The following is a 288,358-nucleotide window of genomic DNA, read 5'->3' as shown; positions in this document are numbered from 1 at the left end:
ATTGTGACCACCATAACCTCAATGCTAATGTTTAATACACACCCATGCCTAATTATTGTTACAATAACCATTTTCAGGGGATGTTTTAATAGCAAAATAGAACAGCTTCGATAGCATAGAGATTGTGCTGGGTTCACTGGGAGATGTTGAAAGGTGTGGAAGCCATTGCTACTGCCCAGTGTAGCAGTGTTAAGTTAAGGCTTCAGGCGAGCAAGGTGGGGGTGCTTAAAAGGCCAGGCCCAGTGAGTTAATCTAGAGGAAGAGGGTCTCTTATGAAAAGTTTTAGGTGAGGCACAGATAAAAGTCTAGTGCAAATTCCAGAAGTTGAAAATGCAGAAGGAGTATAGAAATGTAACTCGCGCTCAGAGCTTGGGTTAGACAAAGAAATTTTAGTCAGAGCCTGAGGTTCCTCTTGAAGTAGAAGGCAAACAGCATTTGATTGGTAAAATTTCATTCTGTCTCTTTGGAATGAGTTCTGCTAGTGTGGAACAGGGTAATCAGGATCAGTCTAGAAAGAGGTGTTTCAGGATTGGAACACATACACAGGGAATCTAATGTTGAAGTGATGTGAAAATTATGAGAGGTTATTCTTGTCTCTCTCGTCACTCACAGCATGAGCAGCAGATTGTGAACAGAAAGGGTGAAGTGGAGATTACCTGTCACTCACTCACACACACACACACACACACACACACACACACACACACACACACACACACACACACACACACACACAGGCAAGAGCAGTGGCAAAGAAGGTATGAGGGGAAATGGAGGTACAGAAAGTAGGCCTTTAACGCAGTTTAAGCCTGAGTTAGTTTGAAAGGCAGAAGTGTAGTAATGCTCTAACGCCCTTCTGTCCCCCGAAGGTGCAAGAACACAAGGCGCAGTTTAAAGCAGATAGCACATAACAAGGTGAAATTTTAAGCATTTGGATAACAACTTTAAATAGTAGGCTTGAGGAATGGTTAAATCAGCCTTAAAGCATAAGCATACAACAGCATTGGTGCAGAAATACAATGCTAGTTACAGAACAGCATCTTAGGGACTACTGCAAAGCTGATATCTCGCAGTTCTAAGAACCTAGTTCTTGTTTGCTATCGTGGAAAATATTTTAGATTTCTGTGATACTGACAGCAGTACGTTTTCTGGTTCCCTGGCCTTATTCACAGTTTGTCTCAGTTATTTGGAATAGCAGTTTGGCAATATTCCTATGGAAGTTAAGTTAGACTTCTGTTTGCCTCTAAAAGGGTTCCACCAGGACTAGAGCCTGGAATGACAGAACACAGGAATTTGGTCCAAGCGGTTAATTACATAGGAAATCATGATAGTTCTCTTCCCATGGAACTTCTGGTCTCCTTTCAGAGCCCAGAGCTTGCCTATGGGCTTGTGGAGGAGAAAAATATTGATTACCCCACTCTTTCTACTGAAGCAGGATAGTTCTCTCTCACCATTCAGTTTGGTGACAATGATAGTTTGAGAACAATGGATTTCTTGACATCTTTGTTTCTTCAGGAAAGTAACCTCCTTCTCAAGGCTGGTTTCTGGTAGGTACTTAGGACTGGGCTCAAGTTTCCCAAAGGATTGGCCCAAGAAGGACTTGTTTAAAGAGAGTTTCTAAGTGTTAGGCTAAGGTGATTGACTTCAGCTAGAAGTGAGCACATCTCATGTTATCAGAACTCAAGGCAGTTTCTTCATGGCAGGAGCATTGATCTTTGGTAGGCAGCTGGTACCTTGGCTGTTATGGATGGCATAGATCCAATTTTTTTTATGGCTATTGTTTCCAATTGAAATGTAGAGGTAGAGGTGGTTCCTACTCAAAAAAAGTCAGGTGTGAATGTTGTCACCTTTTCATTGGATAGTTTCATATTTCACGAGAGGGACCCTTTGATCCCGTGTTGATAATCCATTTTTCCAAAGACAGGTCAGGAGCAGCAGAACTGTTTGTATGTATCCAGGAGAGGGCGATGTAGACTCATGAAAGCTTTCAGAGTAGTAGCCGTGTTAGTCTGTATCCACAAAAAGAACAGGAGTACTTGTGGCACCTTAGAGACTAACAAATTTATTGTAGCATAAGCTTTCGTGGGCTACAGCTCACTTCATCGGATGCATCATGAAAGCCTGTCTTTCAGCCTTTTCTTAACGTTCTGACTTGTAAACAGAATCTATTGAAAGTCTTTTTAGTTTTGTTTTTCTGATAATTCTCACAAAGTTCTACATGGTTATAACTGTCTTTTCACATTCTGTGGTATGTTGGTTCAGCTCTCCCAAACTTTTCTTTAATTCTGAGTTTGACATTCATTCTTCATCATTTTAATCATTTTTCTTTCAAAGGGGAATTTATCTCTTCCAGCTTCATGTATAGGAATTTTATTCCCAAGTTTTTGTTTCTATACCTAGTGTGACAGACCCAGACCAGTGGGGTACAGGAGTCTGGTAGAGGGCAAATATACTGGTCACTGGATGAGTAGTTTTCTGTTCCCTGAGTGACCAGAGCAGGGGCTGCACTAGAGTAATCAGGAACCTGCTAGAACCAGTTAAGGCAGGCAGGCTAATTAGAACACCTGCAGCCAATCAAGAAGAAGCTGCTAGAATCAATTAAGGCAGGCTAATCAGGGCACCTGGGTTTTAAAAGGAGCTCACTTCAGTTTGTGGTGCGAGTGTGAGGAGCTGGGAGCAAGAGGCGCAAGGAGCTGAGAGGGTATGCTGCTGGAGGACTGAGGAGCACAAGCATTATCAGACACCAGGAGGAAGGTCCTGTAGTGAGAATAAGGAAGGTGTTTGGAGGAGGCCATGGGGAAGTAGCCCAGGGAGTTGTAGCTGTCATGCAGCTGTTACAGGAGGCACTATAGACAGCTGCAGTCCACAGGGCCCTGGGCTGGAACCTGGAGTAGAGGGTGGGCCTGGGTTCCCCCCAAACCTCCCAATTGACCTGGACTGTGGGTTCTTCCAGAGGGGAAGGTCTCTGGGCTGTTCCCCAACCCTCATGGTGAATCTCTGAGGCAAGAAAATCCGCCAATAAGCACAGGATCCACCAAGATAGAGGAGGAACTTTGTCACACTAGTCAACTTCCATAATTCATAATTAAGTTCAACATTCTATTCCAAATAATCTCAAATCTTCTTTGCCACTGTATATTTTGTTCTGGATCATTTTAAATTTCCCAGAAAAGTACAAGCAAGTCCAGATGTGTACAAGAATTGTAAGGTTGATAAACATCGGCTAAAGTGGAGACAACAACAGGTTGCGCTGAAAAGGGAACTGTTAGACTGGAGGCAGGTTACTAGTGGAGTTCCTCAAGGATCAGTACTGGGAAAATGTTTATTTAGAACAGTCATTAATGACCCTGGCACAAAAAGTAGGAGTTCGCTAATGCAATTTGCAGATGATACGAATTTGGAATGCCCCATTGATATAAACGAGGTTGGAAATATCATACAGGAAAAATCAGATAACCTTGAGGACTGGAGTAATAGAAATGGGATGAAATTCAATAGTACAAAATGCAACGCTGTACATTTAGAGGTTATTAACAAGAATTTCTGCTATAAGCAGCGGGCCCTCAGCTAGAAACGATGAAGGTAAAGACCTGTCTGTATTAGTAGATCCCAGGATGACCAGGAGTCACCAATGTGATGTGGCCGTGAAAGGGGCAAATGTGATCCTAGGATGTATCAGGCAAGGTATTTCCTGTAGAGAAAGAGAAGTATTAATGCCATTGTAGGCACAGGTGAGACCTCATCTGGAATCATGTCTGCAATTCTGGACATCCATGCTTAAGAAAGATGAATTCAAACTGGGACAGGTGCAGAGAAGGGCTGCTAGGATCATCACAGGAAAGGAGGGCCTATCTTACTAGAGAAGACTAAAAGCGCTTTGCTTGTTTCACCTCACATAACGAAGACTGAGTGGGGTTAGGATTGCTCTCTATAAATACATCAGCAGGGTGAGCCCCAGGGAGGGAGCAGAACTATTTAAACTAAATGATAATGTTGGCACAAGAACAAATGGCCATGAGTATATTCATGCTGGAAATTAGAAGGAGTCGCTAACCACCAGAGGAGTGAGGTTGTAGAACAGTCTCCTATTAGGAGTAGTGGGAGAAATGAGCTAGTTTTAAGAAGGCGCTTGGTAAGTTTATGAACGGGACGATATGACGGGGCTGCCTACGCTATCAGAGGACTGGACTCAACCCAGGAGGTCCCTTCCAGTCCTATGTTAGCTTATGACTTGAGATCGGACTCAGGATCCAGCCCCTGCTGGTCCAACATCTGCAGCAAAGGCGCTGGCAGCCCCCGCTGGGCACTGGCTGGGCTTTGTCTGGGATCAGGCAGGGGAGGGTGTTTCACTGACAGCGCTGGGGGGTGTGTGTGTGAGGCTATTTTGATTTGGGGCTGGTGGCTGTTCTTTGGGGTCATGTGGCTGATCTCATTAGGGGATTGTCGCTGGTATTGGGAGATGGGTTGGGGGTGATGGATGATTGGAGATGGGGCTGGTTGTTGGGGGTGGGGAGGTGTTGCTGTTGGGACCCTTGTAAAGGGAACAGTGTTGGAGTCTCAGCAGAGGATTTATTTATGTTCACTAACAATAATCCTGGTGGATGCTCCATCACTGACCATTTTAAAATCAAGATCTAAAAGCTCTGCTGTGGGAATTATTTGGGAAAGTTCCTGGCCTGGGTTATGCAGGAGGTCAGCCTCACTAGATGATCACAATGTTCCCTTCTGGCCTTGGAAACTATGAATATACGAGTATTAAGAAGTACAATTAGTTGATACTATTAAGCTATGGTTTGTTCTAGGAACAATAGGACAATTATATTTTCATCCTGCTAAATATAAATTAGTGACAATTCCTAATACTAGTCAAATAATTTCCTACATCATTAGAAATCTCTCAGCTACAGTTGTGGGGTACAGCATTTTGGAAAGAGGGCACAGCTGTCCCGTGCGCATGCTAGGAGTATGGCTTATGTAGTGCACAGCTACTGGTGTGCGTCAGCTCACTGCCACCGTACCCCCATGTGGACAAGGCCTGAGTTTCATACATTCACTGAGGTTAAACTTTGAAACAACCCTGTGTAGTGCACACATCAAGAGGAGGCTGGTGTGATGGATTCTGAGCAGCTTCATTTTTGGCCCCCCCCTTGGGACCCAGCCAAGAAAAAGAACATTCTCTCTTATCCTCCCCCATCCCTGCTTTTCTTCATCCTCCTCCTATAGTATAAGTAATAGGAAGTAAATGAAAATAAAATGAGGTACCTTGATGGTTCTTGAAGTCTAATTTTTTTTCCACATACCACTTAAAAATTGCTGAGGGTCTTGGCGAACCACTTAATGATGTTTCCAACTATTGTTTGTACTGTTAGCTAACTATTGTAAAGTGCTTTGAATAAGAGCACTTTATATTAAAAAAAACGTAAAAAAACATTAGGGTGCGGGGTCTGGCCAGGAGCTGGGGTTTGGGAGGGGGATCAGGGCTGGGGCAGAGGGTTGGGGTGAGAAGCGCGTACCTGGGGCAGCTTCTGTTTGGTGCTCAGGGTGGGGGTGGGGATGGGGGTGCAGGAGTCAGATTAGGGGGCTGGGGTGTGTGTGTGTGTGTGTAGGGGGAAGTGCGTGTGGGGGGCTGGGGCAGTCCCAGTTGTGGCTGCTGGGCTACCTTACCTGGCTGGCTGGTGGACGCATCCCTGCCCTGCCACTGCTCCTGTTCACTGCCAAAGGGAGCTGTGGCGGCAGCAGCATGTGAGAGCTGAGACCCCCTGGCCTGCAGCTCCCTTCCCCTGGCTTTTTTCCAGGGGCCGCCAGCACCAGCGCACACCAGGGACTGCACCTGCGCTGCCCGGCATCCAGAGGAGAGGGCAGCAGGACAGGCGTGATGGATGCCCCACCAGGGGAGAACACCCGCCTCCCCTAGAGCGTGCCCCCAGCCGTCCCGTCCCCTGCCTGCCTCACCTGACTGCCAGCACCAGCCTGCAGCAGGAGCCCGGCTCACCGGCTGGGAGAATGCACCACACGCTGCACCTTCAGCACGGGTCTTAAACGGCTCCCTCCCTGCTCTCCCCAACAGCTTCTGCCCCGCAGCAGTCCCCCGCACAGGGGGTGCTGGATGGTGCTGGGCTGCCCAGCCCTGGGGCCCCCTGTAGTTGGGGGGACCCAGTGCCAGGGCACTGTGTGTTTCATTGTAAATCCGCCTCTGATTCTAAGGTAAAAGTAAGACAGTTGGTGGGTGGCTTGTGGTTCTGTAAGTGTAGGTAAGAGACATAAATGGAGACATTCCCTTTAACTCTCTTCTGGGAATGGTCTCAGATAGGGAGATTTCCTTATGCTGTATCTATTGGCTGATGTTCTTGCTCTAGTCCAAGTTGCAAGGCCTGCAAGGTGTATGGTTTTATTTAGACTTTGGAGGCAAGTAGTATAACCTCGATAGCATTCATCACCATGCATTTTTGACAGGTTTCCACGCCCCATTGAGGACTTATGTCCCGCTTTCCCACTCTGTTTCCGTTGGCACCAAAGTTTGGCCCCGTTGGCCATTTTGAAAATGTGTGTGTGTGTGTGTTTGAATAGGGGAAGTGTTGTGTGTGTTTGTGCTTGGGTACATTTAGAGAAAAAGGTTGAAAGAATAGAGTAAGAGTTTAGAGATGAAAAAAGAAAGTTTGGGTAAGATTTAGAGAAAAAAAGGAAAGAAAGGTTATTTGGGGGAGGTTGAGTGAGGAGAGAGGATTGTAAAGGGCAGGTTATGAAAGAATAGAAAGAAATTTTTGTTTTTAAAGGGTTAGTTTGAAAGAAGAGAGTTAACTTATTAAAAAAAGAGAGATGATGGTAAAGGCCTAGTTTGGTAGGCTACTAAAGAATAAAAAATTTTGAGATAAATGTAAAAGGTGTATTAAATATCATGGTGGGTTAAGAGAAAAAAGTTAAATAATATTGAAAACTAGGGTTTAAAAAGGGAATTTACAAAGGCAGAGCCTGTTTAGTAAGCACATGGTAAAAAAATGAATAAAAAGGCATTTAAACTATTCAATACCAAAGTGGGTTAAGAAAAAAGCATTGAAAAACATTAAAAACTAGGTTGAAAAAGGCAATTTACTAAGGCAAAGCCTGTTTGGTAAGCAGATGGTAAAAAATTGAGTAGAAAAGCATTTAAACTATTCAATACCAGTATAGGTTAAGAAAAAAGAGAGGTTAAAAGAAAGAGCAGGGCAACAAAAGGGAAAAGAGAGCCCCCTTTGCAAAGGGCAAAGATAGACAGCACATGGTTGAATCAGAGAGCGAGAGAGAGAGAATACTTACCTTTCAAGTCTTTCTGTTGAACGAGGCAACTTCCCTGGTTTAGACCCTCTCAGACTTGTTATCATTGCCTTTGGATCGGACCAATCAGAGTTTGTTCTACGACAGCATCATAGAATTCATTTTTCTGAACCAATTCTAGAGTCCCAAGATTTTAAACAAGAGCCATCTCCCTCCTCTTTCCCCTCCCCTTCTCTCTCTCCCTCCCCCGCTTTTAACTGTCTTATTCTTAACTAAAGAAACAGACCCCCAGCATTTTCCCCACCATCTAACCCTTTTACATGTTTTTTTATAAAAGTTAAAACCATAAACTTTTAGTAACAAACAATTTTTTAAAGTTGTCCCCTAGGTTTTAAACGAATAGGGGTTGTTTTGTTTTTTTGTTTTGTTTTTGTAAAAACAATGTGAAGCTGCAGCAAAGTTTCTGTTAGCAAAGCAGCCTTTGTGAGTCAGTGGATCACAGAGAAGGAGTTTGCTTCTTTACCTGCTTTTTAACAAACACAAGTAAAAGTTACATTAAGTTTTGCAAAGGTATAATTACTTGAAAAGGCAAACCTAAGACACATCTCTTTTGTATGTGTTGTAACAAAAAAAGAACAGGCAGAAGCACCCTAGGTTTAAAACCCCAGGTTTATAGTAACAGACAGTTTATAAACCCCTTATTTTGTAAACCATTGCATTAGAGAGAAGAAGATTGCTTCTTCCCCCACTTTTTAACACATAGAGGTGAGAGTTATATTAAGGCTTTTAAGGGAATAAACACTTGAAAAGACATGCCTAAATGAAGAGACAGTCCTTTATTTACAGGAGTGTTTCAATAAAAAAGAACAGGCAGAAGCACCCTAGGTTTAAAACCCCAGGTTTATAGTAACAGACAGTTTATATACCCCTTATTTTGTAAACCAGTGCATCAGAGAAAAGAAGTTTGTTTCTTTCCCCACTTTTTAAAAATAGAGGTGAAAGGCTTGTAAAGAAATAAACACTTGAAAAGACAAGTCTATTTAGCCCCCTTGGCATAAGTGTTTTAATAAAAGAGCATGCAGAAAACAAACCCGGGTTATAAAAGTAATGTATAGTGACAAAAAAGTTTTAGACTAACGTGGGTTATTTTTTAGTAAGCACAATTTGAAACAACAGGCTTTCACAGCAAAGCCATTGTCAGCAAAAGCAGCCTCTGTGAGTTAGTGATCAGAGATAAGAAGGCTGCTTCTTCCCCAAACTTTTTAACAAATGCAAGTACAAATTATATTAAGTCTTGTAAAAGGATAAACACTTTAAAAGACAAACCTATATGAAGACACATCCCTTTATTTACAGGTATGTTTCAATAAAATAGAGCATGCAGAAGCACCCCAGGTTTAAAACCACAGTCCTTAGTAACAGCCAGTTTATATTTCCCTTATTCTGTAAACCAGTGAATTAGAGAGAAGTTTGTTTCTTCCCCCACTTTTTAACAAATAGAGGTGAAAGTTATATTAAGTCTTGTAAAGGAATAAACACTTGAAAAGACAAGCCTATATAAAGACACATCCCTCCATTTAGGAGTTTTGCATATGTTTCAATAAAGAGTGAGCATGCAGAAACATTCCAGGGTTAAAAACACAAAGAACCTGTTTATAAAAGTAAATTATAGTGATAAAAATGTTTTCCCTAGGTTTTAGACTAATGTGGGTTATTTTTTAGTAAGCACAATATGAAACAACAGGCTTTTGCAGCAAAGCCCTTGTTAGCAAAAACAGCCTCTGTGATTAGAGAGAAGAAGGCTGCTTCTTCGCCTGCTTTTTAACAAATACAAGTGAAAGTTATATTAAGTTTTGTAAAGGAATAAACACTTTAAAAGACAAGCCTATATGAAGACAGAGCCCTTTATTTAACATTTTTACATGCGTGTTTCAATAAACATGATTTTAAAACTTTTTAAAAAGTGGGGAGGAAAATAAACTTCTCTTTGATCCACTGAATTACAAAAATAAACTAGCTGTTACTAAGGTTCTGTGGTTTTCACTCTGGCGTGTTTCTGAATGGGGCATGGAAACCTGCCAAATAATGCATGGTGATGAATGCTATCGAGGTTATACTACTGAGGCATGCTCTGGCTTGTGTTAAGTAAGAGCTGCAGCAGGTATTTATGGCTTCCTGGACTGCAACTTAGCACCTATCAGGACATAAATTGTGTCAAATTATAACTATTTCCCATTCTTGCTAAAAGGAACAATTCCTTTAAAATGTAAAACTTAAAATTCATAATCTGAGAAAAGGGAGAGGTAAATCTGTGAGTGACTTTCTTCCTCTCCTGTCTCCTGTGGAGACTAGATGAGATCTTTCTTTTACAATGCTGTTATCTTTTCCAAAGGACCAGATAATAGACAGACACAAGACATGGTTTTGTAGGCACAGGAGTCAGTTTTCCTTGCTAGCAGAAAGTTCAGTTAGAGGTTAGTTTGGCCAGTATGAAAATTCGAGGCCTTTGGTTCAGTTTTATATTTGATTTATAGCCCAACATTTCGTGTTAATGTCTTAGTACAAATTGTATATTCATGAGTTGACCCCAACACCCAGAAGCAGGTGCTGAGCCCCAAACATGTTGCACCTCTGCATGTGTTGCTGAGATGATACAGGCTCATGCTCACAAATTTCTTTTCCAGGGCAATCTTCAGAAAAAACTTTGAAGACTGAAGCCAGTGACTCGATTCTAAATCTGCTCCCCAGAAACTTAAATGTAACCCCAGTTATTTCTTGCAGGTCAGACAGAGGAGAGAGCGTCTGGGTGTGGAATAATGGCCAAATCAGATGATACAATTGAGATGCCGGCTCTGGGCCGCCCGTTCCAGCTGGGGATGCTGTACGACTGCCGCAAAGACTCCCTCATCCCAGGTAACTGTCACCCCGGGAGGAGCCCGGGGCCCAACTTAGTGTTTCAGAAAAAAGAAGCATTTGGCACCTGTTTATTTGAGGAACATTTGGGTTTGGGATTTGAGTTGGGGGAAAAAATAAAGGGCATCCAAACCTTCCCGGGTACTGCCGACCCTCCTGACAGCCCTGGCTGCACTAGGAGAAACGAGAAACTTCCCATCCGCTCCCCGCCACTGAAGTATCTCTGCAGCCCCATCCACACCGCAGTCAGCCTAGGAAAGGGGGACAGTGCCCCCGAGCTGGCTCATCCCCCCCATTTCCACATGGGAGGGGTGAGGTCCCGGTGAGAAGGGACCTCTCTACACACAGATCTTCGGGGCATGATGGGACCCATTAGAAGGAAAAACTTCAGCTATTCACACCCATCACTGTGTCCTATATTAACTGTCCCCACCCCGGAAAAGGCCTGGGCATCGCTGTGGACAGCTCAGTGAAAACACCCGCTCTGTGTCTAGTCGCCGTCCAAACAGTAAACAGGGTGCCCGAGGAACGGGATGGAAAATGCCACCAGAGCTATTCCAATGGCATTATATAAATCAATGAACCACCCTCCCCTGGAATGCGTGTTCTGTGCTGGCCATCCCACCACAAAGAGGATATAATAGAAATCGAGGTGGTTCAGACAGTGATGATAAAAATGACTGGAAACCTTGGGAGAATTTCACAGGAAGAGACAAAACAAAATATTTTATATAGAGCCAAGAATAAGCGGGAGGTGAAACAGGGATACAGAAGAATGAATGGGCTAGAGAAGGTAAATAAGAAGGACCTATTTACTCTCTCATAGAAAAATAACAAGGGGACACTCAATAAAATTAAAATACAACTAGTTTAAACTCGATAAAGGACATACATTTTAAAGCAACATAATTAGCATGAGGAACTCGTGCCACTAGACATCACTGAATCATAGAACCATAGAAATTTAGGGCTGGAAGGGCCCTTGAGAGGACACCTAGTCCAGCTACCTGCATTGAGGCAGGAATAAGTGCACCAAGGCCATCTCTGAGAGGTATTTGTCTAACCTGTTCTTAAAAACCTACAAAAGAATGGCCAATACTGGGTCAGACCAAAGGTCCATCTAGCCCAGTATGCTGTCCTCTGACAGTGGCCAAATGGCAGGTCCCCCAAAGGGACTGAACAGAACAGGTAATCATCAAGTGATCTATGCCCTGTCACCCAATCCCAGCTTCTGGCAAACAAAAGCTAAGGACACCATTCCTGCCCATCCTGGCTAATAGTCATTGATGGACCTGTCTTCCAAGAATCTATCTAGCTCCCTTTTGAACCCCATCATAGAATTGGTCTTCACAACACCCTCTGGCAAGGAGTTCCAGAGGTTGACAGTGTGTTGCATGAAAAAATACTTTCTTGTGTTTTGTTTTAAACCTGCTACCTATTAATTTCATTTGGTGGCCCCTTGTTCTTGTATTATGAGGAGTAAATAACAGTTCCTTGTTTACTTTCTTTATACCACTCATGATTTTCATATCCCCCTTAGTTGCCTCTTTTCCAAGCTGAAAAGTCCCAGTCTTATTAATCTCTCCTCATACAGAAGACATTCTATATCCCTAATCGTTTTTGTTGCTCTTTTCTGAACTTTTTCCAATTCCAGTATATCTTTTTTGAGATGGGGTGACCACACCTGCACACGCTATTCAAGGTGTGGGCGTACCATGGATTTATATAGCGGCAATGTGATATTTTCTGTCTTATTATCTATCCCTTTCTTAATGATTCCCAAAATTCTGTTCGCTTTCTTGACTGCCGCTGCACAATGAGTGGATGTTTTCAGAGAACTATCCACAATGACTCCAATTTCTCTTTCTTGAGTCGTAACAGTTAATTTAGACCCCATCATTTTATATGTATAGTTGGGATTATGTTTTCCAATGTGCATTACTTTGCATTTATCAACATTGAATTTCATCTGCCATTTTGTTGCCCAGTCACCAGTTTTGAGAGATTCTTTGGTAGCTCTTCGCAGTCTGCCTGGGACTTAACTACCTTGAGTAGTTTTGTATCATCTGCACATTTTTCCATCTCACTGTTTACCCCTTTTTCCAGATCATTTATGAATCAGTTGAAGAGAACTGGGCCCAGTACAGACCCCTGGGGGACACCACTATTTACCTCTCTCCATTCTGAAAACTGACCATTTATTCCTACCCTTTGTTTCCTATCTTTTAACCAGTTAGCAATCCATGAGAGAACCTTCCCTCTTATCCCGTGGCAGCTTATCTTGCTTAAGAGCCTTTGGTGAGGGACCTTGTCAAAGGCTTTCTGAAAATCTAAATACATGAGATCCAGTGGATCTCCTTTGTCCACATGCTTGTTGACCCCCTCAAAGAATTCTGGTAGATTGGTGAGGCATGATTTCCCTTTACAAAAACCATGTTGACTATTTCCCAACAAGTTATGTTCATCTATGTGTTTGACAATTTTGATCTTTACGATAGTTTCAACCAATTTGCCCAGTACTGAAGTGAGGCTTTAAAAATTGGCATCACATTAGCTTTCCTCCAGTCATCTGGTACAGAATCTGATTTAAATGATAAGTTACAGATGACAGTTAGTAATCCTACAATTTCACATTTGAGTTCCTTCAGAACTCTTGGGTGAATACCATCTGGTCCTGGTGACTTATTGCTGTTTAATTTATCAATTTGTTCCAAAATCTCCTGTAATGACACCTCAATTTGGGACAGTTCCTCAAACCTATCACCCCAAAAGAATGGCTCAGGTTTGGGAATCTCCCTCACATCCTCAACAGTGAAGACTGATGCAAAAATTCATTTAGTTTCTCGAGGCTGAATCCCAACTCTGTCACTCTGAGTGCATAAGGTGGGGGGCCCGCAAGGATTAAAAAAATTAATACTAGCCACTCCAGACTTGTGTTAAACTCCCAAGGTTACAGCTTTTCTCTGACCTTGGCTTGGTAAAAGCTGCCACCACCCAAATGCAAAAAAACCCCAACCCCTTTGAACCCAGGAAGAAACACATGGGAATTCCCCCTGTGGAGTGTCCTCAAGCCCTTTCACCCCTCCCCCCCCCCCCCCCGGGGAAGAGCTGAGAAAGAAAACAAAGGAAATTAGCTGTGGTTACCAGCTAATCAAACAAACCTCTTAGGATACCAAAAATCCAATCCTGTTCTTAAAAAAGGTAAATTTTATTAAAAACAAAAAGAAAGAAAATTCATCTGGAACTTAGGCTTTTGCTAGATTTTAAAAGAGCAATTCCAAAAATCAAGCCCCCAAAATAGCTTTCCTGGGGGTTTAGCTTAAAGGTTACAAGCAAACAAAAGCACCTGGGGTTAGCACAGAGGAGTCCACAAGCCAATAAGAAATAAAAGAAATAACCCTGATCACGTCTAGCTAAACATTCTGATCTACGTACACATGTGGACTTCAGAGAAGTAGTTCTAGGCATGATCTGATGACTTATAAGGATACCTGGCTTAGCTACTGATAGCATGGCTGCTCTGTCCCTCCAGCCCAGAGAACAACCGACAAAGGGGAAGTTTCTTTCCCAATTTTAAAAAGTTCTACCTTCCCATTGGCTCTTTTGGTCAGGTGCCCACTGAGGAGATATAGGAAGAAGGGGACACACATCAGGGCCTAAATGGGGCTCTGGGTGATCGCTACTTCCCACCACCCCCAACACAGATGTAATGAGGTTAAGTGGTGTTCGCATAAAAAAATTAAAACCACTGATTATTTTTTAAGATAGGCTTTTAATGATTTACGGCTATAAATGCAATACAGACAGAATAGGAAAAGAAAAATTAAAGACCAGCATTGAATAAGGATTAATATAAATGACAAATTATATTGCAAAAAAGGACAAGTACAGGTAATGTTATGCACTAGCTACTGTCAAAGTTAGACTCAGGACTCATAGTTTGTCAGACCACTCTGTTTTATTAGCACAGCGCTCTGCTAATACATTCAGATAATGTGAGCCTCCATGCAAGATTCAAACAGTCTTATTTATACAGATAAAAGGGTGCGAACTAAACAAAGGGACAGAGAGAGCAAAATTGTAAAATATGCATGGAGCATAATATGCATATCCTGCTTCCTTGTTAACTCTTATCGATCTAAGACTAATGCTTCACCAATTGCCCTTAAGTGGCAAGTTAAGCAGTTAATGTCTGCTTTCCTGCCCCCCTGGCTTGCAGCTTTTCTCATTTCTACTTAAAGGTACATACAGCATTCTTTAATTCATTCTATTTCTTTAATATAATTCATTTCACTTTCACAATCCCTCCTTTTGGTCAAGCTTACGCAAAGACCAACAATTACTGGGTTCCACATATTAATAGTTCTTTATCTCTTCATTCATCAGTGATATTTAACATCATCATATTAGCACTCTGTTTTGGGGTAGTCACCTGGGTGGCATACCGTACACAATTCTGGATACAACAGGAGATTAACTGAAAACATACAAAAATCATTAGGATTCCAAACAGGATAGTCAGGGCTCCCTGAAACAACCAGTTTCCTGTGCCAGAGAAACTGAATAGGTTACTTAGCCACTTCCATAAAGAACTTGGCTCTTCATGGGGAAGATATGCAATTTGTTCTAAGTGACTAGCACGATCTATTACCTCATTGGTGTCGTCAGGTATGAACACACAACATTCTTTTCCAATGAGAGCACAGGTCCCTCCTTTGGCCGCCAGGACTATGTCCAATGCCTGACGGTTTTGGAGGGCCATCTGTCGGATCGCCCCTGTTTCTTTGGCCAGGGTCTTTAAACTTTCTCCGGTTTCATTTGCCATTATTTCAACTACTGCTTGTAACCTTAGGAGCCTTTTTGCATGGTGTATTACTCCCCCAAGTGGGATAAGGGAACCGCCAATGGCCTCTTCCCAGCTCAGTGGGCTTATGTTATTTACATACCATTGGGCATCTGATAAGTCCCTTCTTCTTCGCCTGAAATTATGAAGGCGTTCTCGTGGGAAAGACCCTAGCACTCGGAATTGTGGGAAGAGTCGGGCGGGATAACAGATACCTGACCAGTTAGCTGGTAACACAGTATAAGCTTTGGTCCCACAAACCCAATAATAGCCTATTAAGGCTGGGAAGGGTCGGTTGCACCCATTTGTCACATAGGTGCCTACAAAGGAGGAGTAATAGCCTCCAAAGGGCACAGGGTAATTCTCCTTACGAGGAGTGGTGTTATTTGCATGGCATTGAAAGATTGTACTGTTTTCACTAAGATTACTGTAGGGGGAACAGGAGATTGATTTTTCTGTTTGATCCCAGGTCGAGAAAAAATTCATATCCCCATACCCGGCCCGCCACTCTTTAGTTTTGTTCGAATAATCCCATACACCATTGGCCACAATATGCTGAAGGCAATGACTTTTTCCCAGATCCAGCCCTGTCCCATTACACACCCAACACCAATGACCTTTTCCCTCCACCACACTTATCCATTTAGATACATTTATTCCCACTGCTTCCCAAGTGTCGTTATTGTTCCATGTTTTGTTAAACGGATGAAGTCCTCCAGTGAGGTCTGGGGAATTGAGTGGGATTGCCAGGACAGGAACACCAGCTTGAGAGTGGGCTGGGATGTGGCTGCAGACCCAGCAATTAGAAATATTACGAGTCTGAGCTATCCACACTTGCTGCTGGATAAAAGAATTGTCATTGTGGACTCCCCAGACCTTAAGACACCAGCAGCCGAGGAACAGGCGCCACCAGAGGCTCATGTTGGAGGCAAGGCCCTTCCGGTTCTGACAACCTCAACGGAGGGAACCGCAGTCACGGTTTTACATCCACCAGGCAGCAGGCGCTAGGCTCACTACTGCTTCTTTTTGGGCCTTGCTTTAGGTCCTCGTCTGCTTCTGGCAACCCTTACGAGAGCGTAGATGGTAAGGTATTGCAGGCTGTTCCTCTACATCTTCTTCTGGAGTCAAAATTGACTCTGCGTGGTCCTGAGGTGATTGGTTTGCTGGGGGGTGCCTTCTTACACTGCGAAGCATGTATGCACGCTGTGATGCCAGACAGTTTAACAGCCATCGGGATAGTAAGCAGTACCTGATGATTCTTTGATGTCCTTTAAGTCTCTTTACTTCTTCTTCCTTGACTCTGGCTATAACAATGGCCTTCACACCTTATCTTTTCCTGATGCATACATTCCTTATTCACACAGATTGGGAATACAAACAGTAGTATTTTATATGGAGCAAAAAGGCATTGCAAATTAAACCTTGCTAAGTTTTACAATCAATAACCAAGACAATTTACATTGAGACCCAGGCCTTCAATGTTCCTCTAATCTACTTAACATAGACACAATAGAGAATCCTGTTTCTTACTTACTAAACCTTAAAACAAAGAAATGTATATTTAACTAGAGGCCTACTTTGTAATACATATAGGAAACCATAGTAGACATTATAACTTATTCTAAAACAAAAGGGTGACCATAATCAGTCATAAGGATTGTTCTGGTCAGTCATTCCTTTCTGCTATTCAAAAAGGATGGCTGACAGGGATGAAATCAAATCATACATTAATTCTTATGGGACATTATAAGATCCTGCTCCTACATATCCCCCTTTTGACACTAAGATTATTAATCGCCAGTGTCACTTCTTATTTAGTCCACGTAATAGAAAATACCGGGAGGTGATTTGGGCCTGTGGCTCTAACTTTGGATACATTTGTTTTATCCAACAGCACATTTCAAACGTTACAATTAAACACATACAATTTAAAATAAAAAACAATTAGGGTTAGTAACATTAGTACCCCAGTAGTTGTGGGAGACCATTCAGAAAATATATTATACCAATGGTAAGCTGTTATGTCTTTCTGCAGTGGCAATTCTTAACATGTTTCCATTTGCATGTATAATATGAATGGTTCGGTTTCCCATATTGCCCTTTTGTTTGTTTTAGGAACTATGTTACCTTTTTACCTTTTGTAAACACATTACTTACATTACATTTACATTTGTCTATTGGAAGGTTGCTAACACTTCCATTCTTTTAAAACACTTTCCCCCCCAAGAATTAACACATACACATAGTCCATTATACAGTACTTTGGTCTCATTATTCATTTTATCCCACATACAGGATCCTAGTGAGATGTCTTTACTACAGGGCTTTGGAGCAACAGGCATGGATAAGCATACCCACTTTTATTTGTTTCTTATTAGGTTGTCCTGTAGCTGATATTAGCTTTTTCTGAAAGACAAAAATAACATTTTTCTACCGCTTTTGGGGTGGCATTCATTATTGCTTAAAATATTCCTTTCTTTTACAAATACCCTTGCTGATTGCAGGCAAAACAAGAGGAATTACCTCCATATTTTCCTGTGTTTTTGTTCTATAGGCAGGCCAGGTTTTAATGGCTTCTATCTTTTAAGAGTTATGGGGAAATTATCCCACTGTTCAGTCATTAAATCCATGAGGTGGTGTACCTCAGTTTTCCCTTTACAGCAGACCAAGGTTACAATATCTTTCCTGCTGTATTAAGCTTTAAGTTTGTTCACAGGTAACAGCTGAAAAGCATCATTACCATAAAGGATTTATTTTTTCCCAAAAAAATCATACACACTATACATTGTTACAGGGGTACTTATTAACATTAAATTTATTTTAATTAAAGGTATCTTGTTATACCGTGCCTTTTATTTAGACAATTTGTTTGCTGACCAGGTATGTTCTTTATCTGCAACTTGTTTGTGCTGGCAGTTCTCTCACTTCCTTTATCAGTTAGATAATTTGCATCATCACAGGCTTGGCTTTTGGATTCAAAACCATTAGCAGAGCTCAGAGACTCTGTCTTAAAAGGAACACAATTAACTTTTACCAGAGTTTTGATTACTTTTAACTCTTGCTTCCAAAGCACACACAGATCTGAAAAAGAAAACAGTCTATTGTGGCTCCTTTAGAGCCCTAATAGGATTTTAATTAAGTAGCATGTTTCGTTTGCATTTCTTTTACCCCCTCTATAATATACACTGCACACGTCTGCACATTCCTTCTATACTTTAACTTTTAAAACATTAGCCATATTAGTTTTTACATAGGGTGTAACTGTTTCTTTTGTTCTTACAGAGTTTTATGTACCCTTATCAAAGTGACAGTCTGATTACACAGAGCCATTTTAAGGCTCAGTGTTTCTAACATTGCTTCTTTTTGTTTTGTGCACCTCACCCCTGCTGTTGCTTCAGAGGGCCACTGTCTTTATTCTTTTCCTACAGCTTTCATTTGCTATTTTGTTACAAAAACAAACAAACAGAATCCAGAATCTCTCCCTATTTTTCTGATTTTGACTGTCCTGCTGCAGTCATGACTTGGTCTTTATTTGAAAACATTTAAATTTTGTAAAGAATCAAGTTACCCCTTAAGGGTTAAATACCAAATCTCAAAGTCAACCAACTCTGATTACCTGTGTCTGGCAAAAAGGTCTGTCAGTTTTGCAACTTTGAATTAAAGAGTCAAATGGATTTTTAGTGGCATTATAAACAAAACAAAACCAATTTATCTTAAACTTACAAAACAGGAGTTTTACAAACCTCACATATTCCCACAGACAGACAGATACATACACATTTTCTCTCCCTTAACATCCCTCTTACACTGCTTTGTTTTTACATAGCTGTACATAGATTACATTACCTTTATACATTTGGGGCAGTTAAGTTCCAATAGAACCCCCCCCCCCCATGTTCTTTTAGCAAATTTGACTCAATTGTCCATAATCAAATTATTTTAATTAGATAGTCTCTTTACCTGGATTATTTACAGACATTCCTCTGGAAAAGGGCCCATTTTTCCTTTAGAATGGCTGCAAAGAAACCAAGAATTCTTTTAACAAGATCCTTTTTAACATTTTCACAAAGTTTAACTGTTTAATTCTCTCCAGCCTCTGTAGAGTTAACTTTTCACTCTTTCCTTAAATCACTTGTTTATTTCCCAAAATGACACCTTTATCAACTCAGATTTCACCCTTTTAAGTATTGTTCCAGGGGTTCATACTTGCACTTACTCCTGACACTATGCTCTTAGGGCTTCCAACCTGGTTTTTTTTTTTAGTTTCTTTATCTGTTGCTTGCCTGCTTGTCTGGGCCCAATCCCGCTTTTTCCAATGAACCATTTTTGTGAGTGATATTGTGGTCATTTCACAATTTTGAAAGAAATGCTTAAGGAAAGGGCCCAGGAAGGGTGGGGGCTAGTTGAGGAGCCCACCCTCCTTGCTGAATTGGTAATGGAACACTAAAGAATCAGTTTCTGAGGCAGACAACGAAGGGGAACAGAACAAGGGGCATTTTATCCTTTTTGCAATGAGAGGGGAGTATGAAGGGAGTTGGGATCGATCCGGGGTTGTTGTTTTTTTTTTTTGTCAGAGAACAGGGTGAAGGGGAGCGCTCAGACTGGTGGTGGGAGAGGAGTCTTTTAATAAAGCTTTTAATTTATTATTTGAATATTTGAGAGAGGCGAGTTTTGATTTTGTCCACCTACGATTTGCCTCTTCCCACCACTGCATGAAACAATTAACCTCTCCTTTAGCCAATTTAGTTTTAGGCTGGCCGAGTTTTTTTTTTTTTTTTTTTTTAAGATGTCCACTCGGTCCTTGTTCCAAGGTTTTAACAGTGGCCACTGAGTTTTGGGATCTCCCTGAGTTAGCCTAGACCATTTTTCCAGAAATTTACAGGAGTCCGGACCCTTCCTAAAACTGAGCTGGCATTCCTTTAGGGAACTGTCCCGACTTAGACGTCTGGTTACCAATACAGGAGGACTTTACACACACCAATCACACAAGAAGGAAATTCGGGTTCGTCAGAGCGATGCCCGGTGCAACACACAAAAGGAGCCCACAGGCTACTGCCTCAATCGCCCTTGCTTTCACACCAAGGGTTTTACCCAAGGTGCGGTGCGGCTGCGATTGTGCAGATTTCACTCACTCAGACCGCGGGGACAGGAACCCCTTGGTCGGCCGATCCCCGGATGGAGATGGCACCCAGACTCAAATACTCCACAGGAGGACAGATAGACACAGAGACAGGACAGTCCTCAGTCCGGACAAAACACAGAAATAATTACCTGACCAGATTCCTGATGTCAGATCCCGGGATCCCTACCAGAACAGAGTGGGAACCAACAGGTTCAATGGCGTAGACCTCACTGTGGTCGTGCACCCTTCCATTCAGGAGGAGGACCGCTTGGGCCAAATGCCCAGGTGCCGGCTACCACGGTCGTCCTACAAAAACGGTCAGGAATCACACAGCCCCAGTGAAGACGGTTGCCATCTCGGTGGAACCTCCAAATTGTCAAAGTTAGACTCAGGACTCATAGTTTGTCAGACCACTCTGTTTTATTAGCACAGCGCTCTGCTAATACATTCAGATAATGTGAGCCTCCATGCAAGATTCAAACAGTCTTATTTATACAGATAAAAGGGTGCGAACTAAACAAAGGGACAGAGAGAGCAAAATTGTAAAATATGCATGGAGCACAATATGCATATCCTGCTTCCTTGTTAACTCTTATCGATCTAAGACTAATGCTTCACCAATTGCCCTTAAGTGGCAAGTTAAGCAGTTAATGTCTGCTTTTCTGCCCCCCTGGCTTGCAGCATTTCTCATTTCTACTTAAAGGTACATACAGCATTCTTTAATTCATTCTATTTCTTTAATATAATTCATTTCACTTTCACACTACTTATTACTATAAAAGGATGCTCTTAACATTGGCAGTCTTTACTGATGACAGGCACAAGTACCTTCAAAGCTATTATTACTTATTAACTATTAATTTCACAAGTTTTATTTTTGCCCTTAATAATTATAAATACAAACAAAGAAACTATAAATTGATAAATTGATTAACAACTTTTTACTATTTCTAAACAACTTAACACTAGTTCTAAACTTTTCCTACTATTTTTAATACTGCAGCATTAATATAACCTGAAATTAAATTATTCCGACACTACCATTCTTAATACTATAGTGCCAGTACAATTTGAGATTAAAACAGCTTGAGCAACCCAGACTTTTTTACTCCGTTACCTTATTCTGAATGCAACCAGACCATTTTATCTTAAAACCTTACCCTACAGAGAATGTGTTACCTTCTAGTTGACCGCTCTTTGCATTGGCCAGGTGCAGATAGTTGGTGCAGTTTAGATTTTCTCAGTTTAGGGGTTGCAGGTCAGACCAATTAAAGAGAATAACTTCTTAGACCAACACACACACACCTGAGGTTCTACACATTTAATCTTATCGGCCCGCCGTGCTTTGAAGTAGGTCAACCAATTAGGTTAGGCCAAATTTAGTGTTGTCACTTTGGCTGTATAATTTATGTAGGGTTACCATACGTCCGGATTTTCCCGGACATGTCCGGCTTTTGGGGGCTCAAATCCCCGTCCGGGGGGAAATCCCCAAAAGCCGGGCATGTCCGGGAAAATCGGGAGGTCAGCCGGGCCCGCGGGGAGCCGGTCAGCCGGTCAGCCGGGCCGGCGGGGAGCCGGGCCGGCGGGGAGCCGGGCCGGCCGGGCCGGCGGGGAGCCGGGCCGGCGGGGCCCGCGGGGAGCCGGGCCCGCGGGGAGCCGGGCTGGCGGGGCCCGCGGGGAGCCGGGCCCGCGGGGAGCCGGGCCGGCGGGGAGGCCCGCGGGGAGCCGGGTCAGCCGGGCCCGCGGGGAGCCGGGTCAGCCGGGGCCCGTGGGGAGCCGGGGGGTGCGCCGGGCCGCCGGGGGCTGGCAGTGCTGGGCGGGCCGGGGGTGGTCGGCCAGGGCCGGCACCCCAGGGCCCGAGCCGACCCAGGCTGGAAATGCCGGGGGGGCCAGCCTGGGCCGCGCCTCCTCTCCCCATACCCCCCTTACCTGCTTCAGGCTTCCCGCGAATCAAATATTCGCGGGAAGCAGGGGAGGGGGCGGAGACTTTGGGGAGGGGGCGGGGGTGTGGGCGGGGCTGGGGGCGGGGCCGTGGGCTGTGGAGTGTCCCCCATGTGGAGGCACAAAATATGGTAACCCTAAATTTATGCTTACTTATTTTCTTGTAGCCAATTATTGTTTTAGTTTTATAAGTTATGTTTAAGGAGATAACTTATTTCTATATAGCCACTGTCTTGACTGTGGGTTTTCTTATTTTTTTAACCTCTAAGTGAGCTATTGGCTTGATTGTGGATAAGGTTATTTTGATGACCTAGGCCTAAAGGCCTAGCTCATCAAACCCACATAAGAATCAGTTTTTGGCTGCAGCATTTCTTAACCACAAGTATTAAAGGTGGTCTTAATAAGCCGTACCCGTGGGCATGACCTATTTTACCATAGAGGAGTCAGCGATTAAACATTGTCTGGTTGCAGGTGTCTTTTGACCACAAGTTGCAGCTTAATTTTGCAAAGCTTGCTCTTTAAAGATAATTTTGCAAAGCTCATTTTATAAAGCTTCGGGAAGTTTTAGGCCTAACACTGGCAATACTGTTGCTTGACAACACTCTTGCTCAAATTAATCACACCCACTTTTTTTTTCTTTACCTGGGGGACTTTTTAACCCTTTACAGGTAAAGCAAGTAAAGAACAGCTATCAAGAGGGATTTTACAGCTAACTGATTGGTTGGGTGTCCATCAAAGGGAGCTACCCCCCACTTTATTTATCACATATGGGGATTCCATAACCTCCCTTGGAAGCCTATTCCAGTGTTTAATTATCCTTACAATTAGAAAGTTTGCCTAATATCTAACTTAAACCTCTCTTGCTGCAGATAAAGCCAGTTACTTTTTGACCTCCCTTCAGTGGACATGGAGAACAATTGATCACCATCCTCTTTATAACAGCCCTTAACATATTTGAAAACTGTTATCAGCTCCACTCTCAGTCGTCTTCTTTTAAGATTAAACATAGGTTAGAAACAATGGGTATCTTCTATAGGGCAGGTTTTCTAAACCTTTTATCAGTTTTATTGCTCTCCCCTCACCCTTCTAGTTTGTTCAGATCTTTCTTGAAGTGTGGTGCCCCAAACTGGACACAATACTCCAGTTCAGGCCTTCCCAGTGCAGAGAAGAGCAGGACAACTGCCTCCCACCCCAGAATGATATTAGCCTTTTGCACAACTGCATCCCATTGTTGACTCATATTCAATTTGTGATCCACTATAATCCCCAGATCCTTTTCTGCAGTACTACTGCCTAGTCAGTTATTGCCCATTTTATAGCTCTGCATTTCATTTGTCCTTCCTAAGTGTAGTACTTTGCACTTGTCTTTATTGAATTTCATCTTGCTGATTTCAGACCAATTATCCAATTGATCAAAATCATTTTGGTTTTTAATCCTGTCCTCCAAAGTGCTTGCAACCCTTCCCAGCTTGATGTCATCTTCTAAATGTATAAGTATACTGTCCACCCATTATGCAAGTCATGGATGAATATATTGACTAGTACCAGATCCAGGACAGACCCCTGCAGGACCCCACTAGATACAGCCTCCCAGTTTTACAGCAAACCATAGATAACTATCTCTGAGTACAGCCTTTCATTGAGTTATATTTCATTTAGACCATATTTCCCTAGTTTGTTTATGAGAATTGGATGTGGCACTGTGTCAAAAGCCCTACTAAAATCAAGATCTATCATGTCTACTGCTTTCCCCCCCCCCATCCGCTAGGCCAGTGACTCTCTCAAGGAAGGAAATTAGGTTGATTTAGTTTGATTGGGTCTTGACAAATCCTTGCTGGCTATTATTTATTACCCTATTATCTTCTAGGTGCCTACAAATTGATTGTTTAATAATTATTTCCAGTATCATTCCAGGCATTGAAGTTAGGATGACTGATCTATAATTCCCCAGGTCCCCTTTGTTCCCCTTTTAAAAATAGGTGCTATGTTTTCCCTTCTCTAGTCCTCTAGCACCTCACGCGTCCTCCTTGAGTTCTCAAAGATAATTGCTAATGGTTCTGAGATTGCTTCAGCTAGTACCTTCTGTAGAACCCTAGGGTGAATTTAGTCAGGCCCTGCTGACTGGAATACATCTCATTATCAAAATATTCTTTAACTTGATTCATTTCTTGTTCTGGCCTGTGTTCTTTCCCACTTGTTAATATTAATTGTGATAAGCATCTGACTACAACTGACCTTTTTAGTGAAGACTGAAGCAAAATATGCTTAATACACCTACACCTTCTTGATGTCATCCATTCTTAGCTCTTCCATGCTAAATAGTGGACCTACACTTTCCTTTATCTTTTTCTTGCTCCTAATATATTTAGAGAACCTCTTTCTACTATCTTTTATGTCCCTTGCTAGGTGTAACTCATTTTGAGCCTTAGCCTTTCTGATTTTTGTCCCTATATGCTTGTACTATTCTGTTGTACTCCATAGCAATTGGTCCATGTTTCCACTTTTTGTAAGATTTTCTTTTTTATTTTTCAGGTCATTAAAGAACTCCTTATGGAGTCATATGGCCTTCTGCTATTTTCCATATCTTTTCTTCAAATCACGATAGTTGCAATTGTGCCTTTAATACTGTCTCTTTGAGAAACTGCCAGCTCTCCTGAACTCCTTTACCCCTCAGATCAGGGGTCGGCAACCTACAGCACGGGTGCCAAATACGGCACGCGAGCCAATTCTGAGTGGCACGCTGCCTGCCGGTGAGAGGAGGAGGAGGAGGAGGGGCCGGAAAGCGCCACGCTGGGGGAAGAAGGGGAAGGGGTGGAGCTTGGCTGACGCAGGATCAAGCTTCTGTCTCCTGTCCCCGCAGGGGAGAGCGGTGGGCGGGGGGGGGGGCTGAGTGCGGTGGGGGGCCGGGACCCCCCCCCACCGCTCTCCCCTGCCGGGGCAGGAGGCAGAAGCTTGGTCCTGCGGCAGCCAAGCTCCCCCCCTCCCCCGCTTCTTCCCACAACGTGGTGCATTCCGGCCCCTCCTCCTCCTCCTCCTCCTCCCCTCCCTGTCCACGATGGCCCTTGCGAGGGGGAGCGGAGCAGAGCCGAGCGCAGCGTGCTCCCTGCTCCCTAGAGGAGGCAGAGAGAGGGAGGGACAAGCCTGGGGGAAGAGGGTGGAACAGGGCATATCCCTTCCCAGTCCCCTGCCTTGGGCCGCTCAGGGCAGGGGGCTGGGAGCACCCCCACGAGCCGAGAACCCCAGCCTTCTGCCCTGCACCTCCCTGCACACCCAGCCCTCTGCCCTGCACCTCCCCACCCCAACACACACCCAGCCCCCTGCCCTGCACCCCTCCCAGCCCCATCCCTCTGCCCTGCACCCCCCACCCCAACACACACCCATCCCCCTGCCCTGCACCCCCACAGCCCCATCCCTCTGCCCTGACCTCCCCCCACATGCCCCAGCCCTCTGCCCTGCACCCCCACACCTCCCCCGCCCTCTGCCCTGAACCCCCCCCACACCCAGCCTTCTGCCCTGCACCTCCCCCCACCCCCAGCTCTCTGCCCTGACCTCCCCCCAACACCCAGCCTTCTGCCCTGCACCTCCACATCCCCCCAGCCCTCTGCCCTGACCTCCCCCCAACACCCCGGCCTTCTGCCCTGACCTCCCCCCAACACCCGGCCTTCTGCCCTGCACCTCCACACTCGCTGCAGCCCTCTGCCCTGACCTCCCCCCAACACCCAGCCTCTGCCCTGCACCCCCACACCTCCCCCGCCCTCTGCCCTGACCTCCCCCCCCACACCCAGCCTTCTGCCCTGCACTTCCACACACACACCCAGCCCTCTGCCCTGCACCCCCACACCTCCCCCGCCCTCTGCCCTGCACCCCCCCCCACACCCAGCCTTCTGCCCTGCACCTCCCCACACCCCCAGCTCTCTGCCCTGACCTCCCCCCAACACCCAGCCTTCTGCCCTGCACCTCCACATCCCCCCAGCCTTCTGCCCTGCACCCCCCCCCCACACCCAGCCTTCTGCCCTGCACCTCCCCACACCCCCAGCTCTCTGCCCTGAACCCCCCCCCCACACCCAGCCTTCTGCCCTGCACCTCCCCACACCCCCAGCTCTCTGCCCTGACCTCCCCCCAACACCCAGCCTTCTGCCCTGCACCTCCACATCCCCCCAGCCCTCTGCCCTGACCTCCCCCCAACACCCGGCCTTCTGCCCTGACCTCCCCCCAACCCTCTGCCCTGACCTCCCCCCAACACCCGGCCTTCTGCCCTGCACCTCCACACTCGCTGCAGCCCTCTGCCCTGACCTCCCCCCAACACCCAGCCCTCTGCCCTGCACCCCCACACCTCCCCCGCCCTCTGCCCTGACCTCCCCCCCACACCCAGCCTTCTGCCCTGCACTTCCACACACACACCCAGCCCTCTGCCCTGCACCCCCACACCTCCCCCGCCCTCTGCCCTGACCTCCCCCCCACACCCAGCCTTCTGCCCTGCACCTCCACACACACCCCCAGCCCTCTGCCCTGACCTCCCCCCAACACCCAGCCCTCTGCCCTGCACCCCCACACCTCCCCCGCCCTCTGTCCTGACCTCCCCCCCACACCCAGCCTTCTGCCCTGCACCTCCACACACACCCCCAGCCCTCTGCCCTGACCTCCCCCCAACACCCAGCCCTCTGCCCTGCACCCCCACACCTCCCCCGCCCTCTGTCCTGACCTTGAGTCGCCCCCAACACCCAGCCTTCTGCCCTGCACCCCCCAGACCTCTGCCCTGACCTCCCCCAACGCCCAGCCTTCTGCCCTGCGCCCCCATACACCCTCCAGTTCTCTGCCCTGACCTCGAGTCGCCTCCAGCACCCAGCCTTCGCCCTGTACTCCCACACCTCCCCCAGCTCTCTGCCCTGACCTCCCCCAACACCCAGCCTTCTGCCCTGCACCGCCACCCCACCCCCACCCCAGCCCTCTGCCCTGACCTCAAGTTGCCCTGCTCAGCCCGCTGCAGGCCTAGGTGAACAGAACCCCAGGCTGGAAGTGGGCTGAGCAGGCTGGCGGCGTAAGATCAGCATTTTAATTTAATTTTAAATGAAGCTTCTTAAACATTTTGAAAACCTTGTTTACTTTACATACAACAATAGTTTAGTTATATAATATAGACTTAGAGAGAGACACCTTCTAAAAAAACGTTAAAATGTATTACCGGCACGCAAAACCTTTAATTAAAGTGAATAAATGAAGACTCGGCACACCACTTCTGAAAGGTTGCCTACCCCTGCCTTAGATTTCCTTCCCATGGGACCTTATCTACCAGTTCTCTGAGTTTGTTAAAGTCTGTCCTTATTCTGCTGCTGTCACTCCTTCCTTTCCTAAGAATCATGAAACCTATCATTTCATGATCACTTTTACTCAAATTGCCTTCCACCTTCAGATTTGCGACCAATTTCTACTTGTTAGTCATAAAGTCTAAAATGGCTGCCCTGCTTCTTACTTCCTCCATCTTCTCAAAATGTTGTCCCTGAAACATTTCAAGAACTTATTGGATATTTTGTGTTTTACCATATAACTACCCAGACATCTACTGGAAAAGCAAAAGTGCCCCATTATTAAAGAGTCTTCTGTTTTGGATATTTCTGTTGTTTGCTCTAGAAATGCCTCATGCATCTCTTCCTCCTGATTTGGTGGTCTAGAGTAGACCTTTACCAAGATGTTGCTCCTGTCTCCCCTCTCCCCTTTTTATCTTTACCCATAACCTTTCAATTGCTCTGCCTCTCATTTCCTTCTGGACAGCAGAACAAGTGTATATACTCTTGATGTATCATGAAACAACCCCTCCTCCCTTTCTTCCTTGCCTGTCCCTCTTGAACAAGCTATACCCCTCTATACCAATATTTTAGTCATGAGATTTATCCCACCAAAGTTTGTACTAAGTCATCATTTAGCATATGTACTAAGTCTTCCAGTTCTTCCTGTTTATTCCCCAGACTCCTGGCATTTGTGTAATAGACATCTAAGATGTTGAGCAGATTTCCCCACTGTTAACCCTCTTGTTGCTCCTATGACCCGATTGTAATTTTCCATTCCACCTCCCTCATCTCGCAACATTTAGCCCTCTGTGAAGGTCACTTTTTTTATACTTACCTGTGGGCTTTTGTCCCCTGCCCCTTTGAACCTAGTTTAAAACCCTGCTCACTAGGTTGGCAAGTCAGCGCTCGAAGATGCTCTACCCCTTCTTAATCAGCTGTACCCCATCTCCTCCCAGCAGATTTCCTTCCTGAAACAGCCTCCCATGGCTCAGGAAGCCAAACTTACCCTTTTGACAACATCTGCACAGTTGTGCAGTCATTTGTCAGTATGTGTATGCCCCTGACTGGGCTCTTAGCCTTCACTGGGAAGATGGACAAGAACACAACCTGCTTCCCCAACCCTTTCACTCTCACTCCCAGAGCCCTGTACTCACTGCTGATCTGCTCAGGGTCAGACTGGCAGTATCATAGTACTCTTGTGGATGAGCAGTGTGGGGTAGTGGTGAGACAGCAACGTTTCCATAATGCCTCAGATGTTTCTAATGGAAATGACATTTCAATCCTAGCTAGAGCACTTGCTGCCTGGAGCAGTGTACTCCTGAAGGGGAGTGAACTCAGTCACTTTTTATTAAAAAAAAATCAGAGAAGATCACGCCTTCCAAAGTCCTGTAATAAGCCGGGGGCAAGGGAAGGTTGTTCGGGGTGTAGTTCAGCCTTGACTTGGCATGTTTGTACGTTACCAGGTTAGTTTACTTAGGGTTACCATCCGTCCGTATTTCCCCGGACACGTCCAGCTTTTGCGTCTCTAAATAGCCGTCCGGGAGGAATTGGTAACAAGGTTAAAATGTCCGGGGTTTTTTTCTCCCTCACCTCCCTCCCTCCCTTCCATGCAGAGTGTGGCTGCTGATTGGGCGGCTAGGCCGATTGACCCACTCCCATTGGCCTCCAGCAGCCAGAGCCCTCCCCTGCTTCCCCCTCCCTCTCTCTGTAGTCCTGTGTAACACACAAACCGACCCACGTGGAGCCAGAATGGTAAGAGGAGTCGGGGGGGGCAGTCAGGGAGCGGGGGAGTGTTGGATGGGTCCCCAGCCTCCACCTGCCACCCCCCCTCCGTGCATCCCCCCCTCGGTGGGTCCCCCATTCCTGTCTGCCTCTCCCTTGTCTGCGTGTGCTGGCTCTGGCAGTACACGCAGACAACTGCTGCCCCCGGGTCCTAGTGCCCCCATCCACTAATGGGAAGACAGGCTGCCCTTACCCTGCCCTTCCACCCTAGCCCTGAGCCTCTCCAACACCCCAAACCCCCCAGCCTTCATCCCCACACACCCTAATCCTCTGCTCCATCCCTGAGCCCCCTCCTGCATCATGAACCCCTCATCCCCAGACCCACAGCCCTCCCTCCCAATCCCCCTCCCTCTTCCCACACACCCCCTCCTGCCCTCAAACTTCCTCCCAAAGCCTGCACCCCCTCCCTTTGCACCGCCTCTCACCCCCAAACTCCATCCCAGAGCCTGCACCCCTCACCCCCTCCTGCACACCCACCCCCTGCCCCAGCCCGGAGCCTGCACCCAGCACCCAAACTCTATCCCAGAACTTGCACCCCTCCTGCACCCTAATCCCCAGCCCAGGACCTGCACCCCAGACCTCCTCCCCCCACCCAGCCCCCCTCCCAGAGCCTTAGGCAGGTGGGGTGGGGGGTTCTGGGCACCACCAAAATTTCTACAACCCTGCCACCCATGTGAGTGGATAAGGGTCAGGGCAGTCAGGGGACAGGTAGGGTCCTGGGGGGGGGGGCAGTTAGGGTAGGGGGTTCTCAGCAGGGGACAGTCAGGGGACAAGAAGCAGGGGGGGTTGGGGTTCTGAGGGGAGCAGTCAGGGGGTGGGAAGTGGGAGGGAGTGGATGGGGCGGGGCTAGGGCGGGGCTTCCCCCCCCCCCCCAGTGTCCTCTTTTTTGTTTGTGGAAATATGGTAACCCTAGTTTACTTGATGTCCTTCACTCGTTATTTTTCAATCTCAGAAATGAGACACAATTAAACCATGGATAGACTCTGTGTTCTGTGTATCTATCAGTTACGTTACCATGTGTTTGTCTCTACTATTCCAGGGATCACGCTGTGGCGCCTGGAACAGCTTCTCAAGGATGTAAATACAAAACCACAACCCAGGACTGAATATGAGATCATCGCATCCGACACCATTGAAGACAAGGCCAATGCCCTCAATGTCACAGCATCGCTGAAGGCCAGTTTCCTGGGGGGGTTGGTTGAAGTAAGTGGATCTGCCAAATACTTAAATGACACCAAAAAATCCAAACAACAGGCCCGAATTACTCTCAAGTACTCTGCCACAACAAAGTTTGAGCAACTAACTATGAACCATTTAGGACCAGAGAATGTCTCTTATGGTGCTGTATTTGACCAAGGCACGGCCACCCATGTGGTCACGGCTGTGCTGTACGGGGCTCAGGCTTTCTTCGTGTTTGATCGAGACATTTCTTCTTCTGAGAATGTACGTGAGATAGAGGGAAAGCTCCAGATTGCAATTAAAAAGATACCCGTGTTTTCCATAGAAGGGGAAGCAGCTGTCAAAATGGATGAAAGTGAAAAATTAAATGCTGAAAAATTTAACTGCAAGTTCCATGGTGATTTTGCTCTTGAGAACAATCCTACTAATTTCCAAGATGCCATGAAAATTTATTCCACCCTCCCCAAGCTGCTGGGTGCCAGCGGGGAGAAGGCCGTACCAGTGAGAGTCTGGCTGTACCCACTGACCAAGCTGGATTCCAGAGCTGCTCGGCTGGTGCGTGAGATCAGCTTAACACTGATTTCTGATGCTCAGACTGCTATGGAGGAACTGGCAGAACTAAACATGCGATGCAATGACATGGTGAAGAATCCGATCGCCACAAGCTTCCCCGAAATCAAGCTGAAAATCCAGCAATTCAAAAATCTGTGTAAGCAACACAGACAGACTTTCCAGAAACAGCTAGCAGGACTCTTGCCATCTATCCGTGGAGGTGGAAAAGAGGAAGGGGCCCTGGTAGATATTTTATCATGTAAAAACCAGTCACCATTCAATATCCAGAGCCTCAGTGAATTTCTGGCTACAAAGGAGAAAGAGATGAATTATGTGAATTCCTACCTTAGGATCCTAAGCAATGTAAAAGTGGTGTCCTCCCTGAGTGAACTAGATGAAATAGTACTCAACCCTGAGCTTGACTTCATCGTCTCCTTTACATTCACCTCACTGCATGAAAAGGAGCCGTATTTATCAGATTTAAAACAATGGCTTCAGAACCAGTATATAAAGGAAACGCATGATCCTGCATCAGCCAGTTCTGTCGCTGAGAAACCAAAATCCAAAGTGTGGTTTGAGGAAAAAGAAATGTATAAAAAAGCTCGAAAATCTGCAAGGTCCCTTTCACATTTTGTCAGTGTCAACAAATCTAACGGGAAGACTCGGTTCATTGTGGCGTCTGTTACAGACAAGGACAATCCCGGCACTGCCATTTACCTGTATGGAGATGGGGAGCTGATCAGCACCAACTTTGAGCCTCCATCAAAGCCTCTTCCTGCCCTGATTGGTGGAATCAAACATGACCGTGTGCAGCTCACGTTTAACCCAGCAGCCTATGGCAGGGCTGAGATATCTGGCTATCAGGCAGAGTACAGAATTGTAGGGCAGGAGAACTGGACGGCTGTGGATGTAAATAACACACAAGTGACATTCACAGTAACAGGGCTACGTGCAAACACCGAGTACCAGTTCCGATATGCTGCAGTGAGCAAACCAGGGCTCAGCGAGAGCAGCGACGTGAGTGATCCTGTGAAGACGCTCTCTCCAACCAGCCCTCCTGGGAAGCCCGTAACAGTTATTGTAGATTCATCTGCCATCGCCCTCACCTGGCAGAGTCCAAGTGTCATTGGAGATGGAGTCAGTATAAGGGAGTATAAGGTGGAATATAAAGAGGAGGCAGGAGATACGAGTCAGGAGGGGAAAGGCAAATGGCTGGAACGAAGGACTGGAAAGAGAACCGAGTTCTGTAGTGTTGATGGACTGAGGCCTGAGACATCCTACAGATTCCGGGTGTCAGCTGCATGTGCGGATGGGGCTGTGAGTGACCCAAGCGAGGAGACTCTGATTTCAACACTAAAGAAAGGTAACATATAAATATATTTGCACATTCCTCCCCCCCCGCCCCCAACACAGGATTCTGGAGTAGTTCATTCAAGTAAAACTATATTTATCTTTGGAAGAAAACTGAGATGTCCCAGGGGTATAATGTAGGAGTGACTTCAGAATCAAACTATTTATTGCAATTTAATATCTGAACTGTAGTAATGAATACAGGGCCCAACCCAACAACAGGGATCTGCTGGGTACTGTACAAATGATACTGGACTGCCAGGTCTGGTCAAGTTAAGGTTGCAACCACCTTCCTGTGAAAAGCTTCACTCTTCTAACTGCTCTAAAATCATTACAGTTAATTGGATTGCCTTGAAATTTGGTGTGCCTCAGGGGGCACTGGCTAGGGTTAGTGATCCAAATTTGGGCTCATTTGACCAAGGGGTTCCCGGATACAATCTCCTCTCCCCCCCAACTCCCTAAAAAACCCATATTTTCTAAAGCTTGACATATTCTACCACCGTGGTTTTGCCCAGACGTGGGGATCAAGCCCTGGCTCTGATCCAGGCACAAGGGTCTCACTGGAGGACAACCCCCAGAGAGTAAATGGCACCCACTAGGCCTCTGGGGGAGCAACATTCAGAACATTATTAGACAGATAGAACTGCTCCTGAACTAAGTGGATCGTACTGAGCATGTGTGGACAGCGGAGCCAAGAGGATCTGGAGGTGGAAAGCTTCCACTGTGGCTGGAAAGGTCTCTGCAGATACGGCAATTTCCTGCAATGACACTGAAGGACCCTATTGTATTAACTGTATGTATTGCTGTGGGCCAGGGTTGTATGTAACCTCTCTAGTAGGGAGATATGATGGATGTGAGAAGGCCCATACACAGGTGGACTGTGATTTAGATTCTTTGTTTTATACCCCTATAACTAGCTAAGTGATAAGAATACACCTAAGTTGTTAAAGTCTAGGCCTTTGCAGGCAGGCCTGAATATCTATATCCTAACACACCTGAACTCGCTATCTCCCGCCATTCACAAGATTCAGTTTTGCTGAACTGACTTTCTTGAAGGGCGCAAGGTACCACCAGGCATCTTAACACTGGGTTAGTGAATTATTTTCACCATGTAGTCTCGCTATCTATATAGTTAGCTATATAAAGAGCAGCACCGACTGGCACACGTATACGTTACACAGTATTGATCCTAAGTAGGTGAGTGCAGGGGGGAAGATTCTGAGTCTCAGGTCTGGCCCAGCCGATCCTTTCGCTCTGTCATTGACCCACGTCTGCCAATAACGCTCTGATTCTGTCTCTCCCCAGTGAATGTGACTCTGGATCCAGACACGGCACATCCTGAGCTCGTCCTGTCTGAAGATCGAAGAAGCGTGAGCCGGGGACATGAGAGCCAGATGTTGCCTTACAAACCGGAGAGATTTGATTATTTGCTCAGTGTGCTGGGCTCTGAGGGCTTCAACTCGGGGAAACGTTCCTGGCAGGTGAAGGTGGAGGGAGGAGCAGACGGAAACTGGGCTGTGGGGGTAGCTAGACAGTCTGTGCTGAGGAAGGAAGAGGTTGACTTTACCCCCGAGAAGGGGGTCTGGGTGGTGCAGAAATGGGGCAGTGCCAGAGACTATCGTGCTCAAACCTCCCCTGTCACCCGCCTGTCCTTGAGTAGAGAACCCAGCAGGATCCGGGTCTCTCTGGACTATGAAGGGGGGTTGGTGGCATTTAATTATGCTGATGATCTGGCCCCGATCTTCACTTTCCCACAGGCCTCTTTCAATGGGGAGAAAATCTTCCCTTTCTTCTGGGTCTGGGGTACAGGATTCCAGCTGAGCCTGCATCCTTGAGACTCAGGGTAGCCCGGGGCCCTGTCAGTACCATAGAGAGCAGGCTAGATAAACCCATCTCATGGTCCTGCAGTGACTGCCCAGTCTGCTTGTTCTCATGCTGTATGGTTCTGTAGGATTATATCAGTGAACAGGATCAGAGAAAGGGGGGGAAGGAAAGAAAAAGTACCTCCGGGGAGTGGGGAAGGAGGGGATGGGAGATGGGAACTGGGACTTGTGGGTGTGGGGAGGGATGGAGGATGGATAACAAAGTGAACAGCTAGAAGGGGGAGGGGCACAGACCTTGAGATGAGGGTTTAGTACTTCTCCTTGTGGAGTCAGTGGGGGCTTGTCTACACTTCAACAGCTGCGCCGGTGCAGCTGCACTGCTGTAGCGCTTTAGTGAAAACGTTACTATGGGAGAGCGTCTCCCGTCAGCGTGGTGACTCCACTCCCCGAGAGGCGGGAGCTACGTCGGCAGGAGACGCTCTCCTGTCTACACGGGGGTCAGGTCGGTGTAACTGTGTCGCACGGGGGAGAGGGGGGTTCGCACGTAGTTATACCGATGTGAGTTTGTCGTGTCCACCTGGCTTGAGATTCTCTGTCCCATGGCAGGATCCTTGTCTGGAGCCTGCTCAATGCACCAGTACATGTGACCCCTTAGAATGAGTCTGTGGGAGGGTCTGGCTGGACCCCGCACAGGCGCGGAGGGTTGAAAGGAAAGCTGAGGGGTCTGCAGGCAGGGCCAGAATGCCATTGGCAGTGCGATCCCTGCTCCAACCTAGAGCCAGCTGTAGAACGGGCACCAGGAGCTCCGCCCTTCGAGCCCTGTGCAGGTCTTGGCCAGAACCTCCGTGGTGCTCACTGCCTGAAAGAGGTGAAGTAAAACCAGGGCTCTCGCCCTGCATCTCCACCCCCTCTTCCTGGACAGGGCACAAGCCCTGACAGCTCACTGCACCGCCTCCATGTGCTCATCGGGGGCTTCTAGCTGATTCACGTACAATTGCTCCACGCGCAGCATGGGCCCTTTGCACAGCCTGAGGGGGCAAGGTGTAGCCAATTAGTTCATTTTATTATCCATGTATGGTTGGGCTGTGTGATGTAATGATTAACTCAGACGCTGAGGTACATATCATTAAGGTATGCTAACTAGATTTAAACTGTAGGATTATAGAAATATAAGAGTGATGAGTAGCATTAGGTAGATAAGTAAAGCACGGCTGAAACGCAAGGCCTGCAGGCCGAGGCCTGTCAGATTTCAGCTTAGCCATACTAGGCCATAGGTTTAAGAATGCCTGACATGAGTAGGTGACCAAAGATTGACCCTATGCCAGTCAGATCACAAGACTACTGGAAAGATGTGCCAACAGGTGATGTTGCGGAAAATCAACTGCAATATACTGTTCAAAATCATGAGATACCTTATTGTAACATCATTTACAACACGTGTCCTGGACGCAGGGCACATGTTGTGTATAGATGCTAATGAAAATAAGAGGAACTACAGACGACCTGTGAAAAACAGGGCACCCCAATATTCCTGGGGTGTGGAAATACAGATAAGGAAAAAAGAGGGTTGACTCCTTCGTGCACATGCATAGTGTGTTAGATGTAGGCAAAATTACAATATAAAAGAGGATTCTCAGACTGAGTGAAATTGGGAGTAGTCAAGAGAAAATTCCCAGCAGGAGCCATTTCTCTACTGATGTCCAGTTGGTGAGGAATTCATCAGACTCTCAGAATATCTTTAAGGATGTGAGTATGACTATATTTATAACGTGGGCCTGGGTATTCGTAGGATTTAGATATGTTTGGTGTGATGCATGGCTAGAAAGGGTTAAACATCCTGCAAAATAAATAACCCTCAAAAGACATGTGGGGAGATAATGTTGGTGTTTTGTGTATTTACATATGTATGAGTAGCGTGGACAATGTAATCAGCAGTCCCTGTCTAGGCTGTATTCTGATCATTCAGAGGTCAAAAGAAAATCTTGGCATTTAAATGAATTGTAAACACAGGATATCTCAGTATTTATCTCTCTTTGAAATGTACTGTGAATGGTGGAGGAACCAGCAAATGGCCTTATGTTAATTCGAAAAGCTAAGTACCGGCGATGGATCTCCTTCAAAGTCATCCTAATTACCTTTTGTTCCCCGAGGAAATCCCAACTTGTCAAAAGAGGACGTGAAATTATATTAAAGGTCCTTGGGTCCTGATTCTGTCATCTCAGATCTGTTTAGGCTTCATCAGGGGAAGTTTGAGTCACAAGACTGAGGTCCCAGTTATGCTGGTAGGCCCTGAATATGAGATTTGGACATTGGACTATGACCCATGACCTGAATTCTAAAGGAACTCTTTGCAACTACAAAGCTCCCCATCTCTGCTATGAATCTGTACCTCAATGGATTGAACTCATGTCTGTATGTATATTGATCTTTTAACCATACTCTCTCTCTTTTCTGTTTTAATAAATTTTAGTTTAGTTAATAAGAATTGGCTGTAGCGTGTATTTGGGTAAGATCTGAAACATTCATTAACCTGGGAGGTAATGTGTCCGATCCTTTGGGATTGGTCGAACCTTTTCTTTTATATGATGATATAAGATTTACAGAAATTTTCATCATATTTGACGTGGATACCTGGATGAAGGCCTGAGGCTGGATCACTCTAAGGGAACTGTGTTGTTTGGACTTCTGAATAACCAGTAAGGTAATAAAGAATCTGTTTTATGCTGGCTTGGTAAATCTAAGTACTGGTGTTATCCACCAGTTTTTTTGGGTTTGGCTGCCCCATTCTTTGAAGTTCACCCTAATTGAGTGACCATAGCGGGCTCCCCACTAGGACCCCGATCACATTTGGGTAAATATAACCTTGCTTGAGACTCTAAGAAAACTTGTAACACAGACTAGATGTGGTACTTGTGAATGTGCGTGTCACCATCCATGGTCTTCATGTGGTCCTAGAGGCTCTAAATCTGAAAAAAGTAGCAGAGGTGATTGTCACTCTGTTGATCTCGACACTGTGGCAACCAGAGCCAAACCCAGGGTGATGTAGGATCACATCACTACATTTATTTTAAATTAAATAAAAGGCTACAAAGGGCAGAACCCTGCCCCAGGATCAGCCCATACCATTGTGCTAAAATGATTACTCACATCTTCTCTCTGGGTTGCTCAGAGGTGTTTATATCCTACTGTAAACGTGTCATTCTCTTGCAGTAAGGAATGCAAAGTCTTTTAACAGCAGAAATGGCAGGGCTCCCGCTGTCAGCCCCATGCATGGCAGGGCTCCTGCTGTCAGCTCTGGGCAGCTGGCAGTTGAAGCAAAATGTCTGGTTATCAAAAAATGAGCAGGCATAACATAATACTTGAGTGCTTATATTGTTCCAGCACATTTTTCTTAAACAAATAGGTCTCCTCTGGCTTTTCCATCTTACTGCAATTAATAAAGGTCCAGTATTATTTTTCTGCAATTTTCCATGTCTTGTCAGCAAATCAGCTGCGATTATTTGACAATCATCCCGCGATTCAAGTAGGACCTTAACTATAAGTGTTATCTTTTTTCCTTCTGTGTTAGTGGCTTCTTGTTGTTGCCTTAGACATGTATTTTTGATTTTTTCTTTTACTCCATCACGATAGTTTTCAGGGTGCCCACCCAGTTAATTGATATAAGTTCTGATTATTGCAGATTCAATATGGATCTCATCGTTTTGGGGTTCAGAGTGCGAATCCTTGTGGGATTTATTGTAGTGCTGTTCAAACAGCAATGAAGTTACATCTCTCGCTCCTGCTGATCCCATGTCATTGTGGAGAATCTTCAGCAGCTAGCGTTAGAAGAGCAGTTGGAATAATCCACTCAGTCCATTATTCCTACAAATCAGACGTAGTTTATCACTTGATGCCAAGACGAGATTTGATTCCGTTGAATGCATTTATCTCTTTGATGCATTTTCAGTTATGTGTATCTCAGATGATTTTCAAAGTTTGATATTGTCCTTATATGCTTTTCCTTGTCCCTCTATTTTAATTAATGGCAGTATCTCCACTTATTTTAAATTACAAAGAAGAACACCCCCCCCCCCAGCTTTTTTCTTTCTCCACATTTAGTTAATTTAGTGTTGCCAAAACTATTTGCAAAAATGCCAGTTTCAAATGTATTCTGGTTGGCCGTCCTTCCCATCTTGTATCATGATATGAAAGTGACATACTATTTCCCTGATCTGATCCCATGAATACTGTGCCATAAATGAGTGCTAGGACTTAAGAAAAAGGTTTCAAATCAGGTTTCAAAATTAAAGCTAAGGGGTGAAATCCTGGCTCCATTGCAGTCAATGGCCAAACTCTCACTGACTTCAGCTGAGCCAGAATTTTACCCACTAAATCTATTTAAATCCATTTTGCAAAATGTACAGAGAACGGAATGCATCAAACAAAGATGCAGTGTTATTGTAGTTATGCTAATCCCAGGATATTAGAGATACAAGGTGGGTGAGGTAATACCTTGTATTGGACCAACTTCCATTGGTGATCAAGACAAGCTTTCGAGCTCTCAGATAACTATTCTTCAGTTTGAAGAGCTCTGTGTAAGCTCATAGGCTTGTCTCTTTCATCCACAGATGTTGGACCAATAAAAGATATTACCTCACCCAGCTTGTCTCTCTAAAACGAAGATGTCCCTTTCAAATTGAAGCCAAAGAGCTTAACGAGAGCTGACTAATTTTTACTCTGGACATGAAAGATTTACATAAAACCAACTGTATTCCTATTTTTTTTAATGAAATGACTACAAGGGTAACAAGTTGGGATCAACTTTCAATCAGTTGGATGAAAAGGCTAAATTCTAACCCGACACATTTCCAGGTATTTGTTGTTCACCTGAATTAAAAGTGTTGATCTCTACTTATGATGATCTACCTTGATTATAAGAGAGAATATTGTCATACAAAAATGTGGTGGCTACATAGTTAGTATTTTATACACCGGGGTATTTTGGACAACAAATTTGCTTTGGGGGAGAGCGGATGCAGGTTTTTTCTTTCTTGAAAAGTTTTCATCCGTACTGAAATGTGATATACGCAGAAAGGTGGGTGCCCTGTGCTAGTTCATGTTCTTTCTCTCGGTTGTTGAAATAGAACTTTTAAATCAGTTAATGTAACAAATGCAGTATGCATGGGCCTGAAGAACGAGTATTTGAGGAATGATACTTTAGCACAAACAGAGACTTCAAGGGGATATTTCCTTCATTATCATTTCCTCTGAGCATTCCCTGTCCCACCAGACAACCCTGTGTGAGCGATTCAGAAGATAGGGGAGAAGTTTTATTTTCTATGCTCTGAAGCGGGCATATTCTGCTGCTTAAAATAATCAATCCAGAGTCTTCAGTGTGAGAGAATTTTCCAAGGATGTGTGGTCTCCCTGTTGATTTCCTTCTCTCCACCTGTCTACTAAGTCCATACCACTGCCATCCCTTGGAAGGAAAATCAGAAGAGGAATTGTATGTTCATAAGAGAAGCTTATATTTAGTTATCCTGCCTATGACGGGGGCCCTGCCCGTCAAGCTGGGGCACCCCCATTGACCCAGTATGGGGTTGGTGCACCCAGTTGTCTGGATTCCCCGTTAAATGGGTGATTTCAGCCAAGTGGGTTCCAACCCCCTGATGGGGGTCACTGAAACGAATAGTCCATGGGCTCTGGGCGGCAAAACAGTCTGGGCAGAGGTGAAAGTAAGCCGGTACGATCCGGTACGGCATACAGGCAAGAGCCAGTATGTCGTGCCGGACTGCACCAGCTTCCAGGGCGGGGATTTAAAGGGCTTGGGGCTCCCCGCAGCAGTGGGAGCTCCCGGCCCTTTAAATCCCGGCCCCAACCCGGCTGCCAGAGCCGCGGCGGGGATTTAAAGGGCCAGGAGCTCTACGGCGGTCGGAGCCCCACGCCCTTTAATTCGCCCCTGAGCCCCAGGGGCTCCCAGCCACCTCTGCAGCTGGCAGCCCTGGGGTGATTTAAAGGCCCTGGGGCTCCCAGCCACAGCCGGCGACCCAGGGCCTTTAAATCTTGAGTGGCCCCGCCTCTTCCGGATGAGGCCACGCCCCCCAGGACTCCGGCCGTACTGGTAAGTCCTGTAAATTACTTTCACCCCTGAGTCTGGGGCCCTGGAGCCTCCTGGCTGGGGCAGGCAATAGTACTTAGCAGCAAGCAGGCTGCAGGCCCTGGGTGGCACAAGGTAAAAGAACAGTTCAGAGCCCTGCAGCCTCCTGGCTGGGGTGGCTGTGGCACTTGGGTAATTAGCCCCCCGGGCAGGACGAAGCAGCAAGCAGGCTGCAGCCCTTGGGTGGGGCAAGGTAAGCAAACAGTGCATAGGTCTTACTTCCCTCTGGGCAGGGCACAGAGCAGGCAGCAGCCTCCTCAGCGGGCGACAGCTTGGTTTCCCCGGCAGTCTCCGCAGTCAGCGAGTCGTCAGGCACATAGTCCGGGTTCGGGCTCTACCACCAAGAGCGTCGCAGGTACCTCTGCAGGAACCGGCAGTGTACGTCCTTCCTCCTCCATCGCCCGCCCCGACCGAGCTGGACTGCCTCCTTTACCTGGGTTCTCCACCTGGAGCATGCGCAGCAGGGGAAAGGGGACATGGCCTCCTGGGCCCACAGTGATTGGTCCGCTCCCAGTGGCCCAGTGCGCGGTTGGTACACCCCGTCACACTCCCAAACATCTCTACAGCAATCTTGATAAAGAAACAGGATTTCCTGAAGAAGCAGATATGGAAAGTGGCCCTTGTATTACCTTGTAGTATTGCTGCCAGTCCTTGTACAGGGCTCCCTTTCGCTTGTGAGGTACCGTCTTGCTGTCATCAATGCAGCATTACTGCACAGTCTTCGGCTTTCACGAGGATTCCCCCCTGCAACTAGCCAAGCAGGTGGATAAGCCTGTTGCTGAGCTGAAATCTGTTATCATTGGCCACTGGGGCCTTTTGAAATAGTGCCAAAGAGTTTGTACTGAATCTACTAACCAAGGCCCAGCTTCTTCCAAGAGATTTAGGTACCTAACTAATGCCCAGTGAAGACAATATAAGTTAGGCACTAAAATACTTTTCAGAATCTGGCCAAAGTCAGTGGGTGATGCAGGGATGACGGATGACTTTGAATTTTTTGCTTACCAGGAGTTATGTCCCTGCAAGTTCAAAGGCTATTGACCAGGTGTTACACGTTGAACAGATTTTTAAGTGATGTAGAAGTTGTCCAAAAAATCCTGATGAAGGCTCTTCTTGAACCGAAAACTGCAGAGTCCAAAGAACAGCACCCAAAGAATCAGCCTGCCACACAGAAAATGTCTCAACCTCAGCTCAGTGGCTTCAAAACCTTTTAACGTGGATGAAAACACAAATAACCCCCTACCCCCACCAGAGGTTGAAATATGATGTTTTTTCAAAATGTTGGCAAAGATGTATGAAGTCCCCAGATCCTATAATGCACGTTATGGGCTCTATAGGATTAGTTAAGGAAATGGTTTATCTTTAATGGTTCTCTCTCACTGCTGGAAAGTGTCTAGAACTGCTTACAGCATCGCTCTCTGCAAAAAAGAGCAAAGATTGTTTTCCCTGACCCCTGGCTCCAGCCCTGAGCCAGAAACCCACACCAAACAATGCACATGTTTTCTCAGCTCTTTCCACATCAGGGACATGCAAACAGCTGGCCTTCGGTGTGACCCAGGGTCCTGTGACTGAGGTCAGGAGCTTTCAAGCAAGTAAGATCGATAGATGAGATGAGGCCAGGCTGTTGTCCATAAGCAGCCCCCCATCTCCTCCTTTGCACGTACAATGCTCAGTGCAGAGACATGCCCCTGGGGTTTCAGGTTTGTGATGTATCCCACAGTACGGCAGCTAGTTTGTCTGACATCTCACAAAACTAGAGAGAGAAAAAGCAAAAGAGTGTCAACCAATCGTGCCGGAACCTGCAGGGCAGGGGCCATTCCCCCCTTTTTAATATGGGTGCAGTTTTGGGGGGTAACACTGCCTCCTGCCCCCCCCCCAACTGCAAGTCTTGGGCAAGCACCGCACCCTGCCCTCAAAATTATGCCCTTTTTAAAAAGTGGGGGGCATGATGTCCTGCCCCCCACAGTTGTCACCAGTGGGCCCCCCCCACTTCCACAAAGGTTCCAGTGTCCTTGGTCTCAACTCAAGGCTTTGCTTTGCGCAGGTTATTAGCGGCTGTCAAACATACTGTAGCTAATAGTGGGGGGTTGTGTTACTAGAGGTATGTTCAGATTTTGACAAACAGCCAATATCGATGATGCTGAAGCTAGAGAAGGGAATTTGCACTGACCATTGGATCAGCTTGTAGGGAGCACCCTTGGATGGCACTAGGGTGACCAGACAGCAAATGTGAACAATTGGGACGAAGGTGGGGGTAATAGGAGCCTATATAAGAAAAAGACTCAAAAATCGGGACTGTCCCTATAAAATCGGGACATCTGGTTGTCACGGAGTATTGGGGGACTCAGGGCCCTGCACCCCCGGCTTCCTGCGATCCACCATGACTCTCAGCCAGCCAGTAAAGCAGAAGGTTTATTTAGACGACAGGAATACAGTCCAAGACAGGTCTTGCAGGCACAGACAACAGGGCCCCCCTCAGTTAGGTCCATCTTGGGGTCCCCGGGCACCCCAGCCCCTTGGGAGGTCAGAGCCCCATCTGCCTCCCAGCTATGTCCCTAGCCAGCTCCCGAAACTCTGCCTTCAGTGACCCCTCCCACAGCCTTTGTTCAGTTTCCCGGGCCAAGGTGTCACCTGGCCTCTAACCCCTTCCTGGGTTCTCATGTTACATGCTCAGGTATTCTCCCTCGGTCAGTCTCCCACCCCCCAATGCAGACTATCCTAGCCACACTCCCCTGTCAGCATTCAAAGATCACAGTAAGAACAGTCCCAGTTCGTCACACTGGTCACCCTAGATGGCACCTGTGTATACACCCCTTAGTGGAGAAATACAAAGTCAGCAGCGTTCCACCCACAGGACAAAGAGTCGAGGATCATTGTACGCTGGGCTCTGCCACTGAGACGCTGGCCCACTGCAACAAGCATCCTGTCACTCTCCAGTTATTGTCCAAGAATCTCTTGTTCTCTTAGTGTTTCACACGTGGCTGTTGTACAGTCAGTCAGGTCCAGTGTTAGCAGTGTGCTCTGGCTGCTCGGCCCCCTTCTAGTGATGCCACAAACAGCCAAAACATGAGCTCAACCTGCCAGGTAACCTAGGTTCACAGCTGCTGGGCATTGGCAGAACCATGCAGAGCACCTGGAACACACTGGTGCATATGGCCGTAGATAGAGATCTATTTATTCCTGTGGGATGGCCGGGAGCAGGAGAAGAATGGTGGGGGGAGGTGGATGCAGGATATTTGGATAGCAGGTTATCATCAATATCTCAAAAAAGCCTTCTTTCCTCTCCTGCCCACTAGGAAACTTTGTCCCTCCCTTCCTCTCAGCTGTGGACCAGCCACAGTGACCCATGCCTCTGTCCCCTGCAGGCTGGATGCTGTGCACGTGCTCCCTCTGGTACTGAATGTGGCGCCCACCAGCTCTGCTCTAGGCCACCAGGAGCGTATAAGGCTCATGCTCCAGTCCCTCCACTGGCGCCCGGTCAGCTCCCAATGTCAGTTGAAGGTTTTGATTCTAATCAAGGCTCCCCCATGACAGCTGCGCGCCCCTGGGACAAGGCAGGTGGCAAGGCCTGTGAGTGTTGGGGATAAAGCGTCTCAGCGGCAGGGACGTGGCTATGGCACATCATTGGAGAGAAGCCCTGGAGAATCCAGACTCTCACCAGCTTTAGCCAACGCTGTAAAATCTTCTCCTTCAGAAAGCCCCTTGCACCGTAAGAACAGCACTCACAGCACTGACCTCCATCCTGCCCCCACACAGAAAAGGAAATTAATAGAATCTAAAACACCCTCCTCCCCCACCCCCGGCAGAGGTTTTACCCAAAAAGGGAGAAATGTCGGAGACTCCATGGAACCCAGCAGGGCCTTTGCTATTGATCGTGTGTGGAAGGTGCCCAGATACTGCGGTGATGGGCAGCAGCATAGAACCATAACATCAGTACACAGAGTAACGCTCGCAACCTCCGGCCCTTTTTTATGCTACCGTGGCTTTAAAAATTAAACATATTTTAAAAGGTGGCCTGTGAATGTTCCAATTTCAGCCACACGATGGTGCTGCCCCCTCCCAGCTGCCTTCTAGCAGCACCGCACTCATAAGGGAGGGGACTAAAGAGGTCCTGGTTTGGGCAGCGCTCAGACAGAAGGTCTGTGAACGTTAGTCCCTATAAATACAACATGTGACTGACCAGGAGACAGCATCAGCCCAGGAGTAAGGTGGGTGGAGGAAGAAGGAAAAGAAGGGAAGAGGGAGATCTTTCTCTAAGGGTATGTCTACACTACGAAATTAGTTCGAATTTATAGAAGCCGGTTTTATTGAAATCGGTTGTATACAGCCGATTGTGTGTGTCCACACAATAAAATGCTCTAGGTGGTCTAGTCGGCGGACCACGTCCACAGTACGAGGCTAGCGTCGACTTCCGGAGCATTGCACTATGGGTAGCTATCCCACAGCTATCCCACAGTTCCCGCAGTCTCCGCCGCCCCTTTGAATTCTGGGTTGAGATCCAAAGGCCCGGATGATGCAAAACAGTGTCGCGGGCGGTTCTGGGTACATGTCGTCAGGCCCCTCCCTCCCCTGTCACAGCAACGGCAGACAATAGATTCGCGCCTCTTTACCTGGGTTACCTGTGCAGACAACATGGAGCCCGCTCAGCTGAGCTCACCATCACCATATGTCCTCTGGGTGTCGGCAGACGTGGGACTGCATTGCTACACAGCAGCAGCTGCTAACTGCCTTTTGGCGGTAGACGGTGCAGTAGACTGGTAGCCTTCATCAGCGATCTGGGTGCTGGCAGCCGTGGGGCTTGCCTTTTGGCAGTAAATGGTGTATTACGACTATTAGCCGTCCTATTACAAGTCGGGTCATCGCACGTTAGCAGAGTCTTCCCCGAGCAGCCGATTGTGCAATAGGCCTGAAGACCATCGTCATACGCCGCCCCGTATTTGCTGCCAAGCACCCAGAAAGATGCCGAGGGCTATCAGTCACGCTGCACCGTCGTCTTAAGATGTAAAAAATAGATTTGCTCTGTATTCATTTGCTTCCCCCTCCCTCCGTCAAATCAACGGCCTGCTAAGCCCAGGGTTTTCAGTTTAATCTTTGGGGGGAACATTCTGTGTGACAGTTGTTTGTGTTTCTCCCTGATGTACAGCCACCGTTCTTGATTTTAATTCCCTGTGCCTGTACGCCATGTCGTCACTCAGCCCGCCCTCCCTCCTTCCCCTAGTCCGTCAGATACTACGTTTGCGCCACAGCTCAGAGAGCCGAGAAGCGGTTCGTGCCTTTTCTTTGAATTCTGGGTTGAGATCCCAATGCCCGGATGATGCAAAACAGTGTCGCGGGCGGTTCTGGGTACATGTCGTCAGGCCCCTCCCCCCTCGTCACAGCAACGCAGACAATAGATTCGCGCCTTTTTACCTGGGTTACCTGTGCAGACAACATACCACGGCAAGCATGGAGCCCGCTCAGCTCAGCTGAGCTCACCGTCACCATATGTCCTCTGGGTGCTGGCAGACGTGGGGCTGCATTGCTACACAGCAGCAGCTGCTAACTGCCTTTTGGCGGTAGACGGTGTAGCATGAGTGATAGCCATGGGGCTGGCAGCCGTAGGGCTGCATTGCACCAGCCCCTTCCAGGCGATGGTATATTATGACTGGTACCCATCGTCGTCATACTGGTATGGCTGTCAATCATGGCCACCTGGGCAGACATGCTACTGTTTTGATGATGATGGTTACCAGTCGTAATATACTATTTTCTGCCAATTGCCCAGTATTGTCTGCTAAGCACCCAGAAGAGGCCGAGGGCGATGCTGGGTGCTGGGGGACGTGGGGCTGGCAGACGTGGGGCTGCATTGCTACACAGCAGCAGCCCCTTGCCTTTTGGCAGACGATGGTATATTATGACTGGTAACCGTCATCATCGTACTGGAGAGGCTATCACTCATGCTGCACCGTCGGCTGCCACCTTAAGATGTAAAAAATAGATTTGTTCTGTATTCATTTGCTTCCCTTTCCTCCGTGAAATCAATGGCCTGCTAAGCCCAGGGTTTCCAGTTTAATCTTTGGGGGGACCATTCTGTGTGACAGTTGTTTGTGTTTCTCCCTGTTCCTGTACCTGTACGCCATGTCGTCACTCGGCCCTCCCTCCCTCCCGCCCTCCCTACTTCTCCTGGTCCATCAGATACTACTTTCGCGCCTTTTTTCTGACCAGGCGCCATAGCTAGCACTGGGATCATGGAGCCCGCTCAGATCACTGCGGCAATTATGAGCACTATGAACACCACGCGCATTGTCCTGGAGTATATGCAGAGCCAGGACATGCCAAGGTGAAACCCGGACCAGCCGAGGAGGCGATTGCAGCGCGGCGACGAGAGTGATGAGGAAATTGACATGGACATAGACCTCTCACAAGGCACAGGCCCCAGCAATGTGGAAATCATGGTGTCACTGGGGCAGGTTCATGCCATGGAACGCCGATTCTGGGCCCGGGAAACAAGCACAGACTGGTGGGACCGCATCGTGCTGCAGGTATGGGACGATTCCCAGTGGCTGCGAAACTTTCGCATGCGTAAGGGCACTTTCATGGAACTTTGTGACTTGCTTTCCCCTGCCCTGAAACGCCAGGATACCAAGATGAGAGCAGCCCTCACAGTTGAGAAGCGAGTGGCGATAGCCCTGTGGAAGCTTGCAACGCCAGACAGCTACCGGTCAGTCGGGAATCAATTTGGAGTGGGCAAATCTACGGTGGGGGCTGCTGTGATCCAATTTGCCAGGGCAATGAAAGACCTGGTGATAGCAAGGGTAGTGACTCTGGGCAACGTGCAGTCAATAGTGGATGGTTTTGCTGAAATGGGATTCCCAAACTGTGGCGGGGCCATAGACGGAACCCATATCCCTATCTTGTCACCGGAGCACCAAGCCACCGACTACGTAAACCACAAGGGGTACTTTTCAATGCTGCTGCAAGCCCTGGTGGATCACAAGGGACGTTTCACCAACATCAATGTGGGATGGCCGGGAAAGGTACATGATGCTCGTGTCTTCAGGAACTCTGGTCTGTTTCGAAAGCTGGAGGAAGGGACTTTCTTCCTGGACCAGAAAGTGACCATTGGTGATGTTGAAATGCCTATCGTGATCCTTGGGGACCCAGCCTACCCCTTAATGCCATGGCTCATGAAGCCGTACACAGGCAGCCTGGACAGGAGTCAGGACCTGTTCAACTACAGGCTGAGCAAGTGCCGAATGGTGGTGGAATGTGCATTTGGACGTTTAAAAGCGCGCTGGCGCAGCTTACTGACTTGCTCAGACCTCAGCGAAAAGAATATCCCCATTGTTATTGCTGCTTGCTGTGCGCTCCACAATATCTGTGAGAGTAAGGGGGAGACCTTTATGGTGGGGTGGGAGGTTGAGGCAACTCGCCTGGCCGCTGATTACGCGCAGCCAGACACCAGGGCGGTTAGAGGAGCACAGCAGGGCGCGGTGCGCATCAGAGAAGCTTTGAAAACGAGTTTTGTGACTGGCCAGGCTACTGTGTGAAACTTCTGTTTGTTTCTCCTTGATGAACCCTCCAACACCCCCCCCCGACCCGGTTCACTCTACTTCCCTGTAAACCAACCACCCCACCCCACCCTCCCCTCCCGCTTGCAGAGACATTAAAGTCATTGTTTTTTCACATTCATGCATTCTTTATTAGTTTCTTACAGAGGTAGGGGGATAATTGCCAAGGTAGCCTGGGATGGGTGGGGGAGGAGGGATGGAAAAGGACACACTGCATTTTAAAACTTTAACTCTTATTGAAAGCCAGCCTTCTGATGGTTGGGCGATCATCTGGGGTGGAATGACTGGGTGGACGGAGGCCCCCCCACCGTGTTCTTGGGCGTCTTGGTGAGGAGGCTATGGAACTTGGGGAGGAGGGCTGTTGGTTACACAGGGGCTGTAGCGGCGGTCTCTGCTCCTGCTGCCTTTCCTGCAACTCAACCATACGCTCGAGCATATCAGTTTGATGCTCCAGCAGACGGAGCATTGACTCTTGCCGTCTGTCTGCAAGCTGACGCCACCTATCGTCTTCAGCCCGCCACTTGCTCTGTTCATCCCGCGATTCAGCCCGCCACCTCTCCTCTCGTTCATATTGGGCTTTTCTCATCTCCGACATTGACTGCCTCCACGCATTCTGCTGTGCTCTATCAGCGTGGGCGGACATCTGCAGCTCCGTTAACATATCGTCCCTCGTCCTATGTTTTCTCTTTTAATGTTCATGAGCCTCTGCGAAGGAGAAACATTTGCAGCTGGTGGAGGAGAAGGGAGAGGTGGTTAAAAAAGACACATTTTAGAGAACAATGGGTACACTCTTTCATTACAAGGTCGCATATTTCGGCTTGCAGGCAGCCATCGTAGGCCACAGTGTTTTGGCTTTTTTAACCTTCTTAACATGCGGGAAAGGTTGCAAACAGCAGCGCATTTCCCATATCAAGGATGAATTGGGTTGTCCATTTAAAATGGGGTTTCAATGTAAAAGGAGGGGGCTGCGGTTTCCCGGTTAACATGCGGCACAAACACAAGTAAACCACCCCCCCCCCACACACACACACGATTCTCTGGGATGATCACTTCACCCCTCCCCCCACCGCGTGGTTAACAGCGGGGAACATTTCTGGTCAGAAGAGCAGGAACGGGCGCCTCTGAATGTCCCCTTAATAAAATCACCCCATTTCAACCAGGAGAGCTTTCTGGAGATGTCCCTGGAGGATTTCCGCTCCATCCCCATACACGTTAACAGACTTTTCCAGTAGATGTACTGGCCGCGATTGCCAGGGCAAAGTAATCATTAAACACGCTTGCTTTTTTTTTGTAATGTTTACAAATATTTACAAAGTTACACTCACCAGAGGTCTCCTGTGTGCCCTGAGGGTCTTGGGTGAGTTCGGGGGTTACTGGTTCCAGGTCCAGGGTCACAAACATATCCTGGCTGTTGGGGAAACCGGTTTCTCCGCTTCCTTGCTGCTGTGAGCTACCTACAGTACCTCCATCCTCATCTTCCTCGTTCCCCGAACCGTCTTCCCTGTGTGTTTCTCCAGTGAGAGAGTCATAGCACACGGTTGGGGTAGTGGTGGCTGCACCCCCTAGGATCGCATGCAGCTCCGCGTAGTAGCGGCAAGTTTGCGGCTCTGCCACGGACCTTCCGTTTGCTTCTCTGGCTTTGTGGTAAGCTTGCCGTAGCTCCTTAATTTTCACGCAGCACTGCTGTGTGTCCCTGTTATGGCCTCGGTCATTCATGGCCTTGGAGATCTTTTCTAATACTTTTCCATTTCTTTTACTGCTACGGAGTTCAGCTATCACTGCTTCATCTCCCCATATGGCGAGCAGATCTCGTACCTCCCGTTCGGTCCATGCTGGAGCTCTTTTGCGATCCTGGGAGGACTCCATCACGGTTACCTGTGCTGATGAGCTCTGCGTGGTCACCTGTGCTCTCCACGCTGGGCAAACAGGAAATGAAATTCAAACCTTCGCGGGTCTTTTCCTGTCTACCTGGTCAGTGCATCTGAGTTGAGAGTGCTGTCCAGAGCGGTCACAATGAAGCACTGTGGGATAGCTCCCGGAGGCCAATAACGTCGAATTCCGTCCACACTCCCCTAATTCCGACCCGCAAAGGCCGGTTTTATCGCTAATCCCCTTGTTGGAGGTGGTGTAAAGAAACCGGTTTAAAGGACCCTTTAAATCGAAAGAAAGGGCTTCGTTGTGTGGACGTGTCCAGGCTTAATTCGGTTTAACGCTGCTAAAGTCGACCTAAACCCGTAGTGTAGACCAGGCCTAAGGTGCCACAAGGACTCAATACATTTATTTGAGCATAAGCTTCCGTGGCTAAAGCCCACTTCATCAGATGCTTATGCGCAAATAAATGTGTTTGTCTCTAAGGTGCCACAAGGACTCCTCGTTCTTTTTGCTAAAATAAACAGGTGCCAAATGCTTCTTTTTCCTGAAACACTAAGTTGGGCCCCGGGCTCCCCCCCGGGTGACAGTTACCTGGGATGAGCGAGTCGCTGCGGCAGTCGTACAGCATCCCCAGCTGGAACGGGCAGCCCAGAGCTGGCATCTCAATGGTGTCAGCTGACCCGGCCATTGTTCCACACCCAGACGCTCTCCCCTCTGTCTGACCTGCAAGAAATAACTGGGTTACACTTACGTTTCTGGGGAGCAGATTTAGAATCGAGTCACTGGCTTCAGTCTTCAAAGTTTTTTCTGAACATTGCCCTGGCTGTAAAAGAAAGACGTATCTTCTAGTCTCCACAGGGGACAGGAGAGGAAGAAAGTCACTCACAGATTTACCTCTCCCTTTTCTCGCCTCAGATTATGAATTCTAAATGTTATGTTTTAAAGGAATTGTTCCTTTTAGCAAGAATGGGAAATAGTTATAATTTGACGCAATTTAGAGAGATGTGAGCCACAAAGCAAAACACCTGTTGCATTTTGCAGCTCTCATGTGCGATCCCAGAGGTGTTGAACGAATGCTGTGACATGCCAGCAAGCTGGATGTCCTGATAGGTGCTAAGCTGCAGCCCAGGAAGCCACAAATACCTGCTGCCCAATGGTTAAGAAGACACAGGCAACAGCTCTTACTTAACACAAGCCAGAGCATGCCTCTGAAGCAGGGGTGGGCAAACTACGGCCCGCTGGCTGAGCCGTTTTAAGCCAGCCCGCGAGCTCCCGCTGGGGAGCAGAGTCTGGGGCTTGCCCCGCTCTGGCGCTCCGGCTGGGGTGCCGGGTCGAGGGCCGCACCACGCGGCTCCCGGAAGCAGCTGCATGGCCCCGTTCTGAGGGTTGGGGGCCACTCCATGCATAGGAGCCAGAGAAGGGACACGCAACTGCTTCTGGGAGTTGCTGAGGTAAGCGCCACTTGGAGCCTGCACCCCTGAGCCTCTTCCCAAGCCCCAACCACCTGTCCCAGCCCTGATCCCCCTCCCATTCTCCAAACCCCTCGGTCCCAGCCCGGAGCCCCCTCCTGCACTCGAAACCTCTCATCCCCAGCCCCACCCTAGAGCCCTCACCCACCCCACACCCCAACCCCAATTTTGTGAGCATTCATGGCCCGCCATACAATTTCTATTCCCCGATGGCCCTCAGACCAAAAAGTTTGCCCACCCCTGCTCTAAAGTCTAAATAAAACCACACACCTTGCAGGCCTCGAACCTTAGAACAGAGCAGGAACATCTGCCACTAGATACAGCATACGGAAATCTCCCCATCCAAGACCATTTCCAGAAGAGAGCTAAAGGGGACGCCTCCATTTCATGTCTCTTACCTACACTTACAGAACCACAAGCCACCCACCAACTGTCTTCCTGTAACACGTTTACCTCAGGTTTCAGAGTGGCAGCCCTGTTAGTCTGTATCAGCAAAAAGAACAGGAGTACTTGTGGCACCTTAGAGACTACCACATTTATTTGGGCATAAGCTTTCGTGGGCTAAAACCCACTTCATCAGATGCATGCAGTGGAAAATACAGTAGGAAGATATATATATATATAATATACACACACACAAAGAACATGAAAAAATGGGGGTTGCCATATCAACTATAACGAGACAAATCAATTAAGGCGGGCTATTATCAGCGGGAGAAAAAAACTTTTGTAGTGATAATCAGGATGGCCCATTTCCAACAGTTGACAAGAAGGTGTGAGTAACAGTGTAGAACTGATGAATGAAATTGTTTTTAATTCTTCACTTTATTAATGTAACTTCATAAGTAAAGTTTTATGAATGAAACAACATTCATTCATAAAACTGGTTACCCCAATAACTGGCTAATTGACAATTAAGATGCTTGTTAAGAGCCATAGCTGTTCAGCCAGGTGCCCTTGTAAGTTTCACTGTCAATCCAATTCCTGCTTAAATCCCTGAGACTTGCACAGTTTCAGTATTGTAACTTCTGTTCACTGTTTGCCATATTGTAATTCAAACTCCATTTTACAACGTTCATTCCATTTTGTAAAAGCTTGCTGCAACCTTCATTGTGGCAAAAACCCTGCTGTAATGTTATGGACTGGTAACTATACAGCAGCTGCAGAACATCTGATGGATGTGTGTGTGTGTGTGGATGTGTGTATAGGTATTAGGTATTAGTTATTGGTCATAAATCAAATTATTATTTTAATAAAAGTGGCAACTTTGCCTTGTCCCCTAAAACGATCCTGTGTAGTTTTGTCTGCATAACAACGGTAGGGGGAAAATTAGCATGGGGAAATAGTTTTACTTTGTGTAATGACCCATCCACTCCCAGTCTTTATTCAAGCCTAATTTAATGGTGTCCAGTTTGCAAATTAATTTCAATTCTGCAGTTTCTCGTTGGAGTCTGTTTTTGAAGTTTTTTTGTTGGAGTATTGTGATTTTTAGGTCTGTAATTGAGTGACCAGGGAGGTTGAAGTGTTCTCCGACTGGTTTTTGAATGTTACAGTTCTTGACGTCTGATTTGTGTCCATTTATTCTTTTGCGTAGAGACTGTCCGGTTTGGCCAATGTACATGGCAGAGGGGCATTGCTGGCACATGATGGCATATATCACATTGGTAGATGTGCAGGTGAATGAGCCCCTGATGGTGTGGCTGATGTGATTAGGTCCTATGATAGTGTCCCTTGAATAGATATGTGGACAGAGCTGGCAATGGGCTTTGTTGCAAGGATAGGTTCCTGGGTTAGTGGTTTTGTTGTGGGGTTGCTGGTGAGTATTTGCTTTAGGTTGGGAGGCTGTCTGTAAGCGAGGACAGGCCTGCCTCCCAAGATCTGTGAGAGTGAGGGATCATCTTTCAGGATAGGTTGTAGATCTTTGATGATGCGCTGGAGAGGTATTAGTTTGGGGCTGAAGGTGATGGCTAGTGGCGTTCTATTATTTTCTTTGTTGGGCCTGTCTTGTAGGAGGTGACTTCTGGGTACTCGTCTGGCTCTGTCAATCTGCCTTCTCTGCCTCCACCCTGGCTGCCTCTGCCAGCCACAGCTCTCTTGTGGGCAGCCTCCTCGGCATTAATTTCTAATTGTCTTAATTCCGTCAGTCTCTTATGTTTGTTTTCTTTCTCTTCTGCTTCCAGTCTGGCCAGCTCTAGTTTAGTAGCTGCTTCACTGCTAGTCATTTTCCTGCTCTCTTGTGCTGGGCCACACCCCTCTGCAGTTCACTGAAACTGGGATGCACTCAGCTCAGGGGCTTCTTAGTTAACAGAGACTTTCCCAATGCCCAGTGTTCAGCCTTTCTGGGCAATTTGCACCCTGTGCAGTTCTAGCGTCTTCTGATCTTCCCTCTTACTTATTTTGCTTCCTATTCTGTCCCTACTTCGCTTACCCGAAATAAGCAAACAGAAAATAGCAATCCAGTAACGTAAGATTTAGTTAGGGGTATTTTTAGTAAAAGTCATGGACAGGTCACTGGCCTCCTGGCTCCTGATTGACTCCCTGCCCTATATAAACCCAAGAGGTGCTCCAGGAAGTGTCCAGGCAGCTGTGAGAATCTCCTGTAGCTGCCATGACCAGCTGCTCTTGAGCTCCTGGCTTTGAGCTTGGCTTGATACGGACGTCACCACCTAATCCGAACCCTCAAGCCTGACTTGGACTCTGACCCTCGGTATCAACCCTGTCCTGGACCCTGACTACGAACTCATAGACTCATAGACTTTAAGGTCAGAAGGGACCATTATGATCATCTGGTCTGACCCCCTGCATGCTGCAGGCCACAAAGCCGTCCCTACCCTTTCCCTTGACTCTGCTGTTGAAGTCCCCAAATCCTGTGCCTTAGTGACTTCAATTGGCAGAGAACCCTCCTGCTAGCGATCCCTGCCCCATGCTGCGGAGGAAGTCCTCCGCTCCTCTCTGCCTCAGGTTTGACCCTGATCTGACCCTTGCTCCTGACTGCCCTTGTCTGAATCCTGGCACTCTGGTGCTCACCCTGCTGGTGTTTTATAGAGACCAGTCCCAACCCCTCTCAGCCTTTGTTTTACTAGACTACACAAGCCAAGTGCTTCCAGTCTCCTTGTAAGAGAGGCCCTACGTTCCCCCCACGATCCAGCAGCCTTCTCTGCACCCGTCCCAGTGTGAGTTCACCTTCCTTGAACATCTCTGACGAGAATTGCACATAGTATTGTATAATAGATGAGGTCTTACCAGTACCTTGCATTAATACTCCCCTATCTCTACAGGAAATGCCTCACATCTACGGTCACATTTGCCTTTTTCATAGCGTCATCACATTGGTGGCACATAGTCCTGTTGTGATCAGCTAGTACAGCCAGGTCTTTCTCTTTCTTTGTCATTTCCAGCTGATGGACCCTCCGCTTATAGCAGAAATTCTTGGTAATAACCCTAAATGCATTGCCTTGCACTTTGTAAATATCATTCCATTTCTATCACTCCAGTCCTCCAGGTTATCTGATTCTTTCTGTGTGATATTCCTGTCCTCCTCTGAATCCACAATGCCTTCCAACTTTGTATGCAGTGTTCTTGTAGCCTTATTGGTCCCAGGATATAAATAAGAGATGAGGTGGATGAAGTAATATGTTTTATTGGACATCATAGAATCATAGAATATTAGGGTTGGAAGAGACCTCAGGAGGTCATCTAGTCCAAACCCCTGCTCAAAGCAGGACCAACACCAACTAAATCATCCCAGCCAGGGCTTTGTCAAGACAGGCCTTAAAAACCTCTAAGGATGAAGATTTCCACCACCTCCCTGGGACATCCACCTTGTCTTTCCAACTGTGTGTCATCTGGAAATTTCATTAGCAAACTCCTGCTTTTGGGGCCAAGGTCATTAATGAAAGTACTAAATAAAATCTTTCCCAGTACTGATCTTTGAGGAACTCCACTAGTAACCTGTTTCCAGCCAAAAAGTTCCCCTTTCAGCACAACCTGTTGTCTCCACTTTAGCCAGCTCCTTACCAACATTACAGTCCTTGTAGCAATCCCCACTTGCTTGTACTTCTCTAGTAAATGTAGAATTATCGAGAACAAAACATACAGTAGCTAAGAAGATGTAAGGTTATTTGGAGAAGAATGTTGAATTTAATTAAGAATTATGGAAATTGATAAAGTAGAGAATCAAAATGTTGGAAATAAAATTCCTGTATGTGAAGCTGCAATAGATAAATTTCCCTTTGAAAGAAAAATGATTAAAATGATGAAGAATAAATGTCAAACTCCAGAATTAAAGAAAAACTTTGAGAGAGCTGAACCGACATAACACATAATGTGAAAACACGGTTATAACCATGTCGAACGTTGTGAGAATTATCGGAACAGACCTACGAAGACTTTCAATAGATTCTGTTCAGGCTTAAAGACGGGCTTTCATGAGTCTACATCACCCTCTCCATTAAGTGGTCGGCCAAGACCCTCAGCAATTTTCAAGTGGTCTCCTGTAATCCGGGTTAATGGGCCTGAGGAACAAGGGAGCCAAACTTGTTGCCAGGCAGATGAGAGATGGGGAAGGCTGCAGGTGCTTGTAGAGGGGTATTTTAGCAAACAACCAGCTGCCTAAGCCACGGCCAACTATTGCGATGGACTATCAATGATTTTGCTTATTGCCAGGAATAGTTATTTAGTAGATCTTTGTAGTAATTTAGATTAGTGAAGGCAAAGCCAGAAAGGAGGAGGGATGAACCTGACTCTCTGTCAGTGGTTTCCCCAGGAATTGAAATTGGGGTGGGGGTTGAATTTACAGGGGAGGGTGTCAGGGCTGATGAGCTATATAAAAGAGATATGAATAAAGTAAATATTTTGTTAGTATAATGCAAATTTAACATAAGAATAATGCAAGTTATACCAAAACACATAAGAGGTCTAGATTTCTAAAAAAATATATATATTTTTTAAAAATGTATTTAATTTAAATTGACTTTTGAAAAGTAAGCCCTCATGGGAATAAGAGGGAAGGTGCTCTCATGGATCAGTAACTGGTTAAAAGATGGGAAACAAAGGGTAAGAATAAATGATCAGTTTTCAGAATGGAGAGAGATAAATAGTCGTATCCCTGAGGGGTCGGTACCAGGACCATTACTGTTCAACATACTCAAATGATCTGGAAAAATGGGTAGACAGTGAGGTGGCAAAATTTGCAGATGATACAAAACTATTCAAATAGTTAAGTCCCAGGCAGACTGTGAAGAGTTACAAAGGGATCTCACAAAACTGGGTGACTGGGCAACAAAATGGCAGATGAAATTCAATGTTGATAAATGCAAAGTAATGCACATTGGAAAACAATCTCAACTATACATATAAAATGAAGGACTCTGAATTAGCAGTTACCACTCCAGAAAGTGATCTTGGAGTGATTGTGGATAGTTCTCTGAAAACATCCACTCAATGTACAGCTGCAGTCAAAAAAGTGAACAGAATGTTGGGAATCATTAAGAAAGGGATTGATAATAAGACAGAAAATATCACATTGCTTCTATATAAATCCATGGTACATGCATACCTTGAATGGTGTGTGCAGATCTGGTCACCCCATCCCAAAAAAGTTATATTGGAATTGAAAAAGGTACAGAGATGGGCAACTAAAATGATTAGGGGTATGAAACAGGAGGAGAAATTAAAATGACTGGGAATTTTCAGCTTAGAAAAGAGACGACTAAGGGGGGGGGTCTATAAAATCTTGACTGGTGTGAAGAAAGTGAATAAGGAAATGTTATTTAATCCTTCACATAGCACAATAACTAGCTGTCACCCAATGAAATTAATAGGCAGCAAGTTTAAAAAAAAACAAAAGGAAGTACTTCTTCACACAACATAAAGTCAACCCGTGGAACTCTTTGCCAGGGGATGCTGTGAAGACCAAAATTGTAACAGGATTAAAAAACGAACTAGATAAATTCCTGGAGACTAGGTCCATCAATGGCTATTAGCCAGGATGGGGAGGGATGCAACACCATGCTCTGAGTGTACCTAGTCTGTTTGCCAGAAGCTGGGAATGGGCAACAGGGGATGGATCACTTGATGATTAATTGTTCTGCTCATTCCCTGTGAAGCACCTGGCCTTGACCACTGTCGGAAGACAGGTTACTGGGCTAGATGGACCTTTGGTCTGACCCAGTATGGCCATTCTTATGTAAAAATTAATTATAATAATAAAAATGTTTAGTACAGAAACTCCCCAACATAATGACCTCTCAAGAAGGCAACGATGTGAAATAACAACCTTGGCAAATAATGCATTTTAAAAATCTTGGCCTACTAGGAAACATAAGTTTCCATTCCCAGTCACAAATCTAGCATTCTGGAGCAAAGTCACTAAAATATAGTCCAACAAACAAATGTTTATTTAACATGCCCCTCACTTTTCCCTCCACCATACCCCGCTCACCAGTGTTCATAGAATCATAGAATATCAGGGTTGGAAGGGACCTCAGGAGGTCATCTAGTCCAACCCCCTGCTCAAAGCAGGACCAATTCCCAACTAAATCATCCCAGCCAGGGCTTTGTCAAGCTGGGCCTTAAAAACCTCCAAGGAAGGAGATTCCACCACCTCCGTAGGTAACGCATTCCAGTGCTTCACCACCCTCCTAGTGAAATAGTGTTTCCTAATATCCAACCTAGGCCTCCCCCACTGCAACTTGAGACCATTGCTCCTTGTTCTGTTATCTGCCACCACTGAGAACAGTCTAGATCCATCCTCTTTGGTACCCCCCTTCAGGTAGTTGAAAGCAGCTATCAAATCCCCCCTCATTCTTCTCTTCTGCAGACTAAACAATCCCAGTTCCCTCAGCCTCTCCTCATAAGTCATGTGCTCCAGCCCCCTAATCATTTTTGTTGCCATCCGCTGGACTCTTTCCAATTTTTCCACATCCTTCTTGTAGTGTGGGGCCCAAAACTGGACACAGTACTCCAGATGAGGCCTCACCAATGTCGAATAAAGGGGAACAATCATGTTCCTCGATCTGCTGGCAATGCTCCTACTTATACAGCCCAAAAGGCCATTAGCCTTCTTGGCAACAAGAGCACACTGTTGACTCATATCCAGCTTCTCGTCCACTGTGACTCCTAGGTCCTTTTCTGCAGAACTGCTACCTAGCCATTCGGTCTCTAGTCTGTAGCAGTGCATAGGATTCTTCCGTCCTAAGTGCAGGACTCTGCACTTGTCCTTGTTGAACCTCTTCTGGTTCTTTTTTGGCCCAATCCTCTAATTTGTCTAGGTCCCTCTGTATCCTATCCCTACCCTCTAGTGTATCTACCACTCCTCCCAGTTTAGTTTCATCTGCAAAGTGAGAGTGCAGTCCTCCAGATCATTAATAAAGTTATTAAACAAAACCAGCCCCAGGACCGACCCTTGGGGCACTCCGCTTGAAACCGGCTGCCAACTAGACATGGAGCCATTGATCACTACCCATTGAGCCCGACGATCTAGCCAGCTTTCTATCCACCTTACAGTCCATTCATCCAGCCCATACTTCTTTAACTTGGCGGCAAGAATACTGTGGGAGACTGTATCAAAAGCTTTGCTAAAGTCAAGGAATAACACATCCACTGCTCTCCCCTCATCCACAGACCCAGTTATCTCATCATAGAAGGCAATTAGGTTAGTCAGGCACGACGTCCCCTTGGTGAATCCATGCTGACTGTTCCTGATCACTTTCCTCTCCTCTAAGTGTTTCATAATTGATTCCTTGAGGACCTGCTCCATGATTTTTCCAGGGACTGAGGTGAGGCTGACTGGCCTGTAGTTCCCCGGATCCTCCTTCTTCCCTCTTTTAAAGATGGGCACTACATTAGCCTTTTTCCAGTCATCCGGGACCTCCTCCAATCGTGTTGTCCTTGGTCAGTGGAGACTCAGAGTTCAGAGGTGCTTTCTAATGAGTTCACCTCCCAGGTGGGGGGCAGGAAGGCACCTTGCTCGTTCCTCCAGCTGCTCACTGTTCGCTCTGGCCACTGCTGTTCGTTGTGCCACCGTTCACTCCACCACTCTGTTGCCAATGGCCCTGCGCTGTCACCTTCTGCTGCCACCTGCCACTGTGACCTCTGCGAGTTGGTCTCTTGAGGTTCCACCAGCTCTCAGTGATTTCAGCTGAGCTCTCAGTGTGGGAACCTCGCTGCTAGTGCAGTCTGGGCCGTCCCTTCCACAGAAACACTGTTCCACAGCAGGACTAAGCACTTCGACTTCATTATCAGTGATTTCAGCTGCAGTGGTCACTTAACAAAACAAAAAAGACGATCTATGGAGCCTAATCAGCTCTGTCTTTAACCAGTGGAGAGGGACAGGTCCCCACCCTCTCTCTTGATGCCCTCAATCAGCACAGGCTAAGTACAGTTCTACTGCCCTTTACTCATACACTAACAACATTTCTTCCTCCCCCCCGCATTTGTAACCCAACCCCAGCCAATATCTATCCCTTGGGCGACACAGCTCTGTTTGCTGGGTAGGTAGATTAGGTGTGAATGTAAATACAATCTGGTCCTGAAGCCTTTCCCCCCAGCCCCAGATCATCACTAGCGGTCAGGGAGAGTCATTTAGACTTTGCTTACAAATCATCATTCGAAATTATTAGGTTGGCCAACATCACCGGAATGAATGCACTGGCATTGTCATAAAAACAACAGCTGTAGAAGGAAGCTAGTCTATGCTCATACTTTTCAAATCTATGATACTTTTTCAGATACACGTATTTTATCATACACTGTATGTACTTTTAAAGTGTGTATTAATGTTTCAATTTCAATTCAAATTTCCAAACAGTCACTAAATTGGCATGTTTCAGAGTAGCAGCCGTGTTAGTCTGTATCTGCAAAAAGAACAGGAGTACTTGTGGCACCTTAGAGACTAACAAATTTATTTGAGCATAAGTTTTCGTGGGCTACAGCCCACTTCATTGGATGCATAGAATGGGACATATAGTGAGGATATATATATATACATACAGAGAACATGAAAAGGTGGGAGTTGCCCAACCAACTCTAAGAGGCTAATTAATTAAAATAAGCTATTGTCAGCAGGAGAAAAAAAACTTTTGTAGTGATAATCAAGATAGCCCATTTAAGACAGTTTGACAAGAAGGTGTGAGGATACTTAACATGGGGAAATAGATTCAATGTGTGTAATGGCTCAGCCATTCTCAGTCTCTATTTAAGCCTAAATTGATTGTATCTAGTTTGCATATTAATTCAAGTTCAGCAGTTTCTCATTGGAGTCTGTTTTTGAAGCTTTCCTGTTGCAAAATTGCCACCTTTAAATTTGTTACTGAATGGCCAGACAGGTTAAAGTGTTCTCCTACTGATTTTTGAATGTTATGATTCCTGATATCAGATTTGTGTCCATTTATTCTTTTGCGTAGAGACTGTCTGGTTTGGCCAATGTACATGGCAGAGGGGCATTGCTGGCACATGATAGCATATATCACATTGGTAGATGTGCAGGTGAACGAGCCCCTGAAGGTGTGGCTGATGTGATTAGGTCCTATGATGGTGTCCCTTGAATAGATACGTGGACAGAGTTGGCACCGGGGTTTGTAGCAGGGTTTAGTTCCTGGGTTGGTGTTTTTGATTGTGTGGTGTGTGGTTGCTGGTGAGTATTTGCTTCAGGTTGGGGGGCTGTCTGGAAGCGAGGACAGGTCTGTCTCCCAAGATCTGTGAGAGTGAGGGATCATCTTTCAGGATAAGTTGTAGTTCTTTGATGATGCGCTGGAGATGTTTTAGTTGGGGGCTGAAGGTAACGGCTAGTGACGTTCTGTTATTTTCTATGTTGGGCCTCTCTTGTAGTAGGTGACTTCTGGGTACTCTTCTGGCTCTGTCAATCTGTTTTTTCACTTCAGCAGGTGGGTATTGCAGTTTTAAAAATGCTGGATAGAGATCTTGTAGGTGTTTGTCTCTGTCTGAGGGGTTGGAGCAAATGCAGTCGCATCTTAGAGCTGGCTGTAGACAATGGATCATGTGGTGTGTCCTGGATGGAAGCTGGAGGCATGTAGGTAAGTATGGCCATCAGTAAGTTTCCGGTATAGGATGGTGTTTGTGTGACCATCGCTTATTAGCACTGTAGTGTCCAGGAAGTGGATCTCTTGTGTGGACTGGTCTAGGCTGAGGTTGATGGTGGGATGGAAATTGTTGAAATCATGGTGGAATTCCTCAAGGTCTTATTTCCCATGGGTCCAGATGATGAAGATGTCATCAATGTAGCACAAGTAGAGTAGGGGCATTAGGGGACGAGAGCTAAGGAAGCGTTGTTCTAAGTCGGCCATAAAATGTTGGCATAGTGTGGGGCCATAGCAGTGCCGCTGACTTAAAGGTATATATTGTCCCCAAATGTGAAATAGTTGTGGGTGAGGACAAAGTCACAAAGTTCAGCCACCAGGTTTGGCACATAACTAGTTCACAAAACTGGGGGGGGGGTGTTGGGGAAATTCGGGGTGTGTGTGTAGGGAAATCACTGCTCTCTGTGCTCTTTTCATGATGGGCGGGGTGAGCACCTGCCAGACTAATAGCTGGAAACCATAAAACCGCATCCAGTTTTGTAATCAGCAATTGATTTCATCTGACCAGCTATGTAACTTTGGGATATAAAAGGGGAATTGTGGGTCGCTATTCCCTGTATAACATCAGTACAAATTAACCTCTCTCTGCCACCCTGTCAGCTACAGCCCATGGCCAGATTCATCCCAGCGCTGGCACTGCGGCTGGTGCAGGGGGGTGGCTCGTACCCTCAGGGCTGCCATAACTTTTGCCCTGCTTCAGTGGTTCCTCTGGGCCATTGCAGAGATGTAAGAATGCCCCTGTCATGTCTCCTCCAAACCCTGGCGCACCCCAGAACACCCCGATACCCCTCCATGCTGGGTCTTGGAGAGGGGGCCTAGGGACTCTCTGGGGTGGAGGTTTTATCCGAGTGACTGTACATTATAGGGCACCTTTGAACCTGGTCCTTTGTCCATCTCCCAACTACTGTATCAAAATCTGCAGCTTCCCTGATTCACCTCCTTCCCCTCCAGTCTGTCACCAAGGGCTGGTCCACACTAACCCCCCATTTCAAACTAAGATACACAACTTCAGCTACGTTAATAACGTAGCTGAAGTCGAAGTATCTTAGTTCGAACTTACCGCGGGTCCAGACGCGGCAGGCAGGCTCCCCCGTCGACTCCGCGTACTCCTCTCGCAGAGCAGGACTACCGGCGTCGACAGAGAGCACTTCCGGGATCGATTTATCGCATCCAAGCAAGACGCAATAAATCGATCCCATAAGATCGATTGCTTACCGCCGAACCCGGAGGTAAGTATAGACGTACCCCAATGCTGCTGTTAAAGTCACCTCTGCTTCCTCTCCAGGCGCATTCTCTCCTCCTCAGTTCCCCTCACTGACTTCTGCTCTGTTACCACGTCCAATCCAAGCGCTGTGGGCTGAGCCCCATTGCCCTGCACCTTGTCACTCACCCCAACGCAAAGGGGATGTAAAGCACTGCCCAGTGGAATGAAAGTGCTTCATCCCCCAGTGTGCACTGGTGTAATTCACTTCACAAAGTGCCGGGCGACAGGAAATCAGAGCCAGTGAGTGAAACCCACGTGTTCTATGTATTGTCCCCCTGTAACCTGCTTCCTTGGGTTCATCTCTCGCTCTCGCTCTGTGGCTCTGGCTCGCTGCGTTCTCTCACTGCCCAGTCCTACGTTTCACCTCTCCTCAGACAGCTCCTCCGGATCTCACCCCCAGACCAGGTACGAATCCTGCTGCTCCTGCCTCCACAATGTCTGTAAGATCCAACCTTTCCTCTCCAGCTGGACAGCTAAACCTCGTCCTCCCCGATCATCTCTAACTGCAACCTCCTCCTCTCTGGCCGCTATGATACCCACATCACTGCTCCCGAAATACAAAATGCTGCTGCTAAAATAATCTTCCCAGCCTGTCATTCTGACCTTACAATTCCCTCTTTCGATCTCTCCACTGGCTCTTCCCAACTTCACTGCATGTGGTTCAAACGTCCTGTCCTCACCTTCACAGCCCTGCATAACGCCAGCCCTGTCATCTGCATCCCTGACTTAGGGCTTATCACGTCACTCCCCATCCCCTCTGCAGCACCAGGAATGCCAGTCTCAGTGCCCACTCATCTGCTTCTGCCAAACCAGCTCCGTGCCTGCTCCCATGATACCCTCCACTCTGGGAATGCCCTGTCCAGCCAGCTCACCGAGTCGTCACTCGCTCCTCACGTTTCCTTCCAGGAGTCCCACAAGGAGTCAGTGAACAACACTGATTAGTATTTAATTTCTTTAAAAAAATAAGAGCTGGGCCGGCCTTAGGGAAAATGGCAACCTGGGGGAACTTGCATTTTGCTGCCCCTGACCCCCATGGGCTCCCCAGGCTCCCCCCTCCCTTCACCCCTAACCCCTGCACTGTGCCCCCTTTGTCCCTAACGCCTGCCCCCTCCTGTGCCCCTAATCCCAGCACTCCCCTCCTGCACCCCGAATCCCTACACCCCCTTCACTCCTAACCCCTGCCCCCTCCTGCATCTCTAACCCCTGCCCCGCTCCTGCACCCCAATCCCTGCACTGTGCCCCTTTCACCCTAACCTCTGCATCCCCTCCTGTGCCCATGTGGGGGAACTGACCTGGATGCATGGAGCAGCCGGCATTGCTGCTCGCTCACTCCCTGCACTGCTGCTCCTCTGCCCTGTGCACCCCTAGAGGGCGGTGGGGGGGAGCCAGGAGCGATATCGGGGCTCCCTGCAGCCAGGTCACTTTCCCTGCCAGGGCTGCGTAAGGAGAGGGCAGGAGAGCAGCAGCTCCTGATGCCTCAGCACAGCCCAGGTTGGGAACGTGACCTGGATGCAGGCAGGGCCGGATTTCCACCTTACACGCCCCTACGCACAGCATCTTCAGCACCTCCCCCCACCCCCGTCTACACCCGACCTTCGTGTTTTCCTCAAAAAATAAAAATGTCAACGTGTAGGTGCCCCTAGAATGGATTTTTTAATCATACTGCTTGCCACAGAAATCCAGGCCCTTCCACACCCAGAAGCTTCCAGCCGTCTGACACTAAACACACACTCTCCGGCTCAGTGAAGTAATAGAATTTTGACAGTGGAGAGAAAAGGCAATTTAGCAGCACCCAGCACTTATCCCACAGATTTCTGTTGATAATTCACACCCCAGCAGCTGGCTCCCACCCCTGAGGCCCTAGAAAACAGGCCAGTCCCAGGGCTGACAGGCTCAGACACATTCCTGGAGACCAGAAAAGGACGAAACAAAGAATTCTGACGTTTGTACAAGCCAAGATAATTCAGTTCTGACAAGATATTTGCCTCGGTCCTTACCTGGTGGACAGATTCTCTGGCTCTAATAGGCAGGAGAGTTCAGAAAACTTCAGCGCTTTCTCCAACAGCTTCCCACAGAATCTCCTCAGAGAAGGAAATGAGCAAACCTGAAAGTGAAACCATCATCCCCAGTTGCTGAGTTTCTCAGAATACACTCAGCCATAGACACACCCATCCCACTGAGAGCAGGGATGTAGAAGCTACGGAGATAAAAATTCTGTTTGAAGAGGCCCAAATCACAAGATCACCAATAAGCTAGAAGGGTCACACTCCCAAGCCCCTGGTCAGGAAAAGGAGAGTCACTGCAGTGTTGGGGGACATCAAGAGATTACAAAGTCTGATAAAACGGTGATAATGGGAGACTTCAGTTGCCAGCACATTGAATCACAGAATATCAGGGTTGGAAGGGACCTCAGGAGGTCATCTAGTCCAACCCCCCTGCTCAAAGCAGGACCAATTCCCAACTAAATCATCCCAGCCAGGGCTTTGTCAAGCCGGGCCTTAAAAACCTCTAAAGAAGGAGATTCCACCACCTCCCTAGGTAACCCATTCCAGTGCTTCACCACCCTCCTAGTGAAATAGTGTTTCCTAATATCCAACCTAGACCTCCCCCACTGCAACTTGAGACCATTACTCCTTGTTCTGTCATCTGCCACCACTGAGAACAGTCTAGATCCATCCTTTTTGGAACCCCCCTTTTCAGGTAGTTGAAAGCAGCTATCAAATCCCCCCTCATTCTTCTCTTCTGCAGACTAAATAATCCCAGTTCCCTCAGCCTCTCCTCATAAATCATGTGCTCCACCCCCCTAATTATTTTTGTTTCCCTCCGTTGGACTCTTTCCAATTTTTCCACATCCTTCTTGTAGTGTGGGGCCCAAAACTGGACACAGTACTCCAGACGAAGCCTCAGCCTGATTACCACTACAGAAGTGATTTTTCCTCCTGCTGATAATAGCCCACTCTAATTGTATTGTCTTGGTAAGAATTGGTAAGGAAACCCCCATCTTTTCATGTCTCTGTATATATATATTATATATATCTTCCTACTGTATTTTTCACTCCCTGCATCTGATGAGGTGGGTTTTAGCCCACAAAAGCTTATGCACAAATAAATGTGTTAGTCTCTAAGGTGCCACAAGGACTCCTTGTTGTTTTTATTCTTATAAGACTAATAGTTTTGATCAAAATAGATAACATACAAGTGAATTGGCTTGGTCTCCAGCTATAAGTTTGTTAGTTTTTAGTGTAACCCTTCTGCCGGTTTGAGTTGGCAGCAACAAGGGCCGGGTTCTGTATCTAGGGGTTCCATTTTAATAACGCAATGCAAAACCGGCTCGAGCCCGCACCCAGTGACCTGGGACAATTACATACCACCCCCGGGCGCCTCTAGGAGGCAATATTTCCCCTTTCGCAAGCACGGAGTCTGAGTGTAGCAAAATCCTTTTAATAAAGGAGGGAAACTGTGGCATTCTGTTGGGAAAACACCACAAGCAGGATTCATAGCAGAAACCATAAGCAAAAGACCCACCCCCAAGTAAATTTGGCAGTATCCTTTTCCCCTCAGGGTCTTAAGTCCAGCAACCCAAGAAATCACCCCAAGTCCCAGAAGTCCAACACCCCCAAAGTCTCTTGGGTGCAGCAACCAAAAATCACCCAAGAGTCCAACAACCCAAAAAGTCTCTGTCCCTGGTCAGTGCAGCCCCAGAGTTCAAACGTTTATCTGCAGGGTTTTACCTCCCACCCGGGGGGTGGGGCGCAGCAGTGTTAAGGGGCACCTTACATGGTCCGAGGCAGATTGCCCCACCTCTCCATTGGGTTCTGCTGCAGCCTTCACCACCAGCCGCTCCACTCTGCTCCACCAGCCATCCTGTGAGCTGCTCCAGCTGTTCCACAAACTGCTCTGCTCCACCAACTGCTCCACTAGCTGTCCTGTGAGGCACTCCAGCCATCCCACAAACTGCTCCATTCCACCAGCTACTCAGCAACATATTTTCAGGCCCCCAGCAGCACTCAGTGATTTCAGCTATTAACAATTTTAGCTCTTTAGTGATTTCAACTTGCAATAGAGAAGCTTTAGTGCAGGTGCAGTATTAGTCCAAAGTGCATAAGTAAACTCCTAACAGAATTAAAATTAGCTCCAATATTCAACAGTAGAAAGAGAAGAAGATGGTTACAATTGGTATCTCAGACCCACAAAAGGGGGTCCATAGGTTCAGGTACAACTACCTGTCCCCAGTCTCTCTCCCTTCACTAGGCGTTGGAACCCATGACCCTTGTCTAGCAAGTGCTACTTAGGTGATGGTGAAACCCTCTGTCATAAAACAGTTTCATTGTCCTTGATTCACATAATCAGGGTAACAACACTTTATTCCTCCTGCCCCACTAACAGAGAAACTGGGGTTCCCACAGCAGCCAAAGTGACCATTTTGGGCTGCTGTGGGCTCATGCAAGGCAGGGTGGGTGTACCTATGCAAACAAGATCAGCCCCTGGAGTTCTTTTCCACACTCGCCATAATTCACCACCAGATGTCAGGGTAGAGCTCATCCTGACTCTGCTTACATCCTCCCCCCAGCCGAGAATTTGTCGTCCCGACAAATCACACTCCCTATTATACCAACTCACTGGTTCCCTCCAAAGGGCCTCAGATAGCCCACTTTAGCTTCCACAAGCCTGTGTGCTAAACATATTGGCTCCTCACTAATCACCCCAGGTGCATCATAAGTTAACCGTTTTACTGGTCTTATTACCCTGTCTCGTCTATTGAGACTCTCTGTTGCCGTGGTAGGGGGAACATCCTCTTGAGCGACGGATGGGGAGGTTTCCTTTGAGGGTCCCTCAGCTACTGGCACGGGCCCCTGCATTTCTAGTTCTAACAGTGGAGGGTCCAAGGTGCCCAGGACGTCCTCCACCTGTATGTCTCCACTGTCCGATAACCTGTGTGTGTCATCACATGGGTGTCAGGAATGGGCCTATATACTTCTGCCATGGGGTTTAGGGCAGAAGAGGAGGAGCTCTCTTTTGGTTCAGCTGATCGAGACTGAAATCTTGTCTCCATTCCAGGATACACCATGGTTGTGTCTTCCTCCTCAGACTCACTCTCGGATGTGCTGCATAGGGGTAGGTTAGCTGCAGGGGGCCGGCTGTCCATGTTGGATGGCGGCTTTGGTCCAGCACCTTCGTTCTGCCTGATTGCCCTGTTGTGGCCAATCTCATAAGGGGTGCCTACCAATTCCCCCACAGGGAGCAAAAGGTTTCTATGCACTGTCTTTGTCTGCCCTGGACCCTCTTCAGGTTTGATCTTGTAGACCGGCAGGTCTCCTAGCTTTTCCATCACCAAGTAAGGTATTGCCTTCCATCTGTCAGCTATCTTGTGTTTGCCAGCAATACCCAAATTTCGCAGCAGGACTCTGTCCCATGGCTAGAGTTCTTGCAGAGGTACCCTAGCATCATATCGATGTTTGTTGCGGTCTGCGTTCTTCCGAGCCGCAGATGTAGCTAAGTGATAAGCATCCCGCAGCTTTTCTCTTAGTCGGGATACATACTGCTGATGAGTTTCATAGCTATCTCCATCCTCTGATACACCAAAGCACAGGTCTATGGGTAATCTTGGTTCTCGCCCAAACATTAAGAGATATGGGGTGACTCCCATAGCATCGTTCTTTGTGGCGTTGTAGGCGTGCACCAGAAATGCGACATGTTGGCTCCAGGTTGCCTTATGCTCTGGTCGCAAAGTCACCAACATATCTAATAGGGTTCGGTTGAACCTCTCTGGCTGAGGATCACCTTGTGGGTGATAAGGCGTTGTCCTAGACTTTTTAATTCCCGCTATCCTCAGCACCTCCTTCAGAAGGTGACTCTCAAAGTCCCGCCCCTGATCCGAGTGTATCCGGGCTGGGAATCCATAAACTGAGAAATATTTTTCCCACCGTACTCGAGCTACAGTGGTGGCCCTCTGATCACATGTGGGATATGCCTGCGCATATCGCGTATAATGGTCAGTCACTACTAGAATGTTCCCAATATTCCTCTTGTCTACTTCTAAAGACAAGAAATCAATGCATACCAGCTCCAGAGGTTTTTGCTGGTGATGTTCTTCAGATATGCAGCCCTCGTGGGCAGAGTTTTCCTTTGAACACATCGAGCGCAGGTCTCACATTTCCTGCGAACATCTTCAGCCATCCAGGGCCAATAGAACCTACTACGAATAAGTTCCAGGGTCCTCTCCATCCCTAAATGTCCAAAGTCAACATGCAGGGCCCTCATGGCCAGGGCTCTGTACTCTTTTGGCAGCACTAGCTGTGCTCGTTGCTTTTGTAAAGGGTCTGTGGTCACTCGGTGTAGCACTCTCTGAATCAGTTTTAGTTTGGTCCATTCTCTCAATAGTAGTTTACCCTCCGGGTTAGGTGGGACAACCACAGCTGGGCTTCGCCCCTCCCTTTTGGCAAGTAGTGTATCACGAATGTCAATATCTTGCAGCTGGGCTTCCTGCCAGTCAGCCGCATTGAGCATGGGCAAGGGAGATTGGTCCAATGCAATATAGTTCACTGAAGCAGAAGGCACGCATTCAGGGGGCAGGCCCAAAGCTTCTGCAGCACATCCATGAAGGCTCTCATGGGCCTCTGGCTCTCGGCGACTCACACTGCAAATAGCCCTCACTCCATCTGTGGGTATCACAGCAACTCCTTGTGCGTGTGGACTCCTGGACAATGCATCTGCATCTACATTGCTTCTCCCTGATCGGTATTGAATGCTGAAGTCATAGCTAGCCAAAGCGGCACCCATCTTTGCCCTGTAGCATCCAGCTTAGCACTTGTTAACACATAGGTCAGTGGGTTGTTGTCCGTCCACACCTGGAACTGAGCACCATACAAGTAGTCTCGAAATTTCTCAGTGATGGCCCATTTCAAGGCCAAGAACTCCAGCTTCTGGGTGAGATAGCGAGTTTCACTATCAGACAGTCCTCGGCTGGCAAAGGCTACAGGTTTACGTTTTCCTTCCACTTCCTGGTACAGTACTGCTCCCAGACCCTCCAAACTGGCATCAGTATGCAGAATAAATGGCATGCTCGGGTCAGCAAAGACTAGGACCGGAGCGTGAGTTAGGCAAGTGATGATTTCTCGAAAAGCCCTTTCACATCTCTCATCCCATCTTGGCCCAAATGGTTCGAAGGGGCCATAGTGTCTCTGCACAGGAGGCTTTGGGGATCTCCCCTTTTTCTTGATCTTAGATTTGTTCTTGCTGGACTGGTATCCCCTGGTAAGATCATTCAGAGGTTTTACAACCATAGCATAGTTTTTCACATATCTGCGGTAGTAGCCACTAAACCCAAGAAAGGTCTTGAGTTCTCTGTAGTTACTTGGACATGGCCATGTAGTGAGTGCTTCTATTTTATCGGGATCAGTACTCACACCCTCTTGGGACACGATGTGACCCACATACTTCACTGAGGTCCTGCAGAACTGGCATTTGTCAATTGAAAGCTTCAAACCATAATCCTCCAACCTATCAAGCACTTTAAGAAGTCTTTCTTCATGCTCCTCCAAGGTTCTTCCAAACACAATCAGGTCATCCAAATAAACTAACACTTGCAGTAAATTCATGTCTCCCACAACTTTCTCCATAAGACGTTGAAATGTGGCAGGTGCTCCAGAAATCCCTTGGGGCATGCGTCCAAACTGATAAAACCCTAATGGGCAGATGAAGGCTGTCTTCTCCTTCCTTATCTTCTTCACCCAGAGGGATCTGGTAGTATCCACTCCAAAGATCCAACACAGAGAACCACTGGCTTCCCAGCAAACAGTCTAAGGCATCTTGGACTCGGGGCATTGTGTACTGGTCAACCACAGTACGGCGGTTTAGGGTGCGGTAGTCAATACACATCCAGATTTTCCCATTCTTTTTACGGACCACCACAATGGGTGAGGCGTATGGGCTGCGGGACTCTGTAATGATGCCATTCGCAGCCAGCTCCTGAAGATGTTGTCTCACATCTTCCATCTCAGAGAGGAAAATCCTCCTAGATCTCTCCCTGAAAGGTCGAGAGTGATGTAGTCTGATGTGCTCTACTCCTTTTGCACATCCCACATCCCACTCATGCAATGGGAACACCTTGGATCTTTCACAAAGTTTTCTCCTCAGGCGATCTTTCCATTCCTCGGACAACGGTGAATCTCCAAAGTCAAACTTTGCTGGGTCTATTGTCGGAACTTGAGTCTCACACTGGGGTTTTACAATTGATTCAGGCTCAAAGAGATCCGCTATCTTTTGTCCTTGCTTCACAACAACATCTCGACTTGTTTCATTAGCAATCAGTATAGTCACCTTTTCCTGGGCTTCAGCAGGTAGGGTTATGACTCCACTGGGGACCAGCACTCCTTCGGGGAGCTCTCCTTCAACCAGCTGCTCTACCATTGCTAATGCCCCTTTACTGCCTTTCAGCCTGGTACTCATGACAAGCACTTCTTGCTCCGTCCTTGCAGGCACCACTAAGGGGGTTGTGCCCATGTACTTCAGTGCCCCAATCGGTAGCTCAGATGTCTCCTTTTTAGCACTCTCAATCTTCCTATAGGCTTCAGCACAAAGCGTATGGATCATCAGGGTATTCAGGTACTGGTCCCCAGCCCGTCGTCTGCAGTAATCTGCAAGCACCTTGAAGAGACTGGAGTTGGTCCCTATCAGCACAGACACATCAGAGGTCCCTTTAGGGTCAGGGCATATTAATGCAGTTGTGTCCACCTCTTCTCTTACCCCAGCAACCTCCTCTGGGAATTCCAGGTGCACTATGACATACCCTTGGTAGGGGTATTCATCCATGCTGAGGCCACACAGACCAACGCCAGTCAGTGGCTGTATAGGCAGGTGCCTAAGCATCTGTTGGTAGAATGACTGAAATATAATAGTCATTTGAGATCCAGTGTCAAGCACGGCTTTACACTCCACCCCTTCAATCTTCACCATGACCTCTGCTCGAGGCCCTATCAGTCCTGCGGGGATCCCAGCTGGACGGTCTTTTCTGGGGGAATCTTCAAATCCTGCAGCCCTGGGTGGTCCCCGTCCCCGGACTCTCTGGCAGCTACCGGATCTCTCCGAACTGATCCTCAGCTTTCCGTACACTAAGGAGGGGTTTTCTTCATTATGGCACTTGGCAGCACTGTGTCCATCCTGACCACATCGGTAGCAGAAGAATTGTCCTTTCCCTCTTCGCCCAGATGGGATGGTGGCTCTAAATGCTGACTTCTCCATCGCCACGGTCAGAGGCTCCTTATTCCCGGAAGTCTTAGCTCGGTCAATGGTGCTTTGCAGTTCAGCTATCCGTTCTGTCAGGACATGCATTCGTTGGGCAAGTTCCTCTGTGGTGCTCACCATCAGTACACTGGCCATTTGCAGTGGTGGTGTGCCGGCTGGCTCCAATGTTTGGGCTTCCCAAAACTCGCTGGCAGCCTGCCTTTCTTCCTCTTCTCTGACCTCCTTTATCAGCTGGGAATAACTTGGGGGATGTTCCCGTCGTTCTCTTAGCCGGAGATGGAGTAGAATCGGGTTCTGATACTGAGCTCCTCTTACAATTTGAGCCAGTCTGGTCCGATCCATCTGTTCAGCAGTCACTGCTCCCCTCATGACAGCTCTCTGAAGCAGTCTCTCCAGCCTCTGTATATAGGCTGAAATCTTCTCGCCAATTTGCTGTCTGGAATTAAGGAACTTACAGTAACTGTCTTCAGGGCCCTCTACGCTCCCAAAGGTATGATCAAGGGCCTCCAGGCAGTCCTTCACACTGACCCCAGGGTCAATGAGCTTCAGGGTGCAAATCACATCTAATGCTGGGCCACTAAGGCTCTCTATTAGACATCTTCGCTTTTCTGCATCAGGTACGGCCCACTCCTGCAGCATTTCAGTGGTATGTTCCAACCAGGGTTCGAACTCCTCTGCCCCAGCAAATAACCTTAACTCACGACAAGAGTTTGACCTAGCATGGGAAAACACAACCTTTTCCAATATTTGCCCCAGTGCTTTTACCCAATCATTAGCTGAGGCTGCGGCCCCTGAGCTAGAGGCTGCAGGGCCGGGGCCCAACAAACCTGACATATTAGCCATTATACAAACAGTAATTTCCTCAAAATATAACCACAATTGTTTCCCAATGCAGGGGAACACTCAACAGGTGCTTGCGAGGGGTACTGACCCAGGGAATCCCAGACAAGCCCCCAAAAATGTAACCCTTCTGCCCATCTAAGTTGGCAGCAACAAGGGCCGGGTTCTGTATCTAGGGGTTCCGTTTCAATAACGCAATGCAAAACCGGCTCGAGCCCCCACCCAGTGACCTGGGACAATTACATACCACCCCCTGGGTGCCTCTAAGAGGCAATACTTCCCCTCTCGCAAGCACGGAGTCTGAGTGTAGCAGAAAATGTTTAATAACATGAGGTAAACGTCATCAGCATTAAATTGGAAAAACACCACAAACAGGATTCATAACACAAACCATGAGCAAAAGACCCACCCCAGCAAATTGGGCCATGTCCTTTCCCTTTGGTTCTTGAATCCAGCAACCCAAAAATCACCCAGAGTCCCCAAAGTCCAACACCCCCAAAGTCTCTTGGGTCCAGCAACCACCCAAAGTCCCAAAAGTCCAACAACCCTCAAAGTCTCTGTCCTTGGTCAGTGCTGCCCCAGAGTAAAAGGGGGGCATGCAGGATGTTAAGGGGCACCTTACGTGATCCGAGGCCTGCTATCTCTCCATGGGGTTCCGCCGCAGCCTTCACCACAAGCCAGTCCACTTCCTGCCATCGCACGAACTGCTCTGCTCTACTAGCTGCTCCAGCCATCCCCACAAATAGCTCCGCTCACCGACCTGTGAGCCACTCCAGCCATCCCCGCAAACTGCTCTGCTAGCCACTTAGCAACACAGCTTCAGGCTCCCCCACTAGTTAACAGCACTCAGTGATCTCAGCTTTTAATAACTTTAGCTCTTTTGTAATTTCAGCTCATAGTAGGGGAGCCCCAGTGCTAGTGCACCACTGGCCCAAAGTGAATCCAGCTCAGCAGCCTGTAGCTAGACTTCTAATAAAATCAAAGTTAACTCTGACATTCAACACTGGGGAGAGACAGTAGTGCAATTGGTGTTTCAAGCCCTCAAAGGGGACCCATACCCTCATACACAAATACCAACCCATCCAACCTCAAGTCATTTGATTGTGGAACCCATGTCCCTTTTCTAGCGAGTGCTACTTAGGTGATGGTGACACACTCTGTCATAAAACAGTTTAATTGTCCTTGATTCACATAATCAGGGTAACAACACTTTATTCCTCCTGCCCCACTAACAGAGAAACTGGGGTTCCCACAGCAGCCAAAGTAACCACTATCAGTTGCTGTTGTTTCATGCCTATGCAAACAAGATCAGCCCCTGGAGTTCTTGTCCACACTCACCATAATTCACCACCAGATGTCAGGGTAGAGCTCATTCTGACTCTGCTTACATATAACTAAACTAGTGTTGTATTGTAAAATAAACAAGGTTTTCAAAATGTTTAAGAAGCTTCATTTAAAATTAAATTAAAATGTTGATCTTACGCCGCCGGCCCACTCAGCCCACTGCTGGTCTGGGGTTCTGTTCACCTAGGCCGGCAGCGGGCTGAGTGGAGCCTGCGGCCAGGACCCCGGCTGGCAAGGGTCCAGCAGCCAGAACCCCAGACTGGGAGCAGGCTGTACGGGGCCAGCGGCCGGGACCCCAGACCAGCAGTGGGCTGAGCAGCTCAGCCCGCTGCCACTCAGGGGTTCCATCCGCCGGCTCCTGCCACCCGGGATCCTGGCTGCCGGATCCACTCAGCGCGCTGCCAGTCTGGGGTCCCGGCCCTGCCCACATATAGTGGGTACCTACTTTCTCCCTTGTTCTGGCCCATTCTCTTCCTCTCTCTGCACTGAGCTGAGGGTGGGAGTGCACTGAGCACAGGGCTGGGAGTAAAGGGTCTGGCCAGAAGCTAGAATGAGGGAGGGAGCTCAGGGTTGGGGCAGGAGGTTTGGGTGTGGGGCACTTACCTGGGCAGCTCCCACTTGATGTGAGGGGTGCAGGCGGGAATGTGTGGGGAGGGGCAAGAGCTCCAGTTTGGTGCTCAGGGTGGGGGTGGAGATGTGGGGGGTGCATGGGGTGTGGGGGGGGCTGGGGATGTGGGAGGTGCAAGAGTCAGGACAGAGGGCTGGGGGCATGTGAGGGGGTGCAGGTGTCAGGGCATGGGGGGGCTGGGTATGTGTGGGGTGCCAGAGTCAGGGCTGGGGTTATGGTGGGGGGTGAAGGAGTCAAGCAGAGGGCTGGGTGTGTATGAGGGAGGTACTGGGCTCAGGGCAGGGGCCTGGGGGTGGGGTGCGGGGGTGCAGGGCTCAGGGCAGAGGTCTGGGTGTGTGTGGGGGAGGTCAGGGCTCAGGGCAGAGGGATGGGTGACTGCCCCCCTCAGAACCTCCAACCCCCCCCCCTTGTCCCCTGACTACCCCCTCCTGGGACCCCTGCCCCTAACTGCCCCCCAGGATCCTCCTTGCTCCATGCCCTGACCCCTATCCGCCCCCTGACAGACCCCGGGATTCCCATGCCCCATCCAAACTCCCCTGCTCCCTGACTGCCCCCTACAGAGACCACCCCGCCCGGGATCCCACCCCCTATCCAACCCACCCTGCTCCCTGTCCCCTGACTGCCCCCACCCCTTATCGAACCCCCCCGGCCCCGGCCCCCTTACCATGAGACTCCAAGCAGAGCCAGATATGCAGCCCCGCGGGAGCGCGCAGCCCCGCCCTTCAGAGCGCGGCAAGGCTCCGGGTGAGTGGGGAGCATGTCTGCCTCCCCGCAGAGCCAAACACTGCCCCGTGGGAGTGCGCAGCTCCAACCCCCAGAGTGCTGCGCGCGGGGCGGCAGGGCTCCAGGGGAGGGGCCGGCAGCTTGCTGCACTTGGCTGGGCACTCCGGCCCGGAAGCACGAACCCCGCAGCTTGCCGTGCTGGGAGAGTGGGGCTATTTGCCCACCCTGTGCACACACCTATGCTTTGGCTCCCTGCCCCCGCGGGGGGAGCGGAGGGCAGAGGAAAGCGGCCGGCCCAGGCAGGATTTTTAATGGCACGCTGGAGTCCCGGTAGGCAGCAGCTCATTAAAAATCGGCTCGCGTGCCATCTTTGGCACGTGTGCCATAGGTTGCCGACCCCTGCTCTCGGTACTGAAATGATTAAGATGTCTTGTTGATGAGTAATATTTAAGGGGGAGATTATCCTATAGAATGCTACCAACGAGATAAATAGAAGTTGTGTGTGAGGGTCGTGTGCAGGTGGCAGACCCTATCAGGTGCAGCAGAGTGAGTCAGACAATCCACCGTCAGTCCACCATCACTTATAAGCGCCCCCAAACTCTTGGGGTCCTCTGGGTTGCACCACTGATGGAAGACGAAGGAAAAGTTTGTGGGGTTCCCTTGATCACTGTCCTTCTTCTCAGTCTATTCTGTAATCCGTCTGCGAACAGTGGAAGGAAATGCCACAAGCACTGTTACCAGATTTGCCCGTTACTTTCAGGAACACTCATTTATGAGGGTTACTCTTCTGGGGGGAGGTGGGGTTCCTGTACTTCTATCAACGTGCTCCTTGTGTCACTTGTGTTCTCATATGGAGCTCCGCTTCTCCCTTCTGCGCATCCCCTCCCAATGGAGCTATCCTGCAGGACCTAGGTTCCCCAGGGCTGGGCTCCTCCAGCCCCAGAACCAGACGAACACACACACATGTTAACAGAGTGTGTCTGAGAGGACCCGGGTCAATCAGCACTCCCAAGCTGACCCCTTATATGTCCCTGGACTCAGTAGGCTGGGTCGAGCAGCACTTTCAATCTGCTGCCCTCATATGTCCCAGGATCAGCATGTCCCTGTCCCCACTTTCACGTTACAATTGTTCTGGTCGCTCGTAACCCACTTGATGAGCAAACCTCACAGGATTTTTGGGCGCTGCAGGGATCTTTAGCTTAGGTACGAGGAGCGTTGCTGCAGAGTGAATGAGGGGAAAAAACACCCATGGCGGGAAGGGGAGAGAGAGAGAGAGAGAAGCAACCAGCTTAACCATGAAAGTTATTTATTGCCGGTAATAACCAGAGGGGAAACAAACAAACAAACCAGTGATAATATTAAATTTAACTTAAATTTGATTATAAAAGTCAGGTTAAAAAACTATAACTGATCCCAGAAGTCACGGTCAGAAGGCTATACCGAGAGAGAGAGAGCTGGGTTCTCACCACTCCCTGAAGCTTGAATCGATCGGGGTCCCAGGTGGTGGTGGTAGCTGAGGGTGCAGAGTGCTGGAGACAGGCAGAGCCCCCAGCACGATCAGTCAGGAGAAGATGACATCCTGAGGAAACTGATGCAGATTTTGAATCCAGGCACCAAAGCACTTACTTGGGCATGGGTAGGATTTTTTCTAGGGAAAGAACAATGGTTCAAGGGAGAACACTAGATTTGTTTGTGGGTAAACTGATGGCTCAAGAGAGAAACCAAAGTTATTTTTTTCAGGCTAGACATGGGAGCTGATCACTCCTGGCTATGGGCGGTGTTCCTTGGAGGGAGCTCACAATGCAGTTAGGGAGCTTCAGTATTTTGGATACCAATAAAGGATTTATTACTAGAACTGGTCTGATAACTGCTGAGCTGGGTGGGTGCAGGCGTAGGTTCATTAACATCTGGAGCAGAGATCCCCCATCATGCAGTGCTTCCCTGCTTTTCTGGTTCCAGAGTTCCATGCGGTTCTCTGTTCTCCATTCTGTATGTTAATGGAGATGCCTCCCTATCCCATCTTTGATGCAAATAAGGCTACTGGAGTTTCCTTAATCCTGTCACCCTTGTCAGGAGGGGTTTAGGTGTGTCTCCCACGGCCTTTTCATTGCTTTTTGTAAGTCTTTCTTCTGATTGGTTTTGGTTCAAGCAGAGGCTGGGGCGGGAAGGTCTTTCATAAGTCAAACAGGCTGGGTACTGCGCCCCGGTTCCCCAAGAACACAGAGCTGCTAGGTAACAGCACTTCTCAGCAGGAATAATACCTCAGTCAATATTGAGTGAAAATAGGGAGCAAGTGAGGGAGGAACACCTTCCTAATAGAGAACTCGGACAAGAGTCATTGAACAAGGTCAGGTGCCAATTCAGGCAATTGCTTCAATGGCCCTACAGACACACCCTGAGGCCTTTGTGAGGAACTATGTTGGAAACTACAGTGGGGTAATTAGCTGTGACACTGAGTACCTTTCCCAGACCCAAAGAAGATGTCTTTCTAGTTCAAAAGCTCATCTTTTTCACCAACAGAAGTTGATCCAGTAAAATACATCACCTCTCCCATCTTGTCTCTCTGCACTCTAGTGTCAGTCAATGTGCTGGCAACTGAAGTCTCCCATTATCACCGTTTGATCAGACTTTGTAATCTCTTGATATCCCCCAACACTGCAGTGACTCTCCTTTTCCTGACCAGGAGCTTGGGAGTGTGACCCTTCTAGCTTATTGGTGATCTTGTGATTTGGGCCTCTTCAAACAGAATTTTTATCTCAGTAGCTTCTACATCCCTGCTCTCAGTGGGATGGGTGTGTCTATGGCTGAGTGTATTCTGAGAAACTCAACAACTGGGGATGATGGTTTCACTTTCAGGTTTGCTCATTTCCTTCTCTGAGGAGATTCTGTGTGAAGGCGTTGGAGAAAGCACTGAAGTTTTCTGAACTCTCCTGCCTATTAGAGCCAGGGAATCTGTCCACCAGGTAAGAACCGAGGCAAATATCTTGTCAGAAATGAATTATCTTGGCTTGTACAAACTTCAGAATTCTTTGTTTCGTCCTTTTCTGGTCTCCAGGAGTGTGTCTGAGCCTGTCAGCCCTGGGACTGGCCTGTTTTCTAGGGCCTCAGGGGTGGGAGCCAGCTGCTGGGGTGTGAATTATCAACAGAAATCTGTGGGATAGGTGTTGAGTGCTGCTAAATTGCCTTTTCTCTCCACTGTCAAAATTCTATTATTTCACTGAGCCGGAGAGTGTGTGTTTAGTGTCAGATGGCTGGAAGCTTCTGGGTGTGGAAGGGCCTGGATTTTTGTGGTCAGCAGTATGATTCAAAAATCCATTTCATTTGCTGCTATTTCTGTGTCTGCTGATCATTCTCATGCCCTTGGGGGTTTGGACTGAGCCAGGTTCATTAGGACTTTGTGTCCTGATTAGAGAAATGAGTCGTGTGTCTGTGTCTCCTCCTCTGCATTAAGAATATCGTTTACTCCAGCCCATTGGCTTTGCTGTGTCTTCAATTAAATGTCTGTTTGGTTTTTCCCCTACCTGGTTTCTTTTCATGAATGAGAATTGCTCCATTTTTGCTGAGTTTTTAGCTCAGAGATTCTTTCTTTGTACACAGTTTTTCTTATTTATCCTGAATTTCATGTTCCAAAGCTATTAAAATATGCTGCCCTCTAGTTGCACCCAGAATCCTCTTCCACCTGACCAGGGCTCACTCCTCCCCTACTAGTCTGGAATCAACTTCTGTCTCCAGGCTGGAACCCCAGCCCCAGTCTCCATTAGATTGGAAATGCCCCATCTCCTGCTGGAAAGAATCCTCACAACCTGCACCCACTGGATTAACCCCAAACACCTTCCTGCTGGGCAAGAACTTGCCTCCCATTCCTAACAGACCAGAAACTCCTGATCCCCTGCAGGGCTAGAATCCCACAGTCCTCTCCTGCCAGACTGGAGCTTCTTCCCCGCTAAACAGGAAGCTCCGCTGCCCCACTGATACCTTTAGACTCTTGTAACTGTTAAGTCCATCGTCTGATTGGCTAAATACTATTTTAATTTCCCTCATATGACCCTCCCACATATAATTCATGGTCTGGAGGATCTCTTGCTCTTGTAACACATGTAAGTTATGCTCTTTTAGACTTTGTTCAGTACGTTTGTTCTGTGACATGTTACTAAGGTGTTTTTAAATACAAAAATAAATAAATAAATCACCTTCCCACGAGGGGGATATTGTGCAGCTGCCTCAGTAGAAGTACAATTATTTGCTGAATAGGGAATAAACCTTCTGTTCCCCAGCCAGGATGAACTTTTGATCCAAGTGGTTAGCCAGATTTGGGTTCTTGTGTGTTGTTCTAGCTAGGAAGAGAGATTGATGATAGAACCTGTGACACTCTGTACCCTATGTGACACCCTGTATCCCTCGTTCACCACTTTTATATGATATATTTTGTACAAAGTATGCCTTATGTGGTATCTTTTGAAAACTCATAATCTGCTGAACATCATTGTCCTGTTACGATGTGTGTAACAACACTGCACGTAAAACTATGAGATTTTACTGTATGGTTATTACTGAAATATGTTATATTTCTGGGTAATGCCAAAAAGCCAGTTTCTCGGAGACAAAAGCACACTTGCATGGCAGCAAGGTGTTAAAGAGCCATTACCTATATAATTGGACATTCACCAGCAGGGGGGAAGGTATTTGCAATTCAGCTGAAGGACAGCTTGCAGCTCGTGTATGCAATGGAACTGCCTGACCCCTTTACCCAGCAAGGATTTTTCCAGCACAAAGAGTTGGAGTATAGGAAGTGGGGAGGGATGTCCCTAGGCACTCCTCCTGCTCTCCTCTCCACCTCTCTTCTTTCTGCTCATGACAACAATGAATACCTAAGGAAACTGAACCAAGGGGAGTGGTCCCAGGCTGGAAGAAGACACAACCTGTGGAATGTATTACAGCTAATGGTGAGACAGCCTGTTTTGCTTTTAGAACTATTAGCCTTGGTAAGGTTTAGGAATTAGTTTGTGGGTTTAGCTTTTTATTTCTTTTGTAACCAATTCTGACCTTTATGCCTCATCACTTATAGTCACTTAAGATCTATCTTTTTCTAATGAATACATTTATTTTTTTGTTTTATCTAAACCAGTGGGTGTGTTTGAAGTGTTTGGGAAACTTTTACTTGAGTTAACAGAGGCTGGTGCACAAACGTTACCCATCATTGGAATGTCAGACTGTCTATGAGCTTATACTGCTCAGTAGAATTCTGAGGATACAGGACACACATTTCTGGGGGGCGAGGCTGGGGTTGGTGGTATGCAGGTGTTGCCCGGTATATAACTCATGAATGGCTGGGCATAGCATTCATGGAGTTGGCTGGGAGTGACTTTGCAGGCTAGTGGCTGTGAGTGAGCAGAGGCCTGGGGGGTTTGCTGTTCAAGCACCCCTGTTGTAGTGCTAAGGGGACACGGCAGCCCAGCAGTTCAGATTGCACCTAGGGAATGTCACAGAGCCAGGTATATTCTTTGATGCCGTCTTATTTATTTACAAAGAATGGGCGATGGGGATGGATCACTTGGTGATTCCCTGTTCTGTTCATTCCCTCTGGGCACCTGGCACTGGCCATTGTCGGAAGACAGGATACTGGGCTCGATGGACCTTTGGGCTGACCTAGTATGGCAGTTCTTATGTTCTGTTTCCCTGAACACAATAGGAATAAAACACCAGGAGACAGTTTCTTGCTGTTCCAATCCCCTTTCCAGCCAGCACTCTGTGCCCAAAGATCTCTCTCTCTTAGCTTTCTCTCAGGAGCACTGTGACCTCTGTTGGTTAGCCCATCAAGCCGCTAGGGGACGGTGGGGAGCAACTGGCCGGCCTGGGTCACGCCGGCAGTCGCTAGGGAATTAGCGGAAGGAGGGGCACTGGCAAGAGCCTCTAGTGCGCCTCTCAGGCAGGGGAGCGCTGGCAAGAGCCTCTAGCGCTGTAGGGGTTCTGCTCCCCGAGGCGGGTTGACCGGGGTAGGTGAACGCAGGCCCACCCAACTCCACTCCGTTCCAGCCCAGGGCCCTGACAGTGGCGGGGCGAGGATCCCAGCACTGTGTCAGTGGGGTCCTTCCGCAGCACACTGACTGAATAGACTCGCTGCACTGTGCAGTTCTGTCCCTGGGCTACTTCCTACTCGGTCGCTCGAGTGAGTCCCTCCAGTCCCTCCAGCTCCTCCGGGTACTCAGGTGCTGGCAGCTCCAGGTCCCCCTCCACCTCAGGCTCCTCCAGTTCCTCCAGGTACTCGGCAGCGGGCAGCCCTGGTAGCCCCAGTCCTTCCTCCAGATCAGGTTTCCCCTGGTCCAGAGCCTCTTCTGGTGCGGCAGCAGGGTCTGAAGGGAGCAGCCAGCAGCCAGCGTCTGCCTCCCTCCCTGGTGCTGCCTTGACTGGGCTAAGGGCCCCGCCCTTTGTACTTCCTGTTCCACCCCTCCCCTTCCTGGGGGTGGAGTAAGCTTGGCCTGGCTCCGCCCACTCAGACTGAGAGAGCGGCTCTTTACCCTCAGGTTCGGAGGGAAGCCACCCTGGCTCCCTACATACCCCACCCCTCAAATCCAGGTCCCTACCCTCCGATCTGGCATCCTCACCCTCCCCAAGGCGGGATAGAAAGTCCTCATTGGCATTGTCCCGTCCCGCCCGATGGCGAATCGTGAAGGCGTAGGGCTGTATAGCGAGATACCAACCCAGAAGCCGGGCATTGGTATCCTTCATCTTATTCAGCCACTTCAGGGATGCATGGTCCATAACTAGTATAAAGGGGACCCCAAGGAGGTAGTAGTGGAGGGTGTCAACAGCCCACTTAACAGCTAGGGCCTCTTTCTCAATGATGGAGTAGCTCCATTCCCTGGGGAACAGCTTCCGACAGTGGTAAACAATAGGGTGTTCCTCCCCGTCCACCTCCTGTGAGAGGACTGCCCCAAGCCCTACTCCAGAGGCATCGGTCTGAACGATGAAGTCACGATGAAAGTCCGGGCTGAAGAGTACTGGCTCACTACACAGTCACCCTTTGACAGTTTGAAAGGCCTTCTCACAGTCGTCAGACCAGCACACTCGGCGGGGCTATCTTTGGTCAGGAGCTCCGTCAGAGGGTCAGTAATGGTTGTGAAGTGGGGTACGAACTGCCAGTAATAACCAGCTAAGTCCAGGAATTGACGCACCTGCCTCTTTGTGGTCGGCACCTGACATTCCTGGAGTGCTTGGACCTTCCCGATGAGGGGGCATACCTGCCCCCGGCCCAAGGTGTACCCCAGGTAAGTGGTTTCCTCCTGGCTGATTCGGCATTTTTTTGGATTAGCCGTGAGCCCGGCGGTGCGGAGGTCCCGGAGGACGGACGCTACTTGATTGAGATGTTCCTCCCAGTTGCTGCCATTGATGACCACATCGTCCAGGTAGGCCGTGGCGTACTTGGTGTGTGGTTGCAAAATCCGATCCATCAAGTGCTGGAAGGTTGCTGGGGCCCCATGGAGGCCGAAAGGCATCTGGGTAAAATGGTGTAGCCCTGAAGGGGTGGCAAATGCTGTCTTCTCCTTGGATCAGGAGTCCAAGGGGATCTGCCAGTACCCCTTTGTGAGATCTAACATGGTGATATAACAGGCCTCCTCAAGCCGGTCAAAGGAGCTCGTCGACGCGGGGCATTGGATAGGCATTGAACTTCGAAATGGCATTGACTCTCTGGAAGTCAATGCAAAACCACTGGCTCCCATCTGGCTTTGGGATGAGGACGACAGGGCTCCGCCATTTGCTCTGGGAGCGCTTAATAACACCCAGCTCCAACATTGCCTGGACTTCCTCCTCTACGGCCTCCCGCAGTCACCTAGGAAATGGCCGGGTTGTCTCTCGGACCACCACCCTGGGGTTGGTCTGGATCGCATGGTAGGCAAGTGTAGTCCGCCTGGGTTTTGTGGTGAATGTCTTGGGGAATGCCCTCACTAAGCATAGGACCTGTTCTCAGTGCTTGGCAGTGAACGTCTCTGCTAGCTGGGGCTCACCATTATCTGACTCCTCGGGGGGTTGTGGCCCGATGTCTGGTTTAGGGGATATGGGGCAATTAGTAGCCCTTCCCGTTCCCTCCAGGGTTTTAAGAGATTTACATGATAAATCTGTTTTTCCTTACGGTTGCTGGATTTCATAGGCAACAGGTCCCATCTTGCGGAGGACCTCGTACAGGCCTTGCCAGCTGGCAAAAAGTTTTGTTTCCTCTGATGGGAGCAGGAGGAGAACTCAGTCCCCTGGCGCAAATGATCGGGCCTGGGCGCCCCGATTATAGTGCTGCTCCTGGGCTCTTTGGGCTGTGTTTAAGTTCTCCCTCACAAGCTCACCTGCCCGTGCCAGCCGCCCCTGCAGCTGTAAGACGTATTGTAAGAGACCCTGTGTTGTGGACAGGGTGCATTCCCAAGTTTCTCTCAGGAGCTCCAACACCCCACGGGGTCGTCGCCTGTAGAGGATCTCAAATGGGGAGAACTTCGTGGAGGCCTGTGGAACTTCTCAAATTGCCAGTAGTAAAGGGGGGAGCAGTTGATCCCACTGACGGAGGTCCTGGGTGGGGAAGCATCGCAACATTCCCTTCAAGATCCGGTTAAAACGTTTGACCAACCCATCAGTCTGGGGATGGTAGACTGAGGTCTGCAGTTTCTTAATCCCTAGCAGGGCATATACCTGACGGAACAGCTTAGAGGTGAAGTTGGTCCCTTGATCAGTGAGTATCTCCCGAGGGAGGCCTACCCTGGGGAAGATCTTCACGAGCTCCGCCACGATAGTGTGGGCAGTGATACTTCTTAAGGGGATGGCCTCGGGGAAGAGGGTGGCGTAGTCCATGAGGACAAGGATATATTGATAGGCCGCCTTACTTTTTGGAAAGGGCCCGACCAGGTCCATCACTACCCACTCAAATGGAATGCTCATGTTTGGTAATGGGACCAGGGGGGCCTTCCAGACCCCGGCCGGCGCAGTGTGTTGGCAGTCCAGGCACGACACACAGTAATCTTTCACCTCACGGAGGATGCCAGGCCAGAAGAACTTGGCCAGGACCCTAGCCGCAGTTTTCTCCGGTCCTAAATGGCCTGCAGCCGGGATATCATGGGCCAGCTTCAGGATAGCCTGCCGATGAATGCGGGGAACCACAAGTTGGGTCCAGACCTCTTGGGTTTGAGGGTCTCGATCAACGTGGTAGAGCCGATCGAGATTGAGTTCAAACCTAGGCCACTGGATAGCCCACTGGGCCTCCACGACCTCCCCATCCACCTGTGCCAGCTGTGTACACCAGGGAGCGCCGGGCCCATCCGCCCTCTGCGGCCAAATTGACGGCCCCATGGAAGTCGTTGGGACCCACGTTATTGGTCTAATTGATTCAGGCTGTGGGAAGACTCTTGTCCGCCAGGCGCTCCTCCTGGGGAGGTACGGATTCAGTGTATACATGGAGATGTGAAACCGTACCCCAAGGTTCAGGTCCCGATCATGGTGAATGGAGCAACTCAGTTAATGAACGTGGCAGTGGCCCCATCCCTTGCCTATCCGGTTATTCTGGGCCACGACTGGCCAGACTTCATGGAGGTGCTCCGATCCCTACTCCTGGAAGAGGCATTTGAGGGAGCTCCCGCTGAGACAGAAACAGACCCCAATGCGAGGGCCGACCCCAGCGTTGCCCCAGTTCTCAGATCCGGGCAGGACGGCCAGGAGATGGAGGGCCCCCCTTTGGACCTTGTGGACTTTAGCCGAGGTCGGTGCCGCAACACCCACGCCCTCCTCCTGAGTCGGGAGGATGTGCACAAATTGCTCAAGGATGACCTGTTCCGTCACCTCGGCTGCTGTTCGACACTCAGGTTGTAGCCACCGACAAGCTGCGTCCGGTGGATAAACCTTTCCCCGAAACCATCGCTGAAATGTCTTGGGGATGATGTTGAAGGCATCCAAGATAGCCGCTTTCACTCGAGCATAAATGCGGGCGTCATCATCTGGGATGCTTTTTAAGCGGCCCCCGTCACATAGGGGGCTAGGAGTGTCGCCCATTGGTCCAGTGCCCAACTGTCCACTGCAGCAACCTGCTCGAAGGTCACCAAATAGGCCTCCGGGTCATCCTCAGGCCCCATCTTGGCCAGACGGATTGGTGGAGAAGTGGGGGTTGGCATAGCCCTCCCCCGCCCCGGTTGAGCCCCCCAGGGCCCAGCCACAGGCTGGAAGCCTTGGTTTTGTTGTTCATGGTGCTGGGCCCCCAAGGTTTCAAGTAACTGCTGCTGGTGGGTGCCCAGCTGCTGTATGAGTTGTTGCTGCTGCTGACTCGGCCAGGAGCTTGATAAGCCTCTCCATCCTAGGGGGCTTCAGAGGCCTCCTCGCTCTAATCCCTTCCGGCAGGGATAGGGGTCGCTGCTCGCATACTCCACCACTTGTGACCTGTGTCGGTTGACCTGCCGAGCCGCTAGGGGTGGTAGGGAGCTACTACCTCACTGGCCGTCCTGGGTCACGCCTCTGCCACTGGGGAATTAGCAGCGGGAAGGGCACCGGCAAGAGTCTGTAGCTCCCCTCAGGCAGAGGAACGCCGGCAAGAGCCTCTAGCGCTGTCGGGGTTCTGCTCCCCTCCCTGGTGCTGCCTTGACTGAGCTAAGGGCCCCGCCCTTTGTACTTCCTGTTCCACCCCTCCCCTTCTGAGGGTGGAGTGAGCTTGGCCTGGCCCCGTCCACTCAGACTGAGAGAGCGGCCCTTTACCCTCAGGTTTGGAGGGCAACCACCCTATGTGACGTTATGAGTGTGATATAATATCTCATTGAAAGATGACAGTGCCAGAAAGAGTTAATTAACTCACCGAAGGTGTTCTGTGCTGGCTTGGTGAATCTAAGTATTGGAATATCCACCAGCTTTTGGGGATTTGTCTGCCCCGTTTTGTTTGCAGTTCACCCTAATTGAGTGACCTCAGCTGGCTCCCACGGGCAGCACCGTCACACCCTGGTTCCCTACAACCACATTACCAGCACTTCTGTTCCTGGCTGCTTGGCTTTGGGCTGCTTCTGTCTGTCTCTGTGTTTCAGCTTGGGCCACGAGGGTCAACTTCGGCTCAAGCTTTTCCACGTGCCTGTGTTTTGGGTGCTACTGCTGTCGTTTCAGCCACCGATTACGTGGCTTTTTTACATTTACCCCGAACACAAAGTGGTGGTTACACCTGACCCATAACAACAAGGTAGAACCCAACACGTAACAGTATGAAGCAGAAACTCATAGGGGACAAAAGCCAAATAGGGCGATCATGAATCAGAGATCACATTGTCTGTGTAACTGTGCTGCTGGTGTGTTTTAGGGCTGGATCAACCTCTTGGCTACCACCATGGCTTACTCTGGAGCTTCCACAATTGAGATGCCGGCCCTGGGCCGCCCTCTGCGGCTGGGGATGCTGTACGACTGCCGCAGCGACACGCTCATCCCAGGTACGGTTAGAGCTGCACCAAACACACTTGTATTTGTTTGTTGTAGTTTATGGACCTCTTGCCAACTTACCTACCCTGCGGGACCCTTTCAACATAACACCTGCTTCACTCTTTGCCTCTTTACGATGTCGTCAGTTGTGAGAGTGGGAAGTGACTGGTTAGCTCTAAAACCAAGACATTTAGTGATAAATGAATGAAATGTTTAAAGAGTCCTTAGAAAAAAGCATTTCCCAGAAACTTACTAGGCAATAAGTTCAACTGCTTAGATAAAACCTACATGTTCATTTGAGAGAAGCACTAAGAGCAGCTTGAGAAATTTTCAAACAAGCCGTTCATTTCGTCTTAGGTAACAGGAAACTTCCTTCAAGCAGCAAAGCAGGATGGTCAGTGGTCCCAGTTCTTGCTCACTGGTGTGGGGAAAAATAACATTTCCGTAACCCCTTCCCCAATCTTCCTGTGCTCTCTATTCTGGCTGTAATGGGTACTAAGTCTGAGGGGAAAGATTGTCCAGGAGGGAGCTGCTCAGGATCTCAGGAGACATGCGTGACCTTGGGCTAGTCACTTAATCTTTCTGGGCCTCGGGTCTCCATCTGTAAAAATAGAATAATGATACTTCTCCACCTTACAGGGGTGTTGTGAGAATAAATACATAGAAGTGCCTACGTCATCAACCCCTTCCCTGCCTAGTTTAGTTTGGATTTTATTATATTATAAAACTATTCTAATCTTATATTATCATAATATTATTATTCTCTATTTCTAATTCCCCAACCCCTCCAAACCAATAAGCAGTTCTCCTGAACAAGACCAACAAAACAAATTTGGAGTTTCTTATCCAAGCCAATTTAGGCCAAAGATGAACCAAAGAAGTTGGGGGGAAATTTTTATAAAAGAACTTCAGGTAAAATTTTCAGAAACTAATTCTGTTTGGTAACAAACTTCCAAGAAAAAAATTGCCCTGGGATGAGATGTTGCATGGGAAATGTATTTAATATCTGTAGTGCAGTAAGGCTTAGAGGATCCAGGGAAGGACCAGGACATATTTTATTATTAATGATTATTGTTCTGGTTGTAGTGGAGCCTGGAGGGCCCAGCCCCACTGCACTAGCACTGCACACACACAACAAAACATTCCGTGCTTCAGAACTCACAATCCAAGTATAAGACAGAAAACAGCAGGTGAATACAGGACATGAGGCGAACGAGATACCAATGAGATGGCTTGTCTCACTGTTGGCCTGGCTATTTCTGGGAAACTGGCTTGAAACTCAGATTTATGATGGGAAGCTAAATCGAGCCTCAACTACGGAGCAACTGAACTGCTGCTCCATTGACAGAATGGAAGCACAGCACAGCAGGAGCAGGATCGGGCCCATTACTCTAGTTCAGTGGCTCTCAAACTTATTTAATCAGCCCCCTCCCCTTCTTTGTGTCTGTGGTCATTTCCGCCTCCCCTGCCCACAAGTACACATACCGCTACCTACACTGAAGGCAGAGCGGAGAGCAATGGCTGCCCAGCTCTGAAGGCAGAGTGGAGGGCAGTGGCTGCTGGCCAGGTGCCCAGCTCTGAAGGCAGAGTGAAGAGTAGTAGCGGCTGCTGGCTGGGTACCGAGCTCTGAGTGATGGGGTGATGAAGGCTGACCTCATGAGTGATGAAGGCTGACCTTTCCTTGGCTGGGTCATCTAGCGGCACTTGCCAGTACCCCTTAGTTAAGTCTAAGGTGGAGGTGAACTGGGCCTGTCCCAGTTTCTCCAATAGCTCATCTCTGTATGGCATTGGATAGTTCTCTGGGCGAGTTACAGCATTTAGTTTACAGTAGTGTAACGATGCGGCCTCTGGCGGGACACTACTGAGAGTATCAATTCAGGACCAATTGCTTTGAGCAGGGCAGTCACAGCCCCAGGCGGGGGTTCTTTGCTATTAAGGCAAATCAAACCAGCCAGACAGAGAGGACTTCGGTTTTACCCCACTGGCTAACCACAAGTCACACAAGCAATTCCCTCAAATACTCCAGTTCCCTTGTATCACCACCAGCACCACTCATTATGGGGATGAATGCTTATGAAAATCAATACCCCAGTAAAAGAAAAAAGGTTCTCCCGATCCCAAAGGATCAAGCCCCAGACCCAGGTCAATATACAAATCAGATCTTACCCACAAATCACGCTGTTGCCAATCCTTTAGAATCTAAAATCTAAAGGTTTATTCATAAGAGGAAGAAGATAGAGATGAGAGCTAGAATTGGTTACATGGAATCAATTACATACAGTAATGGCAAAGTTCTTGGTTCAGGCTTGTAGCAATGATGGAATTAACTGCAGGTTCTCTGGAACATCCCCAGCTGGGATGGGTCATTCAGTCCTTTGTTCAGAGCTTCAGTTTGTAGCAAAGTCCCTCCAGAGGTCAGAAGCAGGATTGAAAACAAGATGGAGAAAATGCAGCTGCCTTTTATAGTCTCTTGCCATGTGGCCTGTGCTTCCTTTGTTCCAAACACAAGATGCCCAGCACGTGGCATGGAAAAACCTTAGGGTTCTGTCCATAGGCATGTCCCTGCATTCCTTGCTGAGTCACAAGGTGTATCTGCCTTCTCTCAATGGGTCAGTTGTGTAGCTGATGGTTCTTAATGGGCCATCAAGCAGGGTAGGCAGAGCTGATGCCAAAGTGGCTGGTGGTCACCCAGAAGCATTGCACAAGTTTGAAATACAGACAGTATAGAGCCAATACTTATAACTTTAAATAAAAAATGATACATGCATACAGATGGCATAATCATAACCAGCAAATCATAACCTTATTTGATCTCCTTTGTACAAGACTTGGTGCCACTATATGACCTTGGTTGCAACAATGATCTATACGGTCACAGCTTGTGTCAATAACATCACAGGTAGTCCACGCAAAATTGGATTTCCCCATCTGATTTGGGAACCAGAACCACTGGAGAGGCTCATGCACTCTCAGAGGGGCTGATTACACCCATCTGTAACATGTCCTTGATCTCCCTTACTATTGCGGTTTTGGCTTAAGGAGCCACCCGGTAAGGTTGGGCTCTAATTGGGCGAGCATCACCTGTGTCAATGGAGTGGTATGCCCGTTCGGTCCATCCTGGGGTGGCTGAAAACAGTGGCACGAAGCTGGTGCACAGCTCCTGGATTTGCTGTCGCTGCTTATGCCCAAGGATTATGGAAAGGCTCACCTCTTCTACGTCACCATTGCTTTTTCCTTCATAGTGGACTCCTTCAGGCCACTCAGCGTCGTCTCTCTCCTGGGCTGTAAACTGGAGAACCTTGATTTCTCGGAAATAAAAGGGCTTTAGAGAATTAACATGGTACACTTTAGGCTTTAGGTTTGAGGTGGAGGATGCTATGAGATAGTTAACAGCTCCCAGGCACTCTTGGACCATAAATGGCCCTTCCCACGATGCTTCCATCTTATTGGCCTGTAGAGCCTTCAGGACCATGACTTGGTCACCTACTCTGAAGGAACGCTCTGTGGCATGTTTATCATACCAGGCCTTTTGCTCTTGTTGAGCATCCTGTAGGTTTTCTTGACCAAGGACTATAGAGTCTTTGAGGGTGTTTTGCAGGTTGGTTACAAAATCCAAAATGTTAGTTCCTGGAGAAGATGTAACCCCCTCCCATTGCTGCTTCATCAACTGTAATGGCCCCTTATCTTCATGGCCATAAATGAGTTTAAAGGGTGAAAACCCCAACAAGAATGTGGTACAGCCCTGTAGGCAAAGAGCAACTGCTGCAACACTAGGTCCCGATCATTGGAGTGCTCATTCATGAATTTACGTATCATGGCCCCCAAAATCCCATTAAACTTCTCCACTAGGCCATTTGTTTGATGGTGGTCAAGGGTGGCAACCAAGTGGTTCACCCCATGAGCTTCCCAAAGATGTTTCATGGTCCTTGCCCGAAAATTAGTTCCCGAATCCATAAGGATGTCTGAGGGCCAACCTACCCTGGCAAAAATGTCTGCAAATGCCTGGCTCACGTTTTTAGCCCTGGTGTTGCTTACAGCTACTGCTTCTGACCATTGAGTGGCAAAATCCATGAAGGTTAGTATGTACTGCTTTCCTCTGGGTGTCTTCTTAGGGAAAGGACCCAGAATATCCATAGCTACAGGCTGAAATGGAACCGCAATTATGGGGAGTGGCTGGGAAGGAGACCAAAGCCCTGAGGTAAGTGGGGAAATGGGATCCTGGGAGGAAGCACAAGCAGGAGAGCGCAAGAGGGGAGGACTCCTGTCTCATGCTGAGAAAGAGGGACGATCGATGAGTTATCTTAAGTGCCTATACACAAATGCAAGAAGCCTGGGAAACAAGCAGGGAGAACTGGAAGTCCTGGCACAGTCAGGGAACTATGATGTGATTGGAATAACAGAGACTTGGTGGGATAACTCACATGACTGGAGTACTGTCATGGATGGATATAAACTGTTCAGGAAGGACAGGCAGGGCAGAAAAGGTGGGGGAGTTGCGTTGTATGTAAGAGAGGAGTATGACTGCTCAGAGCTCCGGTATGAAACTGCAGAAAAACCTGAGAGTCTCTGGATAAAGTTGAGAAGTGTGAGCAACAAGGGTGATGTCGTGGTTGGAGTTTGCTATAGACCACCAGACCAGGGGATGAGGTGGACGAGCCTTTCTTCTGGCAACTAGCAGAAGTTGCTAGATCGCAGGCCCTGGTTCTCATGGGAGACTTTAATCACCCTGATATCTGCTGGGAGAGCAATAGAGCGGTGCACAGGCAATCCAGGAAATTTTTGGAAAGTGTAGGGGACAATTTCCTAGTGCAAGTGCTGGAGGAACCAAATAGGGGCAGAGCTTTTCTTGACCTGCTACTCACAAACAGGGAAGAATTAGTAGGGGAAGCAAAAGTGGATGGGAACCTGGGAGGCAGTGACCATGAGATGGTCGAGTTCAGGATCCTGACACAAGGAAGAAAGGAGAGCAGCAGAATACGGACCCTGGACTTCAGAAAAGCAGACTTTGACTCCCTCAGGGAACATATGGGCAGGATCCCCTGGGAGAATAACATGAAGGGCAAAGGGGTCCAGGAGAGCTGGCTGTATTTTAAAGAATCCTTATTGAGGTTGCAGGAACAAACCATCCCGATGTGTAGAAAGAATAGTAAATATGGCAGGCGACCAGCTTGGCTAAACAGTGAAATCCTTGCTGATCTTAAACGCAAAAAAGAAGCTTACAAGAAGAGGAAGATTGGACAAATGACCAGGGAGGAGTATAAAAATATTGCTCAGGCGTGCTGGAGTGAAATCAGGAAGGCCAAATCACACTTGGAGTTGCAGCTAGCAAGAGATGTTAAGAGTAACAAGAAGGGTTTCTTCAGGTATGTTAGCAACAAGAAGAAAATCAAGGAAAGTGTGGGCCCCTTACTGAATGAGGGAGGCAACCTAGTGACCGAGGATGTGGAAAAAGCTAATGTACTCAATGATTTTTTTGCCTCTGTCTTCACGCACAAGGTCAGCTCCCAGATTGCTGCACTGGGCAGTACAGCATGGGGAGAAGGTGACCAGCCCTCTGTGGAGAAAGAAGTGGTTCGGGACTATTTAGAAAAACTGGACGTGCACAAGTCCATGGGGCCGGATGCGCTGCATCCGAGGGTGCTAAAGGAGTTGGCGGGTGAGATTGCAGAGCCATTAGCCATTATTTTTGAAAACTCATGGCGATCGGGGGAGGTGCCAGATGACTGGAAAAAGGCTAATGTAGTGCCCATCTTTAAAAAAGGGAAGAAGGAGGATCCGGGGAACTACAGGCCAGTCAGCCTCACCTCAGTCCCTGGAAAAATCATGGAGCAGGTCCTCAAGGAATCAATTATGAAACATTTAGAGGAGAGGAAAGTGATCAGGAACAGTCAGCATGGATTCACGAAGGGGACGTCGTGCCTGACTAACCTAATTGCCTTCTATGATGAGATAACTGGCTCTGTGGATAAGGGGAAAGCAGTGGATGTGTTATTCCTTGACTTTAGCAAAGCTTTTGATACGGTCTCCCACAGTATTCTTGCCGCCAAGTTAAAGAAGTATGGGCTGGATGAATGGACTGTAAGGTGGATGGAAAGCTGGCTAGATCGTTGGGCTCAATGGGTAGTGATCAACGGCTCCATGTCTAGTTGGCAGCCAGTTTCAAGCGGAGTGCCCCAAAGGTCGGTCCTGGGGCCGGTTTTGTTGAATATCTTTATTAATGATCTGGAGGATGGTGTGGACTGCACTCTCAGCAAGTTTGCAGATGTAACTAAACTAGGAGGCGTGGTAGACACTAAACTAGGAGGCGTGGTAGATACACTAGAGGGTAGGGATCGGATACAGAGGGACCTAGACAAATTAGAGGATTGGGCCGAAAAAAACCTGATGAGGTTCAACAAGGACAAGTGTAGAGTCCTGCACTTAGGACAGAAGAATCCCATGCACTGCTACAGACTAGGGACCGAATGGCTAGGTAGCAGTTCTTCAGAAAAGGACCTAGGGGTCACAGTGGACGAGAAGCTGGATATGAGTCAACATTGTGCTCTTTTTGCCAAGAAGGCTAACGGCATTTTGGGCTGTATAAGTAGGGGCACTGCCAGCAGATCGAGGAACGTGATTGTTCCCCTTTATTCGACATTGGTGAGGCCTCATCTGGAATACTGTGTCCAGTTTTGGGCCCCACACTACAAGAAGGATGTGGAAAAATTGGAAAGAGTCCAGTGGAGGGCAACAAAAATGATTAGGGGTCTGGAGCGCATGACTTATGAGGAGAGGCTGAGGGAACTGGGATTGTTTAGTGTCCAGAAGAGAAGAATGAGGGGGGATTTGATAGCAGCCTTCAACTACCTGAAGGGGGGTTCCAAAGAGGATGGAGTTCGGCTGTTCTCAGTGGTGGCAGCTGACAGAACAAGGAGCAATGGTCTCAAGTTGCAGTGGGGGAGGTCCAGGTTGGATATCAGGAAAAACTATTTCACTAGGAGGGTGGTGAAACACGGGAATGCGTTACCTAGGGAGGTGGTGGAGTCTCCTTCCTTGGAGGTTTTTAAGGCCCGGCTTGACAAAGCCCTGGCTGGGATGATTTAGCTGGGAATTGGTCCTGCTTTGAGCAGGGGGTTGGACTAGATGACCTCTTGAGGTCCCTTCCAACTCTGATATTCTATGATTCTATGATTCTATGAGAGTGGCCTTGACCTGGTCTTGGGGCTTTCCCACCCTCTGGCAAACCTCAAAAGACCGAACATAGGTAGAAATGTCCTTGCCCATTCCCTCCCAGTGGAATGACTTCCGCAAAGGGTCCTTTGTTCTGTTCACCCCAGCATGGCCACTAGGGTGATCGTGGGCTAAGCTCAAGAGCTTTACCTGGTACTTAGTTAGAACTACCAACTGTCTCTGAGGTACCTGGAGAAGGAGTGTTAGGGCTACCTGGTTGACCCAGCTTAGCCTTTTCCAGCTCTAAGCACTTTGCTTCCACCTCCAAGCATTTCTCCTCTGCTTCCAAGTGCTTCATCTCTAGGAAGAAATTCCTGTCTTCTGCAGGTAGAACTCGGACCGAGTTAAGGGCATCCCTCCATCCTGGCAACGGGATCTTGGGTTGGTGGAAGGGCTGACCTTTCACCACCTGGGAAGTCTTCGGTCCCCCATCCCCTCCCTGCATTTCTGTCATGGAGCAGGATTTCTGGGCTTGCTCTGGCTTTGTCTTCTCCCTGGTGTTTAGCTTCGGGAAGATTGGTTGCTTTAGGGTTTTGGAGCCCGATCGCAACCTCATGCACAGGCTGCCCTATTCTACCCTAGCTATTTCATTGCCACGAAGCTAGAAAAGAAAAAAAATAACTGCTTGTTGGACTCCCTGGCTTTGCAGGCTGATCCCTTTATGTGCCTGTTCCCCCTCAGGCAGCAAAGAAAAGAAAAGAGAGAAAAAAACCGTCCCTTGCTTTGCAGGCTGCCAAAAGGAAAAACGTGTCCTTTTAAAATCCTGAGGTCTGTGCTTCTGGTTCAAAATGATCCCACCTCTACCACCATGTCAAGGCTGATGCCCCACTCTGGCATGTCGAGTGCATAAGGTGGGTGCCCACAAGGACTCTAAAAATTAATACTGGCCACATAAGGCTTGTATTAAACTCCCAAGGTTACAGCTTTTCTCTGACCTTGGATGGGTAGATGCTGCCACCACCCAAGTGCAAAAACCCCTTTGAGAACCCAGAAAGACACACTTGGGAATTCCTTCCTGTGGGGTACGCTCAAGTCCTTTCACCGCCTCCATCCCCACCCCCACCCCGGGGAAGAGCTGAGAAAAAAACAAAGAAAATCAGCTGTTGCCACCAGCTAATTAAACAACATCTGCACAAGCGTCTTAGGACACACAAATCCAATCCTGTTCTAAAAAAAGTAAATTTTATTAAAAACAAAAGAAAGAAAAAAAATCTGGGAACTCAGGCTATTGCTAGGTTTTAAAAGAGCAAATGCAAGAATTAAGCACCAAAAATATCTTCCTTACGGTATGGTTACAAACAAAACAAAAGCACCAGGGGTTAGCACAGAGGAGTCCACAAGCCATAAAGAAAGAAAAGGGATAAACCTAATTGTATCTTCCTAGACATTTCCTGATCTACTTACATATCTGAGGGTTTCAAGTGAGTAGTTTCTAGATACGATTTGATGATTTTTTTCATACCCGGCCCCAAGCTTCTTACAGCATAGTTCTGCCCTTTCCCCTCGCTCCTGGAGAACAACCACAGACAGGCAAAAGGGGAGTCTTGTTCCAATTTTAAAAAGTTCTAGCCTTCCCATTGGCTCTCCTGGCCAGGTGCCCACTCACTTCTTTTAACCCTTTACAGTAAAGCAAGCAGAGAACAGCTACTAAGAGGGAATTTATAGCTAACTGGCTGGCTGGGTCCATAAAAAGGAGCTACCCCCACCCCTTTCATTTATCACAGGGGAATTACACAAAAATGAGGAGGTTAGTTAAACAGAAATTAAAAAATACAGCACCAAAAGTGAGCAAGCTATGTGGAAACTTTTTAAAGACACCATAATAGAGACAAATTAAATGTATACCCCAAATTAAAAAACATAGTAAGAGAACCAAAAAAGTGCCACTGTGGCTAAACAACAAAGAAAAGAAGCGATTAGAGGCAAAAAGGCATCCTTTAAAAAGGGGCAGGGCCGGTGAAACCACTAGGCAAACGAGGCGGCTGCCTTGGGCGCCAAGATTTGGGGGAGACAAAAAGCGGTGCCCCAAATTTTTTTTTTACACTCCCAGCACAGCGGCGGGCTGCAGCAGGGACAGGGCAGGGTTTGCCTTGCGGGGCTCGGAGGATACTGTGCAGGGAGCGGGTTCTGCTCACGGTTCCAGCGGGGCAGCCCGGGGCGCAGGGAGAACCCGGGGGTGAATCTGGGCGCTCCAACCAAATCGTTACATGCTTTCTGCTGTTTCCTGGGCTGCAGCTGGTAGGAGCCAGGCCCCATGTGCACCTCGGTGCCGCCCACGGGCCGAGTCAGCGCCCACGGAGCCCGGTCGTACATGCCGGCTGGCCCTGCAACTTGAGACCCAGGGCTGCAGTCACCATGGACACCGTGGGGCCCAACACGCCGGGCCGGCCCGAGGAACCGTCCAAACCCCCTCCACAGCCTGCCCGCACTTGGCCACCCGCCCCGCAGAGAGCGCTCCCTTCTCCCCCAGACCCTTCCCCCTGTAACCCGCCCCGCAGCGCTCCCTTCTCCCCCCAGACCCTTCCCCCTGCAACCCGACCCGCAGAGCTCCCTTCTCCCACCACACCCTTCCCCCTGTAACCCGCCCCACAGAGCTCCCTTCTCCCCCCAGACCCTTCCCCCTGTAACCCGCCCCACAGAGCTCCCTTCTCCCCCCAGACCCTTCCCCCTGTAACCCGCCCCGCAGAGCTCCCTTCTCCCACCACACCCTTCCCCCTGTAACCCGCCCCGCAGCGCTCCCCTCTCCCCCCAGACCCTTCCCCCTGCAACCCACCCGCAACGCTCCCTTCTCTCCCCAGACCCTTCCGCCTGCAACCCGCCCCGCAGCGCTCCCTTCTCCCTCCATACCCTTCCCCCTGCAACCCGCCCCGCAGCGCTCCCTTCTCCCCCAGACCCTTCCCCCTGTAACCTGCCCGCAACGCTCCCTTCTCCCCCCAGACCCTTCCCCCTGCAACCCGCCCCGCAGCGCTCCCCTCTCCCCCCATACCCTTTCCCCTGCAACCCGCCCCGCAGCGCTCCCTTCTCCCCCAGACCCTTCCCCCTGCAACCCGACCCGCAGAGCTCCCTTTTCCCCCCAAACCCTTCCCTCTGCAACCCGCCCCGCAGCGCTCCCTTCTCCCCCCAGACCCTTCCCCCTGTAACCCGCCCCGCAGCGCTCCCTTCTCCCACCACACCCTTCCCCCTGCAACCCGCCCCGCAGAACTCCCTTCTCCCCCAGACCCTTCCCCCTGCAACCCGCCCCGCAGCGCTCCCTTCTCCCCCCAGACCCTTCCCCCTGTAACCCGCCCCGCAGAGCTCCCTTCTCCCCCCAAATCCTTCCCCCTGCAACCCGCCTGCAACGCTCCCTTCTCCCCCCAGACCCTTCCCCCTGCAACCCGCCCCGCAGTGCTCCCTTCTCCCACCACACCCTTCCCCCTGCAACCCGCCCCGCAGTGCTCCCTTCTACCCCCAGACCCTTCCCGCTGCAACCCGCCCCGCAGCGCTCCCTTCTCCCCCCAGACCTTCCCCCTGTAACCCACCCCACAGCGCTCCCCTCTCCCCCCAAACTCTTCCCCCTGCAACCCGCCCTGCAGCGCTCCCTTCTCCCCCCAGACCCTTCCTCCTGCAACCCGCCCCGCAGCGCTCCCCTCTCCCCCCAGACCCTTCCCCCTGTAACCCACCCCGCAGCGCTCCCTTCTCCCCCCAGACCCTTCCCCCTGCAACCCGCCCCACAGCGCTCCCTTCTCCCCCCAGACCCTTCCCCCTGCAACCCGCCCCGCAGCGCTCCCCTCTCCCCCCAGACCCTTCCCCCTGCAACCCGCCCCGCAGCGCTCCCTTGTCTGCCCAGACCCTTCCCCCTGCAACCCGCCCCGCAGCGCTCCCCTCTCCCCCCAGACCCTTCCCCCTGCAACCTGCCCCGCAGCGTTCCCTTCTCCCCCCAGACCCTTCCCCCTGCAACCCGACCCGCAGCGCTCCCTTCTCCCCCCAGACCCTTCCCCCTGCAACCCGACCCGCAGCGCTCCCTTCTCCCCCCAGACCCTTCCCCCTGTAACCCGCCCCGCAGAGCTCCCTTCTCCCACCACACCCTTGCCCCTGCAACCCACCCGCAACGCTCCCTTCTCTCCCCAGACCCTTCCCCCTGCAACCCACCCCGCAGCGCTCCCTTCTCCCCCCAGACCCTTCCTCCTGTAACCCGCCCCGCAGCGCTCCCTTCTCCCCCCAGACCCTTCCCCTTGCAACCTGCTCCGCAGTGCTCCCCTCTCCCCCCAGACCCTTCCCCCTGCAACTTGCCCCGCAGCGCTCCCCTCTCCCCCCATACCCTTACCCCTGCAACCAGCCCCGCAACGCTCCCTTCTCCCCCCAGACCCTTCCCCCTGCAACCCGCCCCGCAGCGCTCCCCTCTCCCCCCATACCCTTCCCCCTGTAACCCACCCCGCAGCGCTCTCTTCTCCCCCCAGACTCTTCCTCCTGCAACCCGCCCCGCAGCGCTCCCCTCTCCCGCCTGACCCTTCCCCCTGCAACCCGCCCCGCAGTGCTCCCCTCTCCACCCACAGAACCTGCCCCTTAGAACGTACCTCTACAGGTGTCCTGTGGAACCGCGGGCCCTGCCGCCTCCCTCTACAGTGCCGCACATCACTGCTCGCCCGTGCCTGCCCCGCCAGCCCAGATCCGCCACCTCCCCGAGCCCCCAATATCTGTGCTCTGATCCCCAAAACCGTCCTTTCCAGATCCATGGGGGGGAAGGCAGGAGGGTCTTTAGCCACGTGGTGGTGACCCAAGGCCATTTATTTTCATTAAATATGTAGACTAAATAATGAAATTAATAAATTTTCAAGCCAAATATGTATTAATTCTAATGAACAATGCCACATTATGCAGTATTCATTTTTGAAAGTTTACAATAAGCGATGCTCCGGGGGGAGGGGAGGAGGAAGGGGAGGGAGGGCGCAAGGTGGAAGTTTCGCCTAGGGCATAAAATATCCTTGCACTGGCCCTGAAAAAGGGAAGTGAAATCCTAGTGAGGAAAATAGAAAGGAGCATAAACTCTGGCAAGTGAAGTGTAAAAATATAATTAGGAGGGCCAAAAAAGAATTTGAAGAACAGGTAGCCAAAGCCTCAAAAAGTAACAGCAACTTTTTTTCTTTATGTACATCAGAAGCAGGAAGCCTGCTAAACAACCAGTGGGGCCACTGGATGATCGAGATGCTAAAGGAACACTCAAGGACGATAAGGCCATTGCGGAGTAACTAAATGAATTCTTTGCATCGGTCTTCACAACTTAGGATGTGAGGGAGATTCCCAAACCTGAGCCATTCTTTTTAGGTGACAAATCTGAGGATCTGTTCCTGGTTGAGGTGACATTAGAGGAGGCTTTGGAACAAATTGATAAACTAAACAGTAATAAGTCACCAGGACCAGCTGGTATTCACCCAAGAGTTCTGAAGGAACTCAAATGTGAAATTGCAGACCTACTAGCGGTGGTATTGAATCTATCATTTAAATCAGCTTCTGTACCAGATGACTAGACAATAGCTAATGTGACACCAATTTTCTAAAAAGGGCTCCAGAGGTGACCCTGGCAATTACAGGCCTCTAAGCCTGACTTCAGTACCGGGCAAACTGGTCGAAACTATAGTAAAGAACAGAATTATGAGCCACATAGATGAACATGATTTGGTGGGGAGTCAACGTGGTTTTTATAAAGGGAAATCATGTCTCACCAATCTACTAGAATTCTTTGAGCGGGTCAACAAGCATGTGGACAAGGGGGATCCAGTGGATATAGTGTACTTAGATTTTCAAAAAGCCTTTGACAAGGTCCCTCACCAAAGGCTCTTAAGCAAGGTAAGCTGTCATGAGATAAGAGGGAAGGTCGTCTCGTGGATCAGTAACTTGTAAAAAGATAGGAAACAAAGGGTAGGAATAAATGGTCAGTTTTCAGAATGGAGAGAAGTAAATAGTGGTGGCAAAATTTGCAGTTGATACGAAACTACTCAAGATAGTTAAGTCCAAATCAGACTGTGAAGAGCTACAAAGGTATCTCACAAAACTAGGTGAGTGGGCAACAAAATGGCAGATGAAATTCAATATTGGTAAATGCAAAGTAATGCACATTGGAAAACAAAATCTCAACTATACATATAAAATGATGGGGTCTAAATTAGCTGTTAAAACTCAAGAAAGAGATCTTGGAGTCATTGTGGATATTTCTCTGAAAATATCCACTCAATGTGCAGCGGCAGTCAAAAACACGAACAGAACATTGGGAATCATTACGAAAGGGATAGATAATAAGAAAGAAAATATCATATTGCCTCTATATAAATCCATGGTATCCCCACATCTTGAATACTGCATGCAGATGTGGTCACCCCACCTCAAAAAAAGATATATTGGACTTGAAAAAGGTTCAGAAAAGTGCAACAAAAATGATTAGGGGTATGGAACGGCTTTCATATGACGAGAGATTAATAAGACTGGGACTTTTCAGCTTGGAAAAGAGACGACTAAGGGAGGGATGTGATTGATGTCTATAAAATCATTTACTGGTGTGGAGAAAGTAAATACGGAAGTATTATTTTCACCTTCTCATAACACAAGAACTAGGGTTCACCAAATTAAATGAATAGGCATCAGGCTTAAGACAAACAAAAGGAAGTATTTTTTTTCACACAACACACCGTCAACCAGTGGAACTCCTTGCCAGAGGATGTTGTGAAGGCCAAGACTATCACAGAGTTCAAAAAAGAACTAGATAAGTTCGTGGAGGACAGGTCCATCAATGGCTATTAGCCAGGGTAGGCAGGGATGGTGTCCCTAGCCTCTGTTTGCCAGAAGCTGGGAATGAGCGACAGGGGATGGATCACTTGGTGATTACCTGTTCTGTTCATTCCCTCTGGGGCACCTGGCTCTGGCCACTGTCGGTAGACAGGATACTGGGCTAGATGGACCTTTGGCCTGACCAATACGGCCGTTCTTATGTTCTTATTATTCTGTAAACTGGTGGGGCAGCGTACCTGGCATTGCAAATCTCTTGCTAATCCTGATTTGATATTATACTTGCACATGGAGACCATGGTGATCAGTGCCTTAGTTATTACTGTTTGTGTGGCAGTAGCCCCCCGGGCACCAATCCAGGATCATGGCCTCATTACTAGTCACTGTCTATATACACAGTATAAAATGGCAGCTCCTGCTCCAAAGAGCTTAAAATCTAGATTGTGACGAAGTGAGACAAATGGAGGAGGAGAGAATGAGGTAACAGGAACTCTAGCACATTACTAGACAGATAGCAAGATAGATAGATGGAGATTCAAGTGGAGGGTCAGATGACAGGGCACATTGATTGGAGCCCTCAGTGCTGTGTTCTTTTGCTCATGGTGTCTCTTTAATAGGAGGCAACTTTATTCAATGAAATTGCAACAATTTCTTATCCTCTCCCGTGATCACTGACTATGTGCTTGTGTGGAATTTTCCAGGTATCACTTTATGGGGCATTGAGACCCTTAAGAGAGATGTGGAGACAATGCCAAAGCACAAGACTGAATTCCAGATCATTGCGTCCGACACCATTGAAGATAAGGCCTCAGCCCTCAGGCTGTCTGCATCCCTGAAGGCCAGTCTCCTGGGGGGGCTGGTGGAAGTAGGTGGATCTGCAGCATTTTTAAATGATACAAAGAAATCAAAAAATCACGCTCGAGTTGCTCTCCACTACTCAGTGACAAACAGGTTTGAGCACCTGACCATGAGCCAGTTGGGGACTGAGAACATTTCTTATCCTGCTGTATTTGACCAAGGCACGGCCACCCATGTGGTCACGGCTGTGCTGTACGGGGCTCAGGCTTTCTTTGTGTTTGATCGGGAAGTTTCTTCGTCAGAGAGTATGCGAGAGATAGAGGGGGAAATGAAACTGATGGTGGAAAAGATCCCAAAGGTTTCTGGCGGAGCAGAGATGTCTGGGGAAAAGGGTAACAAAGAAGAAGGAAAAACTGAAAATTTCAGTTGCAAATTTTATGGCGATTTTGCCCTGGAGAACAATCCAGTTACTTACCAAGATGCCATGGGAGTTTACTCCACTCTCCCTAAGCGGCTTGGAGTCGCTGGTGAAAACGCTGTACCGGTGCGAGTCTGGCTGTACCCACTGAGCAAGCTGGACTCCAGAGCTGCCCAGCTAGTGCGTGAGATCAGCGCGGTGCTGGTTTATGATGCTCAAAGTGCCATGGAGCACCTGACTGAGTGCGACGTCCGGTGCAACGACATGGTGAAGGACAGAACGGCTACAACCTTCCCCGAGATCCAGAGGAAAATCCAGCAATTCAGAGATCTGTGTAAACAGCACAGACAGGCCTTCCAAAAAGAGCTAGCTAGAACCCTGCCCTCTATCCGTGGAGGCGGAGCAGAGGAGGGGGCCCTGGTGGAGATTTTAACCAACAAGGAGCAATCGCCATTTGGTACCCAGAGACTCAATGAATTTCTGGAGAAGAAACAGGAGGAAATGGATTTTGTCAATTCCTACCTGGCTGAGCTAGAGAATGTGGAAGTCGTATCCTCCAGGAGTGAGCGACAATGTATAGTTCTCAGCTCCAGGCATGAGTTTGTTGTCTCTCTTGCACTCACTTCATTGCATAATGAGGAATCCTATTTATCAGAATTAAACCTATCGTTGAGGAGACAATTTATGAAGAAAACTCATGATCCAGCATTAGCCAGTTCTGCCTGTGAGACACCAAAATCCAAACTGTGGTTTGAGGATGAAGAAGTAAGAAGAGAAGCACGACAAGCTGTAAAATCCTTCTCTGACTTTGCTCGTGTCAATAAATCTCATGGGACGACTCGGTTCATTGTGGCTTCTGTTCCAGACAAGGACAATCCAGGAGCTTCCATTTACCTCTATGAAAACAGAGAGCTGATCAGCACCAGCTTTGAGCCTCCATCAAAGCCTCTTCCTGCCCTGATGGATGGAATCAGACATGACCGTGTGCAGCTCACGTTTAACCCAGCAGCCTATGGCAGGGCTGCGATAGCCGGCTATCGGGCAGAGTACAGAATTGTAGGGCAGGAGAACTGGACGGCTGTGGATGTAAATAACACACAAGAGACATTCACAGTAACAGGGCTACGTGCAAACACCGAGTACCAGTTCCGATACGCTGCAGTGAGCAAATCAGGGCTCAGCGAGAGCAGCGACATGAGTGATCCTGTGAAGACTCTCCCTACCAGCCCCCCTGGGAAGCTGGAAAAAGGTACTGTAGAATCATCAGCCATTGAGCTCACCTGGGAGTGTCCAACTGTGGTTGGAGAAGGAGTCATTATAAGGGAGTATGAAGTGAAATATAAAGAGGAATCCAGGGATATGAGTCATGAAGTGAAAGACGAATGGATAGAACAAAGAACAGGAGAGAAAACAGAATTCTGTAATGTTTATGGACTAAGGCCTCAGACACCCTACAGATTCCGAGTGTCGGCTGTGTGTGAGGATGAGAATCTGAGTGCTCCAAGTGAGGAGATTTCCATTTCAACAATAAAGGTAAGAGAAAATGTAAATAAATCTAAATAGTCTCCCCCTAAACTTGCCTTCCCATTAGACAAATAAGCTTTAGCAAGCAGTCTCCATTGGGATCTATCTCAATGAATCTGATCCCCAGGGTACTTTGGGGGGACAGAGCCCACAGATAATCACTATTTAGTGCCTGGACCAGCTGGATCAGGTAACATTCATCTATAGGAATAGTCTGAAATATCGTGGGTGCATAATGTCGGTGTGACTTCATTCGAACTGGGTCTGGAGATAACAAATAAAACCAAGATAGAGTCGGGCACCTGCAGTGACTGGCTGACTCGGGGAACATGTAAGCGGCTATGGGTATTTCAGCACTGGGTCACCTATCCAGACCTGTCTCATTTTAGAACCTCATGGCTGTTTTAGGGGCAGACTGGCTTATCTGCCCCCCAAATGTCCTGCTTACCTTTATAGGTGCTTGTCCCCTCCACATGCAAATGGAAGCCTCCCCTTGAAGTGCTGCCATCTAGAATTCCCATATACACATGTCAGTGGGGTCAGAATGAGCTCCCCACTGACATCTAGCAGTAAGCTGTGGGAAAAGTCTCCAGGAACACACCATGTTTGCATAGACACGTCTGCTCTGCCTAGGAATTCAGCAGAGGGAACTGCTTTGCCACAGTGATCAATTTTGGCTGGTGTTGGGTTACAATTCACTTTAGTATTGAGTGCAGCGGTGATTAAATATTGTTATCCTGATTGTATGAGTAAAGGGCACAGAACTCTGCTTAGACTGCTCTGATTAAAGTGGCAGTAGAGAAAATGGTGGGGCAGCAGCCTACAGTGACGGAATGAATAACAGCGCAGTGCGGGAAGCGGTGCAGTGTGAATGGTGGGAACTGTGAGCCAGATGTGGTGGTGGCAGCAGCTGAGGTATTACTGACAACACCCGGGCAGGGGAGGGGTGAACTCAGATGAACACACCTCTGAACTCTGGGTCTTCGCTGACGAGGGACAGCAGTTGTGTGTGGGCGCTAAAGGAACATTTGTTTGTCAGACTTTCACACTGCAAGGTGAGAAATGGAGGCAAAGGACACTGCCCAACATATTCTGGGGTGGGTGTTTGCTCCTGGTCAAACACCACAGCCACTGGTTAATTACCCTCGCTGTTAAAAATGTACGCCTTCTTTCCAGTCTGAATTTGTCTAGCTTCAAGTTCCAGCTATTGGATGGTGTTCTACCTTTCTCTGCCAGACTGACGAGCCCATTATCCGATATTTGTTACCATGTAAGTACTTACAGACTGTGACCAAGTTACCCCTTAAGCTTCTCCTAGGTGACTAAATAGACTGAACCCCTTGAGTCGGTCACTCTAAGGCACATTTTCTAATCCTGTAATCACTCTCATGGCTCTTCTTTTGAACCCTCTCCAATTTATCAACATCCTTCTTGAATTGTGCGCACCAGACCTGGACACTGGCACAACTGCTGTTGGAATACAGTGCCACATATGGAGGTAAAATAACCACTCTCCTCCTACTTCAGATTCCCCTGTTTATGCATGCAACTGTGGTGTACTGAGGACTGTTGGAATTGCAAGCTGTCACTTTAAGAACGGGGAGGGGAAGGGGGAAGGGAGGGGGACAGGTTCCCTGGTTCTGCTTGCAGGCTAGGAGGGGGCTCCTTAGCAAAGCATGCAAGTTGCAACAGCTACTTTAAAGCAAGGTGAAGTGAATTGTGCCTCGCTGCCTATGGGAGCAGCCTGCTTTCTCTCTCTACTTTTGGCTTATCGTGTGCTTTGAATGCTAAGAAGTAGATAAAAACATAAGTTTAACATCTTTGTGTGTATGCTGTTAACACACCACTAACCACTACAGGCAGATGCAGTTTAAAGTTGAAAAGTCTTAAAACAAAATGTTTTGGTTCAGTTTTCCCAATGGGAAAAGAAAAAAATCTGCAAAATCAAAATTTTACACAGCAAATTTTGATTTTGCCAAAATGTTGTTTTCTGTTGAAAAGTCATTTTGACAGAAGATTCTCAGCCAGCTCTGTCTGCAACCATTAGGGTACAAACTTACATTTTTAAAAACATTAAAGCTGAGGTTCCCATGTAATTCCGTCAGTTCATGATCTGGAGATTTGTGATAAAATCTCCAGGGTAGGCAAGGCTCAATGTTCCTTGCATCTTTCAGTCATAGAATCATAGAATATCAGGGTTGGAAGGGACCTCAGGAGGTATCTAGTCCAACCCCCTGCTCAAAGCAGGACGTAATCACAACTAAATCATCCCAGCCAGGGCTTTGTCAAACCTGACCTTAAAAACCTCTAAGGAAGGAGATTCCACCACCTCCCTAGGTAACCCATTCCAGTCCTTCATCACCCTCCTAGTGAAAAAGTTTTTCCTAATATCCAATCTAAACCTCCCCCTCTGCAACTTGAGTCCATTACTCCTTTTTCTGTCATCCACTGAGAACAGTCTAGATCCATCCTCTTTGGAACCTCCTTTCAGGTAGTTGAAAGCAGCTATCAAATCCCCCCTCATTCTTCTCTTCTGCAGACTAAACAATCCCAGTTCCCTCAGCCTCTCCTCATAAGTCATGTGCTCCAGCCCCCTAATCATTTTTGTTGCCCTCCGCTGGACTCTTTACAATTTCTCCACATCCTTCTTGTAGTGTGGGGCCCAAAACTGGAAACAGTACTCCACATGAGGCCTCACCAATGTCGAATAGAGGGGAACGATCACGTCCCTCGATCTGCTGGCAATGCCCCTACTTATACAGCCCAAAATGCCATTAGCCTTCTTGGCAACAAGGGCATACTGTTGACTCATATCCAGCTTCTCGTCCATTGTAACCCCTAAGTCCTTTTGTGCAGAACTCCTGCCTTGCTATTCGGTCCCTAGTCTGTAGCAGTGCATGGGATTCTTCCGTCCTAAGTGCAGGACTCTGCACTTGTCCTTGTTGAACCTCATCAGGTTTCTTTTGGCCCAATCCTCTAATTTGTCTAGGTCCCTCTGTATTCTATCCCTACCCTCCAGCATATCTACCACTCCTCCCAGTTTAGTGTCATCTGCAAACTTGCTGAGAGTGCAGTCCACGCCATCATCCAGATCATTAATGAAGATATTGAACAACACCGGCTCCAGGATTGACCCCTGGGGCACTCCAGTTGAAACTGGCTGCCAACTAGACATGGAGCCGTTGATCACTACCCATTGAGCCCGACAATCTAGCCAGCTTTCTATCCACCTTATAGTCCATTCATCCAGCCCATACTTCTTTAACTTGCTGACAAGAATACTGTGGACTTTTGATCTGACCCACTATGGCTGTTCTTATGAAGTTCCATCACTTAATCCGGCTCTTGGTGATTTCATCTCTTGGTGATTTCAGTGGGGAACCTCACTGCTAGTGCAGGCTGGGCCAGTCTCTTTCACTGCCACACTGTCCTGCATCCATAGAATCATAGAATCATAGAATATCAGAGTTGGAAGGGACCTCAAGAGGTCATCTAGTCCAACCCCCTGCTCATAGCAGGACCAATTCCCAGCTAAATCATCCCAGCCAGGGCTTTGTCAAGCCGGGCCTTAAAAACCTCCAAGGAAGGAGACTCCACCACCTCCCTAGGTAACGCATTCCAGTGTTTCACCACCCTCCTAGTGAAATAGTTTTTCCTGATATCCAACCTGGACCTCCCCCACTGCAACTTGAGACCATTGCTCCTTGTTCTGTCGTCTGCCACCACTGAGAACAGCCAAGCTCCATCCTCTTTGGAACCCCCCTTCAGGTAGTTGAAGGCTGCTATCAAATCCCCCCTCATTCTTCTCTTCTGGAGACTAAACAATCCCAGTTCCCTCAGCCTCTCCTCATAAGTCATGTGCTCCAGACCCCTAATCAGTTTTGTTGCCCTCCGCTGGACTCTTTCCAATTTTTCCACATCCTTCTTGTAGTGTGGGGCCCAAAACTGGACACAGTATTCCAGATGAGGCCTCACCAATGTCGAATGAAGGGGAATGTTCCTCGATCTGCTGGCAATGCCCCTACTTATACAGCCCAAAATGCCGTTAGCCTTCTTGGCAACAAGAGCACACTGTCGACTCATATCCAGCTTCTCGTCCACTGTGACCCCTAGGTCCTTTTCTGCAGAACTGCTACCTAGCCATTCGGTCCCTAGTCTGTAGCAGTGCATGGGATTCTTCCATCCTAAGTGCAGGACTCTGCACTTGTCCTTGTTGAACCTCATCAGGTTTTTTTCGGCCCAATCCTCTAATTTGTCTAGGTCCCTCTGTATCCGATCCCTACCCTCTAGTGTATCTACCACGCCTCCTAGTTTAGTGTCATCTGCAAACTTGCTGAGAGTGCAGTCCACACCATCCTCCAGATCATTAATAAAGATATTAAACAAACCCAGGACCGACCCTTGGGGCACTCCGCTTGAAACCGGCTGCCAACCAGACATGGAGCCATTGATCACTACCCGTTGAGCCCGACAATCTAGCCAGCTTTCTATCCACCTTACAGTCCATTCATCCAGCCCATACTTCTTTAACTTGGCGGCAAGAATACTGTGGGAGACCGTATCAAAAGCTTTGCTAAAGTCAAGGAATAACACATCCACTGCTTTCCCCTCATCCACAGAGCCAGTTATCTCATCATAGAAGGCAATTAGGTTAGTCAGGCACGACTTCCCCTTCGTGAATCCATGCTGACTGTTCCTGATCACTTTCCTCTCCTCTAAATGTTTCATAATTGATTCCTTGAGGACCTGCTCCATGATTTTTCCAGGGACTGAGGTGAGGCTAACTGGCCTGTAGTTCCCCGGATCCTCCTTCTTCCCTTTTTTAAAGATGGGCACTACATTAGCCTTTTTCCAGTCATCTGGGACCTCCCCCGATCGCCATGAGTTTTCAAAAATAATGGCTAATGGCTCTGCAATCTCACCCGCCAACTCCTTTAGCACCCTCGGATGCAGCGCATCCGGCCCCATGGACTTGTGCACGTCCAGTTTTTCTAAATAGTCCCGAACCACTTCTTTCTCCACAAAGGGTTGGTCACCTTCTCCCCATGCTGTACTGCCCAGTGCAGCAATCTGGGAGCTGACCTTGTGCATGAAGACAGAAGCAAAAAAATCATTGAGTACATTAGCTTTTTCCACATCCTCGGTCACTAGGTTGCCTCCCTTATTCAGTAAGGGGCCTACACTTTCCTTGATTTTCTTCTTGTCGCCAACATACCTGAAGAAACCCTTCTTGTTACTCTTAACATCTCTTGCTAACTGCAACTCCAAGTGTGATTTGGCCTTCCTGATTTCCCCCCTGCAAGCCTGAGCAATATTTTTATACTTCTCCCTGGTCATTTGTCCAATCTTCCACTTCTTGTAAGCTTCTTTTTTGTGTTTAAGATCAGCAAGGATTTCACTGTTTAGCCAAGCTGGTCGCCTGCCATATTTACTATTCTTTCTACACATCGGGATGGTTTGTTCCTGCAACCTCAATAAGGATTCTTTAAAATACAGCCAGCTCTCCTGGACCCCTTTGCCCTTCATGTTATTCTCCCAGGGGATCCTGTCCATCTGTTCCCTGGAGGAGTCAAAGTCTGCTTTTCTGAAGTCCAGGGTCCGTATTCTGCTGCTCTCCTTTCTGCCTTGTGTCAGGATCCTGAACTCGACCATCTCATGGTCACTGCCTCCCAGGTTCCCATCCACTTTTGCTTCCCCTACTAGTTCTTCCCTGTTTGTGAGCAGCAGGTCAAGAAAAGCTTTGCCCCTAGTTGGTTCAGACTAAGGCTTATCACCTAGACCTGGTTGTGATGGGTTTGGTCACAGAGCCCCCTTTGAGACTGTCACCTGATGTGCTGAAATTATCTCTGAGCCCATTTTCCCTGCCAGCCTGGGCCTCCAGAACTCTGTCTTGTTGAGCCAGACACAGTAGCTTGCTGCAACACAAACCCAGGGTCTGAGCCACGCCCCCAAAGCTGCCGATCTAAACTGAAAACAGCTCTGCAGGATACCTGTTTCCAGCACTCAGACACCCAGCTCCCAATGGGATCCAAACCCCAAGTAAATCTGTTTTACTCTGTATAAAGCTGATTCAGGGTAAAATGATACTTGTTCACCCTCCATATCACTGAAAGAGAGATATGCACAACTCTTTGTCCCCACCGTCCCCAGGTAACAATTACTACACTATGTTCATTAATAAACAAAAGTGATTTTATTAAGTATAAAAAGTAGGATTTAAATGGTTTTAAGTAGTAACAGATAGAACAAAAACAACAAGGAGTACTTGTGGCACCTTAAAGACTAACAAATTTATTAGAGCATAAGCTTTCATGGGCTTCAGCCCACTTCTTCAGATGCAGAAGTGCAAGCTGGAGTTTGGCAGGTGAATAAATATATACTTACAGAGATGGGTGTGAAGAATTACTATGCAGAGGACCAGTGCTAAGGAGGTCAATACAATCAGGGGGGATGTGGCCCATTATTAACTGTTGATGAGAAGTTGTGAATACCAAAAGAGGGAGAAAATCTTTTGTAGTGAGCCAGCCATTCCCAGTCCTTATTCAGGCCAAGTGTGATACAATCAAACTTGCAAATGTATTCCAGCTCAGCAGTTTCACGGACAAGTCTGTTTTTGAAGTATTTTTTAAGTATGGCAACTTTCAAGTTTGTCACTGAGTGTCCAGGGAGATTAAAATGCTCTTCCACTGGTTTTTGAATGTTCCCTTCCATGATTTGTGTCCATTTATTCTTTTGTGTAGAGAAAATCCGGTTTGGCCAATGTGCATGGCAGAGGGGCATTGTTGGCACATGATGGTATATACCACATTAGTGGATGTGCAGGTGAATGAGCCCCTTATGGTGTAGCTGATGTGGTTAGGTCCTGTGATCGTGTCACTTGAGTAGATATGAGGACAGAGTTGGTAACAGGGTTTGTTGGAAGGGATGGTTCCTGGGTTGGTGTTTCTGTTGTGTGGTGTGTGGTTGCTGGTGAGTATTTGCCTCAGGTTGGGGGGCTGTCTGTAAGCGAGGATTAGTCTGTCTCCCAAGGTTTGTGGGAGTGAGGGATCATCATTCAGGATAGGTTATAGGTCCTTGATGATGTTCTGGAGAGGTTTTAGTTGGGGGCTGAAGGTGATAGCTAGTGGCATTCTGTTATTTTCTTTGTTGGACCTGTCCTGTAGTAGGTGACTTCTGGGTAGTCTTCTGGCTCTGTCAATCTGTTTCCTCACTTCAGCAGGTGGGTATTATAGTTTTAAGAGTGCTTGAAAGAGATCCTGAAGGTGTCTGTCCCTGTCTGAGGGATTGGAGCAAATTCGGTTGTATCTTAGGGCTTGGCTGTAGACGATGGATCGTGTGGTATGGTCTGGATGAAAGCTGGAGGCATGTAGGTAAGTATAGTGGTCGGTAGGTTTTCAGTATAGGATGGAGTTTGTGTTCATCATTTATTTCCAGTATAGGGTGGAGTTTGTGTCCATTATTTATTTATTTATTGTAGAGTCCAGGAAATGGATCTCTTGTGTGGACTGGTCAGGCTGAGGTTAATGGTGGGGTGGAAATTGTTGAAGTCCCGGTGGAATTCTTCAAGGGCCTCCTTCCCGTGGATTCAGATGATGAAGATGTCTTCAATGTAGTGCAAGTAGAGGAGAGGCACTTGAGTATGAGAGATGAGGAAAGGTTGTTCTAAGTCTGCCATAAAAATGTTGGCATACTGTGGGGCCATGCGGGTACCCATAGCAGTGCTGTGACTTGCAGGTATAAATCGTCCCCAAATCTGAAATGGTTGTGGCTGAGGACAAAGTCACAAAGCTCAGCCACCAGGTTAGCTGTGACATTATCAAGCATACTGTTCCTGACAGCTCGTAGTTCATCCTCGTGTGGAATGTTGGTGTAGAGAACTTCCACATCCATGGGGGCCAGGATGGTGTTGTCTGGAACAAAGTAAGTCACAAAGGAAAATAAAACAAAACATACAAGGCTAGGCTTAATACACTCAGAAATCAGTTACAAATGTTAACTTCTCACCCCAGTTGTTACTTCAGGTAAAATCCTTCTCAGGTCAGATGCCTTTTCTGACCTGGGTCCAGCCTGTTCTCTCCTACCCCTGTCATTACAGTTCTTTTGTTTTTCAGATGCTTTCAGGTATTTTTGTGGGGTGGGGAAGCCATCTCTTAAGCCACCTCAAGACTCTCATTGTTTGCTTCCCCCTCTTTATATAGAACTTCCCTAAGGCAGGAAACCTTTGTTTGGAATTCCACCCCCCTCTGGAAAAGTACCAGCTTCAAGATGGTTTTCAGTATCAGGTGACATGGTCACATGTCACTGTAAGACCCCACTCTCCATCCTTCCTGGGTTGGCCCACATGTACACAGGAAGGCTTGCAGGCAAACAGGATGTCATGAATACAGGGGAAAAGGTAGCAACCTTTATGTATGCCAGCCCATTCAGTTAGCTATAAAGACCTTCTTAGCTGTTGTTCTGAATTGCTTTACCTGTAAAGGGTTAACTGTTTCCCTGAAGATGCTTGGAAGAAAAAAAAAACAAGGTTGGAGTTGGCAGAGAGCCGAGACCCAATGAAAATCAAAGATACATTCAAATTGGGGGAAACAGTTTCCTTTTCTCAGCAGTCTTTGGTTTTGGTCTGTGTCTTCTCTCTTGGAACTGAAAGGAAGCCAGCAGGTGCAAGATCTCCTAAATCCATACCTGGAATAATCATCTGAAACCACAGAAATGTGAGTAGGGTAAAAAAGGTTTAGATACATGTGATTGGGTTATTTGTTCGTTGGGCTTGTGTATTCTCTGTGCTGGCATAGGATTTTTTTTTCACCCTTTTCCCCCCATATTTTTCTTTTGGTAACCAAAGCTGAGCCCAGAGAGGAATTCTCTGTGTGTGTTAAATTCTAGCACTCTGCAAAATCTACTACCATTGTGATTTTTTCAGATGTGGTTCTCTATTTTGTTCTTATAATCAAATTTACCTTTTTTAAAAGACTCCTTTGATTCCGAAGTCCTTAAAACAAAGGGTTTGTCTGTGCTCACTTTGCTAAGACAACTGCTTGGTTTTTTTAAATTCTCAAATCTCCCCAGGAAAGGGGGTGAAGGACTTGGGTGGATATTTTGGGGGATAGGGATTCCAAGTGACCCTTCCCTGAATATTTTGCATAAATCACTTGGTGGTGGCAGCGATACCTGTCCAAGGCAGAGGACTCTGTACCTTGGAGGAGTTTTAACCTAAGCTAGTAGAATATAAGCTTAGGGGGTCTTTCATGAGGGCTCCCACCTTCTGAACTTGAAGTGCCAGAGTGGGGAATTTTAGCCTGGGCATGGTGGCAGCGAGGTGGGATCATTTTTTAACCAAGAGCACAGTTTAAAAGGACATTTTTTTACTATGGCTGATTGCAGCTGGAGGTTTTGTTTACCAGAGAGGTAAACACAAACAGTTTTTTCTTTCTTTCTAGCTCTCGGGCTAGGCTATAGTAAGGGCAGGAAGGTTAGCAAAATGACTGAAAGTGACGTCCAAAAGAAATTGGAATTAGCCAGACTGGAGACTGAAGAGAAAAAGAAGGAACATGAAAGAGCCCTGGAATTAAAGGAGAAAGAATGGGAGGCTCAAAGAGTTGCTCACAAGAGAGCCCTGGAGCTGAAACGGCTGGAATAAGACAATGCACTGGCTATACTGCAATGGAAGAAACAGAATCATAGAATCATAGAATATCAGGGTTAGAAGGGACCTCAGGAGGTATCTAGTCCAACCCCCTGCTCAAAGCAGGACCAATCCCCAACTAAATCATCCCAGCCAAGGCTTTGTCAAGCCTGACCTTAAAAACCTCTAAGGAAGGAGATTCCACCACCTCCCTAGGTAACACATTCCAGTGTTTCACCACCCTCCTAGTGAAATAGTGTTTCCTAATAGCCAACCTAAACCTCCCCCACTGCAACTTGAGACCATTGCTCCTTGTTCTGTCATCTGCCACCACTGAGAACAGCCGAGCTCCATCCTCTTTGGAACGTCTTTGAAACCTCCCTTCAGGTAGTTGAAAGTAGCTATCAATCCTGATGTAGGAGGATCCAACTCTCCAAATAGCCACCAGTGGTAGTGGTTGTGTCCAGCATATGAGCAGTCTATTGAAATCGCCGAATATTTCATCACCTTTGAGAGACTGTGTACCATCCACTCTATTCCTGATAATCCCAGAAGATGACTACTTTGGTTGCAAAATTGACTGGAAGAGATCTGGACATATTCAATAAGATGCCTATCGGTGAATGTAGCGGGGTGGTCACCCTGCTCCTGCCCAGAGGGGTTAAAAACAGCCCAGGAGAGGGCTGTGGCTGGGAGCAAGCAGTTCCCAAGGTGATTGGGGAAGCAGGCTCAGTTGTGGCCATGCCCCAATCAGGGCTTAGCTGGCCCTTATAAGAGGGCAGTGGGCCAGGAGCAGAGAGTCTTCTCTAGCTGTGGAGGGACAAGGGCCTGGCTGCTGGGGAGCGTACCAGAGCACCTGAGGTGGAGCAGGGCTGGGGGAAGGCCAGAGGAGCTGGGGAGCTCTGGCCTGGAAACCCCCGAGGCTGCAGGCCTAGTGCAAGGCCAAATAGGTACTGGGGTAGCAGGGGGCAGCCCAAGGGTAGGCGAAGGCAGCAGGTCCAAACCCCCTTTGCCTGCGATGAGTGGTGTTTACACTGCAGTCTGCCCCAGGAAACGGGGGCTAGTTGATGACTGGCAGTGGCCATAGACTGAGGTGAGGTGGGGAAAGTGGGTGGGGGTTCCCCTGGTTGGGGGGAGACCCCGAGAGTGGGGATAATGCCAGGGGGCAGCACCCCAGCTTGAAAGGGACACCAGGGTCCAGGAGGGACTCGGGGCCCAGTGAGAAGTGGGACACAGGCCTGCAGAGGGTGCTCTGGAGCTGGAAACCGCTAATTCCCTGGGTAACCAGCAGGAGGCGCCGCAGCAGTGAGTCTCACACTGTCACAGTGAAGCTTCTGACTATGGTAAATTTAAGGATTTGGTTTTGAAACAATTTCAAATTACACCTGAAACTTACAGAGTAAGCTTTAGAACCCTTAAGAGAGGGTCTGGACTAATGTGACTTATGTAAACCAGATGAAGGATCTGTTAGATAAATGGGTCAAAGGAAGGGGTGTAACTAGCTTTGAAGGGATGTGTGAATTGGTTGTACAGGAGCGGTTCCTGACTATGTCCAATGATGATGTAAAACAGTGTTTATGGGATAAGAAGAGGGACTCAGCAGAAAGTCTTGCTTCTTATGCTGATCAATACGAGCAGTCCCAGACCGTCAGAGAAGCGGGGCAAATTGGAATGAGACGGGTGGAGGTAGCAGAGAGGAACAACCCTGCTCACAGTTTGGGCGGATACCAGAAGGGACGCCCCGAACCAATACCCTACCACCGGGGGCAGCCCAAGGCCCCCCTGCATCCCAAGGAAAACCCCAGACACCTTATCGTCCCACCACCCCATTTTCCAGCAACCCACCTCGCCTCAGTGACCAGTCAGCTGGGCGATGTTTTAATGTAATGAGCTGGGACATGTGAAGGCCAACTGATCCAATAACCCCAACAGATTGCAGTTCATTGCACGGGGGTCACACCAAAGGTCCTCAGGCCCAGATGCCTCCCAGGTACCCTCAGAGTGAAGGGAAACTGTGAGTGTGGGCGGGAAGAAGGTTATCGTATGGAGAGACACTGGAGCACAGGTGTCAGCTGTCCACCAATCCTTAGTGGACCCTAAATTCAACAACCCAGAGGCCCAAGTGACCATTCAACCCTTCAAGTCAGACTCTTTGAACCAGGTTGCCTGTCCAATGCAAGGGCTGGTCAGGGATGTGGACTTTTGCAGTGTATGATGATTATCCCATTCCCATGCTGTTGGGAGAGGACTTGGCCAACCATGTGAAGGTAGCCAAGAGGGTGGGAATGGTCACCCGCAGCCAGGCTAAGCAAACCTTCACACCTATCCCTGTTCCTGAGCCTTCCACAAGGACCCTGTTGTGTTACCAGAGACCCAGACTGAGGTGGTGGAACTGGACCCCACGCCAACATCTACGATAGCCGTAGTAGATCCAGTTCCAGAGACCCAACCAGAACCAGTCCAAGAACCAGAACTGGCGGAGCAGCCAGCACCAGAACTATTGCCAGCACTGAATCCAGCGCTTGCAACCCCATCTGCAAACCCAACACCAGAGGGCACCACCGAGCCTGCACTTGAAGCAGCAACTAAACCTGCGCAAGAGGCTCAGCCGGAGCCTGAAATACAACCTAGTGCACCAGCGGACAGCGGTTCTCAGTCGACGGAAACAGCCCCAGCACCTGCATCGCTTCCAGAGGGACCAAGCCCAAGTCCACAATCCAGTGAGGAACTGATGTCTCCAGCGTCAAGGGATCAGTTCCAGGCAGAGCAGGAAGTGGATAACAGCCTCAAGTGAGCTTGGACAGCGGCGCAGGGTGACCCACTGCCTCTCCGCTCTTTTAATAGGTCCAGGTTTGTCGTAGGAGAACTCTTATACAAGGACACCCTTTCTGGTGGGCACAAGGAAGTCTGGCATCCTCAAAGACAGTTAGTAATTCCAACTAAGTACCAGGTAAAGCTCTTGAGCTTAGCCCACGATCATCCTAGTGGCCGTGCTAGGGTGAACAGGACCAAAGACCATTTGGGGAAGTCCTTCCAATGGGAGGGAATGTGCAAGGATGTTTCTACCTATGTCTGGTCTTGTGAGGTGTGCCAAAGGGTGGGAAAACCCCAAGACCAGGTCAAAGCCCCTCTCCAGCCACTCCCCATAATTGAAGTTCCATTTCAGCGAGTAGCTGTGGATATTCTGGGTCCTTTCCCAAAGAAGACACCCAGAGGAAAGCAGTACATACTGACTTTCATGGATTTTGCCACCTGATGGCTGGAAGCAGTAGCTCTAAGCAACACCAGCGCTAAAAACGTGAGCCAGGCATTTGCATACATTTTTGCTAGGGTAGGTTGGCTCTCAGAGATCCTTACAGATTCGGGAACTAATTTCCTGGCAGGGACCATGAAAAGTCTTTGGGGAACTCATGGGGTGAACCACTTGGTTGCCACCCCTTAAACGAATGGCCTGGTTGAGAAGTTTAATGGAATTTTGGGGGCCGTGATATGTAAATGAACATTCCAATGATTGGGACCTAGTGTTGCAGCAGTTACTCTTCGCCTACAGAGCTGTGCCACATCCCAGTTTGGGCTTTTCACCATTTAAACTTGTGTATGGCTGCAAGGTTAAGGGGCCATTACAGTTGGTGAAGCAGCAATGGGAGGGGTTTACACCTTCTCCAGGAACTAACATTCAGGACTTTGTAAACAACCTACAAAATACCCTCCGAGACTCTTTAGCTTTTGCTAGAGAAAACCTGAAAGATGCTCAGCAAGAGGAAAAGGCCTGGTATAATAACCATGCTAGAGAGCATTCCGTCAAAGTAGGGGACGAGGTCATGGTCTTGAAGGTGCTCCAGGCCCATAAGATGGAAGTGTTGTGGGAAGGGCCGTTTACGGTTCAAGAGCGCTTGGGAGCTGTTAGCTATCTCATAGCGTCCCCATCATCAAACCTAAAGCCTAAAGTGTACCATGTTAATTCTCTAAAGCCCTTTTATTCCAGAGAATTAAAGGTTCTTCAGTTTACAGCCCAGGAAAGAGATGACACTGAGTGGCCTGAAGGAGTCTACTATGAAGGAAAAAATGATGGTGGCGTGGAAGAGGTGAACCTCTCCATGACTCTTGGACGTATGCAGCGACAGCAGATCAAGGAGCTGTGCACTAGCTTCGCACCGATGTTCTCAGCCACCCCAGGACAGACCGAACGGGCATACCACTCCATTGACACAGGCTATGCTTACCCAATTAGAGCCCAACCTTATTGAGTGGCTCCTCAAACCAAAACCGCTATAGAATGGGAGATCCAGGACATGTTACAGATGGGTTATTCCGCCCCTCTGAAAGTGCATTGGCATCTCCAGTGGTTCTAGTTCCCAAACCAGATGGGGAGATACGCTTTTGCATGGACTACTGTAAGCTAAACGCTGTAAATCGCTCAGATAACTATCCAATGCCACGCACAGATAAGCTATTGAAGAAACTGGGACGTGCCCAGTTCATCTCTACCTTAGACTTAATGAAGGGGTACTGGCAGGTACCCGCTAGATGAATCCTCTAAGGAAAGGTCAGCTTTCGTCACACATATGGGGCTGTATGAATTTAATGTGTTCCCTTTCGGGCTGCAAAATGCACCCGCCACCTTCCAGAAACTTCTAGATAGTCTCCTAGCGGGATTGGGAGAATCTGCAGTCGCCTACTGTGACAATGTGGCCATATTTTCTGATTCATGGGCAGAAGACCTGGAGCATCTACAAAAAGTCTTCGAGCGCATAAGGGAGGCAGGACTAACTATCAACCCCCTTACAGGCTAAAGTGACTGCTATCCAAAAGTGGCCTGTCCCAAAGTCAAACAAACAGGTCCAATCCTTCTTAAGCTTGGCTGGATATTACAGGCGATTTGTACCACACTACAACCAAATTGCTGCCCCACTGACAGACCTGACCAGGAGGAAACAGCCAAATGCAGTTCAGTGGACTGAAGAGTGTCAGAAGGCCTTTAACCAGCTTAAAGCGACACTCATGTCTGACCCTGTGCTGGGGGCCCAAGCATAAGGAGTGCAACGTCACACCGGTTATCAGTGATTTCAGCACTAATGACCACTGAACAAAACAAGGACTCTCAATTGAGTCTAATGAGCTCTGTCTTTGAACAGTGGAGAGAAGGGTCAAATGATGTCCAGGACTCCTTAGGGCACAGCCCACACCGCCAGGTAGGAACACCTGTCCCCACCCCCTCAATCAGGGCAGGCTACGTACATGTAAGCAGAGTCAGGATGAGCTCTACCCTGACATCTGGTGGTGAATTATGGCGAGTGTGGAAAAGAACTCCAGGGGCTGATCTTGTTTGCATAGGCACACCCACTCGCCTGGCATGAAACAACAGCAACTGAAAGTGATTACTTTGACTGGTGTGGGATCCCCAGTTTCTCTGTTATTGGGGCAGGAAGAATAAAGTTTTGTTATTCTGATTCTGTGAATCAAGGCCAGTGGAACTGTTGTATGACCGAAGGACTGAGTGAGTCCTTCACCATTACCTAAGTGGCACTTGCTTGACAAGGGGCATGGGTTACAATGCCCAGTGAATAGAGAGAGGGTGGGGATAGGTATTTATACCTGATGGTATGGCCCCTCCCCCTGAGGGTTTGAAACACCAAATTGCACTACTGCCTCTCTCCACTGTTGAATGTCAGAACTAACTTTGATTCCATTAGGAGTCTAGTTACTGGCTGCTGAGCTGAATTCACTTTGGGCCAATGGTGCACTATCACTGGGGCTCCCCTACTGTGACCTGAAATTGCTAAGAGCTGAAATCACAAAAGAGCTAAAGTTATAAGCTGAGTGCTGTGTTAACTAGGAGGGGAGCCTGAAGTTATTTTGTTCAGCAGCTGGTGGAGCAATTTGTGGGGATGACTGGAGGAGTGGCACGGAGCCTTGCGGGGCTGGTTGGAGTGGCCCAAGGAACGGCGAGCGGAGCTGTTTGCGGGGACGGCTCACAGGTCGGTGAGCGGAGCGGAGTAGCTTGTAGAGCGGAGCAGTTCGTGGGATGGCAGAAAAGTGGACTGGCTCATGGTGAAGGCTGCGGCGGAACCCCCATGGGGAAACAGACGGCTGGCCAGCCTCGGATCATGTATGGTGCCCCTTAATACCCTGCGTGCCCCCCCTCCATTTACTCTGGGGCTGCACTGACCACGGACAGAGACTTTGGGGGTTGTTGGACTTTTGGGACTTTGGGTGGTTGCTGGACCCAAGAGACTTTGGGGGTGTTGGACTTTGGGGACTCTGGGTGATTTTTGGGTTGCTGGATTCAAGAACCAGAGGGAAAGGACACAGCCCAATTTGCTGGGGTGGGTTTTGCTCATGGTTTGTGTTATGAATCCTGTTTGTGGTGTTTTTCCAATTTTATGCTGATGTCGTTTACCTCATGTTATAAAACATTTTCTGCTACACTCAGACTCTGTGCTTGCGAGAGGGGAAGTATTGCCTCTTAGAGGCGCCCAGGGGATGGTATGTAATTGTCCCAGGTCACTGGGTGGGGACTCGAGCCGGTTTTGCATTGCATTATTGAAACGGAACCCCTAGATACAGAACCCGGCCCTTGTTGCTGCCAACTTAGATGGGCAGAAGGGTTACATTCAGTTCTTTCACCCTTTACTCGTACAATCAGGATAATAACATTTCATTCCCCCTGCACTCAGTGCTAAAGTGATTTGTAAACCAACAGCAGCCAAAGCTGAGCACTTTGGCAAAGCAGCTCCTTCCATTGAACACCTAGGGAAAGTAGGTGTGTTTATGAGAATATGATCTGTTCCTGAGGGGTTTTTTTCCTAGCTCACCACTAGATGTCAGAGGTGAGCTCATTCAGACCCTGCTTTCAGAAGTTTGGGGAACATGACATCATGCACAGGGTTTATGACATTTTCAGTGTGGTGGCAATTACCTCAGTCGTACTTAGTTATCTCAGTTGTAATTAACAGCAGTCAGTACATCCACCCACAATATTCAGACATCTTCAATGAGTTTGCTGTTGTGTCCTGCATCTACTCCTAGCACTGCATTCAGTTGTGTTAAGCACTTTTAGGCATGCATCCCAGATTTCCTGCACAGCTCTCTGGGGACCCTCATGAGTGCCCAAATTGTGGGAGGAGAGACAAACTCTTGCAACTCCAACAATACCCCAGGGAAATGTCCATTCCTGATTGCAGCTGTGTATCAGCTCTGATTGGCTCTCCTTCCCCAGGAGGAAAGTGAATGAGGAGGAACAGCTAATCAGAGGAATCGTTCCCTCAGACTAAGGATTTTCCCTGCAGACTCATAGAAGGGTCCAATAACCTCATAGTCCCTGAGGAAAACCTATAAAGTTGGTAGCTCAGTATACTGTAGAGATTTACACACATATTAAAACACCTTCATCACTCAACAAAGTTTTGGTGCTTTTGTACAGTGGAGGAAGGATGAAGAGGGAGGTTATAGGCAGGATGACTGGAGTGTGAAGGGTGTTGTTTGGTGTTAATGATATTTGGACTTGGAAAGTGCAGGAGTTCACTTTCTTATTAGAACACAGTCACTAATTCCTTATCTTGTTTGATCTGAAGCCCTGAAAGCATTACTTGAGGCAACTGCTTATGTGAAGAGCAGCAATCTCATGTTCAAACCCCGCCTTCATTGCATTGAGCCATAGTCGGCCTGCTGCCATCACATAATGTTTTAGTGACACAGCTTTGAAAGCCTAATGCAGGTGTGCAGGACTTGCCATGTTCAGATCCTTTAATTTCTCCTAAACCTGGATCCTGTTTGGTGAATGCTCAGGTCAGTGAGATGCTTTGCAATCCCTGTGTATGCCTTTTGGTTTCTGCCATGGGAACCAAGGTTCTGCAGTGCTGATGCCTGGGCTGGAAGGCAGTTAGAACTGCGTTAGTCTCTGTCTGGCTGGAAGCCTGCTTGTAGCTTGTATCACCAAACTTTTATAGAGAGAGCGGCACGATGCCTGTATTTAGGTTGCTAAATGCTTTCCATTGTAAGCATTCTTCTGACCGTTTTTCTTTTTAAAGAACTCTAGTATCTCCATGGTCTGCAGCAGGACAGTCCTGGGATCAAGGATGTGCCTTGGGTTTGCTCTATATAAATCTGTGCAGATTTGGCTGGGTTATGAGCAGTTTGTAACGATGCTGGTTCTGGTGGGACCCAACTGAGAGTGCCAGTTCAGGACAAATTGCCTAAAGCATGGCAATTACGGCCCAGGGCTGGGGTTTCTATGCACACCAAGGCAAACCAAACCAGTCAGACAGAGAAGACTTTGGTCTCACCCCACTGGCTAAGCACAAGTCACACAAGCAATTCCCTGAGACACTCCAGTTTCCCAGTATCACCATCAATGCCACTCGTTATGGGGACAAATGGAAAACCAATACCCCAGTAAAAGAAAAAAGGTTCTCTCGATCCTAAAGGACCAAGCCCCAGACCCAGGGCAATATACAAATCAGATCTTACCCACAAATCACGCTGCTGCCAATCCTTTAGAATCTAAAATCTAAAGGTTTATTCATAAAAGGAAAAAGATAGAGATGAGAGTTAGAATTGGTTAAATGGAATCAATTACATACAGTAATGGCAAAGTTCTTGGTTCAGGCTTGTAGCAGTGATAGAATAAACTGCAGGTTCAAATCAAGTCTCTGGAACATCCCCAGCTGGGATGGGTCATTCAGTCCTTTGTTCAGAGCTTCAGTTTGTAGCAAAGTCCCTCCAGAGGTCAGAAGCAGGATTGAAGACAAGATGGAGGAGCTGCAGCAGCTTTTTATAGTCTCTTGCCCTGTGGTCTCAGCTTTCTTTGTCCCAAGGACAAGCTGTCCATCACGTGGCATGGAAAAACCTCAGAGTTCTGTCCATAGGCATGTCCCTGCATGCCTTGCTGAGTCACAAGGTGTATCTCCTTCTCTCAATGGGTCAATTGAATAGCTGATGGTCCTGAATGGGCCATCAAGCAGGCTAGGCAGAGCTGATGCCAAACTGGCTGGGGGTCACCCAGAAGCATTGCACAAGTTTGAAATACAGACAGTACAGAGCCAAAACTTATAACTTTAAATACAAAAATGATACATGCATACAGATGGCATAATCATAACCAGCAAATGATAACCTTGTCTTAGACACCTTATTTGACCCCCTTTATACAAGATTTGGTGCCACTACAGGACCTTGGTTGCAACTGTGACGGGTTGGATCACAGAAACCCCCTTGGGAGCTGCCACCCGATGTGCAAAGACTACCCCTGCTTCTGTTTTCCCTGCCAGCTCAGGACTCCAGCACCCTGTCTTGCTGAGCCAGACACTCCTGTCTGGCTCCAGACACAGACCCAGGGTCTGAATCACTTGTCCCAAAGCTGCAATTTTACCTGAAAACAGCTCGCAGTAGTGCGCTTGTCTTTAGCACTCAGATGCCCAACTCCCAATGGGGTCTAAACCCAAATAAATCCGTTTTGCCCTGCATAAAGCTTATGCAGGGCAAACTCATAAATTGTTCGCCCTCTATAACACTGATAGAGAGATATGCACAGTTGTTTGCTCCCCCAGGTATTAATACATACTCTGAGTAAATTACTAAATAGAAAGTGATTTTATTAAATACAGACAGTAGGATTTAAGTGGTTCAAAGTAGTAACAGACAGAACAAAGTAAGTCACCAAGCAAAATAAAATAAAATGCGCAAATCTATGCCTAATCAAACTAAATACAGATAATCTCACCCTCAGAGATGTTTCAGTAAGTTTTTCTCAGACTGGACACCTTCCAGGCCTGGGCACAATTCTTTCCCCTGGTACAGCTCTTGTTGCAGCTCAGGTGGTAGCTAGGGGATTCTTCATGATGGCTTCTCTCCTTCTCTGTTCTCTTCCCCCCCTTTATATATCTTTTGCATAAGGCGGGAACTCTTTGTCTCTCTGGGTTTCCACCCCCCCTCACTGGAAAAGCACCAGGTTAAAGATGGATTCCAGTTCAGGTGACATGATCACATGTCACTGCAAGACTTCATTACTCACTTGCCAGCACACACATATACAGGAAGACTCACAGGTAAATACAGCCATCTGCAGACAATGGGAGTCATCAAGATTCCAAACCATCATTAATGGTCCACACTTTACACAATTACAATAGGCCCTCAGAGTTACATTTTATATTTCTAGTTTTAGATACAAGAGTGGTACATTTATACAAATCAGATGATCACACTCAGTAGATTATAAGCTTTGTAATGATACCTTACAAGAGACCTTTTGCGTGAGGCATATCCCAGTTACTTACATTCACTTATTACCGTATTTTCTCTAAAACTATCTCAGTTACATTATATTGACTTATTATCAAGTTTTTATAAAACCATATAGACTGCACAACGTCACACCCTCCTCCTGAACTTACTGCCAGAGACTTGGACACTGACCATGGCGGAGGCAGTATACCTAAAATTCGTTTTGGGGCTCCCCTATGTGGCAGACACTCCTGTGTCCCCCAAAAAGGAAAGAGACCCTGATCCAGCTGTAGGCTCACAGCTACCAGCTATGAGGGACCTTTCGCTGGCCAGCCAAATCCCCCCCCTTTCACTCAGGTTGGGTTTGCTTCCAGCTAGAGTCCTTGAGGTTTGTTCCCACCGCAGCAGTCACCAGGACCCCAACTTCCAGCTCCAGGATACATGTCTCTGTGCACCTCTTCCACTCCATTACAGCCAGGTCATGCTTCTGGGTATTAATTGCTTTGTCTCTTAAGTCCAGGCTGGTGGGCAGCCTTTTCTTTTTCCAGGTCAGGCTTTCCCCAGGCAAATTGTACATCAATTTCCATTTGTCTTCCCTTGAGACCATCACTTGATGAGCTGGGATACCACAGAGAACACCCTCCTGCCAGAACAGGCACCCCTCCACTCCTGTCTTGCTAAATTAGACACCCCAGTCAGCTTCAGCACAGACAGAGGTTGGGCCACACCCATCTGCAGTTCACTGAAACTGAGATGCACTCAGCTCAGGGGCTTCTTAGTTAACAGAGACATTCCCAACGCCCATTGTTCAGTCTTTCTGGGCAATTTGCAACTTGTGTAGTTTTAACTTCTTTTGATCTTCATTCTTACTTATTTTGCTTCCTTTTCTGTCCCTACTTCCCTTTCCCGAAATAAGCAAACAGAAAATAACCAACCAGTAACCACTTTGTCTGTTCTCCAGCCACCACACTTAAAACTCACTTAAAATCACTACCAGTATCTCAAAGCAATCAGCTGTGCACAGACCCTGCTCGACTACGCCACTGTGACGGGTTGGATCACAGAAACCCCCTTGGGAGCTGCCACCCGATGTGCAAAGACTACCCCTGCTTCTGTTTTCCCTGCCAGCTCAGGACTCCAGCACCCTGTCTTGCTGAGCCAGACACTCCTGTCTGGCTCCAGACACAGACCCAGGGTCTGAATCACTTGTCCCAAAGCTGCAATTTTACCTGAAAACAGCTCGCAGTAGTGCGCTTGTCTTTAGCACTCAGATGCCCAACTCCCAATGGGGTCTAAACCCAAATAAATCCGTTTTGCCCTACATAAAGCTTATGCAGGGCAAACTCATAAATTGTTCGCCCTCTATAACACTGATAGAGAGATATGCACAGTTGTTTGCTCCCCCAGGTATTAATACATACTCTGAGTAAATTACTAAATAGAAAGTGATTTTATTAAATACAGACAGTAGGATTTAAGTGGTTCAAAGTAGTAACAGACAGAACAAAGTAAGTCACCAAGCAAAATAAAATAAAATGCGCAAATCTATGCCTAATCAAACTAAATACAGATAATCTCACCCTCAGAGATGTTTCAGTAAGTTTTTCTCAGACTGGACACCTTCCAGGCCTGGGCACAATTCTTTCCCCTGGTACAGCTCTTGTTGCAGCTCAGGTGGTAGCTAGGGGATTCTTCATGATGGCTTCTCTCCTTCTCTGTTCTCTTCCCCCCCTTTATATATCTTTTGCATAAGGCGGGAACTCTTTGTCTCTCTGGGTTTCCACCCCCCCTCACTGGAAAAGCACCAGGTTAAAGATGGATTCCAGTTCAGGTGACATGATCACATGTCCCTGCAAGACTTCATTACTCACTTGCCAGCACACACATATACAGGAAGACTCACAGGTAAATACAGCCATCTGCAGACAATGGGAGTCATCAAGATTCCAAACCATCATTAATGGTCCACACTTTACACAATTACAATAGGCCCTCAGAGTTACATTTTATATTTCTAGTTTTAGATACAAGAGTGGTACATTTATACAAATCAGATGATCACACTCAGTAGATTATAAGCTTTGTAATGATACCTTACAAGAGACCTTTTGCGTGAGGCATATCCCAGTTACTTACATTCACTTATTACCGTATTTTCTCTAAAACTATCTCAGTTACATTATATTGACTTATTATCAAGTTTTTATAAAACCATATAGACTGCACAACGTCACAGCAACAATGATCTATATGATCCCAGTTCATGTCAATTACATCACACAGTTAAAGTCATCATTTACTATCTGTGTTTTACTCAGTACAGCATGTTTTTGACTTGCTACCAAAACCAGTCAGCATTCTATCAGCACCCGTGACTCAATGAGGGAGAAAAAACACAAACAGAAATGTGGAAATGGCAGAAGTGTTTAATGACGTTTTTGTTTTGACTTTCACCAAAAAGTTTACTAGTGATTAGACGTCTAACATAGTGAATGCCAGTGAAAATTAGGTAGAATCAGAAGCTAAAATAGGGAAAGAATGAGTTAAAAATTACTTCAAGTCACCAGGGCCTGATGTAATATATCCTAGAACACTCAAGGAACTGCCTGAGGAGATATCTGAGCCATTAGTGATTATCTTCAAAAAGTCATGGAAGATTGGAGAGATTCCAGAGGACTGGAAGTGGGCAAATATGGTGTCAATCTATAAAAAGGGAAATAAGGGCAATCCAGGCAATTACAGACCAGTCAGCTTAACTTCTGTACCAGGTAAGATAATGGAGCAAATAATTAAGCAATCAATTTGAGAATACTTAGAAGAAAATAAGGTGATAAATAACAGCATGGATTTGTAAAGAACAAATCATGTCAAACCAACCTGATAGCTTTCTTTGAGAAGTTAACAAGCCTTGTGGATAGGGGGGAAGTGATAGATGTGGTATATCTTGACTTTAGTAAGGCTTTTGACACAGTTTTGCATGACCTTCTCATAAACAAACTAAGGAAATACAACTTAGATGGAGCTACTATAAGGTGGGTGCGTAACTAGTTGGATAACTGTCCCTAGAGTGCAGTTATCAGTGGTTCACAGTCATGCTGGAAGGGCGCAACGAGTGGAGTCCTGCAGGGATCAGTTCTGGGTCCCGTTCTGTTCAATATCTTCATCAATGATTTAGATAATGGCATAGAGAGCACACTTATAAAGTTTGTGGGTTATACCAAGCTGGGAGAGGTTGCAAATGCTTTGGAGGATAGGATTAAAATTGAAAATAATTTTGACAAACGGAGAAATGGTCTGAGGAAAATAGGATGAAATTCAATGAGGAGAAATTCGAAGTACTCCACTTAGGAAGGAACAATCAGTTGCACACATACAAAATGGGAAATGACTGCCTAGGAAGGAGTACTGAGGAAACGGATCTGGGGGTCATAGTGGATCACAAGCTAAATATGAGTCAACCGTGTAACTCTGCTGCAAAAAAAGGAACATCATTCTGGGATATATTAGCAGGACTATTGTAAGCAAGACACGAAAAGTAATTCTCCCACTCTAATCCGCGCTGATTAGGCCTCAACTGGAGTATTGTGTCCAGTTCTGGGCACCACGCTTCGGGAAAGATGTGGACAAATTGGAGAAAGTCGAGAGAAGAGCAACAAAAATGATCACGGGTCTTGAAAACATGACCTATGAAGGAATATTAAAAGAACTGGGTTTTTTTAGTCTGAAAAAGAGAAGACTGAGAGGGGACATGATAACAGTTTTCAAATACCTAAAAGGTTGTTACAAGGAGGAGGGAGAAAAATTGCCCTGTCCACAGGCGCCACCCCTGAAGTTCCATTGGCCCCATTTGCTGGTCAATGGGAGCTGTGGGGGTGGTGCTTGGGTGTGGAGGCAGTGTGCAGAGCCCCCTGGCTGCCCCTATGCATAGGAGCCGGAGAGGGGACTTGCCGCTGCTTCCAGGAGCTACGTGAAGCAAGCCCCCGACCCCGCTCCCTGGCAGGAGCTCGAGGGATGAATTAAAACATCTGAAGGGACGGATACGGCCCCTCGGCCATAGTTTGACCACCCCGGTTTAGATAATACTTAGTCCTGCCATGAGGGCAGGGGACTGGACTAGATGACCTCTGAAAGTCCCTTCCAGTCCTACCATTCTATGATTCTATAAACCAGCACAAAAAGAGCATCTCTGGATCATACATAGACATACTGGATGATGATGAGGTTTCCCACCCCCATCCCAACCAAATAACCTCAGGCCTATGGGAAGTTGCCCAGAGTTAGGAATGCAGAAACCTTGAAGTCAAAACTCGCTTCTCCCACTGACCGCTGCTAATAAATTTGTGTCTTTCATGACACTCATTACCAAGCAAGGCCTATAACCAAAATGAGAAGGTAAACAAACTGGGAATGTCTAATAATAGCAGACCAAACACACAGCCACTTGGCCACACCGGTTTCAGAAAGAATCTGCCAAATCTAAGTACTCAGCTATACTGTCTGTAAAATGGAGCTATTCAAGCACTATGTGTTATGCATCCTCCTGTAGTGGTTTGTCCACTTGGATGCCTGCCTCCTTTTATCACTATCCTAAGGTGTCTGATGGGGTGTCTACTCCACACTGGTAGAAAAGGGGTTAAAAGCAGCCCTTGGGAAGCTGTGCAGGAGGCAGCCAATCAGAGAAGGGCTGCAAGGTGCACCCAATCAGGGCCAGGCTGGCCCATATAAGCAAGGCAGAAAAGCAGAGCAGAGTCAGTCATTCCCTGGAGCTTGAGGAGAGAGGAAGACTGGCTGCCTGGCAGATGGAAGGCAGCCAGCACCAGGGACAGAGCAGTGCTAGGCGGGATCAGGGGAGTGAGTGTGAGCTCCCAGCTGACTACTGGCATGTTGGGGCCCTGATACAAGGGCAGATAAGGTGCTGGGACTGTGGGGAAGTGGTCCAGGGAAGTAGACTGTGTGGTTGGAAGGGACGCCGCATGTGGTTGAAAGTTATAGTGTCCCTGGCCTGGGATCTGAAATAGTGGGCGGGTCTGGGTCAGCCCCCCCCACAGAAACACACACTTTTGCTGCCACTCGCCACTGGGGAGGAAGTGACTGGACAGTGGACTGCCATTCCGCTGGAAGAAGGGAGAACCGAGTGTGACACAGCCAGAGGGCTGTGTCCTGAAGAGGATACTGCAGTCCTTGAGGTGACATGGGTCCAGGAGCAGAGGTGATGGCAGGCAAGACACCACCTGAAGAGGGCGCACTGGCTGGACAGAACTAATTCCCAAGACAACCAGCAGGAGGTGCCAGAGTGGTGAGTCCCACACTGTTAGCATCCCTTGGGATCACTTATCCCTTCCAAAGTCTTTTTGTCCAATATGACTTTTGCCACCCCCCGACAAGTGCTCCTGAGATCCATGGGGCAGCCCAGAACGGTGAGAATCAGTGGGACAGTCGGAATAGCAGCCCTGATCCGAAGTTGTGCTCAGCACTTAGAATATGTCAGTTTTTGTTTATGACCACTAAAGTGCTGTGATACTCCCAGTTCCTCTTGGTATTCCTATAGGGGCAGCGTTAAGGTTGTGTGGGGAGTGTCACCTCAACTCTCCAAATAGGCAAATTTTGTGTTTATTTTTTCCCTTATAACACTAACCTTCTTGTAGGGGCCAGGGAACCCTACCTCCATATTTCCTGGTTTTCCAGCGTTTGAGTTCTGAAAATTAAACTCTCACATTCTGGACGAGCATGGGGAGCACAGGGCAGAACTGAGTGCCTGCACCCTTAACTCCATATTAACAAAAGTTTGGTGTGTAAATTTCCCTTGTTTTTTTGAGATGGCAGGGATAGTGGTGGAGACATGATTGAGACACATAGGGAGCCTTCTAGGTGTTCCTTAGTTACCTGCTCTGGCAGGGTTGGGAGAGGCCAAGGAGAGAAGGAAAACCAGTGACTGAGGGACTGTGAGCAGTGCAACTAGCAGGTAGAGGCAGCACTGGGGGGAAGGGGAGCTCTGGACTCTCTACCCATTCCAGCTGGTGCCCATTGTGGGGAGGAGAGCCCCAGAACTCTAACCCCCATCAGGAAGCCTTCCCTCCACCCAGTACCACTTCTGAGGGTAAAGGGAGGGCAGAGCCTCTTCCTTAGAGCTTGCCAGAAACTGAATTTCTGTTCCATGAAATAGTCCACAAATATTAGCAGTGAGTCTTCTGGTTCCCAGTCCAGTGCACCTTCCCCCTAGGCTAAGGTTATTTTGTTCTGGAGGTCTCGCTATCAAAAAGTCTGATAACTTTTTAATTATCTGGTTTTGGAGGTGGTTCTTGGTGCTATTTGCCGGGTCTCACTGGGAGAAGTCCAGTGATATAAGTTCACACCTTTGTCAACTGTCTGTAATGGGCCACTCTTACCACTTCAAAAGTTATTTTTCCTCCCTTGGTATCCTGCTGTTAATTGATTTCTCTCGTTAGACTGACCGCACACTTGGTAAAGCAACCCCATCCTTTCATGTATTTATACCTGCTCCTGTATTTTTTACTTCATACATCCGAAGAAGTGGGATTTAGCCCATGAAAGCTTATGCCCAAATAAATTTGTTAGTCTCTAAGGTGCCACAAGGACTCCTCGTTTTTTTTTTTTTTTTTTTTTTGCTGATACAGACTAACACGGCTACCACTGGAAAAAGTTCTAGGTAGATACTGCCCATAGAATTCTCTCTATTTGCACAAAAATAAGTCTTTATAACAAAGTTTGAAATTTTAAAAACAGATCATTTTGTGGGAGATCGTGTCTCATGAACCCCTTGTCCAAATAACAGGAAATTTGCACCACCCACTCTACACCATGTCCTGAACTGGCATCATTTTTCAAGCCAATTGAACTATGATATTTGACAGTTTTTTGAAAGATTGGCATTAGACAATTGCAACCTTAACTATGGCATGGCTACTTCTCACCCCATAATCAGAAGGTCTATGCACAAGAAGGCAGAATTAAGGTTGCATGGGCAATTGAACTTTGTTATTTCCTGACTTTTGAGTAACTGACTTTGTCTTTTTCTTGTTCTCTTAATAATTTTACTATGGAAATTTGTGTATAGAATCCCAAAGTGTGCTTTGTATGTTACCTACATTTAGGAAGGCAGATCTGCACAATGAAGAAAATAGTCCAAGATCCCAGTTCTGTAAACCATGCAAGCAAAAGTGTGTGTATTTGCAGGGATGGGCCTTCAAAGAATCATAGAATATCAGGGTTGGAAGGGACCTCAGGAGGTCATCTAGTCCAACCCCCTGCTCAAAGCAGGACCAATCTCCAACTAAATCATCCCAGCCAGGGCTTTGTCAAGCCAGGCCTTAAAAACCACCAAGGAAGGAGACTCCACCACCTTCCTAGGTAACGCATTCCAGTGCTTCACCACCCTCCTAGTGAAATAGTGTTTCCTAATATCCAACCTAAACCTCCCCCACTGCAACTTGAGACCATTGCTCCTTGTTCTGTCATCTGCCACCATTGAGAACAGCCAAGTTCCATCTTCTTTGGAACCTCCCTTCAGATAGTTGAAGGCTGCTATCAAATCCCCCCTCATTCTTCTCTTCTGAGACTAAACAATCCCAGTTCCCTCAGCCTCTCCTCATAAGTCATGCGCTCCAGACCCCTAATCATTTTTGTTGCCCTCCACTGGACTCTTTCCAATTTTTCCACATCCTTCTTGTAGTGTGGGGCCCAAAACTGGACACAGTACTCCAGCTGAGGCCTCACCAATGTCGAATAAAGGGGAACGATCATGTCCCTCGATCTGCTGGCAATGCCCCTACTTATACAGCCAAAAATGCCGTTAGCCTTCTTGGCAACAAGAGCACACTGTTGACTCATATCCAGCTTCTCGTCCACTGTGACCCCTAGGTCCTTTTCTGCAGAACTGCTACCTAGCCATTCGGTCCCTAGTCTGTAGCTGTGCATGGGATTCTTCTGTCCTAAGTGCAGGACTCTGCACTTGTCCTTGTTGAACCTCATCAGGTTTCTTTTGGCCCAATCCTCTAATTTGTCTAGGTCCGTCTGTATCCGATCCCTACCCTCTAGTGTATCTACCATGCCTCCTAGTTTAGTGTCATCAGCAAACTTGCTGAGAGTGCAGTCCACACCATCCTCCAGATCATTAATAAAGATATTAAATAAAACCGGCCCCAAGACCGACCCTTGGGGCACTCCACTTGAAACTGGCTGCCAACTAGACATGGAGCCATTGATCACTACCCGTTGAACCCGACGATCTAGCCATTTTTCTATCCACCTTACAGTCCATTCATCCAGCCCATACTTCTTTAACTTGCCAGCAAGAATACTGTGAGAGACCGTATCAAAAGCTTTGCTGAAGTCAAGGAATAACACATCCACTGCTTTCCCCTCATCCACAGAGCCAGTTATCTCATCATAGAAGGCAATTAGGTTAGTCAGGCATGACTTCCCCTTGGTGAATCCAAGGGAGCATTGACAGTAGTAAACCCGAAGCTCAGTAGGAAGTTTTTGCAAGATTCAGGATACAGACAATGAAGAGAATCAGAGATGCAATGAGACCTTCTTTGTATTTTATTGCTTTCCTATTTTCACTTTGGTATACCTCCTTTTCTATGCTATTCCCTCTCCTTTCAGTCCAATATGTGGATGCATCTTACAAATGTAAAATTACTCTATTGTCCTTTGAGCTCACTACTAATCCAGTTTCTCTCCATTTTTACAGCCATGGCAGTCTTGATTCGAATTGTCCACTACCTGCTCTGTGTACACATCAGCAATGACAGAGGTTCTCTTCCTTTTGTTCAGTTAGTAAAATCCTGGTCTGGATTTTGTTTCTCTTTTGCTTTTCAGGTTGTTTACGGTTGTTCAGAGCATGATTGTAACTCAGCCTTCCCTAACCTGCCGTAAGATTAAAGTCTTTCAATAACCTTCCAAAAGTCAAAGGTACAGTTCTAGTACTGCTAGTGTCATTCCCTAGAATGCATTAGTCTCTGCCATGATTGCCTAAATACGTGGAATACTGAACACCAATGCGGTTAGAGCTCTCATGTAAAGAGAACATGGCCCGCACGAGAGTCTGTACAGTAACTGTAACTACATTGGTGCTGTGTTCTAGGTCTGGATAAATCTCCCAGTAACAAGTCTGGCCTCTGTTGAGAACGCAGCCATTGAGATGCCGGCTCTCGGTCGTCCTTTCCAGCTGGGGATGCTGTATGATTGCCGCACAGACTCCATCATCCCAGGTAACTGCACAAAACACTGATTCCATTGATTTGGGGAATGGAGAACTCCAAGCCTTTGCAGTCTGTCACAGTTTATCACAAGATATACATTGCTAAATCTTCTAACCCAAGCTTGGTTCTTATATTAGGCCTAATGTCGTCTTATGCCAACGATTATACTACCAGGCCTCAAACGAAATACTAGGCCTTAGGCTCACTGCAAAACTCATTTCAAAATAAACTTTGTTTCTTTCCTTACCCCTATTTGCATTATAGCTTTAGATTCATTTGTCCTAATTTAGTAAGCATTTTAACTCTTTCTAATGTTTAAATGATTATTTACCTGATCACCTGAGCTCAGGTTATGGTCAAAGGTCAATATCCAGTAACTCACACAATTAAAATAGTTCCAGGTAGCCACTGTCACACAGTCTGGAATGGCTCACAACTGTAAGTGCCTGTCTCAGGGAAGACTGTCAAAAACAGGGCAGAGAGCCTAAACTGGTACTGTGGTCTATAATTAGATTTCACCAAGCTAGTGACAAATGTGACCTCCTGGATCATTACACCAGTCTTACCATGCAGTCATAGACAAATACTCTCCAATCTACCTTGCAGCCCAGACAAACTGGACTTAGTGATAAATGGTCACTTACACCAAAAATCACACCACATTCAGGTTGCTTCCAGTCCCAAGAGGCCAGTTACCCCAAATCAATTGGCACTGTAGATCCTACACGGAAGACAATGGTCTTAGCCATTCCTGTAATAAACTATCGAAAGGTTCATTGACTAGGAAAAAGGAAAGAGAGTTATTTACAGGTTAAAGTTTGTGGTGTTTAGATGCTGCATGTGGTTATTAGAACTGGGAGCACTGGCTGTTGGGAGTGTGAAAGGCCAGGAAACAGGAAGGACGGGGAGGAGTTGAGGAGGCTGGGAGAGTTACAGAGTGTGCAGCTACAGCTTGGTAAAGAGATTTCCACTGTAAATAAAGTTCTGTTGAAGTTTGTTAATACCCTGCCTGGTTGATACAACATTTTGGTGACGAGGATGGGATCTTCTGCCTCTGAACCCACCTGCACCCTTTCTGCAAAGCCCAGATGAGTCTCCAATTGCTTTTACTGTCTGGATCCATATGTTTGACACTTATCTGCTTGCAATCAGTGCTACAGAGATTTCTGAAGTAAGAAAGCATGCTCTGCTAATCCACTGCCTTGGAGCAGAAGGGCAGCGTATATTTTACACTTTTCCCCTTGCAGATGATAAATATGAGACTGCACTCACTGCATTAAAGAATTTCCACTCCATACGGCTAAAGGCAGTGCCTTGTGGAAAGGAAGATGATGTCTGTCTGTATCTGTACGAGTTTTTTCATGAAGTTGATGGATTTCCACTACATACGGCTAAATGCAGTGCCTTTAGCTGTATGGAGTGGAAATCCATCAACTTCATGAAAAAACTCGTACAGATACAGACAGACATCATCTTCCTTTCCAAACAAGGCACTGCATTAAAGAACTTTTTTGTGCCAAAAGTGAATGTAGTAGCTAATCGCTACAGATTTCGCCAGCGTGAGCAGAAACCAGGGGAGACTATAATGCAGTATATTGCTTCCCTGAGGAGTCTGATTGTAACTTGTGACTTTGGGAATATGGCAGATGAGATGATTAGAGACCAGCTCATTGAGAAAACAACCGTGCTTCATGTAAGAGAACGCTTACTTCTAGAACCACAACTTACACTAGACAAAGCAATAACCATTGCTACTCAGATTGAGTCAGCTACAGCTGAAGCCAAAATAATGAGCCAGGGTACAAGAGGCCCAGTCCAGACTGTGACTCCTTTGCAGAAAAGTTCACTATCACTGCAGACAAACAATTGCAAAAGGAAAACTAATGAAAAGCCACTGAATCAGCAAATGCAAAATACAGTAAAAGCATGCTTTCGCTGTGGATCCCCGCAACGTCTTGCAAGTGTCGGAGAAAAACAGAGTTCTCACTATTTGTTTAGGTATAGCAAGTCAGATGCTTTATTAACTCTCACATGTGCAGAGGGAGAGAACTAAACAGGTCTCACTCCGGTAACTAATTACAGCAAGCATTTATACCTTTCATTACAAAAATAATGAGGGACAGCAGCATTTTTGTTTATACATAGGCCATCTTGATATCTCATTTCCTCAGTTGTTTTGACTCTTGCCAACATACAATTATTTTCTATACCTTATCTACCCAAGGTCTTCTACACTTTATCTATGCTGAGGTCATCATAACTTCTTACACAGCTCTTTCTCACCCGCCTCACACAATCCTCGCTTCTACAAATCTCGCGTTATCAGGGTTACAGTTAGCCTGACTCTTGCTAACAAACGTCATGCATTACAGTTCCCTTCTGTCAGTTCTTTTCTCTGCTTCCACAACCCCCCCCTTTTGTACTTCTAGTACAACAAACATTCTCGAATCTCTATTTGCATTAAGTCTTGGACTTCTGATTCTAAATCAGATGCCTCAACCTTAGGGGTTTTGATTGGATGCAATGACAATGCATGATTAGCATGAACATGAAAGGTATTACTATTATTACATCTTTTACAACAACAATAACATAATCCTAAGCTAACTAATAACAATACAAGCAATAACATTCCCATAGCAATACTATAATGGGGTTGTTGTACAGCCTTTGTCATAAAGCACAATACATCATATTTAGTACATAAGGTAGATACTCTATAAGCAGTGTGAAAGGCATACTTTTCTACTTGATATACATTTTGAAGCATGTGAATTTGCCCTTGTACCTCAGAGATTTTCTGAATCTCAGGTAACAATGAAAGCAAATTTTGAAATCTATCAGATAGTAAGCTAGTCCAATTAAAGGGTATCTGGAACCTAAGGGCTACTTGAAAAACTCTATCTGCAGGCCAGTAAATGATATGATTGCCTGCAGTGGTAGTGAGATTAAAATGTATGTCTTGTGATATGGTGTCATTAACATACACACAGCTATCATTAGCTTGGAAGAGTAAGTGTCCTGTCAGGGTAGTTCCTTGTCCCCTACCCTCCCAGCAAACGTAGTCATAGACAGTGACAACTTCTCCTGGCTTCAGTTTACGTGTACACTGAAGCTGTGGGGGTTCTAATGGCCAGAATGTCCACAGGTTACCTAACCCCATCCAAATGTCAGGTGTAATCCTAGGAGCACTAACTAAGAATCGATTGGGCATACCAGGTGGTCTAATTTCCCAGATGTCTCGATGAATTACCCAATCCCATATGCATCCTCCCCATGGACCCGGCAGGATACGGTATGTGGGAGCCCACACCCCCTGTACCGGTCCATATGCTTGGAAGGAGCACTGAGAACGTCCACACTTCCACCCAGAAGTTTCCAAGTATGTCTCCATGGCCACAGATCAGATGGTACTCCTGACGTGTCTGTAAGGGCAGTGGGCCAAGCCTGGTGCTCTAGATCATTCCGAATGGCCATTAGCTGGTCATTCAAGAAATCCTGAATCTCTGAGCATGCTAGATCCCACTGCAATGCCTTCCCAGCCTCAGTGATATTCAATACCATCTCTGTCAGTAACTTCTGGGTCATAGAACTAAGGGCGGAGATAACATGTAACTCACCAACTCCAGCCTGTACCTGGGTTAGTTGTGCTCCAGAAACAAGGCCTATGGCCTTCTCTAGCTGGCCCAATTTCTCATCATGTTCCTGATTCTTAAAAATATTCCAAACTGCTGCTGCACTATTGGCCCCATCCCACAGGGATCCGGTCAAGTCTCTTCTCTTTCTAGAGGAAATAACCCAAGCTCTCTGTTGTGCTAATCTAATGGCAGCTCCTTGTGAACAGTTCGGGTATGTAGAGGTAATCTGGAAACTGGATAAGGGCAATGAAAATTTAACAGTTCCCAGTGTGGTGTTAATCACAGTCCATCGATATCCTACTACATCTCTCTTTGGTGTAGTACTATACCACATCTGTTGGTCAAATACCTTTATGTATTTCCGGGAGGCATTAACATTAATGGTATAAGATGGAGTGTATTGCAGTAAGGTACAAGTCACATTATCAGTCACTGGAATCATTTCTATGCAGGTAAAATTTCCAGTGGCAGAACAAACTCTTTGAGTGCTAGTCTGATTGTTCACTAATTGGGTGATCAAATAACAATAAGGGCCTCTTTCATTTAACACAGTACAAATTCCAGGAACAATCATCATATCTACTTCACTATAGAACCCATCAATTGCAGTTATTAATTCTTGGGGTTCACTAGTAGTGATATCATGTACTTTTATCTCTACAGATCCATTTGTTTTCCATTCAATTGTTTGCTCATATACATTATCTTGAACTTTAAAGAATAATTTCTCTGAGCAAAATTTCAGTAAATCACTGAGATGTGAAAGTCTTGGCCAATGAGTTTCATTGGAATGTGTAGTACTGTTTGTATCTGGATAAGTTACAGTGGTGGTGGCAAGGGTCAAGGGACTAGTGGTAGGTGTAGTCTTTGTGGTGGCAAGGCGTTTTTGATATTCATCATCTGAAAGCCAATTAGGGAGGGCAGTGCATCCTGAAGGTACCTGTCCATAAGCACAAAGCCCTGATCCTGGAAAGAATCCACCCCACCACTGGACCCCACATTCCCAGGAACGTTCCCCACAGTTCCCTCCTTGCCAATAAACAATGCTTCGTTTTTTCCACCAGGGCCAGTTCTTAATGTCTTTTGTAGTTAGAAAGTTCTGGACTTTGGTGGTTTCAGCAGAGCGAGTGTTTCTTCTTTTCTTCTTCAAAAGCAGTTGTGATTCACCATAATACAGGGGAGAGGTTACTAGCACTTCACCCTGTACTGGTGTGGTTCCTGTAAAAGAATTCAAAGGCACAGTAGATCTGTCAGTGGACAAGGGAGAGGTTACTAGCACTTCACCTTGTCCTCTTTCCCTGCTGTCCAGGAGGCACAGCAGAGTTAGCAGGAGAAACAGGCTGATCAGCAGCTGGAGAATCCTCTCCAGGCGGAGGGGTCTTTTTGCAGTGCGAAGCATGGGTCCAGGTGGGCAGTCCTTGGAACTTCACAGCAGTGTTGGTAGTTAGCAGGATTTGGAAAGGGCCTTTCCAGCGTGGAGCCAGGGCAGTCTTTCGATTGGGAGTGGCCCTCATACTTGAAGTGGCCAGATGCCCTTCCTCTGGCACTAATGAGTATGAGGGCCACTCCCAATCGAAAGACTGCCCTGGCTCCACGCTGGAAAGGCCCTTTCCAAATCCTGCTAACTACCAACACTGCTGTGAAGTTCCAATTCAGAAAGGGGTTTAGTTTGCCAGCCAATGCAGATAGTTCTTAACTGCTGCTGAATCTTTGGTAAGAGTCCCTGAACAAAAGCAGCCCCTACGGCTTCTCTGGCATTTTCAGCTGGCTGAGCAATTCCCGAATGCTGTTCAAAAACCTTAGTCAGCCTATCTAGATAATCAGCAGCGGACTCTCCTTTATTCTGTTTACAATAAGTAATCTTTGTCCAATCTGTCTTCTTAGGGCAGACTTCCGTGACAGAATTTACGAGACGGTCCCTAGCCTCTCTCAAATTACGATCAATTCCAGGGTCGGCAGCTGGCCAGGCTGCCTGCCTGGTAAGCCGTTGTCGAACTTCGGCTGGCATAATCATTCGCAAGAGTTGATTAATGTCTGCCCAAGATGGATTATAACACTGAACCACCGTCCGGAGTTCGTCTCTAAACTTTTCTGGTTCCTCCCTGATGTTAGGAAATTCCTTCACCAAGTTTCTCAAATCTCCTGGTGACCACGGGGCATGCACTGTGACCAACTGTCCTGCATTTCCAGGCAGGTCTCTTAAAGGAACCTGGAGTGCATGTGCCACACTTCTAGTAAAATAACGGGTACTTTCCTCAGAAGGATTAGAATCAGGGGAGCTACTGGGAGGCTCAGAATCATCTCTTTGTGGTGAAGAGGAGGCTTCTCTCCTAGGGGAAGAGAGAACAATGTGTGCAGTTGATACATGCGGTGGTGAAACTGGCACTGCCGGGTGAGATTCGTTAGCAGACCCAGGCAGTGCAGGGGGAGGAGGCAGCTCGGGCTGCTGCTGCTGCTGAATGTTACTGAAGAAATCTAAAATATCCTCAGCAGTTTCCTCCTCACTGTCAGATCTAACTAATTGGGAATAAAGGGGAGCAGAAGGAATCACCCTAGGGGGAAGACGGCTGGATGCCTTGCATTTAAGCTGTAAATGTTGCACTTGGGCTTTTCACTTTTCCTGGGAGTCCTTTAGACTCCGCACTCGAGACTCGTGGAGTCTCTTTGTTGCTTCCTCCCACCAACAGACAAATTGCTCCCACTGTGTATCAGAGGCTTTTGGTGAAGCCAGAGTTTCTTTAAGGTATTTAAGTTTGTCTAAATCAAAGGTACCTTCTAGTGGACATTGTTTAGATGGATTTGCACGCGTGTAAAGATTCCAACTATCTAAATACCTGCAGGTTTTCGGGCCATAATGTACGTACATGAAATAAGCTGGGGTACCCTTAGGGGGTGAGAGGGAAGACTTAGACTGTCCCCCACCCATTTTCCAATCACACACTCAAAGGGGAAGGATGCCCTGTCCGCGCTAGCGGTTCATAAACTAAGGACTCTCCCTACAGGGTATTCACACAGGAGTGACTAACGAGGATAGCCATGACCCCCTACACCTCCCTTCAGCAAAGTCGGCTAATCTCAGAGAGAAAGCGCCGCTTACTCTGTTGCATCCAGTGAGATGGTCAGACTGTCAGTGGCTCACACGGAGAGGAAAAGGGGAGGGAAGATGGGTGCACACACTCCTAGACCCAGGTAGCCTCCTCGCCGGACGATGCCAGGCCGAGTCAACCTACATGGGTCGGATCTCCTAAAAGATCCTCTAGTTACCGGGCTTGCGTTAGAGTAGTTCTGGTCACGAGCCAAAAGACTTCGCAGAGTACTCTGGGCGTCTTCCGGTAACACTCAATTCACACTGTGTACACACACACACACAGAGACCACACACACACCAAGGCCTTCTACCAGGTACTACTCCTGAGTACCTCCAGGTACTATTCACAAGTACCTCGATGCATCACTTGAGGCGGTAAAAACCCCTCTTGAGGCGGTAACAACCCCTCAACACAGGTGCAAACCCTATGCACCTAGCATATGCTTACAGGGGGCGGCAAACAATTCCCCTATTACGCCGCTCAGCATCTGACCTTGCTGCACAGTCAATAAGTTCGGATGGCGTGAGCCCAACAGGGGCAGACGGCCCCACAGACAGTCCTCCTCCGACACCCCAATAGAGATTTCAAAAGGTCTCTTACCTCTATTGTGGCGCCATGGGGTTCGAAGGGGAACGATCCGTAGCAGCTGCCGCTGCCTCAGTGGGCGTTGCCATCCCGGACGAGCCCCCAAATTGTCGGAGAAAAACAGAGTTCTCACTATTTGTTTAGGTACAGCAAGTCAGATGTTTTATTAACTCTCACATGTGCAGAGGGAGAGAACTAAACAGGTCTCACTCCGGTAACTAATTACAGCAAGCATTTATACCTTTCATTACAAAAATAATGAGGGACAGCAGCATTTTTGTTTATACATAGGCCATCTTGATATCTCATTTCCTCAGTTGTTTTGACTCTTGCCAACATACAATTATTTTCTATACCTTATCTACCCAAGGTCTTCTACACTTTATCTATGCTGAGGTCATCATAACTTCTTACACAGCTCTTTCTCACCCGCCTCACACAATCCTCGCTTCTACAAATCTCGCGTTATCAGGGTTACAGTTAGCCTGACTCTTGCTAACAAACGTCATGCATTACAGTTCCCTTCTGTCAGTTCTTTTCTCTGCTTCCACACAAGCTACACAGGTTGTCCAGCAAAAGTAGCTCAGTGCAATCATTGCAAAAAGATTGGGCATTTTGCTAAAGTATGTCACAGTAGCCAGTTCAATCAACAGGTGCATGCAGTTACAATACCAGATGTTACTGTGCTGAGTATAGACAAAATCACTACTGCACATATTCCAGAACAGATAAAGTGCACTGTAAATGTTTCTGCCATACCCTCAGGCAAATCACACTCTATTCAGCTAATGTTGGACACTGGCTCAGCAGTATCTATACTACCTGATTCCATCTATTTGCGTTACTTTAAAGATGTGCCTCTTACTGAACCCAAACTTCACTTGGTATGCGATTTGAAAACCATATTCCAGTACATGGCTGCCTGCCAGCAATAGTTACTTTTGGTGATCGCTGTGTAACTGTGGAGTTCTACATTGTCCACAAAGGCACTCCTATCCTTGGCAGAGATTTATTAGCTGCTTTAAATCTCAGGGTAGTTAATGGACGAATTGATCTTCCTCAGCAAAGCACTCTTGTGGTACACACACCAGTTTCAGCTGGGACCCAGCACCAGGTTGAGGAGAAACTCGGCTGTGCTTATGGGTTTCTGCATAAAGTAAAAATGCGGAATAATGTGATGCCTGTACGACAGAAATTACGGTGCTTACCATTTTCAGTCAGGGAAGCTGTTTCAGAGGAACTTAGAAAACTTGTTCAAAAGGATATTATTGAAGAGATTAACTCCTCGGAATGGGTTTCACCTATAGTAGTGACGCAGAAGAAGGATGGAGACATTCGCCTTTGTGTGGACTTAAGGGAGCCAAATAAAGCTATTGTGATTGACAGCCATCCTCTTCCTCACATAGAAGAAGTATTTGCAGAACTCCATGGAGCAAAGATGTTTTCTACTCTTGATTTGCAGAGTGCATACCACCAGGTTATGTTGCATGAAGATAGCAGAGACCTCACAGCATTTATTACACATGAGGGACTATTTCATTTTAAACGTGTTCCATACGGTCTCGCATCAGCCCCAAGTGCCTTCCAAAAATGATGTCATTGATTCTGAAGAATCAACATGGAGTTCAGTGCTATTTGGATGATATTATTGTGTTTGGAAATACTACTGAGGAGCATGACAATAACCTGCAGTCTGTACTAAACTGCATCAGCAAAGCAGGCCTCAAGCTCAATAGGTCCAAATGCAAACTGAACTCTCCTTTCTGGGGCATACAATTTCACAGGCTGGACTAAAACCTGTTCCAGATCATATCCTGGCAATTTCAAATGCTCCTCCTCCAACAGATTTACAAACCTTACGTTCCTTCTTGAGTCTTACCTCCTGGTATGCAAAATTCATTCCCAATTATGCTTCTGTCATTGAACCATTACAAGAATTACTACAGAGAAGTTCAACCTTAGTGTGGACAACAGATGCACAAGCTAGTTTCGAAAGGGTGAAAGACTTGATTGTACATAGTCCAGTACTTGCACTATTCAGTCCCGCATTGCCCACAATTGTAACTACTGATGCTTCTGATTATGGACTTGGGGCTGTCCTCACACAACTTCACGGGGACAACACTGAGAGGACTGTTGCATTTGCTTCAAGGACACTAAGTAATGCTGAGAGAAAATATTCTACAGTTGAAAAAGAAGCACTTGCTTGTGTCTGGGCTACTGAAAAATGGAGACCTTATCTGTGGGGCCGCACATTCAAGTTGCACACAGACCACAGCCCTTTGATGATGTTGCTTACCACAAAAGGACTGGGAAGAGCAGGATATCGTATTGCTAGATGGTCTGCAAGACTACTCTCTTTCAATTATGAACTGGAATATAAGCCTGGAAATGAAAATGTGGTAACTGATTGCCTTTCTCGCCTGCCTTTGCCTTCACCAGATGGTCCACCGGAGGATGAGGATGTAGTAGTTGCGCTTATTACAAGCACTCTTACTGCAGTTACAAGAGAACAATTTCAAGCTGCTTGTTCAGCGTGTCCAATTCAACAAAAATTACGGGAATTTCTGACAAAGAGATGGCCCAGTAACCCTAAAAACCTTGACCCAGTTTTGCTGCCTTATTTTAGAGTTCGGGATGACCTTTCTTTGCTCGATGGCTGTGTGCTACGAGGTACACACTGGCTACTTGTGCCAGAAGGATTACAGTCAAAACTCATACACCTGGCACACGATACTCATCAAAAAGAACAGGAGTACTTGTGGCACCTTAGAGACTAACAAATTTATTAGAGCATAAGCTTTCGTGGACTACAGCCCACTTCTTCGGATGCATATAGAATGGAACATATATTGAGGAGATATATATATACACACATACAGAGAGCATGAACAGGTGGGAGTTGTCTGAGGTGTCACAAATACTCCTGTTCTTTTTGCGGATACGGACTAACACGGCTGCTACTCTGATACTCATCAAGGAATTGTCAGAACCAAACAATGACTACGGGATCTGTATTGGTGGCCAGGGCTTGACTCTCAAACTGAAGCACTCATAAAATCCTGTGTCACTTGCCAAATGCATGATAAGACAGCAGTGACATGTACCCCTCCATTACAGCCTGTTCCTCTTCCTGAATCTGCATGGGAAAAAGTGGCGATTGACATTGTAGGATCCTTTGATACTGCTCCAATTGACTGTCGCTATGCCATCACTTTAATAGACTATTTCAGCAAATGGCCTGAGGTAGCGTTTACATCACAAATCTCTTCTGCTACATAATTAAGTTCGTCTCTTCAGTTTTTAGCCGGGAAGGTAACCCCAAAGAACTGGTTTCAGATAATGGTGTCAATTTACTTCCCTGGAGTTTGAAACTTTTCTAGCAGAGAGGAACATTTTACACAGGAGGTCATCCCTATATTAGCCTCAAGACAATGGAGAAATTGAACGGTTTAACAGAAGTTTGAAAGAGAGTTTGAAAACAGCTAAACTGGAAGGGCGATTGTGGATACCCTTCACTACTGATTTCTTGCAAGCATACCGGGCTACACGACATGCCACAACGCAAAGATCACCCGCAGAGTTACTGCATGGGAAACAGCTGAATACTAAACTGAACATTGCTGGATTGTTAAAGGCACAACCTGATGCCCCAAACAAGGATGATGTGAGAGAGACAGTTGAACAGAACCAAGCAGAGTCTAAGGCTTTCACAGACAAATGGCAGGGTGCTAAGGAACCAAAGTTTGAGTATCAGAGGGGTAGCCGTGTTACTCTGAATCAGTAAAAAGCAACAGATGGTCCTGTGGCACCTTTGAGTCTGAGTAGGGAGTCCACATATCCAGACAGTCCTTCAGTGAGAGTGCCAATGCCCGAGATGATGGGGCGTCCAGGATTTCCAGGTTTGTGGATCTTAGGTAGTAGATAGAATAACCCCGGTCGGTGCTCTAAGGGTATGTTGATTTGTTCCTGTGTTAGTGTAGGCTATCCAACTACAGAAGCAGTTTCTCCTCCCTTGGTGTTCACACCTCAACTGCTAGCAGAGCACCTCACCCTCCCTGATTGAACTAACCTCGTTATCTCCATACTGATTTATACCTGCCTCTGAAGATTTCCATTACTTGCATCTGAAGAAGTGAGGTTCTTACCCAGGAAAGCTTATGCTCCCAATACTTCTGTTAGTCTCAAAGGTGCCACAGGACCCTCTGTTGCTTTTCAAAGTTTGAGTGTGGTTCCTTTGTTAGAATATGAAAAACTGGAATCTTACGCAAAGGGGACCATAAATTCACAGCTCCTCTTAAAATCATAGAGAAGAAGGAACCTTACACCTATCGACTTTCTGATGGGCGGGTATGGAATGCTTCTTATCTTGCACCTGCCTATGCACCAAGAGGAGATTATGCCAACACCCAGTCTGCATTGGATGACTTCACCGTAGAACCAACACAACAAAACATTGCACTGGAACCGGGGCTTGAGAGACGGCCTGTCAGACTCAGACGACCACCTGCCTGGACTAGAGACTATGTTATGTAGTATCTACAGTGTTTTCAGTGTAATATTTCTGCCAACAGTATAGTGTCTTGTTTCATATTTGTTCCTGTGGTTAGAACAACAGTGTTTATTTTAATTTGGAAAGTTTCTTAAGAGAGGAGGGAATGTGGTGTTTAGATGCTGCATGTGGTTATTAGAACTGGCTGTTGGGAGTGTGAAAGGACAGGAAACAGGAAGGAGGGGGGGAGGAGTTGAGGAGGCTGGGAGAGTTACAGAGTGTGCAGCTACAGCTTGGTAGAGAGATTTCCACTGTAAATAAAGTTCTGTTGAAGTTTGTTAATACCCTGCCTGGTTGATACAACAAAGTTGCAGTGATCTGTCTGTTCAAAGCGTCTTTCAGGGAAGACCCAGGAAGTGCCCCTTGGGATCTCTGGCTTCAGTTTAGAGTCTAATATACAGGTGACCTGGTCTGGTCGCCAGCTATGAGTTTGTCAGTTCTTAGCTAATGCCTGAGCCTGGGCAAGAGCTGGCATCTGTCCTGCCAGTGTCACAGCCACATCCCTTGTTTCTGTCTGTGGCCTGTATCCTAGCAGGGGTCAAGGCCTGGATTTGCTTACACTGAGAACCTGCACTGCCTGTGGGCACTATAGTGCAACTGTCATTCTGAGAAGAGAACGACGACGTGGGGCACAAGAGGCAGTGGTGCACATGGCAGCAGTGGCTGAGTGCCGGGAGAAAGTGGTGTCGTGCTGCCTTAAGGGGGACGTGCTAGCTGAATGCAGAACTGGAGGAGCGTAGGTAGTGGGTGCAGTTTCTAATGACAGATGAATCCGCCTGTGCTGAGCAGCGGTTCTGGACCCGACCCACAAGCACTGAGTGGTGGGACTACCCTGTCATGCAGACATGCGATGACCAGCGATGGGCTCGGGACTTATATGAGAATCCTGGAGCTGTGAGAGGAGCTTGTTCCAGCCCTTGAGCACCAGGACAAAAGGATGAGAGAAGCAACACCAGCCACAAGTGGGTGCTACACCGGATTGTTGCAGATCACTGACAAATCAGTCTGGTATCAGAGAGTCAACGGTTAATTCTGTAGTGATATATGTGTTGTCCCTTCCTCCCCCTAGTCACTGGCCCAGTATGAGATTGTTCAAGATCGAGTAAGTAGGCCTTGTGACTTTTTACACACACAACTTTGGGAGCCTGGACCTGAGGCCCTTTGTGTGCTCTGTGTTGTGTGTCGGTGTGTGTTCACCTCAGACCAGACCCACTCATGCAAACCGCCAGGAACAGGCTTTATTCTGTAAAGAACATAGAACTCTCTGCTTGCCTGCTCTGTGCTCCCAGCCCAGTCAGTGCTGAGACCCCAGGCTGGGGGGGCAGGGAGCAGTTTGTATGACAGAGCCCCCTTACAAATGTGTCCTAATTCCCACAATAACTAAACCCCAAAACAAACAAGCCCATGTTCTCCTCTTGTGCCATTTAAACTCCTCTCAGGGTTCTCTTTAAACCCTTTTGGTCCTACGCAGGGGTGAAAGTAACTTACAGGACTTACTGGTACTGCCGGAGTCCTGAAGGGGTGTGGCCGCGGGTGGGATTTAAAGGGCCTGGAGCTCCTGCCACTGCGGGGAGCCCAGAGCCCTTTAAATCCCCGCCGCGGAAGCCGATGCGGTCCGGCACAGCCTACTGGCTCTTACCGGTACGCCGGACCGGACTGGACCGGCTTACTTTCACCTCTGGTCCTACCTGTAAAGAAACAGAGAGCAGGATTACAGTCCCGCAGGCTTCTCTCTGCTTGCTGCCTCCTGCTCCCAGCTTCAGTCAGTGCTGAGACTTCCTGCTGGGAGGGCAGAGGGGACTTCCCAGCAGGAACCAGGAAGGTCTCCCAACATGCCGCACTTTGTAGCCCACAACTTGTAGTTCCCGCTGCTGCTGCTTAAGCATACTGGACCTTGACTTCCTGTGTTTGCCAAGCAAGCATTGCTTTGCAGCTCCACAGCTGCTGAAGGTGGGCGGTGTCCATGAAATAACTGCAGGCTTTGGGTGAATGGGTTTCCTGAACTGTGCTGAAGTCATTGATGGAGAGCATGTGCCCCTCCAGCCCCCAAAGTGCACACGGGTCTATAAGCAGGAAAAGATATTGCTTACTAGTTATGCAGGCCATGGTGGACCATCAAAGGCGGTTCAGTGACACCTGTGTTGGATGCACCACCAAAGTGCATGATGTTGGGTGACAGGCTGCACCTAAACGCAGTATCTTTAGGGACCATATTGAAAGCATGGAAACATCAAAAAACCATTATATTGTAATGGGTCAGACAGTGTGAGCCAGGGGACTATTCATCGTCCTTGGTACCAATACTGGGCATGTGTATTGGTGTGTTCCTGGGCCACTGGGCTGGCAGAAGCTGGAATCATTAGGGGTGATTCATGTAAACATCCCCAGGCTGGCTATGCAGATCCCAGTCTTTGAAACCTGACCACCAGGAATAGGGGAAGGGACAGGTTTTACCTGTTTTCAAGAGACTGGTGAGAGGAAAAGTTTTTTAGGATAAAGACTTTCCTCTTGTACTGAACTCTGTGCTAATCAGTGTTAACTTGCATAGAGTAAAACAGTGTTTCTGTGGATAGACTGTTATTTAGAGTGCATGTAACACTGCTCTACAGCCAAAATGCTTCTGAAATAAATGTAGTCAAACTTTACTAATTCTGGGTCACTGAGAACGAAAATGATGCTTAAAATTGTTGATTGGCTCTAGTTTTCAAGATATGATATTGGGTCAGTATATACGACCCTTGACTTGGGAATGGCGGAGGATAAGTGAGTTATAAAGGGAAGGGATCTCAACTTAAACCAGAAATGACTAAAATACATCTTTGACTGGATCTATGAATAAATCTATGACTGGGTTTGGACAGTACTTGCTTTTTAGGCAAAACAATGAATGATGCAATCTGAAGCTGGTATTGCGTCATACATGATATGAATTGCATCATGTTATTCCTAGAAGTCATGGATGATGCAATCATAACGAAGCTTACATCACTCTGCTGAACAAATTGCCCTATATCAGCTTTAGAAATCATACAGTGTCGTGCTCTCTTATTTGTCAGTGTTTGATTTTGCAAAGGGACACATTTCTGTTTAGCCAAAGTGAGCAGAGATGCCTCATACTTGCGTGAACAGTGCAGATAACTTCTGCTATGTTTGTGGTGAAATGACTTTTGCATCACAAAAGCGCAGTATAACCACAATGGTTAAGAAAGCCTATCACCTTTATTTTGGCTGCAAAATTGGAGATCAGGACAAGAGGTGGGCCCCACACATATGCTGCAACACTTGTGCAACAAATCTTCACCAGTGGTTGAACAGGAAAAGGAAATCTATGCCTTTTGCAGTGCCAATGATTTGGAGAGAGCCAACAGATCATACCAACAATTGTTACTTCTGCATGGTGCCTCCAGTTGGGAAAGGTGTGTCAAAGAAGAAAAAGTGGACTGTGCATTATCCAAACATTCCATCAGCTATACGCCCAGTACCCCACGGAGAAGGACTGCCGGTTCCTGATGCACCAGAATCATTCTCACTTGAGTCAGACGAGGAAGAGGATGAAACTTCTGGTCCTGAACCATCAGTGTCACAGGACCCACATTTTCTCCCATCCTCCTCCTTTGAACCACACCTCATAACACAAGGTGACCTGAATGACATTGTCAGGGATTTGGAACTACCCAAGAATAAGGCAGAGCTGTTGGGCTCCAGACTACAGCAGTGGAATCTCCTGGCAGGTGATGTTAGGGTTTCCATATTCCGTGACCGTCAAAAGGATCTTGTCCCATTCTTCTTCATGGAAGGTGATCTTGTAGCCTGCAACAACATCGATGGTGTGATAGCAGCCCTCAACATCGTTGTTGCTCTCTTGCTTGGTCTGCAGACTGGATACACAAAGTACTGCTGTTTTCTCTGCAAATGGGATAATCGTGCAAGAGATTCCCACTACATCAAGAAAGATTGGCCACTCCGACAGTCATTGGAGCCTGGGAGGAAAAGTGTTCAGCATCCACACTTGTTGAATCAAGGAAGATTTTGTTACCACCTTTACACATCAAGCTGGGTCTGATGAAGAACTTTGTCAAGGCCATTGACAAGACACAAGCAGCTTTCAAGTACCTCCGTGGAAAATTTCCAAGGTTAAGTGAAGCTAAGATAAAGGAAGGTGTCTTTGTTGGTCCTCAGATTCATGAACTTCTTCAAGATGATGCATTTGACCATGCACTGCGTGGCAAGGAAAAGACGGCATGGAAAGCCTTCCAGTTAGTGGCAATAAATTTTCTCGGAAACAACAAGGCAGACAACTACAGGTTGTTGGTGGAAAACCTCCTCAAGGCATACAAAAGCCTTGGTTGCAACATGTCACTAAAGATACATTTTTTGCACTCTCATATAGATTTTTTTCCACCGAACTGCGGAGCAGTGAGCGATGAGCATGGCGAGCGATTTCACCAGGACATTGCAACAATGGAGAAACGCTATCAGGGCAAATGGAGCCCATCAATGCTTGCAGACTATTGCTGGACAGTGACAAGAGATGCTCCATTTAATGAATACAAGAGACAAGCCAAGAAGCGCCGAGTAGACACTGAATAGGACTAAACTATGTACATAATAGTTATTTGCCTTTTGTTTCATAATACATTTTATTTATATAACCCTTTTGCTGATTTTTAAAGTGTTACATAAACAGGACAGGTGAAATATTATCATGTAAAGCAACCATAAACGCATGAAAAGACCTAGGTTTACAATTTATGATTAAAACTCTACTATCTATACAATATACATAGACATAAAATGTAAAAACTTAAATATCTTAGAAACAGTAGCCAATCAGTTGTTTTAATTGTCATATTTGAATTCAGCACATCAGAATACATAATAAATAGCACATTTTATCTCTGAAGGAGACGACTTCTCAAAAGTTGTAGACCAGTGTAACAAGTCAATGTAAAAACCAGGCAATATTAATGTGCAAAGAGAACACAGTCCAGAAAAAAATGTTATATTCACAGAGTCTAAATTAGACAAGGTAAATGACTATACAGCCTCAAGATACAAAAGTAAAAGTGAAGTTTGAATGTCTGAGGATACATGTGCATAAAGGATAACTTCTGTGTAGTAGTAATACACAATAAACAAAAGAGGGGTGAGTGAGTAGTTATTTCAGTGTTGTGACACTCACACACACTGTGTAGCTGTGGTGGTGGTGGCAAGTGAAAAGAGCAAAAACAGTTCTGTGATGCTGATGACTTTTACTGTCTGATCACACGTTAAGTATTAATGCTAAAACAAAGATAGAAACCATCTTAAAGTGCAATTAGCGAGTGTAATTAACAAAGTAAGCTGCTGTAAATGAGCACAAAACACATGACAATATTTTTATGGATTGAGTTAAAACTATGGGTCGGGGGTAACCACTGCCCTATATTCAGGATAAATGTAAAGAAGCCACTGTAATCAGGTGGCTGAAACAGTTAAGTGGCCTCCACCCCAAACACAGGCCCATGGCTGTGGCCAAAACAAAGGCAAGTCCAAGGCCACTCAGGAATTTGAACCATGCGGTCAGAGGTCTGGCTGGGCATTGTTTGAGTCAGGTGGGGGGCAGTGTGAATCACACGGTAACAGAAGTGCTGGTAATATGGCCCTGAGAGAGAGCTTTTGGGGTGCCCAGTACAGGCTAGAAAGGCAGCAAAAGAATTCTTTCCTGCAGTTTGACTCCTACTGTGTTCAGGGAAACAGAGTGTGTCTTTGTAAATAAATAAAATGGCGTCAAAGAAAATAGCTGATTCTAGCGTCAGTTTCTCCTCCTAACTGGAACAATCCTCAGTACCCCAGTTTGGCTAACTGGTTGGGTGAAAAGGAGTAACAATATAACTGTATCATAGGGCCAATCCATTGCTGATCACTTCGTTTTCTGGGCCCATCTCACTGCCTGCTGCTCAAAAATCACCTCTCTAGACACAGACTACGTGTATTCTTATGCATATTCGCCCTGCCTTGCTCTCACTGGTCTAAGTTACTCTATTTTATCTTGTCTGTTGTTTTAACAAAGTACTAACACTGGTCTCGGGCATTAACAGGGCATTTTGAGAACCTCAAGAAAGGTTTAAAGCAAACAGAGGCTGCTTTAGTCAAGGAACTATGATGTGATTGGAATAACAGAGACTTGGTGGGATAACTCACATGCCTGGAGTACTGTCATGGTTGAATATAAACTGTTCAGGAAGGACAGACAGGGCAGAAAAGGTGGGGGAGTTGCATTGTATGTAAGAGAGCAGGATGACTGCTCAGAGCTCTGGTATGAGACTGCAGAAAAACCTGAGAGTCTCTGGATAAAGTTGAGAAGTGTGAGCAACAAGGGTGATGTCGTGGTGGGAGTCTGCTATAGACCACCAGACCAGGGGGATGAGGTGGACGAGGCTTTCTTCTGGCAACTAGCAGAAGTTGCTAGATCGCAGGCCCTGGTTCTCATGGGAGACTTCAATCACCCTGATATCTGCTGGGAGAGCAATACAGCGATGCACAGACAATCCAGGAAATTTTTGGAAAGTGTAGGGGACAATTTCCTGGTGCAAGTGCTGGAGGAACCAACTAGGGGCAGAGCTCTTCTAGACCTGCAGGGTGCTTTGGGAAGGGTTTGCAATGCCTCGTGGGGCAGGCACAAAGTCACATGATGCAGGTTTCCCAATCCCATTGTTCCATCGGCATCCTACTACATTGCCAGCTGCTTTTCACCTGACGGGGGGGTGGGGCGGGAGTGTGCGACAGGGAGTGTGTATGGGGGGAGACACTGTATTTTGCGGGACAGAGAGTGTCTCAGCATGCTGTCTTGTAAGTTCAGACAGCGGCAGGAAGCAACCAGTCCTGAGGCCGGGGGAGGGGGAAACCCTGACATCAGCCCCCATCTACCTCCCTAGCTCTCAGCAATCTCTCTCTCTCTCTCTCTCTCTCACACACACACACACACACACACACACACACACACCCCTGCTGTGTGTCCCGGAGAAGATCAGCACAGCACTCAAATGGCTGTCAGAAACCGAGCTTCAAATGGAGAGCAGCGCATGCCTCCATGGCTGCCAGCCGAGTTCAAAACAATGAGCAGAGCGTCCACTTGAGGGATCATGGGACATTTCTGGAGGCCAGCTACTGTGCTCAAAGCAATGGACGTGTTTACACTGACAACAGAGCGCAGAAGCCACTGCACTGGGAGCCTTACTCCTCTCGTCAGGGTGGTTTTTTTACAGTGTTGCAACTCCGCAGTTACTGCGCACTAAGTGCCTTGGCAGTGTGTACACCAGGGGCGTTTCTGCGCAGGAAGCTGATATACTGCCCTGTAACTTCCCAGTGTAGACAGACCCTGAGTCTGGGCTCTGACCCAGGTTTGAGCCCAAGCCACCCCTTCCATCCACACACAGATCAGTCTGACTGGGGTCAGCAAGCACTCAGGCCCTGGATCCTGGACTCTGCTAGGGTGGTGGGTCCCCAGTCCTGCTGTGACTTGGCTCCAGGCCCTGTCATTGTGCAGTGGGGCTGCAGACCGGAGTCAGAAGGTCTGTGTAGTGATGGTGTGTGGAAGCACTAGCATGGCTGTGAGACCCAGGTTTACAATACAGCATGGACGCGCAAGTGTGGGCTTGCAAACACCACGTCCACAAGCCCACAGATCTGGGCTTAGTGTACAGTGTAGTCATCCCTAAGAGACTTTCCCATAGTCCACATGGAGTCTGTGGAAGGGCAAAATCTTGACCCAGATCTCCTGAGTCCCAGACCAGTGCCTTAAACACAAGGCCATCTTTTCTTCCTAGGGCTTGAGTGCCCCCTTTGCCCCCTATTTAATTACAATTGTGAATAGGTGGGGCATAGGAACAGTTCATAAATTCAGCTGAACAAATATATGAGCAGAGCTGCTCTAGACCCTGAGACCCGTGTCTGAGACCTCCTGACCCGCCGTTCACTTACACATGCTTCCCCCGAGCTCCACCTCGGCTATGGGCACTCCAGGCTTCTGGTTAACCCTTCAGAGACAGAGTTAAGCTTCTTGCACGGCAAGGAACATGGGCTTAGCAAAAAGGAATGTCTTGTCCATAGACCTGTTCCTGTTAAAGCACCTGAGATGTCAGATCTTGGAAAGTAGCAGAAGTCCAGAGACGCAAGCCCAGCACATCCTTCTTATGTGTGGCAATGGCCTCTGCTCAAAGCAGAACTCCGCTCATATATAGGGCCTGTCTCTGGGCTCAGATTGAAGCTCCAGACCCGTCATATATGCTCATCCCCCTTGTAAGACCCAGTGTAGAGAGACCCCAGACCCCATGGAGGTGGGCAGTAGTTGAGTTCAGGTCCATGGCCTCAGACTGTTCTCAGCGATGGTCCCTCAGTGAAGTGTCAGACACTTTCCCAGGCAGGACACTATCTGCACTGCAGCACAGCAGGCTTGCCCTTGGGCACATTCACACTGGTGTTGAGTAGGTATGTGGGCACACCTACTTGGGGAGCCTTTGAATCCTCTCAGTGTATTCTGATTAGAGAGACCTCTCGGTACTGAATCCTGGCTGTGAAGGACTGCAGGGTGCATGAGGCAGTGATGGGCACCTTCTGGGACTGGACTGAGCTTCCCAGGGGTCAGTGAGTTGCATGGGGGCAGGGACCTGGAAGACAGAGCTGCTGCTCCCCTTGGGTCTGGGCTGAGGAGAAGAGATGATGGAGCCCTGCTGGTGAGTTGCTGGGGTTAAAGATACAGAGGGTTGCTAACAGTCTAATCACACAAACTCAAACACCCTTACCCCACCCCATCCCACCCCTTCCCCGAGGCTGCAGCCCTGCCCCACTCCTTCTCCAAGGCCCTGCCCCGCTCCCTACATCCCCCCTCCCTCCGTCGCCCACTGTCCCCCACCCTCACTCACTTTCACAGGGCTGGGGCCGGAGGTTGGGGTGCAGGAGAGAGTGCAGGCTCTGCACTGGAGCCAATGGTTTCGGAGCATGGAAGGGGACACTAGGCTGAGCCTGGAGCAGGGGTTTGGGGTGCAGGAGGGGGCTCGGGGTGAGGGCTCGGGCGGTGCTTACCTCGGGCGGCTCCTCGTTGGTGGTGCTGAGGGGCTAAGGCAGGCTCCCTGCCTACCCTGGCTCTGTGCTGCTCATGGAAGCGACTGGCACATCCCTGTGGCCTGTATGGCAGGACCAGGTGGCTCCACATGCTGTCCCTGCCTGCAGGCACCGCCCCTACAGCTCCTATTGGCTGCAGTTCCCAGCCAATGGGAGCTGCCTAGTTGGCGCTCAGAGCGGGGGCAGCGCACAGAGCCACTGTGCCTAGAGGTCGCCTTAGCCCCGCTGCACTGCCACACTTTTAGTTGCCCAAAGTCTCCTGAATTGCCTTCAGTAGCCTCTGGGAGATCGAGCCCGATTCCGGGAGACACCAGCCAATCTGGGAGGGTTGGCAACACGAAAGACACCAGGGTTAAGGCTACACTACAGCTGCCCGCTTCTTAGTGCTGAGCCGTAGCTCAGGGACGCCTTCTCCAGAGCTAAGCACTGAGGGTGGCGGCTGGAGACTGTCAGCTGTGCAGCAGATCTGCATGTGATTGCAGACAACTGTCGAAAGCGTGTGTCATCCTGGGGCTATTGCCCTCTGATATAACAACTGTTACTGCCGGCAAAACCCAAAATTACCCCACTCCTTGTTCCACCTGGACTCCCACTGACAGACTTACAAAGTGCTGGCCTGAACTCCTGCTCGTTCAGTAGCCGATGCAGGAGAGGGCCCAGAACGATACGGCTAAGGGAGAGCGCGCACTCTGGGATGGGCGGAGCTGTGAATATCGCCAAGAGTGCTGGTGAGGGTTAGATTGCAACTTGCTGTTGAAAGCTGCAGTCATTAGCTGAGCTATTGCAGCGCCACCTACTGATCTGGTAGGGATAGAACAACTTAATCCATGTTACTCTGGTGCATTTTCTATCACGTGCTGTTGAGGTACATTTTAAGTAAAAGTGTGTTGGTTTTATTTTGCTTCATAAGATCCATTATTGATATTTTTGGTCCTGGAGGCAACCGAAGTACAAACACAGATGTATTCGGTGCCTGTCCAGGTGGAGGCACCACCAACTATAAATATTCCTTTCAGTAAAAGAACGACTGCAGGATTCCACCTAATTTCCCATCTCAGCTGGGACCCCCAGGATCTCCATTATCCTTAATGACGTCAGGTGCCCAGGCAACAGGTGAGAGTTGCCTGCTCTGAAGTAACCCAGGAAGGAAAGGGGGAGGTTACAAATAATACAAAATAAAATTCATAATTTGATACCGACGTATCCCACTGTCACAATAGCACCTACCTGCCTCCCGCAAGTGGCACCAAAATGAAGTGTCAATTCCAGTAGATTGTGCAGCTCTGTGACTTTCCCTCTCCTTTCCGAGAGCTTGTCTACACCAGACCAGGGGGATGAGGTGAACGAGGCTTTCTTCTGGCAACTAGCAGAAGTTGCTAGATCGCAGGCCCTGGTTCTCATGGGAGACTTTAATCACCCTGATATCTGCTGGGAGAGCAATACAGCGGTGCACAGACAATCCAGGAAGTTTTTGGAAAGTGTAGGGGACAATTTCCTGGGGCAAGTGCTGGAGGAACCAACTAGGGGCAGAGCTTTTCTTGACCTGCTGCTCACAAACAGGGAAGAATTAGTAGGGGAAGCAAAAGTGGATGGGAACCTGGGAGGCAGTGACCACGAGATGGTTGAGTTCAGGATCCTGACACAAGGAAGAAAGGAGAGCAGCAGAACACGGACCCTGGACTTCAGAAAAGCAGACTTTGACTCCCTCAGGGAACAGATGGGCAGGATCCCCTGGGAGAATAACATGAAGGGCAAAGGGGTCCAGGAGAGCTGGCTGTATGCAGGAACAAACCATCCCGATGTGTAGAAAGAATAGTAAATATGGCAGGCGACCAGCTTGGCTAAACAGTGAAATCCTTGCTGATCTTAAAGGCAAAAAAGAAGCTTACAAGAAGTGGAAGATTGGACAAATGACCAGGGAGGAGTATAAAAATATTGCTCAGGCATGCAGGAGTGAAATCAGGAAGGCCAAATCACACTTGGAGTTGCAGCTAGCAAGAGATGTTAAGAGAAACAAGAAGGGTTTCTTCAGGTATGTTAGCAAGAAGAAGAAAGTCAAGGAAAGTGTGGGACCCTTACTGAATGAGGGAGGCAACCCAGTGACCGAGGATGTGGAAAAAGCTAATGTACTCAATGATTTTTTTGCCTCTCTCTTCACAAACAAGGTCAGCTCCCAGATTGCTGCACTGGGCAGTACAGCATGGGGAGAAGTTGACCAGCGCTCTGTGGAGAAAGAAGTGGTTCGGGACTGTTTAGAAAAACTGGACGTGCACAAGTCCATGGGGCCGGATGCGCTGCATCCGAGGGTGCTAAAGGAGTTGGCGGATGAGATTGCAGAGCCATTAGCCATTATTTTTGAAAACTCATGGCGATGGGGGAGGTCCCGGATGACTGGAAAAAGGCTAATGTAGTGCCCATCTTTAAAAAAGGGAAGAAGGAGGATCCGGGGAACTACAGGCCAGTCACCCTCACCTCAGTCCCTGGAAAAATCATGGAGCAGGTCCTCAAGGAATCAATTCTGAAGCAGTTAGAGGAGAGGAAAGTGATCAGGAACAGTCAGCATGGATTCACCAAGGGCAAGTCGTGCCTTACTAACCTAATTGCCTTCTATGATAAGATAACTGGCTCTGTGGATGAGGGGAAAGCAGTGGATGTGTTATTCCTTGCCTTTAGCAAAGCTTTTGATATGGTCTCCCACAGTATTCTTGCTGCCAAGTTAAAGAAGTATGGGCTGGATGAATGGACTGTAAGGTGGATAGAAAGCTGGCTAGATCGTCGGGCTCAACGGGTAGTGATCAATGGCTCCATGTCTAGTTGGCAGCCAGTTTCAAGCGGAGTGCCCCAAGAGTCGGTCCTGGAGCCGGTTTTGTTTAATCTCTTTATTAATGATCTGGAGGATGGCATGGACTGCACTCTCAGCAAGTTTGCAGATGACACTAAACTAGGAGGCGTGGTAGATACACTAGAGGGTAGGGATCGGATACAGAGGGACCTAGACAAATTAGAGGATTGGGCCAAAAGAAACCTGATGAGGTTCAACAAGGACAAGTGCAGAGTCCTGCACTTAGGACGGAAGAATCCCATGCACAGCTACAGACTAGGGACCGAGTGGCTAGGCAGGAGTTCTGCAGAAAAGGACCTAGGGGTCACAGTGGACGAGAAGCTGGATATGAGTCAACAGTGTGCTCTTGTTGCCAAGAAGGCTAACGGCATTTTGGGCTGTATAAGTAGGGGCATTGCCAGCAGATCGAGGGACGTGATCGTTCCCCTTTATTCGACATTGGTGAGGCCTCATCTGGAGTACTGTGTCCAGTTTTGGTCCCCACACTACAAGAAGGATGTGGAAAAATTGGAAAGAGTCCAGTGGAGGGCAACAAAACTGATTAGGGGTCTGGAGTGCATGACTTATGAGGAGAGGCTGAGGGAACTGGGATTGTTTAGTCTCCAGAAGAGAAGAATGAGGGGGGATTTGATAGCAGCCTACAACTTCCTGAAGTGGCATTCCAAAGAGGATGGAGCTCGGCTGTTCTCAATGGTGGCAGATGACAGAACAAGGAGCAATGGTCTCAAGTTATAGTGGGGGACGTCTAGGTTGGATATTAGGAAACACTATTTCACTAGGAGGGTGGTGAAGCACTGGAATGCATTACCTAGGGAGGTGGTGGAGTCTCCTTCCTTGGAGGTTTTTAAGGCCTGGCTTGACAAAGCCCTGGCTGGGATGATTTAGTTGGGGATTGGTCCTGCTTTGAGCAGGGGGTTGGACTAGATGACCTCCTGAGGTCCCTTCCAACCCTGATATTCTATGATTCTATGATTCTACTTTGGTATAACTTACATCTCTCAGGGGTGGGAATAATCCACATCCCCACGCCACATAATTCACATCAATTTGAGCACCAGTGTGGACAGCGCTCTGTCGGTGGGCGAGCGCCTCCCATCGCCATGGTTACCACCTCTCACGGCGATGGAGTTATGGGGATGGGAGAGCTGTCTCCCCTCGGCTTAGAGCCTCTTCCCCAGACGCGTTACAGCAGCGCAGCTGCAATGGTGCAGCTGGGTCGATGTAGCGCTTCTAGTGCAGACTAGACTGTGCAGCAGTGACATCATTAGCGATGTTGACATTTAAATTACTGTCATTGGGCATCTCGTTTAACCCCTTATGGAGATGACTGGGGCACTTCAGACCTTTCTGGGCTATTGTTTCTGCAGATTCAGGTAAACCTCACTGGAGTAGTTACACTTGGGTCACATTTTATTCTTCACAACCACAAGGGATAGAGCCTTAGTCTGAAATGAAAGCTGAGATTCTGGAGAACAAGATGGCAGCTAAAAAGAAAAAAATCTGGTCAACAACCCAATATGACCTGGCCCAATTCATGGTCTAGACATGCTTAAACTGTGGAAAGATTTCCTAGCCTGTCTGTTAGTCACTCTGTGTTTGGAATTTTGCAGGTATCACACTATTGGACAGTGCGGCTCTTAGAAAGGACGTGGATATGCAAAACCAATACAAGACTGAATTTCAGGTCATTGCATCTGACACCATTGCGGCTAAGGCCTCTGCACTCCAGGCTGGTGAATCGCTGAAGGCCAGTTTCCTGTGTGGTTTACTTGAAATGACTGGATCTGCTGTATATTTAAGTGACACCAGGAAATCCAGACATCAGGCCCGAGTGACTCTCCAATACAAAATGACAACAAGGTCTGAGCATCTGACAATGAGCCATTTAGGACAGCAGGTTACTTATCCTGCTGTATTCAACCAAGGCAAAGCAACCCATGTGGTCACAGCTGTGCTGTATGGGGCTCAGGCTTTCTTTGTGTTTGATCGGGAAGTTTCTTCACCTGAGAGTATAGAAGAGATACAGGGAAAGATGAAACTTACGATAGAAAAAATACCAAAGATTTCAGAAGAAGATGGAGAGTCCAAAATGGAGGATAAGGAAATAGAAAATACTGAAAAAATCACTTGTACGTTCTATGGTGACTTTGGTCTTGAGAACAATCCAGTTACTTATCAGGATGCCATAAAAGTTTATTCCACCCTCCCAAAGCTGCTGGGTGACAGGGGGGAGAAGGCCGTACCAGTGACAGTCTGGCTGTATCCGCTCATCAAGCAAGATTCCAGAAGCACTCCGCTGATACGTGAGATCAGCGTTGGGCTGATTTCCAATGTTGAAGCTGTCGTGGAGCACCTCACAGAATTAGACATGCGATGCAATGACATGATGAAGGACAGAACTGCCACAACTTTCCCTGAAATCAAGAGGAAAGTCCAGCAATTCCAAGCTCTGTGTAATCAGTACAGACAGGCTTTCCAGCGACAGCTATCAGAAATCGTACCCTGTATCCGTGGAGGAGGAGCAGAGGAAGGGGCCCTGGGGGACATTTTAAGCAGCAAAGAACAATCACCGTTCAATACTCAGCAACTCAATGAATATCTTGATAAAAAGATGCAAGAGATGAATTTTGTGAAATCATACCTCACTTTTCTAAATGACATGGATATTATCTCTTCCAGCACTGAACTAAACCAGGTATTATTTAACCCTGTGCATAGGTATGTTGTCTCCTTTACATTTACTTCATTACATGAAGAGGAGCCATATTTATCAGTTTTAAATGACTGGCTTCAGACCCAAAATATAGAGACAACTCATGATCCAGCATCAGCCAGTTCTGCATGTGGAAACTCAAAATCCAGTCAGTGGTTTGAGGATAAGAAGAAACTCCAAAGAGCACAAAAGTCAGTAAATTTCTTCTCAGACTTTGTCCGTGTCAATAAATCTAATGAGAAGACTCAGTTCTGTGTGGCCTCAGTTGCAGATAAGGACAATCCAGGCACTGCCATTTACCTGTATGCAGATGGAGAGCTGGTCAGCACCAACTTTGAGCCTCCATCAAAGCCTCTTCCAGCCCTGATTGGTGGAATCAGACATGACCGTGTGCAGCTCACATTTAACCCAGCAGCCTATGGCAGGGCTGCGATATCCGGCTATCGGGCAGAGTACAGAATTGTAGGGCAGGAGAACTGGACGGCTGTGGATGTAAATAACACACAAGTGACATTCACAGTAACAGGGCTACGTGCAAACACCGAGTACCAGTTCCGATACGCTGCAGTGAGCAAACCAGGGCTCAGCGAGAGCAGTGACGTGAGTGATCCTGTGAAGACTCTCCCTCCAACCAGCCCACCTGGGAAGCCTGTAACAGCTACTGTAGATTCATCAGCCATCGCGCTCACCTGGGAGTGTCCAACTGTGGTTGGAGAAGGAGTCATTATAAGGGAGTATGAAGTGAAATATAAAGAGGAATCCAGGGATATGAGTCATGAAGGGAAAGACGAATGGATAGAACAAAGAACAGGAGAGAAAACAGAATTCTGTAATGTTTATGGACTAAGGCCTCAGACACCCTACAGAGTCCGAGTGTCGGCTGTGTGTGAGGATGAGAATCTGAGTGCTCCAAGTGAGGAGATTTCCATTTCAACAATAAAGGTAAGAGAAAATGTAAATAAATCTAAATAGTCTCCCCCTAAACTTGTCTTCCCATTAGACAAATAAGCTTTAGCAAGCAGTCTCCATTAGACACAAATGGGATCTATCTCAACGAATCTGATCCCCAGGGTACTTTGGGGAGACAGAGCCCACAGATAATCACAAGTTTCAGAGTAACAGCCGTGTTAGTCTGTATCCGCAAAAAGAAGAACAGGAGGACTTGATGCATCCGAAGAAGTGGGCTGTAGTCCACGAAAGCTTATGCTCTAATACATTTGTTAGTCTCTAAGGTGCCACAAGTACTCCTGTTCTTCTTTTCACAGATAATCAGTATTTAGTGCCTGGACCAGCTGTATCAGGTAACATTCATCTATAGGAATAGTCTGAAATATTGTGGGTGCATAATGTCAGTGTGACTTCATTCAAACTGGGTCTGGAGATAACAAATAAAACCAAGATAGAGTCGGGCACCTGCAGTGACTGGCTGACTCGGGGAACATGTAAGCGGCTATGGGTATTTCAGCACTGGGTCACCTATCCAGACCTGTCTCATTTTAGAACCTCATGGCTGTTTCAGGGGCAGACTGGCTTATCTGTCCCCCAAATGTCCTGCTTACCTTTATAGGTGCTTGTCCCCTCCACATGCAAATGGAAGCCTCCCCTTGAAGTGCTGCCATCTAGAATTCCCATATACACATGTCAGTGGGGTCAGAATGAGCTCCCCACTGACATCTAGCAGTAAGCTGTGGGAAAAGTCTTCAGGAACACACCATGTTTGCATAGACACGTCTGCTCTGCCTAGGAATTCAGCAGAGGGAACTGCTTTGCCACAGTGATCAATTTTGGCTGGTGTCGGGTTACAATTCACTTTAGTATTGAGTGCAGCGGTGATTAAATGTTGTTTAATCGTATGTATGAGTAAAGGGCAGCAGAACTCTGCTTAGACTGCTCTGATTAAAGTGGCAGTAGAGAAAATGGTGGGGCAGCAGCCTACAGTGAGGGAATGAATAACAGCGCAGTGCGGGAAGCGGTGCAGTGTGAATGATGGGAACTGTGAGCCAGATGTGGTGGTGGCAGCAGCTGAGGCATTACTGACAACACCCGGGCAGGGGAGGGGTGAACTCAGATGAACACACCTCTGAACTCTGGGTCTTCGCTGACGAGGGACAGCAGCTGTGTGTGGGCGCTAAAGGAACATTTGTTTGTCAGACTTTCACACTGCAAGGTGAGAAATGGAGGCAAAGGACACTGCCCAACATATTCTGGGGTGGGTGTTTGCTCATGGCCAAAACCACAGCCACTGGTTAATTACCCTCGCTGTTAAAAATGTACGCCTTCTTTCCAGTCTGAATTTGTCTAGCTTCAAGTTCCAGCTATTGGATGGTGTTCTACCTTTCTCTGCCAGATTGACGAGCCCATTATCCGATATTTGTTACCATGTAAGTACTTACAGACTGTGACCAAGTTACCCCTTAAGCTTCTCCTAGGTGACTAAATAGACTGAACCCCTTGAGTCGGTCACTCTAAGGCACATTTTCTAATCCTTTAATCACTCTCATGGCTCTTCTTTTGAACCCTCTCCAATTTATCAACATCCTTCTTGAATTGTGCGCACCAGACCTGGACACTGGCACAACTGCTGTTGGAATACAGTGCCACATATGGAGGTAAAATAACCACTCTCCTCCTACTTGAGATTCCCCTGTTTATGCATGCGACTGTGGTGTACTGAGGACTGTTGGAATTGCAAGCTGTCACTTTAAGAACGGGGAGGGGAAGGGGGAAGGGAGGGGGACAGGTTCCCTGGTTCTGCTTGCAGGCTAGGAGGGGGCTCCTTAGCAAAGCATGCAAGTTGCAACAGCTACTTTAAAGCAAGGTGAAGTGAATTGTGCCTCGCTGCCTATGGGAGCAGCCTGCTTTCTCTCTCTACTTTTGGCTTATCGTGTGCTTTGAATGCTAAGAAGTAGATAAAAACATAAGTTTAACATCTTTGTGTGTATGCTGTTAACACACCACTAACCACTACAGGCAGATGCAGTTTAAAGTTGAAAAGTCTTAAAACAAAATGTTTTGGTTCAGTTTTCCCAATGGGAAAAGAAAAAAATCTGCAAAAATCAAAATTTTACACAGCAAATTTTGATTTTGCCAAAATGTTGTTTTCTGTTGAAAAGTCATTTTGACAGAAGATTCTCAGCCAGCTCTGTCTGCAACCATCAGGGTACAAACTTACACTTTTAAAAACATTAAAGCTGAGGTTCCCATGTAATCACGGCAGTTCATGATCTGGAGATTTGTGATAATATCTCCAGGGTAGGCAAGGCTGAATGTTCCTTGCATCTTTCAGTCATAGAATATCAGGGTTGGAAGGGACCTCAGGAGGTCATCTAGTCCAACCCCCTGCTCAAAGCAGGACCAATTCCCAACTAAATCATCCCAGCCAGGGCTTTGTCAAACCTGACCTTAAAAACCTCTAAGGAAGGAGATTCCACCACCTCCCTAGGTAACCCATTCCAATGCTTCACCACCCTCCTAGTGAAAAAGTTTTTCCTAATATCCAATCTAAACCTCCCCCTCTGCAACTTGAGTCCATTACTCCTTTTTCTGTCATCCACTGAGAACAGTCTAGATCCATCCTCTTTGGAACCCCCTTTCAGGTAGTTGAAAGCAGCTATCAAATCCCCCCTCATGCTTCTCTTCTGCAGACTAAACAATCCCAGTTCCCTCAGCCTCTCCTCATAAGTCATGTGCTCCAGCCCCCTAATCAGTTTTGTTGCCCTCCACTGGACTCTTTCCAATTTTTCCACATCCTTCTTGTAGTGTGGGGCCCAAAACTGGACACAATACTCCAGGTGAGGCCTCACCAATGTCGAATAGAGGGGAATGATCACGTCCCTCGATCTGCTGGCAATGCCCCTACTTATACAGCCCAAAATGCCATTAGCCTTCTTGGCAACAAGGGCATACTGTTGACTCATATCCAGCTTCTCGTCCATTGTAACCCCTAAGTCCTTTTGTGCAGAACTCCTGCCTTGCTATTCGGTCCCTAGTCTGTAGCAGTGCATGGGATTCTTCCGTCCTAAGTGCAGGACTCTGCACTTGTCCTTGTTGAACCTCATCAGGTTTCTTTTGGCCCAATCCTCTAATTTGTCTAGGTCCCTCTGTATTCTATTCCTACCCCCCAGCATATCTACCACTCCTCCCAGTTTAGTGTCATCTGCAAACTTGCTGAGAGTGCAGTCCACGCCATCATCCAGATCATTAATGAAGATATTGAACAAAACCGGCTCCAGGATTGACCCCTGGGGCACTCCACTTGAAACCGGCTGCCAACTTGACATGGAGCCGTTGATCACTACCCATTGAGCCCGACAATCTAGCCAGCTTTCTATCCACCTTATAGTCCATTCATCCAGCCCATACTTCTTTAACTTGGCGGCAAGAATACTGTGGGAGATTGTATCAAAAGCTTTGCTAAAGTCAAGGAATAGCATGACCACTGCTTTCCCCTCATCCACAGAGCCAGTTATCTCATCATAGAAGGCAATTAGGTTAGTCAGGCATGACTTGCCCTTGGTGAATCCATGCTGACTGTTCCTGATCACTTTCCTCTCCTCTAAGTGTTTCATAATTGATTCCTTGAGGACCTGCTCCATGATTTTTCCAGGGACTGAGGTGAGGCTGACTGGCCTGTAGTTCCCCGGATCCTCCTTCTTCCCTTTTTTAAAGATGGGCACTACATTAGCCTTTTTCCAGTCAGCCGGGAGCTCCCCCGATTGCCATGAGTTTTCAAAGATAATGGCCATCCCCAGTCCATCCCCACCCAGGCTATTGCGATGTGCCAGTGACAATCTAACACATAAAGTGCAGTGACGAATGTAGGGCTGCTTGGTAGTTGCTGCTTACAGGCCCTTAGTTATTGAGCCCTCACTGAAGAATAATCCATAGCTCTTTCGAGGCACAGTTCTGTGCACACTCTCAGATTCCATGTCTCATTTACTTGACATTTTCTACATGAAGTGTGACCCCTTCTGCCAGGTGGAGTCGGCAGCAACAAGGGCCGGGTTCAATATCTAGAGGTTCCTCTTAACAAGGCAACACAGAACCGACTTGAGCCCCAGGCAGTCATCTGGGAAAATTGAACATCATCCCTGGATGCCTCTGAGAGGCAATACTTCCCCACTCACAAGCACTGAGTCTGTGTACAACAAATAAAACTTAATAAAAAGGGGGAAAGAACCCAGTATTAATTTCGGAAAACATCAAAACCATGATTCAAAAGCATGTGACCAGGAGCAAACTCCCACCCCAGAGCACACTGGACAGTGACCTTTGCCTCCATTTCTCCCCTTGTGGTATGAAAGTCTGATAAAAAAATGTTCCTTTAGTACCCCACTCCCCTCTCCTTCCACAGCACCCCATTTACAGCTGCTGCCCTTAGTCACTGACGACCCGGAGTTCAGAGGTGCGTTCACATGAGTTCACCTCTGTGACACCCTCATATCCTTCATGGACATATTACTGGGACATGAAAATGGCATAACTAAGGTATGCTTTATGCAAGATAACCGATGTAAAGTATCATTGGAAAGGTTGTGATTTACTGAATATGATTATCCAATTTGTATGCATGTATCATTTTTGTATCTCAAGTTAGAAATATCTGTATTTCACCTATGCTACTTTGGGTGACACCCACTGCTAACATTTCAGGTACAACAATGGAAAAGCCAGACAGGGCTGATGGCCCATCAGTGAGGACAATGGGTTGTAAAAAGGCTTGGCCTTCCTGCAGTCACTCCATACTGTCACTGACTCATGGCCACTGATACTACAGAGTCAGGTGACCTGGTCACCTGATATTAAACTCCATTTTGGACTGCTGAACTTTTCCACTGGGAGGTGCGGGAATCCAACAAAGGATTCCTGCCTTATGTAAATCCCATATAAGGTGGGGGAGGAAAACAATCAAAGTTTTCAGTTCATTTCTCCTCTGCCTCCCCACCCAAAGAGACACTGAAAAACATCTGGAAACAAGAACTGGTGGCGGGGTGGGAGAACTTCTTGACCCAGGCTGGAAACATATCTGGCCTGTGAAGGAATGTACCTAAAACAACATTTAGGGTGAGCAATTACTAGTTGTAACCAATTTCTTTAGTGAATCAAGCTTAGTTTGCGTACTTTGTTTTATTTGCTTAGTAATCTGCTTTGTTCTATTTGCTAGCTCTTTAACCACTTAAAATCCTCCTTTTGTAGTTAATAAACTTATTTCTTGTTTATAATATAACCCAGTTTATGTAATTTCTAATGGGGGGCAAGAAGTTGTGCATATCTCCCTCCACATTGAGGGAGGGGACAAATTTCATAAAACGTTTCAGTTTCTACCCCTTAAAGGGAGTGGGCACTGGAGTGCTGGGTCAAGCCCTTAAGGCTGAATCTTTCCAGAGCAGATCTCTGTCTCTCTGTGCAGCTGGGTGTGCCCCTGCTTGTGTGCTTGGCTGGTAGAGGCCTGTGAGCCTAGCCCAGCATGGCCAGCTAAAGGGGACGCAGGCTGGCAGAATAGGCTGACTCAGTGGCTTCCTAGCACTTCAGGTGGCACCCCAAAGGGTGCAAGCCCATCACAACCTCCCGCCCTGGGGTGAGGGTAACATCGGGCAACGTCTGAGCTGCTGCAGCCACTGTTTACTGTGCCATTGCTGCCTGCTGCCGTTGTCGTTCACTCTGCCATTGGCTTCTGTGCATTCATTCACTACACCACCACTGGCTGCCGCTGCCTCTGCATCTGCTTCTCTGCTACCACCTGCCTCTCTACTGGAACCGCTGTGATGCCACATTCTGAAGTTATAAGGAGAGATTAATAAGACTGGGACTGTTCAGTTTGGAAAAGAGAGGTCTAAGGGGAGATATGATAGAGGTCTGTAAAATCATGACTGGTGTGGAGAAAGTAGATAAGGAAGTGTTAGTGTTATTTACCCCTTTACATAACACAAGAACTATAGGTCACCAAATGAAATGAATAGGCAGCAGGTTTAAAACAAACACAAGGAAGTATTTCTTCACACAATGCACAGTCAACCTGTGGGACTCCTTGCCAGAGGATGTTGAAGGCCAAGTTTATAACAGGGTTCAAAAAAGAACTAGATAAATTCATGGAAGATAGGTCCATCAATGGCTGTTAGCCAGGATGGGCAGGGATGGTGTCCCTAGCCTATTGTTTGCTAGAAGCTGGGAATGAGGAACTGGGGATGGATCACTTGATGATTCCCTGTTCTGTTCATTCCCTCTGGGGCACCTGGCACTGGCCACTGTCGGAAGACAGGATACTGGTACCTTTGGTCTGACCCACTATGGCTGTTCTTATGAGGTTCTATCACTTAATCCGGCTCTTGGTGATTTCATCTTTTGATGATTTCAGTGGGGAACCTCACTGCTAGTGCAGGCTGGGCCAGTCTCTTTCACTGCCACACTTTCCTGCACCCGGACTAAGGCTTATCACCTAGACCTGGTTGTGACGGGTTCGGTCACAGAGCCCCCTTTGGGACTGTCACCTGATGTGCTGAAATTATCTCTGAGCCCATTTTCCCTGCCAGCCTGGGCCTCCAGAACTCTGTCTTGTTGAGCCAGACACGGTAGCCTGCTGCAACACAAACCCAGGGTCTGGGCCACGCCCCCAAAGCTGCCGATCTAAACTGAAAACAGCTCAGCAGGATACCTGTTTCCAGCACTCAGACACCCAGCTCCCAATGGGATCCAAACCCCAAGTAAATCCGTTTTACTCTGTATAAAGCTTATTCAGGGTAAAATGATACTTGTTCACCCTCTATATCACTGAAAGAGAGATATGCACAACTCTTTGCCCCCACCCTCCCCAGGTAACAATTACTACACTATGTTTATTAGTAAACAAAAGTGATTTTATTAAGTATAAAAAGTAGGATTTAAATGGTTTTAAGTAGTAACAGACAGAACAAAAACAACAAGGAGTCTTGTGGCACCTTAAAGACTAACACATTTATTAGAGCATAAGCTTTCGTGGGCTTCAGCCCACTTCTTCAGATGCAGAAGTGCAAGCTGGAGTTTGGCAGGTGAATAAATATATACTTACAGAGATGGGTGTGAAGAATTACTATGCAGAGGACCAGTGCTAAGGAGGTCAATACAATCAGGGGGGATGTGGCCCATTATTAACTGTTGATGAGAAGTTGTGAATACCAAAAGAGGGAGAAAATCTTTTGTAGTGAGCCAGCCATTCCTAGTCCTTATTCAGGCCACGTGTGATACAATCAAACTTGCAAATGTATTCCAGCTCAGCAGTTTCACGGACAAGTCTGTTTTTGAAGTATTTTTTAAGTATGGCAACTTTCAAGTTTGTCACTGAGTGTCCAGGGAGATTAAAATGCTCTTCCACTGGTTTTTGAATGTTCCCTTCCATGATTTGTGTCCATTTTTTCTTTTGTGTAGAGAAAATCCGGTTTGGCCATTGTGCATGGCAGAGGGGCATTGTTGGCACATGATGGTATATACCACATTAGTGGATGTGCAGGTGAATGAGCCCCTTATGGTGTAGCTGATGTGGTTAGGTCCTGTGATCGTGTCACTTGAGTAGATATGTGGACACAGTTGGTAACAGGGTTTGTTGCAAGGGATGGTTCCTGGGTTGGTGTTTCTGTTGTGTGGTGTGTGGTTGCCAGGGCCGGCTCTAAGTTTTTTGCTGCCCCAAGCAAAAAAAATTTTGGCTGCCCCCCACCCCAGCCCTGGGCTCTCTTCCCCCCCCACGCGCACCCCCTGCCGCCCCAGCCCTAGGCTCCCCCCCACCAGTGATGACTCTGCCCACTCCCCCCCACCTCCAGCCGGTCCGGCGCTGGCAGGGTCAGGGTAAGCAGCGGGGCTCCCCGGCCGCGCCTCAGCCCAGGGTCCCTCCATCCAGGGCTCCTGCCTCCAGGACCAGCCGGGACCCAGGAGGGCAGAGTCGGGGGACCGCCCTGACAGGGGATGGAGGAGCCAGGGCAGGATAGCCCCAGAGGCAGCGGAGCCCCGGAGAGCGGGACGCGGGACCCGCACGGCAGCGCCCCGCCCTCTATGGCCCCACTGCTGCTGCTGCTTCTGGCTGCCCTGCCACAGTCCCTGGGTGGCTTGGGCCGCTTCGCCCAGCCCCGGCTGCAGCGCTGGGGGGCGGCTGCCCTGCGGCACCTGCAGGCAGCTCCGTGTGCCCCGTGGGGTGTCCCCCAGCCTGAGTGTCCCCCACTCAAAGCCTGCCCGGCCCAGCCACAAGGTGTGGGTGCTGCTCCCCCACAGCGCGAACCGCGTGGCCCCAGGGCACCCCCCGCACTGCTGCTGCCAGGGCCGGCTCTAGGCTTTTGCTGCCGGAAGCAAAAAAAAAATGGCCAGACTGCTGCCCTTGAAAATGTGCTTCCCCAAGCACCTGCTTGGTTTGCTGGTGCCTAGAGCCGGCCCTGGTGGTTGCTGGTGAGTATTTGCCTCAGGTTGGGGGGCTGTCTGTAAGCGAGGATTGGCCTACCTCCCAAGGGCTGTGAGAGTGAGGGATTGTCCTTCAGGATAGGTTATAGGTCCTTGATGATGTTCTGGAGAGGCTTTAGTTGGGGGCTGAAGGTGATGGCTAGTGGTGTTCTGTTACTTTCTTTGTTGGACCTGTCCTGTAGTAGGTGACTTCTGGGTACTCTTCTGACTCTGTCAATCTGTTTCCTCACTTCAGCAGGTGGGCATTGTAGTTTTAAGAATGCTTGAAAGAGATCCTGAAGGTGTCTGTCCCTGTCTGAGGGATTGGAGCAAATTCGGTTGTATCTTAGGGCTTGGCTGTAGACGATGGATCATGTGGTGTGGTCTGGATGAAAGCTGGAGGCATGTAGGTAAGTATAGTGGTCGGTAGGTTTTCAGTATAGGATGGAGTTTGTGTTCATCATTTATTTCCAGTATAGGGTGGAGTTTGTGTCCATTATTTATTTATTTATTGTAGAGTCCAGGAAATGGATCTCTTGTGTGGACTGGTCAGGCTGAGGTTAATGGTGGGGTGGAAATTGTTGAAGTCCCGGTGGAATTCTTCAAGGGCCTCCTTCCCGTGGATTCAGATGATGAAGATGTCGTCAATGTAGTGCAAGTAGAGGAGAGGCACTTGAGTATGAGAGATGAGGAAAGGTTGTTCTAAGTCTGCCATAAAAATGTTGGCATACTGTGGGGCCATGCGGGTACCCATAGCAGTGCCGCTGACTTGCAGGTATAATTCCCCACTCTGGCAAATCTGAAATGGTTGTGGGTGAGGACAAAGTCACAAAGCTCAGCCACCAGATTTGCCGTGACATTATCAAGGACACTGTTCCTGACAGCTTGTAGTTCATCCTCGTGTGGAATGTTGGTGTAGAGAACTTCCACATCCATGGGGGCCAGGATGGTGTTGTCTGGAACAAAGTAAGTCACAAAGGAAAATAAAACAAAACATACAAGGCTAGGCTTAATACACTCAGAAATCAGTTACAAATGTTAACTTCTCACCCCAGTTGTTACTTCAGGTAAAATCCTTCTCAGGTCAGATGCCTTTTCTGACCTGGGTCCAGCCTGTTCTCTCCTACCCCTGTCATTACAGTTCTTTTGTTTTTCAGATGCTTTCAGGCATCTCTGTGGGGTGGGGAAGCCATCTCTTAAGCCACCTCAAGACTCTCATTGTTTGCTTCCCCCTCTTTATATAGAACTTCCCTAAGGCAGGAAACCTTTGTTTGGAATTCCACCCCCCTCTGGAAAAGTACCAGCTTCAAGATGGTTTTCAGTATCAGGTGACATGGTCACATGTCACTGTAAGACCCCACTCTCCATCCTTCCTGGGTTGGCCCACATGTACACAGGAAGGCTTGCAGGCAAACAGGATGTCATGAATACAGAGGAAAAGGTAGCAACCTTTATGTATGCCAGCCCATTCAGTTAGCTATAAAGACCTTCTTAGCTGTTGTTCTGAATTGCTTTACCTGTAAAGGGTTAACTGTTTCCCTGAAGATGCTTGGAAGAAAAAAAAAACAAGGTTGGAGTTGGCAGAGAGCCGAGACCCAATGAAAATCAAAGATATATTCAAATTGGGGGAAACAGTTTCCTTTTCTCAGCAGTCTTTGGTTTTGGTCTGTGTCTTCTCTCTTGGAACTGAAAGGAAGCCAGCAGGTGCAAGATCTCCTAAATCCATACCTGGAATAATCATCTGAAACCACAGAAATGTGAGTAGGGTAAAAAAGGTTTAGATAGATGTGATTGGGTTATTTGTTCGTTGGGCTTGTGTATTCTCTGTGCTGGCATAGGATTTTTTTTTCACCCTTTTCTCCCCATATTTTTCTTTTGGTAACCAAAGCTGAGCCCAGAGAGGAATTCTCTGTGTGTGTTAAATTCTAGCACTCTGCAAAATCTACTACCATTGTGATTTTTTCAGATGTGGTTCTCTATTTTGTTCTTATAATAAAATTTACCTTTTTTTAAAGACTCCTTTGATTCCGAAGTCCTTAAAACAAAGGGTTTGTCTGTGCTCACTTTGCTAAGACAACTGCTTGGTTTTTTTTTATTCTCAAATCTCCCCAGGAAAGGGGGTGAAGGACTTGGGTGGATATTTTGGGGGATAGGGATTCCAAGTGACCCTTCCCTGAATATTTTGCATAAATCACTTGGTGGTGGCAGCGATACCTGTCCAAGGCAGAGGACTCTGTACCTTGGAGGAGTTTTAACCTAAGCTAGTAGAATATAAGCTTAGGGGGTCTTTCATGAGGGCCCCCACCTTCTGCACTTGAAGTGCCAGAGTGGGGAATTTTAGCCTTGGCATGGTGGCAGCGAGGTGGGATCATTTTTTAACCAAGAGCACAGTTTAAAAGGACATTTTTTTACTATGGCTGATTGCAGCTGGACGTTTTGTTCTTTTGCCTGGAGGCATGCAAAAGGAAGCGTGAAAAGCCAGAGAAGGTTTTTTTTCCTTTCTTTTCTTTGCTGCCTGAGGGAAAACAGGCACGCAAAGGATTCAGCTTGCAAAGCCAGAGAGGTAAACACAAACAGTTTTTTCTTTCTTTCTAGCTCTCGGGCTAGGCTATAGTAAGGGCAGGAAGGTTAGCAAAATGACTGAAAGTGACATCCAAAAGAAATTGGAATTAGCCAGACTGGAGACTGAAGAGAAAAAGAAGGAACATGAAAGAGCCCTGGAATTAAAGGAGAAAGAATGGGAGGCTCGAAGAGTTGCTCACAAGAGAGCCCTGGAGCTGAAACGGCTGGAATAAGACAATGCACTGGCTATACTGCAATGGAAGAAATAGAATCATAGAATATCAGGGTTAGAAGGGACCTCAGGAGGTATCTAGTCCAACCCCCTGCTCAAAGCAGGACCAATTCCCAACTAAATCATCCCAGCCAGGGCTTTGTCAAGCCAGGCCTTAAAAACCTCTAAGGAAGGAGATTCCACCACCTCCCTAGGGAACCCATTCCAGTGCTTCACCACCCTCCTAGTGAAATAGTGTTTCCTAATAGCCAACCTAGACCTCCCCCACTGCAACTTGAGACCATTGCTCCTTGTTCTGTCATCTGCCACCACTGAGAACAGCCGAGCTCCATCCTCTTTGGAACCTCTTCGGAACCTCCCTTCAGGTAGTTGAAAGTAGCTATCAATCCTGATGTAGGAGGATCCAACTCTCCAAATAGCCACCAGTGGTAGTGGTTGTGTCCAGCATATGAGCAGTCTATTGAAATCGCCGAATATTTCATCACCTTTGAGAGACTGTGTACCATCCACTCTATTCCTGATAATCCCAGAAGATGACTACTTTGGTTGCAAAATTGACTGGAAGAGATCTGGACATATTCAATAAGATGCCTATCGGTGAATGTAGCGGGGTGATCATCCTGCTCCTGCCCGGAGGGGTTAAAAACAGCCCAGGAGAGGGCTGTGGCTGGGAGCAAGCAGTTCCCAGGCTGACTGGGGAAACAGGCTCAGTTGTGGCCACGCCCCAATCAGGGCTTAGCTGGGCCCTTATAAGAGGGCAGTGGGCCAGGAGCAGAGAGTCTTCTCTAGCTGTGGAGAGACAAGAGCCTGGCTGCTGGGGAGCGTACCAGAGCACCTGAGGTGGAGCAGGGCTGGGGGAAGGCCAGAGGAGCTGGGGAGCTCTGGCCTGGAAACCCCCGAGGCTGCAGGCCTAGTGCAAGGCCAAATAGGTACTGGGGTAGCAGGGGGCAGCCCAAGGGTAGGCGGAGGCAGCAGGTCCAAACCCCCTTTGCCTGCGATGAGTGGTGTTTACACTGCAGTCTGCCCCAGGAAACGGGGGCTAGTTAATGACTGGCAGTGGCCATAGACTGAGGTGAGGTGGGGAAAGTGGGTGGGGGTTCCCCTGGTTGGGGGGAGACCCCGAGAGTGGGGATAATGCCAGGGGGCAGCACCCCGGCTTGAAAGGGGCACCAGGGTCCAGGAGGGACTCGGGGCCCAGTGACAAGTGGGACACAGGCCTGCAGAGGGTGCTCTGGAGCTGGACACTGCTAATTGCCTGGGTAACCAGCAGGAGGCGCCGCTGCAGTGAGTCTCGCACCATCACAGTGAAGCTTCTGACTATGGTAAATGTAAGGATTTGGTTTTGAAACAATTTCAAATTACACCTGAAACTTACAGAGTAAGCTTTAGAACCCTTAACAGAGGGTCTGGACTAAGTAATGTGACTTATGTAAACCAGATGAAGGATCTGTTAGATACATGGGTCAAAGGAAGGGGTGTAACTAGCTTTGAAGGGATGTGTGATTTGGCTGTACAGGAGCGGTTCCTGACTATGTCCAATGATGATGTAAAACAGTGTTTATGGGATAAGAAGAGGGACTCAGCAGAAAGTCTTACTTCTTATGCTGATCAATACGAGCAGTCCCAGACCGTCAGAGAAGCGGGGCAAATTGGAATGAGACGGGTGGAGGTAGCAGAGAGGAACAACCCTGGTCGCAGTTTGGGCGGATACCGGAAGGGACGCCCCGAACCAATACCCTACCACCGGGGGCAGCCCAAGGCCCCCCTGCATCCCAAGGAAAACCCCAGACACCTTATCGTCCCACCACCCCATTCTCCAGCAACCCACCTCGCCCCAGTGACCAGTCAGCTGGGTGATGTTTTAATGCAATGAGCTGGGGCATGTGAAGGCCAACTGATCCAATAACCCCAACAGATTGCAGTTCATTGCACGGGGGTCACACCAAAGGTCCTCAGGCCCAGATGCCTCCCAGGTACCCTCAGAGTGAAGGGAAACTGTGAGTGTGGGCGGGAAGAAGGTTATCGTATGGAGAGACACTGGAGCACAGGTGTCAGCTGTCCACCAATCCTTAGTGGACCCTAAATTCAACAACCCAGAGGCCCAAGTGACGATTCAACCCTTCAAGTCAGACTCTTTGAACCAGGTTGCCTGTCCAATGCAAGGGCTGGTCAGGGATGTGGACTTTTGCAGTGTATGATGATTATCCCATTCCCATGCTGTTGGGAGAGGACTTGGCCAACCATGTGAAGGTAGCCAAGAGGGTGGGAATGGTCACCCGCAGCCAGGCTAAGCAAACCTTCACACCTATCCCTGTTCCTGAGCCTTCCACAAGGACCCCGTTGTGTTACCAGAGACCCAGACTGAGGTGGTGGAACTGGACCCCACGCCAACATCTACGATAGCCGTAGTAGATCCAGTTCCAGAGACCCAACCAGAACCAGTCCAAGAACCAGAACTGGCGGAGCAGCCAGCACCAGAACTATTGCCAGCACTGAATCCAGCGCTTGCAACCCCATCTGCAAACCCAACACCAGAGGGCACCACCGAGCCTGCACTTGAAGCAGCAACTAAACCTGCGCAAGAGGCTCAGCCGGAGCCTGAAATACAACCTAGTGCACCAGCGGACAGCGGTTCTCAGTCGACGGAAACAGCCCCAGCACCTGCATCGCTTCCAGAGGGACCAAGCCCAAGTCCACAATCCAGTGAGGAACTGATGTCTCCAGCGTCAAGGGATCAGTTCCAGGCAGAGCAGGAAGTGGATAACAGCCTCAAGTGAGCTTGGACAGCGGCGCAGGGTGACCCACTGCCTCTCCGCTCTTTTAATAGGTCCAGGTTTGTCGTAGGAGAACTCTTATACAAGGACACCCTTTCTGGTGGGCACAAGGAAGTCTGGCATCCTCAAAGACAGTTAGTAATTCCAACTAAGTACCAGGTAAAGCTCTTGAGCTTAGCCCACGATCATCCTAGTCGCCGTGCTAGGGTGAACAGGACCAAAGACTATTTGGGGAAGTCCTTCCACTGGGAGGGAATGGGCAAGGATGTTTCTACCTATGTCTGGTCTTGTGAGGTGTGCCAAAGGGTGGGAAAACCCCAAGACCAGGTTAAAGCCCCTCTCCAGCCACTCCCCATAATTGAAGTTCCATTTCAGCGAGTAGCTGTGGATATTCTGGGTCCTTTCCCAAAGAAGACACCCAGAAGAAAGCAGTACATACTGACTTTCATGGATTTTGCCACCTGATGGCTGGAAGCAGTAGCTCTAAGCAACACCAGGGCTAAAAACATGAGCCAGGCATTTGCATACATTTTTGCTAGGGTAGGTTGGCTCTCAGAGATCCTTACAGATTCGGGAACTAATTTCCTGGCAGGGACCATGAAAAGTCTTTGGGGAACTCATGGGGTGAACCACTTGGTTGCCACCCCTTAAACGAATGGCCTGGTTGAGAAGTTTAATGGAATTTTGGGGGCCGTGATATGTAAATGAACATTCCAATGATTGGGACCTAGTGTTGCAGCAGTTACTCTTCGCCTACAGAGCTGTGCCACATCCCAGTTTGGGCTTTTCACCATTTAAACTTGTGTATGGCCACAAGGTTAAGGGGCCATTACAGTTGGTGAAGCAGCAATGGGAGGGGTTTACACCTTCTCCAGGAACTAACCTTCAGGACTTTGTAAACAACCTACAAAATACCCTCCGAGACTCTTTAGCTTTTGCTAGAGAAAACCTGAAAGATGCTCAGCAAGAGGAAAAGGCCTGGTATAATAACCATGCTAGAGAGCATTCCGTCAAAGTAGGGTACGAGGTCATGGTCTTGAAGGTGCTCCAGGCCCATAAGATGGAAGCATTGTGGGAAGGGCCGTTTATGGTCCAAGAGCGCTTGGGAGCTGTTAGCTATCTCATAGCGTCTCCATCATCAAACCTAAAGCCTAAAGTGTACCATGTTAATTCTCTAAAGCCCTTTTATTCCAGAGAATTAAAGGTTCTTCAGTTTACAGCCCAGGAAAGAGATGACACTGAGTGGCCTGAAGGAGTCTACTATGAAGGAAAAAATGATGGTGGCGTGGAAGAGGTGAACCTCTCCATGACCCTTGGAGGTATGCAGCGACAGCAGATCAAGGAGCTGTGCACTAGCTTCGCACCGATGTTCTCAGCCACCCCAGGACAGACCGAACGGGCATACCACTCCATTGACACAGGCTATGCTTACCCAATTAGAGCCCAACCTTATTGAGTGGCTCCTCAAGCCAAAACCGCTATAGAATGGGAGATCCAGGACATGTTACAGATGGGTTATTCCGCCCCTCTGAAAGTGCATTGGCATCTCCAGTGGTTCTAGTTCCCAAACCAGATGGGGAGATACGCTTTTGCATGGACTACTGTAAGCTAAACGCTGTAAATCGCTCAGATAACTATCCAATGCCACGCACAGATAAGCTATTGAAGAAACTGGGACGTGCCCAGTTCATCTCTACCTTAGACTTAACCAAGGGGTACTGGCAGGTACCCGCTAGATGAATCCGCTAAGGAAAGGTCAGCTTTCATCATACATATGGGGCTGTATGAATTTAATGTGCTCCCTTTCGGGCTGCAAAATGCACCCGCCACCTTCCAGAAACTTCTAGATAGTCTCCTAGCGGGATTGGGAGAATCTGCAGTCGCCTACTGTGACAATGTGGCCATATTTTCTGATTCATGGGCAGAAGACCTGGAGCATCTACAAAAAGTCTTCGAGCGCATAAGGGAGGCAGGACTAACTGTTAAGGCTAAAAAGTGTCAGCTAGGCCTAAACAGAGTGATTTACCTTGGACACCAGGTGGGTCAAGGAACTATCAACCCCCTTACAGGCTAAAGTGACTGCTATCCAAAAGTGGCCTGTCCCAAAGTCAAACAAACAGGTCCAATCCTTCTTAAGCTTGGCTGGATATTACAGGCGATTTGTACCACACTACAACCAAATTGCTGCCCCACTGACAGACCTGACCAGGAGGAAACAGCCAAATGCAGTTCAGTGGACTGAAGAGTGTCAGAAGGCCTTTAACCAGCTTAAAGCGACACTCATGTCTGACCCTGTGCTGGGGGCCCAAGCATAAGGAGTGCAACGTCACACCGGTTATCAGTGATTTCAGCACTAATGACCACTGAACAAAACAAGGACTCTCAATTGAGTCTAATGAGCTCTGTCTTTGAACAGTGGAGAGAAGGGTCAAATGATGTCCAGGACTCCTTAGGGCACAGCCCACACCGCCAGGTAGGAACACCTGTCCCCACCCCCTCAATCAGGGCAGGCTACGTACATGTAAGCAGAGTCAGGATGAGCTCTACCCTGACATCTGGTGGTGAATTATGGCGAGTGTGGAAAAGAACTCCAGGGGCTGATCTTGTTTGCATAGGCACACCCACTCGCCTGGCATGAAACAACAGCAACTGAAAGTGATTACTTTGACTGGTGTGGGATCCCCAGTTTCTCTGTTATTGGGGCAGGAAGAATAAAGTTTTGTTATTCTGATTCTGTGAATCAAGGCCAGTGGAACTGTTGTATGACAGAAGGACTGAGTGAGTCCTTCACCATTACCTAAGTAGCACTTGCTTGACAAGGGGCATGGGTTACAAAACCCAGTAAAAATAGAGAGGGTGGGGACAGGTATTTATATCTGATGGTATAGGCCCCCCTCCGAGGGTTTGAAACACCACTAAATTGCACCACTGCCTCTCTCCACTGTTGACTATCAGAGCTAACTTTGATTCCATTAGAAGTCTAGTTACAGACTGCTGAGCTGAATTCACTTTGGGCCAATGGTGCACTAGCACTGGGGCTCCCGTACTATGAGCTGAAATTGCTAAGAGCTGAAATCACAAAAGAGCTAAAGTTATTAAGAGCTGAGATCACTGAGACTGTGTTAACTAGTAGGGGAGCCTGAAGTGATATTGCTCAGCAGCTGGTGGAGCAATTTGTGGGGACGACTGGAGGAGCGGCGAGTGGCACGGAGCCTTGCGGGGCTGGTTGGAGTGGCCCAAGGAACGGCGAGCGGAGCTGTTTGCGGGGACGGCTCACAGGTCGGTGAGCGGAGCGGAGTGGAGCGGAGCAGCTTGTAGAGCGGAGCAGTTCGTGGGATGGCAGAAAAGTGGACTGGCTCGTGGTGAAGGCTGCGGCAGAACCCCCACGGAGAAACAGACGGCTGGCCAGCCTCGGATCACGTAAGGTGCCCCTTAATACCCTGCGTGCCCCCCCTCCATTTACTCTGGGGCTGCACTGACCACGGACAGAGACTTTGGGGGTTGTTGGACTTTTGGGAGTTTGGGTGGTTGCTGGACCCAAGAGACTTTGGGGGTGTTGGATTTTGGGGACTCTGGGTGATTTTGGGTTGCTGGATTCAAGAACCAAAGGGAAAGGGCACGTCCCAATCTGCTGGGGTGGGTTTTGCTCATGGTTTGTGTTATGAATCCTGTTTGTGGTGTTTTTCCAATTTTATGCTGATGTCGTTTACCTCATGTTATAAAACATTTTCTGTCACACTCAGACTCCGTGCTTGCGAGAGGGGAAGTATTGCCTCTTAGAGGCACCCAGGGGATGGTATGTAATTGTCCCAGGTCACTGGGTGGGGGCTCGAGACGGTTTTGCATTGCGTTATTGAAATGGAACCCCTAGATACAGAACCCGGCCCTTGTTGCTGCCAACTTAGATGGGCAGAAGGGTTACATTCAGTTCTTTCACCCTTTACTCGTACAATCAGGATAATAACATTTCATTCCCCCTGCACTCAGTGCTAAAGTGATTTGTAAACCAACAGCAGCCAAAGCTTTGGCAAAGCAGCTCCTTCCATTGCACACCTAGGGAAAGTAGGTGTGTTTATGAGAATATGATCTGTTCCTGAGGGGTTTTTTTCCTAGCTCACCACTAGATGTCAGAGGTGAGCTCATTCAGACCCTGCTTTCAGAAGTTTGGGGAACATGACATCATGCACAGGGTTTATGACATTTTCAGTGTGGTGGCAATTACCTCAGTCGTACTTAGTTATCTCAGTTGTAATTAACAGCAGTCAGTACATCCACCCACAATATTCAGACATCTTCAATGAGTTTGCTGTTGTGTCCTGCATCTACTCCTAGCACTGCATTCAGTTGTGTTAAGCACTTTTAGGCATGCATCCCAGATTTCCTGCACAGCTCTCTGGGGACCCTCATGAGTGCCCAAATTGTGGGAGGAGAGACAAACTCTTGCAACTCCAACAATACCCCAGGGAAATGTCCATTCCTGATTGCAGCTGTGTAGCAGCTCTGATTGGCTCTCCTTCCCCAGGAGGAAAGTGAATGAGGAGGAACAGCTAATCAGAGGAATCGTTCCCTCAGACTAAGGATTTTCCCTGCAGACTCATAGAAGGGTCCAATAACCTCATAGTCCCTGAGGAAAACCTATAAAGTTGGTAGCTCAGTATACTGTAGAGATTTACACACATATTAAAACACCTTCATCACTCAACAAAGTTTTGGTGCTTTTGTACAGTGGAGGAAGGATGAAGAGGGAGGTTATAGGCAGGATGACTGGAGTGTGAAGGGTGTTGTTTAGTGTTAATGATATTTGGACTTGGAAAGTGCAGGAGTTCACTTTCTTATTAGAACACAGTCACTAATTCCTTATCTTGTTTGATCTGAAGCCCTGAAAGCATTACTTGAGGCAACTGCTTATGTGAAGAGCAGCAATCTCATGTTCAAACCCCGCCTTCATTGCATTGAGCCATAGTCGGCCTGCTGCCATCACATAATGTTTTAGTGACACAGCTTTGAAAGCCTAATGCAGGTGTGCAGGACTTGCCATGTTCAGATCCTTTAATTTCTCCTAAACCTGGATCCTGTTTGGTGAATGCTCAGGTCAGTGAGATGCTTTGCAATCCCTGTGTATGCCTTTTGGTTTCTGCCATGGGAACCAAGGTTCTGCAGTGCTGATGCCTGGGCTGGAAGGCAGTTAGAACTGCGTTAGTCTCTGTCTGGCTGGAAGCCTGCTTGTAGCTTGTATCACCAAACTTTTATAGAGAGAGCGGCACGATGCCTGTACTTAGGTTGCTAAATGCTTTCCATTGTAAGCATTCTTCTGACCGTTTTTCTTTTTAAAGAACTCTAGTATCTCCATGGTCTGCAGCAGGACAGTCCTGGGATCAAGGATGTGCCTTGGGTTTGCTCTATATAAATCTGTGCAGATTTGGCTGGGTTATGAGCAGTTTGTAACGATGCTGGTTCTGGTGGGACCCAACTGAGAGTGCCAGTTCAGGACAAATTGCCTAAAGCATGGCAATTACGGCCCAGGGCTGGGGTTTCTATGCACACCAAGGCAAACCAAACCAGTCAGACAGAGAAGACTTTGGTCTCACCCCACTGGCTAAGCACAAGACACACAAGCAATTCCCTGAGACACTCCAGTTTCCCAGTATCACCATCAATGCCACTCGTTATGGGGACAAATGGAAAACCAATACCCCAGTAAAAGAAAAAAGGTTCTCTCGATCCTAAAGGACCAAGCCCCAGACCCAGGGCAATATACAAGTCAGATCTTACCCACAAATCACGCTGCTGCCAATCCTTTAGAATCTAAAATCTAAAGGTTTATTCATAAAAGGAAAAAGATAGAGATGAGAGTTAGAATTGGTTAAATGGAATCAATTACATACAGTAATGGCAAAGTTCTTGGTTCAGGCTTGTAGCAGCGATAGAATAAACTGCAGGTTCAAATCAAGTCTCTGGAACATCCCCCGCTGGGATGGGTCATCAGTCCTTTGTTCAGAGCTTCAGTTTGTAGCAAAGTCCCTCCAGAGGTAAGAAGCAGGATTGAAGACAAGATGGAGGATCTGCAGCAGCTTTTTATAGTCTCTTTCCCTGTGGTCTCTGATTTCTTTGTCCCAAGGACAAGCTGTCCATCATGTGGCATGGAAAAACCTCAGAGTTCTGTCCATAGGCATGTCCCTGCCTTGCTGAGTCACAAGGTGAATCTGCCTTCTCTCAATGGGTCAATTGTATAGCTGATGGTCCTTAATGGGCCATCAAGCAGGCTAGGCAGAGCTGATGCCAAACTGGCTGGGGGTCACCCAGAAGCATTGCACAAGTTTGAAATACAGACAGTACAGAGCCAAAACTTGTAACTTTAAATACAAAAATGATACATGCATACAGATGGCATAATCATAACCAGCAAATGAAAACCTTGTCTTAGACACCTTATTTGACCCCCTTTATACAAGATTTGGTGCCACTACAGGACCTTGGTTGCAACAATGATCTATATGATCCCAGTTCATGTCAATTACATCACACAGTTAAAGTCATCATTTACTATCTGTGTTTTACTCAGTACAGCATGTTTTTGACTTGCTACCAAAACCAGTCAGCATTCTATCAGCACCCGTGACTCAATGAGGGAGAAAAAACACAAACAGAAATGTGGAAATGGCAGAAGTGTTTAATGACTTTTTTGTTTTGACTTTCACCAAAAAGTTTACTAGTGATTAGACGTCTAACATAGTGAATGCCAGTGAAAATTAGGTAGAATCAGAAGCTAAAATAGGGAAAGAATGAGTTAAAAATTACTTCAAGTCACCAGGGCCTGATGAAATATATCCTAGAACACTCAAGGAACTGCCTGAGGAGATATCTGAGCCATTAGTGATTATCTTCAAAAAGTCATGGAAGATTGGAGAGATTCCAGAGGACTGGAAGTGGGCAAATATGGTGTCAATCTATAAAAAGGGAAATAAGGGCAATCCAGGCAATTACAGACCAGTCAGCTTAACTTCTGTACCAGGTAAGATAATGGAGCAAATAATTAAGCAATCAATTTGAGAATACTTAGAAGAAAATAAGGTGATAAATAACAGCATGGATTTATAAAGAACAAATCATGTAAAACCAACCTGATAGCTTTCTTTGATAGGGTAACAAGCCTTGTGGATGGGGGGAAACGGTAGATGTGGTATATCTTGACTTTAGTAAGGCTTTTGACACAGTTTTGCATGACCTTCTCATAAACAAGCTAAGGAAATACAACTTAGATGGAGCTACTATAAGGTGGGTGCATAACTAGTTGGATAACTGTCCCTAGAGTGCAGTTATCAGTGGTTCACAGTCATGCTGGAAGGGCGCAACGAGTGGAGTCCTGCAGGGATCAGTTCTGGGTCCCGTTCTGTTCAATATCTTCATCAATGATTTAGATACTCCACTTAGGAAGGAACAATCAGTTGCACACATACAAAATGGGAAATGACTGCCTAGGAAGGAGTACTGAGAAAACGGATCTGGGGGTCATAGTGGATCACAAGCTAAATATGAGTCAACCGTGTAACTCTGCTGCAAAAAAAGGAACATCATTCTGGGATATATTAGCAGGAGTATTGTAAGCAAGACACGAAAAGTAATTCTCCCACTCTACTCCGTGCTGATTAGGCCTCAACTGGAGTATTGTGTCCAGTTCTGGGCACCACGCTTCGGGAAAGATGTGGACAAATTGGAGAAAGTCGAGAGAAGAGCAACAAAAATGATCACGGGTCTTGAAAACATGACCTATGAAGGAAGATTAAAAGAACTGGGTTTTTTTAGTCTGAAAAAGAGAAGACTGAGAGGGGACATGATAACAGTTTTCAAATACCTAAAAGGTTGTTATAAGGAGGAGGGAGAAAAATTGCCCTGTCCACAGGCGCCACCCCTGAAGTTCCATTGGCCCCATTTGCTGGCCAATGGGAGCTGTGGGGATGGTGCTTGGGGTGGAGGCAGTGTGCAGAGCCCCCTGGCTGCCCCTATGCATAGGAGCCGGAGAGGGGACTTGCCGCTGCTTCCAGGAGCTACGTGGAGTAAGCCCCCGACCCCGCTCCCTTCCAGGAGCTCGAGGGATGAATTAAAACATCTGAAGGGACGGTTACGGCCCCTGGGCCATAGTTTGACCACCCCAGTTTAGATAATACTTAGTCCTGCCATGAGGGCAGGGGACTGGACTAGATGACCTCTGAAAGTCCCTTCCAGTCTGTGACAATGCGGTTCTGGCGGAACCCAACTGAGAGCGCCAACTCAGGACAAATTGCTAAAATAGGGCAGTTACAGCCCAAGGCTGGGGTTTTTCCACCTCTAAGGCAAACCAAACCAGCCAGACAAAGAGGACTTTGGTCTCACCCCACTGGCTAACCGCAAGTCTCACAAGCAATCTCCTTAGACACTCCAGTTTCCCAGTATTACCACCAGTGCCACACGTTATGGGGACAAATGGTTATAAAAACCAATACCCCAGTAAAAGAAAAAGGTTCTCTTGATCCCAAAGGACCAAGCCCCAGACCCAGGTCAATATACAAGTCAGACCTTACCCACAAATCACGCTACTGCCAATCCTTTAGAATCTAAAATCTAAAGGTTTATTCATAAAAGGAAAAAGATAGAGATGAGAGTTAGAATTGGTTAAATGGAATCAATTACATACAGTAATGGCAAAGTTCTTGGTTCAGGCTTGCAGCAGCGATGGAATAAACTGCAGGTTCAAATCAAGTCTCTGGAATACATCCCCAGCTGGGATGGGTCCTCAGTCCTTTGTTCAGAGCTTCAGTTTGTAGCAAAGTTCCTCCAGAGGTAAAAGTGATACACACATATAGACAGGATTGAAGACAAGATGGAGATGAGGCATCAGCCTTATATAGTCTTTTCCAGGTGTAAGAACACCTCTTTGTTCTTACTGTGGAAAATTACAGCAAAATGGAGTCTGGAGTTACATGGGCCAGTCCCTGCATACTTTGCTGAGTTACAAGGCGTATCTGCCTTCTCTCAATGGGTCCATTGTATAGCTGATGGTCCTTAATGGGCCATCAAGCAGGCTAGGCAGAGCTAACACCAGTTTGTCTGGGATGTCACCCAGCAGCATAGCATAAGTTTGAAATACAGACAGTATAGAGCCAATATTCATAACTTCAACTACAAAACTGATACACACATATGAACAGCATAATCATAACCAGTAAACCATAACCTTGTCTTAGACACCCCATTTGACCCCCTTTATACAAGATTTGCATGCCACTACAGAACCTTGGTTGCAGCAATGATCTATATGGTCCCAGATTATATCAATAACGTCACACCCCCAACGCAAAATTGATGCAGGAAGGGATGACACAAACATCACTGACTGCATCCCAAGAGCTCCCCATCCTTGGGTTTATCTCACTATGGCTAGTATCGGGGTTAGGCACTATGGCTTAGCTGGCTAAAGAACAACAGAAATGGTTTATCAAAATTGTGTTCAACAACATGATTGAACCTCTTTACAAACTCAAGGTAAAACTTGGTTAGAACAATAGTGGATTGGATCTGCTCTTGCAGCATGGTTCCTCTATGTCTCATGTGACCTTGCCAAGAGCTAAAGAAAACAGCTACTTTATCCATATAAGCTCGGGCAAATGTTTGGAACCCAATTAACATCAAATAAATGCAGATATTAATGATGTTCATAGTACAGGAATCTTGGCATTTAGCCATGAAGGCAATATGGTAGTGTGCCTTAGTTTCCCTTCTCATACAGCACATTAGGTCTGGAATGTCTTTTCTCCTGTGAAAAGTTCCAATACTGTTTACAGGCATCAACTGTGAAACATTAGTATAGCAAGACCTTTTAACATAAAGTGTGTTCTCATGTATTCCTTTTAACATGTTCAGGGGATTTTCCAACAGATTAGGAACATTGTACATTCTTACAGTTCTTGGTAATAGCAACACATTAGTTACAAAATTACCATTAGCATTAACAACAAATCCATTGCAAGTGTCCATCTACAATCATGGTTGTCATGCCACACCTTTGGCTCAATACCATTGGAGTTTGGGCATTTTAGGGTTAACCTGTGGCTTTCCTTTGCAAAATTTAGTTTTCTCTTTCCTCCTTGTCCTGCAGGATCACACCCTGATTTTTCTTGCTGAACAGAATTCACTGGTTGATGGGGTGGGCCCTCTGTGCTAACAGCTATTAGCAAGTCCTTCCCCTCCCAGCCAGACAAGTAATTTGCATTACCACAGACAGAAGCCAGTCCACCAGTTTTCATATCCTTAACTGTTATCATTTCCAAGGCTGGACTCTGTCTTAAAGAGATACCACACAAATCCAAAGAGTCTGAGGGTGAGAGTTTGCTTGCTCTCCCCTGCATCCTCAAGCATTTAGCCATAAAACTGTTCTGCTTTGAAACCCCATTAACCAAATCTGTCTTCAGACCCTGAAGCACAGACTGCTCACTCACAGAATTAGAATGGAGACATTCCTGTTCCAACACCATTGTCTTCCCAACAAGCTGGCCAAACACAGCCACTTGGTTATAGGGTTGCTTAACTTTCTTAACAGCTCTTACTCCATCTGAGACCTTTTCAAAGCTACCCACACTGGATCTTTCGAAAGGAAAGTCAGTGGATCCATTCACAACAGAAAATTTCTGGCTGTTAGGAACTGAAACTTCCTTGATTAAATTACTCTCACATCCTTCAGTTGCAGGGAACTGCTTGAACAGATTACCATGAGGATTTCTTTCCCCAGGAGCTTTTCTAAGCAGCAAATCACCCCTCACAGAAATTTTGCCCTTACCCTCTTCATCTAGGGCCTGCTCTAAAGGAACACTTTCCTGAGAAACGACAGACTTTTTTTGGGTCTTACTTACATCCAGGATCACCTTTGGCCCATCAGGCAGATTTTTACACAATCCCCTTTCAGGCAAACCCAAAGACTTCCTAGATAAAAGGTTAGAAACATTTCCCTTCCCTTTGCCACACACAAGTTCAGGAATCCTTTCCTTCTTGCTACAAGTTTCCACACCATCAGTAGATAACACAACCAAATCACCTTCATGCTCTCCTTGTGCCCTGGCTAGGGTATTACCCTGATTAGACAGAGTTGCTACACCCTTTACCAACCACACACTAGCAATAGGCAAAATATAAGCACCAGAATTGTCTGGTCTCTGGGATTTTGCTAAGACACTAACTGGATGCAACTTAGTTACAATACCATTCTCCCCAGCAGACACAGACTTAGGACCATTCCCTCCCTGGGCTTTAGTTGAATTCAGAACCAATTCTGAGACAACTGCACTATTCTCAACCATCACAGGCTGAAAGGCACCTTCTGTCTGCTCTACAGACAAAGAAGAGCTGGAGATACCTTTTTTACCAGACACACAGCTCGGGACTTCATTTCCCTTGTCCCAGCACACAGGGCTGTTCACAGACAACTGCTTGGAGACTGAGGTAGCTTCCTCCATAGGCAAGTCAATACACCTGACAGATACAGGCACATTTCCTTCACTGTCACTATTCTCCACACAGGAAACAGATAAGGTCTAGGGACATTCATCTTCCACTATCCCTGCCTTCCCAAACTGCTGACTAGACAAAGCCATCAGCTCACAAGGCTGCCCAGGCTCCTCCAAACTTTTCCTGCCTTCCTCTCCTCTGTCCCAGCACACAGGGCTGATTACAGACAAAGACTGGGAGAGTGGGGCAGCTTCCTTACCAGGCCCCTTGCCACTCCCAACAGATAAACTGCTCTTCTTACTACACTGAGCCACTGCCAGCAAATCACAGTTACCCTTTTCAGGTTCACTTTTGCAAGCTGTACTAGCCACCAATGCATCACCCATCAAAAATCCACCCTTTCCTTCCTCAGTTAGGGCTTCCACTTGACCATCCACTTTAATCTGCTCCAGAGAAACATTTTCCTGCCCAATAAGATTTTGCTGCTCTTGATTTAACTCCAGATTCACTTCTGAGACACTAGACTGACATTCAGAAACTTCATTTACAGACAAATAGCTCTTCTCAGACAAACCTTTGGAGCAACCCTCCCCAGGCAAATCATTGCCCACAATAGACACAGGTTTAAGATTATTCCTGTCCTGTGACTGGCTACCTGGACTGAACAAAGCTTTAACATTTTCCCCAATCAAAAGATCCTTAGGCAATAAGTTCCTTACCCCAGCTATAACCTCATGCTGAGCCCCATTCCATTCAAGGTGGATTCTGGCTAAAGGCACATGGACAGTAAATTCATAGAGGACTACAACATTCACACTCTGATTTGGTAAATAATCTTCCTCTTTGACAAGATCTGCTTTAACAAGAGTGATGTTAGAAGCCATCATTTGCCCTACACAGCTTTTACCATTGACTTTTACATTCTCTGTGAATCTTTCATTACCACTCCCATACAGAGCATTGGCACAAGTTATGGAGCCACTCTTTACTGAACACACAGTAAAAGCATTTACATAAAAGGTGGCAGAATTGGGGTACATTTGGTTACACCCAGACAACTGCTCAGAGTTATACAACATACCAACATTGTTATAAACTGGACTTTCAAGAGGATACAATTTCTGCTTTTCTTCCCTTGCTTTTTTGACTTGGAGCTGAAATCTTTGCACTTTTGTCTCAGCTTCTAGTTCCTGCAATCGAATTTCTGCCAGTCTTTGTTCATGCTCAAGTTGCACTTTACTTGCTGCCTTTTGCTTTTCAATTGCTTCTGCCTTCTGATCACTGGCCATTAACAGATCTCTCAGTCCTTGATTTGTAGCTTTCTTTCTAAAGCTTATCCCCTTTTCTGAACACAAATCTTCCAGGGCTTTTTTGTCAAGGCCCTCATATGCTCTTTGCTCACCCATTGCAACTGTTCTTTAAACAACCACACTCTCTCAAACCAACAATCCCAAAATTCAAATTTGGATAGCGTGGGGTTCTGACCCAAAGCTTAATTGACCTGGTTCTGTGGATCCTGCCGACTACGCCACTGTGACAATGCGGTTCTGGCGGAACCCAACTGAGAGCACCAACTCAGGACAAATTGCTCAAATAGGGCAGTTACAGCCCAAGGCTGGGGTTTTTTCCACCTCTAAGGCAAACCAAACCAGCCAGACTAGGAGGACTTTGGTCTCACCCCACTGGCTAACCGCAAGTCTCACAAGCAATCTCCTTAGACACTCCAGTTTCCCAGTACTCCCACCAGTGCCACTCGTTATGGGGATGAATGGTTATGAAAACCAATACCCCAGTAAAAGAAAAAAGGTTCTCCTGATCCCATAGGACCAAGCCCCAGACCCATGTCAATATACAAATCAGATCTTACCCACAAATCACGCTGTTGCCAATCCTTTAGAATCAAAAATCTAAAGGTTTATTCATAAAAGGAGAAAGATATAGATGAGAGTTAGAATTGGTTAAATGGAATTAATTACATACAGCAATGGCAAAGTTCTTGGTTCAAGCTTGTAGTAGTGATAGTATAAACTGGAGGTTTAAATCAAGTCTCTGGGATACATCTCCAGCTGGGGATGGGTCATCAGTCTTTTGTGTAGAGCTTCTGTTTGTAGCAAAGTCCTTCCAGAGGTAAGAAACAGGACTGAAGAGAAGATGGAGATGAGGCATCAGCCTTTTATAGTCTTTTCCAGGTGTAAGAACACCTCTTTGTTCTTACTGTGGAAAATTACAGCAAAATCCTAGAATATCAGGGTTGGAAGGGATCTCAGGAGGTCATCTAGTCCAACCCCCTGCTCAAAGCAGTACCAATCCCCAGACAGATTTTTGCCCCAGATCCCTAAATGGTCTCCTCAAGGATTGAACTCACAACCAGCGCCGTATTATTGCCTAGGCCGACAAGGCTTAAGCCTAAGGTGGCAAATTTGCAGGGGCGGAAGCTCCCCTCCGCGCCCCGCCCCCCTGCTCCAGCTCACCTCCACCTCCTCTGCAAGCGCGCCGCCGCGTCCTGTTTCTCTCCCTTCCCAGTGCTTGCGCCACGAAACAGCTGTTTCGCGGGGCAGGGAGGGAGGGGGTAGGAGGGGAAATGCCGCGCGCTGGGGGAAGAGGCAGGGCCGGGGGCGGGGATTTGGGGAAGGGATCCAATAGGGGAAGGAAGGGGGCGGAGTTGGGGTGGGGACTTTGGGGAGGGGGTTGGAATGGGGCGGGGAAAGGGCGGAGTTGGGGCGGGGCCAGGGCGTCAATTATTTCCTGGCCTAGGGGCGGCAAAATTATTAATCCGCCACTGCTCACAACCCTGGGGTTAGCAGGCCAATGCTCAAACCACTGAGCTATCCCTCCCCCAAAATGGAGTCTGGAGTCATATGGGCCAGTCCCTGCTGAGTTACAAGGCGTATCTGACTTCTCTCAATGGGTCAATTGTATAGCTGATGGTCCTTAATGGGCCATCAAGAAGGCTAGGCAGAGCTAACACCAACTTGTCTGGGAAGTTTCCCAGAAGCATAGCATAAGTTTGAAATACAGACAGTATAGAGCCGATATTCATAACTTCAACTACAAAATTAATACACACATATAGACAGCATAATCAAAACCAGCAAACCATAACCTTGTCTTAGACACCTCATTTGACCCCCTTTATACAAGATTTGGTGCCACTACAGGACTTTGGTTGCAACCATGTTCTATACGGTCCCAGTTCAAATCAATAACGTGACATAGGGAATTCACCCAGGATGTGGGAGACCCAGGCTCAAGTCACCCAGTTTGCTGGGTGAGAAGAGATTTGAACTGGGGTCTCCCACGAGTCTCCAAACCACTGGACTATTGAGTTCTTCTCAATTGTTGCCTGGCCCAATTCACATTTAATTAATTAAACAAACTCTTCAACAAGCAAGACTGAGAGAGACCCACATCAGCAGACCCAATAGCCCAGGGTTAGGGCACTCACCACCTCCACACCCCTCCAGCTGTATTGGGTGGGAAGGAGCTGAGGCACCTGACTCCAGGACAGAGTTCCCGGCTCTGCATCCCAAGAAGAGACAGCCACCTCCCTGCAGCCCAGACTTAGTGCCTAAATCCCAGAGTGGTGTATGGCTTAGGACACTCCCCCCCTTTTGCAGTTTCCATTGGCTGGCTTAGGGGACTCCCCACCTAGCATGTTGGCGTTTGTGGATCCCATTCTGAGGTGCCCGTCTCTCCCCATTCAGTGTGTAGGGAACCTGGGCAGACAGCTCAGGTTCTGTGGATCCCAGTGATTTTCTAGGTGCCTGCAAGTTAGGTGCTGTAGCGCTCAGCATCACAACGCCTCCGTCACTTTGTGGAGCCAGGCCCAAGTGACAACTACGTTCCGCTCTCTTTTTTTAATTCAGAAATTCCGTGAGATACTGAGCACTGACGTGGGGATAGACTCCTTAACAGAGAAAATGTCTGACCAGGCAACTCCCCGTGCTGCATCTGTATGGCATAGAGGTAAGATTTTTACCAATTGTATTTGGAGAAAATTGTGACAATCGTGTGATCAAGTCATTGCATCATGGGCCCAGGTTGTGCTGCCAGGCAGCTGTTCATTGGCTCAATATAGGCCTGACCCAATACCCACTGACATCAATCAAGGGACGTCTTTCCAGTGATTTCAATGGACTTTGGGTCAGACGTTATGTTCATATCTGAAATGATCCACATGGCCACTGCAGCTCTCCCACCAGAGAACCATCAATGACCAGATGTTCAGAGTCCATCTCACTCTGCCTGGTCTAGTGTTGAATAGAGCAGGGGGCAGATGGAGTGTGCTCAGGATTCCCTCTCTCCCTGGAGAGTCGAAGGCAGTTAAATCTCTGCATGATGAACCTTCCCAGCCTGTCCTTTCTGAGGAGAGAGGAGAAGAGTTTTGACTCAGTAATTCCATCCCAGGCAGGCTGATGAGGGGAAGGGGAAATAGAATTCCCCAGTGGTCTCCTCGCCATGAAAAGACGTGTAGAACACTATGCTAACTCTGTGTTCCCCACGATAGACACATAGACTCTAAGGCCAGAAGGGACCATTGTGATCATCTAGTCTGACCTTCTACACGTTCCAGGTCACAGAACCTCATCCACCTACTCCTGCAATAGACCCATAACCTCTGGCTGAGATACTGAAGTCCTCAAATCATGAGACTTCAAGTTACAGAGAATCCACCATTTACACAACTTTAAACCTGCCAGTGACTTGTGCCCAGTGCTGCAAAGGAAGTTAAACTCCCCACTGCCAATCTGACCGAGGGGAAAATTCCTTCCTGATCCCAAATAGGGTGGTCAGTTGGACCATGAGCATTTTGACAAGACCTAGCAGTCAGGCACCTGGCAAAGAATTCTCTGTAGTAACTCAGAACCTTCCCCATTTAGTGGCTGATCACTGGCTGCTGGAGATATTTGCTACTAGCAGTCACAGATCAGCTACATACCATTGTTGGCAGTTTCATCATCTCCTCCATAAACGTATCAAGCTCAGTCTTGAAGTCAGTTAGGATTTTTGCCACCACTGCTCCCCTTGGAAGGCTGTTCCAGAACTTCACTCCTCCAAAGATTAGAAACCTTCACCTAATTTCAACCCTAAACTTGTGATAATCAATTTGTATCCATTTGTTCTTGTGTCAGCGTTGGGTCATAACTTAAATAGCTCCTCTCCCTCCTTGGTGTTTATCCTTCTGATGTGGTTATAGTGAGCAATCGTATCTCCCCTAGGCCTTCTTTTGCTCAGGCTAAACAAGTCAAGACCCTTGAGTCTCCTCTCATAAGGTAGGTTTTCCATTCCTCCAGTTTGAATTAATCTCTCTTACACATGGGAGATCAGAATTGCACACAATCCAAATTCTGACCCCAGCCCCCAGAGCAGACACGTTTCTTGGTCAATCATAGAATCATAGAACTGGAAGGGACCTCAAGAGGTCATCAAGTTCAGTCCCCTGCTCTCATGGCAGGACCAAGCACCATCTATCACATCCCTGACATGTGTTTGTCTAGCCTGCTCTTAAAAATCTCCAATGATGGAGACTGCACAACCTCCCTAGAAAAACAACAAGGAGTCTGGTGGCACCTTAAAGACTATCTGTTAGTCTTTAAGGTGCCACCAGACTCCTTGTTGTTTTTGTAGATACAGACTAACACGGCTACCCCCTGATACTTAACCTCCCTAGGCAATTTATTCCAGTGCTTAACCACCCTGACAGTTAGGAAGTTTTTCCTAATGTCCAACCTGAACCTCCTCCCTTGCTACAATTTAAGCCCATTGCTTCTTGTTCTTTCCTCAGAGGTTAAAAAGAATAATTTTTCTCCCTCCTCCTTGTAACAACCTTTTATGTACTTGAAAACTGTTCTCATGTCCCCTCTAAGTCTTCTCTTCTGCAGACTAAACAAACCCAATTTTTTTCAATCTTCCCTCATAGGTCATGTTTTCTAGACCTTTAATCATTTTTGTTGCTCTTCTCTGGACTTTCTCCAATTTGTCCACATCTTTTCCAAAATATGTGGCACCCAGAACTGGACACAATACTCCAGCTGAGGCCTAATCAGCGCAGAGTAGAGTGGAAGAATTACTTCTCATGTCTTGCTTACAACACTCCTGCTAATACATCCCAGAATGATGTTTGCTTTTTTTGCAATGGTGTTACACTGTTGACTTATATTTAGCTTCAAACAGTCCTATGGCACCTTACAGACTAACAGACGTATAGGAACATGAGATTTCATGGGTGAATACCCACTTCTTCGGATGCATGCCAGTTAGGCATCCGAAGAAGTGGGTATTCTCCCACGAAAGCTCATGCTCCTATACGTCTGTTAGTTTATAAGGTGCCACAGGACTCTTTGCTGCTTTTACAGATCCAGACTAACACGGCTACCCCTTTGATACTTATATTTAGCTTGTGGTCCACTATGACCCCAGATCCCTTGATCCATCATCAATCGGCAGAGTCCACAGTGCAGTCTCTTTAACACCTATATTTCAAGCTTTTCAATCTCTGTCTCTCACCCTGGGGCACCACAGAAATGCTCGTGTCAGCAGCCTGTCATCGGGCATTGGGGTGTTTCGCTGGTGAACTCCCCCTGCCCGGCCCAGGCACACGGGGGGTGACACTGAGTGCTGCCCCCTCCCCCACACGTACTGGGTGAGGTGAGTGTGGCCCCTGATGCAGGAGCTCTCACCCCACAGCTGCCCAGCTCCTGCCCAGCAATTATTTCAGCTCCAGTCCCCGTCTGTTCAGCCACCCCCAGCCTCACCTCTGCTGCTCCTGGGGTTCCTCATCCCTCTCCCCGGCCTGGGGTGGCTGCAGCAGGTTCCCTTTTCCGGTCCAGGCTGGGAGGGCAGCTCCAGGGGCTTGTCACCCCCTCTGCCTGGCCCAGGCTGGATGCTGCAGGGGGAGGGCAGAGGAGCAGGGGAGGGGGCAGGAGGGAGGGGCGCTGCCCTGAGCACTGGGCTCTGTTCCCCCATGTGAGAGCGGCCAGTGGAGGGGAGACTCGCGGCTTCTGCAAGGGCTGCACTTCCCAAGGGGCTGGCGCTTTCACAGCATCGTCAGACAGGCTCCAGCCCCTCTGCAATCCCGTCACTCATGGAGAATCACGAGTGCTGGCAATGCTGAGTAGCAGGTGGCCCTTGTCCCGAGGAGCTGACACTGCAGACAGACAGGACAGACAGCGGGTGGGGGAAGGGGTAGAACACACCAGCAGAGTGAACAATGTGATGGCAGCAAACAGCATGTTAGTGCCATTTTTTGGGTGGGGTGTTATTTGAAAATGAAAGCTAACTGAAAATCATTGTGAAGGGAAGGGGGCAGGGAGAAGAGGCTGCGGGCGGGGCAGGTGTGGAGTGAAGTTTCTTTATGGTTAGTAAACTTTTGAAATTAACCATCACAAACAAGGGAAACTGAGCTAAGATTTCCAGTTCAACAAACTGTTCATGAACAATTTTTTCCATGATTGAAGTAAGCTGTACTGACCGGCTGACGTACGCTCTCTTACTTGTTCCCAGCACAATCTGAACTGAGAATCGTCCTTGTTGGTAAAACTGGATGTGGGAAAAGTGCAACAGGAAACACAATTCTTGGTGTTGAAAAATTTAATTCAGATATCTCACCCACTTCAGTTACACAGGATTGTGAAAAACGGGAAGCATTTGTTAATGGGAGGAAAATTACAGTGCTTGATACTCCTGGCCTTTTTGACACTAAGAGATGTAATGAAGAGACTTGCCAAAAAATAGGTGTGTCTCTTAACCGCCTCTCTCCAGGGATCCATGCCATTATTCACATCATACAGCTGGGTAGTTTCAGCCAAGAAGAAAAGGACGTGGCCAAGGAGATAGAAAAGCTTTTCCAGTTTAAAGCAAAGAAACACATGATCATCCTGTTCACCCGAAAAGAAGACTTAGGGAAGAAAACACTGGACGAGTTCTTAGCAAAGGCTGATGAAGATCTTCGGAGGCTGATTCAGACTTGTAGAAACCGCCGCCTCGCTTTCAACAACAGAGCCGAAGGAACAGAAAAGTCCGCTCAGGTGTCTGAGTTGCTTGAAATGATTGATTACATGGTGCGTGGGAACTGTGAAGAGCCCTGTTATACTGAAGAAATGTTTAAGGAGGGCAAGTCATTTCTCCGAAGATATTTTCCTATACTCTAATTGATTAAGATCATCTGAGATGGCGGATTATGGTAGATTTTACCATTTTAAAATGAGTTTTGGAACACTTGTTTAATGTTAAGGCTTTTATTGGTATAAAAATCTTAGAACTGAGATTAAAATCGTGTATTTACAACATTTCCCTTAAATGTATCGCTAATTTCACCTTGGATAATAAAACCTGGAAGAATTTTAAATCAAATTCAATTTTCATCATTTTATTGTTTTTACTTTTTATATTTCTCTCTGCTTCAGCAGTGAAACCAGACCAGTCAGCTTCCCTGTGTTTGTTCACATGTGGTTTTCATTCACCAGCACAATGGGGTCTATCTGGATTTCCAGCCGTACAGTGGAATGAAACCCCTCTGCCCCCATTTTTCAGTGAAATAGAAGTTTGCTTTTGAAATGATTGTAGTGTTCTGTGCGTAAATGAGTATGCATGGAATATAAATAAATAAGAGAAAAAAAATGCCAGTAAATTACAAAAGGGGGAAGTAAAAATACAAGATGCCAGTGTCATCATCCTGAGACCCCGATGGTTGGATGAGAGTGCAGATTGATGACCCTAAAGTGCAAAGGCATCCGCCCTAAATCAAGAACAAGATACGAGATAAGGAAATGGAGAATCTCTGTGAAAACAACATGCTTCTGATGAAAGAGAAACTGTGAAAACAACTAGTTTGTAATTAATGATCCAAGCATGACACAGCAGAGTCCATAGGCTTACATGAGGATTTGTTGCTATAAAAGATAGTCGAGAGCCAAGGGGCTTTGGTTTCATCTCCAACCCCCCGAGCATCGTGTCGCGACTGACAGAACCCAGCTCCTCCCTACCCATGATCAATCTAGCTGGCCACTAGATTGATCCAGACCCTGGACTGGTAACTAGAACATTGACTGGCGGGACTGTGTGTGTGTGTGTCACATTGAAATATTTTAATGAGTTCTCTGATTTTTAAAAAGTCTAAATTCTTTTCTATCTAAATGTCAATATAAACATGTTCGGAGATGGGGCCTGTAACTGAAATGTTATGGGTGAATTTCACCCCTGTACAGAGGCAGCACACACAACACCATCATTTAAATCCACTTCAAGACATATTTTAAGGACTTAAGTGGTTTAAAGTGGTGCCTTGGCCTGGTGCTGACTCCCTGCACTTGGGTGATTTTCACCCTAAGAGAACAAAACAGAAAAAATCCCATATTTGTAACCACATATAAAATAGAGATGAAAATATTTTATTGTAACTCATTGAAATACAAGTGCAAACTGTAAGCATAGTTTTTAAAGACAAACCAATTTAGAGTTAGAGAAAGCAGAATCCAGACCTGATCTTGCATGTACAATTCTAATATTTGTTACCAGGAAACGATTACTTTTCTAATACTTTAGAAGAACAAAGAGAACGCTGGTTAGGTTCTCTCACTTTAAAGGGAATGTATCTTCTGCAGTCTTTTACAAGCTTGGCAACCAATGTATCAATAACTTTAAAAAAAGTCTCACTCTACCAGGATGTAAAAATTACCATTAATTTGATTATTTCATATATTTTTCACTACAACTGTCTAATATTTCATGCATCAGAGCCTTAGATTACCGGCTCAATTTCATTTTCATCATAAATCAAAACATGAATATAAAACAATGCCAACGTATCTCTAAACAATGTTTGTTTAATTTTGAGAGGTTTATACTACAGCGGTCTCCTAAGACATGTCTTCACAATAAGATGTCTTTGGTACAGATTTCTCAGTATGTAATATTAGTAAAGAACAAATGCTAATTAATGGTTTGACTTACTGATCTCTGTATAAACATTCTGCACTAATATTGGGTGAGGACATATGAGCTGTTGAGATGCAGGATTCAGGAATTCGTAGAGTTATGAAAAAGTGAAATTCCTTTAATGGAATAGAGATTATGGGATGTGAGGTAAACACACACATTAGACATGAGTTTGCCATGTGAGGTGTTAGCAGACAAGCCAATCTGCCTTTGGGCTGCAGAGCCATCATGTCCCAGAGCAGGGAGGTGACAGGGCTGGCTAGAATTCCTGGAGCAATCACTCCTGGAATGGTGCTTTCAGATCTTGGCATTTCACGACCAGAAAAGGTGAATTATAGGGGTGCTGGAGAAGAGCAGTAAAATGGATTGGGCATTTGGAAGAACTGAATTGTTTAGGATGGGCCAAAGATTTATACGTAGGTATAATTGGGTGAAAATGAAGAAAAGAACAATTAGGGTAACAGGACATTTTCCTAAGAGAGAGTGGGGCTTTCATTAACAAACAGATGATTTCCATCAGTGATTTGTTTAAAACTGAATGGAACAACGCATTGGAGTAGATACTGTCTGGAACAATCCTCCAAAGTCTCAATCCCCCAAGACCTGGAGAAAACGGGACATAGGCTCTGAAGTCACGTGGAGTACGTCTGCACAGTATTTTGGAGCAAGCATCCCAGCCTGGGCTAGCAGGGCTCACACTAGTGCTCTAAAAACAGCTTTAGAGACAGCCCTGGGACATTTCAGCTCGAGCTGAAGCTCGGGTTCTGGAGTGGAGGGTTTGGGCGGGCGTTTATCAACCTGGGCTGAGAGACGTGCTCCCGCGCACGCCAAAATCCTGTGCAGACACACCCTGAGGAGCTTTGAAAATGTTACTTAAGAAGAGTGAAAAGTTCTTTTCCCTCCATCTCTAATTCCTGAGCCTCTACAAAGCCTGGTAAATCCACAGGAGAACCAGACAATAGACGTAGCTCAGTTACCATCATTTCTCCACTTCAGACATTTTGGCACTAGGAAAAAATACTGAAGAAACTGAACTTATTTTGATTAGCCTTGGATTTTTGTTTTTTCTCATAGGATTTCTGTATTTTTATCAATTCAGACTCCTCTTTTTCCCACCGACGTGGTCCTTTATCTTTCCCACAAAACATATCTTTTACCTTTGGAAGTTTCTCAGCCTTTTCATACACCTCATTAGTGAAGAACGGATGGTTATTATTCCTCTCCACCATATCACTAATCTTAGTCATCAGCTTTTCAGCCCAGGCAGCCCGTTCATCCCTTGTAGCTTTATTGTTGAAAGCGCAGTATCGGCCCTGACACTGTTTGATCAGCTCCTGAAGATGTTTGTTATCTGAGTGGGAGATATACTCCTCCGGGGTTCCACTCCATAAGTCTTCTCTGTGGGTGAATAAGACAATTGTGTACTTCATGGCCCTGGGGCCAAAAATCTCTTGTACTCTCCTCACAGCACACTGGTCTTCCTCAGTGAAACGGCCCAGCTGGGTCACCAGCACCAGAGCGTGGGGCCCTGGGGAGGAGAGCTCCATACAGCGACTGATCTCACGTATAGTTTGTTCATGAGAGGGCTCGGTGTTAAAAATAGCAGGTGTGTCGATAACCACAACCTTCCTCCCTTTCCAGATCCTGCTGCCTTCACTACATGTCTGATTAATGCGGGTTGCCTCCTGCCCAAGGATGGTGTTTCCTGTTGCACTTTTCCCCCCTCCACTCTTACCGACGAGGATGATCCTCAGTTCTGATTCCCCAGTGAGTCGGCTGCCGCTCCCCGGCCCTGTTGGGAACAAGTGTGACAGATTCAGAACATCACTGCGCAGGTACCAGAGAGGTGGCAGAGAACTAAGATTTGTGGCCCTGTGCTCACACTTGGCTTAACGCTTTAACCCTCTATGGAAGGGTAAATGGGCAGCCAAGGGGGCTATGGATCAAGTCAGTAAATCCTAGAGGTCTTGGATGCAAATGACTCCTGCTGAAAGTGAAGTGAGCCTACGTCTCATCCTAGTGAACCTTTATACACTGGAAAAACCTCGCACAGCACAGCACTTTGCACCATCTGGTTAGGACAGACCTAGGACTGGAGGACTGGGGATGCTGCATTCAGGACCGTGGCCTGTTAATGGAGCTGTGTTCTGTCCCAGACTGAAGCAGCAGACGAGGACTGGAGTTTATTGGCACAGCTGTGGGGCCAAGGCTGGAGAAGCGCCGGATGCAGCAAGTTGGGGCTGGTTTGAAATGAGGCTGGGACAGAGTAAACTGGAGATATAGAGGTGGGTAGGGAGGGAAGGCTGCAGCCCCAGGGTTGGAAGGGGAGAGATGCTGTGAAATCAGATTGAGGTTCATGGGCAGATCTTTGGGATACGTGTGCATGTCACTTGACTCTGTGCCCAATGTGGGGAGTGAGCGATCTCCATGAGCAGGCCGAGCCCTTTCGGAGAGATTGGCAGCATCCCCAAGAGGAGATAACCCCAGCGCCCACCCTGCAGCACACCTAATTCAGCCAGTTCTCACTAACAATGTCTATGGAAGGGGTCAGCAACCTTTGGCACCCGGCCCATCAGGGTAAAGCCGCTGGTGGGCCTTGACGGTTTGGTTACCTGGAGCATCCGCCGCGGTTCGTCGTTCCCAGCCAATGGGAGCTGCGGGAAGCGGCACGGGCCGAGGCCCCATGCCTGAGGATGCTCCAGGTAAACAAACTGTCCCATCCCACCAGCGGCTTTACCCTGATGGGCCGGGTGCCAAAGGTCACCGACCCCTGGTCTATGGACGCAGCAGATCCTCTTAATTACCAGCCGGCGCAGTGTCCTGTATCTCAGTAAGATCAAGGAACTAGCAAGACACAGCTGTCTACACCCAATGTGCTGGACTCTTCCCAGGCAGGGATCAGGCCCGGCCATGGAGCAGAGACAGCTGGTGTCAGTGACCTCCTCCCATGCACAGAATGGGGGACATGGGTCTGGCTGTGGGGCTGGAGGTCACTGACCACAGCATGGGCTGTCTCCAGGTGCGGTGCTGGTAGCTCCGTGTGCTAATGGGGAGCATGCTTAGCTGCTGCCTGGCTCCCAGGGGTGGGGCAGGGCAGGGCAGGGAGAAGGCAGAGGGGAGGGTGATGGACGTGAGGGAGGAGCCTGAGCAGAAAAGCAGAGGGGCCAGGGGTGGGGCTGGGAACCGGTGTGAGGGTCGGGGGCTCACAGGAATGGAGAGCAGAGGGACTAGGGGGTGCAGGAGGAACAAAGGGCCGAGAGGAGCTGCCGGGTCCCAGTCCCACCCCCAGGGCAGACTGAGCCATTGCTCACGGGAAGGGGTGGGGTGTGGCCTGAGCTCCTGCCAGTAGCAAGGGGTGAGGGGGAAGCTGGAGGAGGAAATGGGGCCCTGTGAGGAACTCCCCTCTCGAGGGTGTGGAGCACATGACCCAGAGCTCAAGCGGATACCTGAGAGCCAGGAGGGGACAGAAGAGAGAGAATGAGAGGTTGGGAGGGCGAGGAGATGGCAGTGAGCATGGGACTGGAATGAGAGGTGAGGAGAGGGTCAGAGTGATTGCAGGGGTCACTGGAAGGAGGGCAGGGATACATTAAGAGGAGAGGGAAGGGGAAGGGGAGGCTGTCGGTCTGAGATTTGAGCTCACGCACTCATTCTGCACACAGAATAAAACAGAGACCACTGGTTGCTGCTCCCACTCTTCTGGGTTCCTGCCTGGGGATCCCCGCCGACACCATCTCTGTGTGTCGGGGTGGGGGCATGTTCTGTGTGTGTGATTGTGACGAACTGGGACTGTTCTTAATGTGGTCTTTGAATGCTGAGTGGGGAGTGTGGCTAGGACAGTCTGCATGGGGGGATGGGAGACTGGCTGAGGGAGGATACCTGAGCATGTAACGTGAGAACCCAGGAAGGGGTTAGAGGCCAGGTGACACCTTTGCCCGGAAATCTGAACAAAGGCTGGGGAAGGAGACGCTGGGGGAAGAGAGGGTTTCAGGGGCTGGCTGGTGGAATGGCTGGGAGTCAGACGGGGCTCTGACCCCCCAAGGGGGCTGTGGTGCCCTGGGACCCCAAGATGGACCTAACTGAGGGGGTCGTGTTGTCGGTGCCTGCAAGACCTGTCTTGGACTGTGTTCCTGTCATCTAAATAAACCTTCTGCTTTACTGGCTGGCTGAGAGTCATGGTGAATCGCAGGAAGCCGGGGTTGCAGGGCCTTGTGTCCCCCCACGCTATGTGACAGTGATCTGCTGCCATCCCATGTCAGCTCTGTGAGGGTGGTGGCGAGACCCTGAACCAGGGTCCTAGGCTGGGGTGGTGATAGGGCCGGATTTCCAATTAGGCACAGTAGGCACATGACTGGGGCGCCGGCATTCTAGGGATGCCTACAAGTTAAAAGTGGGTTAAACATTTCATTTTTTATGGAAAACACCAGGGTCAGTGGTGGTGGGGGATGGGTGCTGAAGATGCTTTGCCTAGAGATGCATAAGGTGCAAATCTGTCCCTGAGTGGTGGCGATAGGTGCTCTCCTCAGAAGGGAGTGAGATGCGACCCAGCTGCCTGAAGTCCAGCCGCAGTGATCCAGAGAGGAGGGAGGCCCCAGCCTGCACAAAGAGGAGCAATGGCAGGACCCCACCAGCCCAGCACTCAGCCCTTGTGTGGCTGGCCCCACCCTTCTCCACCCTAGGCCTGGGCCTGGCTGCAGCAGCAGGGCCATGGCACGGGGTGAAGAGGGAGACAAGCATTAAACCAAGAGAGGGGAACTGCATAACAAAAGGATTATAAACAAAAGAAATTCCCCTCATACAAGTACAGTAGTGCAGTCTCTTAATTGTGAACGAGCAACATACAAATGTAGAATAATTTTTTGTTACATAACTGCACTCAAAACTAAAACAAAACTTTAGTTTTACATGCCAGAATGCTAAAAATTTGTATGCCTCTTCATGCTCCAGCCACCATTCCAGAGAACATGCTTCCATGTTGATGATGCTCGTCAAAAAAATAATGTATTAATTATATTTGTGACTGAACTCCTTGGGGGATAATTGTATGTCTCCTGCTCTGTGTTTACCTGCATTCTGCCACATATTGCATGTCATAGCCAGGGCAGGCTCTATGTTTTTTGCCGCCCCAAGCAAAAAAATTTTTGGCTGGCCCCGACCCCAGCCCTGGGCTCTCTCTCCTCCCCCCCCCGTACCCCCTGCCGCCCCAGCCCTGGGCTCCCCCCCCCCACCAGTGATGACTCTGCCCGCTCCCCCTCACCTCCAGCCGGTCCGGCGCTGGCAGGGTCAGGGTAAACAGCGGGGCTCCTGGGCCGCGCCTCAGCCCAGGGTCCCTCCATCCAGGGCTCCCGCCTCCAGGACCGGCCGGGACCCGGGAGGGCAGAGCCGGAGAACCACCCCGGCAGAGGGCTGAGGAGCCGGGGCAGGGTAGCCACAGAGGCAGCGGAGCCCTGGAGAGCGGGACGCAGGCCCCGCACGGCAGCGCCCCGCCCTCTATGGCCCCACTGCTGCTGCTGCTTCTGGCTGCCCTGCCACCAGTCCCTGGATGGCTTGAGCCGCTTCACCCAGCCCCGGCTGCAACGCTGGGGGCGGCCGCCCTGCGGCACCTGCAGGCAGCTCCGTGTGCCCCGTGGGGTGTCCCCCAGCCTGAGTGTCCCCCGCTCGAAGCCTGCCCGGCCCAGCCACAAGGTGTGGGCGCTGCTCCCCCGCGGCGCGAACTGCAGTGGCCCCATGGCGCCCCCCGCGCATGACGTGCTGCTGCTGCCAGGGCCGGCTCTAGGCTTTTGCCCCCGGAAGCAAAAAAAAAAAAAAAAAATGGCCAGACTGCTGCCCTTGAAAATGTGCTGCCCCAAGCACATGCTTGGTTTGCTGGTGCCTAGAGCCGACCCTGGTTATAGCTGTCTCAGATGATAACCCAGCACATGTTGTTCATTTTAAGAACACTTTCACTGCAGATTTGACAACACACAAAGAAGGTACCAATGTGAGATTTCTATAGATAGCTACAGCACTCGACCCAATCTGAAGTGCCTTCCAAAATCCGAGAGGGACGAGGTGTCGAGCATGCTTTTGTAAGTCTTAAAAGAGCAACACTCCGATGCGGAAACTACAGAACCCAAATCACCAAAAAAGAAAATCAACCTTCTGCTGGCAGCATCTGACTCAGATGATGAAAATGAACGTGTATCAGTCCACACTGCTTTGGAGTGTTATCGAGCAGAACCCATCATTAGCGTGGACGCATGTCCTCTGTAATGGTGGTTGGAACATGAAGGGACATATTAATCTTTAACACATCTGGGATGTAAATATCTTGTGATTCCAGCTACAAAAGTGCCATGCAAACGCCTGTTTTCACTTTCAGGTGACATTGGAAACAAGAAGCAGGCAGCATTATCTCCTGCAAATGTAAACAAACTTGTTTGTCTGAGCCATTGGCTGAACAAGAAAAAGGACTGAGTGGACTTGTAGATTCTAAAATTTTACATTGTTTTATTTTTGAGTGCATAATTCCACATTTGTAAGTTCAACTTTCATGATAAAGAGATTGCACTACAGTGCTTGTATGAGTTAAAATGAAATATTATTTCTTTTGTTTCTTTTTTGCAGTGCAAATATTTGTAATAAAAATAAATATAAAGTGAGTATTGTACACTTTGTATTCTGTGTTGTAATTGAAATTGATATATTTGAAAAATGTGGAAAACATCCAAAAATATTTAAATAAATGTATTCTATTATTTACAATGAGCTTAATCATGATTATTTTTTTAATCGCTTGAGAGCCTAGTTTTTTCATTTTTATAATTAGGCAAGAAGATGAAATGGGGGAAGGATGGGACAAGCAGGAGGGTGAGCCTGGGTATGACAACTGGCCACGTGTGTTCTAAAACAATTTCAGTACAAGGGCCTCAGTTCAGGAAAGAAGTGAACTTTAAGTGAGTGCTTAAGGACTTCGGTGAATGGGTGCCTAGAGAGGGAGAAAAGACAGATTGAGGCCTGATCTACACTGGGGGGGGGGGTGCGCGGAAACTATCTAAGTTACAAATTCAGCTATGTGAATAACGTAGCTGAAGTCGACGTACTTAGATCTACTTAGTATCTTCACTGCGGTAAGTTGACAGCTGACACTCTCCTGTTGACTCCACCTACGCCTGTCGCCCTGGTGGAGTACCAGAGTCGACAGGAAAGCGCCCGGCAGTTGATTTATCGCATCTAGACTAGACGCAATAAATTGTCCCCTGCTGGATCGATCGCTGCCCATCGATCCAGCAGGTAATGTAGACAAGCCCTGAGAGTGGTCAGAGCTTGTTAGGTAGGTGAGAAAAGTTAAACTCGTATGAGATGTTGCTAATAAAGGTGGAAAATGGGTAGTAGCTGGTGAAAGAGAGGAGATCTCAGGCGGGGTTTTTGAGAAGGATGATGGCAGACTCGATGAGGGGAATAATCAGTGGATCATGAAAGATGATTGCTGCAATATTGGAGACAAGTGGTGGGAGGTTGTAAAAGAGCTACCTGAGTTTAGGAGAACATATCAGAATCCTTAAACACTGGGGGGGTTTCATGTAATGGAGTACAGAGTCAGGGCAATGGTAGGACCATCCAGTCTAATAGTTCTTTCTCCAGCATCTCACCTTTATATTTCATTGGTGCAGATCCTTGTCTCCTCCCCACCAAATAGAAATGAATTTACCTCTGCAGTCAGTGAAAGCAATCTCACAGGCCTGTCTACAATTAAGTGACATCAAAGTGAGGGACACTTCAATTAAAAGCCTCTCAAGCGTGTGACAAACTGGTTGCTTAATGGAAATAGTGGTTCAGTATTGGTGAAGTTGAATTGGATTCAGTACATTCGGGAATACTTTGGGGGTAATTTCAAGACCTGTTTGCCTGATAAGTTGATCTCTTGTAAAGGTTTCACTGTATGTGATGTCGGTAAAGAGCAATTGCTAATTTCATTTACTGACCCTTATAAAAAGTGTTCTACGCTGGGCTGGTCTACACTAGAAAGTTAGATCGACCCAGCTCCATCGCTCAGGGACATGAAAAATTCACACCCCGGAGAGAGGTAGTTAAGCTGACCTAAGCCCCGGTGTAGACAGCGCTAAGTCGACAGAAGGATTCTTCCATTGGCCTAGTGACCACCTCTCGGAGAGGTGGATTCAGCACCGCGATGAAAGAACCCCTCCTGTCAGCGCAGTAAGTGCCTGCACTGAACGGCTACAGCTGTGCCACTGTCGCATTTCTAGTGTAGACACGGCCTGAGAGAGGTGCATGTCTCCGAGTGGCTCAGATGCAGGATTTAAGATTTAAGCAAGTTTGAAAATTTTACCCTTAGTCTCCAGGTGCTACAGGAAAACAAATGCTTATGAGTCGGTCGGGTGACAGAGCAACAAAATTCCTTTCATGACTTCTTAGAGTCTGTGGGGGTGTTAGGGAAACAATTTAGAAGTAAGTTTGCAATGTGACATGTTGGCAGAAAAAGCCAGTATGGCTTTGGGCTGCAGAGGCAAAACGTCCAAGAGCAGAGAGTTGAGAGAGCCCCTAGAGCTCGGAGAGTGATCACAATTGGAATATTGCATTCAAATCTCAACACTTCCTCACCAGGCAGGGTAAGTTACAGGGGTTCTAGAGAACAGCAATAAAACTGATTGGCGTTTTGGAAGGATGGACTTCTTGGGTGGCTCAAGGTTTATAACTAAGAATAACAGCATAATACGGAGCCAAAAGAAAATGTAAGATAACAGGAAACCTTCCTAACAGATGGAACCATCTCTTAAGTGATAAAAGCCGCATCAAAAACTTGCGTAAAACTAATTTGAAAAAAAAATGGAGACTGCGGAGTAGGGAACAACCCTCCAACATATACTTTCAACGTGAATTAGTAGGTCTCTTCCATCCACCTCTAATTTTATCGGTGCTAAGAAATTTGGTAAAAACACACAGGAGAACTACAAAATGGATGTAACTTAATCCCGATCATCACTGAGATGGTGCTGAGCACCTGGAACAGTGGGCCTGTCTACACTACCCGCTGTATCGGTGGGCAGCAATTGATCCAGCAGGGGTCGATAGACACGATAAATCGACCGCTGAGCGCTCTCCCATTGACTCCGGTACTCCAGCAGAACGAGGAACGCAAGCGGAGTCGATGGGAGAGCGTCTGCTGTTGACTAACTGCAGTGAAGACACCGTGGTAAGGAGATCGAAGTATGTAGACTTCAGCTACGCTATTCACATAGCTAGAGTTGCGTTTCTTAGATCGACCCCGTGTGGTTGTGTAGAGAAGCCCCAAGGAACCTAACATACAATGAAACCTACTTTTGTTTTCTTCTGGCTGCAGTTTTGTTTTTTTCCTATGGGATTTCCCTGGTTCCCTGGGTGAGTGCTCTTCCCCTTGACCTCCTTTCTGTCTATCCACTTGCATTTCATCTTCCACTTCGCCCATCTTATTTTTACTTGTATCCATCTCATCTTCTTTTAGAAGCTTCTCAGGTGCTTTACACACCAGATGGTCTTTATGCTCCTCCTCCACCATACGAGCAATCCTAGTTATCAGCTCGTCAGCCTGGGCAGCCCGTTCCTCCCGTGTAGCTTTATTGTTGAAAGCGCAGTATCGGCCCTGACACTGTTGGATCAGCTCCTGAAGCTGTTTGTTATCCGAGTGGGAGATATACTGCTCCAGAGTTCCACTCCCTAAGTCTTCTCTGCGGGTGAATAAGACAATTGTGTACATCATGGCCTCAGGGCCAAAAATCTCTTGTACTCTCCTCACGGCGCGCTGGTCCTCTGCAGTGAAACGGCCCAGCTGGGTCACCAGCACCAGAGCGTGGGGGCCTGGGGAGGAGAGCAGGACACAGCGACAGATCTCACGGGTCGTTTGTTCATCAGAGTCCTTGGTGTCAAAAATAGCAGGTGTGTCGACAACCACAACCTTCCTTCCTTTCCAGGTCTTGCTGCCTTCACTACATGTCTGAGTAACAGGTGTTGCCTCCAGTACGGACTTAAACTCCTCCCGCCCAAGGATGGTGTTTCCTGTTGCACTTTTCCCACCTCCACTCTTACCGACGAGGATGATCCTCAGTTCTGATTCCACAGTGCGTCGGCTGCCGCTCCCCTGCCCTGTTGGGAACAAGTGTGACAGATTCAGAACATCACTGTGCAGGTACCAGAGAGGTGGCAGAGAACTAAGATTTGCGGCCCTGTGCTCACACTTGGCTTAATGCTTTAACTTTCTATGGAACGGTAAATGGGCAGCCAAGGGGGCTACTGATCAAGTCAGTAAATCCTAGAGGTTTTGGATCCAAATAAATCCTGCTGAAAGTAAAGTGAGCTTTTATCTCATCCTAGTGAGCCTTTATACACGGAAAAACCTTGCACAGCACAGCCCTTTGCATCATCTGATTAGGACAGACCTAGGACTGACTGGAGGACTGGGGAGTGCTGTAGGTCAGGACTGAGGTCTGTTAATGGAGCTGTGTTCGGTCCCAGACAGAAGCAGCAGACGAGGACTGAAGTTTATTGGCACAGCTGTGGGGCCACAGCTGGAGAAGCGCCGGATGCAGCAAGTTGGGGCTGGTTTGTAATGAGGACTGGAACAGGGTGAATTGGGGGTAAGGAGGGAAGTATGGAGCCCCAGGATTGAAACAGGACGGGTTGCTGAGAGTTCAGACTGAGGTTCATGAATGGATCTTTGAGACACATTTGCATGTCACGTGATTCCGTGCCCATTGTAGGAAGTGAAAGATTCCCGGGATTGTATTCAATTCCAAACATGAACCAGCACGCACGGCCATGAATTCTGCTACTGCTTGGCAAGCATACAAAAATATACAATATCTGGCCAACTGTTTGGGATAAACCGAAGGCCGGGGGAACAGGGGGTCCTGCAATTCAAGACTGACGTGCATAAGCAGAGCCACGTAGGAAGTCCAAGAACTGAAATAGGAAGCTGGGTGGCAGGCGAAAACTGAAGTTCCTGAGCCAAGCTGCAAGAAAATTTTGCTTATCACCTGAGAGCACTGGCCCATTACTCTGGGTAAAGGGGTGAATGTTTTGTTTAGCAGTGTCTCGTGTTGGGAGGGAGTACTTTGGTAAACGGATGATGGAAGACTGGCAGCCTGTGGGATAGTGTTAAGGTTGATACATGTGAGCTGGAGTCATGGTAAAGTCTGTGGTTGGAGGAGTAGAGATTAAGTACTGGCAGGTGGTTTAACTTTTCATTTTTTTGCTTTTGTGGGTTTGTCAGTTATGTTGTCTGTAGGAAACTAACTGCTTCACTGAAATGTTTTTGTGTATGAATCTCTAGGTTTTTAAAGGCTTAAGTGGGAGTGGAGTGGTGAACAGACCTTTCAGGAGAAAGCTAGAGGTGCAGATGCCAAGGAGCAGAGGTTATATGTCAGCAACTGCACATGAACCTTAAGAACATAAGAACAGCCACACTGGGTCAGACCAATGGTCCATCTAGCCAATTGGGTGTACTGTGTATAAGGTGTTTTGCTGGAAATGTACATATTACTGGGGGCACAGTTACACCAGTCCCTAACCAAACTACATACATCTACACGCTGCTATCTGGCCTTTCGTGCACAAATGGATCTATAAATCTTATTGCTGTGAATAATCAGACCAGGGCATACGGCCTGATTCCATACCAAGTGGTTAAGTTGGTTTGGACAATAACCCATTTCTCTGTAAATATTCAATAAACTTATAATATGAACAAATGCACGGAAAACCTGCAAGGGTGGCTTGTTGCAACTGCCAGCAACTTGTTGCTTTTCCAGGGATACCTGGGCAGGAGGATCCCAAAAGAAAAAAAAGGGGTGGAGTGTTAGGATATAGATATTCAGGCCTGTCTGCAAAGGCCTAGACTTTAAGAATTTAGGTACATGTTTATCACGTAGCTATTTATAGAAGTACAAAAGAAAGAATCAAAATCACTGTCTGTCTGTGTAAGGGCCTTGTCGTACTGTGACAGTCTGAGGCCCAGTTCTTAGGCTGAGGCCTTCGGCTAAGCAGCAGGGGCAGCCATAAGCTAGGAAGTGAACGGTCACATCCTCACATCCCAAACTAGTCACATGGAAATAAGGCAATCTGGGGCTGTTAGAAAGGTGATCTGACCTATCACCTCCAGAGAAAGGGAAGAGCCTAAAAGATTTAAAGAAAACTTAGTTTGACAGCAGCATCCTGTCTGGCAAGAACTCACTTCTCAATAGCTGGAATGTGAAATCCTCATTTCTGTGTTGTTCTATCACTGTAGTCTCCACTTCCCTATTGTTTGTCTGTATAATCTCTGTCTGGTTCTGGGATTGTTTCTGTCTGCTGTACAATTATTTTGTTGGATGTAAACTGATTAAGGTGGTGGAATAATTGGTTGGATAATCATGTTACAATATGTTAGGATTGGTTAGTTAAATTTCAGTAAAATGATTGGTTAAGATATAGCTAAACAGAACTCAAGTTTTACTATATAGTCTGCAGTCAATCAGGAAGTAAAGGGGGGAATGGGAACAGGGACTGGGGGTGGGGGAATTGGAATCATGTTTCGCTAAGGGGGGATGGGAACAGGACACAGGCAAGGCTCTGTGGTGTCAGAGCTGGGAAGGGGGACACCGAGAAAGGAAACTGGAATCATGCTTGCTGGAAGTTCACCCCATAAACATCAAATTGTTTGCACCTTTGGACTTTGGGTATTGTTGCTCTCTGTTCATGCGAGAAGGACCAATTGAACATTACTGGTCCCCAGTACAGACCCCTGGGGGACACCACTATTTACCTCTGTCTATTCTGAAAACTGACCATTTATTCCTACCCTTTGTTTCCTATCTTTTAACCAGTTACCAATCCATGAGAGAACCTTCCCTCTTATCCCATAGCAGCTTACTTTGCTTAAGAGCCTTCGGTGAGGGACCTTGTCAAAGGCTTTCTGAAAATCTAAATACACTATATCCACTGGATCCCCTTTGTCCACATGTTTGTTGACCCCCTCAAAATATTTTAATAGATTGGTGATGCATGATTTCCCTTTACGAAAACCATGTGGACTCTTCCGCAACAAATCGTGTTCATCTATGTGTCTGATAATTGTGTTATTTACTATAGTGTCTACCAATTTGCCTGGTACTGAAGTAAGGCTTACCAGCCTGTAATTGCCAGGATTGCCTCTGGAGCCTCTAAAAAAAATTGGCATCACATTAGCTATCCTCCAATCTTCTGGTACAGAAGCTGATTTAAATGATAGGTTACAGATTACAGTTAGTAGTCCTGCAATTTCACATTTGAGTTCCTTCAGAACTCTTGGGTGAATCCCATCTGGTCCTGGTGACTTATTGCTGTTTAATTTATCGATTTGTTCCAAAACCTCTTCTGATGACACCTCAATCTGGGACAGTTCCTCAGATTTGTCACCTTCCTCTGTCATGCCCAGTTGCACATAAAGTTTATGCATCAGCAACAGTTAACACATAACAGTTTATTGTTGTGAGCTGGGTTGAACTTTGCTGTGGTTTGAGTTAAAACCTTGCTCTTAAGATTGTTGTAAGAAATACCTAAGGGGCCACACCTATAACAAGGCCTAATAGAATCTGCTGAGAAACAAGCACCATGTGGGGGCGGGGTCCACTGGCTTTTGTGACCAAAAGTGTGGGGGGGGGGGGAAGGAGAGAGAGAGAGAGAGCACATAGAAACTGGGAACAGACAAAAACAGAGAGAGAGAGAGACAGACAGAGAGAGAGAGAGCGGTATGAAAGCCAAGCAGTAATGTGTGAGCACAGTGTGACCTGGGGAACAGTTAGAGACAGAAGTTGTGGGTATGTTGGCTAAAGGAGCTTTAAGTTAAGAAACTCCTCCTGTTGTTCGTGGTTCCTCCTACATTCAGGGAAGCAGGACTTTGTACACTCCTTGTAAATAAACAAGACGGTATGAAAGAGAATACTACACTCCATCGATTCCTACTTCCAACTGGAACATCCCCAGGGCCCTGAAATTTGACGAGCTGCTGGGGTCAAAAGGGGGCAACACTGGAGTCAGAAGTGGGATCCAGTTACCAAGGAGAGGGATTGTGAGTGATATTCCCGTTGAATCAAGATGGAGACGATTGCAGTAATCAAAAATGGCCAGTGGGTTTTAAACCCCGACCTGAAACATGAGCTGGAGGCTTCACAGAAGGTATTAACGCAGCATCCACAGATTTTCCCAAAAGGGCTCAGAGGTAACTTTCAGGCAGAGGTGAGATCCCTGTTGCAACAGCAACTACAAAGTGGACAGATTGTGAAACACACCTGCAACATCCGCAGGCTGGAATGGTGACACTGATTTCTCATAGAATTATAGACATGCAGCATTGGAAGGGGCACCAATAAGGCATCTAGTTCAGTTTCCTGCACTCAAGCCAGGTCTAAGTAATAACTAGACCATTCCTGACAGGTGTTTGTCTAACCTGTTATTAAAAATCTCCAATGATGGAGATTCCACAACCTCCCCAGGCGATTTATTCCAGTGCTTAACCACCCTGACAGTTAGGAAGTTTTTCTTAATGTCCAGCCTAAATCTCCCTTGCTGCAATTTAAGCCCATTGCTTCTTGTGCTACCTCAGAGGTTACGGAGCACAATTTTTCACCCTTCTCTTTGTAACAACCTTTTATAAACTTAAAAACTGTGATCATGTCCCTTCTCCTCTCCAGACTAAACAAACCCAGTGTTTTCAATCTTTTCTTGTAAGTCATGTTTTCTAGACCTTCAATCTTTTTTGATTTCTCTCCTGTGGGTTTTCTCCAATTTGTCCCCTTCTTTTCTGAAAGATGATGAGGTGACCAACAATGTGACTGACACAGACAAGAAGTTTTTCTATTAAATAGAAGAGACTAAACAGACTTTGGCCAGTTTGGAACTTTCCAAAGAAGATAAGCTGCAGCAAGGACGTATGAAGCTAAAAATTCAGCTGCAGAAGGAAATCAAAGGGTCACAGCCCACAGGGGAAGGCAGCCTTTCTGGATGGGGAATGGAGCCAGCCAGAGGACTTGGGAAAGACTGAACATTTACCAACAGATTTCTGCCCTGTTTGGAGCCCACAGAGGCCCACAGGGGAGAGGTTGGGCTGTCCCAGCTCAAATGATGCTCCCTGGGAGGCTTATTTGGGTGGGAGCTGGGACAGAAAGGGGGGCTATGAACAGGCAGCTTAGGAGGCCCAGCTCTGACGGTGCTGCAGAATCTACCCCCAGAATAGACACTGAGTTATCCAGACCTGGTACCAGCCTTGAGATGTGGTTTGGAGCTAGCAACGTATCTGAGCGGCCAGGCACAGCTAAGAGCTGGAAGGAGAGGGAAAGCAGAAACCCAACTGAACTGGCAGAGGCTTGTGCTCCTGACATACCCTGATACCAACAAGGCCTTCCTGGATAAACTGCCGAGGCACCAATTTCTAGATGCTCAGCTGGACTTGGACTTGCAGATTATAATCAGCAATGGACGTTAAAGACACTTGAGAGGTTGCGGAATTTGCCATAGAATATTTTGCATCGGTGTTTAATGAGGCCAATGAAGGTATTAGGGATACAAGCACCACTACAGAGGGGCATTCAGGATGGGGGATTACCGTATCCGAGGTAGAAATAAAACTTGAACACCTTAATGGGGCTAAGTCGGGAGGACCGGACGATGTTCATCCGAGAATATTGAAGGAATTGGCGCGGGAAATAGCAGGCCCATTAGCGATAATATTTAATGAATCTGTAAACTCGGGGGTGGTCCCGTTAGACTGGAGAATAGCTAATGTGGTTCCTATTTTTAAGAAAGGGAAAAAAAGTGATCCAGGTAACTACAGGCCTGTTAGTCTAACATCTGTAGTGTGCAAGGTGTTAGAGAAAATTCTGAAAGAGAAACTAGTTGAGGACTTGGAGGTTAATGGCAATTGCGACAAATTACAACATGGTTTTACGAAGGGCAGATCGTGCCAAACGAATCTGATCTCCTTCTTTGAGAAAGTAACAGACTTATTATATAAGGGAAATGCGGTGGACCTAATATACCTGGATTTCAGTAAAGCGTTTGATACTGTACCCCATGAGGAATTATTGGTTAAACTGAAAAACATGGGGATCGATATGAAAATCCAGAGGTGGATAAGGAATTGGTTAATGGGGAGAATGCAGCGGGTCGTATTAAAGGGTGAACTGTCAGGTTGGAGGGAGGTTACTAGTGGAGTGCCTCAAGGTTCGGTTTTGGGACCCATTTTATTTAATCTATTTATAACTGACCTCGGAACCGATTGCAGGAGTGGGCTGATAAAGTTTGCGGATGATACGAAGGTGGGAGGCGTTGTAAATTCGGAGGAGGATAGGGATATCCTGCAGGGAGACTTGAATGAGCTTGTGAATTGGAGTATCAGAAATAGGATGAAATTTAATAGTGAAAAGTGTAAGGTGATGCATTTGGGGATGACTAATAACAATTTTAGTTACAAGCTGGGGACGCATTGGTTAGAAGTAACGGAAGAGGAGAAGGACCTAGGGGTCCTTGTAGACCGCAGGATGACTATGAGTCGGCAATGTGACGTGGCGGTGAAAAAAGCCAATGCTGTCTTGGGATGCATTAGGAGAGGTATATCTAGTAGGGATAAGGAGGTCCTGCTTCCGTTGTACAAGGCGCTGGTGAGACCTCATTTGGAGTACTGTGTGCAGTTCTGGTCTCCCATGTTTAAAAAAGATGAACTCAAACTGGAACGGGTGCAGAGAAGGGCCACTAGGATGATCAGAGGAATGGAAAACCTGTCGTATGAAAGGAGACTAGAGGAGCTTGGGTTGTTTAGTCTGACAAAGCGAAGGCTGAGAGGGGATATGATTGCTATCTTTAAATATATTAGAGGGATTAATACAAGGGAGGGAGAGGAATTATTCCAGCTTAGTACTAATGTGGATACGAGAACGAATGGATATAAACTGGCCGTGGGGAAGTTCAGGCTTGAAATTAGACGAAGGTTTCTGACCGTCAGAGGGGTGAAATATTGGAACGGCCTTCCGAGGGAAACGGTGGGGGCGACGGACCTGTCTGGTTTTAAGATTAAGTTAGATACATTTATGGAGGGAATGGTTTAATGGTAAAACATAGTAGTCAAGGAAAATCAAGCAACGGTAGGTAAATAGTAAAATGGCTAACAGGGGTCGGGCTGGAGACTCTTGCCTATATGCTCGGGGTCTTACTGATCGCCATATTTGGGGTCGGGAAGGAATTTTCCTCCAGGGCAGATTGGCTGAGCCTCTGGAGGTTTTTCGCCTTCCTCCGCAGCATGGGGCAGGGATAACTAGCAGGAGGGTCTCTGCCGATTGAAGTCACTAAAAACAGGATTGGGGACTTCAACAGCAGAGTCCAGGGAAGGGGTAGGGATGGTTTTATGGCCTGCAGCATGCAGGGGGTCAGACCAGATGATCATAATGGTCCCTTCTGACCTTAAAGTCTATGAGTCATAGAACTTGAATCTTTCCTTGTGGCTGTGCATCATAAAAGGAAGATGGAAGCTGATTGCCATGAGCCCTCTGAGACAGGGCCAGCTCCAGGCACCAGCTTACCAAGCAGGTGCTTGGGGCGGCCACTTCGGAGAGGGGCGGCACGTCCAGCTGTTCGGCGGCAATTCGGCGGACGGTCCCTCACTCCTGCTCGGAGCAAAGGATCTCCCGCTGAATTGCCGCCGCAGATCACAATCGCGGCTTTTTTTTTTTTTTTTTTGGCTGCTTGGGGCGGCCAAAACCCTGGAGCCGGCCCTGCTCTGAGCACAGCTGTGTGTCTAATACGTAAGATGCAAGAGGGGATTTCTATTTGGTTCACCGCCTTATCGAACAATTAGAACAAATGATAAATTTGGTTTGTAAGAGAAGGGAAATTGGCAATAATGCAAAAATTAAAGGAAACAATTCAGTTAAATGCTGGAACTATAACAAAATTGGTCACAAACTTGTTACAATTCTCCTTTTAAAGACGCACCAGTATGTCTTGGCCTAAGTGTCTAATGAAATCCTTTCTCCCAGTTTGGGAAATGTGGGGACACCAAACTAAAGCATCAGCCCCACAGGTTTTGTTTAAATCTGGGCAGTTAAAAAATAATGGGGGTTTGGCTATTGTGTATAATAGAAACCGTGATGTGTATGGGGATAATTGACACAGGCTCAAACATAAGTTATTAGACCTGACACACTAAAAGGGCTGGGGAATAGGGGGTCCAAAATGGAGACACTTAATTGGTGTCAAATGAAGACAGTGACTGGGGTAAGGGCACCAGTCCTAAAACTGGGTTTGAAGATTGGAATTCTGGAATTCAGGCAAGACGTCTGGGTGGCTGAAATAGTAAATGAGCTATTAATTGACTTAGATTTGTTATGGCTAATAACTGTGTAATCAGTGCCAGGGAAGGTGTCTTACAAATACAGTCTGTAAATTCTCTAAGACACGGCCCAGGTATGACAAATGGTGTGTAGGCAACTGGTTTGCAGTGAACAAATTGTCCTGCCCTCAGGGGCAGAAACCACTAAAACAGCTACATGTTGTGTTAGTTTTCCAGTAAGGGAAAGATGGGGAGTGGTTGGAACCTGTTTTCAGATCCAGAGTCTCACAAGAATCTTAGCTGCTAAAGCTCTTGTGGATCTGAAACAAGAACTGATCCCTGGTCATTTGCTGAATGTTTCTGACAAGCACCAAATAGTAAAAAAGGGAACCGGGGTTTAGAAATGTGAACCAGGGGATCTGGTAAATATTGGTATAGAAGAAAACTACAGTGGTGAAGGGGTGATGGTGGGCTGCTAAAGTTCTATTGGACTTCTTCAGTGCTGTGCTGTACACTCGAATGGGGGACAGCACAACCGGGTAAGAGACCGCCTGGTTAGGAATCGGGAGTTGTTCTCCCATCCAACAAAGATCTAAGTTGTACTCTTCTGGTCCAGTACAAGATTAATACTGGGGGAAACTGACCTATTAAACAGCAACCTCGAGCTGTCACTAGTACTAACGGCCATCGGAATGTATGAGGAAGGCATTGTTGGGCCTCATCCATAGTTCTGCTTATGACAAAGGATGGCAGCACCGGATTCTGTGTGGACTATTGCAAATTCAGTGAAATCACTTTAAAGGATTCTTATCCATTACCATGAATAGATGCTACCCCAGATGCTGTGGCAGGTTCAATGTAGTTTTCCAGGGCAGCTGCTCCCTTTGCCCCCCCCCCCCCCGCCCATCGGTGGCGGGGGGGGGGGGGGGGCAAAAGGGGCAGGGACGTTAAAGTGCTGCAGGGTCTTTTGCCACGGCAGCACTTTAACGTTGTTGCCCCTTCCCCCCTCCTCCCCCCCGTCGGTGGCCCTGCTGGTATGGACCCTACCAGCAGGGCCGCCGACAGGGGAGGCAAAAGGAGCAGGGACATTAAAGCACTGCTGTGGCAGTGCTTTAATGTGGACTGGGTATGGGCCGGTGTGGGTTCTTACCAGTATGGAGTACCGGCCTGTACCGGCTCACTTTCACCCCTGGTTGTTCCATAAAGAGGTAACCTACCTTGGGCACTCAATGGGTGGGGAGGGAATTTCCCCTGACAAAAAGAAAACTGAGGCTGTACAGAGCTGGCCAATGCCCCCGACATGCCCAGATGTGCAGAGTTTTATAGGGCTCTGCTCCTAGTACAGAAGGGTCAATTGTGGGTTTGCCAGTATTGGAAAACCACTGACTAGGTTGCGTGTGGAAGGGAAACCAGTTCACTGTCAGCAGAGTGTGATGGAGCATCCTGAGAGTGGAGAACGGCTCCAGTGACTACTCCCGCCTTGGCCCAGCCATGTTTCAAAACCCCTTTCCTACTGGACACAGATGCTAGTGCTCACAGTCTGGGGGAGGTATTGACACAACAACAAAAGGGACTTTAGAGGGCGGTGGCTTATTATAGTAAAAGTCTACGTTCTCCTGAGAGAAATTACTGCACCAGCTGAAAGGAGCTCCTGGCAGTGGTTAAATCTATAGAACATTTCCATCACTGTTTGTATAGGAAGAAGTTTATGGTCAGGACAGACCATGCTTCCCTGCAATGGCTCTTTTGATGCAGCAAGCCTGAGGGACAGCTTGCCAGGCAGTTGGAGAAACTGCCATGCTACGATCCCACACGATCACAGACAGGCCTGGCCATAGGCATGGTAATGCTGGCACTTTGTCCAGGTGGCCTTGTTGGGTGGCTAGCTGCAAACACTGCCCTAATAGGAGAGCAAGGAATTAGCTGCTCAAGGGGATGGGTGGGCCTCTCTTCCTCTAATCCATAGAAATGCCCATGTTCCTGGTTCATCCTCTGGAACAATGGGGGTGGGGCTGCAGCAGGAATGGATCCCAGAGCAACTACAAACTTCCCAAAGAGAGGCTCCTGATGTCAGGATAGTTGTGATTGGAAAATCAACTGGAAATTCAGGCCCTTCCTTCACAATACCATGGTCAAAGCTTTCTGGCCACAGTGGGAAAGCTTGGAGTTTAAAGATGGAATATTGTACAGGAGATGGGAGAGACCAGTGAGTGATGGGTACAGGTACCAGTTGGTGGTACCAGATGCATTGAAAAAGGAGGTTCTGAATTTTTATGTCAAGAGCTTAAAATTGGTGGACATTTTGGAGTTGCAAAAATCTTAGCCAAGCTAAGGGAGAATTGCCAGTGTGTAAAATGCAGGCAGGTATGGGAAATGTAAAATGAGAGCTGGTATGGGAAACGTGATGCTAGCAATGCAAAGAAGAGTCCCTGAAGACAGAGAAGGCCCTTTGCAACAGTGTCTCATAGGCGCATTAATGGAGCACATTGCCACTGATGTGCTTGGGCCCTGGCCTGAGACAGAGGCTAGCAATCAATATTTGTTGGCTGCTATCGACTACATCACAAAATGGCCTGAGGCTTATCCAAAATGCAATCCAGACCTGCTGTGACAGCAGCAGGGGCCCTAGTAAATGAATTCTTCACCAGATCTGGGGTCCTGGGTGAGTCACATGGATCAAAAGAGAAACTGTGACTCCAAAGTGTTTCAGCAGGTTTGTTAGATTCTAGGGATCCCCCAAACTCACCCCAACCCAGCTCACCCACAGTCTGATGGGATGGGGGGGGGAGGTGCAATAGGGCACTGGGGGCTCAGCTGGCTATTCTTGCAGAACAGCACCGAAGGGCTGGGGACCAGCATGTCCCATTCCTTGTGATGGCTGATAGAAGAGTCTACTCTTGTATAGTCTACTCTACAGGAGGAGAGAATGGAGTTACAGGTGCCAAGGGATGATGAGATTTCAAGAAGAGCACAGTGTTGAAGGCAGCCAACTAGTTGAGGAGGTTGAGAGTCCTGGTTCTGAGCTTTGGCCAGGAAGAGGTCATTAGAGAGTGTGTGAAGAGCACTTTCGTAGGGTTACCATATTTGAACATTGAAAAAAGAGGACACTCCACGGGGCCGGGGCCACGGCCCCGCCCCAACTCCGCCCCTTCCCCTCCCCTGGTCCCACGCCTTTCCCCGCCCCCGGCCCCACCCAACTCCGCCCCTTCCCTGCCCCCATTCCAACCCCTTCCCCAAAGTCTCCGCCCCCTCCCCTGAGCACCCCACATTCCCCCTCCTCCCTCCCAGCCACACGAAACAGCTGCACCAATTCTAAAGTCAGGCACTCCACTACTATAGACTCCCATGGCTTTAATGAAGCTGCTCAGTGGAGGATCTGCCCCGGCGCTCAGTTTTTGGGAGCGGTCAGGACACGCAACTCACACTGTTCTGTTTCCCAGCTCCCCAGATGCCTTGGAGCACCCAGTTCTCCTCCCTGCCCGGTAAAATCCCGGACATTTTGAGCTATTTAATTAATTCTTTATATGTAGTGAACTTTGTACTTTCGTTTTGGCATTGTGTTTGCTCCTAGGATCAGGGGCAGCCAGGGTCTCCACGTGCTGGGCCCGCCACAAGCCAAGCTCAGTGGCTCCCATTGGCTGGGAAAAGCTCCAATGGGAGCTGTCGGAGCCAGCCCCTGCAAGTCCTGCCCCCACAGCTCTGATTGGGCAGGTATTTCGCAGTGATCCATCACACTGCTGTGTCTCATCACAAATGGGGAGCTGAGTGCCATACAGCACACCCCAGCCCCAGGAGCTCTGATCCACTTGCAGGCAAGGCAGCCCGATGCCCATCGCAGCCAGAGCTCTGATCCCTCTGCACACTCCTGCCTTTTTCACACTGCCCTCCCCTCCTCCCCCACCACAGTCAGTGCTTTTTGGCGACTCCCCGGAGCAGCTCCCCCAGCGCTGCCCCCCACCTGTGCAATCAGCGGCGCATGGTACTCCCAGCTTTGCTGGCATCCCTGGCTTACCTTAGAGCAGGCTCCGGCGACTGCTGCTGCTCCCTGACTCTTCGGCTCTGTTTAAGAGCCGAGCTGCCCGAGCCAGCGCTACCGGCTTCGAGCAGCCCCCTGGCCTCCGGACCCCAGCCGCCGGCAGGGCACTTCTCCTACCTGGGCTCCAGCTGAGCTGCTCCTCCCCTCTCAGACTGTAAGAGCCGAGCTGCCGGCTTCGGGCAGCCCCCCCCTGCCTCCGGACCCTGCGCTGCGGGAGCAGCTCAGCTGGAGCTGGGTAGGAGAAGTGCCTGGCCGGGGACTCGGGGTCCAGAGGCAGGGGGGGGCTGCCCGAAGCCGGTAGCGCTGGCTCGGGCAGCTTGACTCTGTAAGTCTGAGAGGGGAGGAGCGGAGCAGAGCCGCAGGGGGAGAGGAAGTGCCGGCTGGCATTTTCCCGGACATGTGTGGCTTTTCGGCAATTCCCCCCGGACGGGGGTTTGATTGCTGAAAAGCCGGACATGTCCGGGAAAAACCGGACGTATGGTAACCCTAACTTTCGGTTGAGCGCAGCAGGAGTAGTTGGAGTGTGCAGAGTCTAGAATGGAGTTGGATGAGAAGAACTCTGCACAGCGATTGTAAACAGTGCATTCAATGAGCGTAGAGATGAAAGGGAGATGGGGTGATAACTGGAGAGTCAGGTTATGTCAAGGGTGGGTATTTTTGAGATGGGAGAGACTGAAGCATGTTTGTATAGTGAGGGGAAGAGCCAGAGAAGATGAGAGGTTGAGGAGAAGAGTAAAAGGGGGGATGAGAGTGGATGTGAAGGAGGTCAGGATATGCAGTGGTTCCTGTCCAGTGGAGCTGGGCATAACTCCCTTTTCCAGTCATTGTGACCTGGCACATGGGGTTGCAGCACCACTCAGGTTTGGCCCAGCTGCCCCTCCGTCACAATGGAGGGGTAGCCGGGCCTAACATGAGTGATGCTGTGACCCTGTGCTCCAGGCTGCAGTGCCCAGAGGGAGGCAATAGGCCCAGACTTCTGTGGGTGCAGTTGTACTCACGGAGCCTAGCTAGAGCTGTTACTGGGGTGGACGTAAACTTATAAGTGTGTTTTATCAGGATAGTTTCCCGATAGACACCTTTTACACCAGAATCACCGTGTCCACGCCAGGGAGCGGCACTAATTTAATTCAGTCATTTAAATTTACCAATTTAGTTAAATTGGTGCCAAAATTGAGTGTAAGCCTGCCCTTACAGTGGGCAAGGGAACCCCACCCTTCAGATGAGCTATGGGAGCGTCCATGGCAGGATTCTGGCCAGTGGTCTGGGGAACAGTACAGCGAATCTATCCCTCTGCTGTGTTACTCCAGCCTCTTCCAGATAAAATATACAGAATGCATTGCATAGCCTGGGCTCTCCCTCTGTGCATGTTCAGTCCTAACTAAGGTGACCAGATGTACCATTTTTATAGCAACAGTCCTGTTTTTGTGACCTTTTCTTATATAGGCGCCTATTACCCCCCACCCCCTGTCCCGTTTTTTCACAGTTGCTATCTGGTCACCCTAGTGCTAACCATAATTAATAAAGGAGCCAGATAACAGTCTTAGTGCCAGATATCTTGCCTGAGGTTTTGGAGAAAAAATAGCCCCTGCCGTGTTAAGTACTGCATCCCATTCCACCTACAGCCCTTCCCCCTCTGTTTAGGTTGCCCGACACTTCCCATTATAAAAAAATTGTCTGTCTAAAAAGACTCTTAATGCCTCCATGATTTGCAGCAGGAACTTGACATTAGGTGGGGCATAGTTCTAGCTTCAGAGAAGTGCCTTTGGCTGTCCCTGGGAAAAATCCATTTCAAGTTAGTTCAGCAGTAAACTGCATTTCTCTATGGAGCTGCACTGCCTCATGGAGGTCATGGTTCCGGTGCTTCTTCCTTGTGGGCTGGGCTTCCAGGCTGGACTACATCTCCCTAAACATGATATTCAAGTATCAGAGGGGTAGCCGTGTTAGTCTGAATCTGTAAAAAGCAACAGAGGGTCCTGTGGCACCTTTAAGACTAAACAGAAGAACCTCACTTCTTCAGATGCAAGTCAATTTAATGTCAATGCATCTGAAGTCAATGCATCTGTCAAGTCAATTTAATGTCAATGCATCTGAAGTCAATGCATCTGTCAAGTCAATTTAATGTCAATGCATCTGAAGTCAATGCATCTGAAGAAGTGAGGTTCTTACCCACGAAAGCTTATGCTCCCAATACTTCTGTTTAGTCTTAAAGGTGCCACAGGACCCTCTGTTGCTTTTTACATGATATTCAAGTGACTCCCATAATGCACCACATGGCCTGGTCAGAGAGGAGACCATAGCACATCATGGGAGATGTAGTCCAGGCAAGAGCATTGCTCCTTGGGGAAGAACAGGGTCACAAAGCACCCAAACTACTATATCCATGAAGCACCACAACACAATCGGGAATCAGATATAATATTGAATTGATTCAAAATGAAACGTTTTGGTTCAGTTCAACAAACTGAAATGTTTTGATTCAAGTTGAACCAACCTGAAATTAAATATTTTATTTTGATTGTCCCAGGGGAAAATGGAAAGTTTTGACAAAATTGAAGTTTTCTTGTGGAAATTTTGATTCTATGGAAACTGCATTTTCTGTAAAAAAAAAAAAAAAAAATCATTGACAAAATTCCTGATGAGGTCTAATCATGATAGTCTTTAATTACATGATCAAATGCTGGGTTTTTCCCCACAGGACCCTGCTCATTCAGTGCGCAGGATGGATGGTGAATGAGGCCCAGTTGTGCAGTGAATGAGACTTGTCTGCAGACCCCCTGCCTCGCTGGCTGCAATAGGTGGAAGGTATTGTAGCTGTGGCACTGGATTCAGATACAGAGCTGGATTCTCTCTCTGCCTCTGCCACAGGCTGCCTATAGGAGGGATGCTGGGCAAGTGGCTTAAACCAAATCATTTATGAAGATATTGAACAGAAGCGGATCCAGAACCGATCCCTGTGGAACCCCACTCGCTATACCCGTCCAGCTTAACTGTGAACCATTGATAACTACTCTGAGTACAGTTTTCCAAACAGTTGTGCATCCACCTTATTAGTAGGTTTGTCTAGGGTAGATCTCCATATTTTGCTTATGAGACAGTCACGTGAAGTGGTATCAGAAGCCTTACTAAAGTCGAGCTATATCACATCTACTGCTTCCCATCTATACGTAAGACTTGTTACCCTGTCAAAGAAGGATATTAGATGGGTTTGACATGATTTGTTCTTGACAAATTCATGTTGACTGTTACTTATCACCATATTATCTTCTAAGTGCTTACAAATAGCTGGTTTGATTTACTCCATTATCTTTCTAGGTACCAAAATTAAGCTGACAATATACTTTCCCTCTCTCCTGTCCTCCACGAGTTCTCAAAGATAATCACTAATGGCTCAGAGATCTCTTCAGCCAATTCCTTAAGTATTCTGGGATGTATTGCATCAGGCCCTATTGATTTGAAGACATTGAGCTTGGCTTGCTATGGGGAATATTCAGTAGTTTTTCCAAAGCAGGACAAAAAGCCTCCATTATGGGCATAAAGTTTTACATCTCTGACAGCCTGAGCCTGAGAGCTGAGCCAATCTGAATTCAGCAGGGGAAAGTTAAATATAGGCATTAAAGACAGCCAGTGCTGAAATTATTAACAGTCAGGGTAATTAACCATTGGAACAATTTACCAAGGATTGTGGTGGATTCTCCATCAGTGACAAATTTTTAAATCAAGATGGGATGTTCTACTAAAGGATCTGCTCTAGGAATTCTTTTGGGGCAGTTCTCTGGCCTGTGCTATTCAGGAGACCAGACTAGATGACCACTATGGCCCCTTCTGGCCTTGCAACCTATGAAAAAAGGTTGTGCAGGGTAATGTAATCTGGAAGCAGCAGTTTTAGGAAGACAGTGCTTGAAATGAACCCCTCAATGACTGGACTTGATTTTATTTATTTACTACATCTATGACCCCTAGTGATGCCCCTCCACCCCCATTGACAAACACACTTCAAGTGCTGACTACGTTGTGGACTAAGTGACAGATCAATACCCACACAATGTGTCTGCTGTGAGGGCTGGATCCTAATATCTATAACATCGTGGATACAGGTGAATGATTCCAGCTTTACTCACTAGGGAATAGGGCTGTAGTTTATGGACCTAGAGAACCAGCTGAGAAGGAAGAGTTTGTCCTTCTGTAAAAGTTACTAGTGACCGCCCCCCCCCCCCCCGCCCTTAACAGCTAGTAGCCGTTATGTCAGCCAGCGGCCATTAGGGGGAAGCAGACACTTCAAGTACACAGTAGCTTGAACTTTTTAAACTGTTTTTTATTAAAAAAAAAAAAAAAAAAAAAAAAAAAAAAGGCCTTAAGGTAGTTAGAGCTAGTCCCAAGCCGGTTTTCTAGAGTTACCATATTTCAACAATCAAAAAAAAAGAGGATGGGAGGAGCCCCGCCCCTGCCCTAGCCCCACCCCTTCCACTTCCTGCCCCCTCAGAACCCCCAACCCTCCCCCCTCCTGGGACCCCTGCCCCTAATTGCCCCCCAGGACTCCACCCCCTACCTAAGCCTCCCTGCTCCTTGTCCCCTGACTAACCCCTCCTGAGACCCTCCCCCATCCTAACTGGCCCCCTAGGACCCTACCCCCTACCTGTACCCTGATTGCCCCAACCCTTATCCACACCCCCAACCCCAGACAGACCCCTGGGACTCCCACGCCCCATCCAACCACTCCCCACCCCCTGACAGCCCCCCCCCAGAACTCCCGATCCATCTAAACCCCTCTGCTCCCTGTCCCCTGACTGCTCCGATCCCTCTCCCCACCCCTGCCCCCTGACAGCCCCCCCCAGAACTCCCAAACACCCCCCCCGCTCCTTGTCCCCTGACTGCCCCCTCCTGAGACCCCCCCACCTGTACTCTGACTGCCCAAAACCTTACACCCCCAACCCCCAGACAGCCCCCCTGAACTCCTGACCCATCCAACCCTCCCCCTGCTCCCTGTCTCTTGACTACCTCCCCCCAGAACCTCCCTGCCACTTCTGACCCCCAGCCCCCTTACTGTGCTGCAGAGCGGCGCTCGGCAGCGGGGGAGGGGAGCAGGGTCAGAGCTCCAGACTGCCGGAGGCCGAGGCGACGGCCGGCGATCTGCGAATGCGGGGGGGGGGGGGGGAGAAATGGAGAGGAAGGGGAAGCGGAGGAGGGGCTCAGGCTGCCGGAGCCCCGTGCGAGTGGCACGATCCGGCCGGCTGCCCTGTAAGCTGCGCACGCTCTGCATGGGGGGGGGGGGGGCGGGAAGAGAAGTCCGGACATTGACAAATTCCCCCCAGACGCTATTTTTAACTGAAAAAAGCCGGACATGTCCAGGGGAATCCGGACGAATGGTAACCCTAGGTTTTCACTGACCAAATAGCAAAAGCACGGGTCTAACAACCACCACCAAGTGTTAACACGGCAAGGACCTTTGTCTAAATGTGTATAAAGAATCTGTAAAATGTGTATAAGACAAAGTTTTTGTACCAAGGTGCAAAGCTCTTCTTTCTTCTGCAGAATAAAGCAACTCTTCCTTATCCCTGTCTGGCTGTTATTGGCTCTCAGCTAGGTGGACCCGATATTTCAGTAACAGTTTCTGGCGACTCCGCCGGGACTCTCCTAGCTCGGACATTGGACTCCGGATGGCTGCGGCGAACTGGGAACGGCGCCAACGGGGTGTTTCGCCCCTTTTCTCTGCTTCACCGCAGCCCCTGGGGTTCGTGCTCCGATAAGGTGAGTCCTAATAAAATAAGGAAACACTATCTGGTTCTGGTCTGGTTAACCGGTTAATGAATTTCTGTCTTATACATTTGGGCATTAGGTGTGTGGACGGAACTGAGCCTCTCATTCGTAATTCCCCAGAGTGGAAGCCATCGCGTGCGATGAAGCTCTGAGGTTGAATTGGGATCCTTCTGTCCCGTCCCCTGTAGTGGTCAGTATTAGGATCCTATTACAGGAATTTCTACTATTAGGCCATAATTCCCTCTGTTCTCTGTGTAATTCTCTGTTAGAGTGTCAGCAGGCAGATGGGTGGGTCTCTGGTAAAACCCTCTGAGGATAGCCCTTTGGATTATATGTTAAGTAAATGGCCTTTACCTGGTGTTCAAAAAAAGAAATAGTTACACTTTGTTTAGAAATTGATGTGGCTAGTGTTGTAGAAATTGAATTGTGAAGAGGATGTGCATTTTCCCCAAAACATGTGCAGTGTATATTGTAGTAGAGGTAAAAGAAATGCAAACCTACCAATATAGGTTGTGTTGTCTTGTTCAGATCACTGGGTGTTTAAAAGCAGAAGTTAAAAGTAAAAGGCAATCAAAAGACTGGGAAAGTTAATTGTGACCCTTTTTAAGTAAGAATCTTTAAGCTGTAAATAGCTTTGAATCGGAAAGCAAGCCAGAAAATTGCATTAATACAGATGCTTTCTAACTAATAAGGTAGAAGCCACTGAAACCTGGGCTGCCTATAAAACAAATAAAGGAAATATGGGGTAATTCCTCTGTTTTGCCTGAAATCAACAAGAGTATTTGTATATAAAGGAAATATTTTAAGCAATGACTGACTGCCCAGAAGGGCTAGACCTCTGTTCTTTTGTCTTTCAGATCAGAGAAAACGGATGCCAGCTGAATAGCATTCAACGTACCATGCATTCACTGGTACAATAGGAATTATTTTTATGTTCTATGGCCAAAATTGTTACTAAAATTTGCATACCAACAGTCTTTGGAAGCAAGGACATGGAAGGTTAACCCATTCCCCATATTGCACATAGGATCCTTCTGGCTACCTCAGATTTCTAGCCAGAGAGCTGGGGAGGGAGGAAAGCTATTGGACACCAGAGGTTGTACCAAGTGAACTCCTCAAAAGTGGGTGTGCTTGTCCTGGTTTGTTGTTCCAAAGGTCTGTAATAAAGTTATTTTACTGAAAGGGTGTATATGGCATACATTAAATAATAAAAGTAATGTACTGTAAAATAGCAATGTGTATGTGTTCATTATTAAAAATAATGTATAAATAAAAAGTAAAAGTTTCCTTTGTAAGTTAAAAAAAACGCAGAACAAGTTAACTAAAAAAAATAGCTAGCAAGCTCAGTCCAAAGATAAGACACTGGCCCAATCCAAGGACACTGCCCACAGCTAAAACTTGGCTGAAAGCCAAGAAAAGGGGGGGCCTGAATGTGCCCAAGCAACTATAAAATCTGCAAAACACTGCCAGGCATTAATGAAATGTGTTAGGTTTCTTTTCTCACAGATAAAAGAAGTGCTACCCAAAGACCCTAGCAGCCCTGCCATTCATTGAAACAAGGAGACTGAGTCTATGTAAAGTCCATCAACGAAAGACTGCTTTGGCTCCACACTGGAAAGGGCCTTTCCAAGTCCTGTTCACCACCACCACATCCACCGTGAAGTGCCAAGGACTGCCCACCTGGACCCATGCTTCTCACTGTAAAAAGACCCCTCCACCTCGGGAGGACTCTCCGACTGATAAGCCTATTTCTCCTTCTAACTCTGCTGTGCCTTCTGGACAGCAGGAAAAAAACAAACAAACAAAAAAACAAGGTGAAGTGCTAGTAACCTCTCCTTTGTCCACTGACAGACCTACTGTGCCTTTGAATTTTTCTAGAAGAAGCAAAACCATTACAGGGTGATGTGCTAGTAACCTCTCCCCTGTATGATGCTGAACCACGACTGTTTCAGGAAAAGAGAAGAAGGAACACTTGCTCCATTGGAACCACCAAAGTCCAGGGATTCCTGCCTACAAGAGACATTAAGAACTGACCCTAATAAAAAAAAAAAAAAAAAAAAAATTATACACTGGCGCAAAAAAAAAAAAAAAAAGGTATGTAGGATTGGGTAATTCACCAAGACATCTAAAAATTAAACTACTTGGTATGCCCAAACAATTTTTTAGTCAGTGCTCCTGGAATTACACCTGACATTTAAATAAGATTAAAAAGTCAATGGACATTTTGGCCATTAGAACCCCCACAGCTTCAGTGTATTCGTAAACTGAAGCTAAAAAAAGTTGTTACTCTTCATAACTACGTTTGCTGAAAGGGTAAAAAACAAAAAACTACCCTGACAGGACACTTAGCTTGAAAAAGTTATGGTAGCTGTGTGTATGTTAAAGCCACCACATTGCAAGGCATACATTTTAATCATATTATTTACTGGCCTGCAGATAAAATTTTCCAAGTAGCCCTTAGGTTCCAAATACCCTTTAATTGGACTAGTTTAGTACCTGATCGATTTCAAAATTTGCTTTCACTATTACCAAAGGTTCAGAAAATCTCTAAAATACAAGGGCAAATTCATATGCTTCAATATATATCTCAAGTTAAAAAGTATGCCTTTTATACAGCTTATAGAGTATCTATTTTATGTATTAAGTATAATGTATTGTGCTTTATAACTAAAACTGTACAACCCCCCCCCCATCATATTATTGCTATAAAAATGTTATTACTTGTATTGCTATTAGTTAATTTTAAATTATGTTATTATTGTTAAAAATGTAATAATAGTAATACCTTTCATGTCCATGCTCATCATGCATTGTCATTACATCCAATCAAAACCCCTTAAATTAAAGCATCTAAAGTAAAATCTAAATTCCAAAACTTAATGCAAATAAAAATTTAAAAATGTTTATTAAATCGGGGGGGGGGGGGGGTTGTAAAAGCAAAAAACACAAAACAAAACAAAAACACTAACAGAAAGGGAACTGCAATGCATAACAGTTTGTTAGCAAAAGTCAGGCTAACTGTAACCCTAATAATGTAAAATTTATAAAAACAAAAAATATATAAAACTGTAAAAAGTTGTTGCGACCTTATGTAAATAATATAAAATGTAGACTAAGAGTCTACATTAATAAGCAAAACAAAATATCAGAATGACCTATATATAAACAAAATGCTGCTGTTGTTTTCCATGCTGTATCTCTTAATCACACCTTTAGTTTTGAGGACCTCCTTCCAGACCTTGGGTCATAAATGGTTTACGGGGCTCTTTCAAACAATTGCTAAATAATTTTTTTCCCCTCTCTTTTCTTTCTGTGTTATTTAAATAATACAATGTGCCAAATGCCTGTGTAATGCTATAATCAAAAGCTCTGCTGTCCATAAGAAAACCCAGTATCTGTCCCTCCAGGTTAATTGCAAATTGCGTAACGGGCCTGACAATTTTTGGGTTTGTCAGGCCCGAAAGGGGGACTGTAAAAAAGTTACTAGTGACCACCTCCCACCCTTAACAGCTAGTAGCCGTTATGTCAGCCAGCGGCCATTAGGGGGAAGCAGACACTTCAAGTACACAGTAGCCTGAACTTTTCAACTGTCTTCCCTTTCAAGGCCTTAAGGTAGTTAGAGCTGGTCCCAAGCCGGTTTTCACTAACCAGATAGCAAAAGCACGGGTCTGACAACCACCAATCAAGTGTTAACATGGCAAGGGCCTTTGCCTAAATGTGTATAAAGAATCTGTAAAATGTGTATAAGACAAAGTTTTTGTACCAAGGTGCAAAGCTCTTCTTTCTTCTGCAGAATAAAGCAACTCTTCCTTATCCCTGTCTGGCTGTTATTGGCTCTCAGCTAAATAAACCCGATATTTCAGTAACAGTGAAATATCTAAATAAACAGATATTTCAGTCACTTAGGTTTTATCTGCACTAAGAAAAAAAGGTGTGATAAACACATGTGACACTAGGCATCCCTGTATTTACAGCCTACACATTATTGTACTAATCTTGGTACAAAATATGCCTTGTGAGGTATCATTTGAAAACTAGTAACTCACTGATCTTTAATAATTGTATGTGATGTATGTACACGGTGGGTATTAAGTGGTATGGACATATGATGGAATGATGACTAAAATGTGTTCTAGCCAGGCATGTCAGAGGGATTTGGTGACCAGATCTATCTTAAACAAAGGAATGTGTGTTTAACTAAATTTGAACATGACCATGAAGAGAACAGGGGAGGAGATGACAGGAAACAGAGTAATTTGCATCTGAGCACACACAAGCAGCAACTATCAAAGGAAGCAGCATGTGGTGGCTATTTGTAGGGTCCCTAGGTTGGGTCCCCACACCGGCCACTGGGGAAGTGATGTAAGGGAGGTGATATGGCTTGTTTAGAGGACCAAGTGAAGGGCAGATCTTAAAGGGACACCAGAGGACTTCTGAGGACAAAGTCTCCAGGAAGAAAGCCCTGGGGGAAGTGCTGTAGGACAGGGCAGGGACACATGTAAAACTAGTCCGGAAGGAGCTGAGAACTGATCCTGGAGGCAGGGCTGCAGATAACAAAGGCACAGGGACAGGGCCTGTTGGACTTGTTAGCCCGGCAGGAGTTCCTTCTTCATGTGCTTAGACTGTGTGTGGCTTAGCCAGAGGGCTGAGACACGGAAGACCTGACGAGAGCAACAGCCAAGAAGGGGCACTGTCAACAAAGAGTGCAGGTTTGCACCCAGCTGACAGGAGATGCTCATGAGAGGTGAGTGCACCCGGTCACATTTCCCTGAATACAAGTGATAAAAACCCTTTACCTTCAAGCTGTCTGGGTGTGGTGGAGAAAGATTCCTCTGAAGACATTGTAACCGGCAAACTGTTCAATCCCAACATAATACTTAGTGTCTCACTGGATTTCTGAATAGAAGAAAGAGGAGAACAGTTATTTACTATCCTGTGTTAAAGGGTATAGTCATAACAGTTTCAATTTAGCACCAATCAAAACATTGTGTGTGTGCAGAATGTGTCTTTCATGAAACAAAAGCATTTCTGTATTTTTCATATTATGGCTTTGCTAATACACAGTTTAGATGACGTGTCACAGGGTGACACTGGTGGTTCAAGAGGAAAGAAGCCAGTGCACCTACGATTCATCAGCTGATCTTCAACAGGACTTAAGAGGGCACCAGGGCTGTAGTGGGAGGAGATCGGCAGGTGAGAACTGCGGAGACCAGGAGAGTAAGACAGGAAGCAGCTGGAGAAAGTTGCAGGAGACCCAGTAGAGAGAATCAGGTTCTGAGGAGAACTGGAACAGACCTGCAGGTGAGAACTGACCAGAGCTGGGGACCATGGACAAGTGGGAAGCTCGGGCAGTGGCCCTTTGTGAAAATGGGAAAATCCAGTTTGGTCAGGGGAAGCTGAGCATGGAAGGAAGATGGTTGGGGGATGTGCACTGAGCAAGGGTAGGAGGCCCAGGCAGGGGACCTGGGCAGTGGAACACTGTGGGGAGCCCTCAGGGTGAAGATGTTGTAAGAAGAGAGCCAAAGACATAAGCCCTTGTATCAGAAGCCTGGTATGAGGCTTGTACAGAATCTGACAAAGAAGTGCCAGTCACAGAGCACTCATGCAAACACATCCCGATATTAAGTGGTACCAAAACACTGATATGGATAGAACAAAAACATTCCCCAAGGAGAACAGGAACACACTGACCCCTCCTAAAAGATAAGGTCAGGATGACAGCATGCAATACAAATGTTTTGATCGAACCAACATGTAAAAGGTGACATCAGGGGGCAGTATTAACTTGTTTGTATCAGGGTATAAAGATGTGCCTCAGAGGAAGTGTCTTTGGCCAGCCTAGGAGGCAGTGGAAAGTCCCGTCACTGACTGAGCTGCGTCCATTGTCAAGGGCAGACATGTCTTAGTATCCTCGTAAAGTCTGCCAGGTGCTATTGTTGTGCTTCATCAACAATAAACCTGGCCTGGTGCCTTCGTCCCTTAATGGATCTTGTGGTCATTGGGTGGTTTGCTCAAGGTCTGCCGTGCCAGCTGTCTGCACAGGGCTGGGGAAACAGACAGATCAAAAATGCTTAATTCAGACCCAACTTTAGAAGACTAGTAGTGATCCTTTGTCAGCCAGTTCTACTGATGAGGAAGTAAAATCCTCACACTAGTTCAAGCACCGAGAGAGATATCCAAATATATGAAAATCTGTAAACTAGAGTTAGTTGAATACTGCAGGACAGTTTGGAAAAATTCCTTCAAATTCTGAAATGCTGCTTGATTCAAACATGTTCAAGCCATTTTGATATTTGCGAACATAAATGTGAACAGATTTTGGTTGCCTAAGTGTTTGGCGAATGGCTGTTCATACAAACAGATAAATTCACATGTAAACCAAGGTATTTGTGGATGAACAAGAGTATTCCTCATTTGCTGTATATTCTTCTTCTTTCAGAAAAGTCAGTCAACCTGTCAAGGAGCAGAAACACTATCATATGAAGGGTAACAAATCCCACACCAGCAGTAACAAATAGTTAATAGCAAACAGTCAAACAGAACAATTGGCAAAGAACCCAAAGTTAAAAATTGTTCATCCAAGTTGTGGCATTTTGTACCCCAAAGTAACACCCTGGCACTCCCATGTTCACCAGTGTTATATAATTGCAACAAATCTTGTACAAATGATGTCATGTAAGGTGTCAATGGAAAAGTTATGGTTCGCCGAATGGGATTATCCTACTTGTATGCATGTTTCAGTTTTGTATCTGAAGTAGGAATATTGACTATGTACTAATATTTCAAATGGGTTTGCTCCTGGTTAACACCCACAAGGTAGTTTACATCTATGGAGTATAGAACATTGTTTGGCCAGCTTAGCCAAAGTCAGGCTAACAGTAGTTGCTAGGCCATTCCTGCCTCCCTGTAAGACCTGAGAGCACTCTTGCTTAAGCTGCAGGGGATAAGATAGGAGGTGGGGGCCGCATTCTTGTACCAGATGTACTAGGAACAATTTGTTTGAACAGATGGAGACTCGAAGTCCCCACTCCCTGTTTCTGTTCTTTATCTGTACCTAACTCCCCCTTTTCTCTCAGCCTCTGGTGCATGACGAAGAAGCTGATAAGAAGCTGCTGAGGCATCATGAACTGTTTGTACTGTCAAAAAGATAGATATGTATGAATATTAGAAGCTTTTAACTAGTAAAGGGGGGTTTGGGGGTTTTAAGTTGCTTAACTATGACGCGATGGAACGGTCTATATAATCTCACTAGTTGTTGTAATCGTGGCTGGTTCTCTCTGGAGACGGGCCGCTCTCTATTGTTGTGTGCACTCTTCAATAAAGAGCTTGTATTGGATCTTGCTGGTGTTGCCTGTCTCTCACTCTGCGGTCAGACAACGAACCTTGCCGTCTGGGTTAAAAAGTCCCCGACAAATTTGGCGACTCCGCCGGGACTCGTCTGACTCTCCGGTGCAGGATCGGACTCCGAAGCAACGCAGCGCGCATCCTCCGGCTTCGAGGAGCCTTGCCCGGTAACCTGATCCCTGCGTCGGCGATAAGGCGAGTCCTGTGAACCAGCTGAAGCCTGTAGAAACCCAGCAACGTCCGCCTACCCGTTGAGTAGGGTCCAGGTCTTCGGGGTTAAAGTCCCTGGATAAGGTAAGCGATCGCCGAAGAGGGGTTAGAGTCCCCACAGAAGAGGGGTTAGAGTCCCTACAGGCTAAATGGGACAATTTGGCAGTAAGTGCCTGGGGGACACCCCGTTGTCTCTGGTACTTAGAGACTGGAAGGAAATCTCCGGCACAACCGGTTTAACTAAATCCCAGATGAGAAATTTATGCCAAATCCAATGGCCCTCTTTTACTGCTCACTTGTCCCCAACTAAAGATTGTGGAAAAGGTTCCGCAGCTTGGCCAGACAGAATTAATTCCTTGAGGGATATTCTGGTCGATCTTAGGCCGGGACAAATGGATTATTTATTTGTATGGTATAATTATAAGCCTAAGGAAGGACGTACAGCTTTTGAGGCCGTGTGTGTGGATGGTTTCATCAAATATCCCCCTCCTTATGTTCCTGGAGCCCAGTTAGAAGAAGATGGGTATATCCCAATGAGACCGCCGCCGAGGCGGAGCCCAAGGGGTGCAGCAGAGAGTGAAAAAACAGAGGAGAAGAAGGACGCAAGAGAGGCAGATGGGTCAAAACCTGATGTTCAAGAACCAGATCCCTCTGATCCCCTAGAAGGATCTTCCGGGACTTTCCTGCAGCCTTCTGGGTCCCCTGCACTTATTAAGTTAGTCCAAGCTCCTTTGTGGGCTTATCCCGTTCCATTAAGCAATGGAGCACATACAATGGGGTTTACTCATACACCTTTCACCTCCACTGACCTATTAAATTGGCAGCGATTTATGCCGCGCCAGCGATTTATGCCGCGCCTAAGAGACAATCCAGAAGCGGTAGAGAGAACATTTCGGACCATTTTTTCTATCCACTTACCGACCTGGGCAGATGTAAATCAGTTATTGGACACCCTCTTAACTGAGGACGAACGTCAAGAGGTTAAAGAAAAGGCTGCTGCATATTATTTGAGTCAACGAGATTGGGGAGCCATGCCCGCTGCCGAGCCTAATTGGAATCCAAATGAGGATAGGGATAAGCCAAAGATAGACCGCTATCGACAAGCTATTTTGCATGGAATAAGAGCTGCGGGAGAGGCTACCCCCAACTGGAGTAAGGTTACTGCATGTGTCCAACTCCCGAACGAACACCCCTCTGATTTTTGTACTCTGTTAACAAATGAAGTTAGAAAACATAGCAACCTGGATTTAGAATCAGATTCCGGAAGGGAAATGGTTAAGCTAGTGTTCATGGCACAATGTGCAGAGGACATTGCAAAACGATTTAGGGAGCACCCGGATGGGATGCAAGGGAAAAGTTTACCCGAAGTGGTTAGCATTGCAACACGGGTCTACAACGGTAGGGAAGAAATAAAGGAAAAGGAAAGAAAGAAGGAAAAACAGCAAGATCTGAAGGATCAGATATCCCTACTGGCAGTGGCCATGTCAAGGGGAAATGAAAGAAGGGGCCGCGGCTGGGGCCGTGGAGCCAGAGGAAGGTTCCCTGGAAGAGGAAGAGGTGGATTCAGGGGAAGGGCACGTGGGGCTGGAATAAACCAGGACTGTAAAGGGTGTTTTTATTGCGGGGCGGAAGGCCACTGGCAAAGAGAGTGCCCTCACCTACGAAGCTCTGATTGTAAACCCCAAACGGTGGGTCAATTCTCTGTGGACCAGGAATGAAAGGAGGCGCCGCTCCCCTGGGGCCCTGAGGTGTATGAAGCCGGCATGGTACAATTTAAATGCGATGCTCGATTTCCAGTGGTCCCCCTCAAGATAGGACAAAAGACTTTCGAATTATTGGTGGACACGGGGGCCACTCATTCGGCTATACCTAAGGGAGCGGCACCAACAAACGGAGTAGAAAAATGTGTGGTAGGAGTCACTGGAAAATCAGAACGACATTTTATGTCTAATAACTGTATGGCTACGCTAGGACCCCTATCTGTTCAGCATTCCTTTTTGTTAATGAACGGCCCGGCGAATCTACTGGGGAGAGATTTGTTATGTAAATTGCATGCTCAGATTTTCTGTACTCCTGAAAGTATTTCCCTTCGGTTCCTGGTGGAAAAGGCTTATTTGCTAACACAGTTAACTGCTAGCAGTTGTGAAATACTTCCCCTCCGAGTCCAAAATGAAGTTAACCCTATAGTGTGGGGAGGAAAGCACGATGTGGGTCTGGTAAAATCTGCCTCACCCTTAAATCTGGTGGTAAAAAGCAATGTGGCACCTCCTGCCCAGAGGCAATATCCCCTGAAAATTGAGGCTATACAAGGACTTGAGTCACTTGTGCAGAACTTTAAGAATCAAGGAATTTTAGTTCCCTGCGTCTCCCCGTGTAACACTCCTATTTTGGCTGTAAAAAAACCCCAGCCTGACTCGGATGGAAAACCTGTGGTACAGACTGGTGCAGGATCTAAGACTTATCAATCAATACGTGATCCCAGAACATCCCGTGGTACCGAACCCGAGTACTATTTTGACCATGGTTTCCCCTGAAGCAGAGTGGTTTACGTGTATGGATTTAGTAAATGCTTTTTTCTCTGGACCAGTGGCTCCAGAAAAACAGAACCTTTTTGCATTTACATGGGGGGTTCCTGGCACAGCAGGAAAAGTGGATAAAAGGTCTGGACCTCCGGGGCAACTTACTTGGACAAGAATGCCTCAAGGTTATGTGGAGGCACCAAGCGTGTTTGCAAGGGTGTTAGCTGAGGATTTGAAGGATGTTCAGTTACCAGCTGCCTCTACCTTGATAACATATGTTGATGACATCCTAGTGGCTTCCCAAACTCGGGAGGATAATGAAATTGATTCTGTCTACCTGCTTAATCAGTTAGCACTAAAAGGACATAAAGTCAGCCCTACTAAATTACAATGGGCTAAAAGGGAAGTAAAGTACCTTGGGTACACTCTGGGTCCCGGGATACGCAGTCTGGACTCCAAACGAATAGAGACTATAGTTAATATCTCATTCCCCACCACTAAGCGAGGGATGCGGGGGTTTTATCGGTATGATTGGGTTTTGTCGCCCTTGGATTATTTCAGCTGGAGAATGGTTAAAACCTTTGCACGAACTAACAAAGGAAGAGGCTGAAGAGCCCCTACGCCCTAACTCCGAGCAACTAAGAGCCTTTAAGGCACTCAAGGAGTCTCTCATCCAAGCTCCGGCGTTAGGACTGCCAAATTACAGCGAGCCTTTTGATTTGTATGTGCATGAGGTGAAGGGAGTAGCGTCTGGGGTATTAACACAAGCATTTGGAAATGCTCCTAGACCTGTAGCATACCTTTCGGGACAATTAGATCCAGTGGCAAAGGGACACCCAGGCTGCCTCCGAAATGTGGCGGCAGCAGCGTCGTTAGTTGAAAAGGCACAAGAAATTGTTCTAGGACACCCTTTAACAGTATATACTCCACATGCTGTAGCAAGTTTGCTAAATTCTCAACAGCATAAACATTTGACTAATCAAAGATTATCTAAGTATGAGGTGACTCTACTAATGACACACGGAGTTGTGTTAAAAAGATGTGCAAATTTGAATCCAGCTTCTTTGCTGCCTCATGAAAATGGTCAGATCATATTACATGATTGTTTGCAAGTTTTGGATCAGGTATCAACGCCCCGACCTGATCTTACAGATGTTCCTCTGCCCAATCCTGAATTAGAATTGTTTGTGGACGGGTCAGCTTTGGTTCAGAATGGAGTTCGGCACTCCGGGTACGCGGTCACAGATGGACATGCAGTAATAATAGGGAAACCTTTATCACCTGGGACAAGCGCTCAGTCAGCCGAGCTGCAGGCTTTAACAGCCGCCTGTTTATATGCTAAAGGAAAGAGGGTGAACATTTACACTGATTCCAAATATGCTTTCGGGGTGTGCCATGCTACAGGAGCCATTTGGAAAGAAAGAGGATTTATTACTTCCTCGGGGTCACAAATTGCTCATGGAAAAGAAATAGCAAAACTACTGCAAGCCATCCAAGCTCCTAAGGACATTGCAGTTGTTCACTGCAAAGCTCATACTAAGAACACTGATCCGGTATCAATAGGCAATCGCTTTGCAGATGAGGCTGCCAAGTCCGCCGCCTTACAAAGTACTCAGCTAGATCTGAGTCCCCCTCTTTTAGATTGGCAATGGCAAGCTCCTGATAGTGAAAAACTAATCTGGGAGAAATGGGGAGCTAAGCCCAACTCAACAGGAATATGGGAATGTGATAATTGTTTTGTTTTACCTAAAAGCCACCAAAGCAAAGTAATGGAACAAATACACAAAAATACGCACCTAGGTGCAAACAAGATGTCCCAAATTATCCTAAGGCAGTTTATTTCCCCAGGACTTCATGAAATAGCAAAGAGGACAGTAGAAAAGTGTACTTTGTGCCAGCAATGTAATCCAAAGGGTGTAAACAAACAAGTATTGCCTGGAGGTCGTAAATGGGCTCAGACCCATGCAACATGTTCAAATTGACTTTACTGATTTACCTCCCTCAGAAGGAAAGAAGCATTTGTTGGTCATAACTGATCAGCTCACAGGATGGGTAGAGGCATACCCCACCGGCCGAGCAACTGCAACCACAGTTTGTAAAATACTGCTTAACGAAATACCCAAGTTTGGCCCTCCTGAAGTAATTGACTCCGATCAAGGTACTCATTTTACAGCAAAAGTTTGCAAAGAACTTACTGAAGCAGTAGGAACAAAATGGGCTTTCCATGCTCCCTGGCACCCCCAGAGCTCAGGCCAGGTGGAGCGTATGAATGGAACATTAAAAAGCCTTTTAACTAAATTGTGCCAAGAACTCAACCAAAAGTGGACTAAAGTTCTCCCCCTTGCTCTTTATATTGTTCGGACTACTCCAAGTGCTAGAACTAGACTGGCACCTTATGAAATTTTGTTTGGACATGTACCTCCCACTTTTGCTCCTCTAGTATCACTTCCAAGCAATACTAATATGACTAAGGAAACAGAAACCTATGTAAAGGAGCTGCAGCGCCACCTAGTGACATTGCAGCAGTATTCTGCCTATTCCCAAACTTTACCACTGTGGGAGGCTGTTCATTCTTTTTCACCAGGTGATCCTGTGTGGGTAAAAGCATACAAGAAGACCCCGCTCCAACCGCAGTGGCTGGGACCCTTTGAAACTCTTCTGGTAAGCCCTACAGCGATCCAAGTCAAGGAGCTGCCCACTTGGATTCATCACACTAGAGTCAAGAGGAGCACCGCTAGGGAATCTGACCAGGTAAAAGGTTCCCCAGAAGTAGAAGACGTCGGACTTCGAGGGAGCCCCGCATGTTCACCCCACCGTGAGCCGGTTGAACCAGAAACAGACGACATCTGCGCCCAGGATCAATGGACTGCTACCCCTTTGGGCGACCTGAAGCTCCGACTGCAATTAAAACGGCCTTAGATTGGTGGTGCCCTTTCCAAAAGGGATGGCCTCAAGTTTTGGCCTGGGTTCTTATTTGTTTATTGTTTGTTACCTTTCTTTTCTGGTGGTACGAAGAGTAGAGGCTGTGGAAGCACACAGCCCCAATACCTTCATACGCCTAGCTCATGAAATGAAAGCACGCATGCCAGCATTGCACAATACATCCTGCTGGGTGTGCTCATTAATGCCAGCAGATAGTCAAAAGGGTCTCCCCATGGTCCCTATTCCCCTAAGTGCAATGAATATGACTTGGACCCCCATCATTAAAAGACCCTTCTGGTAATCTAAATGTAACTTGGGCTGACACTGGCATTTCAGACAGCAGGTATCTCATAGTATGGAAAAGGATTGGTCAGTGGTGCCTTTTAAAAGAAGGAAAGGTAGCAGTAGGCAGCAGTGAATGTAAAGCCTACTTTAATGGTACACATTTCGGAAGTAAAAGGGGCCCTAATATTTCGCTTCTGGATGGGGCAACTGGTTGCACCTCCCAGTGGCACAGTGTCCCTGGCCAGAAGTGCTACATGCATGGGGAACATCACTTTTTATACGAAGGACATAAACTAGTTGAGGAATATGTTATTAACTGCACGCTTCAATTTAGCCTATCAAATTGTACTATGTGTTTATGTTTTTCAAATGCCTCAACAGCTCAATTTTCCCTTCTCCCAACATGGTCAGAGTAGTACAAAATGGGCAATAGTTCTATCTCTAAGTTGTTTCCTACACTTTTTGGGGTATACTGGGTATGTGGCAACAAGGCATACTTAGCTCTCCCTTCCTCATGGAGTGGGTCCTGCTATCTAGCCTGGTTGGAACCACCTGTGGTATATCGAGCTCACCTCCCAAAGGGAAAGATCAGAAATATAAGAGGGGCTGAGGAAGACGTTAAAGAATCTCGCCCCCTCACTTGGCGAGCTCTAAATGACTGGACAGGTGTTTGTGCAGGGTTTTACTTTGCTTGTGGAGGAGCCACCTGGCGAATAGGAGAAGGAGTAATGAGGCTCCAAGGGGTTTTAGAAATAATGGCAAATACCACCGCGGATGCCTTGGTGGATTTGGCAGCTGAGCAGTGAAAACTCAGGCAGATGGTACTTCAAAACTGCTTGGCATTAGATATATTACTGGCTTCCCAGGGGAGAACATGTGCTTTGATTGGACAGGAATGCTGTGTGTATGTCCCAGACGTTTATAATGCCACTTGGGAAAGAGCGAACCACCTTATGGAGGTGGCAAAGGACCATGGAGGGAAGTGGATTGAGTCCTGGTGGAGTAACCTGTTCAATTGGATTCCAGATATAGGTGGTTGGCTCCATAATATACTCCGAAGCGCTGTTGTAATTATATGCGGCTTGCTGGCCTTATATGTAATAATAAAGGTTGGGTGTTGGATGGGTACCAAGGTGTGTTCTGCCCAAAAGTAACCAACCCCAAACTTACCGCTCGTTAGTTGACCCAGGAGTCCCTCCAAGGTACTCCAGGGACAAAAGGGGGGACTGTTAGGCCCAAAAATATGGAGTGTAGAACATTGTTTGGCCAGCTTAGCCAAAGTCAGGCTAACAGTAGTTGCTAGGCCATTCCTGCCTCCCTGTAAGACCTGAGAGCACCCTTGCTTAAGCTGCAGGGGATAAGATAGGAGGTGGGGGCCGCATTCTTGTACCAGATGTACTAGGAACAATTTGTTTGAACAGATGGAGACTCGAAGTCCCCACTCCCTGTTTCTGTTCTTTATCTGTACCTAGCTCCCCCTTTTCTCTCAGCCTCTGGTGCATGACGAAGAAGCTGATAAGAAGCTGCTGAGGCATCATGAACTGTTTGTACTGTCAAAAAGATAGATATGTATGAATATTAGAAGCTTTTAACTAGTAAAGGGGGGTTTGGGGGTTTTAAGTTGCTTAACTATGACGCGATGGAACGGTCTATATAATCTCACTAGTTGTTGTAATCGTGGCTGGTTCTCTCTGGAGACGGGCCGCTCTCTATTGTTGTGTGCTCTCTTCAATAAAGAACTTGTATTGGATCTTGCTGGTGTTGCCTGTCTCTCACTCTGCGGTCAGACAACGAACCTTGCCGTCTGGGTTAAAAAGTCCCCGACACAGCCTAGCCAGCACGTTGTGAATGGATTATTCAAGTTAATGGTCCATCCATGGAAGACGTTTATCCTCACCTGATGGATTTTCCTGTGGATGCTTCAGCCAATATATGAATAATGGCTGCTATAACTCAAAGCATGGAAGGACATGTGACTCGATCATACATCATAGAATAGAATCATGTGATACTGGATTCCATCTTGTGTCTGTACTTTTCCACAAACTCTGCTGGGGACTTTGCTTGAAACAGTGAAGTTCCCCCCACATGGAAGAAGCTATAAAAGGGGGAAGTGACATCATCATTTGGCCTCACTCCCACCACAGCTCAACACCTGGAAACACCTTAGGAACTAAGACTGAACTGGGGATGTGGTCTCAGGCTGAAGGTATTTCTAGCTGGTGTATGGAAGATTGGAGGACTGTTTGTACCATCAGGGTGAGACACGGCTTGATTCAAATCCTGTCTACTGAATAGAACTTAGATTTCAATTTTGTTTTATTTCTTAGGTAATCAACTTTGATGTTTGCTATTACTTACAATCACTTACATTCCATCTTTCTGTAGTTAATAAATCTACTTTATTTATTTTTAACCTAAAACCGTGTGTTGTTTGAAGTGCAAAGGGAAATCTGCTCAGGAACAGGGGCTGGTGCATTGTCCTCTCCACACTGAGGGAGGGGTGCACTGGGTATTAAACATACACTGGTCAGGCTTTTGACCAGGTCAAGATGGTGCAGCTCTGGGGTCCTAGGTTGGGGAGCTAGGGGAGGGGGGAACTGGCTGGAGCCTCTGCATAATGGTCAAACAACAGGAAAACCTTTAGGAATTGAGTCTCACTTACATTAAGGGCCCTTTTACACTGCTCTGGCTGTGTGAAGTGGGCCTTTACAGTGGGAATAAACATCATTTACTCCGAAAGCAAGGCCCCTTTATGCTCATTGAGTTGTGAAAAGGACTTCATGCCAATGAGAATCAGGCTGCATTTAAACAAACAAACAAACTTGCTTTTTACATAAGAATACAGAAATGAATTTATCTATCTTTTCATTTTGCATTTACAAAACTCTGAAAACAGATCAATACATTTTTTGTTTTTGAAAACGGTACTAAAAATATCATTTGAGCTAAGATTCTTTAATCCAAAAATGAAGCCTGGAGCAAATATCTATACCTAAAAGATAAGCTCTGTGATAGACCCAGACCAGTTGGGAACAGCAGAGTAGCAGAAGGGAGATATACCGGCCACTGGATAAGCAGTTTTCTGTTCCTTGAGTGACCAGAGCAGGGGCTGCTCCAGGCTAATAGACCACCTGACTCCAATTAACCTGCTAAGAGTCAGGTGAGGCAGTGAAGCACCCGACTCTAATTAAGGCCCCTCTGATGCTATAAAAGGGCTCACTCCAGTCAGGCCAGGGGGAGCCAGAGGAGAGGAAGTGTGTGTGTGAGGAACTGGGAGCAAGAGGCTGAGAGTGAGTAGGCGCACTGCTGGAGGACGGAGAAGTACAAGCGTTATCAGACATCAGGAGAAAGGTCCGGTGGTGAGGACAAAGAAGGTGTTTGGAGGAGGCCATGGGGAAGTAGCCCAGGGAGTTGTAGCTATCGTGCAACTGTACCAGGAGGCACTATAGACAGCTGCAGTCCACAGGGCCCTGGGCTGGAACCTGGAGTAGAGGGTGGGCCCAGGTTCCCCCCATACCTCTCAACTCCTGATCAAACAGAGGGGGAATTGACCTGGACTATAGCTTCTACCAGAGGGGAAGGTCTCTGGACTGTTTCCTGACCCACAGGGTGCATCTGTGAAGCGAGCAAATCCGCCAATAAGCACAGGACCCACCAAGGTAGAGGAGGAACTTTGTCACAGCTCCTAATGGCTAAGATATATAAAATAGAAAAGTTAGAGCCTTTTAATTGTAGCAGCCCCGTTATGCAATGGAGCTGAAATACCTAGTTCCTTAAACTCACTCTTTCAAAACACGAGAAGATATATAAAACTAGTTATTGCGCTTGTTTTAATTATGAATTCAATTGTTACAGATGTTTGAATTTTTGCAACCCATCATGGTAAGAACCTGAGAATTTAAAGTTCTTAAACACTTACATAAAGTTCAAGTCACCAGGGCCTGATGAAATACATCCTAGAATACTCAAGGAGCTGACTCAGGAGATATCTGAGCCATTAGTGATTATCTTCAAAAAGTCATGGAAGACAGGAGAGATTCCAGAGGACTAGAAAAGTGTAAATCTAATGCCTGCCTATAAAAAGGGAAATAAGGACAACCTGGGGTATTACAGACCAGTCATCTTAACTTCAGCACCGGGAAAGATAATGGAAAAAATAATCAAGCAATCAATCTGCAAACACCTAGACGATAATAAGGTGATAAGTAACAGTCAGCATAGCTTTGTTGATGTCACTAGGCATCACCCTAGGTAACTCGGGAGGGTGGAAGGCCACTAAGTGTCAATGAAGCCTTCCTGCACTAGGCCTAAGTGAACCAAACTCTATCCTTCCATGTTTAAACGCTAATCAATCTCAAAAGCCAGGTGCAATTGGAATATGTAAGCAACCAGTTATCTGTGTGCAACCCCCTACTCAAGCAGTAATAATGAGGCCTGCATGTTTCTGGCTGAAGGGGAAAAAGGACAAGATAACGGTTTAAAGAAGTTACGAACAAGCTAGGCTTATAGCTGCCAAGAATGACTTAACTGCTTAAATGTAATAGTTATTTGCTTAGTAACTATTACCAGGGACGGGAGGGGTAGAGGGAGGAATGGGGAGGGGGGAGAAAGGGAGGTCTAGAGGGGAAAGGGGGGGAGGTGAGGCTTAACTGCAAAATGTATAAAAGACGAAAAACTGTTTCTGTTAGTGTGCTTGATCTGAGACGTGCCTGTCTCCTAGCACCGCTTTGGGATCCCAAATAAACTGTTTGCTTCTCCCCGTGGTGTGTTTATTGGCGCGAAGCACACCGGGCAATGAACCCGCTGTTGCTTTGCCTCGGGCACTCTGTGCTGGCAACAGCTTTGTCAAGAACAAATAGTGTCAAACCAACCTGATAGCTTTCTTTGAGAGGGTAACAAGCCTTGTAGATGGGGGGGGGGGAAGCAGTAGACTTGGTATATCTTGACTTTAGTAAGGCTTTTGATACGGTCTCGCATGACCTTCTCATAAACAAACTAGGGAAATACAACCTAGATGGAGCTAAGGTGGGTGCATAATCAGTTGGATAACCATTCCCAGAGCGGAGTTATCAGTGGTTCAGTCAAACCAAAAGGGCATATCAAGGTGATCCCACTGAGATCAGTTCTGGATCTGGTTCTGTTCAATATCTTCATCAATGATTTAGTTCATGACATAGAGCAGAGGTGGGCAAACTACAGCCCGCGGGCCACATCCAGCCCATGGGACCGTCCTGCCCAGCCCTTGAGCTCCCAGCCAGGGAGGATAGCCCCCAGCCCCTCCCCCACAGCGACAGCGCGCCATGCCGCCAGCGCTCTGGCCCGCCGCTCCTGCCGGACAGAGGGGCTGTGAGCTCCTGCTGCTCTGAGCAGCATAGTAAGGTGATGGGGTGGGGGTTGGATAAGGGACAGGAGATTCCAGGGGCAGTCAGGGGACAGGGGGTGCAGGATAGGGGTGAGGTCCAGGGGGGCAGTTAGGGGAGGGGGTGTGGATAGGGGTCAGGGCAGTCAGGGTACAGGGAGAAAGGGGGGGTTGGATAGGGGGTGGGGTGCTAGGGGGTGGTTAGAGGTAGGGGTCCCGGGAGGGGGCAGTCAGGGGACAAGGAGCAGGGGGGTTGGACGGGTCGGGGGTTCTGAGCGGGACAGTCAGGAGGTGGGAAGTGGGAGGGGGTGGATAGGGGGCAGAGGCCAGTCTGTTTGGGGAGGCACAGCCTTCCATACCCAGTCCTCCATACAGTTGCGCAATGTGGCCCTTGGGCCAAAAAGTTTGCCCACCCCTGACACAGAGAGTACACTTATAAGATCTGCAGAGGATACCAAGCTGGGAGGGGTTGCAAGTGCTTTGGAGGATAGGATGAAAATTCAAAGTGATCTGGACAAACTGGAGAAATGGTCTGAAGTAAATAGGATGAAATTCAATAAGGACAAATGCGAAGTGCTCCACTTAGGAAGGAACAATCAGTTGCACACATACAAAATGGGAAATGACTGCCTAGGAAGGAGTACTGTGGAAAGGGATCTGGGGGTCATAGTGGATCACAAGCTAAATTCGAGTCCAGTGTTTCTGGGATATATTAGCAGGAGTGTTGTAAGCAAGATACAAAAAGTAATTCTGTTCTATTCTGCACTGATTAGGCCTCGACTGAAATATTGTGTCCTGTTCTGGGCACCACATTTCAGGAAGGATGTGGTCAAATTGTAGAAAGTCCAAAGAGCAGCAACAAAAATGATTAAAGGTCTAGAAAATTTGATCTATGACAAAAGATTGAAAATTTTGGGTATGTTTAGTCTGGAAAAGAGAAGACTGAGGGGGAAACATGATAACTGTTTTCAAGTACATAAAAGGTTGTTATAAGTAGGAGGGAGATATATTGTTCTCCTTAACCTCGGATGATAGGACAAGAAGCATCGGGCTTAAATTGCAGCAAGGAAAGTTTAGATTGTGTTGGGATCCACTAGGCATAGCTACCAGGTAATTCGGGAGAGTGGAAAGCCAAGGTGTCGATGAAACTCTTTTGCTCTGGGTCTGTGAACCACAGTGACTCCATCTTGGGAACTCTCATCTACTTCTATGCTAATTGCTTACATGCTCTGAAGTAGGCTGAAGCAGAAATGTATTGGTCAGCGTTTCTGGCAAATGGCTGTAGTTTCATTCATATTAGCAAAAATAATAGAGATAAGGAGGAGGGAACAAAGAGAAATAGTTAGTTTGTAGCTGCTTTCCCATATATCCCCAAGGTATTTAGTGCAAAGGGTCAAGGAATGTACCTTGTTCTCCCTTCAAAATGATAAATGTATCCGCAACAAATGTCTCTTGTATCCCCCCTCCCCAAAATAATATATGTATCCTGTGTAACCTATTATCTATTGGTCAGCATAATAACGTAAAAAGGATGAGAACTGAGTTGTTTGTTACTGGTTATAAAAAGGGCCTATGTTGCCCATGTAAGGTGTGTCTCTTCTGGCATAAGTCGAGGAGCACCCTCTCAGCTGACTGACAAATAAAGGACCTGGTACCCGTCTTCTTGTCTCTCCGTGCCTCCTTGGTGTAATTAGGTAAGCTCCGGGGGGAAACGGGCCCTATTTGGCCAACAATTGGACATTAGAAAAGCTTCCTACCCGTCAGGGTGGTTAAGCACTGGAATAAATTGCCTAGGGAGATTGTGGAATCTCAGTCACTGGAGATTTTTAAGAGCAGGTTGGACAAACACTCGTCAGGAATGGTCAGGGCCGGTGCAACCATTAGGCAAACTAGGCGGCCGCCTAAGGCGCCAAGATTTGAGGGCACCAAAAAGCAGTGCCCAAAATGTCTGGGATGCTTACCCGGCGCTGCGGCTTTGATCAGCTCCGGCCAGCCAGGAAGTGATGCCATTCCTCCTCCGGCCGCCGGGGGTGCTGCGCTGCTCCGGCTCTTCACCAGGGCCCCACCCCGACTCCCCTGAGCTCTGCAGCAGGGCCAGGCCTGCACTCATGGGTGGGGGGAGTGCAGAGGCACAGACCCAGCTGCGCCACTGGGGTGTGCTTCCTCCCTGCCCCCAAAGCCATCCCTGCCCAAGGCCTGCCCCCCCCAGAAGCCTGCCCCCCCCCGCTCCTGCCCCCCCTGAGGACCCTCTCCCCACGGAGGTCTGGGGCACCACACGTAAGGCCCTAGAATATCTAGGGATGGCCTTGGTACCCACCACCCTGCCCACAGCCAGCCCCTACTGCACCCCCTGCCCTGCCCGCAGCCAGCCCCACACCCCCTGTCTCCAGCCAACCCCTTCTGCACCCCTCTGCCCTGCCCGCAGCCAGCCCCACACCCTGTCTCCAGCCACCCCTGCTGCACCCCTCTGCCTGAATCAGCCACCCCCACCCCCTGTCAGGTTATTCATTTATTTTCATTAAATATGTAGACTAAATAATGAAATTAATAGAATTAATACACGCTCAGCTTGAAAATTTAACGAACAATGCCACATTATGCAGTATTCATTTTTGCAAGTTTATAATCGATGCTCGGGGGGAGGGATGGGGATGGGGGGGGGCGCAAGGTGGAAGTTTCGCCTAGGGCACAAAGTATCCTTGCACCGGCCCTGGGAATGGTCTAGACAATACTTAGTCCTGCCTTAAGTGCAGAGGACTGGACTAGAAAACTTTTCAAGGTCCCTTCCAGTCCTATGATTCTGTGATTCTAAAAGACACTTTTAAAAACGTGTGAACATGTGTTTACATAAGACAGTGTAATGGTTCAGCAGATAACATACTAGTCTATCAACTCTTTATGTGGATATGACAATACATGCCATATGTACTGCGATAGTTAACAATAATAGGGCAAATTTAAGAAAAAAAAAAAGAAGAGTTGGGAGAAGTTAAGAATTGTGTATGTTGATTTTGGATTGCTATTACAATCAACATCAAGAAAGGAAATTCACAATGTAATATTGAAAGAATAAAACATCTCTCTATTTCACTGAAATACCCTCTTCCAGTAACGTTAGTTATATAATTTCAAGTCTGAAACCAGTTATATAATTATCAGACTTGAAAGCAAAGATAAATTTAAATGGAAACAAAGGAGAAGGGGGGACTTTACTGACTGGAGTCTTTGTGATTTGGAGTGCATGGTTCCTGCTGGAGACTGGTACAACAGTACTTTTACCAAGGGTCTGATTCAAAGCCCACTGAAATTAATTGGAGGCTTCATAGTGAAGACAATTGGCATTGGATCAGGCCCTTCACGTATATCTGTGCTTGAACAGACTATGGCTAATGGGACTATTAGGCACTACTGTCATTTGAAAATCTACTTGTGGTAAACAGTATTTTCCCCAGTCGTCTCGGTCAGCTTTATTGTAATAGCCAGTTATGTTGCCATGATGAAAGAAGGCTAATTTAATAATGCCCTTTAAGTAAAAGGAACACTTGGCTATTCCTCAGTCTCCCATTTAGGACAGTGCATAGAACTAAAATAATTTGGGGAAACTAACTTTGGTGCTTCTGGCTGGATTGAGTCATACGAAAGTGAAGACAAAGTTACATCCCGCTAAACATAGGATGTCAGTGTCACCAAAGCCCAGGTATGACCCTGATATCTGAAACCACTGCAGTGGAGAAGAGAAGCGTCCTCTCCCATTAGACGCAAGCTCACTTGGCTCTAGCAGAGCCGTTCATTCCCCAGAATTGGAGACATAACACCCTTTCCCCAACAAAGAACAGGAGCAAGCACTTGCCACCCTGGAGCCTGCTGAACAAAGTAAAAGCTGGTTGCTCCTGGCAAAGCCTGGCTTTCAGAGAGAACGGGCAGAAATCGTGGGGGAGTTTAAAACTTCTGGACGAAGTATTAAGTAAAGGGGGGGAAACAGGTCATGGCACAAGAAGGGACTTGAGAAAACAGGGGAAGCAGCGGGGGTGAGGATTTCCCACCTGAGTGGCACATGGCTGGGGACTCCAGGATGGTGGTGCCCCCTTCTTGTTTTTGGCTGGTCCCAGTCCGTCCAGGCCTTTGGACTTTCTGCTCCAGGGATTGCTCCACGGCTGCTCCACCCCCCCATATCACCCCACCCCCCCGGGAGGCATCCGCTGATCCCAGCGCCCCCTCCCCTAGCAGCACCACTCCAAGCCAGAGAGGCCATGCTCGCAGCACCGGGAGCTGTGTTACCCAGAGGGTGCCTGCTCTCAGAAGGGGGGGGGGGGAGCTGGGTGCTTCCTCCCTTCAGTCCCCTCGAGTCCCCAACAGCCTCCTGCCACCCCAGTCAGTGTCAGCGAGCAGCCTGACACCACTTTAACCCTGTGCCAGCGCCTCGTGGGGCCGGAGCTGCTTGCACCAAGGTGCCCCCCCAAGGCAAAGGCACTGGTGAGCCACCACCACCGCTCCTAGTCGCAAGTCCCAGGATGGCCTCCTGCACCCCCAGAATGGATCCCAGCAAGCAGAGCAGCAGACCCAGAGCTTGTGCTGAGTAGAGCAGGGAGGGGAGCACAGACAGGAGCTCGGGGGTGCCCTCTCCCACCCTCCAGGGCCCAGCTCTGATCTTTGCATTGGGGAGGGGTGACAGGGGCCTAAGGCAAATTTTGGGGTGGCTATAGTCCCTGCAAGCCCCCCTCTGTTCCCCCCGTACCAACAGCTTACAGAAATCTATTACACCAGCACTATTGTCTTTACCATCCTAACTTGTAATCTCATCCTAAAAAGGTATTCAGTGAGTTTGACAAGATCTATTTTCCATAAACCCATGTTGATTGCGCTCCTTTAATTCTTTATTAATCAATCAGCACTTGATTAATAAAGAATTAAAGGAGGGCAATATAATTTATGGCTATCAACTGCTCCATGATCTTTCCCAGGATCGATGTCAGACTGACAGGCCTGGAATTACCCACATTGTCTCATTTACCTTATTAAAAAGCCCTGGCACAACATTAGCTTTCTGCCAGTCTCCTGGAACTTCCCCAGTGCTGCAAGAGTGATCAGTGTCCCCCCCTTCCCCCATTTAAATGAACCATTATTGAATCCAGCCCAGCTCAGAGACGACTAAGAGCTGTTCCCAGATAACAGGTGTTTGGCGAGTCTCAGTCCCGGTTCCCACATCACAAACTCACCAGCAGGCTTTGCACTAGTTGGCAAAATCAGCTCGGCCAAGAACTGCTATGGAGAGTGACTACCAGGGCTGGCTCCAGCTTTTTTGCCGCCCCAAGCGGCAAAGCGAAAAAAAAAAAAAATGAATTAAAAAAAAGCCGATTGGCAGCACTTTGGCGGCAGCTCAATCGCACCGCTTCATTCTTGCACGGCAATTTGGCGGCAGGTCCTTCGCTCCCTCTCTTCCTCTTCAGTGGCAGCTCAAAGAGCAGGAGAGGGACTGAGGGACCTGCTGCCAAATTGCCGCCAAAGACCCGGACGTGCCTCCCCTTTCCATTGGCCGCCCCAAGCACCTGCTTCCTTCGCTGGTGCCTGGAGCCGGCCCTGGTGACCACTGCTCTCACAGGATGGCCCTCCCCAGCTCAGGGCTGAGGCAGCCGCCAGGGCCCGGTCTGTGTAGATAAACAGAGGGCCTCACTCACCAGGGCCAGTGAGCCAGCACTTAAAAAACTGTCTGACTTTGTTACAAGATAAAGCTTAGTTCATGAAATCATCAAATTAGTGTATAAAATGTCACATCTGTCTGGGGTATTTATCTGGCACCTATTACTGTGGTATTTGAGGCCCGGATCCACAAAGGGATTTATGAATCGAGATACTGAGCATCACAACTCCAGGCACCCAGAGAGTCACTGGAACAACCATGGGAACCGCACAGTCTGAGCCAGGCCCCTCGGCTCAGATCCCAAAGTTATTTTAGGCTCCAAACTTCCATTGATTCAAATAGACGTGAGGACCTTCATTATCTTTGGGGATCTGGGCCCTAGGCTGCCTGTGCAATGGTGGGGAGAGATCAGCCCTTTCGAATGGGATCCCCAAAACCCAGCACAGTAGGTGGTGAGCTGCCTAAACTAGTCAATGAGACGTGCCAAAGCCCCACCCCCTCAGATTCAGCACCCAAGTCCGGGCAGCAGGGAGGTGCCAGCTCTGCTTGGGATCCACAGCCAGGAACCCACCTCTGCAGTCAGTTTAGCTTAGATGCCTACGGCATGTCTTGCAAGAATGAGTTAGGTGTCTGCCTGACTCCTCACCAAATTGGGGGGCAGAGGGGGGAGAGAGGATGGAAAAGTTCCCATGTTATCGCCTTTAGCTCAGTGATTAGAGATCTGATCTGGGATGTGGGAGACCCAGATTCCATTCCCCACTCAGACAGACGGGGGGAAAGAGACCCCTGTTCAGATCCTACCTCTCAGGAGGGTGCTCTAGCCACTGAATAGGGACATTCAGATGTGGGGTCCTTCAGTCTCCTGTAGAAGCTGCTCCAATAATGAGATTCATTGAAGCAGAGGGACTAAACCAGGAGTCTCCCACTTCCTGGGCGATGCCCAGACCACTGGGCTACAGAGTCACTGTCTGGCCCAATGGCTCTTTAAGTGAAAATTCAGGCACCAGGTGAGTTTAGGTGCCTACAGGGATGGGTGGCAGCTGAGTGGGGGTTTTGTGTAGGGATCACGGTGGCACCTAAGTACCTTTGTGGATCTAGCCCTGAATAGATTCATAGATTCTAGGACTGGAAGGGACCTCGAGAGGTCATCGAGTCCAGTCCCCTGCCCACATTTATCTAACCTACTCTTAAATATCTCCAGAGATGGAGATTCCACAACCTCCCTAGGCAGTTTATTCCAGTGTTTAACCACCCTGACAGTTAGGAACTTTTTCCTAATGTACAACCTAGACCTCCCTTGCTGCAATTTAAACCCATTGCTTCTGGTTCTATCCTTAGAGGCTAAAGTGAACAAGTTTTCTCCCTCCTCCTTATGACACCCTTTTAAATACCTGAAAACTGCTATCATGTCCCCTCTCAGTCTTCTCTTTTCCAAACTAAACAAACCCAATTCTTTCAGCCTTCCTTCATAGGTCATGTTCTCAAGACCTTTAATCATTCTTGTTGCTCTTCTTTGGACCCTTTCCAATTTCTCCACATCTTTTTTAAAATGCGGTGCCCAGAACTGGACACAATACTCCAGCTGAGGCCTAACCAGAGCAGAGTAGAGCGGAAGAATGATTTCTCGTGTCTTGCTCACAACACACCTGTTAATACATCCCAGAATCATGTTTGCTTTTTTTGCAACGGGATCACACTGTTGACTCATATTTAGCTTGTGGTCCACTGTAACCCCTAGATCCCTTTCTGCCGTACTCCTACCTAGACAGTCTCTTCCCATTCTGTATGTGTGAAACTGATTTTTCCTTCCTAAGTGGAGCACTTTGCATTTATCTTTGTTAAACTTCATCCTGTTTATCTCAGCCCATTTCTCCAATTTGTCCAGATCATTTTGAATTATGACCCTGTCCTCCAAAGCAGTTGCAATTCCTCCCAGTTTGGTATCATCCGCAAACTTAATAAGCGTACTTTCTATGCCAATATCTAAGTCGTTGATGAAGATATTGAACAGCGCCGGTCCCAAAACAGACCCCTGCGGTACCCCACTCATTATGCCTTTCCAGCAGGAGTGGGAACCATTAATAACTACTCTCTGTGTACGGTTATCCAGCCAGTTATGCACCCACCTTATAGTAGCCCCATCTAAATTGTATTTGCCTAGTTTATCGATAAGAATATCATGCGACACCGTATCAAATGCCTTACTAAAGTCTAGGTATACCACATCCACAGCTTCACCCTTATCCACAAGGCTCGTTATCCTATCAAAGAAAGCTATCAGATTGGTTTGACATGATTTGTTCTTCACAAATCCATGCTGGCTGTTCCCTATCACCTTATCACCTTAATGCCTCACAATGTTTGTGTTTGTTTTTACCCTTACTACTCCCGTGCACTAGGGAACTTCCACTATCCCCATTTAACAGCTGGAGAACCGAGGCACAGGAAACTAAGCCCCCCCCACTCCCCCAAAAAACCCACAACCCTCTAGGAGCACTTCTATATTTAGCATGTTGTAATTCAGGAACCTATTGTCACTCACTTCAAATTCAGTAGAGATATTGGGTGGGTCCCAGACTTCGCCGACCCATTGTGGGTCATGGGGCTGATCCAGGAGTTTACAATGAAATGGGGTTTACAATCAAAACTCCATTGCAATTGTCTCTATGAAATGATCCTGCTGCCCCCATTGTCTCATTAGCCGCCAGGCAAGCTTCCCAGCAGATTGTACCCGACTGCTAGTCACAGCAGTTAAGACGCTGGTCTCCGGGATAACCGGATCCCTGGTCATTCTGGGCTCTGAATAAAAACACCAAGTCCGACCTGCTACCGTTCATGGGGGCCTAGTTCACAAGGGACTGAGCTATTCAGTAAACGCCGTGTGAATCCCAAGAGTTTGTGACTAAACAGGTAGAAACTATTCTGAGCTTCCTTGCAACGAACAGCTGCATTTGCAGCAGGCAGAACTGGTTTGCCAGGGACCCATTAACCAGAAAAGGAGCTGGGTTCCCAACTCGCTTGATCCTTAACGAGGAGTTTCACCAGCTGCAGGTTAAACCAGGGAGAGAACCGGAAGCCCGAACACCTTGAACACAGCGCTCGGATTATAGGACATCTCCCCACTGGGATTCCGACGACACGAAATTAATGGACTAGCCTGGAAATTAGCAGATGCTTTTAAAATCTCCCTGATCAAATTCGAGTAAAGCTCTTAATAATCAGCTCCTCCTGCTTTCATCTCTCCGAAACTGGTATCCCTGGCTCCTACACGTGTGTACACAGAGAGAGAGAGAGAGAGCGAGAAATCAGCCTGTGGCATGTTTCTTCCATCTACAAACCGGAGCGTTGTCAGTGACTAATTTCCACTGACAAAATTCTCTGTCCAAACACCGGAGCAAAGTTTAAGTCACATTAACCGACAATACCTCTGTGCTGCCGCCGCAGTTTGCAGAACAAGCGGGTGCTTTTCCTGTAGCCTCCGAGCTCCCTCCAGCCTCTGCAGCGTCCTCCCGGGCTACTGGGGTTTTAACGGGACAGGCACATCCTTACAGGGCTGTGTCTGTTTCGTAATGCGGTTCCGTTTTACTCCGAATCAGACAAAGCGCCCACAGGAAGACAGCACGAGTTCAGTTCATTCTGTGGCTCTGCTGCTGGTCCGGGTGAGGGGCCAGCAGGGGGCTGGCGAGCCAACCAGTTCTCTCTGAAAAGTGAGAGATGTGAGCCCGGACCAGCAGCATCTGCTGTCTTCCTGCGAGCGCTGCGTCTGATTCGGAGTAAAACGGAACCGCATTACGAAACAGACACAGCCCTATAAGGATGGACCTGTCCTGTTCAAACCCCAGCAGCCCGGGAGGACGCTGCAGAGACTGGAGGGAGCTCGGAGGCTACAGGAAAAGCACCCGCTTGTTCTGCAAACTGCGGCGGCAGCACTGAGGTATTGTCGGTTAATGTGATTTAAACTTTGCTCCAGTGTTTGGACAGAGAATTTTGTCAGTGGAAATTAGTCACTGACAACGCTCCTGGGTTGTAGGTAAAAGAAACAGGCCACAGGCTGGTTGGTGTGTGTGTGTGTGTGTGTGTGTGTGTACGTACATGTAGGAGCCAGGGATACCAGTTTCGGAGAGATGAAAGCAGGAGGAGCTGATTATTGAGAGCTTTAGTTGAATTTGATCAGGGAGATTTTAAAAGCATCTGCTAATTTCCAGGCTAGTCCATTAATTTCGTGTCGTCGGAATCCCAGTGGGGAGATGTCCTATAATCCGAGCGCTGTGTTCAAGGTGTTCGGGCTTCCGGTTCTCTCCCTGGTTTAACCTGCAGCTGGTGAAACTCCTCGTTAAGGATCAAGCGAGTTGGGAACCCAGCTCCTTTTCTAGTTAACGGGTCCCTGGCAAACCAGTTCTGCCTGCTGCAAATGCAGCTGTTATTTGCAAGGAGGCTCCGAATCGTTTCTACCTGTTTAGTCACAAACTCTTTGTTTTTGGAATATTTGTCAGTCATGTGACAGGTTTTCAGATGAATGTTCATTTGTGTAAAAATTCATGTAGCTTTTGGGATTCACACCGCGTTTACTGAATAGCTCAGTCCCTTGTGAACTAGGCCCCCATGAACGGTAGCGTCGGACTTGGTGTTTTTATTCAAAGCCCAGAATGACCAGGGATCAGGTTATCCCAAAGACCAGAGTCTTAACTGCTGTGACTAACAGTCGGATACAATCAACTGGGAAGCCTGACTGGTGGCTAATGAGACAATGGGGCTAGCAGGATAATTTCATAGAGACAATTGCAATGGAGTTTTGATTGTAAACCTAATTTCATTGTAAACTCCTGGGTCAGCCCCATGACCCACAATGGGCCAGCGAAGTCTGGGACCAAGGCAAAACATCTCTACTGAATTTGAAGCGAATCTGAGAATGGGTTCCTGAATTACAGCATGCTAAGAATCGAAATGTTCTAAGTCAAACTTTTTTTCTAATTTTGTAGCAGAAAAAATCAGAAGAGCTTAAACTCTGTTTACTGCAGTCACCTGAGATCAAGTGCAAGAATCAGTTGTTAGGTGATTACAGTAAAAACATAGGAAGCTATTACTAGTTTCATTGGAAACTGTGCTGTAGGCCAAATAGATGTCAAATAACTGCTGGAGATATAATCAGAGGGGTGGCTGTGTTAATCTGTATCCACAAAAACAACGAGGAGTCCAGTGGCACCTTAAAGACTGTAATCTCCACTCCCTGCATGTAGCCCCTAACCCCCACTGAGATCAATGGCAGTTCTTTATGAATCCCATCCATAGTTGTCAGCACAGTTAAACTTCTACCTTTTCTTTCCCCAGCTCCTAGCTGGAGAATCGTGAGCTGAAAGTAACTAGAATTAAGCTGAGCTGAGCTGTGGGGGACTCAGGTTCTGGTTCCGGCACCGCCAAAGATTGCTGTTTGCACTTGGGCCAGTCACTGAGGGAACGTCTACACAGCGATGAAACATGTACCATTGGTCAGCTGCTTGGGCTCAGGCTCGGGCTCTGGGGCTGTAAAACTGCTGTGTAGACGTTCAGGCTGGAGCTGGAGCCCGAGCTCTGGGACCCTACAAGTGGGGAGGATCCTGGAGCCCGAATATCTACAGTGCAATTTTTACCCCACAGCCCAAGCCTGAGCCTGAGCCAGCTGACCTGGGCCCTCCGAGGCCGTGCTGCGGGTCTGTTATTCCAGCACAGACATACCCTTAGGGTGGGATCCACAAAGGTACTTAGGTGCCTAAACCCCAGAGGCTGGTGCCTACAGCTCAGGTTTAGGCACCAAGCCCCAGTTCCAGCTCCACGACAGTCCACAAAACTCCCACCAAACCCTGTAGGGGCCAAGTTTATGTGCCTAAGATTTAGGGTAGAAGTTCCCTCAGCCCATGTGTTTCTGCAAATGCGAACTGCTGCCTTCGTCAGGGCATCTGGACACCTGTCTCCCACCTAAGCCCCAGAGCAAGTCACGAGCAGGGGGAAGACAGACGTTTATCCGCCTGTGTCATATACAGGACCCGATCAGGTAGGTGTGCTCAGAGGGGGTCCATTCAAAATTTGGCTGACTCCACAGGAGGAGCAAGTGGGGATGGTGCCATTGGCTACCTTTAACTTTTAGCCCAGTGGTTCGAGCTCTCACCCGGGATGCGGAAGTTATAAGGGAGGCACCACCCTCTCCTGAGCATGCCCCCTGGACTGCAGGCAGGAGAGGCGGGGAATAGCATTTTCCCCTGGTTTGTGGATTGCACTGGGGCTTAGGCAGGAGATAGGTATTTGGACACGTAAAGCGAGCCAGCAATGCATATAACCAGGGGCAGAAATGTTGCAATGCTTAAGACCTTTAGTGGATTCCACCCCTAGTGCACAGCACCAGAAAAGACTTGGTTAAAATATTCCTAATTTTAAATAGTGGTTGTAAATAGGAACGTGGGCACCACCTGAGCAAAGCTGTTTGCCAGCGTGCAGTCAGTTGGAGGAGTGGGACATTAGACTGAAGCTCCAGGGGCAGGGACTGAATTTTCTTCTGCATCTTCTACAGTTCCAACCACACTGCTAGTGTTTAAAATAAAAATATGCCCATTTTACAGATGCTGCTATTGAGACATGGATAAGTTAAGACCCCAAAATTAAATAGTCAATTGTAATTTTGGATCCAAGTTTTGGTTTCCTTTGGGTTCCTGTGAACTGTCTTAGGCTAGGTCTACACTACCGGGGGGGGGGGGGGGGGGGGGGTCGACCTAAGATACGCAACTTCAGCTACGTGAATAGCATAGCTGAAGTTGTGTATTTTAGGTCGACTTACCTGGCTGTGAGGATGGTGGTGAGTCGACAGCTGCCGCTGTGCCGTTGACTCCGCTTCCGCCTCTTGCTGCGGTGGATTTCCGGAGTCGATGGCAGAGCGATCAGGGATCAATTTTATCGCGTCTTAACTAGACGCGATAAGTCGATCTCCAATAGATCGATTGCTACCCGCCGATCTGGCGGGTAGTGAAGACGTGCCCTTAGTGTTATAGGGCCCTGAATGGGGTCCTCCTTGGGCACTATTGCAATATAAATGATTTAATACTTATCAATTTGCCAGTCAAGCTTTTTCCCGTATACCAGTCAAATGATACAGCACCGGTAGTGAAAGTTCAACAAAGTGAATCTGAACATAGACATTTAGGATGTTAAATAGCTACTTAGTTACTGAAATGTCGATTGTAATTAAGTTTGATCATGATTATTCATAGCTATGATATACCAGGGCACTATCCAGACTAATGAGCAGCTGTGTCACCCCTGCCGTGCCCCCTTGGGTGCCTACAATGCCTTGCTGAAGCAGCTCCTACCTGGGCCTCTCACAAACAGCCTGCCAGCATACATGCCCTGCCCTGAGTGTCTGTGTGTGATTCCAGCCTGTTAGCCACACTCCGGTTACACTCTGGCTTTGGCCAGCCCTGGTTATTCTGCAGGGGACCCCAACACATGCCCAGTCTTAGATTTCCTCCCAGGAACATATGTCCTGTATTGCAGGGGTTCTCAGCCTTTTTCTTTCTGAACCCCCCCTCCCCGCCCCATGCTATAAAAACTCCATGGCCCCCCTGTGCCACAACAACTGGTTTTCTGCATACAAAAGCCAGGGCCGGTGTTAGGGGGTAGCAAGCAGGGCAATAGCCTAGGGCCCCTGTGCCATAGGGGCTTCCGTGAAGCTCAAGCTTTGGCTTCAGCCATGGGGGGCAGGGCTCAAGGCCCTGGAGTTCAGCCCCATGCGGCAGAGCTTGGGCTTTCTGCCCTGGGCCCCAGTGAGTCTAATGTTGGCCCTGCTTGGCGGACCCCCTGAAACCTGCTTGTGGCCCCCTAGATGGCCTGGGATGTCTGCTGTATTGCCCAGCCCTCTCCTGGACAGTACAAAATATTTTAAATCCATTATTCCTTAAAGGGAATAAGATGCCATTTTATCATCGCAAATAGACACTTATTTAAACACACTGGGTTAGCTAAAACAGTAAAACAAGCTTAACTACAAAGAGAGAGATTTTAAGTGAGTGCAAGTAACAAGGCATAAAAGTCAGAAATGGTTACAAGAGAAATAAAGATAAAACATTTACTAATCACAGAATCATAGAAGATCAGGGTTGGAAGGGACCTCAGGAGGTATCTAGTCCAACCCCCTGCTCAAAGCAGGACCAATCCCCAACTAAATCATCCCAGCCAGGGCTTTGTCAAGCCAGGCCTTAAAAACCTCTAAGGAAGGAAATTCCACCCCCTCTCTAGGTAACCCATTCCAGTGCTTCACCACCCTCCTAGTATAATAGTGTTTCCTAATATCCAACCTAGACCTCCTCCCCTGCAACTTGAGACCATTACTCCTTGTTCTGTCATCTGCCACTACTGAGAACAGTCTAGATCCAGCCTCTTTGTAACCCCCTTTCAGGTAGTTGAAGGCTGCTATCAAATCTCCCCTCACTCTTCTCTTCTGCAGACTAAACAATCCCAGTTCCCTCAGCCTCTCCTCATAAGTCATGTGCTCCAGACCCCTAATCATTTTCGTTGCTCTCCGCTGGACTCCCTCAACTTATCCACATCCTTTGTGTAGTTGGGGCCCCAAAACTGGATGCTATACTCCAGATGTGGCTTCACCAGTGCCAAATAGAGGGGAATAATCACTTCCCTCGATCTGCTGGCAATGCTCCTACTAATAGAGCCCAGTATGCTGTTGGCCTTCTTGGCAGCAAGGGCACGTTGCTGACTCATATCCAGCTTCTCATCCACTGTAACCCCTAGGTCCTTTTCTGCAGAACTGCTACCTAGCCATTCGGTCCCTAGTCTGTAACAGTGAAGGGGATTCTTCCTTCCTAAGTGCAGGACTCTGCACTTGTCCTTGTTGAACCTCATCAGATTTCTTTTGGCTCAATCCTTTAATTTGTCTAGGTCCCTCTGTATCCGATCCCTACCCTCTAGTGTATCCACCACGCCTCCTAGTTTAGTGTCATCTGCAAACTTGCTGAGAGTGCAGTCCACACCATCCTCCAGATCATTAATGAAGATATTGAACAAAACCGGCCCCAGGACCGACCCTTGGGGCACTCCGCTTGATACCGGCTGCCAACTAGACATGGAGCCGTTGATCACTACCCATTGAGCCCAAGAATCTCCCCAGCTTTCTATCCACCTTATAGTCCATTCATCCAATCCATATTTTTTTAACTTGCTGGCAAGAATACTGTGGGAGACCATATCAAAAGCTTTGCTAAAGTCAAGGAATAACACATCCACTGCTTTCCCCTCATCCACAGACCCAGTTATCTCCTCATAGAAGGCAATTAGGTTAGTCAGGCACGACTTCCCCTTGGTGAATCCATGCTGACTGTTCCTGATCACTTTCCTCTCCTCTAAGTGCTTCAAAATGGATTCCTTGAGGACCTGCTCCATGATTTTGCCATGGACTGATGTGAGGCTGACTGGTCTGCAGGGCCGCTTGGCGGGGGAGGGGCATGGGGGCAGGTGGGGCAATTTGCCCCGGGCCCCGCATGGGTCCCACGAGCCCTGGCCGAGAATCCCTTCCCTGGCACGAGGGGCTTCTCGGAGACGCTGGTGGCCGCCGCACGGAGCTGCGGGATATGCTGCCGCCGGCAGCGCAGCCCTTTTCCAGGGGCTCGACTGGCTGAGCTGCCCGCGGAGCAGGACCTGTGCTCCGGCCCCGGGCGGAGGTAAGCGGGAGGGAGGCGCTGGCGTGGGGCAGGCTGGTCCTGTCCCGCACGGCGCTCAGCCATGCCCCGGGCCCTATGGGGAGGTGAGGATGGGCGCGGGGATGCCTGGGCTCTGTGCCAGCCCAGCCACGGACTCCACTCCGGCAAGCGGTGCCACCTGGCTGCGCCCCACGCGAGTGCTCCTGCTGGGTGCACCAAGCACGGCGCAGGGGCTGGGACGGGGCGGCAATGTGCCCACAGGGGAGCTAGGGGGCTCCCTGCGCTCTTGCAGCACCACTAACGGGCAGCTGCTGGGGACGGGGTGGGAGGGGGCAGGCGCTCTGGCTGCGCTCGCTCGCAGCGCATCTCCCAGGCAGTGGCAGCTCCGGCTGGAAGGACCGCTGCAGGTGGCTGGAGAGGGCACACAGAGTGCGTCTGGTGGCTGTGGGTGACTGGCTGCAGGAGGCGCGCAGAGCTGGGGTGGCTGGAGAGGGCACACAGAGCGCGTCTGGTGGCTGTGGGTGACTCTGGCTGCAGGAGGCGCGCAGAGCTGGGGTGGCTGGAGAGAGCACACACGTGCATCCAGTGGTTATGGGTGAGTGACTGGCTGTAGGGAATGCCCAGAGCTGGGAGTGGAAGTTGGAGCAGTGGTGGGGGCATTTAGGAGTGTTCTCTGCAATGAGTTTGTCAGGCCTCAGCAAGGAAGGGCAAGCCAGTCATTTGGAAGTAGTTCCCACTGTGTCTGGACAATGCTGTGTCCTCATCAATACTTGTCTGGAAAACTTGGCTTGTAAGCACAGCGCTGACTTTTGGAAGCAGAAATTCTCCCCCTCAAGAGGAAATAACCCCTTTGCATTTCTACAGTCCAAAACTCTGTCCATTTTTTCTTCAAATACCCCTAAAAATGTACTGTGGGGGTGAGAGCTTCCCTCCGACAACCTTCAGCTTGTGTATCCCAGCGATTGTAAGACTGGCAAACCAGGCTGATTTTAATGGAATCCAGGACAGTCTGCAGCCTGACAGACAGGAGACTTCACTGGCCTCCGCACCGTGCTAGTGGTCACACAGCACATTGTGTGGTAACCTAGCGCCGTGTCTGTGTACGTAGCTCTACGGTGAAAACCCAGTTGTGCTGTTAACTTGCAGGGCAATAATGTTCTGCCATAAACCTTAACTCCAGTCAATACTATACCCTTTGGTGTGTCTTTGCACTTGGGTTATATGTACTCGGCTGCTTTACAGAAGTAAATACCATGTCCCCCCAATTGACACAGGATCAATAGTTCACATCAGGCAGTAACAGTCCACTTATCCTCATCATGCAAGTTCTGAGCTCAGATTAGGAGCCCTGGTCATGGACAAAGGCCCATTGCGTTAGGTGCTGTGCAAACACAGAACAAAAAGACGGTCCCTCACGTCCCCACATAGTGGTTCTCAAGTTCACAACCAGCTCTAATGCAAATACAGAGCGTGAAAACAATGAACTGGCTGGCTGGTTTCAAGAGCTGTGGGGCAAGATAGACTGATCTGAGTTTGAGATTTTGTTTAGTTTTTCATTTGCTTTCTTCCTGACAAACATTGCAGTAACTTGACTGCTGTGTCTACCCAGGCGGACTTGCTTTTAACTGCTGTGGCAGCTAGAGCACTTCTCCACAGCAAAGGGCCCTTTATAAATGCAGAACATACTAATCAGATCTATTACAGTTACTACCAGGTGACAGGGTCGCCCTGGGGGGGCGGGGGAGGGCAAGTGGGGCAATTTGCCCCAGGCCCCCATGAGAATATAGCATTCTATAGTATTGCAACCTTTTTTTATGGAAGGGGCCCCCGAAATTGTTTTGCCCCAGGCCCCCTGAATCCTCTGGGTGGCTCTGCTGGTCTGTAGTTCCCTGGGTTCTCCTTCTTCTCTTTTTAAAATATGGGCACTATATTTGCCTTTTTCCAATTGTCCGGGACCTCCCCCGATCACCAAGAGTTTTCAGAGATAATGGCCAATGGTTCCGCAATCACATCTGCCAACTCCCTGAGCACCCTCAGATACATTTAATCCGGCCCCATGGACTTGTGCTCATCCAGCTTTTCTAAATAGTCCTGAACCACTTCTTTCTTCACGGAGGGCTGGTCACCTCCTCCCCATACTGTGCTGCCCAGTACAGTAGTCTGGGAGCTGATCTTGTCTGTGAAGACCAAGGCAAAAAAAACATTGAGTACTTCAGCTTTTCCCACATCATCTATCACTATGTTGTCTCCCCGATTCAGTAAGGGGCCCACACTTTCCCTGACCTTCTTCTTGTTGCTAACATACCTGTAGAAACCCTTCTTATTACCCTTCACATCTCTTGCTAGCTGCAACTCCAATTGTGACTTGGCCTTCCTGGTTACACCCCTGCATGCTTGAGCAATATTTTTATACTTCTCCCTAGTCATCTGTCGAAGTTTCCACTTCTTATAAGCTTCCTTTTTGTGTTTAAGCTCACCGAAGATTTCAGTGTTAAGCCAAGCTGGTCGCCTGCCATATTTATTATTTTTTTTGCACATCGGGATGGTTTGTTCCTGCATCCTCAATAAGGCTTCTTTAAAATAGAGCCAGCTCTCCTAACTTAACAAACTATATCAGAGCCAAGCAAAGTGTCTCACCACATTCTTCCAGCAGTCTTACTGACCAAACTTTTCTCTTCAGGCATAGCGAATGCAATGGGCAGAGAGAGACAGTTGTCTGTCCCTCCTGTTTATAGTTCAAGTGCCTCTCTTGAAACACATTTCCAGCTGGGCACTAGAAGACAAAGAGTCTAGGCGGAAGGATTTTCCCCGCTGGTTTTTTCTCACGTGCTTAAGCTTTCTTTGTTTCCCTTCCTGCTTAATGACTCTGTTTAATGCTTAAATACAAAAGATGCAGAGCACACGTTCCTTTGTTCCAGGACAGACCTGTTTGCCCATCTCTGTTTGGGAGGGCTGTGGACTTCGGAACATGTGTTAATAACATCATGCAGGGAAATCTTATAACTTTACATAAAATGATGCCACACATACTTTATCAGGATGATACCGACCAGAAAATTATGAGTTTTGAAATAATATCTCACAAGACATACTCTAGACAAAAATAATTACAATAGTGTGTAGGGTGTGAACACGGGGGTATGTTCTGTCACAGTAGCCAGCCTTTCCTTTCTCAAAACACACACCTAGATATCACACATTGACCTGAGCACATATGTAGTGATTCAAAGCTACTTCCGATTTATCCGGAAATTGTCCAGTGGGTGAAACACAAGTATTCTGTGACCCTCATCTTAATTCACAATAAACTTGTATGTTGCCTTCACCCTGTGTTAATAACTATGTGTTAATTTATGATCCATAACTCGTTAATTCATGTTTCTGTTTGAAAAAGTATCAAGTCTATGTGACCTCATAAATCATCTACTTAGAGAACACCTCCCTCCAGACAGAATGGGTGGGGGGATGGGAGGACAGGAAAGAGAAAAACAACAAGGAGTCTGGTGGCACCTTAAAGACTAACAGATTTATTTGGGCATAAGCTTTCGTGAGTAAAAACCTCACTTCTTCGGATGCAAGAAGTGAGGTTTTTACTCATGAAAGCTTATGCCCAAATAAATCTGTTAGTCTTTAAGGTGCCACCAGACTCCTTGTTGTTTTTGTAGATACAGACTAACACGGCTACCCCCGATACAGGAAAGAGAAGGACTCTGTTATAATCTTTAACCTATTGGGTAGGGTGTAATAAGGTTGGTTCTGGCGGGACCCAACTGAGAGTGCCAATTCAGGACAAATTGCTTAAACAGGGCAGTTACAGCCCAAGGCTGGGGGTTTTCTACCTCTAAGGCAAACCAAACCAGCCAGACAAAGAGGACTTTGGTCTCACCCCCTTGGCTAACCACAAGTCAAACAAGCAATTCCCTTAGACACTCCAGTTTCCCAGTATCACCACCAGTGCCACTCGTTATGGGGATGAATGGTTATGAAAACCAATACCCCAGTAAAAGAAAAAAGGTTCTCCTGATCCCATAGGACCAAGCCCCAGACCCATGTCAATATACAAATCAGATCTTACCCACAAATCACGCTGTTGCCAATCCTTTAGAATCTAAAGTCTAAAGGTTTATTCATAAAAGGAAAAAGATATAGATGAGAGTTAGAATTGGTTAAATGGAATCAATTACATACAGCAATGGCAAAGTTCTTGGTTCAAGCTTGTAGTAGTGATAGAATAAACTGGAGGTTCAAATCAAGTCTCTGGAATGCATCCCCAGCTGGGATAGGTCATCAGTCCTTTGTGTAGAGCTTCTGTTTGTAGCAAAGTCCTTCCAGAGGTAAGAAGCAGGATTGAAGACAAGATGGAGATGAGGCATCAGCCTTTTATAGTCTTTTCCAGGTGTAAGAACACCTCTTTGTTCTTACTGTGGACAATTACAGCAAAATCATAGAATATCAGGGTTGGAAGGGACCTCAGGAGGTCATCTAGTCCAACCCCCTGCTCAAAGCAGGACCAATCCCCAGACAGATTTTTGCCCCAGATCCCTAAATGGTCTCCTCAAGGATTGAACTCACAACCAGCACCGTATTATTGCCTAGGCCGACAAGGCCTAGGCCTAGGGTGGCAAATTTGCAGGGGCGGAAGCTCCCCTCCGCGCCCCGCCCCCCTGCTCCAGCTCACCTCTGCCTCCTCTGCAAGCGCGCCGCCGCGTCCTGTTTCTCTCCCCTCCCAGTGCTTGCGCCGCAAAACAGCTATTTCGCGGGGCAGGGAGGGAGGGGAGAGGAGGGGGAATGCTGCACGCTGGGGGAAGAGGCGGGGCCGGGGGCGGGGATTTAGGGAAGGATCCAATAGGGGAAGGGACGGGGCAGAGTTGGGGCGGGGACTTTAGGGAGGGGGTTGGAATGGGGGCGGGAAAAGGGCGGAGTCGGGGCAGGGCCAGGGCGGCAATTATTTCCCGGCCTAGGGGCGGCAAAATTATTAATCCGCCACTGCTCACAACCCTGGGGTTAGCAGGCCTATACTCAAACCACTGAGCAATCCCTCCCTCAAAATGGAGTCTGGAGTCATATGGGCCAGTCCCTGCATACTTTGCTGAGTTACAAGGCGTATCTGACTTCTCTCAATGGGTCCATTGTATAGCTGATGGTCCTTAATGGGCCATCAAGAAGGCTAGGCAGAGCTAACACCAACTTGTCTGGGATGTCTTCCAGAAGCATAGCATAAATTTGAAATACAGACAGTATAGAGCCAATATTCATAACTTCAACTACAAAATTGATACACACATATAGACAGCATAATCATAACCAGCAAACCAGAACCTTGTCTTAGACACCTCATTTGACCCCCTTTATACAAGATTTGGTGCCACTACAGGACTTTGGTTGCAACCATGTTCTATACGGTCCCAGTTCAAATCAATAACGTGACATAGGGAATTCACCCAGGATGTGGGAGGCCCAGGCTCAAGTCACCCCGTTTTCTGGATGAGAAGAGATTTGAACTGGGGTCTCCCACGAGTCTCCAAACCACTGGACTATTGAGTTATTTTCAATTGCTGCCTGTCCCAATTCACATTTAATTAATTAAACAAACTCTTCAACAAGCAAGACTGAGAGAGACCCACATCAGCAGACCCAATAGCCCAGGGTTAGGGCACTCACCGCCTCCACACCCCTCCAGCTGTATTGGGTGGGAAGGAGCTGAGGCACCTGACTCCAGGACAGAGTTCCCGGCTCTGCATCCCAAGCAGAGACAGCCACCTCCCTGCAGCCCAGACTTAGTGCCTAAATCCCAGAGTGGTATATGGCTTAGGACACCCCCACCCCCCTTTTGCATTTCCCACTGGGTGCCTTAGGGGACTCCCCACCTAGCATGTTGGCGTTTGTGGATCCCATTCTGAGGTGCCCGTCTCTCCCCATTCAGTGTGTAGGGAGCCTGGGCAGACAACTCAGGTTCTGTGGATCCCAGTGATTTTCTAGGTGCCTGCAAGTTAGGTGCTGCAGCTCTCAGCATCGCAACGCCTCCGTCCCTTTGTGGAGCCAGGCCCAAGTGACAACTACGTTCCGCTCTCTTTTTTTAATTCAGAAATTCCGTGAGCTACTGAGCACTGACGTGGGGATAGACTCCTTAACAGAGAAAATGTCTGACCAGGCAACTCCCACTGCTGCATCTGTATGGCATAGAGGTAAGATTTTTACCAGTTGTATTTGGAGAAAGTTGTGACAATTGTGTGATCAAGTCATTGCATCATGGGCCCAGGCTGTGCTGCCAGGCAGCTGTTCATTGGCTCAATATAGGCCTGACCCAATACCCACTGACATCAATCAAGGGACGTCTTTCCAGTGATTTCAATAGACTTTGGGTCAGGCGTTATGTTCATATCTGGAACGATCCACATGGCCACTGCAGCTCTCCCACCAGAGAAACATCAATGACCAGATGTTCAGAGTCCATCTCACTCTGCCTGGTCTAGTATTGAATAGAGCAGGGGGCAGACTGAGCGTGCTCAGGATTCCCACTCTCCCTGGAGAGTCAGTGGCAGTTAAATCTCTGCATGATGAACCTTCCCAGCCTGTCCTCTCTGAGGAGAGAGGAGAAGAGTTTTGACTCAGTAATTCCATCCCAGGCAGGCTGATGAGGGGAAGGGGAAATAGAATTCCCAAGTGGCCTCCTCACCATGAAAAGACGTGTAGAACACTAAGCTAACCCTGTGTTCCCCACTATAGACTCATAGACTTTAAGGCCAGAAGGGACCATTGTGATCATCTAGTCTGAGCTCCTGCACGTTCCAGGTCATAGAACCTCATCCACCCCCTCCTGCAATAGTCCCAGTACCTCTGGCTGAGCTACTGAAGTCCTCAAATCATGAGACTTCAAGTTACAGAGAATCCACCATTTACACAACTTTAAACCTGCCAGTGACTTGTGCCCTGTGCTGCAAAGGAAGTTAAACTCCCCACTGCCAATCTGACCCAGGGGAAAATTCCTTCCTGATCCCAAATAGGGCGGTCAGTTGGACCATGAGCATTTTGACAAGACCCAGCAGCCAGGCACCTGGCAAAGAATTCTCTGTAGTAACTCAGAACCTTCCCCATTTAGTGGCTGATCACTGGCTGCTGGAGATATTTGCTACTAGCAGTCACAGATCAGCTACATGCCATTGTTGGCAGTTTCATCACCCCCTCCATAAACGTATCAAGCTCAGTCTTGAAGCCAGTTAGGGTTTTTGCCACCACTGCTCCCCTTGGAAGGCTGTTCCAGAACTTCACTCCTCCAAAGATTAGAAACCTTCACCTAATTTCAACCCTAACCTTGTTGATGACCCATTTGTTCTTGTGTCAGCGTTGGGTCATAATTTAAATAGCTCCTCTCCCTCCTTGGTGTTTATCCTTCTGATGTGTTTATAGTGAGCAATCGTATCTCCCCTCAGCCTTCTTTTGCTCAGGCTAAACAAGTCAAGACCCTTGAGTCTCCTCTCATAAGGTAGGTTTTCCATTCCTCCAGTTTGAATTAATCTCTCTTACACATGGGAGATCAGAATTGCACACAATCCAAATTCTGACCCCAGCCCCCAGAGCAGACACGTTTCTTGGTCAATCATAGAATCATAGAACTGGAAGGGACCTCAAGAGGTCATCAAGTTCAGTCCCCTGCTCTCATGGCAGGACCAAGCACCATCTATCACATCCCTGACATGTATTTGTCTAACCTGCTCTTAAAAATCTCCAATGATGGAGACTGCACAACCTCCCTAGGCAATTTATTCCAGTGCTCAACCACCCTGACAGTTAGGAAGTTTTTCCTAATGTCCAACCTGAACCTCCTCTCTTGCTACAATTTAAGCCCATTGCTTCTTGTTCTTTCCTCAGAGGTTAAAAAGAATAATTTTTCTCCCTCCTCCTTGTAACAACCTTTTATGTACTTAAACTGTTCTCATGTCCCCTCTAAGTCTTCTCTTCTGCAGACTAAACAAACCCAATTTTTTTCAATCTTCCCTCATAGGTCATGTTTTCTAGACCTTTAATCATTTTTGTTGCTCTTCTCTGGACTTTCTCCAATTTGTCCACATCTTTTCCAAAATATGTGGCACCCAGAACTGGACACAATGCTCCAGCTGAGGCCTAATCAGCGCAGAGTAGAGTGGAAGAATTACTTCTCATGTCTTGCTTACAACACTCCTGCTAATACATCCCAGAATGATGTTTGCTTTTTTTGCAATGCTGTTACACTGTTGACTTATATTTAGCTTCAAACAGTCCTGTGGCACCTTACAGACTAACAGACGTATAGGAGCATGAGCTTTTGTGGGTGAATACCCACTTCTTCGGATGCATGCCAGTTAGGCATCCGAAGAAGTGGGTATTCTCCCACGAAAGCTCATGCTCCTATACGTCTGTTAGTCTATAAGGTGCCACAGGACTCTTTGCTGCTTTTACAGATCCAGACTAACACGGCTACCCCTTTGATACTTATATTTAGCTTGTGGTCCACTATGACCCCCAGATCCCTTGATCCATCATCAATCGGCAGAGTCCACAGTGCAGTCTCTTTAACACCTATATTTCAATCTTTTCAATCTCTGTCTCTCACCCTGGTGCACCACAGAAATGCTCGTGTCAGCAGCCTGTCATCGGGCATTGGGGTGTTTCGCTGTGTGAACTCCCCCTGCCCGGCCCAGGCACACGGGGGGTGACACTGAGTGCTGCCCCCTCTCCCACACGTATTGGGTGAGGTGAGTGCGTCCCCTGATGCAGGAGCTCTCACCCCACAGCTGCCCAGCTCCTGCACAGCAATTATTTCAGCTCCAGTCCCCATCTGTTCAGCCACCCCCAGCCTCATCTCTGCTCCTCCTGGGGTTCCTCATCCCTCTCCCCGGCCTGGGGTGGCTGCAGCAGGTTCCCTTTTCCGGTCCAGGCTGGGAGGGCAGCTCCAGGGGCTTGTCACCCCTTCTGCCCCGCCCAGGCTGGATGCTGCAGGGGGAGGGCAGAGGAGCAGGGGAGGGGGCAGGAGAGAGGGGCACTGCTGTGAGCGCTGGGCTCTGTTCCCCCATGTGAGAGCGGCCAGTGGAGGGGAAACTCGCCGGCTTCTGCCAGGGCTGCACTTCCCAAGGGGCTGGTGCTTTCACAGCATCGTCAGACAGGCTCCAGCCCCTCTGCAATCCCGTCACTCACGGAGAATCACGAGTGCTGGCAATGCTGAGTAGCAAATGGTCCTTGTCCCGAGGAGCTGACACTGCAGACAGAGAGGACAGACAGCGGGCAGGGGAAGGGGTAGAACACACCAGCAGAGTGAACAATGTGATGGCAGCAAACAGCACGTTAGTGCCATTTTTTGGGTGGGGTGTTATTTGAAAATGAAAATCAATGTGAAGAGAAGGGGGCCGGGGAGACGAGGGTAGGAGGAGCAGGTGTGGAATGAAGTTTCTTTATGGTTAGTAAACTTTTGAAATAAACGATCACAAACAAGGGAAACTGAGCTAAGAGATTTCCAGTTCAACAATCTATTCATGACCAATTTTTTCCATGATTGAAGTAAGCTGTACTGACCGGCTGACGTACTCTCTCTCTCTTGTTCCCAGCACAATCTGATCTGAGAATCGTCCTTGTTGGTAAAACTGGAGCTGGGAAAAGTGCAGCAGGAAACACAATTCTTGGTGCTGAACAATTTATTTCGGATATCTCACCCTCTTCAGTTACAAAGGATTGTGAAAAACAGGAAGCGTTTGTCAATGAGAGGAAAATTACAGTGCTTGATACTCCTGGCCTTTTTGACTCTAAGATACATAATGAAGAGACTTGCCAAAAAATAGGTGCGTCTCTTAACCGCCTCTCTCCAGGGATCCATGCCATTATTCACATCATACAGCTGGGTAGTTTCAGCCAAGAAGAAAAGGACGTGGCCAAGGAGATAGAAAAGCTTTTCCAGTTTAAAGCAAAGAAACACATGATCATCCTGTTCACCCGAAAAGAAGACTTAGGGAAGAAAACACTGGACGAGTTCTTAGCAAAGGCTGATGAAGATCTTCGGAGGCTGATTCAGACTTGTGGAAACCGACGCCTCGCTTTCAACAACAGAGCCGAAGGAACAGAAAAGTCTGCTCAGGTTTCTGAATTGCTTAAAATGATTGATGCCATGGTGTATGGAAACTGTGAACAGCCCTGTTATACTGAAGAAATGTTTAAGGAGGACAAGTTATTTCTCCAAAGATTTTGTTCTATACTCTAATTGATTACGATCATCTGAGACAGGGGTTTCTTGTAATTTTTATCTTTTTAAAATGGGTTTTGGAACACTTGCTTAATGTTAAGGCTTTGATTGGTATAAAAATCTTAGAACTGAGATTAAAATATTTACAACATTTCCCTTAAATGTATCATTAATTTCACCTTGGATAATAAAACCTGGAAGAATTTTAAATCAAATTCAATTTTCATCATTTTATTGTTTTACTTTTTATATTTCTCTCTGCTTCATCAGTGAAACCAGACCAGTCAGCTTCCCTTTTTTTGTTCTCGTGTGGTTCTCATTCACCAGCACAATGGGGTCTGTCTGGATTTCCAGCCGTACAGTGGAATGAAACCCCTCTGCCCCAATTGTTCAGTGAAATAGAAGTTTGCTTTTGAAATGATTGTAGTGTTCTGTGCGTAAATGAGTATGCATGGAATATAAATAAATAAGAGAAAAAAAATGCCAGTAAATTACAAAAGGGGGAAGTAAAAATACAAGATGCCAGTATCATCATCCTGAGACCCCGATGGTTGGATGAGAGTGCAGATTGATGACCCTAAAGTGCAAAGGCATCCGCCCTAAATAAGATACAAGATATGAGATAAGGAAATGGAGAATCGCTGTGAAAACAACATGCTTCTGATGAAAGAGAAACTGTGAAAAACATTAGTTTGTAATTAATGATCCAAGCATGACACAGCAGAGTCCATAGGCTTACATGAGGATTTGTTGCTATAAAAGATAGGCGAGAGCCAAGGGACTTTGGTTTCATCTTGACAAGTCTCCAACCCCCCGAGCATCATGTCGCGACTGACAGAACCCAGCTCCTCCCTACCCATGATCAATCTAGCTGGCCACTAGATTGATCCAGACCCTGGACTGGTAACTATAACATCGACTGGCGGGACTGTGTGTGTGTGTGTGTGTGTGTGTGTGTATCTGTCTGTCTGTCTGTTTATGTGAGCATATGGTAGCTGCTTTGCTATTGTATTCTTAATAAACTCGGTGAATTGCCTTATCCCCTGAAAAAGATCCTGTGTGCTTCTCATAAGCATAACAACTGAGGAGTCACCCTCAGCAAGACCTCGTTAAGCCAGGAGCTCGAATGTCAGAGCCGTGGTCTAGTTTAACCTGTTCCTCCCCACTGTTGAAAGATAGAGCTAAATAGGTTTTGTTAGGTGGGCCGGGCCGGTTTGTTTACCTGCCACGTCCACAGGTTCAGCCGATCGCGGCTCCCACTGGCCACGGTTCGCCGCTCCAGGCCAATGGGGGCTGCGGGAAGCAGCGCAGGCCGAGGGATGTGGTAGCCGCCGCTTCCCGTAGCCCCCCCAGTGGGAGCTGCGATCGGCCGAACCTGCAGACGTGGCAGGTAAACAAACCAGCCCGGCCCACCAGGGGCTTTCCCTGAACAAGCGGCGGACCGGCTTTGAGAACCACTGATCTAGACCATTCCTGACACGTGTTTGTCTAACCTCCATTTAAAAATCTCCAATGATGGAGATTCCACAACCTCCCTAGGCAATTTATTCTAGTGCTTAACCACCCTGACAGGTAAGAAGTTTTTCCTAATGTCCAACCTAAACCTCCCTTGCTGCAATTTAAGCCCATTGCTTCTTGTCCTATCCTCAGAGGTTAAAAAGAATATTTTTTCTCCCTCTTCCTTGTAACAACCTTTTATGTACATGAAAACTGGTATCATGTCCCCTCTCAGTCTTCTCTTTTCCAAACTAAACAAACCCAGTTCTTTTAATCGTCCTTCATAGGTCATGTTTTCTAGAGCTTTCATCATTTTTGTTGCTCTTCTCCGGACTTTCTCCAATTTGTCCACATCTTTCCTGAAATGTGGCGCCCTGAACTGGACACAATACTCCATTTGAGGCCTAATCAGTGCGGAGTAGAGTGGAAGAATTACTTTTCATGTCTTGCTTTCAACACTCCTGCTAATACATCCCAGAAGGATGTTCGCTTTTTTTGCAAAAGCATTACACTGTTGACTTACATTTAGCTTGTGATACACTATGACCCCCAGATCCTTTTCCACAGTACTCCTTCCTAGGCATTTATTTCCCATACTATATGTGTGCAACTGGTTGTTCCTTCCTAAATGGAGTACTTTGCATTTGTCCTTATTGAATGTTATCCTATTTACTTCAGACCATTTCTCCAGTTTGTCCAGATCATTTTGAATGTTAATCCTATCGTCCAAAGCATTTGCAACCCTTCCCAGCTTGGTATTGTCTGCAAACTTCATAAGTGTACTCTGTATGCCATTATCTAATTCATTGATGAAGATATTGAACAGAACTGGACCCAGTACTGATTCCAGTGGGACCCCACTCGTTATGCCCTTCCAGCGTGACTGTGAACCACTGATAACTACTTTCTAGGAAGAGTTTTCCAACCAGTTTTACACCCACCTTATAGTAGCTCCATCTAGTTTTCATTTCCCTAGTTTGTTTATGAGAAGATCATGTGAAACAGTATGAAAAGCTTTACTAAAATAAAGATATACCACTTCTAACACTTCCCCCCTATCCACAAGGCTGGTTACCCCGTCAAACAAAGATATCAGGTTGGTCTGACATGAATTTTTCTTGACATATCCAGGCTGACTGTTACTTATCACATCATTATCTTCTAGATGTTTGCAAATTGATTCCTTAATTATTTGCTCTATTATCTTTCCGGGTACAGAAGTTAAGCTGACTGGACTATAATTCCCTGGGTTGTCCTTATTTCCATTTTTATAGATGGGCACTAGATTTGCCCTTTTCCAGTCTTCCATGACTTTTCAAAGATCATCGCTAATGGCTCAGATATCTCCTCAGTCAGCTCCTTGAGTATTCTAGGCTGCATTTTATCAGGCCCTGGTGACCTGAAGCCATGTAATTTGTCCAAGTTATTTTTAACTTGTTCTTTCTCTATTTTAGCCTCTTCTGATCCTATCTCTTTCACTGGCATTCTCTATGTTAGACGTCCAGTCACCACCAACCTCCTTGGTGAAAACAGAAACAAAGAAGTCATTAAGCACCTCTGCCATTTCCACATTTTCAGTTATTATTTTTCCACGTCATTGAGTAATGGACCTACCCTGTCCTTGGTCTTTCTCTTGCTTCTAATGTATTTGTAGAATGTTTTCCTGTTACCCTTTATGTCTCTAGCTAGTTTGATCTCATTCTGTACCTTGGCCTTTCTAATTTTGTCTCTACATACTTGTGTCGTTTGTTTTCATTCATCCTTTGTAATTTGACCTAGTTTCCACTTTTTGTAGGACTCTTTTTTTTATTTTTAGATCACTGAAGATCTCCTGGTTAAGCCAGGGTGGTCTCTTGCCATACTTCCTTTCTTTCCTACACAGTGGGATAGTTTGCTCTTGTGCCCTTAATAATATCTCTTTGAAAAACTGCCAATTGTCTTCAATTGCTTTTCCCCTTAGACTTGCTTCCCATGGGATCTTACCTACCAACTCCCTGAGTTTGCTAAAGTCTGCCTTCTTGAAATCCAATGTTTTTATTTTGCTGTTCTCCCTCCTACCATTCCTTAGAACAGAGGTGGGCAAACTATGGCCCGCGGGTGCTATCCGGGCCGCAGGCCCCTCCTGCCCAGCCCCTGAGCTCCTGGCCCAGGAGACTAACCCCCAGCCCCTTCCATGCTGTTTCCCCTTCCCTCTGGGTGGCGGGGCTGTGAGCTCCTGGGGCAGTGTAGCTGCAGAGCCTGGCCTGACCCAGTGCTCTGTGCTGCGTGGTGGTGTGGCTGGCTCCAGCCACTGGTGCTCCAGGCAGCACAGTAAGAGGGCAGGGAGCGGGGGGGTTGATAGAGGACAGGGGAGTTGGGAGGGGGGGTGGACAGGGGTTGGGGAACAGGGGGGTTGAATGGGGGCAGGGATCCCGGGGGGCAGTCAGGAAGGAGAGGAGGGGTTGAATGGGGCAGCAAGGGGCAGTCAGGGGTGGGGATTCTGGGGGCGGTCAGGGGACAGGGAGCAGGAGGGTGGATGGGTCAGGGATTCCAGGGGGGCCGTCAGGGAACGGGGGGGTTGGATGGGGCAGGAGTCAGGGGGGCATCAGGGGGTGAGAAGCGGGGGCAGAGGCCTGGCCATGCCTGGCTGTTTGGGGAGGCACAGCCTCCCCTAACCGGCCCTCCATACAATTTCCGAAACCCAATGCAGCCCTCAGGCCAAAAAGTTTGCCCGCCCCTGCCTTAGACTCATGAACTCTACCATTTCATGATCACTTTCACCCAAGCTGCCTTCCACCTTCAAATTCTCAACCAGTTCCTCCCTATTTGTCAAAAATCAAATCTAGAACAGCCTCTCCCCTAGTAGCTTTCTCCAACTTCTGAAATAAAAAATTGTCTCTAATACATTCCAAGAACTTGTTGGATAATCTGGGCCCTTCTGTGTTAGTTTCCCAACAGACATCTGGGTAGTTGAGGTCCCCCATCACCACCAAGTCCTGTGCTTTGGATTATTTTGTGAGCTGTTTAAAAAAAGCCTCATCCACCTCTTCTTCCTGCTTAGGTGTTCTGTAATAGACCCCTACCATGACATCACCCTTGTTTTTACCCCTTTTATCCTTACCCACAGACTTTCAACAAGTCTGTCTCCTATTTCCATCTCAACCTCCATACAAATGTATACATTTTTAATATATAAGGCAACACCTCCTCCCTTTTTTCCTGCCTGTCCTTCCTGAGCAAGCTGTATCCATCTATACCAATATTCCAGTCATGCATACTATCTCACCAGGTCTCGGTGATGCCAACTATGTCATAGTTGTGTTCATTTACGAGCATTACGAGTTCTTTCTGCTTATTCCCCATACTTCTTGAATTAGTATACAGACATCTAAGATACTGATTTGATTTCCCCGCAGTTCTGTCTTGTCTCTCCTTTATCTCTGCCATAACAACCCATGGTCCCCACCCCAAATTCTGGACCTTCTCCCAGATCTCCATGTGTTTGACTTACCTGTGGGCTTTGGTCACCTGCCCCCTTTGAACCTAGTTTAAAGCCCGCCTCACTACATTAGCCAGTCTGTATCCAAATATGCTCTTCCCCTTCCTTGATAGGTGGACCCCCTCTCTGCTTATCAGTCCTTCTTGCTGGAACAGCATCCCATGGTCAAGGAAGCTGAAGCCCTTCTGGTGACACCATGCTTGCAGCCAGGCATTCACCTCCAGGATGCAACTGTCTCTGCCCAGGCCCCTACCCTTGACCGGAAGGATCGAAGAGAACACCACCTGCACTCCAAACTCCCTCACCCTTACTCACAGAGCCTTGCAGTCACTTCTGATCTGCTGAGGGTCATACCTCATAGTATCATTAGTGCCCACATGGATGAGTAGCATGGGGTAGTAGTCAGAGGCCAGATGATCCTTGACAATCCCTCCGTAACGTCTCGGATATGGTCCCCTGGCAGGCAGCATTTCTCCTGGGATGCCATGTCAGGGCAATAGATGGGTGCCTCCGTCCCCCTCAGAAGAGAGTCTTCAACCACCACTACCCTATGTTTCCTCCTGGAAGTGGTGGCCGCAGACCTCCCAGCATTGAGGGTACTTGGCTTCGCTTCCTCCCCCTTAGGGGGTGATTCCTCATCGCTTGTTGCCAGAGCAGCATAACGGGTGGCTTGGGTGTAGGGGTGGAGCACTGTCTGCTTCCAGAAGTAACCAGCTGCCAGTTTCCTCCCTGTGACAGAGCCATCTCCTCCTCCCGCGGGAGCATAACAGCAGCCCTCTGTAGCTGGATAGCTTCCTCAGCCTTGGATCTCTCCATGTGAATACTCTTGAGGAATTCCTCGTGGGCTCGGATGCTCCTCAGCCTGGCCACCTCCTCCTGTAGCTCTCCCATCGGCTTCCTGAGAGATTTCACCAGCAGGCACCTTTCGCATTGGATGGTCCTCCCAGCCTGGCTTTCTGTGAGTGGGAAATGCAGGCCACAGTCTCTACAAATCCACACCAGGATCTGGGTAGAGGTATCCATGGCTTGGTTCTCTGGATACAGGCACAAGCGGAGGAGACAGGACTAGCATTGTCACTGATGATGTGGCCCCTTCCGACCATAGCGACTGTAATACAACTCCCTTTCAAACTCCCCTTCTTTGTGGTCCCCTTGTTGCTAGCTCCCCATGGTCACTTAGCCTCTGGCTTTTAAGGCCTTCTCTCCTAGGTCAGTCCTACCCTCTCGTTAATTACACACGGGGAGGGTGATCACAAGGCTGATTGAAGCTGATCAAGGATGATCCAGGGAACAGAGGATCAAACAGTCCCCAGACACACAATCCCGACTGAGCCAGTAACTGAAATAACCTAAAAGAGAGAGAAAAATGCAAACAGCCAAACAAACTCACTCACCCCCAGGTTAGTACTCGCACCTTGTTCGTTCAGCAGCAATATCTCCTTCTCCTCCCTCAAACTCTCCTGTTTGCGGATGTTCCACTCCATGCATCTGATGAAGTGGGTTCTAGCCCACAAAAGCTTATGCCCAAATACATTTGTTAGTCTCTAAAGTGCCACAAGGACTCCTCATTGTTTTTGTTTGTGGATTGTGTGTCTGGGGACTGTTTGAGCCTTTGTTCCCTGGATCATCCTTGATCAGCTGTGATCAGCCTTAATCAGCCTTGTGATCACCCTCCCCCTGTATGATTAACGAGGGGGTAGGGCTGACCTAGGAGAGAAGACCTTAAAAGCCAGAGGCTAAGTGACCAAGGGGAGTTAGTGACCAGGGGACTGCAAACAGGGGACTTTGAGGGGGAAGAAGGAGATCCCCTGCTGAACGAACAAGGTGAGAGGACTAACTTGGGGGTGAGTAAATTTGTTTGGCTGTTTGTGTTTTTCTTTCTTTCAGGTTATTGCTGTTATAGAAGCTCGCCCCTGCCTTGCGAGCCTTCCTGTGGATGCCTTAGCCAGAATATGGATAATGGCTGCTCCTGAGAGTCATCGAAGCATGCAAGGGCATGTGACTTGCTCCTGTGACGCTGGACTCCATCTTGTGCCTGTAATTTTCCACAACTGGAACTTTTCCACAACTTCTCAGACTGAGAACTTTGTTGTTGACAGTAAAATTCCATCCATGTGGGACAAGGTATAAAAGACTCTGGAAACATTTCCATTTTGCCTCTTTCCTGCTCTGATCTCTGGACTTTGGACTTACACTAAAAGGAGAATTCCAACCAATGGACTGAGGACTTCCCAATCTTTTGAGAGTTACCAGAGACTTTAAAAGCCACCAGTCGGTAACATCACTGCTACAAACCTGATATAAGAACTGTGACCAGGGCGGACCCGGAGAACAGAAGGGTGTGCTGTCTCCCGGGCGCAAGGATACGCGATGTGGACCTGCGGTTGAAAAGGATCCTAAAAGGAGCAGGTAAGAACCCCTTGATAATCCTTCATGTGGGAACGAATGACACGGCTAGGTTCTCGTTAGAGAGGATCAAGGGAGATTATGCCAGGCTGGGGAAGACGCTCAAGGAGATAGAGGCTCAGATTATCTTTAGTGGGATTCTGCCCGTTCCGAGGGAAGGGCAGCAAAGGGCTGATAGGATTGTGAGAATAAATAGTTGGCTAAGGGAGTGGTGCTATAAGGAGGGCTTTGGGATGTATGGCCACTGGGAGGCTTTCGGGGACAGACACCTGTTCTCGCGGGATGGGCTTCACCTGAGTAGGGAAGGAAATAGACTTCTGGGAGGGAGGCTGGCTCATCTAATCAAAAGAGCTTTAAACTAGGAAGTTTGGGGAGACGGTTGGGAGATGCACAGTTAATCTCCACGCCAGATTCCAGTATGGAAAAGGTGAGTAAAAGGAGAGGAGACATAGCCGGGGAGATGAGATTGGACATAGGAAGGACAGGGGGGACGGACACAAGGAGGCCCGCAACATATAGTGCTGCTAATGGGAGACGGGCTAAACGACATACATTAGGGTGTTTATACACCAATGCCAGAAGCCTAGGTAATAAAATGGAGGAATTGGAGCTCTTGGTCCAGGAACTGAAACCGGATATCGTAGGAATAACGGAAACGTGGTGGAATGGCAGTCAAGACTGGAACATAGGTATGGAGGGGTATGCGCTGTTTAGGAAAGACCGGAACAAAGGTAAAGGTGGGGGGGTGGCCTTGTATGTCAATAGTGAAATAAACTGTAAAGAAATAATAGTGGATGGATTAGATAACACAGAGTCTGTCTGGGCAATACTCACACTGGGTAATAGGACTACTAGAGCCTCTCCGGGGATAGTGCTTGGAGTGTGCTATAGACCGCCGGGATCGACGCAGGATATGGATAAGGAACTATTTAATGTGTTTAGAGAAGTAATTACTAACAGAAACTGTGTAATTATGGGGGACTTTAACTTCCCTGATATAGATTGGGGAACAAACGCTAGTAGCAATAACAGGGCTCAGATGTTCCTAGAAGTGCTTGCTGATCAATTCCTCCATCAAGTGGTAACTGAACCGACGAGGGGGGAGGCCATTTTAGATTTGATTCTGGCAAGTAGTGAGGACCTTGTTGAGGAAGTGGTAGTAGGGGACAATTTGGGCTCCAGTGATCATGAGCTAATTCGGTTTAAAATACATGGAAGGAGTAACAGAATTAAATCAAAGACTAGGGTTTATAATTTTAAAAAGGCCAATTTTAACAAACTAAGGGGACTGGTAAGGGAAGTGGACTGGGCAAACGTATTAATGGATTTAAAAGCAGAAGAAGCCTGGGATTACTTTAAGTTAAAGATGCATGAGCTGTCGGAGGCCTGTATTCCAAAAAAGGGAAAAAGATTACTAAGCAAGAGATTTAGACCGAGCTGGATGAGCGACCGACTCAAAGGGGCGATTAGGAAAAAACAGAAAGCGTATAAAGAGTGGAAGAGGGGAGGGATCAGTAAGGAAATGTACCTAAGTGAAGTCAGAGAATGTAGAGATAGAGTGAGAAAGGCCAAAGGCCGTGTAGAGTTGGAACTAGCGAGGGGAATTAAAAGCAATAGTAAGAGGTTTTACAGCCACATAAATAGGAAGAGAGCAAAGAAAGAAGAAGTGGGACCTCTGAAGTCTATTGCCGGAGAGGAGATTAAAGACAATCTAGGCATGGCGCAATATCTTAATGAATATTTTGCATCGGTGTTTAATGAGGCCAATGAAGGTATTAGGGATACTAGCACCACTATAGAGGGGCATTCGGGATGGGGGATTACCGTATCCGAGGTGGAAACAAAACTTGAACGCCTTAATGGGGCTAAGTCGGGAGGACCGGACGATCTACATCCGAGAATATTGAAGGAATTGGCGCGGGAAATAGCAGGCCCGTTAGCGATAATATTTAATGAATCTGTAAACTCGGGGGTGGTCCCGTTAGACTGGAGAATAGCTAATGTGGTTCCTATTTTCAAGAAAGGGAAAAAAAGTGATCCGGGTAACTACAGGCCTGTTAGTCTAACATCTGTAGTGTGCAAGGTGTTAGAGAAAATTCTGAAAGAGAAACTAGTTGAGGACCTGGAGGGTAGTGGCAATTGCGATAAATTACAACATGGTTTTACGAAGGGCAGATCGTGCCAAACGAATCTGATCTCCTTCTTTGAGAAAGTAACGGATTTATTAGATAAGGGAAATGCGGTGGACCTAATATACCTGGATTTCAGTAAAGCGTTTGATACTGTACCCCATGAGGAATTATTGGTTAAACTGAAAAACATGGGGATCGATATGAAAATCCAGAAGTGGATAAGGAATTGGTTACTGGGGAGAATGCAGCGGGTTGTATTAAAGGGTGAACTGTCGGGTTGGAGGGAGGTTACTAGTGGAGTGCCTCAAGGTTCGGTTTTGGGACCCATTTTATTTAATCTATTTATAACTGACCTCGGAACCGATTGCAGGAGTGGGCTGATAAAATTTGCGGATGATACGAAGGTGGGAGGCGTTGTAAATTCGGAGGAGGACAGGGATATCCTGCAGGGAGACTTGAATGAGCTTGTGAATTGGAGTATCAGAAATAGGATGAAATTTAATAGTGAAAAGTGTAAGGTGATGCATTTGGGGATGACTAATAACAATTTTAGTTACAAGATGGGGACGCATTGGTTAGAAGTAACGGAAGAGGAGAAGGACCTAGGGGTTCTTGTAGACCGCAGGATGACTATGAGTCGACAATGTGACGTGGCGGTGAAAAAAGCCAATGCGGTCTTGGGATGCATTAGGCGAGGTATATCTAGTAGGGATAAGGAGGTCCTGCTTCCGTTGTACAAGGCGCTGGTGAGACCTCATTTGGAGTACTGTGTGCAGTTCTGGTCTCCCATGTTTAAAAAAGATGAACTCAAACTGGAACGGGTGCAGAGAAGGGCCACTAGGATGATCAGAGGAATGGAAAAGCTGTCGTACGAAAGGAGACTAGAGGAGCTTGGGTTGTTTAGTCTGACAAAGCGAAGGCTGAGAGGGGATATGATTGCTATCTTTAAATATATTAGAGGGATTAATACAAGGGAGGGAGAAGAATTATTCCAGCTTAGTACTAACGTGGATACCAGAACGAATGGATACAAACTGGCCGTGGGGAAGTTCAGACTTGAAATTAGACGAAGGTTTCTGACCGTCAGAGGGGTGAAATATTGGAACGGCCTACCGAGGGAAACGGTGGGGGCGACGGACCTGTCCGGTTTTAAGATAAAGTTAGATAAGTTTATGGAGGGAATGGTTTAATGGTAAAACATAGTAGTCAAGGAAAGCCAAGCAATGGTGGGTAAATAGTATAATGGCTAACGGGGTCGGGCTGGAGACTCTTGCCTATATGCTCGGGGTCTTACTGATCGCCACATTTGGGGTCAGGAAGGAATTTTCCTCCAGGGCAGATTGGCTGAGCCTCTGGAGGTTTTTCGCCTTCCTCCGCAGCATGGGGCAGGGATCTCTAGCAGGAGGGTCTCTGCCGATTGCAGTCACTAAAAACAGGATTGGGGACTTCAACAGCAGAGTCCAGGGAAGGGGTAGGGACGGTTTTATGGCCTGCAGCATGCAGGGGGTCAGACCAGATGATCATAATGGTCCCTTCTGACCTTAAAGTCTATGAGTCTATGAGTCAATGATTGGATGTTTAGGATTTCTTTGACCATTTTAACTCTCTCCTTCTTTTCTCTTAGAAATAAACCTTTACAAATTAGATCCTAAAGGATTGGCAACGGTGTGATTATTGGGTAAGATTTGGATTATCTATTGACCTGGCTACGTGGCTGATTTTTTGAGATTGGAAGAACTCTTTACTTCAGAGGTTCTCAAACTTCGTTGCACTGTGACCCCCGTCTGACAACAAAATCACTACACGACCCCAGGAGGGGGGACCGAAGCCTGAAGTTGCCCAAACCCACCACCCCAGGTGGGGGGGAACAGTGCCAAAGTCCAAGCTTCACCGCTATAGGCGGGGGTAGGTTTGCCAACTCTGTTGGACCGGACGCCATTTGCAGCAATGGCATCTGGTCCGTCCAGTCCGATCGAGTTGGCAACCCCATGTGGGGGGGGGTAGAGCTTCATCCCCAGGCAGGGGGCCTATAACCTGAGCCCTGCGGCCCAGGGCTGAAGCCCTCAGGCTTTGGCTTCGGCCCTGGGCTGTGTTGCTTGAGCTTTTCCTTTGGCCCCAGGCCCCAGCAAGTCTAAGCCAGCCCTGGGGACCCCCACTAAAATGGGGTCCTGACCCACTGTTTGAGAACCGTTGCTTTATTTGATTACATTGGTTTTCAATAACCACTCAGCCTAAATTCTAGTGTCTGGGTTGTGATGTAAGTGCTGGAATGCCTAAGGAGACTGCATTTTTAACTTCTTATTAACCAGTGTGGTGAGACAGAAGTGTGCTTTCTTACTGGCTTAGTATATTGAATGGTAGAATAACCACCAGTCTGGGGTGAGTCCATCCTATCTCTCAGCAGTTTATCCTGAATTTGGCATCCTCAGCTATGACCTACTGAGGCACGGTGACAGCTGGAAGCAACTAATCCACAAGGATAGAGTGGTCCACAGTGTGATCATAGTGTGATACTGGTTCCTGAAGGTTAAAAGCTTAAAAAAATAAAAATAAAAAAACCAAAACCCATCAAAACAGACTCAAAGGTCTCAAAGCTGCTGCTGCTATTGTTGATCACATTCGTCCTTCAGGCTGAACATGACACCTGCATCACCACCACATGTAAGCTGGTGCACCAAATCACCAACCGTGGCATCAGATGGAGCTGCCAACAGGGGCATAACCTGTCCCTCTCTTCAGGGATGGGTTTATTTTTAAAAATCAAAAGAGTCCAACATGTGTCAAACAGAGAAACTTACACCTGCTGCCTGGCCCTTTTCCCAGATCCTTTCCTGACCTGCTGGTGCTGCTGTGGTTTGGAGTGGGAGGATTCAGCAGGGACCCGGAGCTCCTGTTGGTTCAGAGGGAACCTCACAGTGGATGCATGAGGGAGTGGTCTGGAAAGTAAAAGAGAAAAGGCTACTAGAACATGGGCTGCTGGAGTCGGGGTTTGGCATGCGATGTCTTTAGCAGGGGATAGGCGATTGAGGAAGTCCTGGGGAAGGACAAGTGAGGGCACTGGGCAGAGAGAGGAATAGAAGTGGTGCTCTATTTTGAAGCACTTGGAGGAGAGGAAGTTGATCGGGAACAGTCAACATGGATTCACCAAGGGCAAGTCATGCCTGACTAACCTGATTGTCTTCTATGAGGAGATAACTGAGTCTGTTGTTATGGGGAAAACACTGGATGTGATATACCTTGACTTTAGCAAAGTTTTGATATGGTCTCCCACAGTATTCTTGCCAGCAAGTTAAAAAAGTATGGATTGGATAAATGGACTATAAGGTGGATAGAAAACTGGCTAGATTGTGGGGCTCAATGGATAGTGATCAACGGCTTGATGTCTAGTTGGCAGCCGGTATCAAGTGGAGTGCCCCAGGGGTCGGTCCTGGGGCCGGTTTTGTTCAATATCTTCATTAATAATCTGGATGATGGGATGGATTTCACCCTCAGCAAATTTGCAGATGACACTTAGCTGGGGGGGAGAAGCGGATAGATAGGCTGGAGAGTAGGGATAGGGTGACATAGACAAATTGGAGGATTGGGCCAAAAGAAATCTGAGGTTCAACAAGGACAAGTGCAGAGTCCTGCATTTAGGACGGAAGAATCCCATGCACTGCTAGAGGCTGGGGACCAACTGGCTAAGCGATAGTTCTGCTGCAAAGGACCTGGGGATTACAGTGGATGAGAAGCTGGAGATGAGTCAACAGTGTGCCCTTGTTGCCAAGAAAGCCAACGGCATACTGGGCTGTATTAGTAAGAGCATTGCCAGCAGATTAAGGGAAATGATTATTCCACTCTATTTGGCGCTGGCGAGGCCACAGCTTTACTATTGCATCCAGTTTTGGCCCCCCCCATTAAAGAAAGGAATGGATAAATTGGAGAGTCCAGCGCAGGGCAACAAAAATTATTAGGGGTCTGGAACATATGACTTATGAGGAGAGGTTGAAGGAACTGGGCTTATTTAGTCTGCAGAAGAGAAGAGTGAGGCGGGATTTGATAGCTGCTTTCACCTACCTGAAATGGGGGTTCCAAAGAGGATGGATCTAGACTGTTCTCAGTGCTGGCAGATGACAGAACAAGGAGTGATGGTTTCAAGTTGCAGTGCAGGAGGTTTAGGTTGGATATTAGGAAACACTATTTCACTAGGAGGATGGTGAAGCACTGGAATGGGTTCCCTAGGGAGGTGATGGAATCTCCTTCCTTAGAGGTTTTTAAGGTCAGGGTTGACAAAGCCCTGGCTGGGATGATTTAGTTGGGAATTGGTCCTGCTTTGAGCAGGGGGTTGGACTAGATGACCTCCTGAGGTCCCTTCCAACCCTGATATTCTATGATTCTATGATTCTAGCGGAGATCAGTCATTGCTACAGGGACAGAAGTGGTGGAAGCCATGGGAGGATTATCTATATTCGCCACAGGGGCTGCAGCCTGCAGCCAGCCATAATGGACCTTGGACTGGTGGCTGCAAGTCACCCAGAGGATAGAATGTCAAGTAGAGGGCAAGTGAGGAACCCATTGGAAAGGCCTGAGGGGAACCAGTGGGCTGTGAATGGCTGCCAGGGTGGGAGCAGACATGGAGGCAGCTCTCTGGCTCTTGGTTCATGCCAGAAGGGGACAGCGCCATAGACCAGTTGTACATAGCCCAGGAGGAGGAAAGATGGTTCCCCTGCCCTGTCTGAAAGAAACAATTGTGGCACATCAGGATGGCAGCCACCGAGGGAGAGCTGAAGGGAGGGAAGCAAGAAGCATTCTGCCACTTGGGATAGCAGAGTCCTTGTCCCAAGCACGAGGTGTGGAGGGACTGAGGAGTGGTCAGAACTCAGCTGCTTCCAGGATGAGGCAGAGGGAACAACTTCTCAGGGTGGGGAGCAATGGGGCAGGCTTCCTGTTGGGACACCCAGTGTGTGTTCCCAAGGCTGACAGGGAAGGACTAGGGGTCACAGTTTCATACTAATCTCTCTGACTGTCATAAAACCGTAAGGAAGCTGAAAATCTCAGTGCACACATTTTATCTATATTATGCTATCTCAAGTCTGAGGTTTTTCACATCTCTTCCTCTTCTGCTCAGCTCCTGCATAACAAAACGAAGCAGCAGCAGCTTTTCCAGAAAGCGAGAAGAGTCAGAGTCAGCAGTTTTGGCAAGTTATTGTATGAGTGAAATGATTGCTAAGGATGGGAAGCCGTTTGCTGATGGTGAATTTATTAAACAATGCTTTATTAAAGTCAGTGAGATTGTATGTCTGATAGGCTGATATTGGTGAAAACATTTCTCCTATCTCCATATACAGTAGCAGAGCTCATTCTCGAGCTCTCTAAAGATATCGATGGGCAGCTGTCACGGACTCACAGATTGTGCCCCTTCTTGGCCCCTTGCGACCGGTGACCTGGCGACCGGGTGACCCAGAGGCCCAGCTGAGGATCTTTGGGCTTCCAGTCCACTAGCCACATCTTAAGGTCCGGAGGGCAGATGTCATACAGATGAGTTCGTGGACAGTAGATCGGGGACAGGGGGGAGACCCACATCAGGGACTCATAAGGGGAGTCACCCTGAGCCCTCTCAAAGGTGGGACTCCAGGAAGCCCAACTCAGGGGTGCCCGGGACTGCCGGGGTGGGGTGACCCCCCTCGTGGGACTTGAGGGACATGAGGTGTAATTACTGTGGCCAAAAGGGGCACAAGGTGGCACAGTGCCTGAAGATGAAGGAAATGGCAGCCAAGCAGAACCTGTGGGGTGTTAACTAGGTGGAAGCCCACCGAGAGGGGGCACCGCCGGGCCCAGGGGCTGCAGTCGAGAGGGCTGTGCCAGGGGGAGGGGACTGCCAGGCCAGGCCATCAGGGGAAGGCGGGGCCCCAGGTCCAGATCACCCATACCCAATCCTCCGGGTGAGCGTGGGACAGGCCCTGGGGAACAATCGCCACATCATCCCCATTGAGGTGGGGGGAAGACGTGTCCAGGGGTTCTGGGACACGGATGCAGAGGTGACGCTGGCACGGTCCGAAGTGGTGGACCCAGACCAGCTAGTGCCTGATGCCTACCTGACCCTGAGGGGAGTGTTTGGGCCCCCCGTCAAGGTGCCTGTAGCGAGGATACACCTGAAATGGGGGGGCTAAGGAGGGACCCAAAGAGGTTGGGGTGCACGACCACCTGCCTACCGAGGTGCTAATGGGTAATGACTTGGAGAACTGGCCAGATGACACTCATAGCGCCCTGGTCCTTACCCGGAGCCAGAGCCAGCGAGGGGCACAGGACCTCCCGAGGGGGGGGAGGGGGGCTGAAGCGCCGAGGGTAGGGCTCGACAGGGCTGGGCCGGAGCCTCCGACCCAGGGTGGGGAAACTGAGGCGCCACCAGCCAGGGCTGTAGCCACGGACCCAGCAGCTGAATTCCAAATGGAGCTGCAGGTGGATCCCTCCCTGGAGAAACTGAGGGCCCTGGCTAGCCACGACAGTGCAGGATCCCAGGGGGAGGACCGCTGGGAGCGATTCCTGTGGGAAAGGGGATTCCTGTACCGGGAATGGACTGGTTCAGGGTGAACTGAATCTTGGAAAGTCGGGAGGCAGCTGGTGGTTCCCCAGAGGTACGGCCGCAAACAGTTGTTCTTGGCCCACGATATCCCCCTTTCGGGGCATCAGGGCATCCGGCGCACCAGGCAGAGGCTGCTGCAGAACTTGTACTGGCCCGGGGTCTTTGACGCTATCTGACAGTATTGCAGGACCTGTGACTCCTGCCAGAGGGTGGGAAAGGCCCAGGATAAGTGTAAAGCCCCACTGAGACCTTTGAATTAAGATATTGAACAAAACTGGCCCCAGGACCGATCCCTGGGGCCCTTCGCTTGATACCGGCTGCCAACTAGACATGGAGCCATTGATCACTACCCACTGACCCCGACAATCTAGCCAGCTTTCTGTCCACCTTATAGTCCATTCATCCAATCCATACTTCTTTAACTTGCTGGCAAGAGGGAGACCATATCGAAAGCTTTGCTAAAGTCAAGGTATATCACATCCAGTGTTTTCCCCATATCCACAGAGCCAGTTATCTCATCATAGAAGGAAATCAGGTTGATCAGGCATGACTTGCCCTTGGTGAATCCATGCTGACTGTTCCCAATCCTCTCCTCCACGTGCTTCAAAATAGAGCACCACTTCTATCCCTCTCTCTATCCAGTGCCCTCACTTGTCCTCAATCGCCTGTCCCCTGCTAAAGACGTACCATGCCAAACCCCAACTCCAGCAGCCCATGTTCTAGTAGCCTTCTCTCTTTTACTCTCCAGACCACTCCCTCATGGCTGCATCCACTGTGAGGTTCCCTCTGACCGAACAGGAGCTCCAGGTCCTTGCTGAACCTTCCCACTCCAAATCACAACAGCACCAGCAGGTCAGGGAAAGGATTTGGGAAAAGTGACAGGCAGCAAGTACATGTTGGACTGTGGTTTTTAAAAATAAACCCATCCCTGAAGAGAGGGACAGGTTATGCCCCTGTTGGCAGCTTCATCTGATGTCCTGGGTGGGGGAGAGACTGTGGGTGTGTTTATGTATGTGACGGTTGGATCACAGAAACCCCCTTGGGAGCTGCCACCCGATGTGCCAAGACTACTTCTACCCCTGCCTTCCCTGCCAGCTCATGACTTCAGCACCCTGTCTTGCTGAGCATACTGCCAGAGACTTGGACACTAACCATGGCGGAGGCAGTATACCTAAAATTTGTTTTTGGGCTCCCCTATGGGGCAGACACTCCTGTGTCCCCCAAAAGGGAAAGAGACCCTGATCCAGCTGTAGGCTCACAGCTACCAGCTATGACAGACCTTTCTCTGGCCAGCAAAATCCCCCGCCCCCTTTCATTCAGGTTGGGTTTGCTTCCAGCTAGAGTCCTTGGGATTTGTTCCCACCGCAGCAGTCACCAGGACCCCAAATTTCAGCTCCAGGATACATGTCTCTGGGCACCTCTTCCACTCCATTACAGCCAGTTTATGCTTTTGGGTTTTAATTGCTTTGTCTTTTAAGTCCAGGGTTTGCTGGTGGGCAGCCTTTTCTTTTTCCAGGGCAGTCTTTTCCCGGGCAAATTACACATCATTTTCCATTTATCTTTCCTTGAGACCATCGCTTGATGAGCTGGGATACCACAGAGAACCCCCTCCTGCCAGAACAGGCCCCCCTCCACTCCTGTCTTGCTAAGTTAGCTGTAAGCTGTTTTCAGTAAAGCCTGCAGCTTTGGGGCAAGTAATTCAGACCCTGGGTCTTTGTTGGAGCAGACGAAAGTGTCTGGCTCAGCAAAACAGGGTGCTAAAGTCCTAAGCTGGCAAAAAAAAGCAGGGGTAAAAGTAGTCTTGGTACATCGGATGGCAGCTCCCAAGGGGGGTTTCTGTAATCCAACCGGTCACAATGTAAATACAGTTTGCTCCTGCTCTGTTTAGATATTCAGCAGGTAGAGCGGAATTTTGCTCAAAGTAATCAACTTTGGCTGGTGTTGGGTCAGAAATCACTCTAGTACTGAATGCCAGGTGAAATGCTGTTACCAATGTTGTAATTATTCTAGGAATTATAGTGCGTAATCTGTCCCAAATGAGGGGGTCACCCTCAGTGGAAAGGACCTCATTAAGCCAGGGGCTTGAATGCCAGAGCCCTGTGACAGTAGGTGTGGTGTGTCAGGGTGGACTCTTCCTTAAGTATTCTCCCTAGACTGGTGTAACCTGTACTCTTTCAAAGAATAGACAAAATAGGTTCTTTTAAGAATCACTTTGTTATGTTAAATGGTTAATCAGAGTTGAAATCAGTGGTGGTAGCATTGTTTCCGTCCTGCTTGTTAAGAGCAGCCACTCATCCTAAATTCTAGTGTTTGGGTGGTGATATAAGTGCTGGAGTGCCTAAGGAGACTGCATTTTTAACTTCTTAATAACAAGTGTGGTAAGACAGAAGTGTGCTTTCTTACTGGCTTAGTATGGCTCTCTCTGAGCTGAGGGGTGAAAACATTATCTAATGGTAGAATAACCACCAGTCTGGGGTGAGTCCGCCCTATTTCTTAGCAGTTTATCCTGAATTTGGCATCCTCAGCTGTGACCCACTGAGGCACGGTGACAGCTGGAAGCAACTCATCCACAAGGATAAAGCAGCCCACAGTGTGATCATGCTGTTATACTGGTTCCTGAAGGTTAAAAGCCAAAAAAACCCAAACCATAAAACCAGAATCAAAGGCCTGTGCAGGAGCTGAGCAGAAGAGGAAGTGGAAGATGTGAAAAACAACAGGAAACCTCAGACGCCAGATAGCATAATATAGATAAAATGTGGGAACTGGTAGAAATTTCAACAAGTTACATCCTGATCTGCACTCAGACCAGGAAAGAGATGCTGGAGGAATTGAGCAATGTGTTACAAAAGATTAAGAAAACTGGGTTTAAGGTGAGCCCAAAGAAAGCCAGTTGTGTTCCCAGCAGGTAAATTATCTTGGAGTAACCCTGGGACAAGAGGGGCGCTCTCCTGATGAACAGAGAGTTAAACTGATATTTAAATTACCAGCCCCCACAGAGGTAAACTGTGCTCAGATCGTTCCTGGGAATGGTTCATTTTCCCTGAGCTTTTATTACAGGGTTTTAAGAAAATGCAGCCCCGCTTCATGGACTATTAAAGGAGGGAGCAGAGTGGAACGGGGCTCCCATGGTCCAGTTAAAGAAAGGGCTTGTCTATACTTACCGCGCTGGTTCGGCGGCAGGCAATCGAACTTCTGGGTTCGATTTATCGCGTCTAGTCTGGACGCGATAAATCGAACTCAGAAGTGCTCCCCGTCGACTCCGGTAATCCTGCTCGCCGCGAGGAGTACGCGGAGTCGACGGGGGAGCCTGCCTGCCGGGTCTGGACGGGGGTAAGTTCGAACTAAGGTATGTCGACTTCAGCTACGTTATTCACGTAGCTGAAGTTGCGTACCTTAGTTCGATTTGGGGGTTTAGTGTAGACCAAGCCAAAGCCTTTGCCAGACGCTGGGAATGGGCGACAGGGGATGGATCACTTGATGATTCCCTGTTCTGTTCATTCCCGCTGGCATTGGCCACTGTCGGAAGACAGGATACTGGGCCAGATGGACCCTTGGTCTGACCCAGTCTGGCAGTTCTTATGTTCTTAGCCCAAGCCCCAGCCCTAGCATATCCCCGGATGGAAAGACCATTTGTGCTGCAATTGGCAACTAAAGAGGGGAGGGAGGCTGGGGATTGTGTTGAGTCAGAACCATGGTACGGGGCTCCAACCCTGCACACAAACCGGGAAGAATTAGTAGGGGAAGCAAAAGTGGATGGGAACCTGGGAGGCAGTGACCATGAGATGGTCGAGTTCAGGATCCTGACACAAGGAAGAAAGGAGAGCAGCAGAATACGGACCCTGGACTTCAGAAAAGCAGACTGACTCCCTAAGGGAACAGATGGGCAGGATCCCCTGGGAGAATAACATGAAGGGCAAAGGGGTCCAGGAGAGCTGGCTGTATTTTAAAGAATCCTTATTGAGGTTGCAGGAAAAAAACATCCCGATGTGTAGAAGGAATAGTAAATATGGCCGGTGACCAGCTTGGCTAAACAGTGAAATCCTTGCTGATCTTAAACGCAAAAGAGAAGCTTACAAGAAGTGGAAGATTGGACAAATGACCAGGGAGGAGTATAAAAATATTGCTCAGGCATGCAGGAGTGAAATCAGGAAGGCCAAATCACACTTGGAGTTGCAGCTAGCAAGAGATGTTAAGAGTAACAAGAAGGGTTTCTTCAGGTATGCTGGCAACAAGAAGAAAGTCAAGGAAAGTGTGGGCCCCTTACTGAATGAGGGAGGCAACCTAGTGACAGAGGACGTGGAAAAAGCTAATGTACTCAATACTTTTTTTGCCTCTGTCTTCACGAACAAGGTCAGCTCCCAGACTGCTGCACTGGGCAGCACAGTATGGGGAGAAGGTGACCAGCCCTCTGTGGAGAAAGAAGTGATTCGGGACTATTTAGAAAAACTGGACGTGCACAAGTCCATGGGGCCGGATGCACTGCATCCGAGGGTGCTAAAGGAGTTGGCGGATGTTACTGCAGAGCCATTAGCCATTATCTTTGAAAACTCATGGCGATCGGGGGAGGTCCCGGATGACTGGAAAAAGAATAATGTAGTGCCCATTTTTAAAAAAGGGAAGAAGGAGGATCCAGGGAACTACAGGCCAGTCAGCTTCACCTCAGTCCCTGGAAAAATCATGGAGCAGGTCCTCAAGGAATCAATTCTGAAGCAGTTAAAGGAGAGGAAAGTGATCA

At 47.6% G+C, this 288,358-nt stretch overlaps 4 protein-coding genes and 1 long non-coding RNA gene across 15 annotated transcripts; 3 read left to right on the top strand and 2 right to left on the bottom strand.

Moving 5' to 3' along the window:
- Positions 1-10,037: 10,037 nt before the first annotated feature.
- On the top strand, positions 10,038-34,174 carry LOC135981872 (stonustoxin subunit alpha-like). Its single transcript, XM_065586514.1, has 3 exons — positions 10,038-10,164; positions 30,177-32,231; positions 33,524-34,174. Exons 1-3 carry the CDS (start codon positions 10,068-10,070, stop codon positions 34,051-34,053), a joined length of 2,682 nt encoding a protein of 893 aa, XP_065442586.1. The 5' UTR covers positions 10,038-10,067; the 3' UTR covers positions 34,054-34,174.
- A 12,175-nt stretch (positions 34,175-46,349) lies between these two features.
- Positions 46,350-64,855, bottom strand: LOC135981895 (uncharacterized). 2 transcript variants are annotated; one of them, XR_010599070.1, is made up of 3 exons: positions 64,424-64,855; positions 50,188-50,319; positions 46,350-49,640 (listed from the first exon to the last, which is right to left on the bottom strand). It is a non-coding gene; the product is annotated as an uncharacterized LOC135981895 (long non-coding RNA). The 2 variants fall into 2 exon arrangements; XR_010599071.1 differs by having other exon boundaries at positions 47,811-48,452.
- A 13,205-nt stretch (positions 64,856-78,060) lies between these two features.
- Positions 78,061-193,706, top strand: LOC101931834 (uncharacterized). 2 transcript variants are annotated; one of them, XM_065586430.1, is made up of 7 exons: positions 78,061-78,167; positions 86,504-86,630; positions 101,286-103,333; positions 132,277-132,403; positions 157,813-159,857; positions 189,221-189,320; positions 192,858-193,706. In XM_065586430.1, exons 2-7 carry the CDS (start codon positions 86,531-86,533, stop codon positions 193,502-193,504), a joined length of 5,067 nt encoding a protein of 1,688 aa, XP_065442502.1. In that variant the 5' UTR covers positions 78,061-78,167; positions 86,504-86,530; the 3' UTR covers positions 193,505-193,706. The 2 variants fall into 2 exon arrangements, with proteins under 2 accessions (XP_065442502.1, XP_065442503.1); XM_065586431.1 differs by lacking the exon at positions 86,504-86,630 and having other exon boundaries at positions 78,070-78,167.
- Positions 193,707-194,722: 1,016 nt separating this feature from the next.
- Positions 194,723-251,282, bottom strand: LOC135981878 (GTPase IMAP family member 8-like). Of its 6 annotated transcripts, none has more exons than XM_065586616.1 (4): positions 247,246-251,282; positions 228,184-228,283; positions 204,606-205,406; positions 194,723-197,082 (listed from the first exon to the last, which is right to left on the bottom strand). In XM_065586616.1, exons 2-4 carry the CDS (start codon positions 228,257-228,259, stop codon positions 196,298-196,300), a joined length of 1,662 nt encoding a protein of 553 aa, XP_065442688.1. In that variant the 5' UTR covers positions 228,260-228,283; positions 247,246-251,282; the 3' UTR covers positions 194,723-196,297. The 6 variants fall into 6 exon arrangements, 2 of the variants coding, with proteins under 2 accessions (XP_065442688.1, XP_065442687.1); XM_065586615.1 differs by having other exon boundaries at positions 251,093-251,282; XR_010599061.1 differs by lacking the exon at positions 194,723-197,082 and adding an exon at positions 223,133-223,385 and having other exon boundaries at positions 205,348-220,228.
- On the top strand, positions 197,029-268,599 carry LOC135981889 (GTPase IMAP family member 4-like). 4 transcript variants are annotated; one of them, XM_065586658.1, is made up of 3 exons: positions 197,029-197,125; positions 263,427-263,526; positions 266,923-268,599. In XM_065586658.1, the coding sequence occupies exons 2-3, from the start codon at positions 263,481-263,483 to the stop codon at positions 267,564-267,566; spliced, it is 690 nt and encodes a 229-aa protein (XP_065442730.1). In that variant the 5' UTR covers positions 197,029-197,125; positions 263,427-263,480; the 3' UTR covers positions 267,567-268,599. The 4 variants fall into 4 exon arrangements, with proteins under 4 accessions (XP_065442730.1, XP_065442728.1, XP_065442729.1 ...); XM_065586656.1 differs by having other exon boundaries at positions 266,920-268,599; XM_065586657.1 differs by lacking the exon at positions 197,029-197,125 and adding an exon at positions 251,371-251,601.
- Positions 268,600-288,358: the final 19,759 nt, after the last annotated feature.

The sequence above is a fragment of the Chrysemys picta genome, chromosome 2, assembly GCF_011386835.1.
Source record: "Chrysemys picta bellii isolate R12L10 chromosome 2, ASM1138683v2, whole genome shotgun sequence".
NCBI classification, from domain to species: Eukaryota; Metazoa; Chordata; order Testudines; family Emydidae; genus Chrysemys; species Chrysemys picta.
Note: the sequence above shows the minus strand (reverse complement) of the source record. Positions and strands in the feature narration are given on the sequence as shown.

What these genes read in the sequence shown, in the direction of transcription:
- LOC135981872 (XM_065586514.1), top strand. Translation starts at nt 10,068, where the DNA reads ATGGCCAAATCAGATGATACAATTGAGATGCCGGCTCTGGGCCGCCCG. An exon ending in CAAAGACTCCCTCATCCCAG is followed by an intron (nt 10,165 to 30,176) that starts GTAACTGTCACC and finishes CTACTATTCCAG; the next exon opens with GGATCACGCTGTGGCGCCTG. An exon ending in GATTTCAACACTAAAGAAAG is followed by an intron (nt 32,232 to 33,523) that starts GTAACATATAAA and finishes GTCTCTCCCCAG; the next exon opens with TGAATGTGACTCTGGATCCA.
- LOC101931834 (XM_065586430.1), top strand. Translation starts at nt 86,531, where the DNA reads ATGGCTTACTCTGGAGCTTCCACAATTGAGATGCCGGCCCTGGGCCGC. An exon ending in CAGCGACACGCTCATCCCAG is followed by an intron (nt 86,631 to 101,285) that starts GTACGGTTAGAG and finishes GGAATTTTCCAG; the next exon opens with GTATCACTTTATGGGGCATT. An exon ending in TGCATCTGTATGGCATAGAG is followed by an intron (nt 189,321 to 192,857) that starts GTAAGATTTTTA and finishes ACTTGTTCCCAG; the next exon opens with CACAATCTGAACTGAGAATC.
- LOC135981878 (XM_065586616.1), bottom strand. Translation starts at nt 228,259, where the DNA reads ATGTTGGGATTGAACAGTTTGCCGGTTACAATGTCTTCAGAGGAATCT. An exon ending in CACACCCAGACAGCTTGAAG is followed by an intron (nt 205,407 to 228,183) that starts GTAAAGGGTTTT and finishes TGTTCCCAACAG; the next exon opens with GGCAGGGGAGCGGCAGCCGA. An exon ending in GCAGCCAGAAGAAAACAAAA is followed by an intron (nt 197,083 to 204,605) that starts GTAGGTTTCATT and finishes TGTTCCCAACAG; the next exon opens with GGCCGGGGAGCGGCAGCCGA.
- LOC135981889 (XM_065586656.1), top strand. Translation starts at nt 263,481, where the DNA reads ATGTCTGACCAGGCAACTCCCACTGCTGCATCTGTATGGCATAGAG. An exon ending in TGCATCTGTATGGCATAGAG is followed by an intron (nt 263,527 to 266,919) that starts GTAAGATTTTTA and finishes TCTTGTTCCCAG; the next exon opens with CACAATCTGATCTGAGAATC.